This window comes from Tribolium castaneum, chromosome 9 (assembly GCF_031307605.1).
Source record: "Tribolium castaneum strain GA2 chromosome 9, icTriCast1.1, whole genome shotgun sequence".
Taxonomy (NCBI): Eukaryota; Metazoa; Arthropoda; class Insecta; order Coleoptera; family Tenebrionidae; genus Tribolium; species Tribolium castaneum.
The window spans coordinates 4,234,091-4,458,504 of NC_087402.1; the positions used below are offsets into that span (position 1 = coordinate 4,234,091).

General features: G+C 37.7%; 17 protein-coding genes, 1 long non-coding RNA gene and 1 other non-coding gene across 36 annotated transcripts; 10 read left to right on the forward strand and 9 right to left on the reverse strand.

Annotated features, from left to right (window-relative positions):
- The first annotated feature begins 2,541 nt into the window (after positions 1-2,541).
- On the forward strand, positions 2,542-10,629 carry MESR3 (Misexpression suppressor of ras 3). Its single transcript, XM_064359084.1, has 4 exons — positions 2,542-2,648; positions 5,243-5,623; positions 9,795-10,158; positions 10,204-10,629. The coding sequence occupies exons 2-4, from the start codon at positions 5,246-5,248 to the stop codon at positions 10,395-10,397; spliced, it is 936 nt and encodes a 311-aa protein (XP_064215154.1). The 5' UTR covers positions 2,542-2,648; positions 5,243-5,245; the 3' UTR covers positions 10,398-10,629.
- Positions 10,630-18,121: 7,492 nt separating this feature from the next.
- Positions 18,122-23,117, reverse strand: LOC100142303 (uncharacterized protein). Its single transcript, XM_008193841.3, has 3 exons — positions 22,977-23,117; positions 19,905-20,001; positions 18,122-19,769 (listed from the first exon to the last, which is right to left on the reverse strand). The coding sequence occupies exons 2-3, from the start codon at positions 19,996-19,998 to the stop codon at positions 18,229-18,231; spliced, it is 1,635 nt and encodes a 544-aa protein (XP_008192063.3). The 5' UTR covers positions 19,999-20,001; positions 22,977-23,117; the 3' UTR covers positions 18,122-18,228.
- On the reverse strand, positions 22,620-25,376 carry LOC660872 (uncharacterized protein). Of its 3 annotated transcripts, none has more exons than XM_008193840.3 (2): positions 25,275-25,376; positions 22,620-24,808 (listed from the first exon to the last, which is right to left on the reverse strand). In XM_008193840.3, the coding sequence occupies exon 2, from the start codon at positions 24,803-24,805 to the stop codon at positions 23,810-23,812; it is 996 nt and encodes a 331-aa protein (XP_008192062.1). In that variant the 5' UTR covers positions 24,806-24,808; positions 25,275-25,376; the 3' UTR covers positions 22,620-23,809. The 3 variants fall into 3 exon arrangements, with proteins under 3 accessions (XP_008192062.1, XP_015834733.2, XP_972164.1); XM_015979247.2 differs by having other exon boundaries at positions 25,108-25,371; XM_967071.4 differs by having other exon boundaries at positions 25,176-25,317.
- LOC660927 (uncharacterized protein) lies at positions 24,962-32,999 on the forward strand. The gene is made up of 15 exons (XM_008193838.3): positions 24,962-25,153; positions 25,344-26,008; positions 26,055-26,601; positions 26,821-27,044; positions 27,094-27,331; positions 27,383-27,651; positions 27,698-27,949; positions 28,227-29,297; positions 31,241-31,373; positions 31,418-31,591; positions 31,645-31,851; positions 31,902-32,124; positions 32,170-32,361; positions 32,405-32,648; positions 32,694-32,999. Exons 2-15 carry the CDS (start codon positions 25,361-25,363, stop codon positions 32,934-32,936), a joined length of 4,665 nt encoding a protein of 1,554 aa, XP_008192060.1. The 5' UTR covers positions 24,962-25,153; positions 25,344-25,360; the 3' UTR covers positions 32,937-32,999.
- Positions 33,000-38,280: 5,281 nt separating this feature from the next.
- On the forward strand, positions 38,281-141,326 carry LOC660983 (uncharacterized protein). Of its 3 annotated transcripts, none has more exons than XM_015978958.2 (11): positions 38,281-38,529; positions 51,888-52,000; positions 56,138-56,282; positions 64,104-64,585; positions 102,854-103,022; positions 132,967-133,179; positions 133,849-133,942; positions 136,123-136,320; positions 137,915-138,133; positions 138,207-139,465; positions 139,512-141,326. In XM_015978958.2, exons 2-11 carry the CDS (start codon positions 51,888-51,890, stop codon positions 140,637-140,639), a joined length of 4,020 nt encoding a protein of 1,339 aa, XP_015834444.1. In that variant the 5' UTR covers positions 38,281-38,529; the 3' UTR covers positions 140,640-141,326. The 3 variants fall into 3 exon arrangements, with proteins under 3 accessions (XP_015834444.1, XP_008192065.2, XP_008192064.2); XM_008193843.3 differs by having other exon boundaries at positions 137,918-138,133; XM_008193842.3 differs by lacking the exons at positions 38,281-38,529; positions 51,888-52,000; positions 56,138-56,282; positions 64,104-64,585 and adding an exon at positions 83,638-83,949.
- On the reverse strand, positions 72,553-72,621 carry Mir3879 (microRNA mir-3879). The gene has a single exon (NR_038733.1). It is a non-coding gene; the product is annotated as a microRNA mir-3879 (primary transcript).
- Positions 141,327-141,491: 165 nt separating the features above from the next.
- Positions 141,492-146,097, forward strand: Ndg (Nidogen). The gene is made up of 8 exons (XM_967232.4): positions 141,492-141,759; positions 141,965-142,452; positions 142,502-142,731; positions 142,796-144,139; positions 144,191-144,445; positions 144,491-145,403; positions 145,453-145,737; positions 145,783-146,097. Exons 1-8 carry the CDS (start codon positions 141,568-141,570, stop codon positions 146,036-146,038), a joined length of 3,963 nt encoding a protein of 1,320 aa, XP_972325.1. The 5' UTR covers positions 141,492-141,567; the 3' UTR covers positions 146,039-146,097.
- Positions 141,965-152,496, reverse strand: LOC661204 (anaphase-promoting complex subunit 11). 6 transcript variants are annotated; one of them, XM_064358706.1, is made up of 3 exons: positions 152,337-152,496; positions 152,044-152,286; positions 141,965-146,021 (listed from the first exon to the last, which is right to left on the reverse strand). In XM_064358706.1, the coding sequence occupies exons 1-2, from the start codon at positions 152,353-152,355 to the stop codon at positions 152,048-152,050; spliced, it is 258 nt and encodes an 85-aa protein (XP_064214776.1). In that variant the 5' UTR covers positions 152,356-152,496; the 3' UTR covers positions 141,965-146,021; positions 152,044-152,047. The 6 variants fall into 6 exon arrangements, with proteins under 6 accessions (XP_064214776.1, XP_064214775.1, XP_008192066.1 ...); XM_064358705.1 differs by lacking the exons at positions 141,965-146,021; positions 152,337-152,496 and adding exons at positions 146,141-146,560; positions 149,565-149,769 and having other exon boundaries at positions 152,044-152,183; XM_008193844.3 differs by lacking the exons at positions 141,965-146,021; positions 152,044-152,286; positions 152,337-152,496 and adding exons at positions 146,141-146,560; positions 149,565-149,769; positions 149,864-151,169.
- A 37-nt stretch (positions 152,497-152,533) lies between these two features.
- On the reverse strand, positions 152,534-153,901 carry LOC103312659 (zinc finger protein 112). Of its 2 annotated transcripts, XM_008193851.3 has the most exons (3): positions 153,763-153,901; positions 153,431-153,716; positions 152,534-153,382 (listed from the first exon to the last, which is right to left on the reverse strand). In XM_008193851.3, the coding sequence occupies exons 1-3, from the start codon at positions 153,865-153,867 to the stop codon at positions 152,574-152,576; spliced, it is 1,200 nt and encodes a 399-aa protein (XP_008192073.1). In that variant the 5' UTR covers positions 153,868-153,901; the 3' UTR covers positions 152,534-152,573. The 2 variants fall into 2 exon arrangements, with proteins under 2 accessions (XP_008192073.1, XP_008192072.1); XM_008193850.3 differs by having other exon boundaries at positions 152,534-153,716.
- A 478-nt stretch (positions 153,902-154,379) lies between these two features.
- On the forward strand, positions 154,380-156,017 carry LOC103312658 (uncharacterized). Its single transcript, XM_008193849.3, has 3 exons — positions 154,380-154,514; positions 154,558-154,854; positions 154,905-156,017. The coding sequence occupies exons 1-3, from the start codon at positions 154,386-154,388 to the stop codon at positions 155,850-155,852; spliced, it is 1,374 nt and encodes a 457-aa protein (XP_008192071.1). The 5' UTR covers positions 154,380-154,385; the 3' UTR covers positions 155,853-156,017.
- Positions 155,888-157,662, reverse strand: LOC661317 (tetratricopeptide repeat protein 29). The gene is made up of 2 exons (XM_967482.4): positions 156,579-157,662; positions 155,888-156,463 (listed from the first exon to the last, which is right to left on the reverse strand). The coding sequence occupies exons 1-2, from the start codon at positions 157,553-157,555 to the stop codon at positions 156,028-156,030; spliced, it is 1,413 nt and encodes a 470-aa protein (XP_972575.1). The 5' UTR covers positions 157,556-157,662; the 3' UTR covers positions 155,888-156,027.
- Positions 157,663-157,845: 183 nt separating this feature from the next.
- pod1 (pod1 coronin) lies at positions 157,846-163,773 on the forward strand. Of its 2 annotated transcripts, XM_008193848.3 has the most exons (11): positions 157,846-158,004; positions 158,052-158,903; positions 158,954-159,161; positions 159,877-160,021; positions 160,110-160,508; positions 160,637-161,228; positions 161,570-161,683; positions 161,733-162,670; positions 162,722-162,857; positions 163,026-163,168; positions 163,217-163,773. In XM_008193848.3, exons 2-11 carry the CDS (start codon positions 158,054-158,056, stop codon positions 163,307-163,309), a joined length of 3,618 nt encoding a protein of 1,205 aa, XP_008192070.1. In that variant the 5' UTR covers positions 157,846-158,004; positions 158,052-158,053; the 3' UTR covers positions 163,310-163,773. The 2 variants fall into 2 exon arrangements, with proteins under 2 accessions (XP_008192070.1, XP_972622.1); XM_967529.4 differs by lacking the exon at positions 160,110-160,508 and having other exon boundaries at positions 157,847-158,004.
- Ufm1 (Ubiquitin-fold modifier 1) lies at positions 163,714-165,480 on the reverse strand. Of its 2 annotated transcripts, none has more exons than XM_008193847.3 (3): positions 165,243-165,425; positions 165,131-165,187; positions 163,714-163,997 (listed from the first exon to the last, which is right to left on the reverse strand). In XM_008193847.3, the coding sequence occupies exons 1-3, from the start codon at positions 165,248-165,250 to the stop codon at positions 163,796-163,798; spliced, it is 267 nt and encodes an 88-aa protein (XP_008192069.1). In that variant the 5' UTR covers positions 165,251-165,425; the 3' UTR covers positions 163,714-163,795. The 2 variants fall into 2 exon arrangements, with proteins under 2 accessions (XP_008192069.1, XP_008192068.1); XM_008193846.3 differs by lacking the exon at positions 163,714-163,997 and adding an exon at positions 164,011-165,056 and having other exon boundaries at positions 165,243-165,480.
- A 143-nt stretch (positions 165,481-165,623) lies between these two features.
- On the reverse strand, positions 165,624-168,926 carry Nf-YA (Nuclear factor Y-box A). Of its 2 annotated transcripts, none has more exons than XM_008193853.3 (6): positions 168,597-168,926; positions 166,745-167,116; positions 166,455-166,621; positions 166,177-166,350; positions 165,927-166,121; positions 165,624-165,880 (listed from the first exon to the last, which is right to left on the reverse strand). In XM_008193853.3, exons 2-6 carry the CDS (start codon positions 167,103-167,105, stop codon positions 165,827-165,829), a joined length of 951 nt encoding a protein of 316 aa, XP_008192075.1. In that variant the 5' UTR covers positions 167,106-167,116; positions 168,597-168,926; the 3' UTR covers positions 165,624-165,826. The 2 variants fall into 2 exon arrangements, with proteins under 2 accessions (XP_008192075.1, XP_972706.2); XM_967613.5 differs by having other exon boundaries at positions 166,437-166,621.
- A 151-nt stretch (positions 168,927-169,077) lies between these two features.
- Positions 169,078-181,409, reverse strand: Hipk (Homeodomain interacting protein kinase). Of its 5 annotated transcripts, XM_064358704.1 has the most exons (12): positions 180,754-181,408; positions 177,884-178,168; positions 177,615-177,759; positions 176,725-176,918; positions 176,439-176,669; positions 175,793-176,383; positions 175,413-175,706; positions 174,423-175,361; positions 173,913-174,278; positions 173,749-173,858; positions 173,359-173,541; positions 169,078-173,265 (listed from the first exon to the last, which is right to left on the reverse strand). In XM_064358704.1, the coding sequence occupies exons 2-12, from the start codon at positions 178,163-178,165 to the stop codon at positions 173,076-173,078; spliced, it is 3,525 nt and encodes a 1,174-aa protein (XP_064214774.1). In that variant the 5' UTR covers positions 178,166-178,168; positions 180,754-181,408; the 3' UTR covers positions 169,078-173,075. The 5 variants fall into 5 exon arrangements, with proteins under 5 accessions (XP_064214774.1, XP_064214772.1, XP_008192080.1 ...); XM_064358702.1 differs by having other exon boundaries at positions 173,749-174,269; positions 180,754-181,409; XM_008193858.3 differs by having other exon boundaries at positions 173,749-174,278; positions 180,754-181,409.
- LOC135267067 (uncharacterized) lies at positions 177,043-177,812 on the forward strand. Its single transcript, XR_010335320.1, has 2 exons — positions 177,043-177,411; positions 177,508-177,812. It is a non-coding gene; the product is annotated as an uncharacterized LOC135267067 (long non-coding RNA).
- Positions 181,410-183,557: 2,148 nt separating the features above from the next.
- Positions 183,558-186,990, forward strand: LOC103312660 (interaptin). Its single transcript, XM_008193861.2, has 4 exons — positions 183,558-183,911; positions 183,994-186,353; positions 186,405-186,549; positions 186,597-186,990. Exons 1-4 carry the CDS (start codon positions 183,857-183,859, stop codon positions 186,890-186,892), a joined length of 2,856 nt encoding a protein of 951 aa, XP_008192083.1. The 5' UTR covers positions 183,558-183,856; the 3' UTR covers positions 186,893-186,990.
- Positions 186,991-189,421: 2,431 nt separating this feature from the next.
- Positions 189,422-190,871, forward strand: LOC100142298 (uncharacterized). The gene is made up of 2 exons (XM_001814366.4): positions 189,422-189,817; positions 190,582-190,871. Exons 1-2 carry the CDS (start codon positions 189,487-189,489, stop codon positions 190,632-190,634), a joined length of 384 nt encoding a protein of 127 aa, XP_001814418.1. The 5' UTR covers positions 189,422-189,486; the 3' UTR covers positions 190,635-190,871.
- Positions 190,872-199,881: 9,010 nt separating this feature from the next.
- Positions 199,882-205,593, forward strand: LOC661675 (uncharacterized). The gene is made up of 3 exons (XM_971300.3): positions 199,882-200,031; positions 200,085-201,015; positions 204,383-205,593. The coding sequence occupies exons 2-3, from the start codon at positions 200,643-200,645 to the stop codon at positions 204,478-204,480; spliced, it is 471 nt and encodes a 156-aa protein (XP_976393.1). The 5' UTR covers positions 199,882-200,031; positions 200,085-200,642; the 3' UTR covers positions 204,481-205,593.
- Positions 205,594-224,414: the final 18,821 nt, after the last annotated feature.

Sequence of the window (224,414 nt, forward strand, 5' to 3'; positions counted from 1 at the left end):
TTTCGCTATTTTTGTAACCAAATGGCACATTAATATGCAGGAATAACACTCATTTTGAAAAACGCATGTAATTTAGTGCACTTGCTTTCCCAATTGATTTTTCGAAAGTTCGAAAATTTTTCCTTAACAATTTTGCCATGGAAAGTTTTAATACGATCAAAAATTAATACTCAGGAATAAAATATGAGCCATCAAACCACCATGGCACGTATCGGCTTCCTAGAAAAGCGATTAATATTTGTGTATGAATGGCACCTTCAAGCACTTGCGGCGCATTTTCTCGCTTATTGCATTCGCTGCCGGCATTAAAACCCGCAAAATATCCTTTGATTCGTCTCAATGTTGTTAAAATTGAAATGAATCATTGTAAAAGTGCGGGTGGTTGAGAGCGCGCGCATTCCTTTTCAACCGCAATCCACTATCTAGCTCCACAACCTATTCCATACTCGCTTGTCGTACCGGATCGACGAACCGGAGCTTTGCGTTACACTCAGTCAGTTTTACAGTTCGTGGTCAGGTGGAATACCTGAGTGAGTGCACTTCCGAGGGAAAAAATGAGCATTTTTGTGCCGCGACTAGTGTGATTCAGTGCGTTCCCGGATTTTCCCGGATTATTTCACAGGAGGTGAGACTTTGAATGGTAAAAAGTGCGACCTCACCGAACCAGCAAAAAGACCAGTAAGGTCTTCGGTCACGCTGGTTGAGAAATTTGCGGTAGGCACGGCCCTGAAATTCGCAATTAACCGGAAAAGCACCGGAAATGCTGCAACCAGCGGAAAAGTCGAAATAACTCCGGGTGAATCACTGGAGACGCGTTTTACAATTCGTAAACAAGTGATGTCACATTTTTACGTTTCATTAGACTCACTTTCAGCGTTTTAGACCGATTATCGCCCGCATTTTTCAATTTCAACCACTTTTACTTTAATTGATTTCTAATAATTTTTGCTTGGCCAATTAATTAAATTTCATGCGACAAATTAACACTTTCGAATCGTGGCACCGGCGGCCAGTGGCGGCTCGTCACATTGAGGGGTTTTATTTTTTTTTGGCAATTTTTGAATGTTTTGATTGGTGTTTAAAGCCAGAATTTGTGAGTTTGTTTGGTTGAATTGTAATAAATCAGTGAGAAGAATATTTTTGTGCTGCCGCTGCTCTACCCTGACTCGCGGTCTTTGACCGTTTGCTTGAAAACCAGCATCGCCTGGAGGAGCTTTCAGAATGCACAAAGTGACGCATCTTATCATTCCTCTACCTGGTCATAGTCTAGACCAGAGGGTGCATTTTTCACATTCCCTCTTGTATTCTTGCGGCAACCTTGATAGTCGCCTCCGCCACTTCTTCCTTGCTCATTTTTCCCAATCCTCAAAGATCCTTTGTTTGAGCATTATCGTAATGACGTAACACTTCGCAGTTAATGTATCACAGTCATTGTTATTACAGCAAAATGCCAAACATTGCGTCTCGTAAAGAGACAATAGACTTAGTTTCCTTTCGTTGCGAAATTACGTCTTGGGTAATGCGTTAAAAAGCGACAAAATTTGACATGGTAGATCACGTGGCGGATTTTGATTGAAAAAATCCAATTCGTGCTTAACGACGTTCACCTGGAAATTTTCATGGAACATCTTCTGGAAATTGGGTGCCGTAATAAGCAAAGGTTAACCCTCGTTATCCAAAGGTCGGTTTTAGAACCTGAGGTGTGCCAACGTGCGAAATCATGACTCTGGTGCCGGCATCACTCAACCCAACAACTATCTCATTTGCCTTTTTACGCACAAGCGGTCTTACGACTTGTAGAAGCGAATTTATCAGCTTTCAAACCCGCGAGCCTAAAATTTTTGAAAATAAGAAAGTATAAGAGGAAAAAATTGTTTTATTTCAATTTTAATTTTCAATTAATCTATTTGACAATTTGGAATTTACCTTTATCATCAAAAACAATAAGATAAGGATGTGAATGTCTGATAAGTTCGTTTCCTTTGTTATTTTCTGGGAGTCTTCTCCACAAAAAAATGTGAAACCACAAATGCGATCGGCTAAAGCGATCAATTAGCGGTTTGTTGCGGAGGAAAACGCCTGATAATTTGCTAATTTGAATGACATTGTGCTAAATTTTAGACAAACACATCACGTTTTTCGTTTTCTCTTTCATTATTTTGGCGGGTGGAGTGTCACATCCCAAATTATATAATTACAAGCGTGTTGTGTTTCAACAAGGACTCAAGTAGACGCTCATTAATTTGATGAAGATAATACAAGGCGGAAGCCATGCAGCGCTCTATAAATATTTGCGGTTTGATGCACACCTTTTGAGACGCTAACCAGATACTTGGGTTGTTTTCAATTAAAATGCTCAAATCCGCGGTGATTTTTAATAGCCTTGTAAGTCAAATGAAGGTTTAATTCTGCGAACGGCAGGTGAAGTCACTGCTGACTAACAATATCTGTAAAGAATTTGTTTACTCCATCTGCTCATTAAAATTCACTTGGTAATAATAGAATCTCTCCGCATTAATCGTGTTACTTTCAGTTTTTGAACCGTTACACGGTTCACTAATACGTTGGGTGGAATTTTTCAGCCCATTGGCGCATTGAAACCCATAATCCCAAACACGGTGCACTTCCAATTTGTAGCCACAATCGAGGTTAGTGTTGCATTGAAATATGTAACAATTCAGCGGCGATAAGTTGATAAACCTGTTGTAAAGTGTTATAAACCTGCAGCGAAGTGGATCATCGACATGTGCATGCCATGTCTTGCATGTGCGCCGGGTTCAATGCCACCCCGGCTAATTAACTCAATTAAGAAGGGCATTTTAGTACGGCTCTGGAAGATGCGTTTCACATAACCCCGTTCAAAGAAAAGGAAGTGGCACAATGTGTGCTGGAAAAGCGACAAAAACGAAAGCTGTGCTCGGATTTATTACGGCAGGAGAGGATGAGTCAGGACCGTTTTCTCTTCAACTTTAATTGATCAGAGTTGATTCAGAAGTAAATTCAGGCAAGGAGTGATAACGAGAGCCTCTCACCTTCTCCTGAAAGGTGAGGAAATTAAAAACGGCGAGCCAGCGACAAATAGCAATGAAAAAACTAGGACGAGTGTGGAGAGTCAATTTTCAATATGCGTTACTGCGGAAATTTCTCCATAAATTTGAATTTTTGCTAAACGATTCAAATCCTAGCGGAAAAAACAAACCGTGGGTAGTGGTCCCGCGTTAATTTCACTTATTTTTATATCGTTTTTTAAATAAAACCAAGAAAAAACAGTTTGCTCAAATAGGACTTTGATAATTTCAATAGTGGATTTCCTGCTGACCACTGTAATTAATTGTCCTTTAGTCTGTTCCATGCACTTAAAGACACACTTTATCCTTTAATTTATCAAAAGCTGAAAGCCCCTTATTTCATAATCAGATCATGTTTTTTTTTTCATTTTATTAAACGACTAAAGGAGCTACAACCATTTACAGGGGGCGTATGCATTTTTATGCTGAATCATTATCTGAAAAAAAAGATGTGTCATTTTTAGTTTTTGAATTATTGAAAAAAAAAAACAAAATTTTGTAATTTTTGTTTTTATATTTTAAGCGAAAACCAAAAGAACTAGATGTTTTTAAGTAGAACATTTTTTTTTACAAGAAATCAATTCGTCATTGCCCTTTCCAAGGCGTTCTTGATGTCAGAGTTACAACACTCAACTTTGGTTTTTCTCATGGACGTCATATTTGACATCTGTAATTTTGAAAAGACTTTTTGTTTCTAATTACAATGATGTGATCAAGCGTTTTTGCAAAGAGTGCTTTGGAAAAAACGTCAAATGTGTTGTTTAATAAACAAAATTTTGACAGTTTTATTAAAGACGCGAATTTTTATAACTTTGTCTTATTTTGTTTTACGAAGAATAAACTTTTAGCTTATCATGTCATTTAATTTTTAAGTAAGTAAGTTTGGCAGAAATGTGAACCTTCCAGATCCAAATTCAGTGAAACCTCTAAAATCTAGTATGTTTAAAAACAAAATTGTTTGCTGTTTTTTTCAAAGCACTCTTCGCAAAAATGCTTTTTCTTCATTTTGAACATTATGGAAGATTAGATCATATCATGTGATACATCGTTGTAATCAGGAATAAAAACACTTTTCAAAAATACATAAAGCAAATATCGCTTCCATAAGAAAAACCAAATTTGAGTGTTGTAACTCTGGCATCAAGAATGCCTTGGAAAATACGATGACAGATTTAGATTTATTGTAAAAAAGTGCCTGAAGGACGTCCTAGTTAAAAACGTCTAGTTCTTTTAGTTTTGGCTTGAAAAAAATACAAAAATTACAAATTTCCGTTTTTTTTTCAAATAATTCAAAAATTAAAAATGAGATCAATTTTTTTTTGCAAATTCAGCATAAAAATGCCCTTCCTTAATACCTGAGATCTCCTTGGTGGAACTGGAAAAACGGACAGCCTGTATACTAAACTGCGGTCAGGTTCTAAATCCTGAAGGGTCTCCAGGTTTGAAGCTTTCGTCGTATTTGTAGTTTTGAGTGAAACATTACAATTATCCAGTCCAACAAAAAAAATTAAGAATGAAGTGTTCGTGTTAAGAATTTATTAATATACCGGTGGAAAAAAGCGAATAAAATTTGACCGCAACTCGGTCACTTCTTAAAAACTGACCGCAGTTCGGTGGCACTAAAAATTTTCCAAGTGCGTGAAATGTGTAGGTTTAGAAGTAAAATAAAATTTTTGGTATTGAATCCGTTATTTCGCCACAAAAGCCGGTTATCGGAGTTCTCCGTAGGCATTGTTCGCACTTGTACGATAAGAAAATTTGCTCAAATCAACAACAGATAAATCATGATCGGTAATTCGTGCCAGCCGCCCGATATTTTCCACGACTTCACCTTTTGTAATCAATGACAGTACGCCTGATGTCGAGGAAGCTTCAGTTGCACAAAATGCTCATCAGACTTTCACACGACCGAAAAAAGGTTCAACATTGAATACCGAGCGAGAAATCAGTGAAAAGTAAATGCTTCTTTGAGTTATTAGGGCCACGAGAACCAACGCGCTAATCTATTTTATCGGCTAGGGTTCGTCCCTATCTGTGACATTTTTACTTTATAGCTGGCGTATTTATTTATAGCGGTCCAATAATTGGGTCAATATCACAAAAAATTGATCAATACCAAGGCTATAAATAAAGAATCGCCAAGACGTCGTTCAAGGTTCGTTTGTTTTTTCCAGAAGATGCAACAGAGCGATTACAGGATGTACTCGACCTCGTCTTATCCCATCGACAAAAGACTCTCGGCTTTGTCCTTATCGACCAAACAGGAGACTCCCGAATACGCCATAAACCGTTTCTCGCAGAAATACGACTCCTACCAGGAGTTTCTCTACAGGAACAACCAGCAGAGGCGTCGGCTCTCGTCCACAGGGGAAGGAAGTGGCGACTCGAGCACGACTACCTCCGGAAGTAGTTACGGGGAACGAGAGGATGGCAGCGAAGGGAGGGCCGAAAGCGACGAAACCGAAGAACGGGAAGAAAGGAAACCGCTAGAGGGTCAGATTACGGACTATGAGAGGCAGCAAGTGGAGACCTTCTTCAAAGGGCTGAAGACGCAGGTGGGTCTCAACACTGATGAAATCGACACCGCGCCCCTATTTGACGACAATTATCAGTGACTCACTGTGTACACTGATAATGTGTGTTTATCGCAGTGACGTGGGACGCGGATTGTTCTCGTTTTAATGGAATATGAGATTGTGGAAACGAAGCTAATTTTAATTTTATTCGCACAAAGTGGCTTAGTTGCCCGTTCACACAACACACAGGTTCTCACAGATGCGGAGAGGTCGTACGGAGATCAAGACCTAGACAATAAAACACTCATTTCAATGCTTTTATCTCACATGTTCAACAAAAGGAAGTCATGAAGAACGTCCAAATGACAGTAAAATTGATTATAGCCGCGCGGTGCTAACTTTTATTTACATGCAATTAGCTGTTAAAGAAGAGTTTATTCCTCGTTAACACGTTTGTAAGCGCTGCCAACCCAGTTTTTTCAAGGGCACGGATTTTTTCAATTTTTTTGGATTGCAAGATGCTCTAATTTTCGACTGGCGAAAATATACAGTGCAAGCTTGACTGAATTCGAGTAGTTCAGAGGTCATCTCTTACTCATTACACATTTTGTATTAAATACACAGTGCTCTCAATAAAAATGGAGCAAACGAACAAAGAAGCTGATTAACTGTTCTTTCAATGTTTACAATAAATAACGACTCTGAATGGTTGTAAAAAGGAGTGCTAGTGAACTATATTTTATTGATAGTAAAATTTCTATTGTGCTATAATCTGGGTGAAATATTACGGAAATTACTACCACATACCTGCGATTATCTCGGAGGAAATGAAGCAATAAGAGAATATTGGAAAAAATCAAACCAAGTCACGCGTGAGACAAGGAATTGAATTGTGTGGCCTTGAAAATTATGAAAATTTCAATGTGATTGCCACAGGCACGATCTTGATCCAATTCTCGGTATTTTACAGAAAAATGTGCAATTGTGTGGACTTGAGTTTTATTGTATCAAAACCGAGATCAGGAGACTTGTAAATAAAATAAATAACTAAATTAATTAATGTCCTTTTTGTCCCCCTATTAAGAAAAAAATACGAACGCGACAGGAAAAATTGATTCTTCCTTCCTAGCTGTCGCTTCATTGTCTTGGATAGTCCCAAACTCGTCCACATTATCTTTTATTAAAACATTTTAAACACAAAACATCTGCCTGCAAACCGGGATATTTTGCATTTGTACGAGAATTTTTTGTTTTTTCTTAAAAAATAAAAAATATAAAACAGAAGAAAAAATTACTGACTTTCGATGTCAAGTGAGCAACATCGGGACGATAATAATTTTTTTTTTTTTAATTCTAGTTAGTATTGTAATTGCGACAAATCTACTAACAAGTAAATACTCGAGATGAAGACGTTTAGATTAAATCGGACGTTTTATATTTTCGCGCACCCTTTTTAGGCCAAAAGAAAGCGAGCTTACACACAAAAAATATCGATAAATCAGAGATAACAAGGCATGATTTATTACATGGTTAAAAGATGGTCACGCACGACCACCCATATCCAAATAGATTAATTATTCCATTAAAATTTAATATTTAATATTTCTCCTCATGCAGAAATAAATTACTTGCAGTACAAAACAGTATAACTGTCAATGACGCCCACGCTAAATTTTAAACAGATTAACCGAAAATTGAATTTATTGTTGATTAAAATGATTACGTTAATTGAACAACTAAATGTTAACAATTGGGCTTTATTCTGTAATATTTGATGACTGGAGACCGGATTTTTAAACATAAGATAATACCTATAAACATTTTTAACTTAATTTGCTACATTTTTGAGTTTTTGCGAATTGCGAGATTCAATCTTTATCAAAAACAAATCGATCCACTATTTATCCACGATTTTTGAACCCAAGTGTAATCGCAAACTTGAAATTTTCTTAGAAAACAGCGAAACTCCAGATGGTTTGGCCGACATTTACAAATAATCAAACCACAGTTTTTTGCTCAGTTTCAAGCGCCTTATGATTGGTCTGTTTTACAGTTGGGAGTGCGATATCCCTCCCATACCCAATGACAAACGCTTCAATCGTCTTGCAGTTTTTTGTGCACCAGATAAACAAGTAGGAGGTGAATTTATATTTTTATTGGTCAAAGTGCTCACTTCAGGATCAAATAAATCATTAAAACAGGTTCTAGGGCCGGTCTTTCTCACAGGCCTTAGGTGCGAATAAAATGGTCGATTTTGCCGAGTTTTGGAAGAAAACACACTTTTTTAATTTATTACACAAAAACTAAGAATCCTAGAAAAGTAGGAATTTCAAACAACTAATTAAAATCTACGCTGTCGATTTGAAAAAATTAATAATTATGGTTAGGTATAATAATTAAAATAAATAATTTTTTTAAATAACAATTAACAATTTAATTTAAAAAATTAAAAACACAAAAAACTCATAAATATTGAGACTGAAATTTTGAAGAACTATAAGCCGCTGACAAACTGAGAAACTGAAAAAACTATAGAACTGGAAAAGAGAAATAATAAATTCAAACATTAGATTCTGAATAAAAAAACAATAAGCTAAAAAACTTAAAAACCGGAATACAAAAAACTAAAAACAAAAAGATTAAAATTCGCTACACCTTAGTGACTGAAAGAGTTATAATTAAAAAATTATGAAACTACAAAGTATGAACATTAATAAGATAAAATAATAAAACCACGAAAAACTGAAAAACTGAGGAAATGTTTAATATGAAATATTATGAGGAAATTAATAATAATAATAATAATAATAATAATATTTATTTTATTTTCAACAGGTGAAACACCCAATTACAGAAAATAAACTTAAACTTAATGATCGTGCTGCAAGCAAAAACTAATAATTTAAATAAACTAAAACAAACTAATAATAATACTATAATAATAAATTAAGAAACAAGAACTAAAATTAAATTTTACCTAGCCACTAAAGTAACTAATTATATGATTTTTAATGTAATTAAATGAATGAAAATGAATATCACAACTACTGCTAATTTTGTTAAAATTACTACACATTACATATAAAGGTGATTTTAATAGAACATTCGTATTACAACTGCAACTGTAAAAAGTCATGGGATGCCGTGAGTTAATTCTAGGAACCAGAAAAATTATCTTATTAACAAGAGCAATACAGTCAATCTTGTTGTTTAGTAATTTATGTAAAAATGCAATACTTGAGATAATTCTCCTAACTTCTAGAGAATTGATATTAAATGTCCTTAAAAGCACTAGTTGGTCACATCCCCTATCGGGGTAATTTTTAAAAGAAATATACCATAGCAGTTTCAAAAATTTTTTTTGGACTGATTCAATACTATTTATGTGTGTGGCATATATAGGTGACCAAATAATTGCACTATATTCTAACTTGGAGCGTACAAGGGCAAAAAATAAGACTTTTAAGGCTCTTAAATTAGTAAACTCTCTACAGTTGCGACAAATAAATCCTAAAGTTTTATACGCGCTATTAATAATATTTGTAATATGATTCACAAATAAAAGTTTGTTATCAAAGGTAACTCCTAGATCTTTAAATGTGTCTGTTTTTTGTAAAATGTGACCACTAACATTATAACTATACATGATCGGAATTTTCCTATTTGTGTAAGACATAATAAAGCATTTAGACATAAATTAAGAAATTAAGAAACTAAAGAGCTGAAATACTGGACATCTGAAAAACAATGTAAAATAAGAATTAAATTAAAAAATTTGGTGTATTATCTATTGTGTTTTAAACTAAACACACGTACCTACTAATAAAAAAAATTAAAAAAGCATGTTATTTAAATTAGGAAGGTTAAATAAACACAACTGTGGGTTGTTTGAAAGTCATTTATTTAGCAATTTGTGAAAAATAAAAAGGGTGTCAAATATTTCCATTTTTGAGGAAAGAAGTGTTAAGTATTAAAGTTTCCAAAAATCCGGTCTCTATTGATGATTGGTTTATTTGTTTTGCCAAAAAATTGCCGCTACTGGAAGAGTTTGTCAAATAATTTGGTGATAACTGAAGTGTAAATAAATAACTAAGACTGCGTATGCGAAATGAATCACGGATAAAATTAAATGATGCTTTATTTTCTCATTACGTCAGTGACTCGTAATCGACTTAAATTTGCGATGCGTCAATGAAATCTTCCGTTCCAGGTGTACGTTTGCGGCTCTTTGGCCAACCTGTACTTCAAAACCACCTCCGACAAAGACTGGCAACTCGTCTACACCGGCATCCCCGTCGTGGTGCTCGACATCGGGGAGTCCCGGGCCCGGGACAAGCGCCGCATCCAGATCGCCCTGGCAGAGCGGGGCACCTGCTTCATGCTCTGGAGCGACACCATCGACAACCTGTCCGCGTACCGGGTCGCAGGCAACGCTTTCCACACCATGTGCTGCTCCTCCGACCACACCAAGCACATCGGCTTCAGCTTCGACACGGCCCAGGCCGCCGACGAGATGTGGTCGCACATCGAGCGATTGGTTTCCGATCCGGAAAACATATCGCTTTCCACGCCAGGTAATGCGGGTGATTGATGGTGCAGTGACTAAAAGCCGCTTTTAGGGAAAAAGAAGAAGAAGAAAGAGCGGAAAGTGCCAAAGCCTGCGCCTCTTCCTCCCAAAAGCCATATCTCGCAGCCGTGCTGCTTTCAGCATATCACGTCGGTCGACAGGGATGACACGAATAGGTATTACTCGCTGAAGGAGTTCGTGCCCAGCGGACACCCAGCGAGGATAATTCACGCGCTTGATGACTGATTCTGTGTGGACGAGTTTATGTAACCAGTGTTGCTTGTGTCTAGATTAGGTTGTTATCAAAGCTAGTTTGGTAATTCTATTATTGTAGAAGCTGAGATAGAGGATGTATTTTAAATTAATCTGTGATACCGTTTCAACATTTATTTTATATTACTTAAGTGTTTTCCTTTGTTAGTAATAAAGGACTTACTGTAAGTGTAGTTAAGCTGAGAATAAATATGTTTCAATTTGACTTTTCTTTCTTCAAAAACTATTATTTTGACATTCTCACATTTGCATAAATGTGTGACTAACCGTGTTAATAGATTTTTCCTTGCTCTTATCTGCAAACCTACATTTGCATTTACACACCTTGAGTTTCCTAACTTATCGTAAGACTGATTAAAAAATAATAAACTTGTTATTGTTATTTAAGCAAGGTCAAGGGTACATATGCTTGCAGAGCAAAAAATGGTTCATTAATTAAATATCACTATTTTTTCTACACAACACTTTAAGAAGTAGTTTAGTGCATTTCTTATTTCATATTTGTGCAATTTCTCTTTTATGTCAATATTTGTCATCGACTGAACGTTGGATTGGAATATTATAATAAAAATGGGGGATAAACCGACACGTGTTGCAATTTTTTCAGGTCACTATCACCAAAACTTATCGATTTATATTTATAATGAATCATTATTTGGTTTTGAATTTGGAAAAATAAGAATATGTGACTTAAAAGTGGACTTTTTTCGCTCAGTTTTTGTTTATTTAGTGTTTGTTCCAAGGTTTGTTCTCAAATTAAATTATGTACACACTTTGACACTTTAAGAAAAAATTGTTTTTTCGCGAAACGGTCACCTTTGGATGGCGGACATCTCTTTACAGCGGACACTTTTGTAGAAACGTAACAAAAGTATTGGAAAATAAAGCAAAAAAACAGCAGCTGCGGACAAAAAAAATCCCCAATTACCATAATATATAAATTTACTCCTTACAACGGACAGAGTGTTTGTTTCTTGGACTATATAGAGACAGATGAAAAATTGTATACCGAAAATACAGAATAAAATATCGAAAAATGTATGCAAAGATGTTTAAAAAAACATTATAAAATTATTGATAAAGGGAAGACACCACAGTAAACTCACGCTGTCTGAATATTTTGAGGCAGTTCAAAAAATAGAAATTATGTGAAAAACACGACTCTTAAAAACAATTAAACAAAAATTGAAATTTTGGCAATAATCAGAACAAAGTATTCGTGGATTAATTTTGAAATTTTTTAAAGATTACCGACCAGGACAGCTGGAATCAGTATTACTGGTTGCATATTAAAAAAAAATCAGAAGTCACTTACTATTGACTCAGAGCCTAATTTCAAGTTGAGTTACGACCCGCGCAAATCATGATTGACATAGCAACGGCGCAAATCTAGCAATGTCATTCGTTGCTGCTATGCAACTGCGACCCGCGCAACTTTGCGACCAAACTTGAAATTAGCCCCTTACTCTTTATTTTTAATTTTATCTTGAAAAATTTTTAATTATAAAAATTTTGATAACAAAATATTTACTACTATCATAAATCTTACAGATATCAGTAAAGTCGGAAAGTTGAAAAAATTAAATACACCTAAAGCTACACAAAATATATGAACCTATTTAACATAAATACTTGAGTTATTCAAGATCAAGAATCCGCGTAAATAATATTTTTGCTGTTTCTTTTAATATGTTTGGTGGACAGTTTATTGAATGATGTTTTCGTAGTCTTATAAAAAATGCAACTTCTACGAATTTTGTGGTTCAGCAGCTTCATTATTTATTTATTAAAAAAAAACAAATATCAAACTTTTGTTTATTACAAATGCTCACCTCCCATTAGTGGACACCTCTCCACAACGGACAATTAAATTTTTACCATCGGTTTCCGTTGTTTATAGGTTTTACTACAGAACTTTAGAATGCTTGATTATAAATTAAAATTGAAAAATTTGTTAATGTGTGTGGGACAGATTTTAATAAATAAATCTTGATCACCACAGACTATAGCTATTTCCTGATTTAAATAGTTTGGCAAAAGCAACTTTTTGACGATAACGGTGGAAGTTTACGTATTTGGAAAAGAAAATGTTTAAGGGAACTGATAACCAAGTTCTAGATTCAATAAACGTAATCAAAAATATTTGAACTAATTTTTTTATTCTTACTAAATATGAAAAGTACTTTAAGTTCTCCTCATAGAAAAAAAGAGAGAAAACTTTCTCTCTTAATTTATTTTTGTTAATTTTTATACACCCTGCTGTACTGTAAGAATTTCTTGATTTTGCTAGAACTAGACATAACATCAAAGAGATACAAAAATTAATGACAAACATCATAAAAATGTTGCAAAACGAAGAGAAGTAGCATTCTTGTGACATTATTTAAATTAAATAAATTGTACTTCTAGACAATTTCATGTACTGCTCTGTATTTCTAGTTGCCTGACCACAACAATTTTGATTTGGACCGAACCGATGAGTTTAAAATTAGTCATCGGATCATCCTAATTAATTCACACGCGATTTGGTTTTTAAATGTTTTAATGCAATAGATGACGTTTTTTCCTTTTTTAAACGAAATTGAATCATCGCTTGATTTGCAGTCACTTTCAGTGTTTCCGAAAACCCGGAAGTAGTTTAAAACTTTGCTAACGAGTTGCCTGACCGGAATGCCGGTTTGAAATTCGCATCTAGACCAAAAATGTGAGTTTTAGAAAAGAACCGTTTAAATAAATTTGCAAAATTGGTGACATAACATTTGGTCGCTTGCACACGTCGTAACTCAGTCTAGTCTCGGAGAACACGTTTGCAAATTTTTTTCGTGTCGTTTCTTCGGTGTAGGTCCGGCCAAAGAAAATCGCCGTTTTTGTTTGGACCGGTGTGTGTATCACATGATTGCGCGCCGGCAGGCATCAATTTAGTAAATGCACGCCGCAGACTGCCCGAAAGAAAATCGGGGTGGGCCTTCAGTGTGGGAACACCGGCGACACAGTGCCACAGACGACGAAAAAGACCCACATTATCTCCCAACAAATATCTCCGGATTGCTCTATCATTACCTTGTTAGCGAGCGCAACCTCTTTATACGCGGACGCGTACTCTCAAAATACCCACTACCTGTCAGACTTTGACGAAATTCAAATATTACTAGTATTAGAAAAAATACAGCGATCACTCTCAAACAAAGGCCGATTTATTTAATAAACCATCTGTTAACGTTTCAAGTTCGACGATCTTAATAATCATAATTTACGATAACCTTGCTCGAGAACTATTACCGCGATTGGAAAGCCTTGAACTTCAATGGGGGCTCACCTTATTTGCACGATGGGAAGTTACGTAATGGTCGAAAAACTCAAAAGATGTAATCATATTAATTTGTCATTAAGATCGGGTTCTAGACCGAGATTGTAACTTGTAATCGTAAACCAATCAGTTTCGATCAGATAAGGTCTAAGAGCTGTGTGAACATAAATATTTGCCACGTTTTGGCAATTTTTGTTGCCAGCTTTCAGGACCTCAGTGTGCAGTCCTGCTGTGGGAAAGCTTGTGCAAATTCGGCGGTTCTGGTCCGTCAAACCCGTCCGTTTTTATTATCTCGCTATCGGATATATCGGTGTTGTCGATGACAGCTCTCGTCGAAATAAAAAAAATAAAAATATAGTCATCATTAATAAGGAACACAGACAAGCCTGTGGTGTCATGAGTCATTTTGCGATATTCAAATTCGCGGAGCTGTTAGTCTGGAGCTTTAGCGGGTGGGGTGAACATTCCTCTCTTGTCGGCAAAAAGCGTGATAAGGCACAACACCTGTGGTCTCAAACCTGATTATTGGACAGTCGCAATAACCATTTAACCGTTTCTTGTCCACTATTGTTTATGACGGCAATTATCCTGTTGTTAAGTCGAGCATCGGCGTTTTTGCTCGCCGCCAAACTCAAAATCCGAATCACCATCACGCTCACAAGACCAACGATTCTATTTGGTTTCGTAATCGGCGGAAAAACACAAACACAATTGGAATTATCTTAATTGGAAACATCTTTCTTCGGTCTTTACAACTTGTCTAATTTGCTAGACTAATTAGCTATTATTCTAGACTTGAGAGAATGCGAAAGTTTGTTTCCATCAGTGCTGAGAAAAAGATCTAAAATCTTTAAAAAAGCACCAATTTTTATGCATCCCAGTAACAAAAATTGGGCACACTATCTCAAAAGCACTCTGAAAAATTTTCAAAATCCTTTGTATGTCTGGACCAGACCAATTGGCGCATGTAAAAAAAAGAAAAAACCATACCAAATCAAAGACGTATTTTTGGCGCCTTACAGAACAAGACAAAATCCTGAAAATTTATGATTTCCTAAAAGCTAACAACCGAAAAAGACATGAATCCCTCAAAAATCATGATTTTTAATCCGACCAAAAAATACTCAAAAGTTTCTTTTCTTGTAATAACCCATCAGAAATTGGGCACGTGAGAAGTTGCGTCCGTAGTTAGTTTCGTTCGAATTTTTGGATATAGATTCCTGTATCGTTTTATTTTCGTTGTATAAAGGGGTACTTCCCCCAGCGACCACCCTTTGGAGTTCGTGAGTGACGATTTCCTACCTTCTTCCTTCTTCCCCCTTTTTTGTCCGTTCACGACTAGGACATCCTTCGCTGGAAGGAAAGGTAAGGATTGTCACTCAATCGAACTCGACCGCCGCGAAACAAAAATTTCTCAAGTTTAATAAAAATCATGGAAGTTAGTCATATCTGAATATTTCGTCGGTTCCAGATGGAACGACTGCAAAATCAGGAGATCCAATATCTAGTTCTTTTACTTGTTAAGACAAAATAAGTTCTAGACCAGAACAAGGAGATAAATTTGGGCGAAACAAAAAAAAACTGGTCTTAAAAATTTACAAATGTTAACTAGGATCGGCCGATTGTGTATTGCTGTGGGCGATTGTACACCAGTTACTTTTACACATCGGGATCGCGAGAAACATGGGCATTCAGCATAAAACATTTGACTAATAACGTCGTCGCCATAATTGTTACCATTTTTATAAATTTATTTAATATACCTTACATGAACAATTTTATTTTGCCTTAGGTTGACAGAAATATTAATATAATAATAAAATAAAGGAAACAACGTAAATTGAATGAAATTGATACTAATATGTGGATTAGCATTCAATAAGTATTCCACCCACAAATAAACATGTTAATAATACCGCACTCAGAGTTGCAGCGATGTTTTTTGTTGGCCATCTTAATATGAAGAAAAATTGCAGCAAAAAAAACGGAAACGTATCTAAATGAATAAGCTGAACAGATATGTTTGAAGGTGTGCACAAATTTGTTAAAACGAGACTTCTTAAATCCAAGAAGAAGCCGCGTAACTATTTGTCTATGCATGAGCAGATTTTTTTTCTACAACTCTTATCTGTTCAATTGCACTATTTAGCGGACAATATATTAATAATTTAGTTTATATTGTTTGCAGCGTCCATTAGTACAGTCTTAATGTTATTGTTCACCATATTTGCAACTTTATTTACAGCAGGAGCCGCATTTGTTGTGTCATTTCCTGCAAAAGTTCAGTTTTGAATGCCTTTTTGTCTTCTATCTTCTGTCAAAATGACCATATAACATTCAGACACATAATGAACCGATATATAATTATATAATATATAATTAATATTAATATATTATATTAAGATATTAATGTATATTGATATATAAATAATATATAAATAAAAAAACTTAATAATGTACCACGTGCGTGGGTCAGGATTTAGTTATTTGATTTATTTTAATTTTAGACACAACTGTTGAAAATAAAAAGAATATCAGAGGAATTATATTTTTCTTATAATATTTAATAAATATCAACACATTTTACTTACTACCTCTAAGAGCAATTCAACCACTCTGTGAATTCAACACACCATCGGACAACGTAAATATTATCTGGTGTTGTCTGTATTCTATGGTATTATCGACCGAAACAGCGCACTGCAATATGCAATATCTTTATCCTGCTCTAGATGGCGCAATTAGGGTTCTATAAACTGGCCCAATTTAAACTTCATTATTTACAAAATATAAAAAAGTCTAACAATTTAATATATAGTAAAGAGTTTACGCAATACTTTTTTTCTACTTCGGTTTTGTACTGAGGTCATTACGCGGTTTGCGTATCGTAATATCTAAGGAGTGCTATAATAATTTCACTAAAAACCAGGGTAATTTAGTTGGATAATGTTGAAAACCTAGTTTTGGAAAATTAGCTGAGAGAACTTTCAGTGTCAATCGGCACCTGTTTCAAGTGCATAATTTAATCAAATTAATCAAATACGAACCTTTAGAGGCTGTTGTACCAGCCCTGATATGTAATCCTTTCGAATAATTTACTAACATAACTTCAAAAGCCAGTCTTGGACACTTTCAGAATACATTTAAATTTTGCACTTTTTGAGTTGTTTTCCTTAAAAATGTGAAGTATACTCAAGGGGTTCACATGGTAGTAAATGTCGGTGGTGGCGGCGCTCAAGGCCCCCAAAGTGCAATTCCGCGTGTGCAAATAAAGTAAAATTATTCAATGATACATTGAGTGTGTGTCAGTGTGTCAAAGTGGCTCTTATGCGAAGCACGCTTCTGTCTAATTTATAATCTAGTTCTGTGCGATACAAAAAATATAACTAATGATTTCCTAGCTCCTCCGCAGGAAGTTACACATTTGGAGATATTTTTTCCATCAAATTCCCGTCGATTTTCAGTGCAATACTCGCGACTTATTTCCTTAAGTGTCCATTAGCGCATTCTGGGCTAGAGATCGATTTATTGTCAAGTCGGGTTGGTATTTTCCGCGCGAAAAGTCTCACTCTGGACTTCCCCGAATCAGGTGCGACCCCCAATTCCGGCCGAAAAGCCAACCATGCGATAAGAACCGACCAAATGCCCTTATATGGGCAAAATATGACAGGCGAACTTAAAAGGCAATGCCGTCTTGTCTCTGATGTATTTTACACTAGAAATTAATTCCAAGAAATTGTGATTGACGTGCTGTTTTCTTTGAAAGCTTTTTACAATTATTGGGAACTGGAATCCTGAGTTAATTGATCTCGGATCTAACCAACACTAAAAATAAAACGCATTAAAGCCATTTCTCGCTCTTTATAAATCCATACAATATTTATACATTTCGGTCTAATTAATGTTGTCAATGACTAAAAACTACAAAATACTTCCTCCGCCGAGCTTTCTTCGCCAAAATCAACTCGGAAAAAGTCGACTTTCTGCTCTTTACTATTATTAATTGACAAGGGGGAAAAACGCGAGACGTGACGAACATACGGCATATAGCACATCAATTCTAGCATTTTGATTTCAATAAGTGAAGTTTTTCAATTCTCGACACTCGTCTGGCGGGAATGGGCTTCTACTTGATGGACGACTAAATGAGGCACGCATTCCGGCTACTTCCTCGGATTTCTCAGAAACGTTCACTCGTCAGACGGCGACTCCGCCAAAATCCTCTAATTATTTTCACAAAAAAGGATATGTGTGGCACATTTTTTATGCGCCACGTGATTTGGCGTAATCGCCTGTACATCAAAGTATTTTATTGGTGAGTTGGCCGGCCTGAATTTAAATATCCACCGGTTCGAATTATGGGTATGGGGACAAGTGAGACACCGTTCACTTCACGCAATACATTTATTAAAAATAAGTACAATAGAAAAACTCAAAAACGCCTATAAATAAAAATAAATAAAAAATTATAGCACAAAGATAACATTAAATCACAAATCAAGCCTCCTCGTGGAGCTTTCTAGCCTCTTCGACGATTCCCTTATGATAAGTCTCCCGCGTCACCCCTTCCCCCACTTCGTACCCGAAGTGCAGCTCCGTTTCTTTCACCCTATCGCTCCTATCCACGTCACTAAAGTCAATGGCACCCAATCCAGTCTGGATCACATGTTTCAAAGTTTGCAATTTCCCCGATCTCGCTTCCCTTGAATTTGCAGTTTCCTCCTTCTTGGAAAGCAAGCGCTTGTCGCGGACCTCGTCATCGGATATCTCGTTGGTTTCCTGCACCCTTATCCCATGGAACTGTTTGCTGGGTCCGTACGTCTTCACTTTGGAGTGTCCCTGGATGATCAAGTAGAGCGGACCGCGGAGGGGCTCCGTGGGTTGTTTGTAGTGCTTGAACAGGGGGTCCGTGGTCAAGGACGTGGTGGTGGTGGTCGTGGGCACAGTCGTGGTCGTTTCAATCCTCTCCGTGGTCACTTCCTCCTTCTCCAACGCTTCCAGAATCGGATTCGTTGATTTCGTGTAAACCGGGCTTGTGGTGACAGGGGGCGGCTGCATGCTCTGCATGCTCTGAATGGTCTGCATCGTGAGCGGAGTCTGCGTTATTAGCGGGTGTTGCACGTGCGAGAAGACCATCATGGGTGGGGGCGGCGGCGGCTGGCCCATCAGAGCAGCCTCGGTTTTGCCAATTTTGACGTAAGTGTTCGATATGTCCAAATTATCGTCCGAGACTTGCCCTTTATGCATCACTTCCTCCACGAGTGGGGGCGGCGTCACATAGTTAATGTTATGGTCGCTGCTCGCCGCCACCAACGTCTGGTTGTGCCTACTGGGGGCGAACTGGATCTGGATGTAGCTTTCAGGCAGTTGGAAGGGTTTCTGGAAGACGATTTCGTCCCGGAACGGTTTTAACCGGTTGGTGGCCGGGTTCGGGGTTAGGTTGGTGGAAGTTTCCGTCTTCCAGTCGCCGACACTGCTTGAATGGTACACTAAATTCGCCGCTTGGACGGTCACTTGTTCGGTTTTAGCCGCGGTTGTAGCCGGGGTCGTGGTGGGGTCGGTGGTGGTGGGGTTGGGCGAGGAGAGGGCGGGTTTTTTGGTGATCATGGGTGGGGGCATTAGCACGGTGTAGGGGTTTTTCGGGAGGTTGTTTTTGTTTTTGGGGTAGAAATTGGGCGGGAAGTAGGACGAGCCCATGGGGTAGTGGGGCCGGTTGTTTCTCTGGTTGGTGAATTTCGGGCCGTCCACGAATTTGAGAAATGAGTCGAAGGTGTCCTTCCGGGAGTCGGCGATTGAGGTCCCGGTGCTGGGCTTCTTGGAGGAGACTCCCAGGAGGAGGATTTCGGTTTTTTGGTTTTCGCCCGGGAGAGGTGGGTCCGGTTTGCGCAACGCCGGGTCTATCCAGTAGTGGACCCGGTCAAGGACCGGCGGCACGTAGTCGTAGGTTGGGTCGTTTTTTAATGGGTCTCCTCGGCCCAGAGGCTTCCACTGGTCGTAGTCCATCCGCGGGGAGAAAAGTCCTCTCATATCTTTCTGGTCTGTGAATGAAGTTAAAAAGGTCAGTGGGTTAGAGTATTGTTTACAAATTGTTGACGCCTAACGAGTGATTATCAATAGTTTAACTCATTTTCATTGTTTGTGTTGGCTAAATATGGGTAAAGTCAAAGGCGTACCATTAGTCGGAGTGAAATTACTGGCGAGTTGCTCGCTCCGTCCGAGCCGTAAACAAGTCCAGATGAAAATCCAAGAGAAGACTCGTCGCCTCATGATCTGTAACAAAAGTCGCCGCTAAGTCTACTCAAACCGACAATTAGCGTATAGTAGATCAGAGAAAGTAGGTGTAATCTTTGACGTAATCACATAACGTGAAAGCAGTGGCGTATTCACCCAAAGGTCCCAAACCACCAAAGACTGACCAACAATAAATTATGAATTCCTGGTGTTTTAACGAAATTAAAACGAAATTGCAAACATTTGATGCAGATATTATTTTTTATCATGAAACTGGCGTTTTTTGGCTGCACAAACATCGGAGGTGCAGCTGGATCGCTTATTTCACTTTCGTGTGTTTGCTTTCCCATTCTGGGTAAGAAGGCGGTCTCCGCCGCTGGTAGAAAGTCGGAAAGCGGGCATTTAACGAAAACCGAGGCCCCTGATGCAACCCGGCGTTCCACTTAGCTTTACGTCAAATAGTAAATCGCGCCATTGATAATTTCCTTTCTCTGCGGTGGTCATTTTGGTCACCTTTCATCAATGGAGGCTCTCGGTCAGCCACACCTGACATTTCGAGCGTCACGCAGTCTGGAAACCAAGGGCTAAGACCGGCTCTGATGGCGAACTTGGTTGACCCACTTGGCGAGAGCACAATTTTTCGATTAGAGATTAGAATCGAATGGTAAAACAAATCGGTTTTAAATAAAGGAGAAGGTCAGTGGGTTAAAGTAATCGAGATACAATCATGACACCTATGCAAATTTTTATTTCAACTTTGACTATTGTACGAGGAAAGCCGACGACGGCATGCAGATGATAGAAATACGATAATTGAGCAAAATCGAAAGTCAATTGCTTTACTTCGCCGATACGATCACTTTCCAGGTGATTTAGTGCCGTTAGACCACCGTTTCCACAAACAACAAACTTTTTTTTGAGTTTCACGTATTTGGCAACAGAAATATGCACAAAACCTAGAACGAATACTCATGGTTTACAAAAAGATGGCGAAGATAGTGTGCCGAAATATTATATCATCAAACTCTACTTTTTTACATCATCTTGAGAGGGCCATTTTTTTAATAATGCGTGTGTCAACGGTGTTGATTTTGGGCGAATTTGTGGCGTTTGGTCGATTTTTGGCGCGGGGGGCTCGGCTTAGTTTGTACAATCCCGCTAAGCTCAGCCGATTCCAGTTAATTCATAAATTTATAGTCAGCGCGGCTAATAATGCCATTGATTTATTAAAACTAGCTTTGTAATAATTTATGAAATTAAGTACGTTCGCGGCAAAGCGTCCATTTGCGGGGGTTCCCAGCCCATTTACCGTTAATATCGTGACAATAACAATCAATTCGGTGTGACGTAACAGCGAGCCGAGAATTTATCCTCTCTTTTTCGTCCAATATTCAAATTAGTGTGGACAAAATGTCACGCCGACGTTATAAATAGCTCTCTCCAACAGCCGATGTCGTTATGTAAGGGTCAATTTTTTCCTCTCCGTTCTTTCAATATCAAGTTCAGAGGAGGTCATGACAGTTGGCGGCTTTTGTCCAAGAATTAATCGTGCCGAAGGAAAAAACAATCCGATTGTCGGCGAGATGCAAAACGGCTTGTTCTCGACGCTAACAAATGGAGGTGTGCGTAGGTCATCGGCGGGAACATCGGCTTAAGAGGTGGCGATACCATGGGTGGCGTGAGAACACCCGAAATCGAGTAGGCGCATGTGGGAGGACTTACACCATCTGTCATGGACAATATTAGATTTGTCGCGAGACAGTTTTATTAATGAAGCGAGTTTCGCACGGGACGGTTGGACAACCTGACACCCAATACCCCAAACATCATTTACAGCTTCGCCAACACAAAGAAAAAACACATCTTACGATATCGTACTGCCAACTCAGTCATGCTTCATCACTCGACATTGCGCTAAAAATATTGGTTCACCCGAGCCGAAAAATAACAAAACCATTGTAGAAACTTTAGCCAAAACTCAAGATTAACTAACATTACAAAAATTGCAAGTTCGTTTTCAAAATATTATTCTCCAGACATAGGACAGAAACTTGGTCTTGGTAGTGATAATTTTGTTAATATTTAGGTGATTATAAATTATCTGTAATCAGTGTAATTACACGAATGCTCGTTATAAATAAAGGACAAAGATTTCATTAATTGCACCCATTTTTGTGGCCAATTGTTAAAACCGAAGTCACCTGTATTAGCAATTACTATGGTCAATCCTATCTTGCGCTACTTTATTTAATCTAAAATTTAAGTTGTTAATTTCGCCAGCAACTGATGAAGACAAGTGTTTAATATAATTTCCGATAGGTATTTTTTCTAGAAAACTGATCGCACCTATTAATTTCAATGAAATAAAAAATTAAAATACAATCGTTGACAATAACGGCACACAACTTAAGATCATTGTTGTGAAAACAATGTAATTTGCGTCCCAGAATTGGAATTTATTTATGTGTTGTGATAAAAATTCATCGTTTAATAATTTGTCACCTAAAAGTTGAAAACTAACGGATTTTGATATTTTTATCAGTATTGTTGAAAAAACTAAGTCATGTTGGGCAGCTTGGGAAACAATCCACGTGGTATTTTCCGACATTGGCGGCGTAATTACAGTGTACCAATTTCGAGCGTAATGAAAGACGTCGAACGATAAAAGTTTTATTAATAAAAACCTGCTTTACAGTAGGGGAGAGTGTATCAATTTAGTCTACTTACAATAAATTAAGATCTAATTAGTTTTATCTGAGTTAACACTTTGAAATAATTCATTTGGGTCAATTAAAGTGATACGTCTCGATTTAATTAGAACGGTATTTTTTCATGCTTAGATTTGGTCGAAAAAAATCGGAGGCAATGTGGGGTAGAATGTCCGTCATGCGAGTTTGCAATTAAAACACAATTAATGCATATTTGAACTTTTGACTTCAATTTGTTTAAGGAAATTTTTGCAGACGTTTCAAATTGCATTTTACGAGCGATAATTACGGGCGATTAAAAAATACCTTAGTGTTTTGGTTGCTCCTTGTCCATGAATTAGGCGATTACCCGAAGCTGAGGGTAGAGCACATGTTAGTTTAAACTAGAATTCGAACACTATTGTTAATTATTCGATTGTGTGTTGTTCGTAAACACTCTATGTGAAGACTGATCACACAAGACCAGAGAATTACCGACATGACCCCCTCCCTCCCACTTTTCTTTATTTTCTCTAGACCTGATGCCCTCCTCCCTAACAAACTCATTCACTTCCAAAGACTCTTCATTGTGAAGCCAGCTGATGTAATTTGGAGTGTCTGCGGCAAGCGGTGCTTTTCACACCGGAAAACCGGAATTAAGTCCGGAGGATTATCCGCGGAGGCTCCGCGCAGGAGCGACCCAATTACGGCCAAACACTGCCTAATCGGGTTTGAATTTGACGAAGCTTTTGCCCACTTTCTCTTTGGACACTGTCCACTGTTCGCTTCCGACATTCTTTGTTTGACCCCTGCTGAATATTTATCGCTTGTTTACTCATTAACATGGGCAGGATTCTAATTTACATTTCTTAATGAAAAAGAAAATTATGTATGTATGACACATGCGAGTTTACGAAAGTAAAATGTCTCTAGCCATTTTTTGACGATTTTAAAGCACTTTCTTTTATTATTTATTACGGGGCACGTTTTTCGGTTTTGGACCGACGTTTCACTGTCCTTCCTCCCGGAATACGTCCGACGAGAAACGTCTAATTGTTCCCTAAATATGTACAAACTATTCGCGGCTGCTTCTTACTCTAATTACCCATTAACCTGATTGCCAGCACTGATACCAAGTTTCACTGAACATTACTGGAACTCTACAACTTTTGAATGTCTTTGGATAATTGAGAAACGACGGGATTCTGGTGGTTTAAGGCACTCATGAAAACGTCTAATTCGTCTTCGGACTCCTCTTGACCGACTTGGCTCACAGTCGCCGGCTCTTCCGAATCGAAATACTTATCTTCCTCGTCGTTGTCGTTTGTTTCCGTGCTATCGTACTTATCGTTATTATCAACGGCCGAGTAGTCAAAATCCTCGTCTTTGCCGTTCAAAAAATCCAAATACATGGTCGAAATAAACTCCTCTTTTAATAACAACTGCTCTTGGGGCGTTATATGTTTTTTCTTCACCCGTTTTATCGTTCTAACGATCGGTTCGTCGGTGAATTCACCCCATTGCGAATAAGTTTGCTTCGACGTTCCCGGGGAATCCCCCGAATCGCTACTTTCGTCTTCTTCCCTCATCCCGTCTTCAAACTCCTCCTGTTTCTTCCTTTTAACTTGCGCATTGTCACGCTCTATCCCTTCAATCAGAACCTTAACAAGAGTCGCTTCTCCATCAATGTTGATTTTATCGCGTTCCGCCTTTTCATCTTCCGTCAAATACTGGCCAACCAATTGCTCGTAAAGCAAAGGATTGCGCTTCATCATCTCAATTTCAGAAAAATACGATTCCTCGCGAATCAACTCCTTCAAAGCTTCGTATCTTCGGTTCTTCACATGCGTTTGTTGGCTTTTCGTCACGGAAGAAAGGAAGTCCTTGAGGACTATGCTGATTTCGGCCGATTCGGCGCAATTTTCCGTAAACTGTTGGAAAAAATCGAGTTGATTTTTCTCCATGTATTTTCCGAATCGTACGAGGAAATTTAATTTGCTCTTGGCGTAAAGTTCCAATGCGATATCGCATTTTTGTTGCTTGCTTAAGTCGTCCTCGCCTCTTTGCTGGCTCTTGAAACAAATCGATTCGTTGCTTGTTAAAAAATCTATTATTTTATTAGCATCCACCTCTTCAACCTCCACTTCCATGGTCATTTTCTGGAAAAAAAAGCAAAACATTTATTTTGTCATTGTTAAAAACACCTCACGGTGCGTTTTTTTATTTTATTCAAAAAAAAAATCAAAATTTAAAGGGTCAATTTGGTTGATGCATTTGAGATCGGTTAAGTGTCCCCATCTATGGGTTGCATACAAGATGTGTAACAGCGATCTCTCAAATGGTTTGTCACCGGGCTAAAGTGACCGATATGAGATAAATTAACCTAAGAAGGTGCAGTTTGTGATGTAGTTCATAGTTAGATTACCAAAACGTCCAAAAATATAACAAGGGGACTCACCAACGTGATGTCCAAACCCCACAATATCAAACAACGCCACTGTAAGGTAATTACTGTCAACAACTCGCCTGTTTTTATTTTCTTAGAATGTCCAAAACCGCCCTGTGAAGGCTCAAATATCGCAACAATATCACTAACTGCTAATGCATGATTGGAGTGCCTCTCACCACTATGAGAATTCCTCAATTTCCTCAAAAAACCCAAAATTTCGGCACCTTGACAGTCGCATTTTACAGATTTCTGCATTAACAACATGAACATGAGTGATAGTTCAACCGACTGGCCACACTGGCGCTGGGATTGGGAGCGCATGTGTGGGCCGGGAGGTTTGAAAATTTGGTCGCAGCCTCGACACGACTTAGGGCTGTGTTTCCAAGAGTTGTACCTCCAGATCCCCGTTCTGGGGCTCTTTGCCAGTGCCTCGGCCTACTACGTTGGGCGCCACACCGGGTACGTGACCAGAGGCCGCGTCCAGCTCTATGCCATCTACTTCCGGTGTTTGGTGTCTCTGTGTTTGGCCCTACTTCCGCTTTTACAGATTTACATTGATCTGAATATCAGGCAGGAGGTTTACTACGTTTCGTATTTTCTTTGCGCTGTGCAAGGAATAGCGTGGTTTTGCCATTTCTTGTACGCGTTAGTTCTGAGGAAGAGGCTAGGGCTGAGCCCTCGCGGGCCGGTGTTTGTGTGCGTGCTGTGGACTTTATTGCTCGTTTTGAACGTGGTTTCGGTGCGAAGCCACGTTCTGGTGTATAAGTATTCGGAGAAACCGGGGTTTAGTGTGTATGTGGCGTATGGGTTCAGTGTTTGTCAGATAATCCTACAGATTGTTTATGGTCTAACTCTTGTTCCGAGTGAAGGGAGTACCACGTATCTTAATTTCGCGGATAGATATACTGAGGTGAGGGTAGTAACATTGGGGGTGAAGTCAACTTGACTCGTTCCAGATAGGGGAGACTCAGCCATTACTGAGCAATGCCTATATCAGGTTTACGGAAGAGGGGGATCCCAGTTATTTGGGAGTGGCCATGGAGAATGTCACGTGGCTCTCAAGACTGTTATTCTATTGGGTCAATCCTTTGATGGAGAAAGGGGTACAAGGGAAATTAAACAATTCTGAAGATTTGTACGATCTACCCTTCTCCCTTAATTGTGGTACCGTTAGTACCAAGCTTGATAAAGCCTTAACTGGCAATGTTGATGAGATAAGAAGACGACAATTAACAGCTTCGGTTTCAAGTCAGTCGACACCTACCTCACCTGATGTCACTTTTATCGGCGTGAGGCGACACAACGTGTCTTTATTCAAAGCGCTCCACAAGTGTTTTTGGGTACAATTTTACAGTATCGGTGTTTTGAAATTTATAGCAGACTGTGCCGGTTTTGCTTCCCCCATGTTGCTTAACCGCCTAGTTAACTTCATCGAAGATAAGTCCGAAGACATAAAATGGGGCTACTTGTACGCCTTTCTTTTAATGACAGTCACTTTAATTTGTAAGTCTCCAAATACAATCATGTAGAAGAGTTACGACAAAAAAAATAATTAAATAAAAAACTAACTTATCTCAGCCAACCATACATAAATAGTTTACACAAGTCAGGAACATGAAACATTAAAAGGAAAATAATAAGAAAAGATGAATTTTGTTGTAACTTTTTGCTGCCTGACTGTATTTTTCTTTTCTGGCGGGGCAATGAGCTGTGCCTTTGCAGCGTCGTTCTGCGACTCGCATTTCAATTTCCTGATGTCGATGGTCGGCCTGCGAATGCGTGGAGCTTTAGTTACCACGATTTACCGTAAAACACTAACCGTGAGCGAGACCGTTCTAAATTCGGCTTTTTCGCTCGGAGAGATTGTAAATTTCATGTCGACTGACACGGACCGAATCGTCAATTCGTGTCCGAGCTTCCATTCTTTCTGGAGTATTCCCTTCCAAGTAAGCATCTCCCCGGACAAAGACAAGCGAAACAGTCAATTGGTTGCAGCTCGTTATAACTTTATACCTCTTGTACAGCCAAGTCGGTTTAGCGTTTATTTCCGGCGTCTTGTTCAGTATCGTACTAATCCCGATAAACAAGCTAATTGCGAATAAAATCGGACAATTGAGTACGAAGCTAATGAAAGAAAAAGATGCGCGCGTAAAGATGGTGACTGAAGTATTACGAGGGATTAAAGCCATTAAATTGTACGTTTGGGAGCAGCATTTCGTGCGTATTATCACAAGTATGTCTGCGTAGCGAGCTGAAATAATTAACTTCAAAGCCCGATTTGCAGAATTAAGAGACAAAGAATTGAAATATCTCAAAGGGAGGAAATATCTCGACGCTCTTTGCGTGTATTTTTGGGCCACGACACCAGTCCTCATCTCGATACTCACATTCGCGACTTACGTACTTTTGGGGAATAAATTAACGGCAGCTACCGTTTTCACCGGCATTGCCTTACTCAACATGCTCATAAGTCCGCTCAATGCGTTTCCGTGGGTCCTCAACGGACTCACCGAAGCGTGGGTGTCCCTCAAAAGAATACAAAGGCTGCTCGATGTAAGTGGACTTACGGCCCAAGGGCGGAAACTCAAACCCATTTCAGTTAGAGGACTTGGACTTGGAAGTGTTCTATAACGAGACGCTCCTAGAGACCGGGCAAAATAGCGACATTATTATCAAAAACGCCATTTTTAACTGGGGTAGGGAGCTAACAGTCGAGGAGAAAAACAAGCTACATCAGGCGTCAAAACAAACGAAGGGCAAAGGTAAGGGCAAACGCACGTTCAAGAGCGACCCGATTGAGGCCGAAGGGACGGTTTTCTGCCTCCACAACATCAACCTCAAAGTCAGGAAGGTAAGTTGTAACATGAGATCGAAAATATACTCAGTTAGAGCAAGCCTTGAAAGCAGGCACAGCTTGCTCTGTATATAGAAAATATACTCAGTTAGAGCAAGCCTTGAAAGCAGGCACAGCTTGCTCTAACTGAGTATATAGAAAATATACTCAGTTAGAGCAAGCCGTGAAAGCAGGCACAGCTTGCTCTGTATATAGAAAATATACTCAGTTAGAGCAAGCCTTGAAAGCAGGCACAGCTTGCTCTAACTGAGTATATTTTGAATTACATGTCCAGGGTGAGTTTGTGGGGGTGATTGGTTCGGTTGGTTGCGGCAAGTCGTCCCTTCTGTCGGCCATTTTGGCCGAACTGAAGATGCAACAGGGCGAAATCGCAGTGAGCCAGGTGGAGTCCGGTTTCGGGTTCGTTACGCAACAACCATGGCTCCAGAGAGGCACCTTGCGGGACAACATCCTCTTCGGGAAAGCCTTCGAGGATAATCGGTATAAATCGGTCCTGTTTGCTTGTGGCCTGGCTGAGGATATCTACCTCCTGCCCGGTGGTGACTTGACTGGGGTTGGCGAAGGCGGAATGACCCTCTCCGGGGGCCAGAAGGCCCGTGTTGCTCTAGCAAGAGCCGTGTACCAAGACAAGGCCGTGTATTTACTGGACGATGTTTTGTCGGCCGTGGACACGAAAGTTGCCAGACATATCTTCCAGCACTGCATTATGGGTCTGTTGAAGAACAAAACCAAGGTTTTGTGCACCCACCATGTCAATTATTTGGTGCATTGTGACCGGATTGTGTTGATGGAGAACGGGGTTGTAAAACAGCAAGGGAAACCCGCCGATGTGCTCACTAACATTGACGACATGCTGCCGATTGAATTAGAGTTGGGTGAAAGTGTCCAATCGAACGTTTCGTTCCTGGAAAGTATCCAGATTGAGAGAAGTGAGGGGGAAAATGATAGTCTCCTGTTGGAGGAAGTCAGTGAAACTGGAACTGTTGAATTCAACGTCTATGCCACCTATTGGAAGTCTATAGGACATGGACTCGCATTTATGATCCTTTTGGCGGTCAGTGTGATGCAAACGTCGCGGAACATGACCGACTGGTGGATGTCCAAGTGGGTTAGCGACACGAACCCGAGCGAGAATTTGAGTCAATTCTACGACGATCAATTGAGCGAAGGGAATTTCTTTGAGGGATTTTTAGATTCTAATCCCATGTCTTATTATCTAAGGATTTACATTGAATTGGCGTGCGTTAACACAGTTTTTACACTGTTTCGGGCGTTTTTGTTCGCCTACGGCGGAGTTGTGGCCGCTTCGCGGATTCACAAGATGCTCCTCAGGTCGGTCCTGAAGGTAAGTGCAAAAATGGTCTTTCGTCCTTTGGTGTATAAATGCGCACAAGAAAAAAGCCCACATAGAAAAATGCCCACGTAGAAAAAAAAACACCCAGAAAAAAGCCCACGAAAAAAACTCACAGAAAATTAACTCACACAGAAAAAAACAATCTCTGCTGTCATTGATGAATTTATAATCGATAACTTAATAACTACCAAAGTTTGGTATTTTTTTATTTAATAACGTAAATAGCTACGTAAATAAATATAACTACATGTGCTCAAAAACTGGTGCACCATTGCTTGGTACGTTGTTGAGAAGCAAGTGTAGATTACGGGAAAAATCTTGAAAGAATTCCTAAAGTCGTATTTTAAAAAATCTTCTTCAGTTGTTAGCTTCTTCACTTTTCATTATTTGTTAATGATGAATAATTATTATTAAATTTACAATCAGACTTAGCAGTTTTTTGAATTAAATATATCGATGGATTAGACTGCAAAGTGACTAACTCCATAATAGTTATTTTACAGGGGACGGAAAAAATTTAATATGTTCATAAAGAGTAATCATTTTGAAAATCTTAAGTACTGATGTGACAATGAGAAAAATGAGAAATAATACTGTCACGTAAATATTTAGAAAACTTTCTCATTATTTTTTATAAATCGTGGAGTTAGAAGCTTTTATTACATCATTTAATTAATTTCTGCAATTTAATTTATTATCTTTGATAACAAGTAAAGGCAATGTTAAAAAAAACAATTTTCATATTGGAAATTATCATAAATGTTGTGGTAATTTCTAGGTGTTACTCTTCTAAGTTGTATTAAATCGTCAATTTTTTTGTTATCTTACGCCTACAAGAATATGAATTTTCTAGTTGGGAAAAATTTATCGCCAACACGCTTTTATTACGTTTCTGAGGCTTTTCTGGAGACTCCTAGTCTCCATTTTTCCGTAAATCTTAACTTGAAAATTATTTCTTCTGATGGCAGGTAACTGAAGACCTCGTAAATTAATTGTAGAATAATTATTTTCAAAAAAAATATTATTAAACCAAAATCAAATGAAATCAAAACTCCGTGCTATTAATTTGAGAAATTGGAGTTAGCATATTTGTATATTAAAATTTTCATCATGTGGAGTTAGTTAGGCGGTTTACGTGTTATGCAAATTCAGCGGTCAAATTTTTTTAAAATATTTTTAGAGTATTTCTGAATGACTATTTAAGTGATTGCAATTGAAATCTAAAATTCGACCAAAATTGGAGTTAGAAGGTTTGCACTCTAAGCCACCGATATTAAATAAAATCCATTAAAAAAATCACAATTTGTTGATGTTTCATTATTTCCTAGGAATCCGTTTCAGAAATAATTTATATTTATTATTGTTAATCAAATTCTATTGCGATCATGATTGTTAAACTACACATGTCATTTATTTAAAATTCGTTGTTTATCAATAACTTTAATACAAAGATTTTTTTACTGTTGTTACCTTTATATGTTAGGTTTTTGAGCAGTAGGCATGTCTGCCGATTTTTAAACTAGACAACATATCTACCAAAAATAAAAATAAAGTAGTTGAACAACTGAACTTCTGTATATTTAAAATACATATTTAAAAAAATATTGATTTGGTGCAAACACGTTAACGTAATTTTATTTATAACATGGGAATTAATAACTACGGCGATTCAACCGAAGTAAAAAATTGAAATGTGTACTAGTTTCGGTTTAATTAATCAAACCATTAAAAATTATTTTTTATTTTTATTAATTTTGGTAAATTGTAAATTGACAGAAAATGTTATTTTTATAATAGAGGAAGACAAAAAAAGAATAGAAATTAGAGGGGAAACGTAATATCCATTTACACCAACACAGCTTATTCTGAGTTTCTTCCTCTGTGGGTTTTTTGTTTTTTCTCTTCTGGTCACCGAATAGACGAAATTTTTTAAGGGCAAAACGACTTTCTTCGACACTTCGCCGATCGGTCGCATCTTGAACCGTTTTTCCAGCGATACGTACACAGTGGACGACTCTTTGCCCTTTATTATAAACATCCTGTTGGCTCAATTTTTCGGCTTGTTGGGTGAGTTTGCTTAGCGTTTGCGGGCGATAAAAGTGAACTTTAAGGAACTGTCGTTATAACGATTTACGGTTTGCCTTGGATTTGCCTCGTGCTGATCCCTCTAATTCCCGTCTATCACTGGCTGCAGTACACTTACCGTTTGACGTCTCGTGAACTAAAAAGAATATCAAGTGTGACCCTTTCGCCGGTTTATAGCCACTTTAACGAGTCATTACAAGGTTTCCTGACTTAACTCAAACTGAGACGATGAAAATAAGTCTTAAATCTCCAGGTTTAACAACCATACGTGCCATGCGAGCAACGCAACGTTTCAAACGCGACAACGAAGACAACGTTGACGCCAACATCAAAGCGCAGTTTGCCAGCCAAGCAGCTGCTCGCTGGCTGGGCCTGAGACTGCAATTTATCGGAGTTGCGATGGTTTCGGGCGTTAGTTTCATCGCGATAATTCAGCACCAGTACGACGTCGCTGATCCAGGTATTGAAAAAATTCCGAAAGTTTGCGGAGTTTCAAGTCGCGGGTTTAAGGTCTCGTCGGTTTGGCTCTTTCGTATGCGCTTTCCGTAACTTCGGCCCTAAACGGCGTCGTTAACGCATTCACGGAGACGGAACGCGAAATGATCGCCGTTGAAAGAGTCAACCAATACATCAAGGACATCCCTCCAGAGAGCACACACTTCGTGGTCGACCCGCCCTTCGGCTGGCCCAGCCAGGGCGTCATCGCCTTCAAGAACGTGGTCTTGAAGTACCGGTAAGTACGGGGTTCCCCCAACTAGTGCTTGATTTTTGCCACTAGAGAGCACTTGCCGCCCTCGCTGCGGTTCGTGTCGTTCGAGACGCGCCCCTCGGAGAAGATCGGCGTCGTGGGGAGGACCGGAGCCGGCAAAAGCTCGCTCCTGTCGGCGCTTTTTCGTCTGGTTGAGCTCCACTCCGGCGAGATTTCAATCGATTCGGTTAATATTTCCCGAGTTTCGTTGCAGGCTTTGAGGTAGGATTTTGTTGATTCAAGGTAATGAGGGTTAGTGATTTAGGTCGCGTTTGTTTTGTATACCGCAAGAGCCCTTCCTGTTCAGCGGGACGCTGAAGGAGAATCTGGACCCGTTGGGGGAGTTCAGGGAGGATGAGGTTTGGGACGCTTTGAAGAAAGTTAATTTGACTGAGACGATTCGGCGCTTGGGGGGGCTGGAGAACGCCGTGGTGGGGGCGGGAGCCAACTTTTCCGTGGGACAGAAACAATTGATTTGTTTAGCCAGGGCGGTGTTGCACAATGCGAAGGTGAAGCGCGCTCAAGTTTTGATTTTTTCCAATTTTCAATTGCAGATTTTGTGTATTGATGAAGCCACGGCGAATGTTGACAGAGAGACCGACCGGCAAATCCAGCAAACTTTGAGGGCGGCGTTTCGCAAAAGCACAGTTTTGACTATTGCTCATAGAGTTCAAACTATTCTGGACTGTGATAGGGTTCTGGTAATGCATGATGGACAGGTCGTTGAGTTTGATCAACCTGATAACTTATTAGCGAAACCGCACTCGCTTTTTTACCAATTAGTTAATCAAGAGTGATTTTTTACGTCATCGTTATGTATTATTTATGCCATATATTTTATAAATAAAACATTAACGTTATCTCGGTTTGTTTTATTCGATATTTCCCGTATCTCGGCGACAAAACACGGATGCTGTTACTCGATTAAATTACCAGATAAGTTATGGAATTTGCAAAAAATGCACTCAGTTACGCGGAATTTTCGCAACATTCCCAAAGTTGGGAAAAATAAATAAATAACAATAATACCTAGAAACATGAAATTTGGGAGATACGTTCCTTAAAGGGTGTAGAGTTCCGCTTAGAAGGGATTTTTTTAAAGGGGTGAAATGGGGTGTTAAAATTTTAACAAAAATCCGTCATTTTGAAATTTTAAATATATCAATAAAAATTGTTATTTAGGCCTTACGTTAAAAATGAAGAAACACGTGTTACAGGATTTTCGAAAAATCAACCCTTAAGGGGGTTAAATGGGGTGTTAAAGTTTATTTGAAAATTCGTAATTTTAAAAATTACTTCCGATTTCAGATGAAAAACGCATGTTTTAAGTCTTGGCAATTCCACCCCTAAGGGGGTTAAAAAAAACTTTCTTTATTTTTGAACTTATATTTATGAGAACTTTTTTGGGCTACAGACTAAAAATAAATAAACACCTGTGTTCTGTTTTATGATTTTTAAAAATTTTATCCTCAAAGGGGGTTATTTGTTATTTATTTAATAAGTTTGAGTGTAAATCGGACGCTTTATTTCACGAGTGGATTTTTAAACCACGAGTGAAAACGAGTGGTTTATCATCCACGAGGCGAAATAAATGAACCGATTTACACAAAAACGAGTTGAATACAACATTTTATTCTTCGAAATAAAAATAAAATTGCTTTAAATTTGTTAAAAATAATCTGACGTTTCGTACTGAGAAATGTCAAACAGTTGTCAAAACTTCCTTACACAGGAGAAAATCCGTAAATTCTGACAGTGTCGAAGAATAAAATATAATAATCCATTATTTTTGAACTTATATCTATGAGAATTTGTATTTGGACTTTTGATGAAAAATTAAGAAACACGTGTTTTATGATTTGCAGAAATTCCAACCCTAAGAGATGTGGTTTTAAAATACGTAATTTTAAATTTATATTCATGAAAACTGAAAATTTTTGGTTAAATGAGGTGTCAAGGTTTGTATGAAAATCTGACGTTCTTAATAATAAGAAGATAAAGGGGCAGATAAACAGAGATTTCATAATTGTTTACTAACAATCTATTTCAGCACTTACTAACAAAATATTAAATTTTTGTTAATAAGCATTTCTGAATTTTGCACGAATGTGCCTTTCTGAGAAAAAGTGCATTATTTATTTACATTTAAAAAAAGGTAAATAAATAAAGGGCATAAATTCACCATTTTCAATTAAAATCATAGTTTGTACACTGTTCAAAAATATTTCTTTGTAAACGCCGTTGGTGAATTCTATAAGGTATAAGTGACATTCCATCCAAATAACGCTAAAAAGCTTTATTAAAAACAACAAAAAATAGCAAAAATGATTTGTCAAAATGAGAAATCATTGTATGCTTATTTAAAATACTCTTTTTGCTCAAAAATATTTAGATGTTCATGAGCCGCTTTGCCCAAATGATTCGGTTGTTTGGAGTTCCTGTAGTTAAAAAAAAATTAAGCATTACCCATTTATACAAAAAAGAGGAAAAGGTTTCATTATTAATTACAACTCCAGTTTTAAATATTTAACTGGCGTGAAGCTATAAGTGATATTTGTTTGCGTAAGTTGGCCGGCGTGTCAAACCAGAGGCTGGTGCCGCTAGTTTTCTTTCCGTATTTATAAATTAGGGAGCGAAAACAGATCTGCCGTGTCTTTCATTTGTCGGCGCGCCTTTAAAAATGTTAAAATTTATGCCTCGCAACAAATTGTTTACATCGTCTAAAAATAAGCCGTATTTATTAAGTGGGACTGATTAATTCGTTCAGAGGGGCAGTTAAAGCTTTAGAAATGATAGATTACATGTCACCGTTTTGTAGCACTAGCACCTCAAAGTTTTCCCTATCGAGTGACGCCTCTCCGGCTCGCATTACCGAGTTTACGGCAGGAATTTAAATAAGTTTTAGTTAATTATAAACAGAGCGAATGGTCTATGTCGAAACAGTCGCTTGAATGGCGCACATTTAAAATTGTGAAAAGTTGAAGCGTGGTGAAGTGCCTCCCGGCGTATTCATACGCGACTTGGAGCTTATTCAGGACTCGCACAATAGCTGAATAAGTGCATGCAGTATGCAAAATATCCCCTTCGAAGGGCACTCCACGACACTTCGCCATTGTTGGGAGATGGATCGGAGAAGGACGACCGGAGTCGCGGTGGCGCAACCCCACGGCAGGGATGTAACACTAATGGCTTGTTCAAACCATGATGACATCCAAGATGTACGACTAATTTTTGCGGTAATTGGCACATCAGACGCCAAACTAATTGAAATTCAATCAAAGCGACCCGACTTTATCAAATTCAAATGCAGTTTTCATGTCAAAGCTGCAACAAATATCAACTGAAACAACAGTGCAGTTTATTTAGTAAATATTTCAATTGACAATAATGCAGAAAGCAGGTACTGCACAAATATTTGGCGTTTTTATGGTAATTCTCGTTAAAATTAGATTTGCCAAACTTGCCAACTCTGAACAATAGTAGCCTAGATCCAGCCCTACATTATTCTCTAAACACGGGATTTAGGCAAGTTTATTAAGTCTCGAGAGCCGCCTCTTAAAATAAATCGGCTCTAAACCATCTATTATTAAAGTAGTTTTCTGATACTGGTAGCTCGTTAACCGCCCCGCATAAAATAAAATTGAGCAATTACCATCGACATTTCATCGCTGCAGCCGAAAAAAATCCACCTCTGAATTTATGAAAGTTGTCAGTCGCGAATGAAACGGAGAAATTGTACGGCCGTTCCCGGCCTTATTCCCCTTGATTACTTTTTTCATGCACATGCATATTATTGGAGTTGGAAGTTTTCAAGTGCCGGGTTAAAAATTCATTAAGCTAGAGGAGAGGAAATTGGGATTATTTCCAAACCACCCGACAATGTGGAGCTACACGACACCAAATGAGGGAATTACACCGAAATTAACCGCTTTGTTGCTTCGCGCGGACGAATTGTGCTCCCAAGAAACGAACTTTGAGATAATTACAGTTTTTTCCAACCAACTTGGCAGAATGAGGCTAAGTTTACACCGACTGCAAATCAAATAGTTTTATCAGTTAAAGTAAATACAGGCTGATTCTTTTAAGGTCTTAACTTCTAATATAGCTAGAGCTTCAAGATTTTGTATATAATCCAAATCGGCCATTTTCAGTTCAAATAAATTACTTTCAAAATGGCTGAATTTTTTAAATAGTAACCATCTATTTTATTGCATTTTTAAATTTGCCTCTTGAAACTGAGTAAAATGAACCCTAGTTGTTGGTACTTATCTGTCATAATTTTGACTTATGTCAATTTTTTTATACAATTTTTTATTTATAGTAATTTATTTAAAATATCACAGTTTATGAACCCTTTACAATAAGTGAATAATTATTTTTGCTTTTAATACCCAAAGGTTCGAAGGGTCTTCTCAAATTTCCAGGATTGTTATCTGTCAAATTGCAAGACTACTCTGATTTTTTGAAAATGATTAAAAAATTATTATAAAACAGTTTTTTCCATGGGAATTTCTCTGTTTTTTCAATGGCAGTCAGAAGAAAATCATTTTATGCAGACTTTTATTAACATCTTCTATATCTATCTCTTACAGTTTTTAAAATAATCGCAAAAAACTGAATTTTAGCTCATTATTTTCATTTTCAATCAAGTGAACTTTGGAAAAATACGATAAAATTGTGCTATTAATTAAAAAAAATGTTCGATTTGTCCACCATTTTTATTCAAGAAGTTTAAAATTTAAATTTAAATTTACTTTACATAATTCACTAAATTATAATAAATCATAATTAAACATTATTGTTTTACTGCTTATTCGATAATAAACCAGCTAAAAACTAAATAAAATATTGAAGTTTGACAGTTAATAACCATTTTGCAAGGCCTACTTGATTAACTATGAAAATTACGAAGCAAAATCTGTTTTTTTTTGGATGTTTTTCAAAAACTGTAAGAGATACAGGACGTATTCATAAAAGTTACCATAAATATGGATGTTCTTTCGATTGCCATTAAGAAAATAGGGTCGTTCCATTTAAAAAAACTGAGTTATAGCAGTTTTTTGATAATCATTTTGAAAAATCATACTAGCCATGAATTTTGACAGTTGAGAATTTGAAAATCTTAGAAGACTCTTCAAACCTTCGGTTATTGAATGCAAAAAAAAATTTACTTATTGAAAAGAGTTCAAGGGCTGTGATGTCTTGGATAAACACTTCCAAAAATAAATTGACATATGTCAAAAACTATGACAGATAAGTACCAACAACTTGGGTAAATTTTACTCAGCTTGAGAAGTTGAATTCAAATATACAATAAAAATGTATGGTTACTATTCAAAATTTCAAACTTGGCGTCAATTTTTTGTAGTTCCAGAAGCTCAGCCATTTTGAAAATAATTTAGTTGAACTCAAAATGGTCGACTTAGAGCGTATACAGCTGTATTAGAAGTTGAAAAGTTTCTAATGTAAGCCCTAAAAGAATCACCCTGTATAATCAAGGAGGTGAGGTTGCAGAGCAATTATCAAAATAACAAACATTTTTCAATTCCGTTAAGAAATCCCTTTTGTTGTTCACCGTTGGCTGCAATCAATATTCAAAATGAGCGAGGGTGGCGTCCGTTGTGACAAATGTAAAGTAAATAGTCATTATGCATTTCATTTCTCTTGTTTATGGTTAATTCGGCTTTGATCCATCGAAATAAAATAACAAAACACTATCGCATTTATTGTTTTTCCCCTCTAATCCAATTCCGCGCATCCCCAAATCCCTTTTGAAATGATTTTTTTCATTCAAAACCGAGATTAATAATCCTAAAATCCGAGAAAGTATTAAAATATTCGGTGTATTTAACAAAAACTCTTCGAGCGCGTGCAATGAATATGGAACGCGACGGGGACACAAAAGAAGCGGAATAATGGGGGCCGAATTCTTTGCCGGGCCCAGTGGCAGCCCCAGAAGCCGCTCGCTCAGCCCTGATTAAATTTTTCGCAAGTGCGCAAAAATCGCCAAACTTGTTCGGATGATCTGGATGATGGGCAAAATGGTTGGTGGGATAATTGGGCTTTTTGCGTTTGTTGTACGCTTGTCAGGCGTAGCGCCGCCTCTGGTCGGGGCACCTACGGGAGTCTGCCGGAGTTCCATTCCATGTGCCACCGACCAGTAAACAATACGGTTGCGCCCTTTCGAAACGCCGGTCGAGGAGAGCTCTTGCAGTCGGTGCGTTCGTCTTGCACATGTGAGACATGTGTTCGGGTGCACATTCATCTCTCGTCGAGACTAATTGTGACGAAATGTGATTTTTTTCGAAATACGTGTTCGAGTGATTCGTAATTGGAGAGAATTAGTGCAGGTGACGGAGGGTTAAAGGCTTAAAGCTCCACGGAGGAAAGGTAGCGTAACACATTAGCTTTCATTAGCTAGACCTGCCGCTGGGAACATCGCTCATCCCGCACTTTCAAACCCCAAAATATTTACAAGTACAAACTTTTACGCCAAATTAATTTCGAGCTTTTTAAAATACGCCATTTGGCCAATGGTTTTGTTAGGATAATTAATAAACCAATTTTACTCTGTTTCAATTAATAAATTCCTCTCTACATTAATAACAGACACGAATGAAAGATGAAATCGTAGCTAAATCCAGTGGCGTAACTTCAGATAAATGGTCCGGATGTATTTTGCATTAATTATTAGTTATGACTAGAGACCGGATTTTAGAAACTTTGCTAACACGCAATTTTTAAGGGTTTTTTGGGAAAACTGCACAGTTATTTTGAGTTTATAATGAAAGTCTTTTAAAGTAATGTTTTCATGAACTACTCCCTTCTGTTGTGTTTCTCTGGAATGACGTATTGTGGTCTACATATAATTTTTCCACCTGGCCAATAATTGAATTTCTTGCACTTAATAAATAAAAAATTAGATTTACAGGATTTTAGTCTTATTTTTTTTAGTTTTTTAGTTTTTCAATCTCAAAGGGTTGGTTTATAGAAGCGTCATTAAGTTAATCTGCAACTAAATGCGTGATTATCTGACCACATGACCAAATTGAACAAATTTGATTGGTTTATTTGCGTTGTTAACTTTTAACAACGAATTGAATTTTAACTAATTTAATTTTAATTTTACAGAAAGCTTATTTCTGTAAACCGGCTCTTAGGGCTTTATTTGCAGTCAAATTTTAATTCTAAATTAACTTGACATTTGTCAATGCATTTTAAATGGCAACTCAATTCGAATTAGTTTAAGTCTGAATTAAATCTTAATTCCGCTTTCTGTAAACCGACCCTTAGTTTATTGTTTTTTTATCCAGAATGATTCAATTTATTTGTGTTTTTTTTTCTTGTTCTATAGTTTTTTCTCACTCTCTTTCTCACTTTTTCAGTGACTTTTCAGATTTTCAGTCTCATTTATTTTTAGTTTTTTGTGTTTTTAGTTTCTCAGCGTTAAAGTTTCTTTGTCATTTAATTTAATTTTTGAAAATATACATATTTTTTTATTTTTATATTTTATAATTTTTTTGTATCAGCCTTGATTTTGGAATAAATAAATAATTTTCAAACAGTGTTGGCCAATTAATTTTCATTTTAAAAAGTTATTTATTTTAATTATTATAATTTCTAGGATTCTTCATTTTTATGTAATGTTTTTTTAAATTGTGTTTTCGTCAAAAAATCAAATTATTTCACAAACTAATCAGAATCGACCATTTTATTTACATCTAAGGTGAAATCCCGAGAGAGACCGTCCCTAAAACCGGTTCATTGGAGTCTTATTTGTCCAAGGAACTAGTAATTGACCAATAGAAATATAAAACGGACCAATCATAAAGCGATTAAAACTGAGCAAAAAACAGTTGCTTGATTATTTTGTAAATGTCGGCCAAACCAACTGGAATTTCGATGTTTTCTAAGAAAATTTCAAGTTTTCTATTACACTTGGGTTCAAAAATCGTGGATAAATTGTGGATAGATTTTTTTTATAAAGATTGATTTCTGCACTGAGTTCGTATTCAAACTCAAACATTTTGCAAGTTTTTCACCAAAAACACCAATTGTTTCGCAAGATTCCTTTACAAAATTCAAAAATCTACCAAATTAGGTCAAAAATCTTTATATCTTTTTAGTTATTAACATTTTAATAATCTTTGAGAAGTAACAACAAAAAATTGACAATTAAAAATTCTCCATCGATATGCGTTATTGAGAGGTTTTACTGTAGTATGTAGTGAGTACGTTTTCTGGTTTAGAACAATATTTATTTCCAACTTCTTTCGAGCTTTTTGTGTAACAGCTAATTTAAAATTTTTGATTTTTGTTTTTTTTTAAATTTTGGAATTTTTTGTACAAGCAACTGACTGAATGTTTTTGTAAAGGACACGGGCTTTCGCTGGCCATTCAGGTCTTCCAGTAAAGTCAGGGCCCCTGTACACCGTTGTACTAATCAATCTTGATTAGTTTTTTGCTGAATTGGCTCCAGCGAGACACAAATCGGTGAATAACAGAGCTTTATCTCGATCTGAACGGATGTCACCGCTAAAAGGATTAAACGTTACGGAATTCTCAGTCGCGGCACTCGGGATAATTAAGAAAACTTTATCCTCTACTCCTATTGGAACAAATTCCCCGCGCGTGATTCTTCCGGTGAATCACGTATAATTTACATAAATTACACTAAACTAAACACCTCCGAGCCGTTCACTTATCTCGACCCGGAACAAACAATTTTTCAAAGTTGGTGCAGCTGCCGGTGGTTTACTCGGCACGCATGCGGCGCGAAATTCGAAAACAAGCTCGTAAAAGTTGTTTTTCGTGTGATCTGTGTTTTCGAGCGGTGTCATCATCCTTGAAACTTGTTTCTCACAACAAAAATGCGATTAAGAGGTTTGACTAATTGAAATTCACATATTTTGCTGGTTTTGCTTGTAATCGCCAGGTAGAGGCGATAAAATCGGGGCATTTTTTAAGCGGTCAGGAGCGGTTTGTGGGAGTCCCCTGTAGACAGCGCTGCGTCTAATAATTCCCATGTTCGTCGTCATTGTTATCCAAACACGCCGCTGATTGTGTTTGGTTGCTGGGGCATACAATAGGTGTATTATTAGTGGGACCAAAGGGCATCGGGCATAAAACACGTGCCATCCACGTGACGCGCCTTTCATCGTAATTGTCAACGGCGTCAAATTTGATCGGTTTGGATGTTGACGTTTTAATTAGAGCGTGATTTAGGGAGGAATCGGTGATTTCGAGTCTTGAACGACGAACTCATTCGTTTCCGGTATTAACACTGTGTTTAATTTTACACTGAGGAAGTTTCTATCTAGTTGAACAGACAATAAAACGCGCCTTGTGCGCCATTAACGTCAGATTCTTGTACTGTTGGCTCGTAAAAATGATACTAAATCATAAAACGACCGTGTGTAGTCTTAGGTCACTGTAAATATTCACAGAGTGTTGGATTTAATCGCAGCCACTGGGACCTATGGACCTCGGAGGAAATTAAATCCGGCCGGTCCAATCAAAACTTGATAGAATATTTAATTTAGTGTAATCAAATGTCGATAAAGTCAGATCAGAGCCCAGAGACGAATCCTGGCGTAATGGATTTCTCAGAACGTGGTCTAATTAAAAATTATTTCAAAATTAATTACAAGCAGTATCACGATTTCAGCTCGAAATAATTGTCGAATCATTTCTCCGGCAAGAGAAATGTAAAACGCTACTACCGGTTACATAAACGCCCACTCCCATACCCGTTATGCCTCTTTTATGGGCCCTTAGTAGCCCATAAAGCGGGCATTTTTTCATTATCCGTACGTCCGGCCTGTCTGTATCGATTTTTTGGCAAAACTTTGTATGGAGCCAGACGGCTTTATTTTTATTTTCTCGATCCCGTCGAGCTGAAGCGCATTTTTTGATAAGATCTCAACCCATTCAGAGATGACTGACTGCTCTGTGTAGCCCATTCAGAAGTCCTATGCCACTAAAGTTGAGATTGACCAGCCGTGAGAATTTTTCCATGCGTTTGTAATTAAAAATTGTTTGTTATTCTAGTTTTATCGCATCCTGTGAGTGTCTCGAGACTCAAGGTGTGTCAGCAACCCGAATAAAAATTATTCACCTGCTCTCGTATATTTCAAGCATTATCATCGCCCCGGAGTCATTAATATTGACAATTAACGATTCCCAGCCCGCCTTATCGCAATAAAGTCAACATTATAAATTAAACAGAAGTACATTCGAAATATTATTAGCCAGTGTTTATTATTCGCGTCTATCACCGTCGTGGAGCTTTTACCGGCTAGAATAACAGTCGAGTCGCTCAAATATTTTTCCAGTTTTCGAGTTAATTGTCCGGAACAAATCACTTTGACTTATCAAAAGCCAAAAACTGTAATTAAATAAACAAAAGTCCAATTTTCTCGTCTTGGAAAATCCCTCGAGTAACTCACTGAACGGAAGGAAGTGAAACCGACATTTTTAATTTAGTGGAAGTAAAATATCACCGGTCGATTTTCCGTTTTTACATGCAATATGCATTTCTAATTCAATTTCCGGTATGGGACTACGTCGGCCGTTAAGATTTCAAAGTCATAAACAATTTCACGGATTCCTCCATTTTTCACCGATTGACCAAAGCATTTCTAATGTAATTTTAAAACGTAAAACCAATTATGAAAAAAAATTAGTCTATAGTTTATAAAAACATAGATGCCCAAGTTAATAACTAAAAAGTCAAAGGTTTTTTACTTAATTTGGTACATGTTTGAGTTTTGTGGGGGAATCTGGTGAAATATTGAGTTTTTGCTGGAAAACCTGGAAAATGTTTGAGTTTGAACACGAACTAATTTCGAGAATTAATTTTATCAAAAACAAATCGGTCCACGATTTTTGAACCCAAGTACAATAGTAAACTTTAAATTTTCTTAGAAAACAATGGAATTCCAATTGGTTTGGCCGACATTTACAAAATAATCAAACAAAATTTTTTTGCTCAGTTTTAATCGCCTTATGATTGGCCTGTTTTACTGTTGGGAGTGCGATATCCCTCCCATATCCAATGACAAACGCTTCAATCGTCTTGCAATTTTTTGTGCACCTGATAAACAAGTAGGAGGTGATTTTAATATTTTTATTGGTCAAATTACTCATTTCAGGAACAAGTAAAACACTAGCAAACAGGTTTAGGGCAGGTCTTTCTCACAGAACGGGATTTCGCCTTAGGCGCGGATAAAATGGTCGATTCTGCTTAGTTTTTATTGATTTTTTTGACGAAAACACACTTTTATTTATTACACAGAAACTAAGAATCCTAGGAAAGTAGGACGTTCACACAATCGAGTAAAATCTACGCTGTCGGTTTAGAAAAATACATGATTACAAATTACAATGATTAAATAAATAAATTTTTAAAGTCAAAATTAACAATTGTCGAACACTTATTTTTTTATTCCACAATCAAGGTTGATACAAAAATTTTATAAGATATAAAAATTGTTTATTAATTAAAAGTTCAAAAACTGACAAAGGAACTTTAACGGTGAGAAACTAAAATCCCAAAAAACTAAAAAATTTAGAGTCTGAAATTCTGAGGAACTAAGCAACTGAAAAACTGAGAACTATACAAAAGAGAAACACAAATAAATTGAATCATTAGATTATAAGTAAAAAAATTATACACTAATAAGTAATAAGAGACTGAAAAGGTAAAAACACAAAAAAAAACAGTAAGAATAAAATTCTGTAGATCTAAGTGACTGAAGTAATAATTAAAAAACTATGAAACTGCAAAATAATAATAATAATAATAATAAGATAAAATAGTAAAACCAGAAAAAAGTGAAAAATTGAGGAAATTATAATATGAAATTAAGGAACTAACAAGCTGCAATAGAAAAAATCTTTAGATGGAAAATAACTATTAAATTAAAAAATATGGTGTATCTATTGTATTTAAATAGGTACACGTACTAATAAAAAAATTGAAACAATTATCTCAGTTTAATTTAGGAAGGTTAACTGTAGGATGTTTAGAACTCATTTAGGATTCAACAAATCAATTTAAAATTTTAGGAGGAATAAAAAGGGCGTCAAATATTTCCATTTTTAACAAAAGAAATTTATTTCGAGTTTTAAGAAAAGTCCTTAAACATTGCGTGTCAGGAAGGTTTCCTAAAATCAGGTCTCTAATAACAATGATTTTGTTTAATAGTTAATAAAAATAAAAAAATAAATAAATGCTGGATGCTGGATTTTATTTGTTCTAAACGAACAACAAAAGATAATGGTTGAATTAATGTTCCAATTTTATTTACAATCGAGGTACATTGTAGAAATCACAAAAAACACAGATGAAAATTAAGGCGAATGGTGCGATTTTCCGCAGTGTCGGCTGCACTGCCGAACCGAGGCCCATTTTTCAGGAGCTTTGTCTCGTAAATGCAATTTGTAACGTCATTTTCGCAGTCACGTGAAGCGAATTACGATATTTTTAATTTATTGCCATTGCAACAACTTAGCTTGTTCCAAATCTTGTGACAGTAATGTATTTCAAAAAAAAAGTTTGGGGCAGAACGCACCCTCCTGCAGCCGGTCGGTGTTTGGCCACCTGTTCGGGCCCCTGTACGTTGCGCTAAAACCATTCCAGATTTGGCAATGCCTCTCGAACAATAAATTTTCGCCGTCGTGATCTCTAAAACTGGTTTCCTTTTACGGTCTGAAACTAAAAAAGATCGAGTCCGGCCTCTAATCTTTTAAATCGGTACTTTCGATTTTCAAGAATAGTTCCTCGGGAAAAAACGGCCGGAATGTTGTAACGAGGAGGTTTAATGGACCAATTAGTTACAATTTAAAGTAGGCATTTTGTGTAGTCTTTCACGGGGTTTTTGTGAGCGAAACGATGAGATATGGGGCCCATGTGGGACTAATTATGATTTTTGGTATGAGAGTAATTAAGGATGGCATGGCAGCGTAACGAGGCTGGAAAAACTTGTCAGATCGCTTGCATCAATGGCCGGTGTAACAGTTTGATTAAAAGAAATGATGAATGATAGGAGAATAATTGGAGTTTTTACAATGAGTCAGTTTGGCCTAGGGCTTTGTGCCCGGACGACAGCGGGATGCGCTGGATCTTGTATGTAATTTACACAAAATCACAATGAGCCTCATCTGTCCACAAAAGACGGATTAAATGCGACGCTTGAATAGTTTAAATACAGTTTAGCGAGTTCGATGAATATGAAAAGAATTGAATAGTAGTCAAGAGGGACTAGCATGTGGGTCGATTCAGTTTCCGACAGATTTGTAATTACAGAACGCTGTTCGAAAAAGCAGGGCCGGATTGGTTACAAGCCAAATCCTTTATTAATCATATTAGTGAACCGGGGATTACGTAAACTTGTTCAGCTAATTTATGTCGTGTACAATTACAGCACTTGACGCTTATTTGCGCCGGATTGCCTTTTAAGGCAAATGAAATTGGAAATTTTTGAAAAAACCGCTGATTGATTATTATTTTAATCTGCGCCAATTGGGGCCGAGGTTTACGGAGAGAATTGATTGCAAAGCATCAAAGTAACGCAAAACTTGCTATTGGATTTTCCGTGCATTGTGACGATTCAATTACAGACACAAAACTGTTTCATTACGGAGCGAGCGAATCGTAAACTTGAGTAATAATTTAAAGGTCGTGACCAGATTTCACGGCAGATATTCCTCTTTAACGGGCATCATACATTTTTATTGCCGCATTTTTACATTCATTTTATTGCAAGTTGGACTTTTCTTCTCGTCGAAATTACTAATATTAGTGGGAAGCGTCAGCTTGGACGCTACAATAAATTTCGCTGAAATATTTTTCAGTTCAGCAACGCGTAGATTTTTTCACGCGGAACTAGCGCGCATTTAATGCCAGATATGCGAATTGTTTCGACGGTAATGTATCTTTATTAACGTGATTCATGATACTTTAATGTGGCACTAATCAGCGTATGTTGGAATAGCGAAATTCTGGACGTTTATTACGCGACTGAAAGGATAAAATGCCGAATGTTATTGCCAGAGAGATCGCCTCAAAGGAGTGGTAAAGTTGGATATTCTAGTTTCGCACGAACAGCTTGCTTTAAATGATAATGTTATAAATAAACACAGTCACTGTTTTGTAATTTTATGCCGGATTTCACTCAAAACGAAACTTTATTCGGCTTTATTTTAAGAACGGTTTCTGTTTATGCTTTGGGCATTAAACCATAGTGAGGCTTTATGGAACGACATAAACTCGCGACTGCTCAAAACACACCCACGACGCAACGAGAGTACCAGCAGGGTACTGCAATTTATTTTTTATGGTACATCATGATGAATTGCCAATTCGCCAAGACACGACTGATCGAAATGTTAAGACAAACTGGTTCCGATCACCAAAAAGTTTTTTACTAATTAACTTTTTTACCCTGACAACCAAAAACATTGGTGCCCACATGAAAATAGCGTTTTCTCGTGAATTATGGCAAGAATCTTAATTTAACACCCGATTTATTGTCTAAATTTAACGGAAAAGTGATTGATAATGGAGTGTGTTTTACGCTGGATGCTTTGTCAAATAATTCAGTTTAAAAATTTCGACCTGCCGGGGTTAGGTTTTGCGGTTAGCGCGTAACCGAGCCCGTCTACATTAACCGCTCCTTAGCCAGTCTGCGACCAGGTATTAATTAGTGCTTCTGTGTAAGTTTCTTTTTGAAAATTTCGCATGAAAGCTTCTTGCGCTTAATTAATCCTCGAGAAAAATTCCGGCGCCATCAGAAAGATGATGCGGCTGCATAATGTAGCGCTGCCGTGAAATTAATCTCCCAAGTACATTATTATTCTCCGTAAAAATCCCTTTCCTATTTTAAAGCCTCACGTAGTGGATAACTCGTCCCTAACCCCTGCTGTATTAACTTTTCCAGCAGTTGTGTGTTTGGAATCGACGGGTAAACAAGCAATTTACACGGAATTTATCCGGCTTTTGGCTTCATTTGCATCACACCCTTGAAAGAATGTGGACAATCGGATTGCAACATTGCCTTATCTGGAAGTATTTTTACTCGCGGATTATTTATGTTCTCGGTTGGGATTGTCGGGCGCTAATCGCTCGTGCAACATCACTTATCATCCCTCGTCTTTAGCAACTTCTTATTCTTATTAAATTACGTGAAAACTTTGCGAATGGGGACGCGAGCATCCCTTGTTTGCCTGCTTGCGAACTTTCATTTAACTCATTTTGTAAATACACACCACATTTAGCTCATTACTTCGTCGATGAAACGACGACGATTCTCTCATTTGGGAGTGTTGACTAAAGCCCGATCCAAATAGCTCCAAAGATTTATTCCCACTGAAGTAATTTAAAAATAAAATATTGCATTCAGCATGACATAACCCCATCGATCACTTCTATTCCGGTGCTTTTAGTCCAACTATTATGTATATGAGAATCAATAAGTCGGCACGAAGGGCGAAAAAGTGGCTTTTTGCGCCCTTGGGTTGTAACAGACAGGAAACATGATTAGCTTAAACGTATACGGCAAACATGCCACATACAGAACGTCTGAATTTGGCAAAGTCAACATCACGATGATAATCAATTCAATTACGTGTATGGCTCGCACATTTCCCCCATTCTCGCAATTGTTTGCACTACTACTTTGACTGGGGTTGCGACTGGTTATTTTAAAAGAACGGACAGTGTGCACTGGAACATAAAACTATAAATAGACCTGCGATGAGAATTTGAATTTCGCGCTTTTAGTTTTCGTCACGTGAACCGATTATTCCGACCTGCAATTAAATGAACTGCATTTGCGTAACGATATAATTGGGTTATATTGATTTGTGCGACTTTTGATTGAAACTAATGCAATTATAATTATTCCCGTTTTGTTTGTTTTCAGAATACGTCAATGTAATTGTAAACAATAAAATTATTCGTTATTTGACTTGTCGGTAAAAATGTAAAAGTGCCGATACGATATCTCTTGTTAAATGAAAAATATTTATTGTACTTTACAAGGCTCGACGAGCGACTATTATTGAGAAAGTGTCTTGGGAGGAAATTGCTGTTTTGTATTCAATTCAAGCTGCGAGCGTCGAAGAGTGACATGAATGAGCCTGAAAAATAAAAATTAGGGCACATGTCAACCTTCACTTTCCTAAAACTTCGTTCTAACTTCCGGAAATCCGTGAACTGAGCTCCTTCATTATGCGCGTAAGAGTGTACTTTAAATAAAAAAAAATCTTCAGTTGTAATAAATCTCTGTGGACGCATGATTTGTTAATTACTAATGCAACAATCGTGTTGCAAATATCACGATGGAATTAAAAATAAATTTCCTTGTAAATAATCTGTGCCATTATTTTCCCGCCTCTTTACACCATTAGCAAGACAATAAAGTAGTTTTTGGTCAAAATGAAAAAATGAGTGAATGCAACTGGTCGTGCTGACCTATCACTTTCCGTGACTTTAATTTGACAATACCATTTTCGTCGTTAATTAAGTAACATGCATTTACACTTTATTTCAAAATTATGGGAGTGTCTAATAAATTAGTCAAGACACTTATTTTAATCTCGCGGTAACTAATTGGCCGCTTTTACATCCAGTAAAGTCCCAGTTATCTGAGATTAATGCGAAAATTACACGTTATTAAATAAATTAAATAATGCTGGCACAGTTCAAAAGTAAAATAATGTTTCAATATTCAGCTACGATTTTTTTAGAATTTTGGACAAATTAAAAAGATGACTTACTTCTTAAATTATAAAAAAATTAAACGAAAATATTTAATTTATTTAACTGAAAATTATTTAACTGTTTAGTAAAGTCTCGAAAAACATTGTTAATAAAAATCATGGCCACTGCGAATCCAGTAGGATTTGCGCACGTCCACTATTTTTGACTAAAAAATTTGGTGATTTTTGGAGAAATTAGGTCCATTTTTGGTCAAAAAAGTCACAAATAATGTAAAAACAATTTTAAAATTGTAGAATCAACTTATACGCCCGGTATCTTTTGATGAAATCTGGTGAAAAATTACGAGAATTAAATTTAAAAAAAAAAGTGGAAGAAAATATTTTCTCGAGCTAATTCGCCGACTTTTGAACTAAAATTATTTGCGTTTTAGGTGAATTATTGCAATTATATAGTTTGTAATATTGATTTATTTAAAAAGTTTGTGTTAAAATATCTGCATAAGACGGTCAGTACGTGGAGCCCTGGTGGCTCAGTGGTATAAGCGCCACTTACGACGGGGGAGGTCGGGTGTTCGCACCCGGATCAGGGTAACAATTTTTCTATGAAAAAGAGTGTTGAAAAGGTAAGTGAAACAACACGTAAACAAGAATAAGGGATTGAGAGAACACATAGACGTATAAACGTAAAGCGGAACATAAAACTGACAAAAATAAGAAAATAATGCGGCAAAAGGTAAAAGTACGTAAAGGCGCCAAATTGTAAACGTAAGAGCACATGTTAATAAAAGGAAAATACCTTTTGTTTTGAGAGAAAAAGAGATGAACATAAAGGTGAAACATAACTTCAAACTTTAGCGTTGAATGCTTAGATGACTTACTTCTTAAATTATAAACAAATAATCGAAAATATTTACTTTATCTCTATCTCTCCACTATTTTTGACTAGAAAATACACAAATTTAGTGATTTTTGGAGAAATTTTGTCCATTTTTGGTCAAAAACGTGCTGAAAGTCACAAAAAAGGTAAAAACAATTTTAAAATTGTGGAATCAACTTATACACACGGTATCTTTTGATGAAATCTGGTGAAAAATGAGAGAATTAAATTGAAAAAAAGTGGAAGAAAATGTTTTCTCGAGCTAATTTGCCGACTTTTGAACTGAATGTATTTGCATTTTAGGTGAATTATTGCAAATATATAGTTTGTAGTGTTGATTTATTTAAAAAGTTTGTGTTAAAATATCTGCAAAACACGGTCAGTACCTGGGGCCCCGGTGGCCTAGTGGTATAAGCGCCACTTACGACGGGGGAGGTCGGGTGTTCGCACCCGGATCAGGGTAACAATTTTTCTATGAAAAAAAGTGTTGAAAAAGTAAGTGAAACAACACGTAAAAAAGAATAAGAGATTGAGAGAACACATAGACGTATAAACGTAAAGCGGAACATAAATAAGACAGAAATGAGAAAATAATGCGGCAAAAGGTAAAAGTATGAAAGGGTAGTAAAAGTAAGAGCACAACCTAATAAAGGGAAAATACCTTTTATTTTGAGAGAAAAAGATGAACGTAAAGATGAAACATAACTTCAAATTTTAGCGTTGAATCCTTAGATGACTTACTTCTTAAATTAAAAAAAAATAACCAAAAATCTTTTATTTATTTATTTATTTAATATAAAGTCCCAAAAAAGGTATGTATCCCTGAATTTTTGGTTGCCTCAGCTCCAGTTTTGAGGGTTTTCTCCGACTCTATGTGTGCCAGGGCAAGTTTTGAAGGGTCATCGAAAGCTCGTCCAACCCGAACCGTCTCGAAGAATTTCCAAGAAGTTTCATCGAGGCGCAAGAAATATGAACTCGTAGAAAACAAATAAAGAACTATTGGAACAACCGTCTGACTGAATAAATAAACGAAAAGTCGTGTGATCTTCAAACCCAGTTAACTGCTTCATCGTAATACAAATTCGAGTCGAAATAATTCGAAATGATCCCTCCCTAAGACAGATCCATAAAACGCATTCCACAGCTCGCTTGATTTAATCAACACGAGTACAAATCGAGTAACCCTCGATATCGGTCTTGCATTAGCGCCACTTCTGGTCTAATGCGATCACGACTCGAACAAGAGCTCGTAAATTCGGTGAGTCACCGGTCGAAAAACTCCAAAATCGGACGACTTTTCCGATGTTTATTTATGCCTGCAGTTCGGTCCAACAGCAAAGAGTTATTTACTCATCCGTCGGTTTAAAAGCCACAGTTAAATCAAGGCTATGGTGTACATGTGTTGCTGGAATGCTTATTTGTTTGGGGTGGGATGATTTAAAGATGGCATTAATCAAAAACGGGACTTTATTGTTTCGGCCAGGGACCAAGGCCCATAAAACTAGTCCAGGGAGGATATTAGACAGGATGCATCCCTAATTCCATAATCTGAGGGGACAATAACCCAACTAGCATAAAAGTTGATGGTCGTAGCGAAACCACCACTCTTTATTGCTAATGAAAATCATGCTTTTGTAATTTGTGTGGTCTAGCTTTTGCAATGCGATAAAAAATTGTATCCACGTCTGCAGACGATCCTCGAGTGACATTCTTTTCTTGTCGAGCTTCAGTTAATAGATCAAAGCCTGCGACTTTTTCCTCCTTTTCTTCTCTCTCTTTGTGTATCTTTTTATCGCAAAATATCTCACAATGGTTTCGCCGCAAGTTTCAAGTAAATGTTATTTAAAATAAAATAGCTCAACTCCAGTATTTCGCTCCAAGCAATTGCTTTTATTACAAGCCACTGTACTATAATAGTTCTATTTGTATTCACATGGCCTGTGTTCATCTCATCTAACATAACTTTGTCAAGTTTCCACGTGATTACAGTAAAACATTAAGATTTATGTACACCCGAAGAAAAACCGTGAGCCCGCCTTTACTTTGTGTCAGAATTGTTAAATTCAATTAAACTTTGGCTTAATTGGCCTCAAGATTCAGGTTGTGGGAGCCAACACAACTAAAATCTGTGTAAATATTTTTTCAGATGAGCGAGTTCGGGCGGCCACTTCCGGCCCGCCGGCGAGCCACCCCCATTCCCGTGCCGCCCCCGAGAATTCCCACGCCGATGCCGCCATCCAACAACAACAATCCCGCCAGGTGAGCGCTCTATTATTTAAGCAGTGATGAATTTTCGAGCGCCGGTGATTCCCCCAAAGCTTACGGAATGGGGTTATAGGACTCGGAGGAATTTTTTGCTGTCGACGCTCTGATTACAGCATGCTTGATGGAAATCAAAGGGATTATCATATGAGAGATGCGCCGAGGCGGCAGTGAACACCGCACTTCACCTGGAGAAGGCGTTTTTTCTAATCAAAAGCGATTCTCATTCGAGATGCGAGCCAGTCTTTCATTGGGGTTTTTAAATAAAAATGCAGTTTTCGATTGTTTCTGTGATTCACCGGGTGGCAGCCAAAGACCAACCTTGCAGGAAAATTTTGATAATTAACTAGTGATTTATTTTGTGTTATTTTCTGTTTCTCTTGTTGCGAGTGCAAGAAGCTGATAGAATTTACATTAAAACCTGGCGTTATTTATTGGCAGGAAATCCGTCTTTTTAAAATCGCTAATAAATAACCGTTCGCATTAGTTTAATTATCTTCCCCTGTCTGGAATTAGTTTATTTTGGTGAGCCTGCCGCGATGATCCATTAACTCATTTATTACATCTATAACAGTGCAATTAGACAAAGCACCGTCCGCTTAATCCACTTAAAAACTTTGCCTAACAAGATGCACACTCCGAAATATCCAAGTTTCCCGAGGAAAATTCGTCCAAGTTGCGTTCCGTTTTTAGCACTTGTATATTTTAACGCCAATTAAAATGGAATAAATCTACAGCACGTTTCATAAAGCAAAAAGTCGTAAAAACCGGTACAGTTAATTAGTGGTAGAGTAATTATCGCGGCACGAAAGAAAGCCGAACTAGATCAAACAATTTCAGTGCTGTGTCAATCAATAAGGCCGGGATTATTTCGATAATTTCCGGTTAAGTGCAGGCAACCAACAATGCACCGGAGTCGAGCTATTTCCAGAGAAGAATAAAACGGGAGAATTTATGCCATGTGTCGGTCCAAATGTAAACAACATTACGACAACGCTCCGAGATGAAATGAATGCTGTTCCCACATATTGCAAAAATAAGGGCGGATTAGTCATTTAGGAGGGCCTTATTCCGGTTATTGGATTCTTGCCCCACAAATGGAGCATTCAAATCGAGGTCACCCTGCAAAACACGCAGAATTTTATTCCCTTTTTTCCTAAGGAGGAGCAACTAAACGGAAAATTCCCGTTTGAGAAATTATCATAAAAATTGTTGACTTCAAAGCCATTTATTCCCCAAACGATCAAAAATTAAATATTTATGACTTTAAAACCACACAAATAGTGAGTTTTGTGCGCGTCCGTAATCCCTTTAAATCCCTATATTAGCAAACTTCGGCCTTGCAGCGCACATATCTTTCGGATTTGCGTGAAACCAGTTAAGTTTATCGAGCGCGAGTTGTCTGTATTCAGCCGAAAATTCGTGTCTTTGATCTTGTTTACTGACATATATCTTCGTTTGATTGCCGTGTGTGCGACTGCACCTCATACATCAAGGATTAAACAGTTCTGATACCTTTACTATTTATAGACCGGGGTTATGCGAGTTCTCTTGCATTAAACGATCTGACAAGAGCAGTAAATCCAAATGTAATACGAGAACTCCGATGTTTATTACACATGCAATCCTCTCGCCTTATTTCCGCTTTGTTTTAATGAGCAAATTATTAATTGTCTGCCAAGAAACGCGGCTCAGGAATTTAAAAGCTGCTTTTTCCTGCTGGACACCCAGCGCCGCCACACGCCCGCCCCGAGTGACTAGAACAGGGCGCGTCGCGACGCCTGAAACCTGAAACTCTGGCGGCCAGAGGGCGCCGCGCGCCCAATTTCATCCTGAAATTTAATTTGTCACGTGTCTAGAGTTGCATTCTCGTGCAGCATATGTCCAAGTCATCCGTCAGGATCATCAATCAAACGTAAAATATCGCAAGATCAAATTATGCCCTCCCCAAATATCCGCAAAAACAATAAGACGATTTAAAATTTAAGTCACGTTGCTAGAATACGCTCCGTGTTGTAATAAATCATTGCGATCTTTAGCCACCCTCGAGCTTAGCATAAGTCACCCCTTGGCATATGCAACCCTCTAGAATCGATTGACGTTGTATGAATGGCAAGGCGGTGCGACTTTTCAAAGCTTGAATTATTAGGTTTAATGAAGCGTGGATGAAAACGGTAATTGAAAAAATATCAGAGGCAGATGGAAGTGCAACGCGGTTTCGGGGCCATTTAGGTAACTGGAGCACTCAAGAAGAGGGAGATATTCAGCAAATGGGCGGAATGGAGGAGCGATTTCGGTTTTTCCGAGGAATTTTGATTGAGTTTGGGGGAATGCTGATTAAACTTGCTGTAATTGTTTTACGCGCATTAACACACGCACCAGAAATAAAATGTAAAAAATAAATAAATAAAGAGTATATAAATTCTATCGTTTCAGATACTTATCAAATTTCTATCCCCTCCCCATTTGGTCTTGGGATACAAGGCTAACTTGATTTTTTTAAATGGCAATACGGGTCAAATTTAATATTTTTAAAAAGAGCATTTTTTCAGAGTTCTATGGTGTAACACATGCATACCTTAATTTAATCGAAACTTAAATTAAAAAATTTTAAACTAATAAAATTTTGGAAAATGAGAATTTTTTTAGCATTGCAAATGTTGTCTTTATCTACGTTAGCTCTTTATTGCCTTAACATTGACCAAAAGATAAGTAAAAGTTAAAAATAATTGTTAAAATAACACTTTTAAAACTGAAAAAGAACACGTTTTAATTAAAAAAAATTAAACACGAAATATATGATTTTTTATACTACAAAAGATGTTCAAAATGATTTCTACTAACTTATTGGCTTTCTGTTCAAGAGAATTATTGCACTCAAGTTTATTTTTTCGCTAATATACAAGTGACAGACGCTAATAACAGTATTTTCAAAGCTAATTTAGTTTTACTTTTCCAAAAATTCAGAATATTTTTTTTATTTTTATTTTTTTTTCCTTTTAATAAAAATAAAGTTGAGTATCATGATACATCACTGAATTCAGAAAAAAATGCTCTTTAAAATATTATTAAACTTGACCTTTCATGCCATTTAAAAAAATCAAGTTAGCCTTGTATTTTCAAAATAAATGACGATCGAAATTTAAAAAAAGCTCTCACATGGTAGAGTTTAATCCTTTTTAACCGTTTTTCAAATTTCAAGGTTTTTTTTAAACCGTTCTGAAAATGTTTAACCGTATCCACACTTTTTAGCGATGTATGAGAAAAAATGACATAAAGAAATAAATGAAGAAGTATATAAATGGTTGAGAAAAAATGAGGGTAAAATATAGTGCGCGTCCAAAGTCTCGAAAAATTTCATTGTTTTGGGATGTGTATGAAAAAAGGCTGTGAATAAATTTTTAATTATCACTGCCTTTAAACTCCAAACTGGTAGAGATACCCATAAGTGTGGTCAATAATAACAATAATAAAATAACAACAATAATAAAAAAATAAAATTGTAATAAAAAAATGGTCAATAAAAACATATTTGGAATCGTGTTAAAGAATCAAGCACAATGACTTCTCCAAAGATTTTTTTAAAGTGTGGGGACAATAAATTCTAGTCTGGACTTCTAGATAAACAACGAATAAGGAAATCAGAGGACAAATTATAAATATACTGAGGAAAAAATGTGTCACTGAATGAATGACGAATAGATTTTTTTAGGTGCTGTAATGAGCGAATGGGCGAATAAGCGAATAGAGCGAACTAGATAATAAAAAAATAATGAAAAAAAAATCGGGCAGTAAACTAATGATACGTTAATTAAATAGACTACAGAACAACTGCATAAGCGAATAGTACATATGAAAAAGTTGCGCGAATTTGCGAATAACTGAACACGGAGAAATAAATCTAAAGTATAATTAAATTACACATTACAAATCTATTTTTGTCAAAAATATCTGCTCGTGTTTTTCTTGTCGAAGTAAGTCTATTGTGCGGCTTTCTTCCAATTTGTGGTAAAATCGGATCTCCATACTTGCGTTCGCTTGATTGATGATCCCGATTTGGCGCAAATCTAATTGTGATTTTTGTGGCATGGCAATAAAATGTGGCTTTATTGTAAATTTGATTTATCATTTCAGATCCTTGCATTCGAAAGATCCCAACCAGCGAATCCATCCCTCGTCAGTTGGGTCCGACATTCCTAAGCTTATCACAAAAGCTTCCTATAAGCTACTGGATAACGATGTCAAAACGGCATGGATCAATCCTCGGCTAATCTCAAAGGTAATTCAGTCCCTTTGTATACCATAAAATAACTTGGGAAAAATTGGCTCCCGGCTCTAATTTTATAGCATGTTAATTTTATTGGTTGAGCAATTGTAATTTGTCGGTAAAATAGGTCCTGTCCCTCCAGTTTCATGTGCCCATAATAAAAGAGATTTACTAGAAGCTTTACGACTCCATAAAATATGATATTTCAGTAATTGGATGCCTGGGGACAGCTCATTAAATTAAAATTAAATTTGAATTATGTTAATTCGATTCACTGGCCAAATTTGAATTCGGTCGTAATAAATTAAAAACACTGATTTATTATTAAACACGTTGCTACCAACTCGTAAAACTAAGCACTCGGACGAGTTATTTATTCGTTTTTTTTCCATTTGGCTACTTGTTAGTGACACTTTTCCAGTTCTGGGCCGATTAATCTATGGTAAGTAAATGCAGTTTGCATCTTAATGCAGCGTTTTAATTCCGGCAAGCGATGAAGTTGAAGGAATGTGCCCCCAGTGAGGTGATGATTTATATCTTAATCAAGAGCCTCCGATAATGGATTCCTCCCTCAATACAAATCAACTAATGAGCTCCAAATTGCAATTATCGTAAAAGTGCTCGGCAATAAAACCGATTCCGCCTTCTGTTTCTCCCGAGCAAAATTTTGCAAAACATTAAAATTTTTTGCTTGTTGGAACAATCCGGTCATAATATTTCAAGTGCAGTCGAGTGACAGGCCCGCATAAAGCTAAGTAGTGGAGCCATCAGAAGTGGTAAAAAACATGTCACCCTCTTCGCGACCCCGACGAGTCCATAAAGTCCGACATGAATATTAGATTAGGGCGTCAATTGCAAGAAAAATTTTTCTGGCCGAAAAATAAATCAAAGATTCGGGGAATTAGAGACCGTTTCACGGAAGATTTCCGACGAGTGTAATAAATTAGGAGGGTTAAATATAAAACAAAGACAATAACGAGGAAAAGAAAGTTTTATGGCCGGGGATGACCAAACAGGGCGCCAAATGGAATATTCATTGATTCGGATGATTATTTTTTGTGAGGGTTAGTGATTTTTTGCGCGGGATCGATTCGATGACCGTCTTTTCTCATTCAAATTCGGGCGATAATCAAGCGATTTGTCAGGGCAGCGGCTGCTGCAAGAACGGACAGCGAATAACTCAAGACTTGATGTAAAATCGGTTTTTTGTGAAGTCAGTTTGTAAAAACGGGGTAAATTCCGTCACTAACATGATTAAAGGATTTCGCGCCCTTCTGCGGCCCCTCCGGAAGCAAGTGAGTCAAGTACCACCCCGCCTGCTCGGCTTCACCCTGATGTCATCACACCGTACACAAATTATTACACTTCCGGTCCCTTTATCGCAATCTCGATACGAGTGGTAGGGGTAGTGGTGGTTTAATCACGCCGATAATAAAGTTTTTATCCTCCGCGTCTGAAAAACCGGCGATTTCCAATAATAATGCCCTCCCTTGCCCACCGCCAGCTTCCTCAATAACTCTCCCCCTAATATTATTTTCATTCCGAAACATCAATTTCTTCACACTGCGGTGTAAAATATGATTTTATGTACACCCTGCCAAAACGGATTACAGTTGCTGAGCCGTGCCTGGATTGGGCGAAAGAGGCTTGATACGAGAGGGCTGTAAACTTTATAGGAGAATATTTTAGGGAAGTTTTTGTGCGTTTGGTGCCCGAGGTGAGTGGAGACGTTAACACTTGGCGAAAGTGGCGCGTGATTAGGGGAAGTCCCCGAAAGCGATTTATCGGCGAGTGAATTACTGGCACGGAATCGGTGCCATTGTGACATTTTTTAGAGTAATGGACGCAAACGATAGTTTTAGCCTTAGACGTCTGCCGGAGCGAGAGAAATGGCCCATTGAGCACTTGCTAAAGTAAAGCAGGCGATAGAAATACATCATGGAGGAAATCACGAAGGGGACGATCACCTAATGACGCTTAGAGGCGGCCGTAAGATGGCCAGCGATTATTGTGCGGCTGACTCAGACTGCACCAGCTCCAAATTCACACAAAAATTTGACCAAAGATAAATCAATTAATAAAACAGACTGAAGTAAAATTTGAAGCGCTAGTGAAATAAAATAATATTTAAAAATGTTTTACCTATAATGCTGTTGTCATTTATAATAATATCGAAAATCATTATTGAAATCAAAGCCAATAAACTTATTTAAAAAACAATAAAGTTAAAATCTTTATTACTTCAAAAATTATTCTTTTGTTTTTTTGTATTATTATTTTTATTATCATTACTTTTATTATCATTATTTTTTACATTTTTTCAGTATTCAGGACACATACCTACTTTTCTTTAAGTATTATTTTAAAATTTATATTACTTTCTTGTCTTAATATTATATTATATGGTTTTTTTCGCATTTATTTCTAGTTTTTTTTTATTTTATATTTCAAAAATTTATGTTTCTCTTTTCACCTCTTCACCATGTTTTTTTCTTGAATAAAGGCTTTTATTATTATTTTTTTTATTTGTGAATTTGTGAAAATGATCATTTCAGTGCCCGACTTACTCTTCCACTGAAAAAATGCGTTCTTTCTCCATCATTACATCATAGGTTAAAATTAAAAAGCAATACAAGATATTAAAAATAATATAAAGATTGACCAAATTTTCGTCCAGCGTGATAATAGGGTGGTTCAGTCCAAATGTTACTATTACTTTTGGACTTTTGATCTTTTAGAGATGTTATCGCATTTTAGAAAAATATTTTTGCTTATACAGTGTCCCAAAAAGATATGACGTCAAAAGAATATTTTTTTTCACGACATGCTATTATTTTTTGTGCTCACTAGAATACCCTTTAAACTTTTTACATATTCCTATTTTTTTAAATCGATTTAGGAATTAAAACAAATAAAAACCAAAAAAAAATTATTTTATTCTCCGACTCAAAATTTATAATTTTTCTCTTGTGTAAGGAAGTTCTGACAACTGTTTGGCAATTCTCATTACAAAATCAGATTATTTTTAAGCGTCATTAAATTAATCTGCAATTAAATGCTTGATTAACTGGTCACGTGACCAAATTTAACCAATTTGATTGGTCCAATCGCGTTGTTAACTTTTAACAACGAATTAAATTATAACAAAGCTTTCTATAAAGCCTTCTTGAATCTAATTCGAAGAATAAAATGTTGTATTCAACTCGTTTGTGTATAAATCGTTTCATTTATTTACCTCGCACTCCACGTTTTCACTCGTGAAAAAAATACATCGTTTTAAAAATTAATAAAAAATACAATCAGTGGTTTCTTGATAAGATAATTACTAGTTACGTGTTAAATAAGGTCTAACAGACTTATTAATTAAGTTTGATTGATCTGAATTACTACAGAGTGTTCACAATTTACTTCCAAACTTCTCAAACTTCAGAGTATTTTTGCTTATTCAAATCATTCAATGATTGTAAGCAAATTATGAACACTTTGTAGTAATTCATATCAATTAAATTTAATTAATTAATCTGTTAGACCTTGTTTAATACGTACCTAGTCATACTGTTATTAAAAGAGCCTCGTTTGTATTTTTATTAATTTTTAAAACCAAAGATTTAAAACTGATTTTTTTAACAGTAATTTTTGAACCAATTTAAAAATTAAAACATGAAGAAAAAAACGGTTATTTAATTAATAATTAGGCTTTTTTGGGAGGAATGAGAACGCTTAGAGTAAATTGTTTTTTATTTTTTCAAAAAAAAAAAATCTTGGTTTTTAGTCCAGGTTGAGAGCAGTGTTGGGCATGTTTGGGTGTTTTTTGCCGCTTAATGCATAAACAACCACTTTCAGCACGCTTTTTCGCTAATCCAATCTGTAAACGTCCCGGAAAATAATTACGCGAGTCCATTGAGAAGTCTTGGAAAGTTGGAAATTAATAAAACTTTGCTCGCTTCTCTTACTAAAGATTATTTTGCTCATAATAGCAACATGTATCTCGTATATATTACACGGCAAGTTAAATGAAAACGGTCGAGAGCCGACTTGGGATGCAAATGAAGTTGGGTCCATACACCTGGATAAACATTTAATTAGGTATTGATGTATAGGCCGTGATGATAATGAATCGATTGAAGTGTTTGATTGATAGGTGTATATTTCAACATTGCCAGTCCAAATCCGGATAATCCTCGACGTTGGGTAAACTTTAGTAGGGCCGAGAGACTGACACTAAGAGTGATTGATAGAATTCTTCTGATAGAACAATTCGGAAGAATTGCAATAATGATGGAATTAGGAAGTTTGCACAACGCATTCGTGAAACATTACCTCAAGTTGTCGTTGTTTTTGGGGTTACATAATTCGCTCCGAGCCTGGATATCATAAATCACAGGCTCACTTATTCTGCTGTTGCAACAATTAATTCGTATGGCAAAAGAGCGAGTCATGTCAGATCAATAATCAATCTAAAGTCTCGTTTTCAATTATCTATACAAGTTGAAACAAAAACCTCGGTTAAGCGCACGCACAGCAATGACACTGCACATTTCCTATAATAGTTTCCCCGGATCGCAATTTCATAAGCATTTCCTTCCGGATAAAAATCTCGTCTCTCGGTTGATAAAAGCATCGGCGGCCATTAAAACAGCCGAATAAATCAACGTAATTGAATCACAACAAAAATTACAAGAAACTTTGGCAAATTGGCCAGTGTGCAGAAAAACGGTGTCTGTATCTCCCTTTCCGGTTGACGTTTTGACAAATTTGTTTGTTCGTTTGATGGCAAGCATTCGCGGTTGTTTGCGGCCTGCATTTAGCCGTTTTCGTCCATTACCTTTGATCAATGGCACCAAGGCGACGATTTTTTCTCTTATTTGTGGTTGGGAATTTCACAGATTCGCAAATATTTGACTTGAAGAACCGGCGAGCGAATCATTGCGTCAACGATGTCGGAGTGATTATTAGATAAAGACAATGTGTTGCGCTGATATAACGAACTTTCTAGATGCCTTATATGGCAGAGGTGGACTTGTAAGATTATTATTGAAGCGATTCCGTGAAGGTTTTTTGCGGTTAGAAGACGCCGCCAATGAAAGTGACTTAACTCAAATTACAGCCAGTTTCGAAACATGCCTATCAAAGTCGCCAACTAATTTCGACGGTACCAAGTAACAAAACCAAGAAATAATTAATTGAAAGTTGAAATTTACCGTCGTCATTTACGCCAAATTATAGACCTGTTTTGTTAGCTTTTACCTAGTAGATTTCTATATTTGTTTCGACTTTTTCCGAGTCAGGTCGATAAAATCTTGACTTGAAGTAGTGCAATTTCAGCCTGATTTGAATTGTTCAGCAAACAGATTTTGATTACTGAAGTGCGTCTAAAAGGTGAAGTATCCTTTAATGATAATAAATTCACCTTGCTGAGTAATTACAGCATCTTCAAATGTTCAAGTCGTGACATTCAGCTGTATCCTCATGAAAAGTGATAATTTACTACTTGAAGCGTCTTGAATCTTCTAATACTCTCTGGAAATATGAATTTCTTTTATTTTAACAGCAAGGATGATATAAATAGCTACAGTTTTTTGTCTTACACTCAGGCACGTACCGTATTTTGCTAATTTGGTACAGTTTTGAGTTTTGTGGGGGAATCTTGCGAAACAATTGAGTTTGTGCTGAAAAACGTGCGAAATGTTTGAGTTTGAACACGAACTCAGTGCGAGAATCAATCTTTATCAAAAAAAATTGATCCACAATTTATTCCCGATTTTTGAACATAAGTGTAATAAACAACGCGAAATTCTTTTAGAAGACAGCGAAATTCCCGATGGTTTGGCCGACATTTCAAAATAATCAGACAACAGTTTTTTGCTCAGTTTTAATCGCCTTATGATTGGCCTGCTTTACTGTTGGGAGTGCGATATCCCTCCCATATCCAATGACAAACGCTTCAATCGTCTTGCAATTTTTTGTGCACCTGATAAACAAGTAGGAGGTGGTTTTAATATTTTTATTGGTCAAATTACTCATTTCAGGATCAAATAAAACACTAGCAAACAGGTTTAGGGCAGGTCTTTCTCACAGAACGGGATTTCGCCTTAGGTGCGGATAAAATGGTCGATTCTGCTTAGTTTTTATTGATTTTTTTGACGAAAACACACTTTTATTTATTACACAGAAACTAAGAATCCTAGTAAAGTAGGACTTTCACAAAACTAAGTAAAATCTACGCTGTCGGTTTAGAAAAATACATGATTACAAATTATAATAATTAAATAAATTTTTAAAATCAAAATTAACTATTGGTGAACACAATCAAGGTTGATACGAAAATTTTATAAGATAAAGAAATTGTTAAAATTAAAAGATAATTTAAAATAGGATTAGAGTATGCATATTTCCAAAAATTAAAAAACTGACACAGGAGAAGCACAAATAAATTGAATCATTAGATTATAAATAAAAAAATTATACACTAATAAATAATAAAAGACTGAAAAGCTAGAAATACAAAAAAATTAAAAAACAGTAAGAATAAAATTCTGTAGATCTAAGTGACTGAAGTAATAATTAAAAAACTATGAAACTGCAAAATAATAATAATAATAATAATAATAATAATAATAATAATAATAACATAAAATAGTAAAACCAGAAAAAAGTGAAAAATTGAGGAAATTATAATATGAAATATTATAGGGATATGAAGGAACTAAAAAGCTGCAATAGAAAAAATCTTCAGATGGAAAATAACTATTAAATTCAAAAATCTGGTGTATCTATTGTATTTAAATAGGTACACATACTAATAAAAAAAAATTGAAAAAATTATCTCAGTTTAATTTAGGAAGGTTAACTGTAGGAAGTTTAGAACTCATTTAGGATTCAACAAATCAATTTAGAAATTTAGGAGAAATAAAAAGGGCGCAAATATTTCCATTTTAACAAAAGAAATTTATTTCGAGTTTTAAGAAAGTCTTTAAAAATTGCGTGTCAGGAGTTTTCTAAAATCAGGTCTCTAATAACAACAATTTTGTTTAATAGCTAATAAAAATAAAAAAATAAATATTACGGATCACCAAAAATAAATGCTGGACGCTTTTTTATTTTTTCTAAACGAACAACGAAAGATAATGGTTGAACTAGTGTTCCAATTTTATTTACAATCGAGGTACATTGTAGAAATCACAAAAAACAGAGATGATCTTAGTCTTAATTATAGAACTGCAAAATAAGAACAATAATAAGATAAAACCACGAAAAAGTGAAAAATAAATATGAAATATGGGGAAATTAAGAAACTAAAAAGTTGAAATACTTAGAAACTCAAAAACTGTGTGAAAAAATTATGAGATGGGAAATCTGGAAGCTTGAAAAACAAAAAATCTAAAAAATAAAATAACTATGAAATTGAAAAATTCGTCTGTGCCCAACATTACAAAACGCCCAGAAATCGACGAAAAATGATCTGAAAAATTCGAATATACCAAGCTCTGTTACTTAGGGCCATCAAGCTTTTCCGGTAAAAATTTTTGCAGGAATAACACGCTTTTTTGTGAGCCCTCCGGAATCACCATAATCTTCTTTCATGAGGAACTTTCAGCACACAGTCAGCCGAAATCGTTAAATTTTTATGAAATAATGAATAGAAACTATGAACTTTAATGTTGCCGACCTGTATTTAGAGTTTTAGGCCTGAAACCATATCTATTTCGTGATTTTTTTTAATCTTCTATTTTTGGTGTATTTTAGAGTTTAGTGTGAAAACGCGTTTCTTTCTTAGTTTTTGTGCTTGGTAGGCCCCCATGTGTTTGCTTTTCCAAAATTTTTCGTTTTCAGATCGACTTGGAGGTGATAAAGTCGACGGAGTACGTGCCGCCCCCGGAGCACAACATGAATGGCCACTACAGCCACCTCATGTCTCACCAGAACCAAAGCTGCGGAAGATCCCAAAGAGAGTGGGAGAGTGCGGTGAATGGGCGCGCGAAATCCCGATCAGTGCCTGCCCCAACAGCGGCGGCAGCAGACGCAATCATCAGACGGAGGAAGCCATCCACGAAGCCGCAAATGGAAGCCAACACCGACCGACTGCTCAGCAACAATCGCGGCCTCCGATCAAAGACCAAATCGCAAAGACAAAAAGTGAAAGGGGTCGTGGGGTACCAGAGCGCGACCGCGTGCTACGTCGGGGGTGGCAGTGGCGGCGGCGGCAATGACAGTGCAGTGTACGGTGTCTACTCCGAAACTAAATACACTTTTGCAGTGAACGGCATGCCGGGGACGGCGGCTCAGGCCTCGGCGGCGGCGGCGTTTTTCGCAAGGTAGGCGGGAACACCACATTTATTTATTGGTATCATTTTCCGATAGCGCAATGGCTGCGGGCACACTCATTACCATTGTTTGGACTCGATGGCAAATAATTAAATTTTCATTATCAGTCCAACATTACCAGGCCCTGTTTTGTTTACAAATACTGAAAGAGTTGTCTATCAACACCGGAGACAAGCTCCTTCTGTTCCTGGGCTTTCGGGTTATCACCAAATATTTCGAATTTTATACAAACCTGGAAACAATTTCAGCGATTTCTCAGCAAGGTTATTACCCTGGCGGTGGAAATTTGGGCCTTTATCTCCAATCGTCAAATTCCAACGCGAACTTGAATAAATACTCAAAAAATTTTCTTCTGCACGGTTACGGCTTTAATCGAAATATATCATCATAAATTAGCAGCAAATCAGCGGCAGTCGTGACCTGGCTACATCAAGAGCCGCACATTACGAAAAAATACAAAAATTGGTTTTCCTATTTTTTGTTTGCCTAAATTATTTAAAAAAGCCATGTTTTGTCTTTAGACATTTTTGTATATTTAAAGCAAATTCTTGTTTTTTTATTGTTTGTTTGTTTATTGTTCTCATTTGTTATTGTCTCCTTATTTTGTAATTTGGAGCTGGATTTATGAGCAAATTATCGCCGATCTGCATGTAACGGTCTCCTTGGATCATTTCCCGCATCCGTCGAAATATTTTAATTAGCTTGGGATGTCATTACGGCCGAATTAGTGATCCCACTATTAACCTTATTGTTTGTAATTGGATTGATTTTAAATTCCGCCTAATAAGCCACATAACATATTCGTTTTCGATTTAATTAATCGTTTATGCAACAAAACACGTTTTTCGATCAAAATCACGCGGTCATCGGACGTCTTTGAACCTTCGTCACCTTTTTTCTATTCCAAACATTCATCCGGAGAATTTAATTGTGATAACAAACTGCAGATTGCAAGACACGTCCGTTGCGATTTTATGTTCCGTGCCATCGTTCGCGTAATTCGCGGAAACGTGGCGTAAGTTTTACGCAGAAGCGCACACTAATAAACAATAAAATTTATGTGAAAATTGGAAAATGTGCCGACAAAGGGCACAAAATATTTTTGGCAAAGATTGAATTAAAGCAGTTCCTTGTGGAAATTTTCTCCTTATTTACATTTTCGTCGCAGATCCTTCAAAAATCCCACAAGGAGCTTTTCAGTTCTTTTTTTAGAAACCTGTTTAGCTCCTGATTACACGAAAAAATGAGTTTGGGTTTGTCGGTAAATCCCTCTGGCAATCTCTCGCACACACGATCGTTCACGAGCGATTTTCCGAGCGCGAATTTTTAATCCAACTTTTTCGTGCGTCGGTTCATTAGCGAAATTGAATTATCGTCGGGCGTGTGTTTGGGTGAATCCCACGCACGTACAAACAACTTGTCAAGTCGCATTATCCGAAACTTTTCAAAAAATTAAACTCGGTTTAAGCCAATTAATCGTAAGCGATATGACAAAGTGAGTAATCGCCTCTAAGCCGGTTTGGAAAATTGAGATGTTGCCGCGTGAGAATGCAAATCGGGGTTTTTCGGAAACGACTTTAATTAAAACCGACAAGAAAATCCTCGGACATTGTTATTAAACGGTAGGAAGGCTCGAAGGTGGTCAAGACGAACGGTAATCGATATGCTCACACCCACACACCTGTTGCCGGACGACCCACTCGAAAAATTTTAAACGACTTCCGAATCTTTGACCAGCCGGGGTTGTGGCAAAACGACCAAAAGATCCGAGTTAATTTATTGAAAGAAATGCGACCTCGTTCAATAATAAAGCGATGCTTTATCGGTTTCAATTTGTTCTTTTAAATCGAGTCAAAAGGTCGCCCAACTTGATTCGAACTGACAGCGTAAAACAAACAGTTAATTAATTCTACTGTCACAGATCGGCCATAAATCAATAATAATCATTAGACACGTTTTTATAAACAAATCCACCTCCTTGGTGGTTTCATACAGACTGTTCAGGAATTCAGTAATTCAAGCAATTTGTTGGAAATAAAAATTATGATCAAGATTGTGATCCGACGCTAAAAGCCTACACTCACTTTGTCTTTTATTGGCCCCTTATCCGCTCATATTTAATGTTAATTACGCATAATTCGTACCAGAAAAATCCCGATTAACATGTCGAATGTCGTTTATTTTCCAAGAAATGGTAATAAAATTATTATGCGTGGGCTGCGCCGCTAATTACTTTGTAAATAATTTAAAAACTGGCTCTGAGCCGTTATTCGTTCAAATATGCAATTATCGGCTCCGCCAAATCCCGCTAACACCCCGTATCACGGCGGAGTCTAATGGATTGGCCTTTTCGGGTGTATCTTTTTTGGGATGGCTCTTCAATACGAAACGTGACGAAAGTAAATACCAAAATAAAAGGTTATTATTGGCCGATAGAAAGAGTCGATTTGCTCGTAAAAGTCGTCTCGAATTTAATGATGGCTACTGTTTACGAGCGCCAATTAGGCGAAATTTTCGTATTTTTCCGCGAAAGTAACGGAATTGTAGATCAGTTCGGACATCGTGTTCCTGAGGTCGTAGGTCGTTCCTCGAGTCGTGCCTCTCGAATCGTTATCCCTTTTTAATGGTGACACGTTTCCCATTAAAGCCATCACATATTGACGAAGCTTGTTGGAAAAATTTCGGCCGCTGCAAGATTTTGCAAACGACGCCATCCGGCCGTTTTATTATCATAAAATATTCGTTGGCGATGCGGGTTTATTGCGATTTTATACACAGTTCGTGCATCAGGTATTTTCTTGACATTTTTCGATAATGGCGAAAGTCGTGATAAATAAATTCTGATTTATGGACGGTTTCGGACCGATTTTAATTGCGTTTGGCTGCTTTCAAAAGACCAAGTTTAATGGACGGTGGCGTACACCACGTAACACTCATAAATAAAATATCTCAAGTCCTTATTATCTATCATTAGTGGTTTACGAAACCGTAACTGAATTCTCTGATGTGTTCCCACGTGCTTTATCATTTAATTCCGATGGTGCTTCGTGCGGGAAAAACTCGAATCGTAATCACTGCCATTAGTATTCACACAAACAACGAAATTCCCAAACAAACTTTTGTCATTTTTTTGTTTTGTGCAAATACAACTGTACGAAAGTGGTCACAAGATTCGAGTTTAAGTTTGGTCCCGCTGTATATTTAATCAATCTGTAAATACTCATCTCGCGTCGAATCAATTTAATTCAATCAACAATTGAAACGATTCATGAATACGTCTTTCACAACCGCTGACTATATTTAAATATTCGATATATCGTCCGACAACAGTATCTTCCTCCAGCTGACATCTCGAATAAATTCAATGAATAATTGACTTATTTTTAGTTCCTATTCCGCCGTTAAATTATAGGTTTATCAATCATTGACGCTGGAAACGTGTCAAAAAACCGAATCAATACCTCATTTGTTGCTGAGACATTTAAAAATGCAGCGGCCCCCGAGCAATAACAAACCCCCCCACAAGTGATGCGATTTTAATAAGGTGACTAAAAATTAAAAACTCTGTAAATAATAATAAGAGCAGGGAAAAGCCACCGAAGAAATTAAGTGGAAGATGGAATTAAAGTTGAAGTGGCGTTCCTGTTTCATTTCAGGAATTAATCGAACGTCTGAATAGTCCGATCTCAAATCCCTACTTATTAACAGGACGTCATAATCCCGATCATTAAACATAGCCGATTGTCGAAAGCACCCTAAATTTACACTGGCGTCTAATTGATTTTGACGTGGGGGCACCGGTGCGCCACTGTATTGACTCACGCCCCGACTTATTAAACCAGAGACCGACACATGTGTCTAAAAACACCCTCGAAAATATTACGGGACACGGATTATGAAAACTAAACATACAATAAAACAGAAAAATTGTTTGAGCCTTCGAAAAATTGTAAGTGACGTCTGTTGTGTTAAAAATAAACGAAATTAACAAATTTTCTGTGTTTGTACTTCCGTAATGCTAATTAAAACACAAAAAAATAAACGACGAAGTAAAAAAAAATTGAGAATAAAAACGAGAAAAAGAAAGAATTAAAATAAATGGAAACGCTGAAATCAAGAGAAAATAGAAAAGAAGGAAGCAATTAAAAAACAACAATTTTAAAGGTGCAACTAAATTTGGGGAGTAAACTAGAGCTAGGAACATAGAGTGGCGATCGGTTGATCCGGCGCCCCCCGAGATAATTATTGTTAAATGGAAATAAATTTATCATGCGTGTCCCATCTTCGGATCGGTATTAATTGGGGTCCCTCGAGAGGCATATTTTACCGCTTCGTTAAGTGCAATGTAAGGGCCGAGAACAGAATAACGCAATCAAGGGAGTGATCCCGGTAATTCTATACATTTAAATTGGCTTTTATACTTGCCCAACTAACCGCACCACAAAGACATTGTTTATTTAAACCCTAGCATTGAAAAGCGGGCCAGATTCGTCGAATTATTTATTTAAAAGATGGAGGGAGGAAAAGCGACACTTTCGCGCTTAATGTTATCCGATTAACTCGTGACGTAATAAAATTGATGGCTTATATATAGTTGGATGTTTAATCTTTAATTCTAGTTTTATGGTTTTCGGGAGATTAAGTTTTGATTTCTCAAAGGGGAATTCCTCTAAGTATGAAAAACTTGACGCGAATCGATTACTGAAATCTCTTTATCCGGCCAAGACACTTGCCACGAAAAGAGATTTCGAAAACTAAGCCGAAGGGAAGAATTTAAGAATTAATTAAGTCATTACGAGGAATTTTCATTATTAAATTGGGTAAGCAGCGATCCCATCGAAACAAACCGGGGCAGAGCTACAAAAGCGCAACTTTCGGCTGGGCTACGGAGCACTATAGATTAGGAGGCGAGACGATACACATTTTCGGAACCCAAAAAATAGTACGGCAGAGGAAAAATGTGTAAAAATACCGTTCCGGCACCAAAGCACTTTAAATTAATTTAAATCCAACCAATTGGCTAATTATTTAAAATGTAGAAAACTGACGCTGAATTTTTCCTAAAAAACATGAAAAAAATATTTAAGATTTGCGCTTCGTTTGGTATTTTTTAAGACGCTGTGAATAATTTATAGCTAAATCGACTTTTTTATATGAAATTTGATTCTCACAACTTAGTTCTTTAAACTTTTTTGTATCTTTAACCGTATTCCCAGCGTTTTGATAAATATCCGACGGTGCGCAAAGAATTCTTGCTTAGAATTATCAATTTGCGTTCCACGTGATATTTTTACGAACGCTGCGAACACGGTTGAAGATACAAAAAAAAGGTAAAGAACAAAGTTGTAGAAAATTAAATTTTCTACAAAAACGTCTGCGACACCATATTTCTATCGTTAACGGTTTAGACTTAAATTAACTTTACAATACTTGTCCACCGGTAAAATGAAGCAAATTTGTCGCTTGAGCGTCTTTGAACAACTTAAGGGCCTAAATGGTTGAAGATAAGGATATGATCTCGCGGACTTTTTTGTAGGAAATTTAATTCTCTACAACTTTCTTCCTAACATTTTTCTTGCATTTTTAACCGTATTCGCAGCGTTTTGAAAAATATGGGGCAATTGGTAAAAGTTTTTTTTTTTTTTAATAGTTTACCATAAAATTTTTGCATTATGTTTGTCTTACTATTAAAAATTTAGGGCTCTATTATACAAATATAACCATTTTTAATTAAATTCATTGCTTTGAAAACTTGGACGGTAATGGAACAACTTCGATATGTTGTTCGTTTCCTAACACTTAGATATCCGTAGTCTGTGCAAATTTTATTTCAAGTTTTCTGGCAATAATTTTGCTCCGGTCCCTTATCACCTGCCGAGACTGCGTCCCTTTATGCAAATTTAATAAGGTCAATACCTGGGCCCCCTCGGGCTGCGGCCCGGCTGCGTGCCGTCCACTTCCACCCCCGACCTAATAAAAAAAGGGACAAACAGTCGAAGCAAGCCGTTTATATCTTTCATTATTAGAAAAAAGCGCATAAAATCACCATTATTCAAAGTAGACACCCATTTTCCGCATAAATAAGTGCGTAAAACAATTTGACAAATTACGAGAAGGGCTGTGGTCGCGTGTCAAGGCCTACTTCGTGTGTGGTCCGACCTAGAGTCGACGGTGTTACCGATATCATATCTGCCCTGGAATTCAAACTACCCTCGATGGACACATTCCGAGTTAAGGAAAATGGTAATGCGACGAAGAAACGCTAAAAAAAGAAATAAACTCTTTCGGGGACTATTTACGAGCGTGTAATTATGGGCGGGCTTGAAGCCCAAATAAAAAATTAACGCAGTGATGGGTATCTCAAACACCCTTTATTGTTACGACTTTTCGTCAAACACGAACGCATCGGCGGAATGCCGAATTTACGACAGGGTTTCAGGTAAGCCATGGCATTTTACACGAGCTGGATTTTTGTGAAAAAATAAACTAATGAGTAAAATTAAATTTACAAAATGTTTCAGTTGCTTGTTCAATAAAAGCGATTCTGTTTGAATTTGGTGGTTTGGGTGGTGCGTGTGTGCCTAATAAACGGCATCTTTATGCATGTCGCCTGTCGCCATTCGTGCGTGTCCCTCAGGGTGGATGTCACCTGACCGCCCCCAGGCCCCCCATCAATTACCCCCATCGGTTGTGTGCGTAAAGGCATTAAAATTAGCCCGAGTACAATTCGGCGTGTTATCACAAGCCGATAAGACGCACGTGCTCGGTCACATGACCGGGACGCTCCGTGATAGATGGCGCAAAAGCGAGTGACTTGACTTGACCGCTCGCGTGGCCGCGGTTTACGACACCGTCGTAAAAACGATTGCTTGTTTTATTGTTTGTTGATGAGGTATTAAAAATTTACCTCTTGCCGGTTCGACGATTTATTGGGTCTACACACGAAGGCGGGAAAATCAACCAAAAAGAGCCGATTTTAACATACAAAACTCAGATTACAACGTAATCGGAGAACACCGCTATTCAATTAAGTTTCGATCGATTCGACGAGTTTTAAATGGAATACCATACGAGATAAAGATTGTTTTAAATGAAAAGAGGCTGCGAGCCGGTGCTAGTACCAATTAGGAGCGAGGATACAAATTTTTGATGTCTTAGCAACTTGTTTCGTTTTTTCGTTTCACTAATTACGGTTAATATCCTGTAAGTCGAGAAAATTAGATGCAAATGTCGCGAATCGATATTAGTTTAGTACAAACCGCCTAATGGAGATACTCAAACAACGACATTAAATTCTTGTTCTCGCTTTATGGACGTGTTTAATGTAATTGAAAAATTTCGCAGGAATATTCCTGCTACGGTACATTTAATTTTCTTTTAATCCTGCAGTAGGAGATAGTTTGCATATTCATTAAACAAACGAAATGAAATAAAACCAAGAAACAACCTCTCTGTAACGATTTTTCTCATTAAAAGTTTATTTATTGGAAAGAGTTGTGGCGAGGTTGTTTTGCCCGATTTTCGGACCCTCGTGTCCAAGGGCGCACGTAAAAAATGGAAGAAAATAATTAAATTAATGGCGATATTATGCAAGCCCTCGAGTTAATTAATTTCGTCTATCACGGGTGCGATAAGAGTTGAATTTTTCAAAGTTGCAGCTACTCAATCATCCGGCTTCCCATGTGGTATTTGACAGTGTGTAAGTCTGGTCCTTTATTACGATCTAGCATGTGATTGCGTTAAATAAAAGCCATTTGAATAAATCGCTGCGGGCGAGACGAACCATTAAAGGCACCCTAGTGACAGATATCGGAACGAAGGAAGTTGGAGAGACCACCGGTAGAGCGCGACTACGACACGAAAAATTGAATCGATGAGAGTGATCTTCTGTGTCCAACACTCCATTCATGCTAATTTGCTGCAAATCGCGTGTTTTACCAAAGGGAGAAATTGTAAAGTTGAGGGCTTTATGGCCGGTTTACATGACCTGTAATGATGTAATGACCGGCACACAATAACCCAATTGTTTGCTTAAATTTATTTCGTTTAGGTGGCCATAGATTATAAAAGGTCGGGCTGGGCCACGCACAGCCGACCCCGGCTATCGCAAAATCTGGCCCAACTATTTAAAGCTGAACAAAATATTTATTCTGTTGCAATTTTTTCTGACGAGTGTAGTTTATAAAGGCCCGGGGAATAAATCTCGTCTCGTCCTTTCTGTCGTCTCAAAATCAAGTTCTAACAACTGTAATTACGGAGTACTTCCTGCAATGATTTTGTAATCAGAGAGGGTGGGTGGAATCTTAGATGGCTCGTAAACCCTTCCTTTCTTGCCGCTTTAAAGTAATGAAATTCTTACTCCGTATTCAATTCTGGATGTCGGATTTTTCGCTGGTAATTTCCACATGGTCACAGTGATCGAATTAACCGAGAAACGGAAGAAGCAAATAGGAAAATAAACGGATTATGTCTGTAACTTAATCGGACAGTCGACAAAAATGCACTTCCGGAATCAACACAGTCAACAAAAGCCATTTTTTAATTATACGTTTTTAATGATTTTTTAACAGCGCAATTTAAAAAAAGAACAGATCTAGATTGTCGCGAATAAACATGATTGCTGTCACGGCACTGATATTAGACATGAACTTTATTTTACACAACTCGGGTGCTTTTTGTGTTTTTTCTCTCCGTTCGTTTTAATCTAACGTTGCGACATTTAAAATGTGCGAGCGACTGCTTGACTTGACATTTCTAAAGTTCTTATTCATCGTCAGACTCGCACCCGATGATCTAAGGGGTTATTCGGCGATTTTTTCGCCCAAACAATACACCGATGCTGTTTTTCGTGGGCGAGATTTTTAATTGGATTAAAATTAAAAGGGCGGAACTAAAGGGTGCGCTAACGCAATTTCATTGTAATAATATGTTTTCTGTCAGCGGTTCCAATGTGTGAAATAAATCTGATCCCAGAAATTATTCGCATGACGGGCAATAACGGAGTCACAGTTGGCGTGCAAGGATTTGCCGATTAACCGGACAAAAGGCGGCTTTTTCAAAAAAAAAATAGATAACGCTCAAAATATGATGTTTACGTGATAATTTAATTAAATAAAGTGTGCGAAAACCATCAGTTAAAATTACAGTGGATCAAAGGCAGGAATTTGTTGGTCTTTACACAAAAATGTATAATAAAATAAACCGTAAAAATATCGAAACTTATAAAAAAATGTGAAAATTTATGTAAAAGGGCCAATAATTACGCAAGCTGCCACAGATAGATACAGTAAAACCTCTCAACAACGGACACCGATGGGGAATCTTAAACTGTCCGTTGTGGAGAGGTGTCCGTTATTCGGAGGTGTCCATTAAGGGAGGTCTCACTTCATTGAGTAAATGTTCGTAAAACGGTTTTCTCATTTTTTCCAATGAAGCTTTTTTATACATAATCCTGATTATTTTCCCGTCCTGCTTTTAGTAAGTAAAATAACCACTTACTACCACGGAGCAAATAAACGCAGTTTGTTTATTGTTAAAACCAGCAACTAACGTGCCTTTAATTGCTTTCAAAATAAATCTGAGTTTCCTAAAAATGCAATTTTGTCTCGACAAAGTCTCGGAATTGGTCTGGCAATCCTCGAATATTTATAAGTTTTTAGTACCACAATATCTTTATTAGTTCTCGAAGAGTTTAAGACGCGTCGTAAAATCCAAGTTTTCCAAAGCTTAAATTCCTGGTGGAACTGTAACAATGTAAGCGTTTGGAGCGGCTTAAAAGTAATAATTTATAAACGATCCGGCGTTTCGTTAATTTGACGTTTGATATCCATCCACCTTTGGCGTCGTGACCCTTTCCTGCTGCTAAATTTTAATGACGATTCGTTGCAACAATTCCGTTCCGCGAGCGCTCTTGCGCATTATTTCGATCTAGTCGAGATGCAGGATGTCAAGTTTATTATTATTAAGATTAAAGCACCGGTGCGTGACATGTATCAGATTAAATGTGTACTCCTGAATACAAACGAGCCTGCCTGTCGCCCTATCTACTGACTTATTTTCGAAGGCGCAGATGACAAAAATAAACTCCCGCAGGCTGAATACCAAAACGATGTGAATTTTTTTAACGCCTCAAAACTGGGCTCACATCACGCATTCAGGCATTCATAATGAAGTACGGAATAATGGGGATTCCTTGTCACAGGGACGGCCCTCCTGCATGAATTACAACTTCAGCTAGTTGATACTAAATATTTCATGTCATTTACATTTGCGAAGGCACCTTCGACAGGTACATTGCCGCGGCTCAAATTCGCGATGAATATTTCAACAGCCGACGATCGATTAAAACAAAAGCAAAAAGCCAAATTTTCACCGGTGATACAAATTTAAATTCTTGCCGTTTTTTGAACACCTCTATTTCGGTGTTTCCAGCTTCAAGTCCAGCATTTTGCTTGTCTAACAGTTTTTAATAAGTTAAACTAAACAAAAATAGAAAGTAGAAAAAATAGTATATTACACTCGTTTAGAAGACTTAAGTGTGGCACTCCTTCGACGTGCTCCAAAATAGCAAAATTTGGCCAAAAAATAGAAAGTAGAAAAAATAGTATATTGCACTCGTTTATAAGACTTAATTGTGGCACTCCTTCGACGTGCTCCAAAATAGAACAAAATTTGGCCAAAAAGCGGATTTTTGGATCGTGCGGCCGACCCCGGTGCTGGAACCCTTCTCTTGCTAAATAAATAACGCAGCGGTCCACAGCGTCCACAACCTGATTAGTTCTCGCTGTAGAGGTTGTCCAATGAGCCATCAGGAGCTGTTCAAATCGAGTTATCCCAGCTGCAGCGGAATTCCCCAAGGACCTGTCACCGTTCCTGTCATGTTTATATTAATCGGCTTTTTTCGCAAAAGGCGTGTTTTTTGTATCTTTGAAGGCGTCACTAGGTGGCGTTTAATACCGATAATTCACGTGCACACCAGACCGACAACTTCTATACGCTATTATCTCTTTTAGTGGGGCCTTTCTTGGCTCCGACACATAAGCTGGAAATACTACTGTAATAACGTGTAATAAAGGCGCTCCGTGTCGTATCCTCTATCATATAAGGAAGAGTCGGGAGGTTTAAATCATGCTTAGCCGTATACACACTATTAAAAGAGCTGATTTGGTGCACCAGACGGGACAATTATTGCGCGAGGAGGACATCAAGAGGTTATTAGGACGTTAAGGGCGGATATGAATACGGCAATTGCCTGCAAAATGTTTTATTATTAACGAATTTTTCGAATTATTAAATTGCATGTTTGGAATGCGTTTAATTGTTATTTTAATCATTCATAATAGCATCGGCTACAGTTTTATGTATTGATATCGATAAATAGTTTTGCTGCAGTCGGGATTAAATTTTGATATTTTAATTTTAGTAGAACGTGGGTTTAGTTCCTTTTTGCAAAGTTTGAAAAATCAATTGTGGGGCTGAAAAGCCCGCCGAGTGAGGTCAGGAAATAATTAGAGCGCGTATTATCAGCCAGTTTATTTTTGTTGATATTTACCCACTCACTTTTTCCGTGTCGTCTCGTAAAATTAAAACTTCGAGTTGCTGCTTATTAAATATGAAACAGTCTTTTCACGTCGTTAATAAGTCGTTGGAAAAAATATTTCGCTCGCGCTGTGGCGCATTTTTGTCGTCGTGAATGGGCGCCGGTGTTTGTTTTTATTAGGAGATTTTAGTGAGGTTTCATAGAGACGTAATTAAAATGTTTGGCCGCCCTGCCAATGATTTTATCCGCGAGACGGTCGACGGTGGTTCATTTAGTCGAATTCCTCGCCGAAATCTGCATTTTAATTTAAACTGAAATTCCTTTGGTGTTTCATTAAAAGCGCGAGCGGAATCGTGCCCTTTCTTCAATTATTTTACTTTAAAGTGTTATTAAGAATAACCCCAAATACCGGATTTGCTCCCTGAATTTTTACGTTTTGCACTTGCTGCTAATATTTCACCGGAGCGACACGCTCCTATTTCATAAATCCCGGGACGGCAAGAACTGGCCAGACGGTCAATAAGAAACAAGAGTAACTTTTCTTTGCGATGCAAATTTGTCCGGGAAAGTGGACAGGACTCGAGGACCTCTCGGATGTCGGCAAAAATTCCGTCCTCGCAAAACTTACCTCAGGTCAAACTAATATTAATTATTTCAACGTTTTAATCCATTTCAGAAAATGATAATTATTATTTTTTTGTTAGTGATTGCAATAATAATTGAAGGTAGAAAACGGTTTGTGTTTTAGCTGCTGTCGGTGTATCAGTCTGTTGTGTTATTTTTATTTTATAATGAGTGCAGTGAAAAAGTTGCATTTGAAGCGAATTTGGTTTGGCACTAGAGCTAGATTAAATAATCAAATTATTCGATTCCGTCCCTGTCCGATTCGGCGATTTAGCGCCATTATAAATTCAAATCCGCGTCGAAAATAGATTTCAGAATGTTGTTATGTCTGGCGATTTTACTGTTGTCCTATGCCAGTAATTGAGAGTGGCGGTATGACAGTAAAACAAATGCGAAAAGCCGGTTAACGGGCAGGTGACATCCGGCTGTTTATTTGGCCATCATTAAAGACCCCCCACTTCGAATCATCTAAATTCCGCCGCTTCATGACGCCACAAATCGAAAAAAGATTGATGATACTTTCCTGGCGCATCCACCAAAATTCGTGTGTCGGTCCCGGCGCCTCCACCATTTATTTTTTGTTCGATAATAAATGCAGTTGCGTTAATTTGATCGGTACACAAAAGCTTTCGCATGCAAATTCATGAGATGTGTTTTAACGAAGCCAAATCTCCTGCCGTTCGAAAACGAATGAAAATAAAAAACACTACTCAAATAATTGCAAACACACGCGCGCGCTTTAATACGTTCTTTGTTCCGTTTTAAACCTCTGACATTTGTGTACAAAGCAAGATTCCAAATGCTTGTTGAAAACCATCACAATGCGCTAAATAACATTTCAACGCGACCGGTTGAAAAACAGCCTCATTTGTCTTTTACAATGCTGCATATTTCACCGTAAACAGTAGCATTAGTTAAATATTCGAGCCGAATTGGAGAAGGGAGAATTTTTACGGAAATCCGAACAGGTACGAGAGCGGGGAACTCCATTTTAAACGACGAATTTGCATAGCAAAGGACTCGACTCCCGTTTCTTACACACCGTCTGGACTTTTTCAAGTACGAAAAAGATTAATAAAAAATAAAGAATGAACAAATTACTAGACTAAACAAATAAATAATAATACTTTTGGCTATCAGGTCCTTTTATTACACAACGAATTTTACAATAAAAAACATGGGACGTTTCGAGCTACAAATGTCATCATCAGGTACAATAATTTTATGCCGAAACATCCGATGTTTTTTATTGCAAAATTTGTTGTGTAGTAAAAGGACCTGATAGCCTAAAGTATTACCATAAGTAACGTTTTTAAAATAAACAAAAAAATAGAAATAGATAAATAACGAACTAGAAAAATTGGGACGAAATGGACAAAAAAATATTGACAAAAAATGAAAGTTAAAAATACAAATAGAAAAAGGGAAGGTATAGATACTATAACACCAAAAGGGTTACCCTATTAAGTTGGTTTTATTTTTAATATTTTTATTTGTTTTTTATCTCTAGTTTGTGCCATTGCTGTACTTTGGGTCGTCTATTAGATTGAACCCAGCGGTATTTTTTGCTTTTATGTACTTGTGTTTGTTTTTTTTGCATTTTTCTTCATGTGTACAGGCTGTTTCACATAATTTTACGAGGCCTACGCTTGTAAAATGCAATCAGCAGTACATATTCCGATACGAACTCGATTACAAATTTTGAAAAATTGGATAGTCGTCTCTAGTTGGTTCACACCTTCAAAAAAATTTCAATGTTTTCAGTTAGTTAGTGATTAAGGTAGATATTCATTCGATTTTTTGATAAAACACATGATAATTGTTTCCGAAAAAGCTTTATGATTATTAAAAATACACTGCTTACTTTGACAATTACTGATGGGTTTCCAAAAATTAAATGTACATTTTTTGTATCTAGTGTGCGAACATTAGACGCAGGACTTGAGTGAAACAGCCTGTATATACTCTTACTTTCTTTAAAAGCCATTAGTATTCGTAGTCTTCCTGTTATTAATTTTGTTTCGTTCTTTATGTTTATCTGTTTTACACTATTATTACACTTACTGTTTTAGGTTTGTTTGTGCTGTGTAATGTTTTTATTTACTACTTTTTTTTCTTTCTACTTACCCAGTTTATACTTTTATGCTCATAATATGTGAGTGCTCACAATTTCTTGAGTTTTCCTGTTGACGTATGGTTTCGTTTAGTGCGCTTATAAATATTTGTCTAGCGGCCATTAATGCGAAAAGTGGTAAATGGCACTAAACCTATTTCTGTTTGTTGATTTATTAAATATTGTCATAAGTGTGATATTAATTCGGCCATCAAGTCGGCCATAAACGCCTCAAACTCGGAATATAAGCCCCCGTAAACGTCACGTTAAGTACCATAAGGCCGTTGACATTATTTTGTTTCTATTATGTCCCATTTTGTAGAGTGATCCTTTATCTTTGTTTCCGGGCTAAAACTTTTCCGGTTATTCGGCAAAGCGTTTAAAAAATTTAATTGAATTCGTTTCTTTCGCATCGAGCGTCGTTATTTACCTTTTTATGAAACTGTAACAGTGAAGCCCTCGGGGAATCCGGCTTTAATCGTCCGACAGAATGTGTGTCTAATATGGTAGTTATTTCCGACACCCTCGCCATATGCTCGCCTAAATACCGTGCGAGCCATCCATCCATTTAGTGCACGCTCGCAAAAATCGAATACCGTATCGAAAGCGTCCGAATCGAGCAAGTCTTGCACATTGTTCGAGCATAGTTGAGTAATAACACGTCGGAAAGTTTGATATTCATACGAATCCGGGCCCGGAATGCGCCAAGATGCATTCCGGTGCGGTCACGGGGCATTTGCCGGATTTAATCCGCGAAACGCAACGGCGCCGCTCGCGCAACGTTCTGTGAGTGCAGCCGGTGCGTGTCGCCTCTAAACGTACCGTATCTGCTAACGAACGCTGATTGGGTTATGGCTGTTTCTCTAAATAAGAAAAAATAATGATGTTTCCAGCTCTGTGGCTCATTTAAATCGGATTTTTCCTCGGCGGCTTTTTGCCGATATGTAAGCGAGCAACGTTCACTGGAAAAAACACAGATTCGGTTTGTTGTGACAGTAATCCGTTCAACTCGTGCCGGCGTTTCGAAACAATGATGCTACGGGTTGAGATAAAACGACAAAAGGATCGTGTTTTTCGTTTCCACTGGGCTTTTAATTCTATTTTTAGCTTACGGAGACGTCACTCACATTTTCAAACTTTGAAATTTGCCATATGCGGGATTCGTTACATCACACGGCTAAATGCGGAGCACGAGCGCTTTTTGCACGAGAGTAAATAAAAGTTGCGTTTTTACAGTATTTATTTTGATAAATGTTGCAACGGAATATACAATTTTGAAGCGCGGGACGGTTTACAACAAACCCTTTCATCTTTTACAACAAATTGATTTACGAGCCACGCTAAATCAAAAAACTATAAACGTCACACACACTTTTGCGATATTCAGATTTAAGGGCGAAGCGATTCCTCAACGGAAAATTCCTCCGTTGTTACAATTAATCTCAGTCCTGTTACTTTGTTAAAAAATATAACTCTTGCCTTAAATTACACTAGTTTACAATATTTTTTTACCAATAGATGAAATCAATGTGTTTTGGTAGAATAATTAAAAATAGGACGAGACGTTTTTTAAATATTTATTATAAAGTATCAATATTTGACAATTTTTGTAACATCAAAAATGTGACAGACTGCTGAATAATTCATAACCGAATAATACATTCATAAAACTTTATATAAAGCTCCATTAAATTTTAATTCGTTGTTAAATGTTAACAACGCGTATAGACCAATCAAATTTGTTCAATTTGGTCACGTGATTAGCTAATCACGCATTTAATTGCAGATTAACTTAATGACGCTTCCTATAAACTGACCCTTGAAAAATTAAAGTTGATACAGATTTTTTTTTTGAACTGACTAGTGTCAATTTCTCTTATTGTAACCATTAGTAATCAGTTAACATATTTTAAGTCTATTTTTAGACTTTAGGGACCTGTTTATAGAAAGCGCCATTAAATTTTAATCGGTTGTTAAAAATTAACAACGCGATTGAACCAATCAAGTTGGTTCAATTTGGTCATGTGATCAGTTAATCATGCATTTAATTGCGGATTAAATTAATGACGCTTCTGTAAACCGGCCCTAAATCTTGCGAAAACGTCATTTGATCGCTTAAGTTTCTAGACTTTATTAGGATAATTTTACCATAAATAAAACAAAAATTGTTCTACATTCACTTGACGATATTTTAAACAATAAATGTCAAACTAGACATCAAAAACAAATTTTCAAAGCTTTTATTGGATACAGCGTATTTCAGATAACTTTACGAGGCTTGCGCCTAATGTACAAAAATCATACAATAATAGATACAAAAAATACACGTTTAATTATTTAATTTTTGGAAATTTATGTCAGTGGTTGCCAGATTAATGACTAGAATAGAATAGAATAGAATGAAACTTTATTCAAAAAATACTCTACAATGGCACAGAAGTCAAAAATATAAAATAATGCAGGGAAATAAATAATTAAAAGAAAACAATACATTTAAAAAATTAAATCCTATATGTAAATTATAAAACTGAGTATAAAAAACCTAACACTACATAAACTATTTAAAAAACACACTTAAAAAATATTTAAAACACATGGTACAGGTTGATTTATCACAGCATATCGATGGTTTCATTATAAAATTCAAGAGTAAAAACATTTGCTTAATAAATAAATCTCGAGACGTTTTTTAAATTTGTTAAGACAATATGAGTGAGATATTTTCGGAAGATGGTTGAATATTCTTATTATTTCATTTTTAGCGCTTTTTTGTACTATTTCTTTCATTACTAGTTATAAATTTCTGTTTTTCACAAAAAATTGTCAGGTTTTCTATCAAGAACATGATTCTGATCTTTTTGTCTTAATCACCAACTAACTAAAAATGTTGTAATTTTTGAAGGGGTGAACAAACTAGAGAAGACTATCCAATTTTTCAAAATTTGTATTTGAGTTCGTATAAGAATATGTATTGTTGGTGGCAGTGTGAAACACACTGTATATTAATAAAACTAATTTTTTTTTTGTAAATTGTTTTTTGACTTTTATTTTTAAATCTCCCGTTTCCTTTTTCCCTCTTTCCGTGGAGTGCGCGTCAATTGTCGGCGCCGTTTGGCATCTGGGGTTGAAAAAGCGATTTGTAAGTATCGTAAACGAGTCGGAAGTTGGTCCTGTGTTGTCAGCCACGTCTGCATTTCGGCAATTAAAACTCTCCTGTTAGTAAACAGCATTGTCTGTGAAGAGAAAGTACGTCGGGAAGCAGTGAACAATCTATTAATTTAGCAGTTTATCACTTTAGTCGCTTTCTTGGTCGCTAATTTAAATACAACCCTCTCGGTGGTTGCTTCGTGCAACTAATTCAGTTCACAGAGAAGCCTTCCACGAGCCTGTAATCCTTGGAAGCCCGCCTTTGTTTCAGAAATTCCTTCGTTATTAAGAGTGTAGTAGTAATTGAGCCAAGATTTGAAAATGAAGCCTCCGCGTGCCGGCCATTGTCTGTAATCTAGATCCGGCAAAGCCGCGCGATGTTTTCCTAACGAACACCAGCGATTTTTTCCTCGAAGCCTCTCTTAGCTAAATCAAGTAATGAGGACGGCACGGAATCAAGTCGCGATCTCTTCCATTTCTTAGATCGTTACTTTAACATCCTGTCGTTTAGTGCTCCAATTTGCTGAGTACCCCAACCCCGCTTCTCTTCTCTCTTCTTAAACTTACAACTCAAATCTGCCACTTCTCCCCTTTGCGAATTTCTCATTTCCAAATGTCTTTTAACATTTACTTCAGATGAATGCTTATTTATGGCGCTTTTTCCTTTAACACCGACGACACTTTTTACACCATTGTGCTAATCGCGAAACACGCGCTAAGTGAAAAATTCGATTAAACTCCACTCACTGACGACAATTTACGCGAGCTTTTTCATTAACCCGACGTCTTAATTGTAATTCAATCACCCTAATCGCTTACGCAACGATATCGCCCTAAGCCGCCACTTTCCCCACAATACCCCATTAGGTGCGAGAAATAATAACCGTAAATTAAATACTTTTTTGGATCGTTTAGTCCGCAACATGTGTTTTAAAATCATAGTTTTTTCCTGCGTAAATTTTTGCCCGGAGCTGCGCCATAATGAAAACTAATGCCCACTTTGTGACACATTTGCGCCATATTTCGTTGTGCCACTCTGTATAATTAGGGTTGAGAGGTCACGCATTTCATTAAAATTTAGTTTCACCTCAGGATTCATTTACGCCCAATCCTAATTAGGTTTATGACGTGTTCCTTGCAATTACTCGTAATTATGAGACATTAGACGAAACTGAACTAAACATGGCATTTGGAGCGTTGCCGAAAACGGCCCGAGACAAAAAACCACTCGATTAAATTAATTTCAAAATCGTGGTTAGTAGGGCAATAAAAACTTTATTAAAGGACAGGGCCGTAATGTATGCAGATTTGGGGCCGAAAAAACACCAAATTTTAGTTTATTCATGTTCGGGTGAGGGCGGCGGCCAATCCCGGTCCATTAAAACTAACGAATTCGATGAAAAAGCTCTCACAAAAGTGTGAACAACCCTTCAGTTGTTGCATAACGATTGGCTTCGTTTGGAGCAGGTGCAACTGTCTTCATCTGCGATTCGTTATCGATAATGATGCTATCGGAGGCTTCATTTCCGCTTTTTTCTTGTGCCGAAGAAGCGAAAAAATTGTTGCGCATGGTTGAGGCGTCGCGACGTTGAAGCGTCGGTGGTAGTTGCGCGCCGACAGTCGTCGCGGTGCCATCAGCCTCCAAAGCTCGCAACTTGCGTAAAGCACGACTTCCAATATAAACAATGCCGGTGAAGTGTTAATGAATGTAATTAAATTGTTTCAACTTAATCGAGTTTATCTTTTGTTTGCGCTTGTTAATGTTGTGTTTAATAATAGTTTAAAAGTTTGCGTTGAGGCACCGCGCGCGGATTATGTTCAAACGTTATGGCCGTTATTACTTAATTAATTGAGTTTGCAACTTGCTATTATGAGAGAATAATCGATGAGATGGCGGCTTCAACAAGTGAGACCAGCAACTGGGATGCCAGGTAATTTTTTTTTTGCAAAAAAAAGTTGATGTGAGAAGCGTAATGAAAAGTCCATTAGGGGTCGTAATAAAATACAATTACTGAGATGGTTTTTACAAGTGGCGGGGATTTTAACGCAACTTTAAATATTTAACATTCTCAAGCACTGAAATGCTGCCACTTCTTAAGCGTTACTTAAAATTCCAGGGAGAGGATGCGCTTTTTGTAAACAATTCGAGAACTGGTGGCAAAAGTCGCACACGATTCTAATTTTTAATACAAAAAATTACTTGCCTCGAATTGCCATTTTCAGAACGAATTAGTTTAATAACTATTGTTTTTTTCATCCTTGAATTGATAAAACAATAAATTCTTCGGGGGTGAATGTCTGCAGGCGATTTATTTTATTTTCTGCTTAATATTCGTTACAAATTTTGCTTTTTAACCCATTTGACCCACGGTCCTTTTAAAAGTACGATTAACATCTGTTTAATTTTTCTGTTTAAAGTTGCTACTTTTACATAAGTCTAAACAACTAATTATTCATTACAAGTGTCAGTGTTAACCTCTGTTCAATACTAATTTAAACATTTTAAGATGTAGAATGTGTTTTTAAATGATTCTCATCTAGTCGTCTGTGAATTTCTCATGCAAAATCAGAAAATGCGGCTTCATAGAACTAATGACAGGCATTTAGACATCGAATATTACCATTTTCCATTTATTAAGTCTCTAATTCAGAAATAAGCTTCGGTAATAAAAGTGTTTTCTTGCACGATGTAACAATTTAGTTACATTTTAACGAAATTTGTAAAAGAAATTATCAACTGACAGATTTGACATTTATTGACAGAGGATTCAATTGAGCAGAGCGGCACAAATAATTTTTTTACATATAAACCAGTTTCAAAGTTAACTAGATGAGAATCATTTAAAAACACACTGTATAAACTTAGCATCATTTTAACGTGAATGGAATTTATTCGGCATCAAAACTGGAGCTAAGTTATAATTTTATTCAAATTTCTCGTATAAGCACACTTGTACAAAGATCAGAAAATTATTACTACGTTAGAATTTGACATAAAATCTTAGGGATTTTTAAAAGAACGCCCTTTGTCTTAAAGATAAAAAGTGGAACATACTTTTCATCAGTTTCCTATAACATTTTTAATCCTTAATCGCTAAACCATCTGTTAATCCTAAATTTAGACAGAAATCCGACAAAATAATAAGTTCAGGGTTATATGAGTTAACTCCACATTATTTGTATTGGAAAAATAGGACTAAGGAATTTTGCATAAATAAAAAGTAGAAATTTTTATTTAATAGCAACCTTTTTATTTCTAAAATAATACAAAAGTGAGTTTTTATGGACGCATTAGCAGCGAGATGTATTAAAAATAGAAGTTGGATAAGGCGGTGTGTGCGTGTTAGAATTTGTAAAAGAAAAATTCGGTTGAGATATTTGCACAATTGCTGTTGGTCCGCTGGCCAATTCCCTTTGTGCTGTGAACAGTGTAAAAAATATTTTTATTGGGGTAAATTGAGGAAAGAACAAAGTGAAAATCCCTCTCGAACATCAGAAATCGCATTATTCCCATTCGCGGCACTCTGTTATTTTATTTAACGCCCAATTTATATTTTCTTTGACTTGTAATAAAATTCGTTGCATTGTTTTTCGTTTCCACCCGTCATCAGATTTAATATGCGCGTTTATATCTCCTACCGGTTCTTCCACTCTAGTGCATTAAAATAATAAATACTAAGCCGACTAGCGAAATAAAGCTGCTATATGCGAAGGGTAAGATTATCTCGTCAGCAGACCTACAAACAAACATAGGAACCGCAGGATCAGGATTACAAAGGATAGACTGACACCGCATATAGATATCTACGTGGACGAAATAAAAATCAAAACATGACGAGCATGGAGAAATTTTTTCAGCGAGGGAGGCTTTGTGTACCTGTACACGTGCTTCTATCGACGTTCTTGCAAAGTTTAGCTTTGGGTCACGTCCTCCATCCGTCTTGAGGCCTTTATCTCGTCTTATCGGCCTGTTACTATCAGGCGGTATAGTTTAACGGTGGCCCCGAGGCCTTCCGACGATAAAAAGGTAAAAACGGCCCAAAAGAGCAAATAGGGGAAAATTGACATTATTGGATCAGATTAGCCTAACAACCAAAACAGAAAAATTTGGATAAAAATAGCATTTGGGAGAAAGCGCCTCCGTGACCACGTCACATTTACAAGTCGCAACTGGAGTCCATAAAGTCGCCTTAAAATAACGCACAAGACGCAATAAATCATATTTAAGTCAGCTGTTGGCTTTAAGCTTTCATCGTTTAAGTGAAGACGCGCCGATTTAGTGGGCAGATAGCGTCCCTTCATTTGCTCTTCCGGAGGTGGAAATATATCGTCCCGAAAGTGTATAATTAGGGTGAATCGATAAAAAGCGTCTCATGGGATCCGCGACCACAAAGAACACGCCAAATCCAAAACAAAACGTCAGAGAGAACGGATGGAGAGACTGAAAGAAGTCGCGTTTGATGTTGCCTGATTTAATAATTCTTACGAGAGAAAAGAAAATGCGACGAAATGAGCCAAATTGGTTTCTCAATTAAGGATTTTACGATCATTAGGGGGGCTTTAATAAAAACCGCAGCCGGTTAATTTTAAATTGGACGAGGCAACAAATCATAACTTGCTGAAATTGTTCATTCCAAAAAATAGGATTTTTATTTAATTAAACAATAATCAGCTTTATTGTGCTTCATGAATGGAATAATAATACATATTTCCATTGTATTAATTTACCGAAACAGTTAACAATTCGACGAGTTGCTATTTTCAAAAGAATTCCAAAAACCGGATTTATCGATGTGTTTTTCCTTAAATGAAAAATTCGGTTCGTTGCCGGATCCGGCAAATAAATTAATTTTTCAACTTTCCATTCTGCAACTCGGAGCATGTTACCATTAAAAGTCCCTGTTTCCTCTGATTAATTCAAACAAACAGTCGTGCAAAAGTTCCTAGTTATTTTTATTTACTTTTTTCATCGAACCCGTGTTGCTGAAATAATGAAAAAAGAGCGCGCCCTGGAATTGGCTCCGGTGTTCTATCTCGATTAAATTTGAATGGCTGTTTATAGGTTTTTCAGATGTTCGCTACAGATGCTATTATCGAGTCGCCGGAAGCCAGCTCTGAAGTACTGAGTAATTGTTCTGTCTGATATGACCCACTCCTTAGGGCTGATATACGATACATATGCCTCGAAATTGTCCGTCCGGTACAGTTAGCTCGTTAACGTCTCGAGAGGCTGGATAAATTCGCGACAATAAATCGCAATCAGTCAAAATGATTTTTTCGAGCCAACTGCCAACGACTCAATTGTTGCATGCCAGCAGCATTGGAATTAGTGGATGCGAGACTTTATGACCACATTCGGTGTATTTATGCACACGTGTTTGCGGTGGTAATGTCCTTATTGCGCTGGATGACTCGGATTGCATCTGGACAGGGTGATTAACGGCTCCGGAACGCTGTTCCGGCGCGGTTTATAATTCCGGATTAGGGAAAACATTGATAATAATACACCATTTGTTCCTCGGTCTCGTGCTAATTTTTTTGCGCTTAAGACTCGGGTCTAGCCTACAAGGTTAGGCCAAATTGCAAGTGGAGATGAGCTTTTCAGGCGTAAAATTTAAATTCGCTTACGACAAATAGTTTTTCAGCCGAGCTGAAACCATTTTGCGGCAATCCGGGCAACCGGATCGACCATTTCGTACGTAAACTCGTACGGGGATTTCAAATAAACCTTCATTTAAAAATAAAATCAAGTTAACTCAAAATCTATAAGCCAAGTTCATCAAAAAACTGAAAATGTTCAATTTGTGGTAAACTTGACAAAACGATTTGAAGTGAACATTTTTTAAGTTACGACCGATTAAAGAAAATTGATTTAATTTGAACATTATGTGAGAAAAAAGACACATTCATTGAAAGATTTTTAGTATTTTCGGAACCCGAATACAAAGAGTAATAGTTCACTGAAATTAAAAAATATACAGGGGCTGTTTCGTCTAAACCCCACATGGAAGTATTGAAAGTTTAAAAAAAGATATTTTTTTGAAAGTTGGTACTCAGTCATAATTCGTTAAATTCTGCTCAACGAAAATATTTTCAAGATGGCGGCACTTCCGGTTATACCGGAAGTCGTTATCAATTTTTTTATCTTAAATGGAATGCTGTTTTCTACTACATTTTTGGATTAGTTGGGTTATTTTAAGGGAGTTTTTATCAGCTTTCCCTATACCTAAGTTTAACCGTTTTTGAGATATTTAGGTTTTTTTGAAAATTTTTGGATTTGCACCTGTCACTTAAAAAATCGGTAACTCTCTTAATTTTAAAGATTTCGAAATCATATTTGGAACAGTAAAAGAGAAAGCCCATATCTGTTCTTTACTTTGTTCAAAATCGAAAAAAAAGTTAATAAACCAAAAAATTTTAGGGTTAAGTTTTGACAACTTCAACTACCCAAAACTTAATTTTTTCAAATGGGATGTTCCAATTTTTATTTTTTTAGATGGAGGAGGATTGTTTTCTGCATTTCTGTTTTAGCATTTCCTATACCTATCTGTGATAATTTTCTAGTTATGTTGTTTTTCTTTGACATTGTAGAAAATTTCTTACTAACCACAGCTATTTTCGCATAGTTTGCTGCCATAAAAACATTTCTGATTGAACAAATGACAAACTTTGTTCAAAATCATGTTGTCCGTCCTGTGAAACAAAATAAATTCATTGAATATTGGTTTAAAAAAACTTTTTTATTATTTTTTGTTTCTGTCTTTTTTTCTCGTTTCCATGGCAACCTATGAGATAAGGCCTGTGACTAAAAGTTATTATAATTTAAAAACTATTAAACATGAGTATAGGGAATGCTAATATAGATTTACATTTGTTAGAATTAAATTATCTACGATTTAATGCAATAAAACTTGTGGCATTTCATTTGAAAAAATTGAGTTATGAGTCCTTAAAGTTCTGAAAACTTAACGTTCCAAACATTTGTTTTTTTTTCTGAAAAACACCAATGGAAGAATTTAAGCTTCCTTTCTCAAAGGAGCTTAAAAATATTTCCAGATTTTTAAAAATCGCAGAGATATCGATTTTTGAACTGAAATGTGCAAATCCAAAAAAAAAACAAAAAAAAACAAAATATTTCGTAAACTGATAAATTTAGGTAATGAAAACTAAAAACGCATTAAAAATATAGCTTTCCATTTAATATAAGGAAGTTGACAGCGACTTCCGGTATAACCGGAAAATATTTTCATTGGCAGAACCTAAGAGATTATGGTTGTATACAAATTTTCAAATGGGCTTAGACGGAACCCCTTGTATAAAGAAGTGACCGAATTGTTGGCCGGGTCGAGTAAAGTTAAATATCATTGACTGGAATTTTTTATTTGTTTTTGAGGGCAGTATCTCCAGTTTAGTGCTTGTAGGAGAAATAAAAATCGGATATTTACGCTCTCGTGTAAGCGTACATGCTGCCAGTTAGTTCTAATTAGAAAAGGAGTTAGGGAGCCATTTCATCTCTCGTTGTTCATTAAAGTCCATTTTCTTGCCGAAACATAAGCACAGTGCAATTACGTCAAGAAGTAGTAACGTTGCTTCCCTTGATATGTTTATAAATAAATCATCCAATTTGAGTAATTAATAGTGGAGGTGTAGTTTGGTGCAGTTTCCGTTTGGCTTGAAATTCTCGTGTGACTTAATAGCCCGTGAACGTAATTGTTTAAAGAAAAGCGGTTAAAACCGTTTTGTTGTAAACGTCGTTTCGGACACGGCGGAATGCCATCGAGCCATAAAACGTTCTTGCAGGTAAAGTTATTTAAAGCAAATGGAATACGTTTGAATAAATCGCGAGTTAAATGGCCCAATGTTGGAGGTAATATCGTCGAATAAGCATTGTTTCACGTCGCAATATCTCTAAAAGTTGCGCACCTTACGGTAATCCCCGTAATCGCTCCATGTGTCACCCCTCTGGACGAAATTCATGATCTACGCGCCCACTTTATTAGATTATAAATACACAAAAGTTCAGAAGTTCGCCAACACTTCGGGCCATTTATAAGTTGCGCTGCGTTATGCCCAACTTATAATATATCGCGCTATTAATTTCAAGGGAGGAAACGCGCGGCCTTTTTCCGATTAACTCCCGAAAGGAGAGCGAATTATCTCGCAGCTAAACGCCAGACAGGTATCTGCCATCTCATCGCCGCACTGACATTATCTCACGAAATATAAATTCTACACATCCGGCTCTTCTTAATTAACTGCTAAAACACAAAGAGACACTGTTGGAAATATGGCACACGTGAGCGGGATTATACACTTTACCGGGTTTTTCATTATTTTAATCCTTTCATGCTTTATTCAAATTCATGATCCCCAGTCATAATTTGAAATTCATAAGTGAAAGAATGAAAAAATGGGTTTTTAAAAGGCAAATTATCCAATCGTTAAATTTTAATGCGGAAGCATGTGGGGGAGAGACCACATTTCCTCAATAACAACGCTTTTCCCTCCTTATTTAGCAACGCGGTTGGAGAACTATTAGAACAAATATTATTTATTGTGATTTTTGGTCCATTGTTTGAGTTCTGGCCGTTCTGCCACATCAAAGCTTGACCGAGCCGCTCTAATGAGCGATAAATAGGCGCTTTCTGCAGCCGCCCTTCTAATTACATGAGGGTCGAGAAATGCAGATGACCCCACTGTTCATAAGGAATAACGTACCGGAAGGGCGTGCAATGCAAATACTAAAATCCTTTGTGCAAGATTGCGCATTCACTTACAATTATGAACTAATCTCTTAAGCTCGACACTCGAGCTTTGCCGTTTTAATTGAATCAATTTAAGATTTTTTCGAGGCTCTCCCCCGAAAAAATCATTAATTTCGCGATGGAATTGTGCCTTAATGCAGGCGGAGGTAAATCTCGATCGGGTGCCCTTTAACTCCCCACGTCTTGGAAGGGTAAGGTCAGAGTTATGGACCGGTTGGAGCGTGTCAAGGGTCGCCGAGACGCCGCCGACGCCTCCTCCAACGGACGAACAATAAAGGAAATGTTATTGTCTTGTACAATTTGTTAGTTCTCTTTGCTACGCCAAACATAACATGGACTTCCTGTCGAGCTTTTTTACACAGACTCAGCTCTTTAACGGCTGCGTTTGAACTCTGCCGGAACTATAACTATAACAATTGTTTTTAAAGCGCCGGTTCAATTAATCAACGGACAAGACAAACAGCAGCACTCGGAAAGAGCAGTTTTATTAACGACCGATTAATAATGAAACTGCAATTTGCAAAAATTGCAAAATGAAATATAAACTTTTGTTAGCTCTTAGGACCAGTCTATACAGGCTGTTCCGTCTATGTTGGCACTTTCGGTTATCAGTTATCTTATTTTCAATGGAATATTTTTGTGCATTTTTGGATTGCTTGAGTTATTTTAAGGAAGATTTTCGTTTTCGAAATATTTAGGATTTTTTGAAAATTTTGGAATTTGCACCTTTCACTTTGAAAATCGGAAATAGAGTGTCCCAATTTTTATTTCAATAGGTGGCAGAAAATTTAATTCTGCAACGATCTGTATTAGCATTCCCTATAACTGTTTGTGATAATTTTCATGTTATGTTGGTTTTTTAGAAATAGTCAGAAGTTTTTTACTAGTCAGATAGTTTTGCACAGTTTGGCAAAGAAACGTTTCCCATTGAATAAACGATAAGTTCTGGTTAAAATTTTACTTTCCTTTCGTTAAAACAAAATAAATTCATTGAATTTAGCTTTGAAAAACTTTGATTTCTTATAATTTACTCATGTTTCCAAGAGCTATGGCTAATGAATTTCCCAGTGCCAAGTAAAAGTCCCTATAACTTAAAAAATGTTGACATAAGTATAGAGAATGTTAACAGACAGATGCAGAATTAAATTCTCTATAATTTAGTCAAACAAAAATTGTGGCATTTCATTTGAAAATTTTGACTAATGGGTGTTTAAAATTCTGCTAACTTAATCTTAAAAATTTGAAATTTGCTAGTTTTTTTTTTAATTTTTGAAAACACTAAAAAAAATATCTATGCCTTTTTATTTAAATAAGTCAAAAAGAATTTCAAAATTTTAAGAATGGCAGATTTATAGACTTTTGAACTAAAAGATGTAAATTCAAAAATTTTCAAAAAAAAACCAAAATATTTCGAAAACGACTAAATTTAAGGATAGAGAAAGCTGATAAAAACGCCCTTAAAATAACCCCAGTAACCTAAAAATGCGGTAAAAAATACAGCTTTTATTGATCAGGACTTAACGGATTATGGTTGTACAGAGTGAGTCAATAGTGGGTTATTTCTGACATGTCCTAAGATGCAACCAGAAATACTAATTGCACTTACTACTTGAATACTTTGTTTGATTTTTCAGTTGAAACAACATTGGTTTTTTATCTTAAATAATAATAATCGATAATGAAATTTTAGCAAAACAGTCAAGACAGACTTAATAATACTTCAGAACAATGATTAATTAATTTTGAAATTTTTAACGATTACCGATCTGATCAGCTGGAATTAGTATTAGTCTGATTGCACATTAAAAAAATCAATATTTTTAAAAACTGCAGATTTATAGACTTTTGACCTCAGAGATGTAAATTCAAAAATTTCCAAAAAAAAAACAAAATATTTAGAAAACGACTAAATTTATGGATAGAGAAATCTGATAAAAACTCCCTTAAAATAACCTCAGTAACCCAAAAACGCAGTAAAAAATACAGCTTTTATTGATCAGGACCTAACGGATTATGGTTGTACAGAGTGAGTCATTAGAGGGTTATTTCTGACATGTTCTAAGATGCAACCAGAAACACTAATTGCACTTACTACTTGAATATTTCGTTTGATTTTTCAATTGAAACAATATTGGTTTTTTATCTTTTAAATAATAATAATCGATAATGAAATTTTAGCAAAACAGTTAAGACAGACTTAATAATACTTCAGAACAATGATTAATTAATTTTGAAATTTTCAACGATTACCGATCTGATCAGCTGGAATTAGTATTAGTCTGATTGCACATTAAAAAAATCAATATTTTTAAAAACTGCAGATTTATAGACTTTTGACCTCAGAGATGTAAATTCAAAAATTTCCAAAAAAAAAAACAAAATATTTAGAAAACCACTAAATGTATGGATATAGAAATCTGATAAAAACTCCCTTAAAATAACTTCAGTAACCCAAAAATGCAGTAAAAAATACAGCTTTTATTGATCAGGACCTAACGGATTATGGTTGTACAGAGTGAGTCAATAGAGGGTTATTTCTGACATGTTCTAAGATGCAACCAGAAACACTAATTGCACTTACTACTTGAATATTTCGTTTGATTTTTCAATTGAAACAATATTGGTTTTTTACCTTTTAAATAATAATAATCGATAATGAAATTTTAGCAAAATAGTCAAGACAGACTTAATAATAATACTTCAGAACAATGATTAATTAATTTTGAAATTTTCAACGATTACCGATCTGATCAGCTGGAATTAGTATTAGTCTGATTGCACATTAAAAAAATCAATATTTTTAAAAACTGCAGATTTATAGACTTTTGACCTCAAAGATGTAAATTCAAAAATTTCCAAAAAAAAAACAAAATATTTAGAAAACGACTAAATGTATGGATAGAGAAATCTGATAAAAACTCCCTTAAAATAACTTCAGTAACCCAAAAATGCAGTAAAAAATACAGCTTTTATTGATCATGACCTAACGGATTATGGTTGTAGAGAGTGAGTCAATAGAGGGTTATTTCTGACATGTTCTAAGATGCAACCAGAAACACTAATTGCACTTACTACTTGAATATTTCGTTTGATTTTTCAATTGAAACAATATTGGTTTTTTATCTTTTAAATAATAATAATCGATAATGAAATTTTAGCAAAACAGTTAAGACAGACTTAATAATACTTCAGAACAATGATTAATTAATTTTGAAATTTTCAACGATTACCGATCTGATCAGCTGGAATTAGTATTAGTCTGATTGCACATTAAAAAAATCAATATTTTTAAAAACTGCAGATTTATAGACTTTTGACCTCAAAGATGTAAATTCAAAAATTTCCAAAAAAAAAACAAAATATTTAGAAAACGACTAAATGTATGGATAGAGAAATCTGATAAAAACTCCCTTAAAATAACTTCAGTAACCCAAAAATGCAGTAAAAAATACAGCTTTTATTGATCATGACCTAACGGATTATGGTTGTAGAGAGTGAGTCAATAGAGGGTTATTTCTGACATGTTCTAAGATGCAACCAGAAACACTAATTGCACTTACTACTTGAATACTTTGTTTGATTTTTCAGTTGAAATAACATTAGTTTTTATCTTTTAAATAAAAAAAAATAAAAAAATAAAAATATTTATATTTTTATTTTTATCTTTTAAATAATAATAATCGATAATGAAATTTTAGCAAAACAGTCAAGACAGACTTAATAATACTTCAGAACAATGATTAATTAATTTTGAAATTTTTAACGATTACCGATCTGATCAGCTGGAATTAGTATTAGGCTGATTGCACATTAAAAAAATCATTATAACCCACTATTGATTCACCCTGTATACAAATTTTCAGATGACTATCATTATTAGAACTCCCAATACCTACTACTAATGTGGAGTTTAGACGGAACAGCCTGTAGAAGCATGATTAGTTTAATCCGCAATTAAATGCGTGACTATCTAATCACGTGACCAAATTGAACGAATTTCATTGGTCGATTTAATGAACCCACCATTAAACAACAAAAACTAATGGTATTTCACACGGAACCATTCAGAATATTTAATTTTGAGTATTGTTTTTGCAAACGGAATCGATAGAGTGAAGACATCTGGTGCAGAATGAGTGACCCAAATTTCGAGAAAGCCAGAAATCGAAAAGGTCGCATTCCGCTGAGATACCGCAAATATTTGAAACCGGGTTCATTCCCACACTTATAAACTCATAACATGGCTCAATTCCCTCTATCGACTGGGTAGATTAGGGCAGATTTAGCGATTCTCCTTAAAGTCGTTTTTAATGCACAATGGTAGCTTATTGCGTTATTATTTTGAATATTTCATCCTCGTATATCGGCGCATCAGGAAATCGAGAATTTCAGTGCGAAACCCTCGGTTTCCGCTTCCGTATCGTATTGGACGTGGCTGGCATGTCCGTATCGCTCTCAAAGCAATGATAATGCAGCATAAGGAGCATGAATATTTTTCCCCGTGTAATCTCGTCGTTTCTCCGATATCGTGGTAGGTGCGAAGCATGCATCAAAAGAGGCGACGTAATGGGGTAGCAAGGGGTCGAAGCAGTGCAAGAAACATCGGCGGAACTTTGCATAATGTCGACGGAGACAGCAGAAGGCTGCCGGCCATAAATCACCACAGCTGCAATGCCACGGCTCGAAATATTATTGAAAGTTTCTTCTTTTTCCTCTAACAATTTAATTACGTTCCGGGGAGGGAAAAATTGCGCCGAATGAAACTTTCAACAAAATCGAAATCTAAACAGGGGAGGATACGTGAAAGCGCTGAAAAGGATTGCCAAAGTCGAGTTATAAGTTAGTTTTCGGACGGTTTTCACACAAGTGGAGAGATCCGCTGGGAGATTTCCACTGCCAGAAAAATTCCAATTGAAGGGCCTAAATGATTAACGACTCCTTGCACTCACAATTAAGGCCAAAATTTGGCGCTGGACCCACCTGTGGGCGTTGTTGTCAGGCTTTTGCGGTTTCATGTGTTGGAAAGAGTGAGTTATAGTCCGAATTTAATAAATGTCGAGTGAACAAGTACATGTAAGCACATAATTTAAAGCGTGCGGAAATCCATAGATAATCCGGCCGCAGTGTCCCTTGCATTGTGCAGTAAATATAATATTCATGTATTTTTTTCCCAAAAATAAATCCCCGTCCTTATGCAGATTATGCAAGAATTCCATTTGTCAGGAACCGCTGACAGTAAGGATACTTTATGGCGGCCGTAGCATGTAACTTGAGCAAACATGAAAATAAGCAAAAACGGCCCAAGAAGAAAAAGCGACACGCTCGTAAATTAACGGTTTTGATTAAGAAACGAGCACGATATAGGTAGCCATTAGGGCGCACGTCTCTGTGATTTATTTAGGGCTTGGCGCAAAAAGCTTTAACCCTTTTCTTATTAACGCATTGCGTTTTTTCTCGCCGTTTGACTCGAGTTTCCAAGTTTTTTAGCAACGGCTTTGTTGTGTTTTCACCCGCGCTTTATTACTTTTCTATAGCACGCGAGCACAATGAAACGACTTTTATAATTAATTTGCGCCTAATTAACTTCATATTTGCTACAATAGCAATTCGGGAATGACGATATTTCGGCATAAGACCCTACAAAAGAGACTCTTTCATTCACGAGTTCAATATTTTCGCTTTAATTAGCTCCTTTAAGACATTCACACTAACGAGAGGGGCTTTAATCATTTAAGCCCTTCGACTAGAATTTTTGCCGAATTCTTCAACATGAAAGTATTTAACACAAAGTTTCGAGGAAAAATGTGTAAAAGTTGTGAGGATGAAGCTGAGAGTGTAATTTGTTAATTTAAAAATGTTCACTTTGTTGAATTATGCAAAAACACGTTCGTTAAAAATTCTTGTTGATTAAAATTCAACACCGGCAAGTCCTTTTGAAGCTTTATGGCGTTTTAGTGGAAACATATGGAGAGGGTGGCGGGTATTTAAACCTTTGTTCTGTGAACTACTAACTAAATTGTCGACAAACGGAATTTGTTAATTAATTAGAACGTTGGTCCTTGTATTTATCCATTTAATGTAATGTAGTTATAATGTTGAAATTTTATTAAAACTTTAATAAAGGTTATTGCGGGGCGAATCTCGTCCCTTGTTTACATGCGACTATTAATTATAATTTTACGATACTGTATCAAAAATGTACCAGGACGATATTTCGTGATCGTGACAGGCAAATCTCCCGAGAAATAAAAACTCTACTCCTCCCTATTACAAAAGCATCGTAAAACCCGTTGCACGTAACAGAATTTTATTACATAAAGCGGAACCGCCGTAAAAATTCATCGGTTTCCAGCTTTGATTATTGATAATTGATACAGTTGTTGTATCGGAATAATGCGGTAATAAATTGATGGATTTCCTGCCCGACTACATCATCATCCCGGAATTTTCACCTCATCTATCACTCCAAAAGCTAGAAAAAGTTTAAACACTCGCCGTTAACACATCGAATCTCGCCAACTGCATCCATCTTTCAATTCGTCTGACATTCGCAGTCATATTGAGGCTAAAGTTGCCGACAAGTTCGCTAAGTGCGGCCCGCTGAAAATAGCTGCGTTATGAATTTAACATGACACAAAATCGATGGTGGCGAATAAACAACAACTCGCCGAAAAAAATTCGCTTTTAGCCAAAGTGCGAAAGTAAAAGTCTTGTAGGATTTTCCAATTTCACAGACTTGTGCTTCCGGAACGAACGAGCGCGGCCACGTGACGAGCCAGCAGACGAAGAGGGCGCATTCCCTCCGTGACGTCCATACGTAATCCTCGCGGGCCTGTTTGTGCAGGACTCTACCAAAATATTAACGTTGCGAAACTGGCTAATGTGTTGTTGCTGCGGCTTTGCGAACAATAACACTAGCACTTTTCCGGCCAAGGACCCGCTGTTTTCCTTTAATTACCGAAGAAAAAAACACATATTTATATATGAAGACCACAATTCAACATCTGAAGATTTTACTATTTTTTTAAATGATAACCGACATTTTTGTTCATAGCTAAAAATTAAATTTAAAATAAAATATAAAAATAAAATTCAAAATAAAAAAAATTAATAAATAAAAAAATATTGGCAACTAAACTAGTGGGCTGTATCTTTTTGTTTTTGACATATTTTATAAATGGCAAATGTTTATTATACAGACTGTTTATAAAAAGTGTAGGATCTCAGGTGGTTCTGGAATTTGAATCTGCCGAATTTAATTATTTTATTTCTAAGAAATTTTTGAAAAGTACTAATTTTTATCTACTCAGACAACCAGTAAAACCAATTTTTTTATATACTAACATTGTTTGTTTTTTCTGGGAAGAAGCGGCCTACTACGATCCTACACTCTTTTATAAACAGTCCGATTTTTTGTATAATTAGCATGAAAACACTTTTTAATATGACACCTAAACACAAAAAAATAACAAAAAATAAGCACCTCTTATAAAATAAAGCAAGAACGAAAAGATATAGCTTTCTGTGTAATACTTTCAATAACATTTTTAATTTTCATTTTATTTTCTTCTTTTTTATTTTTTTTTTGCTTTATTTTTTTGTACTTCTTTATATTTTCTAAAAAGATAAAAATATGCACTATCTAAAACAATTAGCAAAAAAAATATCGTCATTACACAAAAACGAATGAGGTCATAAATGTCACTATGGTGTCAAAATGTAGCATTTAAAAAATAAAATCGACCTGTCCCAGGATTTTTTTGAAAAATGACTCATAAGAAAGATATGAATTTTGTGCGTTACTTTTGATTCAGTCTGTACGACAGATGAAGAAGCAATATAGTTTTTTGTTTTAATTATATATTAATATGTTACTGAACAAAAATGTAATTCAGTTTTCAATGTTTGAGACGAAGAAGAAAATGCAGAATCTAAAGACGACTTCTATGTCTCTTCCTTTCTCCTCTAATAAAGTGTTGGACCTAATAAATTTAGTGTATTGTCAAGTTTTTTAAATCACAAGACATTTTTTATAGCACATTTTTTAAATTCTTAATTATTTTCAAGCTTACATCTCGCTTATGGTTAGTCCTACAAGAAAAATGCAAATAACTATTTTGTAGAAAATTTTATGAGCTTTAATTTTGGTGAAAAGACAAAAATTGATAGGAGTAACAGTTTTCGAGATACAAGCAAAAAACCATAAAAAACTGATTTAATCTCTTCCCCCTCCTCGATCCCGCCCACCAAACTCGGAAACTTTTGATATACGTCTACCTAAGTGTAAAGGAATGTTTAAAAAAAACTCTCTATAAAATTTTTAGACCGATTTGTATAATTTGACTGGGGTAATAATCATATTAATAACAATAATAGTAATAATGCTGATAGTATTAATTTTGCTTATAAGCAAGCACTTAATTTTTCTAAGCTACAATAGCTTTTTATGTGTCTTATGAGTGTTTTTTTATTTATAAGCAAAGGTTCATCTGTGAACAGATATTCTCGGTAGTCATTTTTTAGTTTTAAAGCAAGAAATTGCCTAAAAAATAGAATAAATCTTCTCTCAAAAATAATTTGGGTAGAATATATAAAAATCAGAATTATTTAATTAATTATTATTAATTAATTAATCTAATTAATAATGTTTAAATTAATAAAATTAAACCGATTGAGAGAGGTTGGTAAATAAAAATAAAGGTTATTGATGAAATTATATTTGAAGATTAAATTAAGGTTACAGTTTTTTTTTGGTTTTTTGTTTATATCTCGAAAACTGTTACTCTTATCAATTTTTATCTTTTTACCAAAATTAAAGCTGATAAAATTTTCTACAAAATAGTTATTTGCATTTTTTTTGTACGACTAACCGTAAGCGCGTTATAGGGTTGGATATAAATAATATTTAAAAAAAAATTGCTTTAAAATAAAATGTTTGAAAAACTGAAATTAAACTAAATTAATTGGGTCCAACACTTTATTAGAGGAGAAAGGAGGAAGTCGCTAAAGTCTTCAGAGTTGTCTTTAGATGCTGCATTATCGTCTTTGTCTCAAACATTTTTTTTCAAAATTAAGGTTGATAAAACTTCTTAGAAAAAAGTTCTAGCCTCATTGTTGTAGGAGTAACCGTAAGCGAGTTACTAGCTTTTGTAGATTAGTGTCTACGTTACACTACATAATTAAACATTAGTATACCATAAGTATTTATATTGGCAATAGTGCGTGTAAAGCATCTCCCAACTAAACAAAATGTGCAAAATAAGAAAAAAAAAAACTTTCTTTCCTCGGGCTTTCCAGTTGAAGACCACAATTCAACATCTGAAGATGACTCAGAAGATATGATAGAATGAAACGTTGGACTCAATGCATACAGTTTATTAAAAAATGTATTTAAAATATGTATATTTTTTATTTATTTTCACGTGAAAACAAACACAGCTTGAGAACTTCGTTTGTTCCCCGCATTCGAATCTGCCCCGATTATCATAATCCCCTTGATATTTCTGGGGCGCCGTGAGTGCATTACGGCTGCACCGAAATTCCCGTCCACGTGTCTTCGATTCAGGTGGTGATAGCGTCATTGCGGTTGATGGATCACTCACTCCGGGCCCCGGAGTCGTTCATGTGCAAGACCCTTGCGCCATTATTCAAAACAATTCAACAAGGTGATGGTTGAGGTTGTGGAATTAGTCACAGTTCTCGACGCGTGCTTCACAACACGGAAATTGAGCCATTTATAAATCTCTCCGAATTTTTATTCGACGATCGATATAAGTTTCAACAACGTGATTGCCATGTTTTTCTTACGCGAGCGCTGAGGGAAAAATTACGATTGCCTCTGACACGGACACTTGTCTGAATTATTGACTGAGATTTCGTCACGGGGAGACTATCTGAACCCGAGGACGAGAAAAACGGTGCGGTTTTATGGATCGAGGGCGAATATTTCGATAGAGTGCTTTTATGACCTGGATAACGCCCATTCGGGCCCATTTTCATAATAAGGACATCTGACGCAATTCGCTCTTTATTTCGCTGAACCCTAGAACAAATGCCCCGCATGCATAATATTTTTAATATAAATACAATAAATGATCAAAATTTCCGAATTTCCGACGCTTATCTACTCTTTCTGAAAATGTTGACAAGAATTGAGTGTTATTTTTAAAAAGTCAAATTGGCCTAACTTTAACCAAACAAAAATCTATATCTTTGTTATTAGTTATTTTTCAAAAAAATCCTCGAAAAGATCGATTTTATTTTTTTTAATATTACATTTTGACCTCAGAGTGACGTTTATAATGTCATTCGTTTTTGAGTGGTGACGTCATTTTTATTATTTTAAATTAAAATTAAATTAAAATAAATAATTAAAAATGAAAAAAATTAACAATTAAAAAAGTAAACTAATGGGTATCTTTTTGTTTTTGACATATTTTATAAAAGGGAGAGGGTTATTATACAGACTGTTTTTAAATGAGTGTAGGATCTCAGGTGGTTCTGGAATTTGAATCTACCGCATTTAATTATTTTATTTCTATGAAATTTCTGAAACGTACCAATTTTTATCTACTCAGGCAACCAGCAAAACCAATTTTTTATATACTAACATTGTTTGTTTTTTCTGGAAAGAAGTGGCCTACTACGATCCTACACTCTTTTTTAAACAGTCCGATTTTTTGTATAATTAGCATGAAAACACTTATTAATATGACACCTAAACACAAAAACATAACAAAAAATAAGCACCTCTTATAAAATAAAGCAAGAACGAAAAGATATAGCTTTTTTTGTAATACTTTCAATAACATTTTTAATTTTCATTTTTATTTTCTTGCTTTTTATTTTTTTTCCTGTTTTTTTTTATTTTTTTAGATTTTCAAAAAAGATAAAAATATGCACTATCTAAATAAATAAATAATAAATGTCATTATGGTGTCAAAATGTAGTATTTAAAAAAATAAAATCGACCTGTCCGAGGATTTTTTTGAAAAATGACTCATAAGAAAGATATGAATTTTGTGCGTTACTTTTGATTCAGTCTGTACAACAGATGAACAAGCAATATAGTTTTTTGTTTTAACACCAATTAAGATGTTAGATGATAATCTTTTTGGAAAAAAGAAAAGACAATGTTTTCTTTCCAAAAAATGATTATGGTATACCACGAAGGTCATTTAAACTAGAATTAAATTTAGAGATGGTGGAGAGACGAAAACCCTAACATAAGTGTTCTGAGAGTTTTACGTAGAAAAACTAATAAAATCAAAAAATAACAGTTTGAAAAAAATGTCAAAATGTATCATTTTAACATTTCAGCAAAATTTAAAAAGACTAGTCGTTGCATTTGTCTTCCTGTCTACTGTACACTTCCAGTTAACACCAAAATAACCACAAAGCTTCTCATAACGGCGTCAGCTTCTCAATAGATCAAGAAAAGAAAAGAAATGCTCTTTTGATCCATTATTCTTGATTGCTTTGACAGATTCACCAAAGTATAAAACTGTTATCAGTTGAAAAAACGCTCCATTTTTCTGACATTTTTAGGCCTCAATTCTCAAAAAAGAATAACTAAACGTACAATTTTTACAAAATTTTGATTATTTATTATATGAAACATCCCTAAAATATTATTCATGGCCATTAAGTTAATCCGTGGTTAATTGCAATCACACGTCACATTAACGTCAACAATCATGTTGACGATTGGGCCAATCAGATGCACAGATTCATGGTATAATGCGAATTACCTTTTAACAGCAATTAATTTTTAATTCGTCTGTAAACCGGCCCTTAGTATTTACGTGAGGGAGGTGATCGATGCAGTTCACCGATTGGTATCACCACTGGCTTTAATGTTTGAAATATTGACATTCTTGTTTAAATAGATTACAAAATTATTTGTGAAATCCAATTACCCTGAAACACAAAGCGACAGCTTATGGTGGTACTGCCAAAGCAACTCAAATGTTACCAAAATCCGGGCAAACAGCACAATTTATCGTGCTGTTTGATCCAGGGATCAGTGAATATTTTTATTCCGAGTTGCGACACGATTTTAATTTTTTAGAGCCGCCCAAAAGCTGAACCTCTCGTCGTCGCCGCACCGCCGGAAACGCTACAACTCTGAAGAAGCCGACTCCTCCGGTTTCTGCGGCGCTTTGCAGCGGTCGCCGCCCCCCGTGCCGCCGCCCCTTCTGCGAAGAATCGGAGTCAGAGAAGTCACCGGAGTCGGCAAGGTAAGTGTCCCATTTTTTGCCCTCATTATTATCGTTGAGCCTCTTGTCGCGCGACTTCTTATTCTAATCCTCTTACTTCTATTGGTTACCGTTCCGCTTGTTAACCCTATTATGCAGCAGGAAATAATTCCTGTAACGTATTCCCATGTCACTCGGGGAGATACAGAACCCTCATCTGCCCCAATCAGCCGGCAATTACCATGCCAAGGTCAAATTTGCGGATTGTCCAAAACATCACACATTTTTTAATTTTTTTTTAACTCGTTCTATCATACTTTTTCGTATTTATATATGCCTTTACAACTCTCAAGAGTTATTAAAAGTCCAAAAAAAGTCCATATGTTCGATTTTTTGATGTTTGATTTTTTCAATTTTCGTCGCAATTTTTGTCGATTTTGGGTACCCGGAACATTTGACGCGCAATAGCTCCGGAACTATCAGAGACAACCCCACGAAGTGTATTATCGTTGGAAAGCTCTTTAAATTATGTATTTTTCTCAAAAAAGATTATTGTTCTCCGACTTATAGTTTTCGAGCAAATTGCTGATAAATGCAAAAATTGGTGAAATTTTAAAAAATTCATAACTAAAAAACTATTCGGAATTTGGTAATTTTCTCGATGCCAATCGATTCCCCGGATCATTTTGCATAGATATGGATTAAAATAGTTCCACTTTTTAGAATAGTTTAGCCGTAAATGAGAAAATAAAAAAAAATTAAAAAAAGTTAACACCCCCCCCTTAAAATCGGTCATTTTTAAAAGTGTCTCAAAATTAAATGAAACCTATTCTATCTTATAGATCTTGATGTGCTCTTTCCGATGCAAATAAGCGTTTCCTCCTAGCTCTTTTAGTTTGGCCGTAATCGGCGTTTGAAAATTGAAAATTTTTTTGCGAGATATCGTCTTGAGTCCTATGCCATTTTGTAGAGTTTTTTATTCCGGTTGTCCTCGATTTTTCCGTTTTTCGATAACTCTAATAGTTTGGCCGTAATTGGCCGTTGAAAATTGAAAAAAAGTGAAAATGGAAACTTTTTTTGCGTTTTTCTCGGATACTGTAAGAGTTAGAGCAACAAACAAAAATCTATCTGATAGCGCTTATTTTTATCTATTTTTTCGTCTAAACCCGGAGTCGCTCCGGGCAACGGTTCCGGCTACAGAGGCGATCAAAGTTTTACACAAAAAAAATTCATAAAAAAAAAACTAAAAGTCGTAGAGCATTGCGGTTTGTTCCATTGAATTCTACGGCTCATTTTACATATTATATCAATTTTTCACAAGAATCAAAAATTTAAAATTTTTTGTCTAAAATTAGGAAGCCATTTGTCATAGTGGAAAATTTTATCCAACAAAAAAAATTCATAACTCAAAAACTAAAAGTGGTAGAGCAATGCGGTTCGTTCCATTGAATTCAGCGGCTCATTTTCTGTATTAAACCAACTTTTAACGAGATCTAAACTTTTAAAGTTTTTTGCTAAAAATTAAGATAGGCAATATCTACAGTGGAAAATTTTATTCAACATAAAAAATTCATAACTCAAAAACTAAAAGCCGTAGAGCAATACGGTTTGTTCCAGTGAATTCAGCGGCTCATTTTCTGTATAATACAAACTTTTCACGCTATTTAGAATTTTGAATTTTTTTGCTTAAAATTTCCTGAGTAATATTACACTTACCTTCAAGAAGGTGAAAAAAAATTTTTTTTTAACTCTTTCCAGTATACTTTTATGGACTTTTATATGCCTTTACATCCCTCTAGAGTGGTTAAATTCCACAAAAAGTCCATATATTCGATTTTTTGATGTTTGATTTTTTCAATTTTCGTCGCAATTTTTGTCGATTTTGGGTACCCGGAACATTTGTCGAGCAATAGCTCCGGAACTATCAGAGATAACCCCATGAAGTGTATTATCGTTGAAAAGCTCTTTAAATTATCTATTTTTCTCAAAAAAGATTATTGTTCTCCGACTTATAGTTTTCGAACAAATTGCTGATAAATCCAAAAATTGGTAAAATTTTAAAAAATTCATAACTAAAAAACTATTCGGAATTTGGTAATTTTCTCGATGCCAATCGATTCCCCGAATCATTTTGCATAGATATGGATTAAAATAGTTCCACTTTTTAAAATAGTTTAGCCGTAAATGAGAAAATAAAAAAAATTAAAAAAGTTAACACCACCCCTTAAAAACGGTAATTTTTAAAAGTGTCTCATAATCAAATGAAACCTATTCTATCTTATAGATGATGTGCTCTTTTCGATGGAAAAAAGCGTTTTCTCCTAGCTCTTTTTGAAATTGAATTTTTTTTTGCGAAATATCGCCTTGAGTTCTATGCCATTTTGTAGATTTTTTTATTCCGGTTGTCAGCCGGCATTACCATGCCAAGGTCAAATTTGCGGATTGTCTAAAACATCGCACATTTTTCAGCGGGATAATCGTATCAAGTAAATGATTCGACATAATCTGGAGGAGAGGCGAGTGAAAGGTTGCAGGACAATGACCAGACCGGAGCTTAACTCCGGGGCAGGATTGAATAATGCCGAGTTGGCCTCACGTTAAACTACACAGATGCGTCGTCGTTACTCCACTACTTTCGGGATTATCCCAACTGACGGGATTATTGCTGTTATTATTTGTTGGCGATCCGATTGTCACAAAATCGCGTAGGAATAAAACTTCCAGCAGGAAAATAAACCGGACTAAAAATACTCGAAAATTCGGCTTAACATCTCATCGGATAATTTACCGCGTCGTAATATGTTTATGGAAGTAGATCACGCAGAACAGTTCAAGCTGCATTTTACAGTTGTCTTAATCGTGGTTTATTTTATGTTGCGCGCACCAAACTGTGGAAGAGTTAATGTCTCATATAAATTGTCCGAAAGTTGTAAAAATAGTGAGGTATTCGGAGGCAGTCTTAGCAACAATGCGAGATATAGTGGAACAATGCAGAGCCGGGATCAGCCCCGATAAGCCAGGTTAATTGCGGGTCACAATTAGTCACGCAGAATGCACAGCCCCGTAATGACAGCTCGTTTATATGATGGCCCCATCAAAGCTGGATATATGACGGACGTCTTTACGGCAAACGTAAATTCAGAGAGTGCCTTAATTAACTGTTGGGGTCTCGGCGGCGATTCCGTGCCCGAACTTGACCAGAAATCACGAAATCTCGAACCGCATTTGCAAGTCAGATGTCGGCATCTCGCGAAACAGAAAGTGCCAAAACGAGGAGGAGTCATTGTTTTATGGAAATGCGTTCGTTGTGAATATATGAATAAGTCCAGTGTTTACGAGAGAAAAGGATTCGGGATCTTTTGATAATCAATAGAAGGACAGCTTGTTTGAGCCTCGTTGCTTTCTGTCAACTTTGCTCACCTCCCCAGTCGAGCGCTGGGATTTGGCCGAAATGATAAGAAGCTTCAAAGCCGACGTTTTATTGCAAAACAAAATTTCCGGCGAATGGAATTAGGAAAAAGGACGCTTTTATCTGGCAAACTGGGCCAGTTTGCTGAATTACTCTCGAAGAGGTAAACCGGATTCATAATCCTGTCAGACTCATGTCAACAAAGGACCGAACTTGAATAGGTGGTTGCCGGAACCGACCGACTGATCGCCGGATTAAATGCGAATGGACAAAGGGATTCCGATTCATTTACTTGGGTTGATTGTGTGAGACTCCCTTGTTTGCACAATAAGTGTAAACAGAACAGGTAATAATTGCTTATATATTGCGAACTTTACGTTTTACCCGAACTACAAACTCGGTTAAAGGCTCAACGTCTTTCAACTCGTTCACGACATATTCGGAGGGAAGATCGAGAGCAAACAAAATCGGCAGCTCATAATCAATACCGACGTAAAAGACAAATAAAGAAACTTAATCTGACGTGAAAGCGAAAGCAAGGTGGAGGACGAATCGGCTCGTTGGTAATCCGCAGACGATACTGCCTTCATTAGAGACATACAGTCTGCGGAACGCCAGGAAATCAAGACCGGACCCGAAAATTTAAGAAAATACAAACATGCCTACGCGTACATATAGGGTGTTTCAGCGATGTGAAACAGCCCATTATTGAACTTTAAATGTTAGAACGTATATTTTTTGCATTTTTGGATGTAGATTTTAACATTAATGTTTTTTGAATTTTCCAATTTTTATCGCGATTTTGGTGGATTCCGGGTACCCGAACCGTTTATCAAGCAATATCTCCGTACTATTAGAGATAACCCCATGAAGTGTATTATCGTTGGAAAGCTCTTTAAATTATCTATTTTTCTCAAAAAAGATTATTGTTCTCCGACTTATAGTTTTCGAGCAAATTGCTGATAAATGCAAAAATTGGTGAAATTTTAAAAAATTCATAACTAAAAAACTATTCGGAATTTGGTAATTTTCTCGATGCCAATCGATTCCCCGGATCATTTTGCATAGATATGGATTAAAATAGTTCCACTTTTTAGAATATTTTTGCCGTAAATGATAAAATAAAAAAAATTAAAAAAAAGTTAACACCCCCCCCCCTTAAAATCGGTCATTTTTAAAAGTGTCTCAAAATCAAATGAAACCTATTCTATCTTATAGATCTTGATGTGCTCTTTCCGATGCAAAAAAGCGTTTTCTCCTAGCTCTTTTAGTTTGGCCGTAATCGGCGTTTGAAAATTGAAATTTTTTTTGCGAGATATCGCCTTGAGTCCTATGCCATTTTGTAGAGTTTTTTATTCCGGTTGTCCTCGATTTTTCCGTTTTTCGATAACTCTAATAGTTTGGCCGTAATTGGTGGTTGAAAATTGAAAAAAAGTGAAAATGGAAACCTTTTTTCGCGTTTTTCTCGGAAACTGTAACACTTAGAGCAACGAACAAAAATCCATCTGATAGCGCTTATTTTTATCTATTTTTTCGTCTAAGCCCGGAGTCGCTCCGGGCAACGGTTCCGGCTACAGAGGCGATCAAAGTTTTACACAAAAAAAATTCATAAAAAAAAAACTAAAAGTCGTAGAGCATTGCGGTTTGTTCCATTGAATTCTACGGCTCATTTTACATATTATATCAATTTTTCACAAAAATCAAAAATTTAAAATTTTTTGCCTAAAATTAGGAGTCCATTTGTCATAGTGGAAAATTTTATCCAAAAAAAAAAATTCATAACTCAAAAACTAAAAGTGGTAGAGCAATGCGGTTTGTTCCATTGAATTCAGCGGCTCATTTTCTGTATTAAACCAACTTTTAACGAGATCTAAACTTTTAAAGTTTTTTGCTAAAAATTAAGATCGGCAATATCTACAGTGGAAAATTTTATTCAACAAAAAAAATTCATAACTCAAAAACTAAAAGCCGCAGAGCAAAACGGTTTGTTCCAGTGAATTCAGCGGCTCATTTTCTGTATAATACAAACTTTTCACGAGATTTAAAATTTGGAATTTTTTTGCTTAAAATTTCCTGAGTAATAAATACACTTACCTTCAAGAAGGTGAAAAAAAAATTTTTTTTTAACTCGTTCTAGTATACTTTTATAGACTTTTATATGCCTTTACATCCCTCTAGAGTGGTTAAAAGTCCACAAAAGTCCATATATTCGATTTTTTGATGTTTGATTTTTTCAATTTTCGTCGAAATTTTTGTCGATTTTGGGTACCCGGAACATTTGACGAGCAATAGCTCCGGAACTATCAGAGATAACCCCATGAAGTGTATTATCGTTGGAAAGCTCTTTAAATTATGTATTTTTCTCAAAAAAGATTATTGTTTTCCGACTAATAGTTTTCGAGCAAATTGCTGATAAATGCAAAAATTGGTGAAATTTTAAAAAATTCATAACTAAAAAACTATTCGGAATTTGGTAATTTTCTCGATGCCAATCGATTCCCCGGAACATTTTGCATAGGTGAGGATTAAAACAGTTCCACTTTTTCAAATAGTTTAGCCGAAATTGAGAAAACAAAAAAAATTAAAAAAAGTTACATTGGAGCAACAAACAAAAAATCATCTACGTTGTTGTTTATACTTTTTCCAAAAATCTTGCAACACTTCGGGGCCCAATCTAAATACTTTCAATGTTTGCCTGCGTATTTTTCCCAACCGGCGTTGTGGGACCATTCCCGTGCGTGAATTTTTGGGGTTAAGTACCAGTTGTTGCGCCTCATCTGCGGCAAGACCTTAATGTTTAATGCCTCCTGCAGCGATCGATAAACGAGGTCAGATCCGTCGTGTAATTTTTCAGTCCCGTACATGCGATTAATTGCGCATAAATCAGTAACGAAATAAAGTAAACCGCTAGGTGTTTTGCAATTAATATCCCCGCTTATCACTTAATTCCCTCCCCCAGTTTTTCCCAAGATCGAACCAATTACGAAGTTTCGTTATTGTATCGGAGCGCGTTTTCAATTAAAAGTGCCGGCAAAAGTTGGGCCAACCCTAATCAAAACTGATTACGTAGGTCAATTACCGGTAATTCTTCATGAAATATGGACGTGCCATATTTCAAAGGGTGGCTTACCCTTGACTTGTTTTCGCTGGTTAATTGGACGTGTGCGACATGCCACTTTATAATTCACTGTCAATGCACAAATGCTGCGTTTTAACAATAAACAGGCCGAGGTTGCGCCCGGAATGGTCGATTATGGGGAAGGAAACAAAATGAAAAATTTAAGCGGAAACTCAGTTGTTATCTTAAATTCCGTGTTTCATTTTGTAATAAAATTGCATTTTGTGGTAGTTTTCAATTTTAATTCCCGCTGAAAACTTTAATTAAATCTTTTTACTCCAAATCCTGATGAATTAATGGATCAGATTGTGATCGAACGCACTAAAATGATTAATTCCCTCAGTACGTTAATGTCGCTTTCGCCTTAATTAATAATTGCGAAATATCGCACGCAAATTGCGACTTGTAAATGATAATTTCCATCGGTCGCATTTAGAATTTTAATGTTAATTTGAGTGTAACAGACGATGCTATCGGATCAAGCAGCAATTCAAAGAATGTAATAACATGGATGTGGGTTTTTTGAAAGCTCGCTTATCTCTGTTTATTGTTAAAGTAAAAAGCAATATGTACGGCACTCACGCCACCTAAGTGCATAGCTTACACTTGCTTTAAAAACCTGTTTGCATCGGATTAAGTCTCTCTTGGCGAAATTTACTGCAAAGGGAAAAAATCGATTCTAATTCAGGAGATTGATACAAATTCGGTTGTGTTTGTATTGTTCCGGGCTTCCCATTTGATATATTGGATCCATCGTATGAAGAGAGATGAAATTTCAATTTAACGACTTCCGTTCGTGCTTCTCTCGAGACAGGTCCGAGTGACCCTTGTAAGGTTAAAACTCAATAAAATGCCACTGTTCGCACATGTTACTCCACTTTTGCTCGCTAACAAATAATAAACAGCAAGCCTTTGCCCGAAAATGCATTTCCGATACTGTCCCTCGTGGACAATGAAATATCGACCTAACTTTGCTCTTGCCAAAAGCAAGATGGACGCAATAATGCTGCGATATGACGCCCCAACTGCAATACGCCGAATTTGTCATCGTGCTTTGTCGCAAACTTCGACAATTGGTTTGTTTTAAACTCCCCATCGACAGTTTTATCTCCACTGTTTTAAAAAACTGATTTATTGTACTCCAACAAGAGTGTATCAAAGAGACGTTATCACAATCTCAAAGAAATTTGTAATAAAAGTCGTGATCTAAAAGGTCTTTTATTACTTTCGTATTTCATATTCAGTTTATGGAAGAGGAAATCTCGTAATGTTTGCAAAATAAACTCGGCGCGAGTATATTTACGAGAGGTCCCGTGGGAACACGCAGAAAAAAATCTGCTACGATTAATTTAAAAATGAAGATAATTATTCATAACCAAGTAACTCGGTTAGGGCGGGTGTAAAAAGTTTTGAATTTGTAAAGAGGGAGCGGCAATTGCTTGAGACAATCCATTAGTTTCGAGCAGGAGATGTAATTTTTTACTGACAACTTGTATATTTGTGTGGCGAAATTTTTTGCAATCTACGTGAAAGCTCCGGAGAATTCGCGACCAGAGGAATTGCAGGTTCACCTGCCAATAGGACACCCAGCAGGCAGCTTAAACCAGGATTGAACAAAACCCGTTAACTGCTGAAGACATTCGAGATAAAACACAAAATAATAGTTTTTTATTTAACGAGTTTGAGTGTACATCGGACGCTTTATTTCACGAGTGGATCGTTAAACCACGAGTGAAAACGAGTGGTTTATCAGTCACGAGTTGTATTCAACACGAAAACGAGTTGAATACAACATTTTCTTCTTATAATTAGACTCAACTAGGCTTAAAGTTACTTTAAATCTGATAAAAATAGTCTGACGTCAAAACTTCTTTACACAGGTGAAAAACCGTAAATTTTGACAGTGTCGAAGAATAATAGTATATTATATTATAAGTGATAGAAATGCATCATTATATGCGAGTGAGAATTTTAATTTTTGCATACTTCTCACGGGCTTTATAGTGGCATTTCGCTCACGTGTGATATATGACGTTTTATCTTACAGGTGCATTAAAAAAAGTCCAAGAAATTTAACTAAATATACGCCTGTACATATCAGTCTTCGTAGTGACCTGTGTTGCTATAGTTACAAAATAAACAGTCTCATTGTTTTCCCCAGATTTACTCACTCGTGAGTAGAACTGACAGCTTTATCTCTCTTGTGAGAGAAATTTGTTTTCTCTCGCCGAAAACAATAGTATAATGTACCTCAAAAACTGCACCTGTAAGATAATAGTACATTATATAAGTGATAGAAATGCATCATTTTATGTGAGTGAGAATTTTGACACTTCTCACGAGCTTTATAATGGCATTTCGATCACGTGTGAGATACGATGTTTTATCTTACAGGTGCACTGTAAAAAAAATCCAAGAAATTCAAGTAAATATTCTTCTCACGAACTTTATAATGGTATATCTATCACGTCTTTTTATCACGACGTTTTATGTTAAAAGTACATTGTAAAAAAAAAACAAAAAATTCAAGTGAATATCCGCCTGTAATATTAGCATAGTTCTGTGTATCAGTTTTCGTAGTGACCCGTGTTGCTATAGTTATGAAATAAACAGTCTCATTGTTTTCCCTAATTTTCCCCAGTTTACTCACTCGTGAGTAGAAGTGACAGTTTTATCTCTCTTGTGAGAAAAATTTGATTTCTCTCGCCGAAAACAATGGTATAATGTAGTTAAAAAACTGTACCTGTAAGATAACAGTATATTATATTATAAGTGATAGAAATGCATCATTTTATGTGAATGAGAATTTTGACACTTCTCACGAGCTTTATAATGACATTTCGATCACGAGTGAGATACGACGTTTTATCTTACAGGTGCACTGTAAAAAAAATCCAAGAAATTCAAGTAAATATTCTTCTCACGAACTTTATAATGGTATTTCTATCACGTGTGATATACGACGTTTTATCTTAAAGGTATATTGTAAAAAAAAATAAGAAATTCAAGTAAATATCCGCCCGTAACATTAGCATAGTTCTATGTATCAGTTTTCGTAGTAGTGACTTGTGTTGCTATAGTTATGAAATAAACAGTCTCATTGTTTTCCCCAATTTTCCCCAGATTTACTCACTTGTGAGAGAAATTTGATTTCTCTCACCGAAAATAATGGTATAATTTATTTTTAAAATTTATTTTTATTATTATTGTTATTATTATTATTATTATTATTATTATTATTATTATTATTAACAAGATATAAACAATTGTTTTAAATTGTAAGAAATTTACGGAAAGATATGGTGAAACAACCTAATGTAATAATAGTAACTAAATACGTTAGGTATTTTCAATACCAATTTTCGAATCAGAACAAATGTGATTAGATTAAGGATTTTTCGGCAGGAAATCAACTATGTGAGGATATTAGTTGGGTGCTAATTTCGGGGGCAATTGGTAATTAAAACACTTTTAGTTTTTGTGATTTTATTGTGCGCTAAGTGATTTTTTGCAAAGTCCGTGAGTTCCTTGCGGGTTTGATGGATCGATCGCATCCCCTAAACGTGTAAAATCCGTTCGCATGCACATGGTCAGTTCGCATCGGCTGCAATAGATGGCCTCCTGCTTGGGTCAGGGGTCGGGTATTGCAATCACGGCGCCCCGCGAGTCCGTTCTTCATCCCGGTCTCGTATCCAATCTGTTTATTTCGCTTCATTGAATGTTATACGCCATTGGTTTGGCCTTTGGCTGTAATTTTTTGCGTTTCTTATTATCCGCCAAGATCCGGAATTATCTCAAAAATTACACGCCGCCTCATAATTTATATTCGCGGTGAAAAAATTTCGAAGCGAAGAAGAATTCCTAATGTTACCCACATCACGAGTTGTCGAAGTCTCGGGGAAGATGTCCTGGAACGGAGGGAGAGAAAGACGAACCAATAATTGGACTCCACTTCGCTCCTTGAATACGAATCGAAAGCTGACAGACTCGCAGATGAGACCCGAGAATTGTCCCGACTGAAATACAACAACGGCACCGACTCCTTTTTTCATTTACGCTCTATTTTTGGTGGCGAATCGGGGTAATTGGACTCGCGGAGATGAATATGCATCAAGTTCATAATTGGCCGAGTGGCGAGACCAAGGATTGATATTATTTTTTGATTAGTCGGCCGACGATGCGATTTTAATCCGCCATCAAACACAAATTTGCGATTAACCGTTGACACTGGATAAATATTTCAAATACTCTCAACGACAATTTACATATTTGTGGCAAATTAATTGAATATTGATTTCAAACCTATTTATAAACAGCAACGTGACAACCAAAGCCAATATCAACCATAAGGCCAATTGCATCAATCAAGTGCACTCGAACCTGGACAAAAGGACAAGCCTCCCAACAATTATCATTTTCAGTCTCTGAATAAATGTTTGCGTTTTTGTGACAATAATCCGCACATTCCGCCGGTCTTTTACTGCGTTTCATCGTCCGCAACTGGTTTGGAAATAAAACTAGAACTAGAACCGATTTGTCTAATTATCATAAAAGGACTGCGGTGAAATTCCTGCATCTGCTGCTAATAGAGCAAAGTTTGTAAGTAAAACTCTCGTAATATTCACTTCCGGCATTAATAAATTACGCGAATAAAACTCTCCGGTCGGAAACAATTTAATATTCACGAGTGCATACGTGTACTCACTTTGCAACGACGTAAATTATACTTACTGGAAGAAAGTAAACTTTCTGTGTGCTACATGACATAAACCCTTTGAATTTATGAAGCACTACGGCGAAATCAGGAGACGCCCAAACAAATGGCACTCCCACCGAAAACTTACCTGAATTCCGTCACTTTTAATGTGTCGTGCAACGTGTGTGAAATGCATTACGTCGAGACTTAATTTATAAATTAACCAAGTTTGGAAAGTGCGAGATGTGCTCCTAAATTATTCACGTAACGCCACTGGATATCATTTTTTTGTGCAGAGTTGTATACATTATTAATTCAGCTACCGGCACAAAGCTGTCACATGGCCCATTGTTTTTGCAGGCCAGACAGACGTCAGTTTGGACCAAATATTTGCTTTATTGACTCCATTCACAATTCACAAGAAACTATAATTAAAAATTAACCGGGCCTAAGCACCCCAAATCCTTGCCGAAGCTTTCTATCACCGACGCACCTTTCTAATCAAAACAAATTAATAATTAAACCACCCGACTCACCCCCGACGAAAATATTAATGATTGGTTAAGTCCGTCCGGGCCTCGCTAATCTCATAATCTCGGCAGCAGAGTTAGTCCATATGCCAAAAGGGCTTAATCTTCAATTATAACAAACCGGGTTCGCCTGTGTATGTGCATGCGGGTTGCACTATTGTTTTGCGTTAATCTACCCCGAAAACGATCGGGGATTTGATATTAATTAAAAAAGCGCGATTTTTCATCCGGCGTCTGAGAGATAATTGACGCTTGCCGCCAAATGGATTAGCCGTGTAATGAGCAAGCAAGTTTGGCTGGTCGTTGTTCAAACACGTTAATAAGGCACGCGGCCATTTCGAGAATTTTTTCGCGCCTAATCAATATTTATGAGTTCAGGAAACAAGGCAAGGGTTAACGTTATCAAAGGGCGAAAGCCCAGGGGCAAAATAGCCACAAACTTGTTACCGTAATTGAGTTTTTCAACTTTTTTTGTATATTCTTGTTTAATCACCGTTTTGGGACGAATTAAAACCAAGCGCCGTAAATCCGGAAACGTAATAAATGACAGGGGTCAATCATCCAGCGATGATTTCAATACTTTTCGGGCGAAGTTGGATAAAAACCGGCAAAGTTTAGAGCGTTCCGAACACGTACATAAATATATAAAAAGGAAGGAGAGAAAAATTCGGAAGAGGAAATTCGAACAGACGTTGACCGATCCACTCGGGACTCGAGGAACAAAAAACTTACCGCGCACGTATATTTAATAATAAAAGCACTTTTTAACATGTTTTTAGTTTCTTTGTCGAGTGAAAATGGACTCTTATTAAATTTACTGTTACTGCCGTCCTTGCAGATAAATTGGAGCGGACTGAAGTCGATACGGCCCTCGAAGCCTAATAAAGAACGACTCGTGACTGTTCAAAATTGGTGGATGCGCCGGGCCAATTTGTTAAATTTTGCGCAAAATAAATCACAACTATGCGGATTTATGGGCAAACAAATTGGCATTTATTTTTGCATCGATTTGGTGAATTTATGACGCGATTCGCCCAAATGAATTTATATTTTAAGTTGATGCAGAGATTTGCCCGGCTGTTTTTTCTCGCAACTGCCAAAGAACTTTGTGAGACGTTTCTGTTTAATTTTGCTCTGTAGAGCAGTCGTAACAATTAACAAATTGCGAGTGCCGAGTTTTATGGACGCTTGTATAGATACTCGGTGCTGACGTTAACGATGCCGCTCTCTTTTAACATTCGGTCTAAGGAGTGCCTGCATAATCCTGCGAGGGTACGACTCCTGAATTGGCCTCTCCTCAGTCGAGATTTATTCCCCGTGTTTCGTCAAAAATTATTCAATTAGATTTTACATTCGGGTCCTTAATTTTAGTGCGTCAAAGTTGGGAAATAACCCGCACTAGTGCAGCCATCTCGACCCTCGTGCTCCACAAACCCGTAAAACGATCGTCAATATTTGAACCAGATCCGACAGTCGGGCGCAAATAATTGGCCATTGCTTGAAATTTAGTTGACGAACAAAAATTTTCCAAAAACGAGTCGATTATCACCGGTTAAGATGTTACGGTCGTCTTGAATAATAAAGAGCCACCAGAGATCGCGCCGATGGGACTTGAAGGACCCATAAAGACACCTCTATGGCACTCGAGTGCTCACGCAGGGTATTCCCATCCCACGGCGCAAACCCAGTAACTTTGCACTATTGTAGGGCAAGTCTCATCTAAAATTCCATAACGAAAATTGCCGGAATGGACGAATTGAACCGGTTCCGCGTGTAACAATAATTAAGAGGTTAGAGGTACAAGTTCCGGTGGGAAATAAAGTGACAGGCGGAAATTGTACAGCTTCAGGTGCCAGTAATTGGGTTGTAATCACCGATGGAAAAATTACGCCGACAAAGGAGGCTTAATTAGCCAACAAACAATGCTTTGTGTTCGATTCGGTTCGAATGTAATTTTTATGCAGCTCGCTCAGAACGGACACAAACAGCGTTGTTCAACCCATCGGCCCTCCAAGAAACAATAATGCGAAATCGATTGACATGTCTTGGTATTCAAGCCGAGTCCCTCGTTCCTATTCGCATCGAAAAATATTCATATTTCTTGCGTATTCCTATTTCATTTGATTCTCCCGGAGATAGAACACGTAAACTATTCAAAGTAGGCTTACTAGCATCTAACAAACATTGCCGACGCTTGTAAGATGCAAATCGCCACCGAAATCCCTCTCTGAATCAGCCCTCGGTTTATTCAAATTGGTCCGAGTTCAGGTGTGCGGCGGGTAAAATGCTGCGTCGTCACAATTCGACTAAATCAGAGCGAATTTATTTAGGGCGCGATTAAAAAATTCATATCTCTTTACGGGCGATAAATATGCATGGCGCCCGTAAGGGCCCTTAAAATTTTTATTTCTGTAACTTGGTGGCGCACTTTATAGGCTCCCTTTTGTGCGTAGGTATTTCAGAAAGACAGTGCAATTAAAATATTCAAATCACCTCAGCGCGCTATAACGGCCTTTTGGGAAGGTCCAATCTATAAACTCGCGTTGTAAACATTTTATGAGTCGTTATACGGGGACCAACGGCGCAAATTATTGCCGCGACGAGGCGTTTTAATCACGCGAAAACTGGATGATATTTTGCCCACTTCCAAGAGGGCTCACTTTATCCGAACGCTTCTTTTACAGCCGTCCGAAACCATTCGCATTCAAACTGCAAGTGGAAGTGCCGACTTGCACACTTGTACACTTTCACAGACCCACACATAAATTGCCTTATCCCGAGCTCTTTTACTTAAATGGGTTTGATTTACGGCCAGCGGATCACACTGCAAGTGTTTTATAAATTGCAAAAACCTCGGGAAGTGGAAGATTTTGCTAGTTTTTACTTACTGAAAATGTACGGCAAATTTTTGGCTCTTTTAATAAAATTGTAAGTTCTATAATGAGTTCAGTTAAGAGCCGTCCGGAAAGAAATCTCTTATGGGAGTTCCAATGTAAATGACTACCGCTGTACCTCAAAAACTATCAAACATATTTTCATAAACTTGGTATCATGTAAAAGAGATTTTTTTTCCTGTTTATCGGCCATTTTAGATGCGATAGGTTACCTACAAACTCTAATAAAGGTAGAGAAAGTTTGACTAAAGTTAGGGATTTCTCGAAACGCATTTTAAGAGGTTTTTCGAATTTTTTAAATAGCCAATAAATTTGTTCTTGTTGTTTAACCCGATAATTTCAAGTCCGATCAAAAATTTTTGTAAACAACACCTCCACAGAGGTAGCCTTATTTGCAATCGAAAATCGAGTGAGCAAGAGATAATTTACAATTCGCCCATAAAAAGTAACCGCAAACAATTAGACCCGGTCTTCGAATTTATGATCACCCCTGACGATGCAAACAGTTGTCTAATAAATGCCTAGAGAAGATTTCAGAGATTTTAAAATTTCTTTGGGATAAACATAATGAATAAATGAGAATTGTGATTTCATTAAAAATACAAGGTACCTAAATAAATGTTTTGCTTTTATTTCTTGTACGAAGGACGAAAGTTTATTGATGAGAATGCATTTGAAATAATATTGGTCGGTCATTAATTACTCTGGTGATAAATAAATATTTAAATATTTGGGGAACGGAGTAACAAACCAGGTATATAATCCAGCCAGTTCCCTGTAAATACATCTTTGTCACCTTTTTTCTAGAAAAAACGATTATTTGTCTCGAATTTGTGTACTTGGACGCACATGAGTCACTGGCAGCCTTTGGGTTCAAAATGCGCAATTGGAAAAATATGATACCGCGACCTAATTACGTGGAAAATTATATTATTTTAAGCTGAGAATTGATGTATTTTGTATTATTTTTTCAAATACGATGTCACTTTGATCTATTTAGTTAAATTTGCCATGTTTTATGATCAGTGAGAAAAATTGGAAATTTTGTTACTTTTACGTTTTTAGAGCATTTTATCAAGTTTTCAGTAAAAAACTGATTTTGGAAAACTTCCTAAACTCCCATTTTTGGGAAATTAATATTGGTTTGGTCTGTTATATGGGTCAAGTCAACAACCCTTTTCAGGCCACTGGTATATAAATGCAGGTACAAGTGAGTGAAAATCATTTGCCTTCGAAACATTGTTCCGTAGATTTCTCTATGACATTTCGAGTTTCTGAGTTTTATTTTTCTTCTGTCTATATTTTTTTTAATTAGTTTTAGAATGTTGTTAGTTTAGTTTTAAAGTAAACTAAAATTGCAATGAGTACATATTATACCGGGTTCGTCAAGTTTTACACTAAGGCACTTTACACCCCTTAGAAGAGAGAAAAAAAATTTGAAATAAATATATTCCACTGCACTGATATCCAATCTCGCTAGGAAAAAAATATTTTTTTCTATTGATTCATTTGTCCAATAAAAACGAAAAAAACCATTTGACCAAAAACTCTCATTAGCTCCTTTTTACATCAATGGATCGGAAATACGAAATAAATTATTCTGCAAAAATTTGACTTGAAAAATTCGTTAGAATTGGATTAAAAGCCATTTTGATATTATTCATCGAAAATTTCAGTCTAATTTATGAGGGACAAGACTGAGTAGTGATAAATTTCCGCTACAAAAGGACCCACTACCTACCCCAATAACAGTAATGACTGCAGAAATTTTACAACTAGCTGCACGGTCCCATCGGGCGGTTTTAAAGCCAGGACCGGAATAAGCACACTATGTGTTAAAAATGTTTTTATTAAAAAATTACATCAGAAGTTCAAATTGATAACTATTTTGGTCTAAGCACAAACGAATTCTTCGTTTACAATTCGCATGAACTCTTGCCGTAAGATTTAAAGATTAAGATTCCATTTAGAGTAAACAGATAAAATAAATGGTAATCCGGGCCTGAAAAATTCTTACCAGCTGCCTCAACCTTCAAACCCACCAATGATCGCGTGCCAATTTTACGACAAATGTAATAAATTTTTGAAAACCACCATCCTGATGGAGACCTTTTGTGGAAGTGATTTACAATTTTACCAAAATTCATGGGAAAAAAGCTGCCCCAATATCAAAACAGAAATTAAAAATCAACGACACATTTTCTCAAAAATTTAATTAGGCACTTCGATGCACTACCTCAAAATACACCTATGGACCAAAGATCGTTAACATTAGACTATAGTTAACTAAGCGAAAGAGAAAAAACACACCATACAAGTAATCATTTTAAAAATTGGTCAAATCGTTCTTCTGTACAATAAAATCACATACGATTTTTTTTAGAATTTTAGATAAATTACAAAGAGGTGAAAAGTGCCTGAGTGTAAAACTTCACGAACCCGTATAAATACAAGTACAAGTGAGTGAAAATCATTTGCCTTCGAAACATTGTTCCGTAGATTTCTCTATGACATTTCGTATTTCTGAGTTTTATTTTTCTTTTGTCTATATTTTTTTAATTAGTTTTAGAGTGTTGTTAGTTTAGTTTTAAAGTAAATTAAAATTGCAATGAGTACCTATTATAAATAATGGAACTACAAGATAATATTGCTAATATTGCCGCTTTGTGTCACTTCAAAAAAATGTAAGGCATGAAACGGGTTTGGTTTGGCAGTGGAGTTCTTTGTTGGGTCGTTTAATCGATCGTTGGTATAAAACAGTAATGAAACTGGAAACGTGAACTTGGTACTTAGGTGGGGCCGTGTGTTGTCCTGGGGCGAGCGCCGATATCGGACCCCAGACACGATCGCGCTAAAGTGCTCGAAAGCCCCCATTTCGCAGCGCCCCCGGCTAAGAATTAAACGCCTCCCCGTCGGGTTATTCGCCGAACCTGGCACCCAGCCACAATCATACGCCAGTAAATGTACACCGCCCCACGTAATACTGTCCTCCGGAAAAATCCGCAATCGCCGGAATCAACCACTTTTCCGCATACTTTCACAAGTTAATGTGATTATGTAACGAGTGAAGATCCTCGCCCATATCGACTACATGACACTTTTTCTTTACGAGTCAATTCCACGCACTGTCCATATGCTTTAGTTGTTCGATGCACGCGAGTTGCGATTTACGCGCTGGTGTAACGCACCGGAGTCATCGAGCTCGCTCCACAACAAAACCGACCGACTACCCTCACTTGCATAAGAGGACAAGGCGTGATATTCGCACATTACCATTCATTTTGCACGACGAATTATTAGCACCGCATGCCTTCATGTTAGCCGCAGTAATATGTTCATTGTTGCTCGCTAAAGAGCTTAATAATGATCAACGCGTGGCATAAACCTCGTACCGAATTAACGACATTGTTTCGACCGAATAAAACCAACCGACATTGCTTTGCTTTTTTCTCTTCCGAAAACATTTCTATTCCGGACACGCAAAGACAAGAAGACGGCCCCGAAGCCGCACATTTATTGCCAATAATTTCACTTTATTGCCGGGAAGTCTTTATATTATTTCGACCGTATTGGCACGACCCGAACGGGGAAACGGTTAATGATTTCCATCGGAAGGACGCCGAGGAAACCATCCTTTAAAGTTTTAATGGGCACGAAAGACTGCCCTATTTTACTAAACACCCCGCTTTCCGCCCCATTTTCACAAAAAAAAACAACAGTAAACATAAGCTCAATTTAATAATAATAATAATAATAATTTATTCGTTCATCTTATCTGAATACACAGAAATTAAATACGTCACGTATGGATACTAATTAGGATATTATAATATAATTAAAAATAATAAATATAAATATAAACATATCAAGTTAAACAGATAACAAAAAGAAGAAAAATTACATAAATAGAGAGAGCTAGATCGCGAGGGAACTAGATAAAAATTCATTTATACTATAATAACATTCATTTATAAGGTACCTTTTAATAACGGTTTTAAAAGCATTTAATTTAAAGTCTGCATGTTTATTGAAATTATGCGATGATTGGTGGATTTCAAGCAAAGAGAAATAAATATATGTTGAAGCAAGTGTCATTATGTTAAATTTTATGAACCACGGTCTACAAGAATCATGTTAGCTATGACCCTAATTGATCTTTTCTGAATTTTAAAAATTTTATTACCGTGAGAGGCATTACCTCAAAAAGTCACTCCATAGAATAAATGTGAGTGAAAAATTGAATGCAGTTAATAAGCATTCTAAACTCAAAACTTTCTTTAATTGTCTGATGAGATACACTCGACCAGATAGTTTTTGGCATAGGCTTACAATGTGAGAACTCCACTTTAGAGCTTCATCCACAACTACACCCAAAAGTTTAACATGGTGGGCAGTTATATTATTATTGTTAAAAGAAAAGTCAATGTGCTGTGTCTTATCTGAATTTACCACCAAGAAGTTTCATGCGAACCAAGACGTTGCTTTGTCTGTCAAAGTTGGCCTGATTAGTTGAAGGGAAGTTTTATCTTTACCTGATACTATAAAGGTTGTGTCATCAGCATAAAGAACACTTTTAAAAGGAAGTAAATAATTACAAAAGTCATTTAATATATTTTTTACCGGTTCCAAATACCGGGTTCGTCAAGTTTTACACTCAGGCACCTCTTAGAAGAGAGAAAAAAAATATGAAATAAATATATTCCACTGCACCGATATCCAATCTCGCTAGGAAAATTTTTTTTTGTTTTTTACATCAGTAGATCGGAAATACGAAATAAAATTATTCTGCAAAAATTTGACTTGAAAAAAATCGTTAGAATTGGATTAAAAGCCATTTTGATATTATTCATCGGAAATTTCAGTATAATTTATGAGGGACAAGACTGAGTAGTGATAAATTTCCGCTACAAAAGGACCCACTACCTACCCCAATAACAGTAATGACTGCAGAAATTTTACAATTAGCGGCACGGTCCCATCGGGCGGTTTTAAAGCCAGGACCGGAATAAGCACACTAACGTGTTAAAAATGTTTTTATTAAAAAATTACATCAGAAGTTCAAATTGATGACTGTTTTGGTCTAAGCACAAACGAATTCTTCGTTTACAATTCGCATGAACTCTTGCCGTAAGATTTGAAGATTAACATTCCATTTACTGTAAACAGATAAAATAAATGGTAATCCGGGCCTGAAAAATTTTTACCAGCTGCCTCAACCTTCAAACCCACCAATGATCGCGTGCCAATTTTACGACAAATGTAATAAATTTTTAAAAACCACCATCCTGATGGAGACCTTTTGTGGAAGTGATTTACAATTTTACCAAAATTCATGGGAAAAAAGCTGCCCCAATATCAAAACAGAAATTAAAAATCAACGACACATTTTCTCAAAAATTTAATTAGGCACTTCGATGCACTACCTCAAAATACACCTATGGACCAAAGATCGTTAACATTAGACTATAGTTAACTAAGCGAAAGTGAAAAAACACACCATACAAGTAATCATTTTAAAAATTGGTCAAATCGTTCTTCCACACAATAAAATCACATACGATTTTTTTTAGAATTTTAGATAAATTACAAAGAGGTGAAAAATGCCTGAGTGTAAAACTTGACGAACCCGGTATAACGAACTAAATTTTACTAGTTTCCATTTAAAAAATTCGTCCAAAAACGCAATATCAGCTAGGTTTGCGTCTTTTGAGTCCTTTTTTTTAAGTTTCTATGACTAATAGGCTGCGAGGTTTGAGAAAATAGAACGAAAAGGGTGTGAGATGTTAGCTAAACCCTTAATTGTGTTTACGGGGTGACTTATGGCGATTTTAAAAAATAATTCACTTTTATCGGCCTCGGCCTGTGGAGGAGCGCGCGTTATGGCCTCCAGCACGCGACGTCTCGGGATGAAGCAATTTAACAGGAATTAAACAAACATTAGCATTACAGATTAATGATCTTTGTGAAATCCAACAGGTCTTAATCGTTGCGTCTGAATTTGTTTTTCGTTCGGGGAGAGCGAAATTTCTAGTATTTGTGGAATTAGAGACGTGGAAAAAGCCACGAGGGGAGCGATTAGGTGCACTAAAACACGACAAGTCGGAACCTTAGTAACATGGCAGATGACACGGCTTTTATCAGTAATATCTGCAAGATGGTGTACGAAGAGAAGGGCGGAGGAGAGCGGCTGTCACGCGCTATATTTGAACAGGCCCTCTGCAACTCCAACAATAACTTCGAGAAGCCCGACGCTAGTTTTGACAACTTGACTTGTGTGTTACTCTTAATGAGTTGCGGAAGACAATGTCGGATCTATTTTAACTACAAGTGCTCGAAATCGCGAGACTTCAACCCCAGCCACGACACGTTATTTTTATTAAAATTGTGCTCGTTCCCCGAAGTTTTTCGCAAAGAATTGCAATTAATTCTGAATAAAAATGCGGCCTAAAATTGTCTTGCAATGTCAGTAATTTGCATTGTTTCTTTAATAAATCCAAATATCCATCTCGGGCGCACCTTAAATGAAAAATGAATAGAACTGGAGCAAAAATCCAATTACTGCGGCTTTGTATCCGATTTTTGCCCGTAGTTTAATTAGAATTTTCGCCCGGAATCTTCCCCGCCATAATACCGAAATTCCTTTGTGAAATGAAGCTTTGAATTTAACCAAAACATTGATTTTTGTCAATGACATTATCACCCGCTCAAATATTTGCAAAAAACCTCTCGATTTCCATCCGGCTTTCAATGGCGATTTTTGTTTGCTTGTTTCGGACGTAAAACCGCCGCAACGTACGTTATAAAACATTCATTTAGCTGCAACAAGTTGCGCCATGAGCTTTCGCTCCGCGTAATGCGAGCTTTCTTGATGACTTTTCCATTCTTTTTCGGGAGGAAATTAAATGCCCGCGCGATAGAAAATTGCCAATAAATATAAAATGAATTATTGATGATCCCATTCCTCGAACGGTTACAAGCAAGGGGCGTAAACGTAACAGTAAGCAGGAACGGCAGCAGGATCGCTGCATATGTTCCCCATACTTTATGCATTGATTCCCGCCTGTTCTGCAGGGCTGGTTTATGGCCGCGCGGAACGACTGCTTCATACCATCGAGCGGAATATTTATTATCGACGGATTATTCTAACCATATGGAGTGCGCGATTTTTTCCAATATTGGAACGGACGATCAAATCACAAACAAGCTCACGCTTTCCTAATAAACTCGCGGGTTTTTGAACAGTCTTGCTTCCTGCTGGTATATCGCAATAAGGCGTCATGTCTCTTGTCAGTGGAGGGTTGTAGCTATTGATAGCGGGTCGTGTGCCATTCATCATGGCATAAACAAGCCCTCCGTCTTTGCCGAATCGGGCGTTAATTTATGAAGAATGGGTGATTGTGGTCGGCGGGGTTGCCCCCATTAGCGATCCGTTGTTTTCTCGTTAAACCTCGTGATTTGTTGGCGGTAAGTGGAGATATCGCGTCGACACCCGGCCTCTGATGGATTTATTAGACGTATCTCAGCAGGTGGTGCGCTCCCGCTCCCGGATTTAACACACGCCAATTAAGAATATCTCGAACTTGACCGTGAAGCATAAATCATGCGCGAGTCGCTTTAATAATGACTAGCGACCATAACTCAAAACTTTGGCAATAAGCCATAACATTTTTGTTAGCCCCGTTTTTAGCTAATGTATTTCAAGCTGACTCTCCAATAAGCGGACGCGGAAAGTGCAATACAAATCCTTGGAAACAAAACCTCTCCTTTAAGCGGACAACTTATTATGAAAAACCGTCAAAAAAATCGAGAAATCACATTCATATAAGCGGATACATATTTCATTACATCATTTAATTCTTTATTATACATCGTTTTGAAAAAATAAGAGAGCGTATTTTAACATTAAAATAACAAAATCTTAATTGTTTTACCCAAAACAAACCGAGTGAATGAAATTTACAAAGAAATATGAAATAGGAAAACACAAACAGCAGATATTGTTAAAAACAAAGACGAATTGGTGAAGAAATAGCATGGAAGTGTAAAACTTTTGTGAAGAGCGAAGTTTTTTTGAAGAAATGGTAGTAACTTCCCAGTTAATTGACACGCATTTCCTGCTAGGTCTAACTTCACTTTCGGCAGGAAATTCTTTACTGCGTCAAGGGTTCTGACGATCTCTTCGGGTCACATCCAGACTTTGTATGGTTTGTGATTACAGTAAAATCTCTCTTAACGGACACCTCCTATAAGCAGACCCCTCTCATAAATGGACATTTTTATTTGTCCCGTCTTTAGCTAATGTATTTCAAGTAGACTCTCCAATAAGCGGACGCGGAAAGTGCAATACAAATCCTTGGAAACAAAACCTCTCCTTTAAGCGGACAACTTATTACTATGAAAAACCGTCAAAAAAATCGGGAAATCACATTCATATAAGCGGATACATATTTCATTACATCATTTAATTCTTTATTATACATCGTTTTGAAAAAATAAGAGAGCGTATATTAACATTAAAATAACAAAATCTTAATTGTTTTACCCAAAACAAACCGAGTGAATGAAATTTACAAAGAAATTTGAAATAGGAAAACACAAACAGCAGATATTGTTAAAAACAAAGACGAATTGGTGAAGAAATAGCATGGAAGTGTAAAACTTTTGTGAAGAGCGAACTTGACCGTGAAGCATAATTCATGCGCGAGTCGCTTTAATAATGACTAGCGACCATAACTCAAAACTTTGGCAATAAGCTGCGACGATTTTTCGCACTCACTCGATAAATCACCAACTTTAAATAGCAGCGAGTATTAATTGTACAAAACTATAAATCACCGCTTTTTGACTATGATTGAAATCCGGTTAAGCAGATAAATGGGTTTTTCGACGGAGAAGGCGGGAGCACAATACACGCTAAAAATGGTATCGATGTCGGAACAATACTCGCAATCTCACGACAAAAGACGCCCGGAATGGTCATCCGGAGAAATCCGGGTGCTGCGTGAGTGGGGTCCGAGCGCCACGACCGGTTTCTAAGCACGTAAATAATATTGAATTTACAATGATTTTGGATTAGGACGACGGCTCGTAAAAGGACCAAATAAAACCCGATCGATATCAATAACTATAAAATTGATACGGAAAATATGGGGCCAATAAAATTTCCAAGTGTATTAAAGTGGAGGACGCGCACGGGCACTATCGACATAAAAATGACGATGTTTTTATACCAAATCGAATTTTTTACAAGTTTTATGCCGCGATGCGGCCCTGCTTGCACAGGGTTGTTTATCGCCGGATTTTCTCAACCACAACGCCAGATACATACAAGGTACAGCAAAAACTTGCTGGGCATTCAAAACAGAATACAGTGGAGTCCGGTTATAACGAAAGGGTAGATTAAAAAAAGTGTTTTTAGCAGTTATTTTTACTTTGCAAATGAAATAAGACGAAATAAATAAGTATCTATTGAAAAAAATGAATCCTTTGGAAAACAGTAACTTCATGGAAGATCGATGTGCTTTTTGGAACAAATCGACAATCAGAATTCGACTAAAGTAGATGAAAAATCACAACTTTCTTCAAACATATACCGGGTTCGTCAAGTTTTACACTCAGGCAGTTTTCACCTCTTTGTAATTTATCTAGAATTCTAAAAAAAAACGTATGTGATTTTATTGTATAGAAGAACGATTTGACCAATTTTTAAAATGATTACTTGTATGGTGTGTTTTTTCACTTTCGCTTAGTTAACTATAGTCTAATGTTAACGATCTTTGGTCCATAGGTGTATTTTGAGGTAGTGCATCGAAGTGCCTAATTAAATTTTTGAGAAAATGTGTCGTTGATTTTTAATTTCTGTTTTGATATTGGGGCAGCTTTTTTCCCATGAATTTTGGTAAAATTGTAAATCACTTCCACAAAAGGTCTCCATCAGGGTGGTGGTTTTCAAAAATTTATTACATTTGTCGTAAAATTGGCACGCGATCATTGGTGGGTTTGAAGGTTGAGGCAGCTGGTAAGAATTTTTCAGGCCCAGATTACCATTTATTTTATCTGTTTACTCTAGGTGGAATGTTAATCTTTAAATCTTATGGCAAGGGTTCATGCGAATTATAAACGAAGAACTTGTTTGTGCTTAGACCAAAATAGTCATCAATTTGAACATCTGTTGTAATTTTTTAATAAAAACATTTTTAACACGTTAGTGTCCTTATTCCGGTCCTGGCTTTAAAACCGCCCGATGGGACCGTGCCGCTAGTTGTAAAATTTCTGCAGTCATTACTGTTATTGGGGTAGGTAGTGGGTCCTTTTGTGGCGGAGAATTATTACTACTCAATCATGTCCGTCATAAATTATACTAAAATTTCCGATGAATAATATCAAAATGGCTTTTAATCCAATTCTAACGATTTTTTTCAAGTCAAATTTTTGCAGAATAATTTTATTTGATAATTCCGATCCATTGATGTAAAAAACAGGTAATGTGATTTTTTGGTCAAATGGTTTTTTTTGTTTTTATTGGACAAATGAATCAATAGAAAAAAATATTTTTTTCCTAACGAGACTGGATATCAGTGCAGTGGAATATACTTATTTCATGTTTTTTTTTTTTCTCTTTTCTAAGAGGTGTAAAGTGCCTGAGTGTAAAACTTGACGAACCCGGTACAAATAACATTACATATCCGGCTCGAAGGACCAAAAAATATGCTTATGACTAACTGTGGACTGTTTTTATGGATAACTGATGCAATATTGACTTGTTTTCGTGGATGAGGAGTGAAGTCATGAAAAGTTGTTGCTGGAGGTGTGTAAAAATGCCGATTCCGCAAAGGTCGCTCCATCCCCATAACCTTGGTGCAAAAATATGGCCGCATTCCGCCGTGTATTTACGTCCATAACGGCCCAGCGTTAATGTAGTTGTTATAAATTGAAAATGTCTGCACCGCAGCGACCACGACCATAAACTAGTCCCGAAAGCCGGCCGCAAGCTAACCTCCGTTGATAGCTCACATGAGAACAGGTACTTGGCGAGTTTTCCAAACTTGGCCCCGTCTAGCATTGTTTGAAATAATTTCGATTCTTCAGCAGCCACGATTCAATTAGCTTTAATTAACAAGGCGACGTCAAGACGTCGCTTGGATTTCATTCCGACCCCTTCATAATTGCATCCGACATAGCGGTTGGCCTTTAATGACTGATGGAACCCTTGAGGAATTTTCCCGTAGACGTATTTGCATGGATTGGAGCATTACACGCATCGGAAAGTCAATTTCCCATCGCTGCGAGCGAAATTTTTCATATTTCGTTGCTTATTTTACGGCCGGTATACAATGGATCGGACTCTATTCAGGTGTCCTATTGTGATTAACCGACTATTTAGCATTGTGTGGAATGCAATGGAGTTTCACTTTGACTTCGAATGCTTTGAGAATCGACGTGTATGCTGGCAAATTATACGCTTACTTGACGGTATTTAGACCGTCTGAATATCTACTCAAACGGCTTTTGTATTCCAAGGTTTCACTTACACAACTCAATACCCAAACTCTAATGCCATTGCACAACCACATGTATTTTCAGAATAAACCGATTCAGCAATTTAAAATCTTTAAAATTAAGTCTACTCGAAATAAAATATCTGTGTTACAAATCTATTCCCCTTTGGTAGGAACTTCCCAGTTAATTGACACGCATTTCCTGCTAGGTCTAACTTCACTTTCGGCAGGAATTCTTTACTGCGTCAAGGATTCTCACGATCTCTTCTCTTTTGTAGGGTTTCTGATTACAGTAAAATCTCTCTTAACGGACACCTCCTATAAGCGGACCCCTCTCATAAATGTACATTTTTATTTGTCCTATCTTTAGCTAATGTATTTCAAGCAGACTCTCCAATAAGCGGACGCGAAAAGTGCAATACAAATTCTTGGAAACAAAACCTCTCCTTTAAGCGGACAAGTTATTATTATGAAAAACCGTCAAAAAAATCTGGAAATCACATTCATATAAGGGGATACATATTTCATTACATCATTTAATTCTTTATTATACATCGTTTTGAAAAAATAAGAGAGCGTATATTAACATTAAAATAAAAAAATCTTAATTTTTTTACCCAAAACAAACCGAGTGAATGAAATTTACAAAGAAATGTGAAACAGGAAAACACAAGCAGCAGGTATTGTTAAAAACAAAGACGAACTGGTGAAGAAATAGCATGGAAGTGTAAAACTTTTGTAAAGAGCGAAGTTTTTTGAAGAAATAAGAATTGAAAATAGCCCAAGAACAAAAATATTCTGTTCCCGAATCCATGGTCGGGATGAAAGTTAAGGAGTTTGCAGAGACGTTGAAAAATAAAATTTTTGTCATCTGAAGGGTGGCTTGAATTCATCCCCATATACGTTTTAAGTATATTTGGAAAAAAAATTACCCAAGAAATAATAAATTGTTAATTACCACTTTTTCAATTTATCCTTTTTTGTTTGTGTCTATATATACTTTATTATTCCTCTCCATTAACCGGACAAAAAGCGTGTCAGCGTCGGTGTCCGCTTATAGGAGCTTTCAAAAATAGCTTCACCTTGAGTTTTAAAATATTGGTAAAAATTGGTTTTTTTTTCCTCCGAGTCGGCGTTGGTGAAAAACGGGGCTAGACGACCGGCAGCAACTATTAATTTATTAATTACTAGGGGAAACACTCGCCACGCGAATCAACAAAATTCGTTGCGAAATTAATCAACGGCTGCCGGCGGCGTTTATACAGGTGGTGCTAAAAACTGGGATCGATGAAAAGACACGAGGCACGTGTGTCTTGAGTTTATGCCGTCGTTATGTAATGAGGCATAAAACGTTATTGCAGCGCACACAATCGCTCTGGTGGGGCATGACTATGAGCTGTGCCTCGTAAAGACTCGGTTATAAAATTTAATGCTTCATTTGTTTACGATAAACACAGTTCAGGACTGTCAAAATCACGCGAAGCCGACTGGACCTTTTTGTAGGGAAATACGGCGAAATCGTGCAATTTCCAGAGGTGGCAAGTTGATTTATTTGATTACGGTATAGATATCCGATCCGCCATCTTCTATTATGCTTTCGTTTGAATAGGGGAGGCGGAATCGTCGTGTGATTTTCCTTCGTTTTTTCTTTATCAATATCCTGCTTATTGCACACAACAGTCGGCTAGTTTTCTCCGCCCCCTGGCGTATAAATCTATCAAAGTGTCGGTTATAACCGACTTTCGAGTGTACGTAACCGTTATCGTATGTACGTATACATAATCAAGCAGTTTGCTTGCATTAATTAACTTTTTATCGGCATGTTTACAACTTGACAAAGGATTAATTGTCGCTCGTGCAAAATCGATGAGTAAGAATCCAAGGCGGCGTTTTACGAGGCGTTGTAAAAATTATCGTATTTGTCACGAGCGAAATTTCGTTAATAGCCTGCGCCATCTTATTTGCGAATCTGCGTCACGTTTGGCAAACGATATTTGCTCGTATATTCCGGCCAACATCTTAACTGAACTCGGCGCTTATCACACCAATCTACAAACCCAATTTCCGACGAGGAATCGATCTCTCAAATCAGCGCTTCCATGTAGAGGCGATATCTGCTTGTCACGCTTTTGCATCTCCTCCATATTTTATAGGCAAGGGCTTTATCGCCGGGAAAGTTACGAGACCATCCCCAAAACGAGAAAAACAATGCCAGGAATGATTGCGGACAAAGTTTGCCGAAGAAAGACCAAGACTAACAAGCAGAAATTTAATATTTCTGATGGTGACCGGAAAAAGCTCACAAAAAAGCCCACAAACATAAAAAGCCTTAGGGAAAAAAGCTCACACGAAAAATTTACACAAAGAAAAAAGCCCACGTGGAAAAAAGGCCACACGGAGAAAAGCTCACACAGAAAATACCCATATATAAAAAAACCTACAGAGAAAAAAGCTCACACAAATAAATGCCTACAAAGGAAAAAGCCCACGTCGAAAAAGTCTCACGTGGAAAAAGCCCACACGGAGAAAAGCTCACACAGAAAATACCCATATATAAGAAAACCTACAGAGAAAAAAGCTCACAAAAGAATGCCCACAAAGAAAAAAGACCACATCGAAAAAGTCTCACGTGGAAAAAAGCCCACACGAGAAAAGCTCACACAGAAAATACGCATATATATATATAAAACCTACAGAGAAAAAAGCTCATACAAAAAATGCCCACAAAGAAAAAAGCCCACGTCGAAAAAGTCTCACGTGGAAAAAAGCCCACACGGAGAAAAGCTCACACAGAAAATGCCCATATATAAAAAAACTACAGAGAAAAAAGCTCACACAAAAAATGTCCACAAAGAAAAAAGCCCACGTCAAAAAAGTCTCACGTGGAAAAAAGCCCACACGGAGAAATGCTCACACAGAAAATACCCATATATAAAAAAACTTACAGAGAAAGAATAAGTTATTTTATTATGTTTCACCACTAGTTTCTATTCATTAATAAACTGTTTTTTGTCCTATTCTACTTAACTGATTAAAAAACATTTAAAAAAAACAAATTTTACAAATTCACGATAGGCAGTAGTGCAGGGAGTTGTAAAAGAATACCGATACTTTTCTTGTTTAAGAATTACTCAAAAAATACAAAATATTTTGCAATAAGTTATCATTTGACGCTTTCGAGGTGCCTCCGTCATAATTTTTTTAATGCCTATATTTTTTGAGTGAAATAACTAACTAATTTTTATCATTCTAGTTTAGCGGTTCTTAAAATTTGGGACCAAAACAAGTTTTTGGGACAACTCAGCTCAGAAAACTCATATATACAAGAATTTTACTTTATGATGCGTTTTCCTATTCCCTATTCATTTTCAAATTTTTGCTAAATCATTCCCTAACATACGGTATAATTTGTCGATTATCATAATTTGCCAGAATAGCAATTCAACAAATTATAGCAAAAGAAATGACAAATGCGGAGAGATTACTTACTCAGTCTAGGTTTATGCTATATTTTAAATTTGTAAGCAAAACAAAAAAATTACAACAAAATTGAGTCTTTGTCGAAAAAAATATTGGATAATTACACTTTTGATTATCTTAATTTAATTTTTTCTTAAACAGGATTGTAGCAAAAACTGATTCTAAAAAATTAATTATAAATTTATAAATCTATCCACGATTACAGAGATTGTTTTTTTTTCCAGTGAGTTAATTTTTCCGTGAGTGCTGTTATTTCTATGTGGACTTATTTCATGGATTCAATATTTCTACATCGCTGTCCCCACTTTTGTTCATTCAAAAAAGTTTCGAAACAATTTGCACAATTTTTGTATTTTTCCAGGTGAAGGTGATGTTGAGGGTGTCCAACCCGCCCGGCTCCGGTACGGAGGCGTGTTCGAACACGTTCTTCAGCTTGGACAAGCGGAAGAAGCAAGTGAATTTGATCGACCCGGCCACTTGTGGAGGCTCGTCGGCACCTGAAGACCGACGAGTGGGCGTCGCGGCGCCCAAAATGTTCGCCTTCGACGCGATTTTCTCGCAGGACGACTCGCAGGTAATTAACGCTTATGATTCGAACGAATAAAAAACGAAATTTGGCGAATGAAAAACGGGCCTTAGTTAATCGGTCAAAAATGCTCGTTAAACCCCTTTGTTAAAAGTGACCCGTCGGCAGCTTCGGAATTCCGAATCAAATATCCCGGAGTTTGTCGGATATTCCGGTATGGGCTCGCATTCAGTCGCTTAATTAAATCATGGCGTCATTATGCGCTCGTTTCTTCGTAGAAATGTTTTATTGTTTTTGTGTGTGGTGTCGCAAGCACCCCTCCGTTTTATATCTCTCTCTTTGCAACGCGGGAACCAATCAAGCTGCAGGGGGACACAAATGTAAAAGTCGTGTTCAATCTTTTTAAGATTCCAGATTTCTTTGAGTGAAACTCTCGATGTGCTCTGCTATTCTCTTTGGTTGTGCGCGACGGTAATGGACTTTGTCGGCGATAAATTTTGCTTTGGAAAAAGGCCGACGGACTATTAACGTAAGCGATTAACTCGTGAATGGTTAGTTATCTCGCACGAGGTCACAAAATATTAATATCAGGGCACCCTCTCACAGGTAATGGCGATAAGAGCGAGACGAGGGTGTAAACCCTTAGCGCAATGACGGTGATGACAATGCGCCCTGTTACAGATTTAAGGTGGGGTGTTAATTTTTTTTTAATTTCAGACGGAGGTGTGTTCGAGTGCCCTCACGGACGTGATCCATGCTGTTATCAACGGCAATGATGGCTGTCTGTTCTGTTTTGGGCATGCAGGACTTGGTAAGTGACTCATGTTTTATTTATGGTAAGTCGGGACCCAAAGCTCGAAAGGACTGTTTTGTTTCAATTAGGGACGGTTTTTCCAAACCGGAATCGGACCGGATTTGCCAAGTTAAACGTCCCCGGAATATTATTCCAACAAAAAGCGAAAGAAGTCGCAGATGAATTTTTGCTATTTTTCGAAACAATAATAAAACATGTATGGAAGTACCCTTCGAACTGGCAATTTAGCTTTTTCGATATTTTAAGCCGCTTATAAAATATTGAAATCCGAACTAAAACTTTCATAGAGCTGCATCGAATAAAAATTCGATTAGGTTTCCACGTATTTCCCATTTTTGCAAGTTTAAACCGGCGCTCGGTAATAAAATTAAGTTCGTCGTAGCGAAAAATATGTTGGTTGCGGCGAAATCGTCGATGTCTTTCCCAAAATTGGCTTCCGAGTCCTTAAGAGTTCGAGCATTGCTTAATAAGAGTCAAAATTGAAACATAACTCCATGCATATTTATCGCCGCCTTTTGCCGCAATCGCGAGTTATTTTAAAGGTAAATTCGTGTCGAAGTCTCTCCCCGTTCGCACTCAGTAACCAGATTTAAATGAACGGGGAAAAGTTTGCTCCTTCAGGATAACACTGCATGTAATAACCCATTTCCATGCAAACGCGCCTTGTAAAATGCAAAGACGATCCCAACAGAAGTGTCTCGTCACATTCGCTATTATTTATTTCGTTCGGGAAAAAGGCCGGTTTGGTTAATTGCGGTTAGAAAACGGCCGAGATAATTAGACGCCCCGTCAGCGGAACGATCGCGAAATAAAGCTAAGCCTCCAGCCGATATCTTTCTCCATAGACGGGTATTTATTCACGAAAGGGGATTAGGAGAGCTTATCGGTCCCTGAAAAATGGCTGAATCCAATACAGTGTTTTCTATGCATGCATTGCTTCGGCCTGGAAAAACTTTCATCAACTTGCAAATTTTTCACGGGTCTAACGCATTGTGAAATGCATGGATTTGCCTCCCTGGCGACGCACCAACTTTAATAACAAAAATTTTAATGCGACGTTTATTGTCCCCAAAGACGCGCTTCAAGGCCGGCCTGCCCATTTTAAACCTTTTATTCGCTAAACAACTTTGTTTAGCCAATTAAGCCAACAGCGAAACCCGATCCAATAGAGTTAGTAGTTTATACAAGGGAAAGTTACTATTATTATTACAAATTCTGTGGAAAAGCTACCACCTCAAAAAATGAAAACCTTCCCCTACGTGCCAACTTGTGTATTTTGAGTGTTTTTATTTTGGTAGTTTTGGGTTAAGAGCCCTCGAAAACTTAATTAATTTGGAAGTTTGAATGCGGCGATGGTTCTTGAGCTCCCCTCGCTCACATACGTGGAGATATATTTTTGGTTTGGTCGGTTTGGCGTGGTAATTTGCATAAAATCGTATTGAAATGTTGGCGCGCTTGTAAATTCTGACGTTAAATAACTGGCGAGGATGTCCCGAATAACGACACCCCAGAGCCCGATCAGCGAGTCAAATGTTCTCATCAACAACAACCCGCCGGTTTTGAGCCAAAAATAACCGATAATCTGCGAGAATTCGATTCGGGCGCCGACTGTCACCCTTGCAAAGACACCGAAATTAATCACAGTCTGTTTAATTTAAGTAATAATTATCAACACAGCTAGCTCGTGTTTTTCAATTAACAGATTGGGCTAATACGAGGGAAGATCAATCTTACTTCAGGACTGTTTGCACACTTAATTAGCTGGAAATTAACGCAGTCGCTAAACTTTGCGATTAAAAAGCCCGGGTTTACCCCCTTGACTGATTATCTCTGCAAATAGAAGAGAAAATTAATCATAATTTGTTCCGGACAGGTGTTCGAAGGCCGTAAGCCATCTCCGCCCGGCTCGCTGACGTTTTGTCACAATCAACCGACTATAATTTCATTTCTTCATCAGCGGACCCTAAATTAATTTCGGCTGGGAGGCAGATCCTTAATACAAACTTTGCCCATGCACGCGCTCCCAAAGGAACACGACTTGATGAATTACAAAGCGGCTCTATGCTAATTTTTGCCAAATTAAAAAAGCCCAGTCCCGAGTCACCAACAGCACAGGGATTTTTTTATATCTCCAGTTCACGTCAAAATAATGCTGAAAATGGGTTGTTTTGTTGCAGGCAAGTCGTATACGATGCTGGGAACCCCCGAAAACGCCAACACTCTGGGCATAATCCCCTGTGCCATTTCGTGGCTGTTCAAAGGAATCAACGAACAGAAACAAAAGACCGGCGCCCGCTTTTCCGTCCGCGTGTCAGCCCTGGAAGTGTGCGGCCCCACGAACCAAATGCGGGACCTCCTTGCAGGCTACGCCAACGGTAAGGCAAAAATAATTACAAAACTTTCCCCCGAATTAAAAAATAATTAATTCCTTCCTTCCACCCTTCTTTCGATTCGTAATTTTAATCAAGTCTTCGATATCTTGCGAGCGGCGATAAAACGCATCTGGGGCGTCATGTCACCGGCTTGTGGTAATATGTAAGACACCTCTTTGTTTAGACAGCGGCGGGGACTTTACACGCCACTGGTGGTGATTAGGGTAATTTTGCAGAATTCCGGCTATCGAAGAATTTCCATAAAGCTTTTAATTTCCCGCACGCAAGAGTACAAATGGTCTTAACATTGCTGCGCCATGTTCGCTTGATATTTGTTGACAGAGGTATTAATTTAGTTGCGGCAAACAAAAATCGAGTCGAGGGCCTAAAGGGTTTATCATCGGCAAGTTGTAACGATAATAAAGTGGACTATAACCTTAAGTTAAGGTAATTACTGGAATTAATTAAACCGGAGCATAAATTCAGAATGTAGCGACGGCACGAAACTCATAAACTCGGGATCAGTTGTTGAAGACTCCGTTCTGATTTGAATTTAGATACTGATGTTTACTTTCCATTGTAGCGTAATATGAATTAAGTATAAACACATCACGATGCTGCGGAAATTTGTACGAAGGGAAAGGTGGGTGACAGGTGGCGTCGACTTGTAATTAAAACGAAAAACTTGAGAAAATTACCAACGAAGTGGAAATGCCACGAAAATTGAGCCGAAGAGAAGAGTTTCGCTTCTGGATATGTTACAACAATTTGTAAGTTTAATGCAGCCAGAAAGGAAATAAGCATAAACTCGTTATTCGACACAAAACAGCCAAGAGCAAACAATTTGTAACAGATCTCATTATCTTATTTTAAACTTTCTGGGTAATACTTTGAATACAAATAAAACGCAAAATAAAAATTGAATTTCGCCGCAACTACAACTTTTTAAAATTAACATTTTGTAAAAACAGATGTTGATAATCTACACTGTCTCGGCCGTTTCTTTCCCAACCGCATCGTCGACGCTGATGGATCGCTCGCCGTCTCAACTCTGCCACCCCATCCATCATTTTACCTTTGTTTATGTTTAATCTTTTCGCAGATATGCTTTTACAAATTTGCAAGCGTGTGTAAGATGACGTGCGGCGTGCCCGCGTCCGGAAAACTCCGCTACGTGTACAATTGGTTGCATAACAGCGCAAAGTTTCCAGCGACAATTAGCACAATTCCGGCCGCATCACGACTAAAAGCTGTTTAAACGCCGACTTTACCCTCCACCAGTGTCATGTCAAGCCGAAAATGTAAAGTCGTATCTAAAATAATAATAGCGGATTAGCAGAACACGCCACTTTGTTATTTGCTGCGGCAAACGCCCAGCGCAGTGGCGGAGCGATGTTGAAATTACCTCACACGTAATTAATTCTGGATGAATTGTGATTGATTATTGCAAATGGAAAGCAACTAATAATTACTTGACTGCGGTGTAACTGGGTCACCTGTGCGTTTATCGCGCGTAAAAATTGCCCCATCCCTGAGAAGTGGTAGTTTATTTGTGTTCCTTCCGCAGCCCTTCTATTTACCCTCGGTCCTGTTCCAGCAGACTCGGAGCAATCCCCCGGCGTTTACCTCCGCGACGACCCTTTATTTGGCAACCAGCCCCCGCATTGTGAGCTGCGGGTGCCGACTGCGGAGAAAGCGGCCCACTACTTGGACGCCGCCGTCGACTGTCGAGCACCCACTCGAGAGGAGTCCCGAGACACCCACCTCCTGTTCACCCTCCACGTGTATCAGTACAGCGTCGCGGGAAAAGGCGGAGGTAACGATTCTAATTACCCCAATTTATGATAATTGGATTCCTTATCTTATCATCGAATGAAAAATTGTTACAGTCGCCGGTGGAAGAAGCCGCCTGCATCTGATCGATCTCGGCAATTCCGAACGCGGGAAGGCCAGCGGAGGCATCCCCTTATCGGGCTTGGGGAACATCCTCCTTGCGATTTTCAACGGCCAGAAGCACCTCCCGTACAAGGAACACAAGCTGACCCAACTCCTAAAAGACTGTCTCGGGTCCCTGACTTGCCATGCAGCCATGATAGCGCATGTTTCGCCCTCAGCCCAGAATTACTCCGATACTTTGACCACGGTCCAGCTAGCATCGAGGATACACCGAATGCGGAGGCGGAGGATCAAGTTCGTGTCGTCTGGAACCGGCTCCGGTGGAAGTTCCGGGGAGGAACCGACCCGGACCACCGGAACCAGCAGCGAACCTGACCCTTCCTCCAGCGACCTAAGTGCTGATACTGTCATTTACGTCGGTCCGGCTGACGACGCAACCGACGGGGAACACCCCCCTGTATATATCCCTAGCCTTAATTCCGGAGACAATCGATGCTCGATGAGCAAAGTTCTGCGAGGTTCGAGTGCAGAACAACGACCAAAAGTTCCTACCAAAGACACACATCGTCCGGCGAAAACTTCGTGCCAAAGCAACAAAACATCACCAGCTCACACAAACTCACCCAAATCATCACCAAGTCGAGCCAAACCGCTCAAAGGAACCAGCGACGAGCAGTGGATCGACGGACCAAGAATCTCAAAGTCGAAAGTAGCCGAAGCCAGGCATTTGATGAAAGAACCGTGCCATGTCAAAAAGCGCGAAACGTGGATCGATGGGCCCATGCAAGCCGAAGCCACCGGCTACGGCTACATGGACAGCCACAAGAAAAACATGATCAGGAAATGGGTGGAACACCAAACGTCCCAAATACAGAGAACTAAGCCCAAACAGTACAAAGAACTGACGCAGTTTAAGACAGAAGACGAAATCGTCAAACCCCTAGACAGCAAAAAGGCTGAAACGGTCGAAGAATCGGTGATCAGAACGGGACTCAAGCTAAACTCCATCAAAAACGACGCAATCCCCGAATGCCAAACCCCGGAAGAGAAAGAACCTGCAGACGACCTGGAAGACGAAGAAGAGGAACCAGAGCTACCACCGGCACTTCCCTTAATACAGCCCTTGAGCAGCCGAGAAGTGTCCCTCGAAAGTCTCGACATGCTGCTAAAGGAGCGCATGCTGTCGAACGCCGAGTACCAAAATTACCAAAACCCGGAAAGCGACGAAGATGAAGTCTTGGAAATTATTGAGGTTTGTGCCAAATCAGCCGAAACAAATTTATTAATTTTTGTGACAGGTGGAGGAGCCCCTCGAGCCGGTCCCGACCCAGGACAGCTGCCTCCAGGTGACAGAAGAGGACATAGCCCTCTGTATGGGCTACATCGAGAACCCGCTCCCGGAGGTGGACCAAGAGAACCCTCTCGACCACCCTTTGCGGATCTTAAGCCAGGAGAATTTAACAGTTGTGTCGACTTTCACCGACTCAATGTCAGTCTACACTGACCTTGAGCGGATCCTTCCGAGACACAAGTACGACCCTCAGTACGATTACGAAGACCCCGATAATCCCTATCCAAGAAACGGCAATTTCGACGAATCGACTCGGAAAAAGTTCGACCAGTTGGCACGCCTGCACCAATTGTACACGAACCGACTGGCCAAAGCCAACGTCGCCAATTCGGAAACGTACCAAAAGCAGCAAAAAAACCGCACGCTGAGCCGGTGTGAGTCACTATCACTAACCGACATGTTGTACGGTGGCGGCTACCCTGACAATGGGAGTATCTACTCGGAGCCGGCCTACGTGCAGGAGAAATTTTGCGAAAATTGTAAAATAAATTTAGGCCGTCCGGCCACGTCCCAGAACTGGTACACCGACTTGTACTTGTCGGCCAGCACCCAGGACTTGTCCCAGAAAAAGAGCGACTCTTTAGGTGGCCGCTTCCAGCGCTACTGCCACAACTACGACCACAACCTGGCCTACTTGCGTCACCCCGACGGGGCCTCCAATCCGAATTTAGAAGAATCCAGGGTCCACGCTTCGACGTCCGAAAGCGCCCCCGCGCCGCCGCTGCCGCCCCCGAACAGTCTTCCCTCCGTCGAACGCATGAACAGGGCCATTCTCAGCATCGAGGCCGGGACTGCGATCAAACTGACCCACAAGTCGGAAGGGTACGACAGTGGACACGACTCCACCCCCAGGACGTCCAAGCACAGTCCGGCGGCCATCAGCCGAAGGGCCGAGAGCGGCTACGACAGTGTGGTGAGGGACAGCGAAAGTTCGAGCATCGACTCGGACAGCATGTCGCACTTGCATGGCCGCAGGGGCAAGTGCAAGCACAAGCACGAGAAGAGCTTCTGTTCGTGGTTTCTTAACCCGTTCACGTGTAAATATATCGACGACCCGCCCGAAACGCATTTCTAACTTGGGGACTTCCCCGACGCAAGACTGATTTTTACAAGGGATGCGCTCTAGTTGGCCGCGATTTTTTCCTTTCAACTGTACTGAAAGCAGGACATTTGCCGTGGCCAACTGTGTGCCCGATTCCTTCGTATATAAACACCGACTTTTCATTTCCGATGCATCGCAAAATTCCGTACCGTCGTTGGCCGTGGTAACTCAATAACGCAACGAAACAGTATGAACCTGTATACGTCGAAATGTGTCAAATTTACCTTTAGGATCATTTATATCACTTTAAATGTGCATAATTTGAGGATATTAGACGAAAACTTGGCATGTACATCTATTTTTGGTATCGATATTGTTTACTTCCTGCATATCATTAGAAGTTCGAGGGATCAAAATGATATCTTGCCAACTGTTTCTAAACGAAAACTAGCTTAAGACTGCTTGTCAATTTTGATCTCGACATCTAAATTTTATACAAGGCTTCTTGATACGACTAAAATGAATTTTATTTGTGATAAATTGTAAGTAGTAGTGAACGCCTTTCCGTTTGTTCGAATTTATATAAACTGTAAATTAGTGTAAATTTGTGTATTTATTTCAATTTTATACTGTTATTAATAATCATTTTTGAATTTATTTGTAAAATAGCTGTTAGAACTATTACAGTTGTATGACTATATAAATAAAACATTTATCAGAGCTTTGCCCTCATTCCGCCACCTGTCACAAGCTTCCTGAAGCTCCCAAAGCTCGCATTTCACGAGAGAGATGGCGTCCGGCCCCACAATCGAGCGCTTCGACCATTTCAAAACAAATAAACTCATTGTTTAAGCTATCTAATTAAGATAATGAATGTGGCAACATGCATCCAACGTTGAACTGTGACCCAAGACGATACGAGCGATTATTTTAAGTCAGTTATAGTCAGTGGCTTTCGAAAATGAAGTTGCTTCGACTTTTCTCTTGTTGCCTATTTTTTTTCACGGGCGCGACCGCCTTACCAGTCGGACTCTTATACAGTCATAATGTGCAAGAAGCCCGCAAATTGCCACAGGAAAATGACGTCTCCAGCCCGGAAATCAAGCTCAAAGTGCCCGTGGTTTTCTACGGAACGAAATTCAACTCGATTTTTGTAAGTAGACGCAACAGGAGTGGAAAAACTCGGGAAAAAATGATCGAACCGGGTTAAAGACCTTCTAATTTTATCAATGGATTATAAATAGGATCGGCGATAAGCCGATTCAAAACAAATAGCTATTTGTATAAAGCGTGGGAAAAAACACAAATGCATTTGCAAAGTAGATTTATTCAAAATTTAAATACAATTTTGTCATAAGGTGAACTCAAACGGCTTCGTCTCCTTCCAAACCGAAATCCCCAACTTCTTCAACATCGAGTTCCCCCTCGACTACCCCCTCATCGCCCCCTTTTACACGAACGTGGACACCAGGAGCGCTGGGACGATTTCCTACTACGAAACCTCCGACTCGGCCCTCATTCACCGCGCCACAGAAAACGTCCGTGAATACTTCTCCGACCAGGAAAATTTCCAGGCCAAAAGTCTATTTATCGTGACTTGGTTCCGTGTCGGTTATTTCAACAGAGGCAGCGACAAAACCAACACTTATCAACTGGTGATCATCACCGACGGCGCCAGCTCATTCGTTGAACTCCTCTACCCCAAAGAGGGCATCCAGTGGATCCAAGGCACCGGGGACGAGTCCGGGCTCCCGGACGCCCGCGCCCAAGCCGGATTCATCTCCGCCGAGGGCAAAATGTACACGCTTCCGGGCTCCGGCACGGAGCAAGTCCGGAATTTGGAAGTGTGAGTTGGAGCCAGCAAGCCGACCTGATTTGCTCATTGCGGGTTGTAGGTGGTCCAATATTGACCTCCCGGGGCAGTTCATGTACAGGGTTGATGGGAATGACGTGATCGGGCCCGATTTGATCACCGATGATTTGAAAAGCGACGAGAATCCGCAAACGTGTGCCGAAGCTACGACTTATTGTCACGTCCAAGCCAACTGTGTGGACTACGAGGAGGGGTTCTGCTGCCAGTGCAAGAAACAGTACTACGGGAATGGGCGGTTTTGTGTAAAGAAAGGTGTTATTGCAGTAACTAAAAAAATGTGGCTCAGGCTTCAAAAACTTAATTGCGTTTTTTCCAGACGTTCCGCTGAGAGTTAATGGGAAAATCAACGGGAAAATTAACGGCGAACGACTGGAAAATTTGGACTTGCAGTCGTACATTGTCATGGTCGATGGCCGGGCCTACACGGCTATTAGCAAAATCCCCGAATCTATAGGTTTTGACATCCAATCCTTGCAAATTCTGGGTGGGGTAATTGGTTATATTTTCGCCAAACCCATCAGAAACGCCCAAAATGGGTACCAATTCACGGGAGGTGTTTTCAACCACACTGCCATTCTCAAATTCTTAAACACCAGTCAAACCGTTACGATAAAACAAAAATATTTAGGTTTGGACGTTTTCGATCAATTGCGACTCGAAACCAACATTCAGGGGGAAATCCCGACTTTACCGTTCGACTCAAAAATCGAAATCGATGAGTATCAGGAACAGTACACTTTGACGAGTCCCGGAGTGGTTCAAATGTCATCGACTCGCTTTTTCAAATACTTGGACGAAAACAAAGAAGAGACCACCGTTTCGTACGACATTGAACAAGTCTACACTTTTGATTACTGCAAGCACGAGAATACCTCACTCGGCGAGAGCTGGAAGCTCAAAGTCGGCAAAAACTTCATCAGTTACGAGAGCAAAGAACAGATCATCCGTTTCGGCTTAACTAACAAGATCATGCCTTTGGGGGAGATCGACCCTTGCCAGGAGGGCCGCTCCCAGTGCGCCCCTTTCAGTGCCTGCGTCGTGGACGGCGACAGCTTCCGGTGCGTTTGCAACCCAGGTTTCCAGCAAATGTTTGCCGAAAACGAGACAGTCTGCGCCGACATTGACGAATGCCAGACCGGGCTCCACAGTTGCGACCAGAACGCAGCCTGTGTGAACCAGGTCGGGTCGTACTCCTGCTCTTGCAATCCGGGCTTCACCGGAAACGGGCAAGTGTGCGAGAACGAATTCTCGTGCCATAACGTCATTTGCCCCCCGAATGCCGAGTGCGTGGAGGGCGACAACGTGGCAATGTGCCGCTGCATGCCCGGATTCACCGGAGACGGGCAAGTTTGTAGCCCGCTGGTCGACCGGAGTTGCCACACGGCCAACAACTGCGACCCCTTCGCCGTCTGCACCATCGACCCCAAGACGAACAGCTACTACTGTGTGTGTTTGCCGGGGTACGAAGGGGACGGCTACAGTTGTAGCAAGGTGGAAGTGCAAAACGTGACGGAAGCGGCGGTCGAGAAGGAGATCCAGAGGTGCGTCCTGGGAGTGTGTTGGTGCCCCGAAGGGTACACTTTTGAGAAAGGGACCACGTATTGCATCCCCAAAGAGGAGACGACTGTTCTACCGCCGACTACGCCACTTGCGGATAATGGTAACGAATTAATTGTTACGTACGGTGTTACCAAATAATTATTTCTTGTAGTCACGTGTGATATTTTGAATAATTGTAACGCCAACGCTCAGTGTATTTACAATTCGGAAAATGAAACTTTCTCGTGTATCTGTAACGAAGGTTACGACGGGGATGGTTACACCTGCGATGCTGTAACCGTGTCGTGTGCGCAGGAATATAACTGTGGGCCCAATGCAAATTGTTACTACGACGAAACTGTCGGGAAGTCGAAATGTGTGTGCAACCCGGGGTATTTCGGGGACGGTTTCAACTGCACAATCACAGGTAATACAAAGCAGTAAACCTCTTGAATGTTTCACACTTCTCTAGCCATTTGCACCTCCAATGCCGACTGCACCCAAACCGAGGAGTGCCTTCTGTCCAGCTCACAGCGCTACGAATGCGTCTGTAAAGAGGGCTACGTCCGGGATTCCCAAAACCAGTGCATTAAACCCAGCACTTGTGGCGGCGGACTTTGCGTCGAAAACGCCGAGTGTCTCTACGACGACACCTACCAGCTCCATTATTGCTCCTGCAAGAGTGGTTACATGGGGGACGGCATAACCGAATGTAAACCGCGCCCCATCGGTTGTAACATTGAAAATAAATGCGGCCTCCACGCCACCTGCGAGTACGACCCCTCCACCTCCTTGTACGAGTGTCAGTGTGAACGTGGTTACTACGGCGATGGTTACGTGTGTTACACCGAAATCAACTGTCACATCGAGCCAACTTTGTGCGACCCACAAGCCACGTGTGTTACAGACTCGAACCGGAGGTACGTCTGTCAGTGTAACACTGGCTACGTGGGGAACGGAACCATCTGTCGGAAGAATCCCACCCACGAAGGCAACTTCCTGTTACTCAACCAGGGAATGTCAACACTAAAAATCCCATTCGAACCCACGAAGCAAAATTCAGGAAAACCCATCCAGGTCAAGTACTTCCAAACTGCTGTGGGCCTGGACATTGACTGTTACGAAGGACGGGTCTATTGGGGTGACATCAGCGGGAGGGCGATCAGGAGCTCCTCCTACAACGGGAGTAACAAGAGCGACTTTATCGTGGAAGGGATTGGGTCACCGGAAGGACTAGCAGTTGATTGGGTTTCAAGAAACATTTATTGGACCGATTCGACCAAAGATACAGTCGAAGTCGCGAGTATTGAGACGAGGCGGAGGCGAGTCCTTTTCGATTTCAATTTAGTCAACCCGAGAGGAATCGCCGTGCATCCGCAACGAGGGTATTTACAAGTTTAAAAAAATATAAATAATACTGATTTTGCGTTTTAGCAAAATCTTTTGGACCGATTGGGACCGCAAGAACCCCAAGATCGAGTGGGCGAACGGCGACGGCTCCGGCCGCGGCATTTTCCTGCAAGGGGAAGCCGTTTCCCTTCCCAACTCTCTCACCATTGACTACGACACCGAACAATTGTGTTACGCGGACGCCGGAACGAAAAAAATCGAATGTGTCGATATCGACAGCAAAATCAGGCGCACAATTGCCACCAACTGCACATATCCATTCGGGATAACAGTCACCGATAAACACATCTATTGGTCGGACTGGATCACGTGAGTGCCACGTGGTGTAATACAATAATTTATCTGTGATTTCAGGAAGAAAATTGAACGGGCGGAGAAAAACACGCTGACACGTTTGCCGCCCCTGCAGGTTCCTCTCGGCGGCAGTGGGAACAAGTTGTTTGGGTTGGTGGCAGTGCCTCAGAGTTGTCCCCAGTTGACAAACGTGTGCCAATATTACAAGGACCAATGCCCTGTCGATCACATTTGTCTCCCGAACGGCGCAGGAAGTCGGACTTGTGTCTGCACTTTCAAAGCCGACAGTTCTGAAACACCTTCTTGCAAATTATAATTACGATTAATTAAGTTTGTAGTTTAGGTTTTCTACAATAAAACACTTTTCTAATTTAACTGTTTGTTTCACTCACTCCATGCACGTGTTAATAAAAACGCGTTGCACAATTCCAAACATTTTATTTATCAGTCCATGTTAGGAGATTAATAAAAAACAGCTACAATTCAATTACAACTAAGCTTAGAGTTATGGTAAAATTTGTACAATCTACGTTTAAATTAGTGCAAGAGAATTATCACAAAGTTCGGCACTCCACTAACCAAGACTGGACGCATTCGAGGAACTGCTAGGTCTCCGGACTGGGGGCGGTGGAGGCGGCGTCCTAAAGCTCATCGAAGTGGTGGACATGTAAAACTCGTCGCCTTCGGCCTCGTCGCCGCTGGACGGCGTCGGGGACGGCGACGGCGGCGACAAGACGCGGTCCTCCTGCTCCTGGAGGATTTGGCGGAAATCCTGGATCGACTCGTTCAGGGACCACAGCTGGGACAGCAGCGAGAGGTCCAGCTGACGGAGGCTGTACTGTAATTAGAGCCAACGACCGCTTGAATTTGAATTTGATATTTCCAATAGAAACCACACTTTTACACGGAATCCAAACAAAACAACAAGTGTTTTGAATGTCGACCAAACCAAATCAGCGAAAGTTTGACTTTTAACCCGAGTTAATGGACCGTGCGGAGAAATCTCTGGATTTAGCATTTTCTCGAATTGTTTACACAGATACGGGATGAATCAAGTGTGACTCAGTCTTGGCACCATGAGAAAAATAATCACTTGCGATTGCGGCGCATTTTAATGTGTAATTTCTCCGCGATTTACATTGATCGGGCGTAATGTCCTACTCCGATTTAGTTTTATTTTTAGAAATCGCTCTCGATTCTAACAAAAGTTTTGAAAGTGATTCAAAATTGCTGCGGTTTTTCAAACGTTTGTTGTCGGTGTGAAAGAATATCATCGGACGAGGCGCTCATCACCGAAGCGTGTCCTCTTCGGTTATGCAACGGCGGATTCGAGCCTTGGCTCTTTTTTTAACTTTATTTAACTCGCATTTACAACCACCTGCCTACGTTATTATAATTCATCATGCATGGTAGACCGATCCGTTTATTTCCATTTCCCATCGTTGACGACAATGGCCTCATTATCAATTCTCCCATTAAACATAAACTACACGCATGTGGACTAGTTTACGGCCGGGAGGGCTCCAAACTAAACATAGACAAACCTACAACCCCTAACAGATTGAAACACTCAAAACTCCCATTGTTGGTTTATTTTTAGGCTCAGACCGCGTCCAATCAGATAAAAATTCAAACTATTTTCCGATAGGTAAATGAATAACAAAAATGGTACTTCGGTGTATTATTAAACGAGATAGTGACTACTGCGTTTTTATTTATTTTCCTTCTATATCTATTATGACGTTGCAAGTATTTACCATCATAGTAATTAAACAACATTATCTTATCTTAAAATAATATTAAATGGAAATGTTTTCTGAATTTCAGATGGGGAGGTAAATCTGGCAGACGTGACACATTTACAGCTCATGTTTGTAATTTATCAAAAACCCTATTTATAGACTCATTTATCAAACTTTATTGATTTATAAATTGAGCAACCAGTCCGATTATTCCTTACCTCACCGTTCGGAAAAAAATATCATTAGTTGCAATTGCAATTTTCCTATTCCAAGGCCGAACTTGTGCAAAGCTGTCACTTTTGTCATTTTCGCCGCTTTCGCATTATCTCTCGCCTTTTCCTGATCTTTCGCTCTCGGCGAGTTCATTAAACGCAAAATCTTCTGACAAAGAGATTCGTAACGTTCGCTGCGAGTAATTGGATGCCCCGGAAACCTCGCTGTCCTCCCACCCGAGCCCGGGTATATACAGTTAAGTTGTTCGTTTTGAACTCTTGCGACGTCCTAGTTTCGAGACTTGCCCCACGTGGACCACCGTGCTTTTGAGGCAGGTCAAAAAATATTTCGATCGGAAAAATCCGAGGTGACCCTTAAGGCCGGCTTCTCACGTTTATCGGGCGGAAGTTCGCGAAGAAAAACACACGCAAAACCGGACCAAAGAAATAAAAGCACTTGACTTGGAGAGGTGTGCGATGCATAAAGATGACCTTTCACTCCACATCTAATTGTAAGGCGTGGAGGTGGACACTCCTTGGGGCCGCAGGATCGTTGTTATGCAAGAAAGTGATTGTTAACTGATAACTTTGTCAAATAAACTTTTCGATAAACAGATCAACAAACAAAAAGGCGAAAAAGTTACAGGAATGTGGTAATCGATAATACAATTTCAACATAAACCTGCTTCTAGTATTCTGCGAGCGAAGCCAAGGTCGCCACCTTTCCAACCATATACCTAAGCTAAATTCTGAGAGGGAATCACTTAATGAAAACTACATGTGGTTTTATGTAAGGTTACAAAGAACCAGTCTCGTGTGACATGTAACCAGCGACGTAACCCACAGCCGGGGGCCAGGAATGTTTACCGTGTTTTTTATGCGATAACAAGAGGAAAACGATAAGTAGCGAATTCGATTGGTTAATGACTCAGACCCGGAAAAATTAATTGAGCCCAATTCATAAATACTTCACTTTTATTTGTGCCGCGACCGCAGGTTTGGACGCCTCATGCGACCTTGACACAACACATTTTTAGGCATTTAAGTCCAAAACTACCACTACATTGAAGAGAGGATTATTTGGACTAGCTTTATCAAAGGAAACACGCAGGGAAATTGATAGTAATCGAAGTACAAACAAACCAAAACCTCTTCCCTCTTTCATAAATAATTCACTGCAAGAGAAACAGTTTTTTAGTCACTTCTGACTAAATTCTACGAATGATGCAGTATAATCATGACTTTATTAATTTAATTGAAAAATACGTGACCACCATGATTACCACAAAAATGAATATTTTAATACGTATACTCTTTTTATCCCCTGTCACGCTTGCTTAATTACATTTCCTTTTTTCTAAATCAATTAATGCAACTTTAATAAGTCCATTAATAAAAAAATCCACCTGTGGAATGCACCCAAGTCTCAAATGCACTCTTAATATTATTTATTCATTTATTCATACCATAATTTCCATATTCAAATCAATTTCATATCCCGTCCAAACGCGAATTCAATTGCCATCACTCGAAAATAATCCAAATCGATAAATCTTAGATAAGAACAAAATATCAAAACCAAAACAGAAAAAACGGACACGCACGATCCATTATTTCACATCTTTCCGCGATGCCATAAAAATTCATTTCCGCTCCGAACTCATTAATCTTATTATTATCATCGGGATTATCCTCGTGTTCACTGGTTTGCGACGTCATGTCGAATCGAAAAATAGTAAAATACGCACTCGAACGCCGAAGCCGTGAGAGATATTCGCAACAAAGAACGCAACCTTCAAAGGGGAACGAATGACCTTGACACCCCCACAACCGCCCAGAAAAGGGCTCCTTTTTTCCAATTTTTGAAATTAATGTGATAATTACTAACCATTTCTCGTCGCAAAATCGCCAACTGCGTGTCCAGATTGGTTTTCCGGTCGCCGTTGATTTTGGGATGTGGCGGATAAACCAAATGTCCTTGCCGCATCGACGTCGTCCTTACGGGAGTCGGAGGCTTCGACTCTAATAAATTAAAACCACTGAGACTTTTGGGTAGCGGAGGTAGGCCGTGAAGCGAAGACATTGTTTTAATCCTGCAACAAAATCACGGATCTTTCATAATTTTAATTACGGAGATATTAGGCAATTTCGTGACGTTTCGCGCCGCAACAATTAAAATTCATGTACCTTTCGTAATCGAGCTTTAATTTTTCAATTTTATCGTCGATAATGATTTGACAAGTGGATAAATGCACTTCTTGTCCATCATTCACTTCGACCCAATCCGAATGCTGAATTTTATTATCACTATCACTAGCTATTACATCCGAAGGTTTCCTTTGTCTTTTCGAGATTTTCTCGTCTTCGATTCGCATACTTTCCAACTCGGAAACCAACAATTCGTGATTCATTCGGTCGTCAAATTGGACTTTTTTCTTCTCATTTGTGGAACTATTGCTACTCGAGTCTTCGACGACCACGACCGTCGGTACTTCCACGCTGACTTTATCCTCATTTTGATCCAAAACACTGGCAAACATTTCATCGATCAAGGTATTGACATGATTGCGATCGTTCAACACTTGATCCTCCTCCTTTTTCTTCTCGATTTTGGGCGATTGAAAAATCACAGTTCGACTACCCTCCGACACCCCAACACTCACAAGAGGCGGTGGCGGCGCCGTCCTCACCGGCGCCCCTTTCCGCGTCTTGGCCAGAGCCTCCGCCACCAGCGTTTTACTGGGCCTTGGGGGCACCGGCGGAGGCGGTTTGCCCATCTTCGTGCAGGGTGTTGATCGCATCATAATCATTTTAGTCATCGAATGAATCACTCACAACACTCATCGCGGTTCTGAACATACTAAAGCGCGATAAGCAGCTGGAAAGAGCGGAGGCCTTGCGACAGGTAGAAGGGGAATTTAATGCAATAGTTAAGTGCCTCAAAACACAAACAAATAGCAAACCGGTGAAAATTACTTTCCCGGCTTTTTGCAGGGCGAGGGATTAATTTCCGTTAATATGCATGATATGCGGAAGGAGAGATAACGGTGACGGGAAAATGTCAACGAGATTTTTGCAATTTTTATTATCATTATGACTTTCAAACGCGACATTGAATTAATGCTTTCGAATCGATTGCAATGAAATTGGGGCCGATAAACAATGATGGGTTTGAGGATAAATCACTGAACAATATTATATAACGCTAAGTTTAATTGGTTTGGCGTGACCGACTCGGCATATAACGTTTTTCTTCCACTATCACGATGGGAAGAAATAACAGGACCAGAAAGATAAATTTCTAATGGTAGTGTTCTTTGAACTCGACTATTATGTCACACGACTCAAGGTTGCCGCTAATTACATTTAATGGTGACAAAATTTAATTATCTTAATAGAAAATGCAGTCATTGTAATTGCCAGCTAGGCAACCCTTTATACACTCAAGAGCCCATTTTTTTAAAATAGTCCGGCCGCCACTCCAGCGATATTTTCGTCAAATCAGACACAGATTACTCTTTAGAAACAATTTCAATCTTTGTGATTTTAACAATTTATAATGAGAAACGTAATATTGTGATTTTTCGAAATAATTTTTCGAAATAAAAAAAATCGAATAATTAATACTCGAGAAAATCAAAACTAACACAATTTCGGATCTAGTTTAGTGAATGTACAGTTTACTTTGTACCATTGACGAAATTTGGCGTAAACGTAACGCTTTGGTCGCAAAAGCAACAACACAAATTTTCAAATGAATTTAGAATTCATTCCCAAAAGAGTTTCGTTTAAAATCGTACTTAATCGCTTGAAAAAGCAAAAATTACATCGTCAGCTGTTTTTTGCTTTACTTTTGCCAAAAAATAGGTACAAAAAACAGTAAAAGAAGAAGAAAGTAATGTTATTTTTTATATATTTTAGCCAAATCTCAAAAATAAATCGACTCTAGCTGGAGAATGTGCTAAAACCTTAATTAAAATAAGCAAAAATTATAGTTTTGAAAGGTAACTTAGTGATTTTTTGGCGACAATTTACACAAAACGTATTAAGAGTTTAGTTCAAATAAGTGCTCAAGAAGGCAATAAAGATCCCTTCGATTAAAACATCTCCTTCTCTGTTAAGGTACGTAAAAGTAAGTCACAAGTAACTGTCTTTGACTCGTGGAGTAAAATTTTTTAGGTTCTTCGAGCCGGATATCAGACATTTTATAAATCAAAAAATTCAAAATTATACTTTTTTCTTAGAGAATTCTGTAGGTTTTCAAATGCTGTAGTTGAGGGCGACTCATATTTTTTAATTGTACAAGATCGCCAACATTAAAAAAGAGAACCCCCCACACATGCAAGGGCTAAAAAGTGTGCACGCACCTGGCTACTTGTTGTTGAACTTCCAGGGCTGTCTGCACATGGGGCACTGCTGGTTGACGGGTTGGGACTGCAGCCACTTAACAATGCAATGCATGTGAAAACAATGCGAGCACTGTCCCCACACTAGGGGGCAATCGTCTCCCGGTAATTTACAATCAGGACAACAACCATCAAAGGGCATGCGACAAATTCCGCAATTGTCGTCATTTGCCACCCATCTCCAAGTCGCAACCCCAGTCCAGTCTTGAATAATCGATTAGTTTTATAAAGTCAGGTTATATCCTTGAACTTACTTTTGATTGTCAATTTCATTATTTTTGAGCCATTTGGACGACACTCGGCGTTTTTCTTGCAAATTCTTCCAAATCTTTACGCAATAGATGCGAAAAAAACACAAATTAGGCACAAACAACTTGTTAGAGACGCTTCGAGTTATGCAACCAGTCGTGCACCTTGTAACAAGAGCGTGGGGAATTTGAAATTGTGAAAACACAATGAATTAATTTTATTGTTACACCGAAACAATAACTTTAGTGTAGCCTCATGTGGCTGAGTATGGCCTGTTCCGACCCGAACAGCTTTCCACAGACCGGGCAAGCGCAATTTTTCGGTTCAATTATGTTGTGTTTGGACTTTCTGTGCGCTCTCAGAGACACATTTTGCCGGAAGCCCTCCCCGCAAACCTCGCACTTGTACGGCGTCTCGTTAGTATGCTGCCTCTCATGCGTCCTCAAGGCAAACCTACTCGAAAACGCTTTTTTGCAAAACTGGCAAATGTACGGACGCAGTTTCAAGTGCGCCGTTTTCACGTGTTTATTCAAATAGTACATTGTGAAAAAAGCCTTGCCGCAGGTCTCACACACGTGGGACTTCTCCCCCGCGTGTTTTTTCAAGTGGAGCTGGTAGGTGTACCGTTTGTGAAACACTTTACCGCACTTGTCACAGTTGAAAATCTGCGAACTATGCGTGTACGTGAGATGCCCTCTCAGACTCTCCAAATTGGACAAAGTCGCCCCGCAAAGCTCGCAAATTTGGGGCCCCGACGAATGGTTCAAGGTGTGCTTGCGGAAATTGCTAATGGTGATTTGCGCCCCGCAAATGGGGCACTTTTTGCGCCGATGGGTGTGACTGTTAAATTTGCGTTTACAGGTGAATTGTTTCTCACATTCTTTGCATGTAAAGGGCCCCAGTGAGGCTTCTCTTTTCGGTCGTTTTCTACATGTTTTGTGCGCTTGGCTCAAATGAACGTTGTATAGACTCTTGTACCGGAAACTTGCGCCACAGTGGAGACACTTGTGACTGGTCTGGGGGTGATTCACGTGGATGTGGCTTTTGTATTCTGCAATATTTTTGAATGATTGGTCACAAGTATCGCAAATTTGCGCACTGTCGAAGTGTTGCTGAATATGTTTTGCAAGAAGTTTTTCGTCCACTTTGTTACCACAAACTATACAAGAGGAAGGACATGAGTCTGTTTCAGCCCCAACATTAATTGAATTCATTTCTAGTAACAACTCCTCTTCGACTTCTAATTTCACTTCAACGTTATTTAAAATTGCAAATTCTTTCAACTTTTCGTCAGATCTTAAAAATTTTTGTTGGATATTGAATGCTAGTTTCATATTTAGCAAACATTTCAAGCAACTTATCGGTGATACATCAGTAGAATCAACCTATGAGTTAATTAAGTCAATTAATAAATTAGAATTGCTCTAATACCTTAATGGAAGTTAAAGCTTCTAACATTTCGGAAAGGTTGTCTTCTAACAGCGAATAGCAGACTGAGGGGGAGGCTAAACATAACCTACATACCCGTCTACTCATTTCTGACTGTAATTACAAAGTAAGCCGTCCAATTAATGCAGTAATGATTTATGAGTACTTTCAATAATTAATTTTATTAATTATTCGTAATCTTAAATTGTTTATTAACATCGATTAGTAACAAAACCATCAAAAACTTTGAACAGTGGTACCAACGCGACTTGATGAACAATCCTTTTTGAAACATTTTCACGTGGAATTTAAAATTTTTTAGTCTCATTTCTCCTTTTGGGTAATAGTTAGACCAAATTATCAATTTCAGTGAACAGTCCATAAACTGGTTGCCAAAAAAGTGGTTTATAGAGCCGGAGTTATAGTTTTTTAAGGTCGACGAAGTTGGTGTTTCTGCGTGACATATCATGTCAAAGATGGTGGCGTTTGGCGGGTCCATCGTATGACACTTTTATTACTAATTTTTGGCTTTTCTTTATCATAATTTCTACCGTTAGTGATATTAAATTCAACAAAAGTGAACAAGTTTTTAATTAGTATCTAACATAAGTTGCTCGGGTGTGAATATGGAACTGCAAAGAGGTGTATGTAATCTGTGTTTAGAAAATAGCAGAGTTTTAATTTCTCAAGACGCCGAAGATATCTGTGAATTGCTTCCAGTTATCCTGAAGGAGGATTTTTTAACCGATTCAGCAGTAAGTCGAGTCTTTCGAAAAACTAAATTTACTCTCAGTCTAGTTTCAGAAGATTAAAGGTTCACTGAAGATTTGTTCTTTATGTTGCTTCAAAATACAAGTTGCGAACGAAACGAAAGACTTGTTAGGCAAAACTGAAGATGAGACCAAGAACGGGAACGTTTGCCACTTCTGCAAAACTGACAAATTTATTGTAAAAATAGGAAACAACTGGAAGCAGTTTAATGACCGGACTGAGGGCGTTTTAAACCAGGACGATTTTCCGGTGTGTGCATGCCCTCGATGTATATTCTACTTTGATACAATTTTTAACTTTAAATCAAAGTTGTCGTTTAAGTTTGTAAGTGTAAATATTTAGGTGGTCCGTTCGAAAGTGACTTGTTTTTGCAGCCCTACTTGGCAGTTCAGAAGAGAAGGTCGGGGGATACGCCCCAGAAACAAAATGATACGCCCAAGAGGAAGTCCCTGTCGAAGTCGCCCCCCAGTTCAAAAAAACGCAAGATTTTCGATAATTGTTTCGACTATTTGCAGCCTTTATGCAATAACGACTACCACGTTGATAATAAACTCAAGAGTGACTTGAAACTGTACAGGAAAATCGCGTATGTTAATTTGGAAAATGCGAAGAACATCGTTTTGAAGCAAACGCCGAAAAAGCGTCCCAAAATCAAGATAAAACTGGTCAAGCACAAGAAAGAAAGCCACAAGTGCAAGTCAGAGGAGCTGCCAAAGAGTGACCGCGCGAAGGAGAAAACGAGGAGATATTCGAGTGTTGAACCGTCGAAAAAATCCCCCGAAGAGCTTGAAGAGACTCCGAAAGCCGCAAGCATCTCCACACTAGTGCCTAAACGTCGCGTTTCTGTTTATTTAAAGGAAAATGACAAGCAAACGGAAAGTTCTGATGAGCCGGTTCCAGAAGAGGCTAAAGATATTTTGAGTAAATACGTCTCTGAAACAAACAACAGTGATATTTGCGAGGCGATTGTCGATGTTATCGAGCAGAAGGTGGCGGAGGAACCACAAGTGGAACAGAATGGAGTTTCGGGTACAGAAGCTGAAGAAACTGAAAATGAGAAGGAGGAGGAGGAGACATCACCCCACGCGCCTGAAATACAAAACGGAGAAACTGCCGAAGCTGCAGACTTAACCATTTTAGAGGAAAAGCCAAACGAAGAGTTGACTGCTGAATCAACGGAACCGCGTGAACCAACTCTCGAGAAAAACGAGAGTGAAGCTAGCGAATTCGAGACGAAAAGTAACCCAGAAACCGAATCTCTTAACGGATCTGAACGCAAAAAGAAGCACGTTACTTTCAGTGACGACGTTTTTACCGAATAAAATTTTTACACAAAAATTCAATTGTTAAACGTTAGTTTTTACTTTAGTGACGTAGCTATTCTCCAACTTTTAAGATTGGTCGTTTGCACGAATTTGGACGAAAAGCTGGAGAATAGACGTTAGTTTATTTTGAATAAATGATTAACATTAATGGTAACAATAAAACACGATTTTATTATGAAACTTCCTCGTCCGAACTTAACTCGAAAACGCTCTGTTGTAATGACGTGTATGAGAAGGAAAACTTGCTCTGCTGCGTCCAGAAAAACTCCTTCTCATCAATCCATTTGATCAGTTTCATGATGTTTTCGTGGCCTTCGTCACCACCGTCGCACTTTTTAATCAAACGAATGAAAGCCGGGAATAATTCTTCGCCGGCTGATATAGCTGACCAAGTCCGGACTTTCTCCCTCCGTTCCAAGTCTTTAATGTCATTAAAAATGTAAAAAGCCAACATTAGGAGAGGGGTCGCTTCGTAGGGCTGCTGCTGGTTTAAATAGTACTCCCCCATGTAACGGTAGGCTTGAGCCGTGTAAAACGGCAAATCGTTCTCCTCAGCCATTTGTTTCAACTCTTTGAGGCATTCAAGCGACTCGAAGGCCTTACCGTGTCTGAAATCGCAATTATGTAAAAACTGTAGGAAATTTTGCGCTTTCCTCGACGCCAATCCTTTCCCCGGAATTTTTAGACACAGTTTTGAACGTTTTAACACGTTCTTCAACTTACTGTAAATATGCAAGTGCCATTGAAATTTTGGCGTCGCAAATCCCCAGCACGTCCTTGCGTCGCACAGCCCGGTTCAAAGCCTTCGTAATTGTGGCAATAGCGTCCGAAGTCATGTTTAGTAAGACTTCGCAGCGGCCCCTAATAATCAAAGCTGTGTATTCCCACTTGTGTTCGCAAGCTTCTGACGCTCGTTTCCGCGCGATATTGCAAATTTCCGCCGCTTTGGCTGGGTCACTTTTCATCAAAATTTGAGCTTCCTCCATTAAAGATTTATAAAGAATCCGGCACGACTCAATAAAGACTATATCTTGTTTCTTATTTAGTATCTTGGTACAGTTCCAAGACTTGCCTTGCGACATTTCCCTCGCCAACTCGAGATAATTTTTCCCAGCCTCTGCCTTTTTCCCATTTTCGACCAAATACTTCCCGATTATGAAATAAGCAATAGCTTCTTGCTTCTGAAAATCCCCGGGATATTCCATTGAGACGCACTGGAACAGGAGCTGCTCCCCCAACCACCACCAGTCATCGGGCCCGAAAGCGTAATGCGCCGCCAGATGAAGCATTTGCTCCCATTCCGTAGCAAAATCCTCGGCATTATGGGCCCTTTCGGCCTTTGTCAAATACTGGGTTAACAAATCCAAGTTTTGCCTGGAGTTGATAAGTTGCGGCCGCAGCCAAATGTGGGTGCCAGGCCCGGCTTTCTTGCGAGTTTTCTCTTGTAAATCTAAGAGCTGTTTAATAAATTCGGCCGTACTAGTGTAGCCACTTTCGGTGAGTTCTGCCAAAAGGGCTTCGTGGAAGGGCAAACGGAAACGCCGGATTTCTTGAAGGGTGAGGACGGGAAGCTCGTCACGGAGCTTTTGCTGAAGGGCGCGCTTTTTTTGCCGCTTCAGTTGCTCCTTCTTAATGGGGGACATGTTAAAGTCGATTTGCTGCTCCTCGGGGTCCGGGGGGATGCTCATGTTGTGGCTCATGGTGGGATTTTGCGAATTGAACCGTCAAAAATGATTACGTCGTTCAAAATTCATATTTAAAAAATACCGCGGTTTATTGGCATGCAACCAGTAATACACGCAACTAGTTTCTGATTCCGGATCTGGCTTCAGAACACTACCGAACGCTCCTAATTTAGCGTTGATTATTAGGTGTAACATTTAAGTGAACACTACTGTGTCTATTAGTTATATTTTCGGCCAAATCGGTTTGTTAGATAATTATTTTTGCAATTTCGGAGCCGTGACGTTCTACCCGAACACAGTTCGTGTAAATGTCAATATGCATTGTCACATCTGTCAATAGTAGTGTTTTGGGTGCGTTTCGGGTGTAGAACCGCTATTTCGTGCGTAATCTCCTCCTTTAAGTTAAATGCAGTTAAAATTGCGTTAAACCTGCGTAAAAACCCGTCGTTTCATTCAACGCATAGGTGAGTCGGCCCCCCATGGTCCCCAGCCCCTAACACTCTCCCCCTAGTCATGGCTTGGCGCTTCAAAGCTTCGAAATACAAAAACGCGGCCCCCATTGTCCCCAAACCAGAGAACTACGTGCGCGATATCTGCGTGGGGTCTTACCAGACCTATGGGAACAACATCTCAGCTTCGGCCAAATTCATGGCCTTTAATTGGGACCACGCCGGTTCGAGTCTCGCCGTCTTGCCCTTGGACGACTCGGGCCGCAAGAGCAAGCTCATGCCTCTCTTGCACGCGCATTCGGACACCGTCACCGACTTGGAGTTCTCGCCGTTTCACGACGGGTTACTGGCCACCGGGTCGCAGGACTGTCTCGTCAAAATCTGGCATATCCCCGAAACGGGGCTCCAGGAGTCGCTCAGTAACCCCGAGTGCACGTTCTCGCACAAGCAGCGTCGAGTGGAGACCGTGGGCTTCCACCCCACGGCCGATTTCCTCCTCCACTCGACCTCGTACACCACGTTGACCCTCTGGGACTTGATCTCGGGCCAGGAGGTGTTTTCCAACGCTGAACCCTCCGACGTTATCCAATCGGTGAGTTGGAAACGGGACGGAACTCTGGTTGCGACCTCTTCGAAAGACAAACAAGTGCGAATTTTGGACCCGAGGGTCGAGCAAGCGTGCGTTAAAACGGCCAATAGCCACCAAAGTATCAAAGATTCGAGGATTGTCTGGCTTGGTGATAGTAATAGGGTTTTGACGACGGGTTTCGACGCGCAAAGACTGCGACAAATCATCGTACGTGATTTGAGAAATTTCGGCGAAGCGGAAAAAAGCATAGAACTTGATTGTTCTACCGGAATTCTTATTCCGCTCTATGACGCCGATACCGGGATGTTGTTCCTGGCCGGAAAAGGTGATTTGTATGCTTGGCGAATTTTTTCGGTTTAATTAGTTTTAATGTAGGTGATACCACGATTGGGTACATGGAAGTTACGGACAAGGAGCCGTATTTGACCGAAGGAATACGGCATTCAGGGGAACAAACCAAGGGGGCTTGTCTTGTACCCAAGCGAGCCCTCAATGTTATGCAAGGCGAAGTCAATAGGATTTTGCAGTTGACAAGCACTTGTGTTATTCCGATTACGTATCAAGTACCCAGGAAAACATATAGGTAATTTGATAAGGCTTGATAACAGTAGGAAAACTGATAAGGCCAATGAACCGAATAATTGTTTTGTGGTTTAATAACACCGAGAATAAGACAGTCATGACACCCTTAATTCCGTTGAGCCAGCAATTTTGATTAAAATTCACGATTTAATTAAAAATGTTGCGGTCATTACTCCGCATTTTTTTGCATTTTGTTCCAAATGTTTATTTAATTGTTTTAACGGACGGGACACTGTACAAATTTTTATTTTCGACAAAAAAAATTTGTGTATGAAAGTAACTAAAAAATTGTTCAGAGGAGTTTTAATTTTCAGACTTTGAAGTTAAAATCAAAATTCGACAGTGGACATTGAAAATTGTTGGTCTTGTTTCAGGGCAAGTAATAAGAGCAACATAAAAATTATTCAGTTGTATTACGTTAGCTGTCAACATCTTTTGTTGCAAAATACATTACAACATACAAACCGAAATGTGTATTTTGAAAAAAAGTACATAATAAAATTATTTTGATAATTTCTGAGCCACTTCCTGAAATGGCTACGTAATAAATTATTGTCTAACTCTACCTATTTATCAATTTATCATATTATCTCGTACTAATCATTTAATTTGACATTTCTTCCTGATCACAGTGACCAATGACTTTGCATGAAGTTGTTTGCATTTTTTTATTTTCATAAAAAATAAATGAAAACGGGAAAATAATTTCCTTATAGGGACTTCCACGCTGACTTGTATCCCGATACGCCCGGATACAAGACTGAGTTGACGGCCGCTCAGTGGTTGAACGGCAAAAACATTCCACTCCCGAAAATTAGTTTGGATCCTTCAAAGCGCGAAAATGGCGAAGAACCAATCATAGTAAGTATCGTGTGTTTTTCCTCGCCTTGAATTGCAAAAAAGGTAGAAATTCTTGGATTTTAAACACTTGGTGCATTGCATAAATCAGGTACATAGAGGACCCCTTTCGAAACTCCGAGAAGAGTACGAAAACGAAAAAGTAATCGAACCAAAACCCGTCCCCAAAAAACCCTTCCAACCTAAAATCACGGCGACGATAACGAAAAACGATTTCCATCCGGTAAAGGAAATTCTAAAAGATTTCGAAAAGCCGGAAATTCAAGATAATAAAGTTGCGGAAAATAACAAGATTAATTTAGAAGAAACAGCAGTACCGAATGTCGTACCGCCAAAACCCTTACCGCGCACCTCTCGAACCGGTTCCATTTGCGAACCACTGGAAGACCAAAATAACCCCCCCAAACCAGTCGCTAGACCTCGGACGAACAGCGCGACACCTATCGTCACATCGGTTAACCCCAATGTGCCCATAGCAGGAGGATACAAGGTTAATGTTGTGTTGTAGTTCGGAGTTTTTCTTTGTTTTGTATTTTTTGTTGGGCACCAATTACGCTTCTTCTACCTTATCACCCAAACCTTCACAGTTCTGTTGCTCACTCAACGATCAATTTCCAGCCTCGTTTGGGTCCAAAGCCCTTCACTCCTCCAAAACTCAACGAGTCTGAAAGTAGCTTCGACAAAGTTTTTTCGGTGCCAGCCGTCCCAAGCCAACCGCAACAAAGTAACGGAGTGCACGAACCGAAAACACCCGACTCACAACCCCCAACTCCTTCACAACCCGACAAAGAAATCGAGGAGGAGGCACCCGAACCCCCCAAAACGCCAAGTACGGCCGAACGAAGGAAACTCTTCGAAAGCAACACTAAAGAGAACGAACCGGAAGATAACTTCGACGTTATCGACCAGAGCGGAAACTTTGAAAGGGCCTCGCCACAAAGGAGTAGCATCGCTGAGAGGAGGAAAATGTACGAAAATCGATCGCAATCGGTGCAGGAAACACCGACCATTATTGAGAAGGCCGGGGGGTCACCGGTGATGCTGCGGCGGAAGGATTCGTTCAAAAATAGGAAAAATACAGAGGATGTCCTCAAAGAGGATAACAATAGGAAGAGCGGACAGGTGTCCAAACAGATGTCGCTCGAGCAGAGCGCCAGGAAAAGCGAGAATTTTGCGACTCCGACGCCGAAGAGGACCTCCACAGTGTTTGGTAATTTTTCGAATTTTGTTAAATATTTTTATAAAAATACGGGGTGAGTCTAAATTCCATCATAATCTAACAATATGTGTATAAACCAAAACTGTAGTTTAAAATTGCAAACACTTAAAGTAAAAAAAAAAACCTGTATATTAAAATCCACTGGACGTGTGAAAAAAATTGGCGCTTTATAAAAGTGAATTAAAAAAGTAATACTCGGACGAATTGCAAAAAAAATCGAAGAAAACACTTCAGTTTTGGTTCCGGCTAAGTCTGAAGTGGCTATTTTTTCCGGTAACCCTTAGAAAAAATTATGTGTTCCACTCCCTTCACTATTGTTCCTTATTTCCAAGGTCGGGTGTCGAAGTTCCGCCACCTGAAAGGCACGCCTGCCCACAAATCGCTCCACATCGAGAACATCCGTAACCTCAGCCGCCAAATCTCGGGTGAATGTGACGGCTTCCACGGTAAGGCGCCCCAGAGCCCCTTTTACGTCCGCTGATTGTCCCATTTCAGCAAACCCTGACCGTGTGGCGGTGCCTCTGAGTGGCCCCGGCGGTAAAATCGCCATTTTCGAGTTGAGCAAAACGGGTAAATTACCCGATGGGGTGATTCCAGCCCTTGTCCATGGCAGTAACATCATGGACTTCGCTTGGGATCCCTTCGACAACCAACGCCTGGCTGTGGCGTGCGATGACGGCGTTATCAAGCTGTGGAAAATCCCCGAAACGGGGCTCAGTGAGCCGACGAACGAGGCGGAAGCCGAGTTTAACGCTCATCCTGATAAGATTTACTTTATCAAGTTTCATCCCACCGCTAGGGATGTCTTGGCCTCGGGATCGTACGACATGACGATCAAAATTTGGGATTTGGCGACTTTGAGCGAGAAGATTGTCTTGAGGGGGCACACGGATCAGATGTTTAGTTTTGCGTGGTCGCCATGTGGGGCGTTTTGTTCGACGGTGAGCAAAGACGGGAAGATCAGGATTTATAAGCCACGGGCCGGGGATTTACCCATTAGGGAGGGGAAAGGGCCGGTTGGGAGTCGCGGGGCGAGGATTGTTTGGGCCCTGGATGGCGGGTTTATCGTCGTTACGGGATTTGATAAAGTCTCCGAGAGACAAATCATGGTTTTCAAAGCCACTGATTTGTCAAATCCCTTAAATACGATTGGTCTGGACGTGTCCCCGGCTATCTTGATTCCGTTTTACGATGAGGACAGCTCGACTTTGTTCGTGACGGGGAAGGGCGATTTGACGATTTATGCGTTCGAAATTACGGAGGAATCGCCCTATATATGCCCCTTAAGCCACCACAGGTGCAATAATCTACACCAAGGTCTTTCATTTTTGCCAAAAAATGTGTGTGATGTCAGTAATGTCGAATTTGCGAAAGCGCTAAGACTCACTAATAATACGATAGAGCCGTTGTCTTTCACCGTTCCAAGGATTAAAGTAAGTTTATTACGACTACGGTATTAAAATAAATGTTTGTTAAAAATTTAGACGGAACTCTTCCAAGACGACTTGTTCCCCCCGACCAAGGTCACGTGGAAACCAAGTTTGTCAAGTACAGAGTGGTACAATAACAAAGATAAAACCCCACAAAGGATCAGTCTCAAGCCAGAAGGCATGGATTTGTGTAAGTGGCTGAAAAACAAGTGCCGGCATGTTTACAAATTTCTTTTTTGTGAAAAAACACCGCAGTATTTTATGTAAATCGGGCGGGAAACGAAATTTTATTTAATAAAATCCAACCGAAACATTTGTCTTGTTCTCGAAATTTATTGGTTGGTGAAATATTTTGCAGTATCCGAGTCTCAAGGCCAGACTAATCCTGAAAGGACCATAAACAAGTCTGCTTCCACTCCTTTCATTGGAGCCTCTCAGCCTTATAACAGGTTAGCGTGGAACGCCGATTTGAACGAAAAAACTAAAATGAAACAAGAGGAGGTAAATACTTGATTTTTCCTCGTCTCTTTCATTCCAGTGGTGTTACAGTTGCAGAAATCTGTGAGTAACAGGATGGAGGTCAACTTGAAGTTGGAACAGGACGAGATGGAAGGCGTTGATGAAAAAGAATGGACCGATTAATTTGACTTGACTCTCTAGCCGCCTTAATCATGACATACTTTTTAATTTAATTCCTAGTATCGCTAAGATATAATCATCGCTTAATTTCGATATTACGCAATTTACACAAGTGATTTTTTTATATTTTTATAGATTTTACGCTTTGATATTTTTCTACAGTTATTATGACATCTAGTCAGATTTTTCTATGTGATCTCTGATAGTTCTCCAAACATTCCCGACTCTGCATTTAATCTGCCATAGCGGTGCCAAAATTAAACGACCAAATTTCTTGCTCACTCCCGGTAACCAATCGCTCAAAACAATTTTTTAGTCATTTAAGTGCTATAATTTATTTCGTATTGTGTAATTTAGTGTTGTGACAGTGTAGGATGTAGTTCATGTAAGGTTTAAATGTCACTAAATTATTTATTACTCTTTTAATTTCCTGATAAAAAAGCAAATATACAACTTTTCCAGATAAATATTTTCTTATTTATGACCTAATCACAGAGGGGCGCCGACACGATCCCTTGGGATCAGTCGGAGCTCCGAACCGTGCTTTAAAAAAACGTTACCGGCTGTTTGTTGGGGATTAATCCCGACGCCATCGTCTGTGATAATCGCTGAGGTCGCCGGGGGCACTTTGAACTCCTCAGCGGCGAATTTTAGAACTGCTGTAAAGGGGGTTGCTTCAGGAACACTTAATCTATAACAAATAATACGAGACCTCAACATTTATTAATAATTTCATTCCATATCTTTGAGTCCGTACAATTTTCGGCCTCTTTTAGCCTACTTCTTACATAATTCTCATGGGAATGTTTACATAAAGTTATGAAAATCAATTGTAGTTCAGTGTACGTGATTTCGGGACATAAACTTATGCTAGGGTCGGGCAACCACTCGGAATTTTTTTCCTCCATCATGCTGCCAATGTAAATTAAAAAATTGCATAATGATTCTAAAAACTCAAAATAATTTGTACACACTTGGGCCAAACAATTGGCATCGATTGTTTTGGTCATTGTGAGCCAAAAAGTTTTACTCAAAATGCTCCTATCTAACATTTTCTCTAAAATACTTTGTAAAATCAAATCTGTAACGGAATTTTTCACTTCAAGTGCCAAAATTCCCAATAAAACTGGGAGACAATTTTCGACTTTAAAACTAGTCAACGACTCCTTTATTAGCGTTAAAACTGCCTCTTTATTGCCACTCTCGTAGTCTCTAAGCCACTCATTTAGAATTAATTCGTGTTTTAAATAATTTAGATTGAGTGCCGTTTTATTGGCGACACAAAATTGCGAAACCGCTTCAAAAGCCGCCGAAGTCATGATCAAATCTTTCAAAACTGCTTGTAACCTCTGCTTGGGAAACAAAGAAGTGTACATTCGAACCGCTATATCAATAACACCCTCATTTAGAGCCCGGCACTTGAAAAACTTGACCAAGAGATGGTCGCACATTTTTGCATAAAACTCGTGTTCGTACACCCTGACTCGATTTTTCCCGCCCCAAACTTTCAACATTTCGAAAAACTGTGCCCTACTGTTCGTCTCATCAAACTTTTGTACTGTTTTCTCAATAAAATGCGCCAATTTAAACGCCTGTTTAATATCTTCCGCCGTGACCGTTCTAACCCACTGCTGATTCTCGTAAATTTGGCTTATGTTGTGAAATGATGTCAGAATTTGTTTTATGTTTGCCGTTGATGTGTCATTCATGGCATATTTTGGTAGCTACTGTCATTTCTGACACGGTTTATCTGCCAACAGAAAAAAACAATTAGCTGTGAAGGACAGTAACTACCAAAATTGAGGCTATTTGCTAGGGACTTACACTTTGAAGGGGAGCTTGGGGTCCGACGTTAGCGTGATTTTGAAAGTGACTTTCGATCTGGAAGAGATGAAGAGTTAGGGGGCTAACATATGGCAATAACCTCAAAACTCACGAGGCCATTGCGACTTATAATATGAATTGGGGGGCTCTGGGGCTACTTCTACCGGCTGCGGCTTGCTTTTCTCACTAATTTACTTATTTGGGTGGAAAATTATTGTTTAAAGATGCACAAATGTTGGAATGTCAAAAGTCAAAAACTGTGACGTGTTAGTTGCCTAATGTGCGTAAGGACGAATTACGTGCAACCAAATAGGGTGGTTAATTATAAATTTGCATTATTTATGTGCTAAAGTTTCTCAAATTTACTAATAGTATTAATAAGTGTGGTGCTTTTTAATAAAAAAACATGCTTTACGAGTGTGCAAATGATCACAAGTAAGGGAGAGTGGGTGAAGTCAAGTCAGCTGGTCAGGTCACACATTAAGTAAAATAATTAAAATGAAATAATTTATTAACAAAATTGATTACAAGATCAGTCAAACTGTGGTAAATACAAATTTCCAACGTTGAAAGTAAAAAACATAAAAACGACATGGATATGTGAATCAGACACTAAATTGCCTAACAATAACTATGTACATCAAATAATAAAACTTAAAAAGCTATATACAAAAGTCCTAAGATATACAAATTAACTTAATTCCCTTCGATGGAAAGCGGATCCGTTTTGATTATATCAGGCATCACATTCTGTAAAAACATTGTAGAACAGCCCCAACATACATTTTTAACTTACTTCTATTATAATGGGGGTTGCGAGTTCGATATTATTGTAGGGCACCCCAATCGACCTCTGTTGCGACTGCTGTTGCTGTTGTTGTGCCCTCTCCATTTCCTCTCGTCTTTTCTTAACCGAACCGGAGTGAAACCGGCCACCCTCGCCCCTTATCCGATTCATTGCGTGTCTGTGTCGCGATTCGTGCAAATATTTCTAAAACACAGCGAAAAATCAATGAAAAATTCGGAAAAGTTGGGGTCGGTAATACAGGTCTCTCTTTTGGAATTTTGCCTTCAGCCTCCAATTTGGCCCTCGCTTGTCGCCGTTTTAATATCCTCCTGTATTGTTTGGCATTTACGTAGAGGGGCTCCTCTTCCAGAAACTCGGTCGTTCCGGGAATAGGCACTCGTTGGAATTGCGTCCCACTGGACCCTGGCACCATCTAAACAAACGAGAATTTTTTTCCAAATTTGTTTCCTCAATTGGCAGGAAATTGGTATAATTGTGTGTGTTAAAATGTTTACGTACGTCTGCGGCATTTCTCACCATGACTAAGTTGCCGTTAGCCATAGTCAGTTGGTTGCCTGAAGCTGCGGCTATCTGGGGAACCACCGTCTGGGAGGGGGAGGTGACCGCGGGCTGCGCCACCGTCGTGGTCGCCGCCGCCGGGGGGCTACTCGCGATTTGCACCAAACTCCCGTTGATATTCAACACTGCCACCAACATAATTCTAAATTATCTAGTATTCAAAAATACAGTGAAACCTCTCCAATCCGAACCATTTATGTATATATTTTTCTGGTTCGAAATATCGGGGTTTTACTTAATTCTAGTACCTGTAGGCTGCGCTTGCTGCAAGGTCGTGTTGTCGATGGCCACCGGTTGGTAAATGAACGTATGCCCGTCCAAACTCTGGACGATTTGGGCTTGTTGGGGCTGCTGCAGGAGCACTTGGCCTTGGGCCGTCTGGAGGCTGGACACGGGTAGGACTTGTATTTGTTGGAGGCTTTGGGTGCCGGCGGGGGCCACTTGGATTTGGCCGCTTTGGGGCACGGCGTGCACCATGATTTGCTGGCCGTTCGCCCCCTGAATCACCTGCCCGGTGTTCATCTGCATTACTTGCACCTGTTGGGGGCTCACGCCTTGAACGGCTTGCATGACCACTTGGCCGTCGGTCGTCGTGGCGATTTGCTCCATCGCTGGAGGGGCTGTCGGAAGGCCACATTTTTCGTTAAATTAGCGAACATCGAGCGATAACAAAAAATGCTTTGTCCGAGTTTTTTTTTGGTGGCGATAAGGCCATCAATTGCGTGATTGTTTCAGTATTTCGGGTGATTTTAACCGGTGAACAACGTGAGACGGGTGTTCCTAAATTTATCGGACTTTTAACTCGCTGAAATTTAAATTTCGGTGAAATAAGTGCGTGCGTTCCACGATTTATGTTTGTTTCTGGATTTCCGCAGCTCGAGAAAAGGTAACAAATTTTGGGTTTGGCGGTCCTTAACGATGCGGTTTAATAATAATTTAATAATAATAATAATGCGATTTCGCGATTTTTGCGGTAATTTTCGAATATTAAAAATAGTTTTTTAATCATTTTCTGCCTGGATATCTCAAGAAATAAACAAGACATTATAAAAGGCCGAAACAGGTCAATTTTTATTTACAAGGAGACGCCTTTTAGTGTACTTTTGAGAATTATAGCACCAACCCCACATAGCACAGGATGTTCATTGAAAGATCCAGAAATATTCAATTAAAGTCCAGGATATATCTCATATTCGATGTATTTTAGAGTGTACAGTGTGACCTATAAGATCTATACCAGTCTATACTGGAAAAAATTCGTAAAGAAGTTCCTACGTTTACTTTTTTCATTTTTGATATTATTTAAGCCCGCAACCAGCAATACACCAATTCCCCTGCACCAGTTGTTTTTAATACTCCTATTCGAAAACAATTAACTTTTCAGTGCATTATTAGAAATAAAGCATGATGTATTTTGAAATGAGACGTTGCTAAAACACCTTGGAGTGCAATTATTAAAATCTTTTGACCACTTGACCTACATTTAAATCACCCGCCAATTTATAAAAAAAACATGTTCAATAAATAATCACTCTTATTATAACTTGTCAAAAATGTCAATTACGCCAAAATTAACTAACGCTAAAACAAGTAAAGAATTTTTAACAAAGTTATACGAGTAAATTTGTAAGTACCTAATGTTTATTTTTTTATTTCCCCGCAGTATGTAGGAATTAATTGCCTCCAATACAATTAATTGCAATATTGGCAAAGTGGTGTCAAGGAGGCTGGTGTGCCAGTCCCTTTAAACTTTTTCCTTTTGTCTTGTAGGTTATGAGGTGCAAGCGCAATCTTGGAAATTGCATTAAAATTTCGAGAACTGATTCAAAATTCGTGTAAAACGCGTATTTCGCACGAACTTTTATTACGATACGCAGAACTGAAAACACAGCAACGTCACAAAGGGCTTTCCAAGTCCATGTAAAATGTAAATCAGGTGTAGCCTTCACAATTGCAGCGTTTGGTCGCCATTACGCCTCGTCTATGTCGTAACGTGTTGAAAATAGTGAATTCGTCGGTGGTTCAGTAATAAACAATTGTATTTTGCCGGTTCAACCCTCGAATCATGCACCGAATATGTTTGATAATTTGTGGACTTACATTGGATATTTTAGTCTGCACTTTCCCAATGATTGGTCGACAAATTGTAGACCAATGGTCGCGACGCACTACACACGATTCGTTGGAACCTGGTTGTGTATTGGTGGTGATGGCTACCACTCCCTTGCGAGCTACGACCGGTCGATGCCCCGTTAGCTTATCGACGGGCGCAAACTACAAGCGGCGGGAAACCCGTGGCCAATTACAAAAGTAGAAAAGGAAAAGTTCACATTAACGATCGACACGCGATCGAAACGCACTTTTGCAACAACCGAACCGATTATTAACCGAAACAAAACACAATCAGTCAACTATTGCACCCAAATGTCAAATATCAACCATTTTCCAACGCCGACCTTGGTATCGAGATTTTATCGATTATATTCAAATTTGGCGCGGCTCCGGCCGCGCCCTCTGCATTTTGGATGCCGCCAGTGGCGTAACAAACCGCGAGGTGAAAGAGAGGTTGAAACGCGCCAAGCCTTGGATAGACTGTTTATTAATGCCAAAAGCACCTCTCGTGGTGCCGCTACATCAGCACAGATGTTGTACATTTTTCTGACAAAAAGGCAACATTTAGTTCAAATATAGAGAAAAACATACTAAAATATTTAATAAATCCTATGCAAGCTTTACAATTATAAATCTATGTTACATGCAGATATCCCTATGTTACATTAAGTTTACAAACGGTTTCAGGCCAAAATCACATTAATATCTAGTTTTATTTTTTATAAGAACATTGATAACTTGTACGAACATGAAAATGTGATTTTTAAATATTTTGGTCCAACTAACACGGTTGTGGCAGGTTACTTAATGCAGTCAGTATGTGCAGTCAAGAATTTAGTAACATATAGTTCTGAATTCGCCCCAAACGAACTGAAATCGGGAATTCAGAAAATATGGACGTCACAAATAATCACAAAAGTCATGTACCCTGCTAATGTTTCCAAATACCACAGTTCAAATCAACAAAAATTCGAAAATAGGCGACAAGTCGGAGAAATAAACACAAATGATATGTCGGTTACTACACTATCAAATCATTCCATTAGCAGTATACAACAGAGTTTTTCTCGTAGGACCAATTTTCCTAATATACATTTCTTCTAATTTTCGTCTACTTAGTATAGTTTAAAAGTTGCATTTAAGCTTATAAATTTTACAAGTTTCGAAAAAATAACTTTGAAATAAATTCCTTATGGGATTGTCTAAGAATTACGGGAATTATCAAGTGCAACATTACAGTTGAGAACAGCTAGAGTAGGTATTATGACTGACATACACTACATCACCAAAATCTAATTAATTACTTTTGAGATAAAAAACAGCAGTGTTAAATTTTAGTAGTTCTTTTAGTAAAACTGTAACCATCTTATACATTTTGTACTTAAATAAATATAAATCACCCATGCTTATATTAAGTGTAATTCCCCCAAAAAACTTCCGCCACTTCCGCCAGCCAAAAAAATTTTAATCACAGAATTACTAGTACCAAACATGAAACGGAAATTAACACACGCACCCAACAACTAAATTCGGGCCCAAACCCAAATCTAGTCATTGACAACGTATACTTCGTACGTGATTTTCTAGAATTTACACAACCTATATACACTTCATAAATATACATCTATTTAAACAATGCAACATGTTTTTGTACTATTCATCATTTTGTATTTGTGTGCGGTGCAAGTCGCGGAAACTCACTTGGGGAGATTACGGTAAAAAAATAAACACCAAAAAAATCCGACATTCCATATACAAATGGTTACGTTAGTTAATTAACAATATACATTAAGATTAACTCACTACGACAGCCTATCACCATATAAATTTCGGTGCGTACACCTCTAATTTCGCTATATATTGACATCAAACTACACCAGTCTTGTGTAACACTAATAATATAGTAAATCTACAAGAGACAAACCGGGAAATTGCCAAACGGTCGCTTCGAATTTAATTTGGGATACTTGAAACGGCGAGAGACACTTTCCCGGTTCCCCTTTGATTCTATTCTGTAGTGCAGCCTTTAGATCATTAGTAAAAATCTTAAATAGTTATTACATATCAGATCGGAAGTGATTACATTTTGATATTATAAAATTTGATCTAATCGCAAAACAGAATTAGAAAAACTACAACCAGTTTAAGCGTTTCTATACATAAATGTGTGGTAACTAATATAAAAAATAAACCAACCCAATAATAAGCCAGATATATGAGTGTAATAACACAATTCAATGTATTTCAATCAATTCTATAGAGAGATCGGTTAGTTTTAATTGAGGTAATTTGAATTATTGTGCTTTTTGCATTTTGATATTACACAGAACGATCCACAATACATTAAATCGCATCATTGTGGCGTAATTTACGATAACATACATGTAGTATTGGTTCCAAATTGCAAATTTATTCCGATAGAATGGCATTTGCCAATGCGCAGCAATCTGGGACCGACTTATATGTTAGAAAGGAGCGAATACAAAATAGTCAAGAGGATTAAAACTAAACTTGTACCAATTACATAGGATAAAAATGCATTACTTGCATATTAAAAGCATATTATGTACAACTAAAGCTGAAAGATTATAATACTGCAGATATATGCAAACTAACAATTATACAGATAGGCCAGTCTTAAAACAAAATTGAAAAAACCGAAAGCAACTTCGATGATTATCATACATCAAATGGAAAAATTTGGCAAATGCTACGAGACTACACTAATTCGCTGTGTTATTCATTTTTAGTATAAACATTTCACCCTGTGCATTATTAGAAACGAGAAGCAATTACAAACTCAGAGAAAAAGTGAACGTCATCGCTAAACATGTCGGTATCACATAATATCAATAATTATTTACAACAAACAAATTTATTTGTCCACTATATTTCGTCTGAGATTTTTAAAAATATTCTGCGAGTTACTATAATATTGTTCTGAGAATAAGGCATTATAAAGTCTCAAAACCAACTACGAAAGTGGAATAGAAAGAGTGATACCTACACAAGTCGAGAAACTTTTTTCATCACAGTACACACTTGTCAAAAATAACAAAAAGGCGGCGATGTCAAGGAACTGAAAGACTGAAAACATCGACATGCATGAAGAAAACTCTACGCAAAAAACACCTGATTATTATTGAACATTACCCAAATCTAAGTCTACACAATCCAAAAATATTATTTATTTGTACAACTACCATTAATACTCTACCATCTAGAGTTATAGGTATCGTACTCTAGTCTAAATAAAATATGCCGAAACCCGTAAAAACTATTACCCTAACCGAAAAAAAGTAATTTTTACGAATTTCCACCCTACATTTAGGCAATTATACGTTATATACAATTAAAATGATTTATTAAATATCACAACTATATATGCCGCAACTCTATTGACGTCAATCCCTGTTGAAAAAACATTAAGACAGCTAGTGCACACTGTTAATTTTTTTTTGTTTTTTTCTGAAACGTCAAACATAGAGTGTACGTCCAAGAGGGTCATACATAATATTAACAGGCACATCAATTGTTTTTATTAACATACCAATAGAACTGATTCTTCTTAAACGTCACACAAAAAAACCGCTTCAATACACACATGACTAGTAAATTTTTTAGTGAATTCGGGGAGATTTGTGACACGTGTAAGAAAATCACTTGACACACGGTTTCAAGCTTGACGAAGCTTTCCCACACCTAAAATAGCAAACAAAGCGTATCGAATAAATGTGAATCGACCACATCCTGACAGAAAACGTAACCTTAATAAGCATAAAATTAAAATAAATATACAATAAAATGCACATCAACTTAGTAACAATCATGTACTTTAAGTAATTCCATTAGATCGGATCGAACGCCGCTTCGGCTCCATGGAATTAAATCAAAGTCGAAACAAATATTTACAAGTAACAATGAAAATAACGCTAATTGACTAACATGACTAAAATGCTTCAACTATTCATTTTGATATGAAGGCAGTTTGAATAATTTTATGCAATAAATTAACAGAAATTGGACACTACCTCTGCATGAAAATACTATTCTACAAGATAATTCCCTTGTTTTTATTTTTTTAAATCCAATTGATTTTTTCTGCTAGTATATACATACATATTGTATTAATCACTTCATGCATCGATTACAAAATAATAATAAATTAAAGCTAGTGTATGCCCTTAAAACATAGAAAAGTAACCTTTCGTAATACTAGAAAATAAAAAATGAGTGAAGAACCTATAACGTGTAACCTCTACGCAACTGATTACAACTTAGCGTTAGTGTACCTGAATAATTGAGAATAATAAAGATTGCACAAAACACTTAAAACAAAAAGATAACATTGCATATTAAAACCGCTACAACCTACCAAAAACACTTAAAAATGACAAATTAGAAACTATGCAATATTACCTCGAACCGATAACGTTTAAAACTAATGATAAATTTACGCTTGGTGGCTTATTCGGCAAACCACAAGCTTGCTGGTTGGTATTGGTGACTTTTGGCGGGACTTAAGGGGGCGAATCCGTACGAAGCGGCCGCAACTTGCGACGGAAATTGTAGATGAGCGGGCAATGGATGACTGGTGTGGCTTGCTAAGACCGGACGAGCGCTTGAATGATGAGCTGGAGGCGGCGGCAGGGCGCGACTAAAAAAAGAAAAAAAAATCACACATTGTAAAACAATTAAAAACCCCTAACCATTCTACCGCGGTATTATCTAATAACTAAAGGCAACTCACCCCGCTGGAGCCACTTGATGCGTGGCTGAGAGATAAGCCGGTTGTGCTGTCGTTACGTAGACGGGCCGACGGTATAATTCGGTTTGGTGGTAAAGGGGCTGACCGGCTGCGGCCAGTGGATGTTGCGGCGATAATCGGGGGGCACCAGCGAGTGGCTGGGGCGATAGGTGAGCATTGCTGTGTCTACAACCACACCCATGCATCAATATCATGCTGGTACAACAAAATCTGGGATTTTCTATTTACTAAACGTAATAATTAATCTATCAATCAGAACTTTGCATATAGTTTTGTGCTTGTTTTTGTCGCGCGGGAAATCCAGATTTTGCCCCAAAATCGTCTAAAACCCCCCTACTCTACCCTTCCCTTCTACCTCTCCTGCACACCCACCTATAACTCTGATGTATCGCTTGTGGCGGTCCCCAACTTTTCCCCGGCGCCAGCAGATGTTGTTCCCTCGCTACGGCCAGATTATCTCTCGTCGTGTGCGCTGCAGGCGGCTGTATATACTCTTTATGAGTCTGAGTAGGTATATTATACTCCCTCAAACTCACAACCGGCACCGCCGAATGCCTCCTATGTCCACCGTGCGAACTTGGGTTGTGTGCAACCGGGGGCGCCCACGACACTCTCTTATCACTCGACGTATACACCACCTGATGATCTTGACTCGAACCGTTACCGTAATAACCCTGAATCGGTTCTTTACACGCTGAACTGCAATGCGATTGTTGCGACATGTTGTAATCGTTTGAGCGGTGATATTCAATTCCCGGTTCTTGCTTGGTCGGCACGTTCAGCATGCACTCGGACTGGGCTTTCGCTAAAAGACGCTTTTTCTGCGAGACCGACGCGTAATTCGTGGTCGGAGTCGGCTCGTTTTTGATCACTTGCTGCTGGTAAGGCTGGGACTGACGATGCTGACGTTAGGAGAGAAGAAAAAATATAAAACACAAATTTCAGCTCAATGTCAATAACTACTCGGATTGAGCTGAAATCGACACGAATTTAGGAAGCGACACGAAAAAGTCGATCGTGTCGCCTCCTTTCAAGACAGGACTTACCTTTGACGAACTTCGATCTTCGTTATCACTGTCCGGTACCGACACACAACTGATGACGTTTTTCCGATTGGTGACGTTGTTACTGACCCGATTCGATTTTTTCCCCGGTGTTCCCTCATCTTCACTATCACTGATAGTGATAACGGAAACGGCCGGTGACGGTGTGTCGTTTATAGTGATTGTATGTTGCCTGCCATGCGTTTGCAAATGATGATCGTGCGAATTTACTTGTTGCCACGTATTTGGACTATGATTCCTTCGATTGTAATTGATTTGCTCTGACGGTGGCGTACTTTCCTTCACCCTCTTCTTGACCGGACTCAACTGTGTTTGCTCTTTCTTATCATGTTGCGACCTATGATGCGTCGGAACCATCAGATGATGATGACTATGATGTGAGTTCGACTGCTGCATATGATGATTCTTTGAACTTCTTTTACTCGTGCCCCACGTGCTTCCGGAATGATCGACAATTGCCGAATTGTAAACTTCAGTCGCGACATCGACCGGTAAAACGGGCCGTTGTTCTTGCAAAATGGCCGAAGAATCGACCAATAACGGCCTTCCCCATTCAGCTTCGGACAAAAGCGGTTGTTGTATGGCGGCATGTTGCGGTATTTGTTGCCATGATGGTACGATGGCCATTTGTTGCCGATTGGTTGGCCATGATGTTTGCACGGCATTGGTCAGCAGCATTTGTCTTCCAGTGGGCTCGACAACGCTCACTGGGACGTACTGTTGCTGGCCCGGTTGGCTGAAAATCGGCTGTTGGATTTGTAACGGTGGCTGTTGGACCACCGCTACGTGTTTGGCGGGTGAACCACCCATGCCTTGGTAACCAGGACACAAAATGCTTGAAACGAGTTGGTGTTGAAAGGGATCGGCTCGGCTACTTGTGGTGTATTGGCGGCCAACGGTACGGCCGTTGTATATTTGGTACTGGAAATTGGGAATTAATAATTGAACCTGAGGATGCAACAAGTCACTTACAAGATTATCGTAACCGGACCGATCTCGGACTAGTCGCTGCACCTGATTGGTCAGTTGGTTGTTTATTGTGAATGTGACGTTGCCGTTTGAACCCGGCACGAAATTGACGAGAGATGTCGCCTGCTGTGCTGGTTGATGGTGCGAACCGGAAGCCGTGCTGTTGTAATCGTTACGACGACAAACTTCCATCATTTGAACACTAGCCTTGACGTTATTGCAATGCGCGTAATCAACCAAATGGGCCAAACGGACGAAGGGATGGTTCAAAGCTTCGCCGGGAGTCGTCCGTCGCTCCTAAAACATAAACAAGATTATTTTACAAGTTCTTTGCCTCAATTTCCGAACTGTTTTTTAATTAAAATAAACCAAATAAATATTGCTACCTGGTCCATCGTTAGCATCCTCTTCAGCAGATCGATAAACTCCTTCCTGTCCACCTTCTCGGCCAACAGTTGCCCCCCTTCCAGGTCCGTGGGCACATTAACCTGCCCGATATCGTCCAAGCAATTAAAAATGTACTTTCTCGCCTCTTTCGACTTAATCCCCGTTTCGGCTTCGTGTTCTTCCGGCGTTTTCAGCCTCCAAAACGGATACGTACTGTCCATGTCGCGATAGAAAAATTTCGTCGTTTTCGACGCGTTGTTCAACATATGTTCGGTCGGTAGTCCCTGCGTCTGACTTATGTACCTGATCTGATCGTATTCGGACGATCCCGGATACAACGGCCATCCCAGAAACAATTCGGCGACAACGCAACCGAGCGACCACATGTCGATAGCTTCGCAAAACGGCAAACCGAGAATAATTTCGGGGGCGCGATAATAACGCGATTGCAAATAAGTGTTGCACACTGCTTTGCTCACGTGACTCGCGCTACCAAAATCGATGACCTTGACGCGGTACGGCTGACGCACTGGATCCACCAACATGATGTTTTCCGGCTTAAGGTCGGCATGGATCAAGCCAAGTTGCTAAAAAAAATCAAACGATCCATAACGACAATCGGCTAATCGATAAAACAGTTACCTTCAGTTTTAGCAACGCGGTCAGCACCTGTTGTAAAATGGGCCGAATGTATTTCAACGGCAGAGGGCTGAATTTATTCTGTTTGAGAAAATCGTAGAGGTTCTGTTCGAGCATTTCGAACACGAGACATGTGTGGTTCTTGTGTTGGAAGCACTCGTACGCACGGACGAAATTAAATTCGTCGGCATTTTCTTGACTCAAACGCGACAAAATACTCACTTCGATTTGGCCCTAAACAAAACAATATTACCACATTTGACCAATGAAACCTTTAGCCAATTATTACCTGTCTGGCGTACGAAGGATGATTTTTGAGTATTTTAATCGCGACAATTTCATTGGTGCCCTTCTTCCAGCACTTGACGACTTGTCCGAAAGTCCCCCGTCCAAGAAATTCAAGTACTTCATATTGATTTGCCATCGAATAGAGCACCTCATGTTGTACGAGTTGATAGTCTCCGTCCGCTCCACTGCCAGAACCTGATTCAAACACACTCATGTAACCTGTTATTTCAAACAGAATTTTAATTTTACGCACGGAGAACTTTGCCACATTTGAAAAAATAGAGACCTATCTTGCGACACTTTAACGTTACAAGGAACGGTTAATTTCCTACTGTGATTCATTAAGAGAAAAACCATGATTTAATTGAGCGCGCCTACTTAGCGGTAATAAAATCGATTTATAAACGCAAAACGATATCTCGTTACCGGTTTTTCAAAACACAAAAGGTTAGTCACGAAAATGTTTGTTTTGGTTAGAATTGTGTATAATCAAACAGTAATGTTACATTCGTTTTTCATTCAAAGAAGAATGACTTAAGAATACCTCAGGATTATTTAATGCCCCTTGGCTGTCACTACTTTAGGTTATTAACTGTAAAGTTTGGCAGTGTCAAATTATAAAATTAAATTTGTTGCATGCAGATAAACTACTAAAAATGATTGATTGAACTACTAAAATCGAACCCAGGTAAAGAAAAAAAAAATGAAAAAAAAGCAGCTTTTGTTGATTGTAGCGTTCAAATCAAGCATCTGTCAGGTTTTTCTTCACCACAGCACATTTCAGCTCCTAGTTCATTACTTCATCCATCATCGAATGCTGAACGTAGTGTCACCTCAATTACTGTGGCGAGATCTCATTTGGGTACGAATTAAAAAAAAATGGTTCATTACATTTTTTCTTACCTTGCGGCTGGGGGTTCGCCCCCGGAGCCGCTGTAACCTTGCTGTGGGCCGTCGTGGTTGCTGAGCTGCTGCAATCTGTATTGGAAATAGCCTCGCCGCTATCACCATTACCTTCCTGCGACCAGGCTTTACGCTGCAATAGCATTTTGGAAACAAAATCGACTAATTAAAAAATCATAAATGACACATCTTTGACGTTTTTTTTCCTTCAATCATGCAAAAACAATTTGTTTTTGGCACAATTGGCGGCCTCTCACCTTTTGGCCGCAGCGCTGGTACGTATCTATAAGTTTGATAGTCGATGCGCGTACAAACGGTTGCTGATTACTCGGACTTGCATTGTTTAAGTCAGTCTGACTAAAATTAGTCACTGCATACACTGACTCTTGGGGCACGAACGATGGATCAGCTGTTGGATTGCTGTTAGTGCTGCTGCTGTTGCTGTTGATGGTATTGTCGACGCTGTTGTAGTGCTCTGATTTACGTTTTTTTGTTTGCACCGCCCCGCTGCTGCTGCTGCTGCTGAACATGTCATGCATTCCCTGAAAACACAAAATCTTCAGGTTGACAACGGGGAGATCCCACAGTTGAAATTGCTTGGCTCAATTTTTCGAAAATCGTCCGTAAAGTAGTTCTTTTCGGTACTCATACGTTATAGTAAAATCGTCATGAAACCTTCTCTACCGTGCCTGAGTCAGTATGTGGTGTAATTTTGGTATTCAGATAACTATTTTAAAACAATTAACTCGTGTCTCTGAAAATAGCAGTATTTGAGTAACAATTTCTCTCATTTCTTCATGCGCCAGTCTATCCAAACATCGTATTTGCCAACGAGTTATTTCAAGCGCAAAATCAAAACAGTTAAAAATTTATTTTGAATCTCCCAGCAAAACACGGATTTTTTTTACAATTTGTTACAAACCTATCATTTACTTGTATGACGCATAAATATTTTTAGTCTTCTCCAAATTATACAAATCACCAAACAAGGTTGTAATTTTTTACTAGTCGGCCGCGAAAACTCGTTCAACTGTCCTCTTAATTTGACAGTATGACAGTTTTTCATGGTCACCTAAATATCTCTACGAAATAATAAAGCAGGAGCGGTTTTCCCCTCCCTAGAATTACACTTTTGGGACAAACATTCCGTCACGTTGTGTACACTTTTGTCATTAATTTTAAATTAGTACATTAAATGGTTCTTTTTTTTTCGAACGTGAGTCAGGTGTTTTACAATGGCACGTCCTTTTACGGTCGCAGTTGAAACGCGTCATGAAATAAATAAATATTTTAGCAAAAAGCTAACTTGCCAATTGAACTGCCGACATGTGTTTTCTGCCATAAACTCGGTTCCAAACTTAAATTTAGGGTAATAAAAAATTCTGTTTACTGTTTTTTCTTAATAATCTTTACAATAATCTCAGTGACGCATTTTGAATCGATAGCATTAGCAAAGATAATTTTACAACTACGCACTCAGTTCACGCTTTCTGCATTTTCAGTGTCGTGCGTCTAATTGGAACGGATTTCTAATATAAATTTTAAATATTACCCGGAGCAATAAGGACAACTGCTCGAAAAAATCTTATCTTCATGCATTCAAGTTATAAACATCTCGACAACAGCATAACAATAATTATTGATTTTATTATCACTCTATTATCGGAAAACTACCATAAAACAATACTAATCAACCCGTATAGACACAATTCGTCATAAAAATGTTATTGACGGCGCTGTAATGTTTGTTATTCCATCAACAAATCCAATCTTGCGTCTTAATGTCGGCTGGGAAAGCTGATATTTCCCAAATTGTATTTCGTATTGATTCTAAGAAATGGGACGAAGAATTTCACAAGTGGCATGTATCAATTATTCAATTATTTTGTCAACATATCGATTTACTTTGAAACGTTAATTGAAAACGTGCGCCCAACGGACAAAAAAAATTCGTTTGTAGGATTTTAGCCGATACAGCTCGTTAATCATCAGATTTGAATATCTAACGGTTCATGGCAAAATGTTGTCATCGTCACCCACACGTCGATACGTTTCCTTGCAAAAACTTTACAGGCGGTGAAAAACTTCCAACATTACTGTTGTCAAATGTGATGCGACAGTTCGTCGTTAAAGGGTCGCGAAAACAAGTATTCTTGACAGTTCAGCAATAGTTTGCAAAATTCGAATTTGTTTTTTCGCTCGGGAAGGTTTCAAAATAAGTTTTACATAACAAAATCGACGGAACTCATCGAGTTCCGCTTTCAAACACGTTGTGTAACCCGATTGAGCCCAGATCCATTTTGACGATTTTGTGATGATATAAACGAAAAACATGCAATAATTTTGAGGTTGCAATCAGAAAGTTGTTTCATTTGAGGTAGCGGTCACGTTACACTCAAAGTTAATTACGTTTCAGACTCGCTCTAACTTTTTTTCGTTTAATTAAGTCTCAAGTGTAACAAATTGGAATAAATGCAAGACGTCCGGGGCAAGAAAATAATTTGCAACCAAATTTGAATTGCAATTGCCGCGTCGGCGATAAATGCAAATGAAAACAATTTTGTTTTTCGAGCGTTGCGTCCGCGTAATGAAATACCTAAATATTTTGTTATCTGTTGTTGATAATAAATGTGTTATTAGGTAAAAAAAATACCCAGTAAACACGTGTTAAAAGCTCATTACATTATCACGTTCTGCGGATTCGGGGCCACGTTTTCGTAAATAGAGTCGAATTATTGGCAAATTTCTTCGCCTCGTCAAAAATAACGTTTCTGTGTCAATTATTTTCTCGAGTAAACAGGCTCGTTATTCAACTTGGCAATTCCGCTGCATCTTGCAACATATGTTTGGAGAAAAAATGAACTTTTCTGATATTTCCCACGAGGAATGCAGCAACAAGTCTCGCTAAAAATAACGTAATAAGAAAACCGAGTCATGTCTCATCGGGGGCCTCCCATTGGATCGGGCTCAAATTCAATCCGAGCCAAGCAATTCCCGGTGGCTTACGCAACGCGCAATTGTTTCGTGTCCCTCCATATGGGGGCTGCGGTGGCGGGCGCGTACCGCCCGGCGTCGCGACGCTCACCGCCGCCGCAGCGTTAAATATAACTCTGGAGGCGGTTTTTACCTCTCTATCCTCCTTTCTTGGGCAAACAGCTCAACTTTCATACTGACATACGGACAAAGAGGTCCTTCAAAACCCAGCCATCTTGGAATCGCCGCCTCGATTCAGTTTGTTTACAAACGAATTTTTCGTGTCCTCACCACCGTCCGGCACATTCCGCACCCTCGCACACAAACACGCACATCTTCTGCACGATTCGCAACCAAATTCGATCACTTGGGCCGCACTATTACGCCGTTTTTTGCGTTTTTCTTCATGCTGTGCCACTTCGAGAATCTACGTATTCGTTCTAGTTGCCGCGACGACCGCCAGAGGCGCTGACTCACCGCAAATCGGGGACGAAAATCGAATGGATAAGTGGGTTGGCGGTCGTCTTTTGCGTATTTCTACGCACAATTCCGCGAATTCGAGCGAAATTAACCCGCAGCGAAGGCAAAATCGCCTTTGGAGTATTTTGCAACCGAAATGCAACGGTTGCAACGCCGAAAACAATCGAGCAACAAGTGCCGTCCCGCCCCTGCCACTTTGATCAAATTTTATCCAAATTGGGGTACGGACGAGGCAGATTTTCAATTCGAGAATCGGCGGATTTTTACAAAGTGCGCCGTTGCGGGACGAAAATGCACTTTCACAATTCACGGTTAACGCGAGGAGTAGAAATTGTGTCAGTGCGGAGCTGCAGCTCCAGAAAATCGTAATTTTAGAGCGACGTGATGCATGGAATGCGCCTGCTCGGTGGATGACCCGCCTTACACCGCGGCCTTGGGGTTGTCTACACTGGCGTCACGATGATTCATAAAGAGGAATTCCCTCTGTGTAAAACGAAAGACAACGCAGTCTTACGCAATATTTTGCTTTTTATCGCCAAAATACGGGTTTATGCGAAATTTTCTAAAAAAATAGCGACCTTTTCTCCCTAACAATGTCTTCTTTAAAGAGGTGAAAATCAAAATATTTCAAAAATACAACAAAAGCTACCAATAAATGTAACGTTTCTTATTGATAAACGGACCAAAATTCTATGAAAAAAAAGTAATATGACTTTTGAGCCTAATTTGTGGTTTTTCAAAAGAGTTTAACTACACTTTTTTGAGAAAAATTACGCAGTCTCGGATTATTTTTGACATTTTTTTTAATTTCTGGTCTGACAATTTTGGCTCACATCTAATTAAATAAATTCTTTGCATTTTACACGCCCGACTGTCCATTAGAAAGGTATTTCCCCTAATTTTTTGGTAATTTTATACTTAGTACGAAGACAATAATTAAAAAAATATTATCGTCCAAAGAGTAAAATTCTGAATTTTATTGTAAACTACGCGTATTCACTTCAGATAATTGTTTAAGAAATTAGCAAAAAAATATGTTTTAAATAAAAAGCATGCTAAAATGATCGAATAAACGACAAAATACTGTTATTTTCGGCCCAATTTTCAGCTCATTTGTAAGAAATTTTACTAGATAATTGTATTTCTGAATAAAAAAAACACATGAAAATGGCAAAATAAAGTTATTCTTCGGCTCGATTAAGCAAGTTTTCACAAAAAAACTGCGTCTTCAACTCACAAACGCATTTAAATGCTCGAAAAGCCAATCAAAATAAAAAAAATCTTTAAAAAAATTTAATTTAACGTGATTTAATTACTTTAATTATTTCACGGTTCACGTATAATTGTTCACCATAAAAATACACAACTTTGCCCTAATTTAACCGACCTCGTATCTCTTCGGTAAACCTTGTATCTCAAAATATAGGCAAGTATAAAACTGTACCCCAGAATAAAACTGTACTAATTCCACAATAAAAATGAGTTTCCACAGATTTACGTATAATTTCTTCCCAGCTTTTTGTTGCAAAACGGCCATAAACCCTATCATAGTTTCCGAAGATATGCATCTTAAAATTGAATTAACTGATTCTGCCAAAAAAAGATTTTTATTTTACCTGTTTCAAATCTTCTAATTTTAATAAATTTGTTGAAAAAAACACAATAGTAATAAAAACAACCGTCTTTAAAATTTTCGGTTTATATCAATTCATAAAGCATAAAGTAAGTAAAGCTATTTTGCTTTTTGTCACGCCGTATTGTTCAAAAGAACAGCTTTCAAACTCATCTGAATTTCTGGAAATTCACGACACTGTTTAAAAAAATACCACTCTGGCTGGTTATTTCTCCGGAAACAACTTATCTGAATCTTAATTTTTTACCTAGTATTGTAACAAGCCCGCTATTGTGTAACTCGAGGGTGGCATCTTATCTCCAGATAAGTTTCAAACCCCCGAAAAGGCATGTTTTACATCACGTCAATCACGTGTCAGTGAAAAATGTCTGTTTTTAAGTATCCCACAATCGCGCAGCTGACAAATCTGCACTAATTAAACGACATAATAGTCGATATATTGAAAAGCAACCCTTCCGGATCTTAATTACGGTAGTTTATGTCGATTTTGAAAAGCCGATCGCGTGCCCTCCGCTTGATTATTGTTGTATACAAACCACTAATTAGAGTGGAAATTGATATGCGGAAAGGGCACGTGCCCACACAGGAAATAGAAATCAAATCGGAATGATATTTGGGGTTGGAAATAAATAAAAACTGATACTTACCGCTAGGAAATTGATGAAATAGTCGATGATCGAGCCGCACATAGATGTGGCCAGGTAGAGAGTGGTCTAGGTCTAGACGAGAGTAATTAGCAAAGTATTTGGCGACTTGTACATTTTGGGAAATGTGATAAGGGAAGGAAGGGTAAAGACAGTCTGAGATGGGATGGGAGGGATTTAGATAAGAGAAATGTCACAGAAAAGCACCACCTTTTATTGAAAAAATAAATCCAATCAATAACAATCAACAAAAAATCGACACCAAAATCAAGACATTTTTGTCTAATGGCAATTTAATTGTCCAAGTCGGACCGGCACCAGAGGTTGTAAAATTTTCTGCGAATCGGAGCCACGTATTGTGTCTAAATGGCTCAAGACCGCCCTAAAGCCATTGATGACAGTAAAAACTCAAGACGTAACGGATAGTCTCCAGACAGGGGTGCTCTTGTGATCGGTCCAGACGTTCATCTAGTCGAAGTGAAGCAAGTGGTGTGCTAGCTATGGCAGTGTTAAAAATACTTTTCTTATTTTCACTTCACATTTGTGCCCCAAATTGTAAGTAAATTCAATTAGTTTATTCCTTTAATAAAAGTGTTCGCAAAAAATTTGATTTGTTTGTTTTTTCGCGTTGTTTCAGCGGTTGTTTGCGGACCGACTGAAGATTATAATTACTCGTTGGAAGATGAGCAAAATTCGGTTAATTTCACACACGTGCGTGCGAAAAATTTGAGCGGGAATGTGCAGTTGACGTCGCTTGAAGTTTTGCGAACAGAAATGTTAAACAATGGCTTTGGGAAAGTCGAAGAGACCACCAAAGTAACAGTCAGTGTAAATAAACACATTGGAACAATCATCGAAAATCAACAACAAGACTCTTTATTGTCCGAAGTTGGGACAAAAGCTCCGACAGATGGTCTGGAACCGATCGGTTTGATGGATGTTTTTAACGACACATCTGGCACTTTGCCCGATCAGACCACTACAGAAAAACTAATCACTGACACTCCATTAAATTCAGAGATCACTGAAAAATCCCAAGATTGGGTTTCAGGTGATTTGAGTTTAATTTCGACGGTTCGAAGTGAAAGAATTAATTCAGTGGATGATGAGAGAGTTGCCTTGATTAGGGGACTGATTTCAGAGAGTGAAGAAATTGAGAATTTGTCCACGTTTTTAGAGGTTGATGAAGAATTGCTAAATGAACATGAGGATGAGAAGGACGTGGAGGGGGCGATTGAGGACGACATTAATAATATTTTGACGGAATACGAAGACAATGAAGAAGAAATAAACCAAAATAAAACAGAAACTGGGTCACAAGCAGTTAGAGAAAGCACCACAATTTTTACTCAAGAGAAAGACGAAACGGTGGCTTCAACGTTTACAACTGAAGAAATTTCCTCGACTACACAAAATAGTGAAAAAGAAATTTTCAAACAAACAACAATTTGGAAGAAATTTTATCTAGATGAAGAAACAACCACGGGATTTTTCACAACTTTTTCCGAAAATATTTCTACAGAAAAACTTTACGAAACGACACAAAAAGAAGAAAATGCTGTAACTGCAACAGATATAACAAGTCAGGGAAAAGAAACAACAGAGTTTGCAGTAGCTGAAGATTTTAATGCGATGTCAACAGCAAAAGAAGAAATTTATATGACTCCTACAGAAAGTACAACTTATAATTTTCTTATTGCAAAAACTGAAAATGAAGAAATTAAAATTGCTGAAGAAACTGAAGCATCGACACCGAATTATGAAAACGATGGAGGAAGAAAATTTGAAACGAGCCGAATAAATGAAGAAAGTTTGTCCACTGAAATGTTTACAGAAGAACCCTCCGAAAATATTACATTACTTTTAAATAAACTTGAAGAAACTGAACTATCGACATCAACAACCGAACTTTACACAACAATTTTTGGAAAAAATACTGAAAGAAACTCGAATATTACCGAAACTATGGAAATTTTTACAGAAAATCAAACTGAAATTGTACAAAATCAGGAAGGGAATTTAGCTACAACACCACTTTATGAGAAGGAATTAGAACAATTAGAAGAAATTATTGATAACATTACAACAACTTTGAATAAATACGAAGAAATTCAAGTTTTCACGTATGAACAGCAAACAACACAGTTTCAGCAACAGTTTGACACCACCACAGAACATGAAGAAAGCAAGAGAAAGGCAGAAAAAGAAAAGTTTGCAATGAAAGAAGCAGAGGAAGACCAAATTAAAAATAAAATCTTTACAAAATCCCCAGAAATTTTAAGAGAAGGTTGGAAAAACAACACGGAAGACAAGCTTGAAAATATAAATGAAATAACTAATGAGGAAAATTTTGATAAAGGTCACATATCAGAAAAATTAGCAACTGAAATACGAGGTGAAAACAATGCCGAAAAAAAAGAAGAAAATATTAACACAAATGAAGCAAGTGATGATATTTTACCAACTACAAATTTTATTTTAACCACAAATAAAACCCAAGAAGTACTTTCCACAACCACTGAAGAAAATGAAGATTTTGTGTCAGTTTCCACTCCCACTAACACAACAGAAACCGAAATAAACGGAGGTTTTTTGAATTCGTTAACATCAGGAATTTCTAGTTTCCTTGGAACTTTTTTCGATTCAGCAGAAAAACAATTCGAGGAAAAAAATTTCGGTGACGAAGACATGAAAAATAAATTTGAGGAAGATAAATATAACGACATATTCAACGACGAGACTGAAGAAACCAAAGAAGATAATAAAATTAATCATTTTACTAAACTAAAAGTTAAAGAACCGTACAGAAATTATTTGAATCAGTTTGAGGAAGAAACGACAACGATAAACTTAAACTTGGAGGATTTGAATTCAGCCTCAAAATCACCTCATTTGCCCTCGAAAGCCGACAGTTTGATCAATTCTCCAGAAGTGCCCCAAATTTTGATTAAAATCAACGACGAAGAAACAAAAGTTGTTATCAAAATTATCACCAACGTGAGTAGTTCTCGATTTATTTATAGATTTAAACTCAAGTCGTGCTTTCAGGACTCGACCTCGTACATCCCCTCAAACGCCCTCGTCTCATTTCCATCCCCGAACACCGTCAACATCACGTGGAAATCGTCATCGTTTCGAAACAATTCTTTACAATTTGTTATGGGAAATTCTCTCCGCCTCGTTATTGTCAAAGGTGAATTTCACACAGCTGCCGATCTAAATATAATTCGATATTTTTAGACACCGAAATATACATCCACCAGACACTTATCCACGAAAATAAATTCGATGTTGACACGAACTTAATCACTTTAGACGACGACGTCCAAATTTATTTCTCTAATAGGGACATCTTGGGATTAGATCAACGAATCAAGACCGAATTTTCGGAAATGACAAGTGGGGGCAAAAACTTGGCCGAGATTACCGGAGGCTGCGTGGGGGCGTTTCTGCTGGTCGCAGGTCTTGCCTATTTCATCACCAAGAAGTTGAGAGGAGAGAAACAGAATTTCGAACCCAACACCGCAGGGGCATAGTTCAGTGTGATGCAAACCAAAGAAACTTTATCTTTGTAGAACAATATTTACGTAAATCACTTTATTGTATATAAAAACCTCGTTCTTTTGTAATAAATTTTTATAATTACTCTCGATTCTCATTTAATCGGTACATCTGCCATTATTCAATCAAATTACACCTTTTAAACGTGTTGAGTCGAACAGCTGAAATTCGGTAACCCATCGGTCTAATTTAATAATACCCCCAACTCGTGCCGTACAGTTTCATAATTATCACCTGCCTGAAATGACGATCCAGATGCAACTAATATCATAATATCCCGAAACATCTGGCTAAGTTTTTGCCAAAAACTAACTTAGTGCATGATGACGGGTCGATAAGCGAGTTAAGGGGTAAAAAATAAAAAAGTACGTAATTGAAAAATTGCAAACTCGCATTTTGACCGTTAAAAATTCGAAAACAAACACCGGACACATTAAAAATTAGTCGAATGTAACGATTAACAGTATTGGGGCGCACCCACTAGCCGCGATATGGGAAAAAGCTTCAAATTCGCCCTTCATTTCCTCTTTAACACATTTAGTACCTGTTCTGGGCTCAAATATGTTAAATTTATTACACAAGTAATGAATGCCATAAATTTTATGGGCGTGGGAATTAGGAGCAAAGCGCCACTAAATCCACCCTGCGCCCCAGTAACAAAATAAAATGTAACAAAATTATCGCGGTGTATTACTGGTTGCCTAGGCGCGCACTTAAAATTCCTGAAAATCGGCTGAAAATTAATTGATTTTGCCCCCGGTGCGTTGTAATCCAATTTTTGAGTGTTTTGAGGCTAAAACACTACGCAATGGAGGTTTAGATTAGCTCTGTTGGTCTTCAGGTGGACGAACTGTTGACAATGTTGACAGTGCGCACATCCTCCTGTAATCACTTGTAATTACACGTCTGTGTAATTTTTAATGGGAATAGTTGATTCCTCCCGTGGTGTGCGTTATGGTGGATGATTGTAACCGTCATCGTCAGGGAAGTGTGACGACACTCGCCCGTACTTTACCGGAATATCACATCCTGTCGCTCATTAGGGGCCAGCAAAGGATCAAAAATTCAAATCCTCAACGGCCACCAAACTAATTAAATCAAAAAAAAGGTCACGACCCACAATAGAGCCGAGATTTTTTCCGCCAGTGACGGTTACAACTCCCACGCTAACTAACCCACCCCTTTGAACTCTCCTCTTGTTGGATCTGTCTCTCGAAAGAATTAATTGGCCAGTGAGTGAGCTAAAAGCGAGTTTAAACGTTTTTGACGCCGTTTTTCAACGCCACGATGCACACAATTTTCCTCAAGTCGCGCTTGCTTGACCGCGACAGGTGCTAGAAGGATTTGATTTGATTTCGGTGGAAAAAATGCAGAGGACTGAAGCTAATTTGCGTAATTGCCGGCCCGAGCCCGAGCAATTATATCGAGCTGAGGTCGGAAATTGGTCACAAAGTGCTTTGTTGGGTGATGATATGAAACTTAAACAGAGACTTCCGACAAAGTAATTGTTTAGGAAACATCCAATTCCACGTGGAGCTGCCGCGATCTGTTTAATTAGACGGTGCTTCTTCCGCCGTTTATCTTACGAATGTTTACACACCCAAGAAAAAAAGATTCGTTGGAATTTTCGTCTGATTTTAATGTCAAAGTTTACGGCTGTGATAATGCAACAATGGCTTATAGATAAAGATGTTTGATTTGCAAATACACATCCCATTTGTTTGTTTTATGCAGCAAGAAATGATGTTTGTGTCTAAACGAGCATTTAATCTCTCTTATGTTACTTTCCATTGAACCTAATTAGCATTCCAATATGAGGCATCCAAAAATTTTGGGAAACTCTGGCAACACGTGTTTCGTCAACCAAGTTGACATCATCAAGACGATGATAAAAAATCTTTTGTTGCTTCAGACCCGCACCATGTTCCATTTTTCACTATTTTATTATTACTATTATTTTCATGTTTTCAGAAAAATTACCAATACGCCAAAACAAGGTGAAAAAAATAAAAGGAAAATCAAAAACTGGCCACCTTAGAATATTTACAACAGTTTCAGACGAGAATTTTTTTATCCACTTTAGAGTTTTTTGAGATTCATGAAAACAAATAACTTGAAGGCTATTTGTGTGGTATACTTATATCATTATTTGCCATATTAGATAACGAGTAATGACTGCAGACGGGAAATTAATGCAAAAATTAATTTTCATACCGTCATAATAATATGACGAAATTCGAGCTAATATTATCTTCCTACACCTGTAAACAAAACTGAAGCAAATATTTTCCGAATCACGTATTGCAATGTATTGTATCAATTATCATTATTTCCAACATAAACGTTTATTTCATTGGCCAAAACCTCCAATTTTTTATCCCATTTCTCGGCAAATCCTCGCAAGGACCAGCCGTCCTACCATGGCTAATTCCCCTCCACGACCCCATCCTCGCTCCCATTGGCCCAAAGCCATGAGCTCGAAATAGTGGGGCAACGAAAAGAAGGCGAACACGCCGCACCAAACCATTCAGTGTTAGTGTTAGTAGTAGTGCAGTTTCCTCGAGAAAAAATGGAAATCATTCACGTTTCCAACCCCAAAAATCGGTTCCTCAAGCCGAAAAAGCCGCTCCAAATCAACAACAGTGAAGTGAACGCGGCCAAAAAGTGCCTTTTTGGCGCCCCCGACGCCCAGGACGTCGAAGACCTGCTCCAGGAGCAGATCAGGGAGGACTGGGAAAGGATCAAGGACCGGTTCGGGATCGACATGGAGGACATCGAGAACATGGAAAGCGCCAGACGGGAGGCTTACACCCCCAGGAAGCGGAAACTGGAGACGAGTAGGAGGAACGCACGGAGGAGGAGGCTCTTCCAGCCCTATCCCAACGATAAAAAAATCACAGGTGCGTTTCCGCTTCCGGGTTACTTGAAACCGTTAAAAACGTGTGAAGTTGGGAAGAAATGTTACTTGATAGGTATCTCGGTTGTTACGGTCTGGTGCAGTTCGTGTGATCTTGGCTTGAAAATTTTTCGATTTTGAGTGGAGACGGACACTAATCACGACGTCTCCGGTCTGTCTGGTCGCTTTCACTCACAAATAATGCAACAATTTAAAATCCATTAGATACCTCTTAAAGTGTTGTCGCTGTGAGGATTCAATTAGACGAAACGATGGACGTAATGAGATTTTTATGAAAATAAATTTAGAGGAGTTTAAGAAAAAATCCAATTAATTTCGCGGGGGTCACCCGGGCGTGACGGTTTAATTGGGCCATTGTAGCACACACGGTGTGCCAAGTAATTTTGATTTTGTGATTTTTGTTGGCGCTAAATTCGAAATAGAGCGCATCTGCCCGGTTTGCGGCCGCACCTGAGCCCTATTATCCTCCCGTGATTCATTCTCTACCTGAGCCTTGGGCGCCCGTTTTTTGGCGCCAATTCGAAGGCCGTGCAAGTGCAGGCTGTAACCTGTAGTCGCGCGATTTCGGATGTTGCATCCAATTAGACGCCATGTGGTAAAATCGGAGAGCATCTGCACGTCTAAAAATATTCGGCCATATGGCCCTCGAAAGCCGCCAGGTGCATGGATGCAAAATTCTGGCGGCGTGAAGGTTACACACCAAATCCGATTTGCACGCTTCTAATAAGTGGCTTTCCTTTGTTGCAGATTTCTTCCAAGTGAGAAAGGCCGCACTGCCGCCGCATGAAAAGAAGGACTGAAGTTGAGACTGAATTCGAGCTTATTTATCAAGACTTATTTACGCTGTGTACATAGAAACGTGTGATTTTTATTTACTTATTTACCATGCAGCATTTAACCCAAAGGTCTGTAGGTAGATGGTTCTAGAGAAAACTATGCCGATTTAGTCTAGTCCTGCAAAATTGGGTGGAAAGTTTCTTACCGTATTGTGTAACCTAACTGTATATAGAAATAAAATTATTTATTGTGCAACTTCACTGCTCTTTTATTTACAACCATTACCAAAAAATTACCATAAACCAGGAGCTTTTCCGGTACAAATTCTGATAAATTACCGCGTGATTTGTGATGCGATCACTCCTCAAACCTGCCACAACTTGTTTAAGCATTTGACCTCAACCGCCAATGTTTATAAACAACAACTCATCGCGTTTTACTAACAAAACAGCCCAAAACTGCAACTGTGTGTTTTCCTCGCTGGAGATCCCGATTTGGGCATAGCAGCGTTCGGAATAGACGCGTGGGTCGTCTGTTTGAAAACTAACGTTCGAAAAATCCTACGTCCGTTTTAAATTCCCAAACCTGGATTAGTTCAGCCTTGATCTTAATTAACGAAACGTTGTGGCCATCCTACGGCATAAAATGGAATTTGCTACTTGTAATAAATGCACGTGTAGGTTTTGTTTCAGTATGCCAACTATTTCAGACATTTATTCAAACGATTTCCTTTATCAATGAGGTTTATGGCGTTTAAGCTTTCACTTTCGAGTGGAAGGCTATGGGTGCTCATAGTTGCAAAAATCGGGCTTTTTTCCGAAGTAACAATGAGATAAGACTGAATTTATCAATTCTATTTGCATACCACATAATTAATTACATCCTGTTTATTAAAAAAGTAAACCAAATAGAGTGCATCAGTATTAATTTATTCAAATGCAACTTCCTTTGAAAATAATTTGCAACATGATACAGACACAACAAGTCTATCAGCTCGTGCCTTCCATAAACATCCAACATGCTCACAAATAAATATTTACACGGCAAATAGTTTCGTCTACAATAGAATAGGCCAGACATTACGAAAAAATCTATTAAGTCATTTAACCGATTTTCGTTCTTTTAGCCGTGACTCATGGTGACCAACACCTGAACAATGCTCGAGCTACAAGTTGGAGCAAGTCTATCACATGTTTTTATCAAATCCGGCACGGGCCGGCTTCGATGCGGGTCTTTTTATGCAAATTTTGGCCCATCTGTCACGGCTCCGCTCTATTTTAGCGTTTTTAGGCGGGACGCTTCTAAAGGCCCCTTTGCATGCGGGCTGCACCTGCCGAATTTGGATCAAGTTAACGCGCCGATGATAAGTTACATGGGGCTGGGGCTATGGGCGGTGGGCGGGCTCGGGTTACCGTAACGAACCATTGTGCCAATTTTTTATGCAAATTCGAGAGCGATATAGACATTAATGGCCCATTCATTGAAATGTCAACAACAGAATGGGAAAGCGCTGAAAACATAATATTCAACTTGGGTCTTGAGGTGCATTTTTTTCGCCAGTGAGTCCAGAGATACCAGAAATGTTTATGTCCATTATAGTTTTACGTCTAACGGCCAAGGTAACAACAATGCCATTCGTTTCATGCTGGTTAGAGTACAGAATGATTTTATAGTCGGGCAGGAATTTATTTTCAGATTTAAAAAGCAAACAAAGTGTGAGAATGCGAAAGATAATCTAGCATATCAGAATGAGATTATCGACGGTCGTCGAGGTGTAATAAAATCGCAAAATACACAAATCGATTTATTGTATCGATTTACTAAAGAGGCAATAAATCACTAAATCACTAGAACTTAAAACGGGATTGTAAAAATGATTGAAACGGTTGAGACTGGAAACCACTACAAAGAGGCAGGTTTGAGCCTGAACCAGGACGTGAATTTAATTATTTTTATTTATTTCAATGTAACTGGGCCTTTAATCTTAATGTTTTTTCTTAAAATATTTTCCAAACTAAAGTGAGTACAGGAAATTGCAGGATAGTGGGGCAGTTTTAAATTAATTTAAATCCAACCAATTCACTAATTATTTGGAAAAAATGCAGAAATGTTGAATTTTGTACTCTTTACAAAACTGGTGACTAAAATTTTCCTAAGAAACATGAGAAAAAAAAATGAAAAATTTAAAATTTGCGCTTTGTTTTGTATTTTTCAAGACGCCGTGAATACGGTTGAAGATAAAGACAAATGCTAGTAAAAAATTTGCAGAGAATTAAATTCTTTTTAAAAAAATTAGCAAAACTATATCTCTATTATCAACGATCTTGGCCCCAACCTCAACTTACGTAACCCTGAGTTAATTTAGACCTAAACTGAAGAAGATAGAAATATGGTCTCCTGGACTTTTTTATAGAAAATTTGATTCTCTACAACTTTGTTCTTTAAACTTTTTTTGTATCTTCAACCGTATTCCCAGCGTTTTGATAAATATGCGACGGTGCGCAAAGAATTATCGCTCAGAATTCTCAATGTGCGTTCCACCTTATATTTTTGCAAATACTGCGAATACGGTTGAAGATACAAAAAATATGTAAGAAACAAAGTTGTAGAGAATTAAATTTCCTACAAAAAAGTCCCCGACACCGTATTTCTATCTACAACGGTTTAGGTGTAAATTAACTTTCAAATACTTGACCACTGACAAAATGAAGCAAATCCGACGCTTGACCGTTTTTTGACTTTGGGGTTGACGGTAGAGATATGGTCTCGCAGACTTTTTTAAAGAAAATTTAATTCTCTACAACTTTTTTCTTAACATTTTTCTTGCATCTGTAACCGTATACGCAGCGTTTTGAAAAATATGGGATAGAGTGTTAATCCGTAAAAGTTTGAAATTTTTTTAAACATAGTTTGCGATGAAATTTTTGCATTATATTTCTGTACTACTATTGAGAATTTAATGCATTATCTGCCTGGATTTTTTTGTTTGCGATATATTCACCGTTATACAAGTACAACCATTTTTTCAAATTCATTGCTTTGAAAACTTAGACGGCAATGGAACAACGGCGCTCTCTGGCGATATTAACCGAACTATCAAGATCGGAACGTTTTATTTGTACGCCGTTTCATATCCTAACCTTTAGATATCCGTAGTTCAGAAGATATTTCGCATCTTTTTATTAAGCTACCAACATGGAAAACAACCAAAAAACGCTTAAAGTTTTGCCTTGTCTACGTTTTATTCAGTGTTGTCTATTTAATTAGGAAGTGTACCTAAGCTATTTTGATGACTTAAAAAAATTTGTTTGTTAGGAAATTATTTGCGATTTTCCAGAAGACTATACATATCAAAATGACAAGATAAAGCTTCGTCTATTGTAGGTCTAAAATCATTGTATGCACTAGTTTAGTGTTTTTTATTGCAAAGTAAATAGAGTTTATTTGTAGGTGTTTACATATTACTGATAAATTTGTACAAGTACCTAAATGTTTCTTCCTGGTAGTACTACAAAACTGATTCAGTTTTGCAAATTTAACTTGAGAATCACAAACCCTTTGACCATAACGCCGAAAATTCCACAAACAAACCAAATCTGCGTAATTTTGGACTTTTCCTATTTTATTGTTATCTCCGATGCACTAGAACTCCGATAGCTTTGTGCGCCAGTCCGACAAAAACAATAGTCGCACCTTGTTGACAAAGCCCTACAAAGGCCGGAAATAGCTTTACACCATCTCAGGCGTTCGAAATTCGTCGGTTTCCTCCCGCGTGAGGTAAACCAAGGTGTGTAACACACACGGATCCGACTGCATCCCAGCCATATGTAATTTCCTCCACCGGAAACGCGCCCACACATGGGCCATCCGATCTCCCCCACCGGATCTTGTTACTTTTATGGTTTCCATCATTTTTTCTCCATTAACCTTGTTAAGGTGAACGCGTTCTTAAGAGCGCAGCGGCCAGATGGCGGATTTAACTACACCACCGTGAAATATGGGAAAAAACCGCGTCATGCATCAATCGCCACAATCACAATGGACCTGGAGGCGCAAAGGGCACCTGACGAACTTCCGCTCCACCATGCGAAAAAATCTTACAACTTTTTCAAAATTATTGTTTTAACTTCTGTCTCTACATATTTTTTCCAAATCACAGGCCATGGCCATATTTCAGCAAAAATGAATAATTTGCTGTGCACTTCGCATAATTGCGTAGGTAATGCCTGTGGGCGTCCACCATATGTCACTGGCTAGAAATTGGATAGTTAAAATAAAACTCGGGCAAATTAATAACCGTTTAGGGAAAAATGACACCCTTTCGTGTCATCTGCCATATGGCGGTCACTCCTCCAAGCGTGTAATACAATGATCCACGTCGCTGAAAATTGAAAAATAAATCGTCTTACATCATAACCTACTTGACCCGAGCAATTATTTAATAGAGCTTTGAACTTTGTGGGTCGTTTGCGATTTCGAGGTACCACCCAGGATGCTTGCTAGCTTATATCAAAAGTTCGAGAGGTACTTGGTGAATAAATGTAGCAGTTATTATTGAAGACTAAAGGGTTCTTTGACAGATGTTTAGGAGAGCACGTGATTCGAAATACGAATTAGAATCAGATAACACTGACGTGTGCTTTGTATTTGTCCAGGTACCCGCACCAGAGGCTTTAAATGAACGTTTTATGATACTGTCGACTGTTTTTCGAACTGATATCATCGAAAACACGTGTGCTAACGATGTGCGGTTTCGCAGGGGGACAAAAATTGACGTCATGTTCTGATTGATCGGCGATAATTCGCCAAAGACGTTAGATACTACCCAAAAAGTTACGTTTGATTAAGTTTCATTTTATTTAAGGTTAAATCTGATCAAAGTTTTCTGTAATTTTAAAAATTTGTACGCTTCATTGAAAAATATAAACGACAGCGTACATCGTATCTTCTAATTTTTCTATTTTTTCTCCATTATTCAATGTTACCAACTTAATTTCAAAATTACAGGCCGGTGCCCTACTACTATAAATCAACAAAGCCAGCAACCGTTAGACGGCTTTAAAAATAAAAATGATAATAATAATAATAATAATAATAATAATAATAATAATAATAATAATAATAATAATAATAATAATAATAAATAAAAATTTTTTTTGCGAAATTAACGCTTCCCTGTATATTTTTCTATGTAAGGAATGTCAAGTCTTTATAACTGCGACCTTGAAATTCTCACTAGATGATTTCTAATTAATTAAACAATTTTTGGCGGATGCGCCGGGCCACTAGATACACAAAAAGTTTGTATGCGAAGTTATTGCAAAACAATTTCAATGGCCTTGAAGGATTAGATTAGAGGTAATGGATGATTTAAAATTGGAAACACCACCACACGTGTTAAAAAACTGTAAATGTGAAATTTTTCGGTCATTTTTTGCCATAAATGTCACTAATTAAAATATCTTCATCTCCGCATTCCCCCCATAAAATTTATTTTCGGTCGTCCAATCTACCAAATCCTTTGCGGTCTGGTCGGCTCTGCTTCCCAGAAGCTCTAATCGGGTCATTTCGGTACTTTACCGCTTTGAAATTTTTCCACCGCTCAAGTGGATTTATCACACGTAAGAAATGTCAAGGATTGGGAAAAATGATCTCATTAATAATGACTTTCAACAATGGGTAAAAACGTTTTTGTGAGGGGTTATTTAACCTTTCACGGTTCACAGTGCCTGAATCCCACCCATCCTGTCTCTCCTTTGGACAAAGATGAATTAACATAATTTTTCAATGCGCTGCTTAAATTTCATGGTCTGGAAAATCCTCGATGCACTTGCAACCAATTTACAAGTGGAACGCAAAAAAACACGATTTCACTCGGAGAAATTTTATTAGTTGCTAGATATTGTCACAAAATCCCTAAAATTACGTCTATGTTACAGATTTTTGGTATGTAGCCGTTCATTATTTATTATAAATAATGGTTAAGGACTAGACAGAACAAATTAAATAAATTATTCTATTGCACTAGATTATAAAAATATACAGTAAAAATTCAGTCTGTTGGTGGGGTAGGGGGAACCCTTTCCCACTCCCAGTCTCCTTCCAAGGGCACTTCATTTACAAAATCAAAGTTCCATTTCTCTGCAGCCCTTTGTCTACTTTCCTCCAACAAATCGATCAAATCAGGATGAACATTTTCATTTTCCTCACTTTGAAATAATCGCCGTCTAACGTTGTTATTACCATTTTGAGACGTAGGGGGTTCTGGTTTCATGACAGTGGCACCTTCACTACAACAAAAAAGCACTTACACTACTTACAATAATTATTTGAAAGCATTGCACTACAACCTACCAACTGATAACAGCACACAATTCAACTCGCTCTAAAATCGATAAAATAGCCAAGTGCAGAGCGCATGTCAGACAAGTGCAATATAAAAATAAATTTATTAGAAGTGCAAAATAAAAATAGATTTATTAGGGAACTCGTACCGTCACGTGACAACACTGGAATTAATTATTTTGTTTCGTGGAATCCCCACACAAGCCGTATTGTTGTTAAAAATGGAAATTGAAACGGGTTATCAGTGATATACGAGCGAACAATAAGCCATTAAGTCAATCTAAATGCACTTAATGTCATGTGCGCAAAAAGTAAATTATAAGGCTGGCCAACTTCACCCAATTGAGGGCTACCAACTCACCATTTTTTTAGGGAAAACCTCGGTGGAGCCTCACACTCACACACAGGTTAATGTGAAACTGTTGTTTTATTTTGTATTATTTCGCGTCTGGGAACAGAAAGAACAATTGCATCAGGGAACGGCCAATAAGCGCCCGGTATTACCCGATTCCCTCTCTCTTTGTTCCGTCTATTATTATTTGGATTAATTGCACGCTATTTCCGGCTTTACGCTCCGCAGAGCCGACCGAATTTGAATTTCATGTGGCATCCGTGATTTTTTATTTACCGTTTTGTTGCCAATTTATAAAACATGTAATTACCAGCTAGTGCTTTTGGCCAAATTAAAGTGCAAAAAAAATAGAGTGCGATGTTATGTTGGTAATAGTCATAGGCGTGCATGCAAAATAATTTGTGCAAAAACGTAATTTTCACAACTTACCTTTCTGGCGGCTTTTGGCTCGTCATCACCTCCACGACATCAAACACAGTGTATAAAATTCAATAAAACGCATATGAAAATATAAAAGAAAAACCAAAAAATTTTGAATAGTGTCAATTCTACGGGACAAAAGTCACTCTGAAACCTGGCGCCTTGATTATTTATAGCACCCCACTTTTCAATTTTAATTATTTAATTAAAAGTTATTCGCTAACGACGAACGAAATTTCTTCCGCAAACATAATGACTCATTATATTAATTAATTTTTTCCCTCCTACTCGTAAAGTGGGATAACGAAATGCAGCAACATTGACTTCATATCAAACCATCCTTCCTGTGTGGTTATTCATTCGACCCTGTTTTTTGTCTTTTTATCACTTTAATTTAACAGGAAGGTGAACAACATGTTCATAGTCTCGAGTAAAGTGGGTCACACGTAAATACATTTAAACGCAAATGAAACAAAATCGTCAAATGTGAAATGTGTTATCCCTGGAATAATTTAATCCCATTAATTGTTTAAAAATGTGTAGTTTATGCAACCAAATTCACGGACGCGTCCAGCGCATTGCCTACACTGCGCTCAGTTTATTCAAATTATCAGATGATTGAAAAATAAACAAACAAGGAGATTAGACTCTCAACTGAGCCAATTTGAGTAAAAATAAATTCGTTAGCTCGTACATAATAATTTCCGTAATTGCACTTAGGTGCGAGACTTTTATGGCCGCTAATTATGCCATAATTACGCGGGGGCTACTCGGTAATAGTAATCTCTTTTTACGATTGCTTTTCTGCGAAAGTTCGCCATACTCAGGTGCAATAATTGTAAAGGAGCCGGACACCTGTGTGCAACAAATTAAGCGAATCTCAAAAGACTCGTTAAAACCCGGTTAAAACGCATCTCGTATTCAGTCTACGTTACTCAAAAATGGCGGAATAAATGCAAAAACATGACGAAATGTTTATTCATACCGCAGCGTAACTGCTGCGATTGCATCACCGTTAAGCAGACTCTACCCGAATGTTTCCTGGCAGTGGAATAGGTCAAGGTTTTGGCAGGGCGAAAATGGTAATTTTTGTGTGAATAGGAGAGTCAACTACCTGGAAAAAGGGCGGGAAGTTTTACTATGATCTAAATAGTGTGAAGAGTCTAGACAGCCTGTCTACCTCTTGTAGAAAAAGCCATTAAATCTGGACTCTACCTGGACAAAGCTACAAAGTTGCGGACCTTAAACAATTGATTTTATTTCACCTCGTGTTGTATGCATTATTTTTTGCACTGCTTGATTGATATATCCTGGAAAGTCATTTAGGGGGTGAGAATATCCTGTCTGGAACGGATGCTGAATCTCCTGACCCTCTGTTTAACGCAGACGGAAAAAAGCGAAACCGAGATTTTTTATCTCTTGTAGTAAATGCATTATTTATAAAAATGTAGGTCAGTTACACGATAACAATACTAATTTTTACTAATTAGTCGTTAATTGTCGCTTTTATTTAAATATTTATTGTTTGTATGCACCAGTATTGTGAGTTGTATCTACAGTATTATCTAATCGTAGGTTCATTAACCATAAAAACGTTACACAAAGCACTCATTATTAGTTCGCAGCTTTACAAAAAAAATTAGAAATTTGGAGGCAGGTGTAATATTGCAAATTTCGTTTTTTATGTAGGCTAGAGCAGGTGAAATGTGCACATTTGAGGGAACATTGAACTCGCCTTTGTCTATGGGGGCTATTGGCCCCAATTATACCGAATTTAATGGACTCCAAGTTTAACTATTTACAAATTAGCACGAGATAGTGCAAATAAAGTGCATAACTTCAAACAATTTGAAGATTTTTTTTCTGTAAATTGGAATTTTTCAGGGTTGAAATAAAGTTTATGTCCAATGTCCATTTGCTCTTATTAAAATAAAATAATAATAAATAAATTATTACTACCGTAATTGCGAAATTTTTGAGAAATGACTACGTATTATAAAACCGAGTTATTTTAAATCAATCGGTTTTTTAGTTTTTGAATTTCGAAAAACTTAAATCTTTGGGATTTTTGTTTTTATGGTATTAACACCCTGGTTCATGACTTGATTTTGCTTGAATCAAGTACGTAGGTGGGTGCAAAATGTCGTTTTTTTGACGCTGAAAAAATCGAGTTTTTGTCAAAAAATCAGTGAAAATTTAAAACAAATCGTCATGAAAGTGCCAAAAAAGGTAAAAACGGTGAAATGGTTGTTATTTTAAGTAGAAATTTGATCCACTGTGGAAGATACGACGTGTGCGACTTTGTGGATGATTTGAGACAAAGAAAATGTTCATTTTGGGCAAAAAATGTTTTCAGGGACTGAAGATGCCCCAAAAACTGGAAATCTGGATAATGGCAATCCATTTTGCACGTCATTATCGGCCCCCCATTACCGACGCTTTCGCTTTCAAAGCGCATTAGTTCCTCGTAGAAACTAATCAAGTAATGTGCTGGAATCATCTCAAGCGAGATAAGCAAAGCAATAAAATCAGGCATTAACAACGCTCGCAGTGACGAAGTCAATGCAAATTAAAAAATAGTGTCTTAAAGTGTGCAGTGTTTTCAAATTTGAGCGCGACCTCCCCTCACCGGTGGAACGGTCCAACACATCCACACGATTCCATAGCGTCTTTTCCTCGCGTCAGTCGCGTAAAGTCGTCCTAAACGAAAGCTTGTGTGCGTTTGTTCGAATCTTCGTTGGGATTTTCTCGCGGAAACTTGCACAAACCCGCTGTGACTCTCACCCCGTGTGCCATACGGACACTCACCCGTGCCTCTCCTCCGGGAAAATCGGTTTTCCACACCGGAATTGAGTGTTTTCTGGTTTGGTAAAGTGAAGCGTGGCTTGGACTCGTGTATTGTTGGCTGCCTATCATGAGTATGAGCGTTTGCGAAAACGTCAAAATGAGCTACAAATTCATGGGGCGCAAGAGCCCCATCGCTAAAGTGAAACGCAGTCTCTTCGGGAAGGTCGACCCCGAGGACAACAAGGCCTTCATCCAGAATCACCTCAACTACGACATGTCCAAGAATTGCGCCAAATGGAACTTCAATTTCCGCGAAGAGACTACGCTGGACCCCGAGGGTGACATTATTTGGCGTTCTGCCAGTCCGGTGATCGTCAACCGCAAACGCAAAATCGTGGAAATTGTCGAAGCTCCCGCTTACTACTTCCAGCCCATTGAACCAGCCGCCCGTTCGACAGAAAGCCCCAAAATCAAGGTCCCGAAACAGACACAAATCACCGGTGAGTGGCGCTCTCAAAATGGCTAAGTCAATATTTGCGATTTCGTTGCGTTTATTATTGTTTATTGGTTGCATTGTTGCCGAGCTGGCGAGAGCAATGGCCCCGAAATGCAGCCTGCAGAAAAAATTCGCTCGGGATTTATTATTTTGGCAAATATTTGCGCGTGTTATTCATCGGTGCGGAAAGTTGCCAACTTCACGGCGGCGCGAATTTCGAAATTTGCAAATGCACCAGTGATTCATTGCAAGTTTGGCATTTTTTTACGGTTATAAATAGAGTTGTTTTCCGTTTTTTAGCGTCCATTCCGTTAATTAACATAATAGCGATTGTTAAATTGTTTATCATATCATGATTACGAACGTGACCTACGATTCAACAATTGAACGTACTAGACAATGTGGTGAAGCAAAAAATGGTAACGCAGTGAAATATTCATGTCTCAAACGCACCGATAAGGGATTCAAAGCTAGTTTTGATAAGCGTTATCTCGCAAATTGCCAATTCTCCGAATTGCTGATTAATAAGTTTAATTAATCACAATCAGAGTAGTTATTTAGCTATTTGGCGCTTCACATCCAGTCTGAGATCAATAAATGTATTATTTTATTACATTCGTTGAAAGGTTTAAAATTGGTCTATTTGCGTATGAGTTTAATTACATTAATTTACTGTTGCCTCTGATTTTTTGCTGCTGTTAGGTAATTGTTGGACGCTGATTTCAAAATTGCAAACAGAATTTTTCTGTCAGCTTTAGTTTTCGAAATATAGCCAACTCATATTAGCGTTTATTTTTATTTGCAACCATTCCGTATCCTTATTTGAGCGTAATAATTGCTCAAATTACACCTCAGGTTCAGTTAGATCAGTGGCTAATTGGCCTAGTTTTTCAAATTGGATATGTCTTAAGTTGGTCAGTTTGCTCCGACATTCTTTTTCTGATAAATTTCACTATTTTTACGCATTTATTTCTCTTTAATCGAGTGACTGATGTTTTCGGTCTAAATAGATAAGCCCCGTTCTCATTGCATAAATCACTGAATTTTCGTGGTTTCGGTATTATCTCCAAAAACAAACGTTTCCAGCCCAGCTGTGATTGTCACAGCCGAAAATAACCGTTGGAAACACCCCCTTGTCAATACGTCACCCCCGTAAAATGCACCCTCGACCTATTGAAAAATTCCGTTTTGGAAGAGCATCTGTCCTATCTTTCACACACGTACACTACCCACCCATAAACCCTCTCGAAAAAGCCAGCTGTTCGTTTTACGTAATGAAAATGTGCCGTTTCGTAATTTCTTATCGTGTGATCGATTAAGTACATAATTTCAGTGTGTTAATAGTAATTATTTGTCAACATAAAACGGTGTTATCTTGCTTCGTTTACAAACTAGAATGAGGCTTGGTTTTATTATTTATTAACGGTACTCCAACACACGGTATGAATAAATTGGCGACGTTGCAACGTGAATGAATTTTTTTGAAAATTTAATGGCGTGCTTGATGAAATGAGGGCCAGTGTCCTCGATGCTGTGCATCGTAAATAAATAAAATCTGAAAATAGCACTCTGCAGTGGCAAATGCTAACCATGTGGTGGCGTTTTTTTCCCTTCGCGTTGGGTACTTGTTTACGCTCGTGCGCGAGACCGGCTCCCCGTGTTTATCTCTCGCTTTGAACCCCCTTAGGGTCCTGGTTGTGTTGTCTACGGGTCGTCGTCCCGAAAACAAAACTCGACGCCTACGGCCCTTGGAGCCCGTTTTTTAATTTATATTTTTCGATGATCAACAAACCGGTCGCACCACCTCCAGAATACGCTCAGCGTACGTGACATGGATATGGCCGATCGTGTGGGAGCCGTCCGGTCTTCATCCACTCCCCCAAACCCCCTCGTCGAATCTCATCACGTGTGTGCTGCGTTTTTTTCGGATAGGAGGAAGCGTGTGTTTTTTTTTGATGTGCGTGGTGCGTAATACACACCAGCTCACCTTGATCGGGACGTTAACCTGATGATGGTGCCGTGATAGATAATGGGGGCTCCGCGCTGTCCCTCCCTGAAATCAGATTATAGGAGTGTAGCTAGCGGGGGTCCGCCGGGGGCCAACCAAGAAAAACCTCATCAGCGTACACTGCACTCGCTGTGTTTACAAGCAAACGGCCACATCAGGTCGTTCACTCTTTGAGTGAGGCTCGAGAGCTCTAGCTCTTCCATCGGCACAAAGAAGTGAATATATTTTTTATGGTGTGCGGTTAAGGAAGTCGTTGCGATGCCGGTGACGAGTGCGATGGGAATGCGGCCTCAGGGGGCCAGTAGGTGAAAAAACGCACGATTGAGGAGGAAAATGTAGGGTGATTCGGCTCTCGTATGACTTTCTTAAAGAATGTGATTTTAAAGGAAAATAAAAAAGTTTTACCAGTTTTGGTTTTTTAATATCGATATCGATAAACCCCAAAACCCTCTTTTCCATAAAAGCCAAAATTTGACTCTCTAAATATGCTCAATTGTTGATTTTGAAAAACCTAATTTTTCGCCCTGTAACCGCCTCAAGGGTCGCCAACAATAAAATTATGAAAAGGATAATCTCGACCGGTCAGTTGTGAAATCAGCTCCGATTAATTGTATTCGCTTTTGTCCTCATCTCTCCGCGCTCTCCTTTTTCCGCAAACCTTTTAACTGTCATTTTTGACGAACAACGTCCGTCAACAGTACGAGGGTTAAGCTCCCTATTTCTTTGTTCGCGATGCACCTCGAGCAACGTACGAAGTACAAAGGTCATGCCACAAGTTAAAAACCCTTGGTACACCGGACCGATATGAATAATAATAATAATAAAAAGAAATGTACGGGAGGAGAATACCGAAACTAATACACGTGGCATTTCGGACCAATTACAAGTTCTCACGAAAGAGTTCTCATGTTTTCGTCGTTGACATCCGGGTTGAGGAAACTGCCGAAAGGCTTGAAGACACATGACTGGGTTTTTGCGTGTGAACACCGAAATATGTGACCCATTTTTCACAAAAAAATCGCTTTTGGTTGTTGGAATTTTGGCAGGATTGAAATTTAATTGGAGTTGTAGATTAATTTACGCCTCTAGATTTGAACTCGCGATAAGTTTTAGTTGACCTCACCATCTGTAAGTTTTGCGGGAAACGTTCCCATAGTGGTAAAAAACAAAAACAAAGCGACTTGTGCGTAATTCGTTGTCCCAGTTTGGCGAAGGTCGTTTGCAAGAGTGATAAAAAGTAACCTTGAAGCTTATATCACTACTACATCGTTTATTGCGTAGCGGATTATAGTACAGCATTATCCGTTAGACCTACACCATCGGAGGTTTTGATTGTTGTTAATTTGTTTTTCGTTTGTTTCAGATTACATGGTCAAGTCCAAACGGCAAGTGGTGTGCAAGAAGGATACTGCGGTCGAAAGGCCGATAAAAATACCGAAATTGGATTTCTGTTCAAGTTAAAACGATTCTGTCTAAAACCCACTTCTCTTTACAAATTTTCGATCTCTAAATTATTTAAGTACAAGTTGTTGAAAAAAATTATCTTAGATTGTACAGTGAATTATTATTTTTTGTTTGTATTTATTTTGTAAAGTTGGTTTTCTTTCTTTTGATCTCGAAAATATTTGGTTTTGTTGGTGGTTTTTCCGCGAGTTGGAGGCTCAGCATGATACGTAATTAAGGGTGAAGGCGTTTATAAAGGTTTTTCTGCACTATCCATATATTATTTTTCTTCTTCATCGTGTGTACATAGATGTGTTTAAAGGCTATTGTGTTAAAGGAAATTGTGTACAATTAAATTAACAAGAATCTTGCGTTTTTGTTGGTCTATTTGTACTTACGATACGGGTTATTTAGTCAATAAACTAGTGCAATTTTTCTTTTACTTTGTTGACTAAATATAGATCGTGAACTGATATGTAGATAGTGCTGTAAAGAAATTTTATAAATTGTTGGTTGGTTTGACCGATCAAGTGTGTGTAAAAAGAACGATTTTATCGGCACAGGGGAAGTTGGGAATAAGTTTTTCTAACTTTTGTTCATAAGTACTATCAATTGGAATGAGTAACTGTAATCCAAAGAAAAAATTAAGTACAAAGTATTTTTGGCAATTTTTTAATGCAGAATATTCATTTTGTGGCAGCTTTGCCTGTTTGTCAATAAAAATAAGAAATAGGATTCAGGTGTCCGAAGCAGTACTTGATTTTTTGCTTTTATCATTCAGGGGGAAGCGATTTTGAGACAAACTAGAGTTGCAAGATCTCAATTCTGCTTTTGTTTGTAAAAGATTTTGAGATATTAAAAATAGATGTAATTTATAACACCTGTGATCTATTAATGTATGATCTCAAAAAATATTTTTTATTTAAATATTATATAATTTTTAGCCAAATAATGTTCGGTTGAGGGTGTAGTTGTAATAAAAATAGTGCCTTCGTTGTCTTATCACAGAAAGTAACCTCAGCCCAACAGTGTTTGGAATACTGTAGTTTAAAAATAGTTTGTATGTAAAGCTGTTGAAAACATCAAAGTATATAAGGAGCCCTTGAAATAAAGCTTCTATTTGTTAGTGTACACCGAGTTTGATTTCGATGACCTTGCCCAAAACAAATGCAATCGCGAGCACGTGATCGACCAACTAATTCAATTGGTATTGTGCACACAGATGCATTTGCCAGGTGTTGCGACCTTCAGGGTCACACAACCTCGTAAAATACGACCAACACAAGAAAACAATGGATTATAAAAACCATCTGACCGGAACGGAACATGCCATTCGCAAGATTTGTCGTTTGTTCTTGATTTAATTCATCTGACATTTCGCACTGCGAACAATGGACACGTATGCCATATGGCATCGACGACCTTGATTAAAGCGGCCCCAATTTTTGCAAATGATAACGATTTGCTCAAAACATCGCCGGGTTTCTTCCACGACGAATAAATAGGTCGAGGACAACCGCCAGCGCTAATGCAAATTTATTTGCCAAATGTTTTATTTAAGAGACAGATGCGCAAAAATAAACACCCGTGCTTATTTGCGGAAATTAGATTAGAAATGGACTGCTTTGGCGGCGATGATTGATGGAAAAGATAAGAATTCATTATCAGTTTTCACAAAGCTTTTCTTATTTTTGAGCTTCTTTTAACACGCGTTGTAATTGACTCCGAGTTCAAATTCTATGCCATTGGCCAAGTGCGTTTGAGATTCGCCACAAAGAAAACGAGTTTTTCTGAGGGGAAGCCCTTTTGAGAAATTGCGAACAATAAAAATGTGGAACGTTTAAAAGCTTCAAAGTAACTTTTATATTCGGAAATAAGTCATAAAAACTGTGACTTATTTAGTTGTTTATCATTTCGCCGAACCCCAAACCGCAGCAACTTTCCCAAATAAGCCCGGGCGTGTGCGGAATTTTTTACACCGTTTGTTGCGTGGGTGACCTTTCGAAAACAAAAAGCCGTGGAGCTTCCATCTTCATCGTTAGAAACCAGTTTCAAACAAAGCCACACACATTCCTGTATCAATGCCTCAATTATGCTGGAATATGCAGCGAAAGCTGCGCTTAATCAAATTTATGATAGGCAACAAGTGCCCCATTTGTGTTTTTTGCAGGTGTTGGGATTGTTTGCTTTCTTATCGTGTTTACCTGGACCCTCGTGACTAATCCGGTGACTCAGTCCTAATAAATCTAAACAATCGCTGGAATTTGTTGTGGTGGTAGCAAAATAAAAACAAAACAAGCCCCCCTAACTTGTCATTTGCTTGTCAGGCAGCAATTGCGCTTAATTATGCCACTTGACGGGCTTTTTTCACGCGGAAGGATTTATGCCAGCCGTTGATTTATCTGTTGTGAAGGCTCTGACTGGAAGTTGAAAGATGTAATGCAATGAGATAGCATCGTTCCCAAGGCACTAAAGCGGAACTTTCCTCCTATCGTTCAACAGACCCTTAAATTACTGATAGGGTAGGAGCGCTGTAGAAATGAAAATTCCCAAATTGTTTCAAAGCCGGCCAATTCTCACGCTAGCACAGACATTCAGACACTGATTATGTCAATATTTACCTTCAATTTTCCCATCCAACTCAGCTAAATTACAAAAACGTGATTAGGATCTTTGAGAGGATTAAAACCGATGATGGAAAAACAAGTGAGATGAGTCACGGTGGTTTAATCTCTTCGGCGTCACGTTAATTTAATTAATCAGAGAGAATGACAGTGGTGGAGAAAATCACTTTTACTGGTCGTGTTAGAAAAAATTAAAAGCGACACAAATTGCAATTATTAAATTGGCGGCCAGAAAGTATTATCAATTAGTTAAACCCTCTTGCCGTAATTGAGAGAAAAAATAAAAAAAATTGCTAATAATATCTCCAAAAAATTCAAAATTATGAGAAAAATATTAAGCGGTAATTAGAGATAATCCCATGAAGCTTATTACCTTTGAAAAGCTTTTTGAATTATCATTTTTTTCAAAAAAATCATTGTTCTCCGACTAATAGTTTTTTCGAAAATTACCCATAAAAGCAAAAATAGCGAAATATAAAAAAATATAATTAAAAAACTATTGGGAATTTGCCGATTTTCTTAAAACCAATCGATTTCCCGGATTATCTTACATAAGATAAAATCAAAATAGTTTCACTTTTTCGCATAGTTTTGCCGTACTTATATAAATAAAAAAGAGAGTACTAAGCGGATCCAAGACAATCGAGACTAGTGAAATAAAATTCTTGAAACTTTACACACCTGACTAAGTATTCATTACATTGATAACAACCACTCTAATTTTTTGTTGTTAATAAAGTCGTAGTATTTTTAAGTTTTCGAGCACTAACGGTTAATTTAACTAGGTATAAAGGTTTTGCACTAAGTGAATCCCTAACAGCTAGCGGATCGCACCCTGATATCACTATTATACTTAGTTGTTTAAATAATCGGAAACCAGACGAATGATTTATTAGAAGATGTTATAATTTGCCAAAAATCACTTACCAATAGCTGAACTTTTTAAGTGAAACCCCTTTTTTAAGTCTCGCAATAATATTGACAAAAAAGTAACAGTGCATAAATAAATAATTAATAATCACGGGTTTCATAAGACGTCCTATTGTGGCACGAATGGTTTTGGAGCACGACGAAGGAGTGCCACAATTGAGTCTTATAAAACAAGTGTAATATACCATTTTTTCTGCTTTCTATTTTTGTTGTTTGTTTGTTATTTCCCCTTGATTTTGTTAATTATTTGGGCTTTATCAATAAACGACTTGACGGTGTTGACAGATCACACACTGAATGATAGTGATGACTGATGATACCCAGGCCAGCACTGTCCATACAACTCCTAAAAATTTACCAAAAGGAGTTGCACAAAAGTTCTCTTTGTGAAATTATTTTCAGTTTAAACAATTTGTGAACTAAAGTAGAAAAAAATATATTAATAAATTATTAATTATTGATCAATAATTTGTAATTATAATAAATTAATAATAATTAAATAAATAAATTGATATTTTTTTCGCTACTATCGTAAAAGTGAATACACGTAGTTTATTATTAAATTTAAATTAGATTTTTTGGTCGAAAGTGTCATTTTTTTATTCCTGTCTGTGTTTGTAAGTGAAAAATTACCAAAAAAATAGAAGAGATACTTTCCGAAGGTACAGTCAGATGTGCAAAATGCAAAGAATTTTTATTTAATTAGAAAGCACGATAAAGTTGTCGAAAAGGTTCGAAAATAATTATTTTTATGACCGGCTACTTGAGCGGTCATAAATTCAGGCGATAATGGAAATGTAATTGGGGTAAGATAGCAAGCCGTAAAGTGGGAATATTTACTGATTTCTTCTCCACAACCAAACCTAATTTTCAGACTGAGCTTAAATTAGGTATTATTTAGGTAAAGTAAAAAACTGCAGTTTTAGCAAACTAAATCGAAATCTGAAATAGTGAAAAAAATCGTGTGATTGGTTCGCGTTTTATACAATTTTTGAAAAAAAAAACATTGGAGTTGCTTTTCCCATGTCTAACAGTCGCAATTTATTGTGTCGTTTGGCAGACAAAGGGCATTTAGCTGGTCCCAATAACTATTATAATTATTTGGTCATTTCTAAAGTGGCAATCCGCGTCCAACTAGAGATTTGTTTTGCGTGGTGGAAAAAGTGAGCAAAAGAACGTTGCGGTGGGAATTTGTGCGGTCCTCGTGAAAATTTAAATACGAAATTACACGTTGCGGAGTAGCGACAATGGCACAGTTCAATAAATGTCAAACAGAATTACAAAGAGTCGACTCTCGGCGTATGATTTAAACATCAAAGAACCGGGTGAACAAAGGCCCCGAGGTGCACGTTTCTTGACGACAGCAACAATAGAAAATAATAGAATGTCAAATAGAGCGTACGACCAGCTAGTTCTTCCCTACACTATTAGAGGTAATAATTTCTCCTAGTTATGTCCTAGTTACACACCCCGTTAGGGGAGCGCATCTATCCCTAAACGGTGAATAACAAACACAGTTTGATAAAAACACCTTAATCTTTTTCGAGTGCTCTCAGGTGTATTTTTAACACCTCGCAGGACAATGCTGGGCTATAAACGACGTCTTTACCAGTTTTACAAACACTGAGCTTTGTCACCCTCTCCGCGAATTCGCTCGCTGTATAACCGTATAAACTTCTTCTGTTGGGGGTATCGCGTTGCCTCCCCTATTTCGCACATATATTTACTCGCCGCGAGGACAATGGATACGTGTGAAATTGCCTTTGTGGTCACTTTAATAGGGCCAGTTTTGAAACAACTGTTACCAGCGAGTAAAACATACAGTTAATTGCTTGCGATTTTTTTTAATCGCTGCTAAACACACGTCGTATTAATCAATTGGGAGAGATGAAAAAGCTGAAACAGCTCGTGCCGTTTTTGCAAAAGGACGAGCCGACGACGACGTTATTAGCGTTTTATGGGCCTTCACGCTTGACCTTCTTTTCCAGCCGTATTGCATTATTATTTGAGACGCATCTTTGCAAGGCTAGACGCCAGAGGAAATTGATGCCGTTTTTATTGCTGATTCTATGCTAATTGCGGACGCACCGAGGACAAACGCCTCAAAAACAACCAAAGATTTCTTCAGCAAAGAAAAGTTCAGATACAAACTTTCTGGTGCGTAGAGTAGGTTGGGGCACATTTGGACAATATTTCATAAAAAAGAGTATAGTCCAATTGCCAGCTTAATATTTTTCAACGACTCAGCGCCAAATTAACTACCAAGGGCAGCATTTGCAATTTAAGTTTATGTTCATCAAATTTTGACTTTTTGAGATGAGTTTAAGTGCAGCAGGTTGAAAGAATTTTGAATATTTTTTGACATAAATAACACTATAATTCAGATTTATTGTAATTTTTAGATTTATTTAATTATTTAGTTTTAAACACATATCGACTGCAAAAATAGTCCGATTAGATATTTTTTCAGTTTGAAACCTACATTCCAAAGACAATTTTTTTGAAGATTGTCTTTTTTTAAACTAAAGCTGAAATGACAAAGTAGGGGAGACTGGGGACAAAAGTAACGCGGGACAAACGTAGCAACCACGATAATTTTTAATTTATTTCACATATGCAACCGTGCACACCAATGTTTATTGGTTTTTCAAGGATTAGTATAGAGAAAATATGACAAAAGTATGTATTACGTATTATCTTAAACATATGTTATTTTAGCCATGTATTTAACTACATTATTTACAGTTTACACTGATAAATAATTATTCTTGGAACTAGTTTGGCACAATATATCTTTTCTTGTAGATCTAGGACCAGTTTATAGAAACGTCATTAGTTTAACCTGGAATTAAATGCGGGATTTAACTAATCACGTGACCAAATTGAAGCAATTTGGTTAGACCATTCTTTTAACAACGAATTAAATTTTAACAGAGCTCTATAAACCGGACTAAAAAATTTTTATAGACACGTATTTCTGTCAATTTTTACAACAGTAGCAAACGTAGCAGACTTACTTTTGTCTTGAAAAAAGTTGTAGTTCTTAGTTTCAATTTTAACTTTTTCTTGCATTATTAAAAGTACAGAATGTTCCTCTAACCCTTCTAGAATACCGAATATACGCAAAAAAACAACAAATGACCCGTAAATCCGTTATTATTAAAAGATACACCAATGAGATAGAAGAAGAAGAAGAACGAGAACGTAAACCAAAGTTATTCAAAAACTTCTTATTTTAAGACAATGAAAATACGATCTTAAAAAAACAACAAATGCAACAAAAAAATATGAAATAAAAAAAATAAAAAAGACGAAATCAACTTTTCCAATAACCAAGAATATTTTTGGCCTCGAATCATTTTCCAACAGCAGACCAAAAATAAGCAGTGGGTACAGTGTCTAATGTTCCGTCTGTGGTCATGAGCACGGTTTTAAAATTGCACTAATGAAACAAATTATTTTGCCATAACTGTCTCTTAAATTGAGTATTTTGTTAATTTGTTAGAATGCAATGTTTTTTGTATTTTTTATGTTAATTTAATTTGTTATTTATTAATAAAATAAAACAAAAAAAACTGAAGAAACTCCCCTATTAGTTTATTTTCTAATGAGAATTTTCTTTCTTGAAACTTTACGGATCGGTCATTAATTCAATCCGTAATTAAATGCGTGATTAACTAACCGATCACCTGACCAAATTGAACAAATTTGATTGGTCTATTCGCGTTGTTGACTGTTAACAACGAATTAAAAGAGAGTTAATTTATGCAAAAAGTTTATTTTAATTTGTTTTTTTTAATAATTGTCTTATTTCTGTTAAATTATAGCCGAAAACTTGGCTTATTACCGATTAATTACTTATTAGTGACAGAAAATTACAAAAATTGGTTCTCTTCAGCTTATTTGTTCGAATGAGCGTATCTTTCGTTATTAATCAAAATTACTGTTTAATTTAATCTTTACATAAATGAAAAAAAAATCACGTAACACCAACAACATTAAAGTCTTTCTAGAAAAAAATTATTAATTTTAATTTTACCACTATTTTCGACTTATTTCGTTATTTCTGCAGTTGTCATTTTTCCCACAAAAAGGGCTCAGTTCGCTGGCCCTAAATTGAGTTGGGTGCCAAGTGCGGAAAAATTAAATTTGGCCACAAAGAAACCGGGTCTGAGCCAACCCTTGCGAAAAATTGCGATCCGAAATCTCGTTTGACGAATTTGGTAATTTTAGTGATACGTGGGGTTGCGATTCCGTTGCTGTTGAAATTAGTCGCGGATCATTAGCGTGACATGTGATGCTCAGTGGTCCCTTTTGAGTGGCACACAATGAATTCGTTTACTCGTAAATAACTTGAGAAAGTACTCCATGTACCGTAATGCAAAGCGTATCGTGAATAGAAGTGACGTTCGGCCATTCCCATCCTGGCAAACTCAGGTGTGTTTGCATTATCATACCTGTTTCGGCGCCGACGGTTGAATATTCTCCTAGCTGTTGCAAAACCTGCTCCACATTATTTATTCGCAAATCAAAAGATACTTATTTTCGGACAGAGGGTCAGCCCTGGCACCTACTTTTGTGGAATTGGCCTTTTGTCCGACGAATTGCGACCGATTCCCAGCGCTTCATTCAAAAGAACCGAAATTTGCATCCAGCTTTCAAAAGGATCCACCCGGATTAGGTGCGCGAATTTATTATCAACGCACCCCTCGCGCTCTAATCATAGACACACGAAAATGACTTGCTGGATTCGCCCTAGACGCTAGATCAAGCCTCAAAATGACTATTTGACGGAGTCCTTTCAGGGCTATTATACCCCAATTAGGCCCCCAGAATGCTTATAAATATAGAAAAGTTTTCACTTTCACTAATGACACTCAAGGTTTTGCACGCATACCGGAAGTTAGTCGCAGGAATGCGTAACAGATAAAAAATTATTGTTTGAGATTAAAAGCATGTCAGCGGATTTTATGTTGGCTACGTGAAGCTGGCTGGAAAATAGATTAATGCTAGCGACGCCTCTCATTAAAATTCTTCAAAGTTTCACATAATTGTTGGGTATTAGAGCCTCAGGAATTCTGAGGTGAAGAATTGTAATAACTGCAGGTCATTAGATTACGCCGAGGTGAAGGTTTCCACTTTTTTGGGCCTTCAAACTGCCAAAATAAACGATTAAACATAAACACGAATGAAGAATAGTTTAGAAGAAACATAAAAGATGATACAGTACAACCTCTCCGATGTCCGTTGTTGAGAAGTGTCTGTTATTCGGAGGTGACCATTAAGGGAGGTTTCACTGTAAAACGCCTTTTCAAGATAAAAATCTTTTTATTTTATAACTAACTAGCGGCGATAATTAAAAAAAAATCGAGTTAAATTTTTTATTTTCTACCAAACTGAGGATGTTTTCACGGATTTGCGAGTGATTTTAAAGATGATGCTATTTAAACGTTCCGTATTTTTTGTTTGCAATTTCTCGCAAGGGCTTCACCCTTCAAAAAACTTGTTTTCTTTGTGGTGAATCTTCAATTTTTCTGCACACTCTTGGCCAATGGCAATAAAGATTTAATTCAAGTCAATTACAATTGCAAAAAATACTCGTAATACAGGTGTCCGCTTCTCGAGCTCCACCATAGGGATTACGCATTTTTATGCTGAACAATTATATGAAAGAAAATATGATGTATCATTTTTGAATTATTGAGAAAATCAAAATTTTATAATTTTCGTTTTTATTTTTTTGATGGAAAACCAAGAAAACTTCAGCCACTTTTTACAAGAAATCTAAATTTGTCATTGTCTTTTCCAAAGCGTTCTTGATGTCAGTGTTACTACTTAACTTTGGTTTTTCTAATAGACGCCATATTTGGAATTTGTATTTTTGAAAAGTCTTTTTGTTTCTGATTACAATAATGTATCACATGATATGATCGAATCTTACATGCTGATTAAAATTAAGAAAAAAGCGTTTTTGCAAAGGGTGCTTAGGAAAAAACGTCAAAAATGTCGTTTAACGAACTAGATTTTGACAGTTCTATTAAATATGCGAGCAGAATTTTTAAAACTGTACTCCATTTTGTTTTGCGATGAATAAAATTCTAGCTTATCATGTGGTTTAGTTTTTAAATAAGTAAACTTGACGGAAATGAGCCAAATTCAAATAAATCTCCAAAATCTAGTATGTTTAAAAACAAAATTGTTTTCCAAAGCATTCTTCGTAAAAATGCTTTTTTCTCCCTTTTGGTCAACATATAAGATTCGATCATATCATGTGATACATCGTTATAATCAGAAATAAAAACACTTTTCAAAAATACAAAAAGCGAATATGGCGTCCATAAGAAAAACCAAAGTTGAGTGTTGCAACTCTGACATCAAGAACGCCTTGGAAAATACGATGACAGATTTAGAATCCTTGTAAAAAAGTGTCTGAAGAACGTTTTTGGTAAAAACGTATAGTTCTTTTAGTTTTCGCTTGAATAAATAAATACAAAAATTACAGATTTCCGTTTTTTTACAATAATTCAAAAATTAAAAATGCTACATCAAATTTTCTTTCAGATAATTGTTCAGCATAAAAATGCGCAACTTTTCCCTAATTTAACCGACCTCGCATCTCTTATAATAACTGAGATGCCCATGGTGGAGCCCAAAAAATGGACACCCTGTATACAACTGTAAAAATCACTTTTTTCAATGATTCGAAACTGGAAATGTTTTCTCCAGCTTTACGTAAACAAAGGCAAAAATCTGAATTTTTAATTTTCATGTTATTCGTGTGTATTATGCGAGTAAACCGTAGATTTTGAATTTAGGAGTTAAATAGGTAGTTATGTTGATATAAAAAAACTGTGTGGTTGAGTAAAATGGCCTGAAAAATAAGTCTTCACACAGTTTGGCGTTGCGGATTTATTGGGGGCATTTTCGCAAGGGTGCCTCCCCTAGAACCCGTTCCTTTTATCTGCACCTCGTGCGATTTTTCTGCACTGGCAATAAAACCTCGGACCGAGTCAATTATCATCGCGATGAGCACGTGGTAGAAATCGAAAGTGATTTGGCGCCAAAATCTCCCATTAACTTGTAGCGTCATTTCATTAGCAGGAACGTTAAGGTCAACAAGTCCTAAATATTGTTTTTTGGAACCTTGAGCGACCCGATAGCAACTGCAAACGTGCAACGCTTTGCCTAAATTTGATTTTTTTCTATTGTCACTCCTTAAGAAGAAATTCGGTAGTGCACCGATGAATATTTATGAGATGGGTGTGTGATTGTTGAAATTCGTTGAGTTCGGTGAGACTGTGGTCCAGATCGGACCCCACACTATTATATTTCAGAAAATTCGACACTTCCGTCGAAAACTAGTTCGAGAACTAGTCGGAATGGCCGTAATAATCGTAACGTAACAGTTGGTAGCGTGTATCGCCAGTAATTATCTCGACGACGCGGATTTAATTACAATAAAACGTTTATCTGCCATGCACGATCGGGGGAATTAATAAAAATGGCCTTCATAAATTATTTAAGCGATGCCTCGCTAAATAGATTTGGCAGTTATGCACATGTGCATTCGCTGACAAATAAAAAACTATTTGGAGGTCGCGCATTTCGGGTCTTCCAGGCCTTAAATTGCAAAAACAAAGCCAGATCCAGATGCAAATCGCACACATAGGCAACCAACAACACAAACATTGTGCAAAAAAAAAGATTAGACGAACTATTGTGCACTAATTATTTGCAAAATTTCTTAAAAAATAAGGCAATAAATCACAGAATTATGTCATTTTAGCGAGTTCTGAAGATTTAAACACGTTATTCTACCAAAAATCAAATTTTTCTTCCTGTTTTTACTAAACTAGAACGAAAATATCAAATTTGGTCGAAAATGACCAAAAATTTACCTTTTCTAAGCATTTATTCAGCAAAAGCTCAATTATTACGCAAAAATTCTTAAAAAATAAGCCAACAAATCAGAGAACTACGTCAAAAATGGCAAATTCTGAGGTTTTAAACACAAAAATCAAATTTTATTCCCTTGTTTCTATTAAACTATAACGAAAAAATTGCCAAATTTAGTCGAAAGTGACCAAAAATTTACCTTTTCTAAGCGTTTATTCAGCAAAAACTTAATTATTACACAAAATTTCCTAAAAAGTAAGCCACTAAATCACAGAATTATGTCAAAAATGACATTATTTTTGCAACTTCTGAGGATTTAAACACGTTTTTACATCAAAAATCAAGGTTTTTTTCCTGTTATTATTAAACTAAAACATAAAAAATTACCAAATTTAGTCAAGTGACCAAAAATTTACCTTTTCCTCTGCCTTTTCTAAGCGTTTATTTAGCAAAAACTCAAATATTGCGCAAAATTTCTCAAAAAGAGCCAATAAATCAGAGAGCTATGTCAAAAAATGGCATTAATTTTACATGTTCTGAAGTTTTAAACACGTTTTTAAACCAAAAATCACGTTTTACCTCCTATTTTTATTGAACTAAGAACGAAAAATTCACCAAATTTTGTCGAAAATGATCAAAAATTTACGTTTTCTAAGCATTTATTCAGCAAAAACTCAATTATTGCGCACAATTTCTCAAAAAGTATGTCAATAAATCCGAGAACTATGCCAAAAATGTCATTTTTTCAAGTTCTGAGGTTTTAAACATGTTTTTAATCCAAAAATCAAGTTGTTTTTATTAAACTTGAACGAAAAAATTACCTAATTTAGTCGAAAATAACCAAAAATTTACCTTTTCTAAGCGTTTATTCAGCAAAAACTTAATTATTGCACAAAATTTTTTAAAATGTAAGCCACTAAATCACAAAATTATGTCAAAAATGACATTATTTTTAGCAAGTTCTGAGGACTTAATACGTTTTGAGACCAAAAATTAAGTTTCTCTTCTGTTTTTATTAAACTAGAACGAAAAAATCACCAAATTTGGTCCAAAATAACCAAAAATTTACATTACATTTTCTAAGCGTCCATTCAGCAAAAACTCAACTGTTGCGCATTTTTTTTAAAAAGCAAGCCAATAAATCAGAAAATTATGTCAAAAATGACATTATTTGTACAAGTTCTGAAGATTTAAACACGCTTTTAGACCAAAAATCAAGTTTTCCTTTCTGTCTTCATTAAACTAGAACAAAAAAATCACCAAATTTGGTCCAAAATGACCAAAGATTTACCTTTTCTAAGCGTTTATTCAGCAAAAACTCAATTATTGCGCAAAATTTCTTAAAAAGTAAGCCACTAAATCACAGAATTATGTCAAAAATGACATTATTTTGCAAGTTCTGAGGATTTAAAAACGTTTTTAGTGGATAAATAAATCAAAAAAATATTTTCGAAGAGTGGGAAAAAGTAAGAACAAATAACGAAACAGCCATAATATTATAGAAATTGGCTTTCTTATGTACAAGATTACGATTTAGCGTTTTCGAATGGCAACTGCCTTATCTCAAATGCCCACTAAAATAGTTATTATCAATTAACCGAGCGAATTTACAAAGTTTTATTACGCTAAACGGAAACTTAAAAGTCGTAAAGACACTCGCTCCTGATATAATGCAATTTATTGTGAATTCAGACAAAAAACGTTAAAAATCGTCCAGTGCCACTCGAACAAGACTGCTCGAGTGTGCCGCCCCTCCCGAATGAATTTGCATGGAATGAATGAGAATTTATTCGTAGACAAACGATCGTTACCAAGCCTGTCAAATTAATTTGTAAAACGTTTAAACCTGTCAGCGACAATTAATAAAGCTTTGTAAATAAATACTCCAATGTTAATAATCCCCGTGGAGCGATTCGAGTCACGAGCTTTTTCGTGGAAGTCCCTTGAAATTGGCCCAATTTGGTCGGTTTGTGGGAAAAAGCAATCTGGGCAGCAGCGTGACCGACACGCTACCGGTTAAAAAAATACTTGTATTACTCGGGGTGAGATAAATTTTCGTGTCGTTCCGCTCCACAGCACGGCCGCAACAGGATTTTTATCTCAGCGGCAAGGACGAGTAATTTATGATTGATATTGCGGTCTAAGAGCGCTTTTATCCTGTTGATTTAGACGATCGCTCCACTTATTATCCACCATGTTGCAAGAGATTCAATCCAATTCCCGGTAGGGTACCCATAAAAGATTTCCGGGAATTCGTTCCATAATTGATTTTGGAAAAATCCACAATGAATGCAAGAAATCGCTCATGCATGCAACATTCTGTCACTGGTTCGATGCAGGTGGATGCCGTTTGATTCGGCGATGGGAGAAAAATTCAACAATCGGGCGTAACATTCGAAATGTTTCAAATTGCCAGTTTATAAGGAATGTTAATGGATGGGTGGGAATAGGCCCACATTTGCATTTTTAGAACCGAACTGACCATATCTATTTTAAAACAAGTGCACAAAGAAAGGGCGGATCCAAATTAAAATTTTAATTTTTTTAAAAATTATATAAAAGCCTATTGGTCATTTTAGACTAAATTTAGTGATTTCTTCGTTCTAGTTGAAGAAAAACTTGATTTTTGGTTAAAAACGTGTTTAACTCCTCAAAACTTGCTAAAAATAATGTCATTTTTTGACATAATTCTGTGATTTATTGGCTTACTTTTTAAAAAATTTTGCGCAGTAATTGAGTTTTTGCTTCATAAACGCTTAGAAAAGGTAAATTTTTTTCATTTTCGACAAAATTTGGTGAATTTTTCGTTCTAGTTCAATAAAAATCGGAGAAAAAACTTTTTTTTTTGGTTTTGATTTTTGGTTTAAAAACGTGTTTAAAACCTCAGAACATGTAAAATTAATGCCATTTTTTGACATAGTTCTCTGATTTATTGTCTCTTTTTAAGAAATTTTGCGCAATATTTGAGTTTTTGCTAAATAAACGCTTAGAAAAGCACAGGAAAAGGTAAATTTTCGACCAAATTTGGTAATTTTTTGTTCTAGTTTAATAATAACAGGAAAAAAATCTTGATTTTTGGTCTAAAAACGTGTTTAAATCCTCAGAACTTGCAAAAATAATGTCATTTTTGACATAATTCAGTGATTTAGTGGCTTATTCTTTAGGAAGTTTTGTGCAATAATTAAGTTTTTGCTGAATAAACGTTCAGAAAAGTTAAATTTTTGGTCATTTTTGACAAAATTTGGTGAATTTTTTGTTCTAGTTCAATAAAAATAGGAGGAAAATTTGATTTTTGGTTTAAAAACGTGTTTAAAACCTCAGAACATCAAAATTAATGCCATTTTTTGACATAATTCTCTGATTTATTGGCTCTTTTTAAGAAATTTTGCGCAATATTTGAGTTTTTGCTAAATAAACGCTTAGAAAAGGCACAGGAAAAGGTAAATTTTTGGTCATTTTTGACCAAATTTGGTAAATTTTTTGTTCTAGTTTAATAGTAACAGGAAAAAAAACCTTGATTTTTGGTCTAAAAACGTGTTTAAAATAATGTCATTTTTGACATAATTCTGTGATTTAGTAGCTTACATTTTAAGAAAAATTGTGCAATAATTAAGATTTTGCTGAATAAACGCTTAGAAAAGTTAAATTTTTCATTTTCCACAAAATTTGGTAAAGTTTTCGTTCTAGTTTAATAAAAATAGGAAGAAAAACTTGATTTTTAGTTTAAAAAACCTCAGAACATGCAAAATTAATGTCATTTCTAACATAGTTTTCTGATTTATTGGCTCTTTTTAAGAAATTTTGCGCAATATTTGAGTTTTTGCTAAATGAACGCTTAGAAAAGGCAAAGAAAAGGTAAATTTTTTGTCATTTTTGATTAAATTGGGTATTTTTTTTTGTTCTTGTTTAATAATAACAGGAAAAAAACTTGATTTTTGGTCTAAAAACGTGTTTAATTCTCAGAACTTGCAAAAATAATGTCATTTTTGACATAATTCTGTGATTCAGTGGCTTATTTTTAAAGAAATTTCGTGCACTAATTATGTTTTTGCTGAATAAACGCTTATAGAAAAGGTAAATTTTTGGTCACTTTCGACCAAATTTGGTAATTTCTTCGTTCTAGTTTAATAAAAAAAGGGGAATAAAAATAAAACACAAAATATAGGGTGCTTAAAAAATATATAAATTTGCATTGTAACATTTTTTTGAGAATTTTTTTGTACAAATTTATTGAAATATTTTACCATACCGACAGTAATAATAGCTTAACCTTCAGATTTTAAAATTTTTGGAATTTATTTCTGGATCCGCCCCTGGCACAAAAAGGCTGTTTTTCCACTCGCTTCTAATAAGTTTCCCGTAGTCGACACGCACTCGAGTTAATTTAAAACTAATTGCCGGAGAGTTCCATCCATTCTAAATCAAGTTTTTCGCAATTCCCAGCCCTGTCGTCCCGGTAATAAATGTTTACAACTTGGCCAATTTAGCCTCATTAATAAGTGTTTGTAAGCACCTACCGCATTACTCGCCGCTAATTTACGGCCGATCTGACACGAAAGTAAAAATTGTGGAAAAAACTGGGTCATCAGCACAAAAAGACGAGACGCCTGTAATTGCTTGTAATTTTCTCTGACAATGTCTCGACTTCCATGAAGGCGATAGCAACAGACAACAAAGCTCCAATCAATGCTGCACTGAGCAAATAAGGACGTTGTACACACAATACGGCTCAGTGGAGTAAATTTAAAAATTACCGAATTTATTAGATTCCGCGCTGGTAATTTATGTCGGAGCTACCTGGAATTAGCTACCGAGCTACCCGCCTCTAGTACGAGATGTGTATCGCGACCTCGCCCAAAACATTCAATTTTGATTGGTCGAAACGGCGTTTCTCATGATTGATCGGATTTTGGGCACTTTTTGCTACCGAAACGACGCCCCAAGGCATGGATGCTTATAATTAAACTCATAATTTATTCAATTTTTATTAGATTGGTAGTGGTGATAAATGAGCATAATACATGGGTGAATACGGGATGGCCGGTCTTGGTTCTTTTGTTACATTCTTTCCCCGCTTATACGATTGTTTTGTTAGCGCGAGAGTTAGAAAAATTCATCACGGACTGAATTGGAAATCGACTTGAATAGCAATTGATCGGATTTGAATTAAGAAATGAGAAGATTTGTGGATTGGTCTCAAGGCTGCATGAATAAACGACCGGCATTTTTAATAAGCACTGATTGGAAAATAACGCGGGAAAACTTCAACCGCCGGCACGCTATACAGCGTGGTCCAATAAAACTGCCCTCTTGCCGTGTAAGTAGAGACCGGATTTTAGGAAATTTTCATAACAGGCAAAAATTAATTTGTTTTGTTAAAAAGAGAAATACTTGAAATTATTTTCATTTTTCCGAAATTCATAAATTGACTTGTTTTATCCTGAATGAGTTTATTTATTTTTTTCAATTTTTTTTGTTAGTACCTATAGTCGTTTTTTTATAATAATCAACTGTCTAAGAACCGTGAGGTTGGCATTATCATAAATAGCAATTTTTTTGAATTAAGGTTGGTGTAATTTTTTACCTGACAAATTATTTCCAAATTTTTTATTTTAATTTTCAAATTCTCAGGCTTCCAGTATTTCAGCTTTTTAGTTTCTGAATTTCCACAATTTTTAAATTTTTCGTGGTTTTATTGTCTTATGTAAGTAATGTTCTCACGTTGCAGTTTCAAATAGTTTTTAATTACAACTCTTTCAGTCACTTAGATCTACAAACTTACTGTTTTTTAGTTTTTTGTGTTCCATTTTTAAGTTTTAACTTTTCTTAGTGTCTTTTAGTGTATTGGTTTTTTATTCAGAATCTCAAGTTACAATTTATTAATGTTTTTCTTTTCCATTTTTATAGTTTTTTCAGTTTTTCAGTCGCTTGGTTCCTCAGAATTTCAGTCCCAATAATTTTTGGATTTTTTTTTATAGTTTCTCAGCGTTAAAGTTCCTTAGTCAGTCTTTGAACTTTGAATTTTTCAAAGTATACTTACACTAATTCTATATTAAATTATTTTTTGTATCTCATAAAATTTTTGTATCAGTTTTGATTTTGTAATAAAAAAATAATTTACGTACAAGTGTCAAAACTATTGATTACCTACGCCAATTTATTGTTAATGTTGATTTTAAAAATTTATTTATTTTCATTATTATAATTGTAATTATTATCGATAGTGTAGATTTTTTTGTGTTTTGTGTAATAAATTTGAAAAAAAAAATTCAAAACAATCAAATTATTTAAAAAATAAAATTATTTAAGCAGAATCGACCATTTTATTCGCACCCAAGGCGAAATCCCGTTCTGTGGGAAAGACCTGCCCTAAACCTGTTTGCTAGTGTTTTATTTGTTCCTGAAATGAGTAATTTGACCAATAAAAATATTAAAATCACCTCCTAGTTGTTTATCTGGCGCATAAAAAATTGCAAGACGATTGAAGCGTTTGTCATTGGATATCGGGTGGGAGATTGCACTCCCAACAGTAAAACCGACCAATCAGAAGGCGATAACACTGAGCAAAAAACTATCGCTTGATTATTTGTAAATGTCGGCCAAACCGTCTAGAATTTCGCTGTTTTCTTAGAAAATTTCACGTTTTCTGACTGTTTGTTGGTTTTTGTAAAAAATTTATTGCAATAGAAATTATGTTTTCATTTTTCCTGTAACAGGAATTAATAAATTACCAAATTTTAACACCAAATTTCTGTTTGTGTACAACCTTTTTTGACACTTAAATAAAGTTTTTAACTTCCAAAAATCCGGTCTCCTTAGGTCTTTAGGTCCTTAACAATCAAAAAAGTCGCCAAAAATGGTTAGAAAACCATTGATACATCGTCAAAACCATTCTTCACACGGTTTCAGGAATGAAATTGGTTTTTCAAAACATTTTTTTAACTCAAATCATGAGTAAATAAAAACACAAGAAGTACTAATACTAGAATGAAGACAAAAAAAAATGGGAAATACATTTAAAAAAGTCAAACCGGTTACGGCAGCAAATGTAAAATATTTGAAGCAATACAAAACAAACAAAAAAAATAAAACTCGAACTCTTTATAACGTGACCATTTAACGCAGAGCAAAAAACACGTTGGCACTTGCCCAATTAAAGCACTTGTTTTCAAATAGTGTCCCAATTAAACATCAAATTAATTCGTTTCGGTTCCGTTTGTTTCCGCCTAAACACAAGTGCACCCATTAAAAATACATGTTTAATTAAGTGAATAAATTATTGAAATTTTAAGTTGGGCCCATTGTAAAGTAAGGAACGTCACGGTCCAAACTGTTGACATGTTTTTCAGGAAAATGAATTAAAAAAAGAAACGGTTTTCTTTTTTGATTATTATTTTATTTGACAACAGTCACAACATTGCCACCCCGCCGAATGAGGGATTCTCTGAAGCGATTAAAATTTTTATAAAAATTATATAGGAAATGGGTGCAAGTCCAAGATTTAGTTTTTTGTGTTGTGGAGGCCATCACTTATCCAATGTGATTCAGCTCTAACGTTCCATCTTCCCTGTCATTATAATAATGCAGGTAGACGCTACAAATTACCCTCAAATGTTAACATTTTTCCATCGGCCATAATTCAAGTCGCTGGACTCGTCCCATTACCATATAATAACCTCCCAGTCTAATAACAACAGCACTGTACGACTCCCATCGCAAAAGCCCCTCTTGTCGCAATTTTTCAGGCACGCGTCGAATTCACATGCGATAATTGAAAGGAAATACATGTTTTGGCGTTTCGCACGCATATCGAAAAGGGTATCTCTGGCCGATTCCTTAATTATTGTAATTTATGTAGCGCATAAAGCCATAATCTGCTCGGTAATATCGCCGTGATGAAACGTATTGGACTATAATGTGCGCCCAGGTCTTGCAGGCTGGTTCTTGCAGGCGTTGCTCGAAGAACGCCCCGGGTTATATCACGATGATAGCCCCATGAGGGGGCGCGGGGGGCGACAGATGACCGCGAGTCACTGACTCGAAGCGGGAGTTCAAGGAGATGCGGACACACCAGAGGCTCTCAACAGTGGGAGATGAGAGGACGCAGCTAAACAGATGGACCTACGACAATGCGGAGCAGATGCTGGATTTGGTCCACCACGTGAATGGCAAGACGCGGGGGCAACCGGAATGCGCACACGTTTATCAGTTTTATCACACAAACGACAGTTTAACCAAGTTTTACCAATAATGTTTTTTTTTTGTTTTATTATTTAAATACATTCTTAATTTTATTTATTTCAAAAAATATCTTCTTAATATCAACCAGAAAACCTTAGACAAGTAATTCTGTGGTTACCAGAGGCTTTCGCTAGATACTAATAAAGTGCTAGGTAAATAATAGTCATTTAATTTGTCCCCATTTAAATTAAAACAATCAGTAAAACAAAAAGTTTCTGAAGTTGATAATTGTAGCAAAGTTTTCTTTGTACACAATAAAAT

Coding starts and splice junctions, on each gene's coding strand:
- LOC103312660 (XM_008193861.2), top strand. CDS start 183,857: ATGGCAGTGTTAAAAATACTTTTCTTATTTTCACTTCACATTTGTGCC. Junction 183,912..183,993: donor TCACATTTGTGCCCCAAATT/GTAAGTAAATTC, acceptor GCGTTGTTTCAG/CGGTTGTTTGCGGACCGACT. Junction 186,550..186,596: donor CCGCCTCGTTATTGTCAAAG/GTGAATTTCACA, acceptor CGATATTTTTAG/ACACCGAAATATACATCCAC.
- LOC100142303 (XM_008193841.3), bottom strand. CDS start 19,998: ATGAGGCGACGAGTCTTCTCTTGGATTTTCATCTGGACTTGTTTACGG. Junction 19,770..19,904: donor TAATTTCACTCCGACTAATG/GTACGCCTTTGA, acceptor CTTCATTCACAG/ACCAGAAAGATATGAGAGGA.
- LOC661204 (XM_008193844.3), bottom strand. CDS start 150,495: ATGACTAAAATGATTATGATGCGATCAACACCCTGCACGAAGATGGGC. Junction 149,770..149,863: donor TTAAAGCTCGATTACGAAAG/GTACATGAATTT, acceptor ATTTTGTTGCAG/GATTAAAACAATGTCTTCGC. Junction 146,561..149,564: donor CGATTTTGCGACGAGAAATG/GTTAGTAATTAT, acceptor CTCTAATTACAG/TACAGCCTCCGTCAGCTGGA.
- LOC661675 (XM_971300.3), top strand. CDS start 200,643: ATGAGTATGAGCGTTTGCGAAAACGTCAAAATGAGCTACAAATTCATG. Junction 201,016..204,382: donor GAAACAGACACAAATCACCG/GTGAGTGGCGCT, acceptor CGTTTGTTTCAG/ATTACATGGTCAAGTCCAAA.
- LOC103312659 (XM_008193850.3), bottom strand. CDS start 153,867: ATGAGTAGACGGGTATGTAGGTTATGTTTAGCCTCCCCCTCAGTCTGC. Junction 153,717..153,762: donor AAGCTTTAACTTCCATTAAG/GTATTAGAGCAA, acceptor ATTAACTCATAG/GTTGATTCTACTGATGTATC.
- LOC103312658 (XM_008193849.3), top strand. CDS start 154,386: ATGGAACTGCAAAGAGGTGTATGTAATCTGTGTTTAGAAAATAGCAGA. Junction 154,515..154,557: donor ATTTTTTAACCGATTCAGCA/GTAAGTCGAGTC, acceptor CTCTCAGTCTAG/TTTCAGAAGATTAAAGGTTC. Junction 154,855..154,904: donor CAAAGTTGTCGTTTAAGTTT/GTAAGTGTAAAT, acceptor TTGTTTTTGCAG/CCCTACTTGGCAGTTCAGAA.
- pod1 (XM_008193848.3), top strand. CDS start 158,054: ATGGCTTGGCGCTTCAAAGCTTCGAAATACAAAAACGCGGCCCCCATT. Junction 159,162..159,876: donor GTACCCAGGAAAACATATAG/GTAATTTGATAA, acceptor ATTTCCTTATAG/GGACTTCCACGCTGACTTGT. Junction 160,022..160,109: donor ATGGCGAAGAACCAATCATA/GTAAGTATCGTG, acceptor TGCATAAATCAG/GTACATAGAGGACCCCTTTC.
- LOC661317 (XM_967482.4), bottom strand. CDS start 157,555: ATGAGCCACAACATGAGCATCCCCCCGGACCCCGAGGAGCAGCAAATC. Junction 156,464..156,578: donor ATGGCACTTGCATATTTACA/GTAAGTTGAAGA, acceptor TTGCGATTTCAG/ACACGGTAAGGCCTTCGAGT.
- Nf-YA (XM_967613.5), bottom strand. CDS start 167,105: ATGGAGCAAATCGCCACGACGACCGACGGCCAAGTGGTCATGCAAGCC. Junction 166,622..166,744: donor GCAGCAAGCGCAGCCTACAG/GTACTAGAATTA, acceptor TGTTGGTGGCAG/TGTTGAATATCAACGGGAGT. Junction 165,881..165,926: donor CAACCCCCATTATAATAGAA/GTAAGTTAAAAA, acceptor ATGTTTTTACAG/AATGTGATGCCTGATATAAT.
- LOC100142298 (XM_001814366.4), top strand. CDS start 189,487: ATGGAAATCATTCACGTTTCCAACCCCAAAAATCGGTTCCTCAAGCCG. Junction 189,818..190,581: donor CAACGATAAAAAAATCACAG/GTGCGTTTCCGC, acceptor CCTTTGTTGCAG/ATTTCTTCCAAGTGAGAAAG.
- LOC660872 (XM_015979247.2), bottom strand. CDS start 25,368: ATGTTCATGTTGTTAATGCAGAAATCTGTAAAATGCGACTGTCAAGGT. Junction 24,809..25,107: donor GGGGTTTGGACATCACGTTG/GTGAGTCCCCTT, acceptor TTTTTTTTCCAG/AAAATGACCATGGAAGTGGA.
- Hipk (XM_008193858.3), bottom strand. CDS start 178,165: ATGCATGACATGTTCAGCAGCAGCAGCAGCAGCGGGGCGGTGCAAACA. Junction 176,919..177,614: donor GCCGCAAGGTAAGAAAAAAT/GTAATGAACCAT, acceptor TGTTTGAATCAG/GTTCTGGCAGTGGAGCGGAC. Junction 175,362..175,412: donor GGTCCGGTTACGATAATCTT/GTAAGTGACTTG, acceptor CCCAATTTCCAG/TACCAAATATACAACGGCCG.
- MESR3 (XM_064359084.1), top strand. CDS start 5,246: ATGCAACAGAGCGATTACAGGATGTACTCGACCTCGTCTTATCCCATC. Junction 5,624..9,794: donor TCAAAGGGCTGAAGACGCAG/GTGGGTCTCAAC, acceptor CTTCCGTTCCAG/GTGTACGTTTGCGGCTCTTT. Junction 10,159..10,203: donor CATATCGCTTTCCACGCCAG/GTAATGCGGGTG, acceptor AGCCGCTTTTAG/GGAAAAAGAAGAAGAAGAAA.
- Ndg (XM_967232.4), top strand. CDS start 141,568: ATGAAGTTGCTTCGACTTTTCTCTTGTTGCCTATTTTTTTTCACGGGC. Junction 142,453..142,501: donor CAAGTCCGGAATTTGGAAGT/GTGAGTTGGAGC, acceptor TGCGGGTTGTAG/GTGGTCCAATATTGACCTCC. Junction 145,738..145,782: donor TATTGGTCGGACTGGATCAC/GTGAGTGCCACG, acceptor CTGTGATTTCAG/GAAGAAAATTGAACGGGCGG.
- LOC660983 (XM_015978958.2), top strand. CDS start 51,888: ATGAGCGAGTTCGGGCGGCCACTTCCGGCCCGCCGGCGAGCCACCCCC. Junction 138,134..138,206: donor CGTCGCGGGAAAAGGCGGAG/GTAACGATTCTA, acceptor AAATTGTTACAG/TCGCCGGTGGAAGAAGCCGC. Junction 139,466..139,511: donor AAGTCTTGGAAATTATTGAG/GTTTGTGCCAAA, acceptor TTTTTGTGACAG/GTGGAGGAGCCCCTCGAGCC.
- Ufm1 (XM_008193846.3), bottom strand. CDS start 165,015: ATGAATGACACATCAACGGCAAACATAAAACAAATTCTGACATCATTT.
- LOC660927 (XM_008193838.3), top strand. CDS start 25,361: ATGAACATGAGTGATAGTTCAACCGACTGGCCACACTGGCGCTGGGAT. Junction 26,602..26,820: donor AATGACAGTCACTTTAATTT/GTAAGTCTCCAA, acceptor GTGCCTTTGCAG/CGTCGTTCTGCGACTCGCAT. Junction 32,649..32,693: donor CGGTGTTGCACAATGCGAAG/GTGAAGCGCGCT, acceptor TTTCAATTGCAG/ATTTTGTGTATTGATGAAGC.